General features: G+C 40.0%; 12 protein-coding genes, 1 long non-coding RNA gene and 1 pseudogene across 32 annotated transcripts; 10 read left to right on the plus strand and 4 right to left on the minus strand.

The window, feature by feature from the left end:
* Window positions 1-220: 220 nt before the first annotated feature.
* Window positions 221-8,441, minus strand: LOC137281617 (uncharacterized). 5 transcript variants are annotated; one of them, XR_010956748.1, is made up of 4 exons: window positions 8,254-8,441; window positions 4,431-4,497; window positions 2,122-2,226; window positions 221-1,607 (listed from the first exon to the last, which is right to left on the minus strand). XR_010956748.1 is itself a non-coding variant. In XM_067812965.1 (4 exons), exons 1-4 carry the CDS (start codon window positions 8,292-8,294, stop codon window positions 1,507-1,509), a joined length of 339 nt encoding a protein of 112 aa, XP_067669066.1. In that variant the 5' UTR covers window positions 8,295-8,360; the 3' UTR covers window positions 221-1,506. The 5 variants fall into 5 exon arrangements, 1 of the variants encoding a protein (XP_067669066.1); XR_010956747.1 differs by lacking the exon at window positions 8,254-8,441 and adding an exon at window positions 5,757-6,187; XR_010956746.1 differs by lacking the exon at window positions 8,254-8,441 and adding an exon at window positions 5,970-6,115.
* Window positions 7,802-21,341, plus strand: LOC137281616 (uncharacterized). Its single transcript, XM_067812964.1, has 9 exons — window positions 7,802-8,013; window positions 9,480-9,538; window positions 11,240-11,309; window positions 11,583-11,644; window positions 13,069-13,294; window positions 15,980-16,024; window positions 17,268-17,312; window positions 17,567-17,650; window positions 18,631-21,341. Exons 1-9 carry the CDS (start codon window positions 8,007-8,009, stop codon window positions 19,353-19,355), a joined length of 1,323 nt encoding a protein of 440 aa, XP_067669065.1. The 5' UTR covers window positions 7,802-8,006; the 3' UTR covers window positions 19,356-21,341.
* Window positions 21,342-28,766: 7,425 nt separating this feature from the next.
* Window positions 28,767-39,740, plus strand: LOC137282534 (high-affinity choline transporter 1-like). 3 transcript variants are annotated; one of them, XM_067814293.1, is made up of 10 exons: window positions 28,767-28,888; window positions 30,883-31,069; window positions 31,965-32,072; window positions 32,552-32,707; window positions 33,094-33,242; window positions 33,616-33,741; window positions 34,992-35,145; window positions 35,693-35,806; window positions 37,670-37,776; window positions 38,840-39,740. In XM_067814293.1, exons 2-10 carry the CDS (start codon window positions 30,898-30,900, stop codon window positions 39,359-39,361), a joined length of 1,608 nt encoding a protein of 535 aa, XP_067670394.1. In that variant the 5' UTR covers window positions 28,767-28,888; window positions 30,883-30,897; the 3' UTR covers window positions 39,362-39,740. The 3 variants fall into 3 exon arrangements, with proteins under 3 accessions (XP_067670394.1, XP_067670395.1, XP_067670396.1); XM_067814294.1 differs by having other exon boundaries at window positions 28,832-28,970; XM_067814295.1 differs by having other exon boundaries at window positions 28,851-28,952.
* Window positions 39,741-41,349: 1,609 nt separating this feature from the next.
* LOC137281618 (uncharacterized) lies at window positions 41,350-53,841 on the minus strand. 3 transcript variants are annotated; one of them, XM_067812968.1, is made up of 9 exons: window positions 53,750-53,841; window positions 52,876-52,957; window positions 51,541-51,876; window positions 48,635-48,955; window positions 47,364-47,480; window positions 46,598-46,711; window positions 46,309-46,395; window positions 44,357-44,470; window positions 41,350-42,353 (listed from the first exon to the last, which is right to left on the minus strand). In XM_067812968.1, the coding sequence occupies exons 2-9, from the start codon at window positions 52,928-52,930 to the stop codon at window positions 42,259-42,261; spliced, it is 1,239 nt and encodes a 412-aa protein (XP_067669069.1). In that variant the 5' UTR covers window positions 52,931-52,957; window positions 53,750-53,841; the 3' UTR covers window positions 41,350-42,258. The 3 variants fall into 3 exon arrangements, with proteins under 3 accessions (XP_067669069.1, XP_067669068.1, XP_067669070.1); XM_067812967.1 differs by lacking the exon at window positions 53,750-53,841 and adding an exon at window positions 53,070-53,685; XM_067812969.1 differs by lacking the exon at window positions 53,750-53,841 and adding an exon at window positions 53,070-53,685 and having other exon boundaries at window positions 41,360-42,353; window positions 48,710-48,955.
* On the plus strand, window positions 53,696-58,347 carry LOC137281619 (uncharacterized). 2 transcript variants are annotated; one of them, XM_067812970.1, is made up of 6 exons: window positions 53,696-54,064; window positions 54,753-55,115; window positions 55,222-55,521; window positions 55,698-55,763; window positions 56,232-56,330; window positions 57,980-58,347. In XM_067812970.1, the coding sequence occupies exons 1-6, from the start codon at window positions 54,016-54,018 to the stop codon at window positions 58,117-58,119; spliced, it is 1,017 nt and encodes a 338-aa protein (XP_067669071.1). In that variant the 5' UTR covers window positions 53,696-54,015; the 3' UTR covers window positions 58,120-58,347. The 2 variants fall into 2 exon arrangements, with proteins under 2 accessions (XP_067669071.1, XP_067669072.1); XM_067812971.1 differs by lacking the exon at window positions 56,232-56,330 and having other exon boundaries at window positions 53,861-54,064.
* Window positions 58,348-58,547: 200 nt separating this feature from the next.
* On the minus strand, window positions 58,548-65,593 carry LOC137282535 (uncharacterized). Of its 2 annotated transcripts, XM_067814296.1 has the most exons (7): window positions 65,483-65,593; window positions 64,739-65,101; window positions 63,135-63,443; window positions 62,671-62,721; window positions 61,879-61,956; window positions 61,657-61,749; window positions 58,548-60,506 (listed from the first exon to the last, which is right to left on the minus strand). In XM_067814296.1, exons 1-7 carry the CDS (start codon window positions 65,532-65,534, stop codon window positions 60,268-60,270), a joined length of 1,185 nt encoding a protein of 394 aa, XP_067670397.1. In that variant the 5' UTR covers window positions 65,535-65,593; the 3' UTR covers window positions 58,548-60,267. The 2 variants fall into 2 exon arrangements, with proteins under 2 accessions (XP_067670397.1, XP_067670398.1); XM_067814297.1 differs by lacking the exon at window positions 61,657-61,749 and having other exon boundaries at window positions 58,550-60,506.
* A 3,155-nt stretch (window positions 65,594-68,748) lies between these two features.
* Window positions 68,749-75,485, plus strand: LOC137281621 (uncharacterized). 9 transcript variants are annotated; one of them, XM_067812974.1, is made up of 9 exons: window positions 68,749-68,997; window positions 69,633-69,686; window positions 70,167-70,505; window positions 71,257-71,568; window positions 72,363-72,497; window positions 73,373-73,474; window positions 73,999-74,085; window positions 74,749-74,862; window positions 75,008-75,485. In XM_067812974.1, the coding sequence occupies exons 2-9, from the start codon at window positions 69,638-69,640 to the stop codon at window positions 75,100-75,102; spliced, it is 1,233 nt and encodes a 410-aa protein (XP_067669075.1). In that variant the 5' UTR covers window positions 68,749-68,997; window positions 69,633-69,637; the 3' UTR covers window positions 75,103-75,485. The 9 variants fall into 9 exon arrangements, 8 of the variants coding, with proteins under 8 accessions (XP_067669075.1, XP_067669080.1, XP_067669079.1 ...); XM_067812979.1 differs by having other exon boundaries at window positions 68,751-68,997; window positions 70,275-70,505; XR_010956750.1 differs by having other exon boundaries at window positions 68,755-68,997; window positions 74,057-74,085.
* Window positions 75,486-75,554: 69 nt separating this feature from the next.
* Window positions 75,555-81,121, minus strand: LOC137281620 (uncharacterized). 2 transcript variants are annotated; one of them, XM_067812973.1, is made up of 9 exons: window positions 80,760-81,121; window positions 80,444-80,505; window positions 78,714-79,046; window positions 77,734-78,066; window positions 77,116-77,226; window positions 76,859-76,966; window positions 76,673-76,768; window positions 76,285-76,398; window positions 75,555-75,805 (listed from the first exon to the last, which is right to left on the minus strand). In XM_067812973.1, exons 2-9 carry the CDS (start codon window positions 80,481-80,483, stop codon window positions 75,708-75,710), a joined length of 1,233 nt encoding a protein of 410 aa, XP_067669074.1. In that variant the 5' UTR covers window positions 80,484-80,505; window positions 80,760-81,121; the 3' UTR covers window positions 75,555-75,707. The 2 variants fall into 2 exon arrangements, with proteins under 2 accessions (XP_067669074.1, XP_067669073.1); XM_067812972.1 differs by lacking the exon at window positions 80,760-81,121 and having other exon boundaries at window positions 80,444-80,725.
* A 7,688-nt stretch (window positions 81,122-88,809) lies between these two features.
* On the plus strand, window positions 88,810-105,081 carry LOC137282536 (sodium-dependent noradrenaline transporter-like). Its single transcript, XM_067814299.1, has 13 exons — window positions 88,810-88,924; window positions 89,417-89,548; window positions 90,092-90,356; window positions 90,873-91,005; window positions 91,402-91,536; window positions 93,269-93,372; window positions 94,279-94,403; window positions 101,069-101,181; window positions 101,318-101,446; window positions 101,881-101,980; window positions 102,309-102,409; window positions 103,404-103,574; window positions 103,796-105,081. Exons 1-13 carry the CDS (start codon window positions 88,810-88,812, stop codon window positions 103,889-103,891), a joined length of 1,719 nt encoding a protein of 572 aa, XP_067670400.1. The 3' UTR covers window positions 103,892-105,081.
* Window positions 98,741-99,738, plus strand: LOC137281327 (uncharacterized). Its single transcript, XR_010956728.1, has 3 exons — window positions 98,741-98,819; window positions 99,003-99,111; window positions 99,528-99,738. It is a non-coding gene; the product is annotated as an uncharacterized lncRNA (long non-coding RNA).
* Window positions 105,082-106,728: 1,647 nt separating the features above from the next.
* On the plus strand, window positions 106,729-107,711 carry LOC137282006 (uncharacterized; annotated as a pseudogene).
* Window positions 107,712-108,911: 1,200 nt separating this feature from the next.
* Window positions 108,912-118,936, plus strand: LOC137282538 (monocarboxylate transporter 12-like). Its single transcript, XM_067814301.1, has 7 exons — window positions 108,912-109,006; window positions 111,710-111,837; window positions 113,479-113,663; window positions 114,310-114,453; window positions 114,834-115,622; window positions 117,437-117,487; window positions 118,494-118,936. Exons 3-7 carry the CDS (start codon window positions 113,495-113,497, stop codon window positions 118,700-118,702), a joined length of 1,362 nt encoding a protein of 453 aa, XP_067670402.1. The 5' UTR covers window positions 108,912-109,006; window positions 111,710-111,837; window positions 113,479-113,494; the 3' UTR covers window positions 118,703-118,936.
* Window positions 118,937-122,383: 3,447 nt separating this feature from the next.
* Window positions 122,384-130,817, plus strand: LOC137282537 (arylsulfatase B-like). The gene is made up of 14 exons (XM_067814300.1): window positions 122,384-122,535; window positions 122,646-122,757; window positions 123,201-123,252; window positions 123,935-124,038; window positions 124,300-124,406; window positions 124,545-124,609; window positions 126,813-126,914; window positions 127,200-127,263; window positions 127,626-127,723; window positions 128,159-128,295; window positions 128,680-128,738; window positions 128,869-128,992; window positions 129,621-129,763; window positions 130,521-130,817. Exons 1-14 carry the CDS (start codon window positions 122,439-122,441, stop codon window positions 130,691-130,693), a joined length of 1,437 nt encoding a protein of 478 aa, XP_067670401.1. The 5' UTR covers window positions 122,384-122,438; the 3' UTR covers window positions 130,694-130,817.
* Window positions 130,818-180,202: 49,385 nt separating this feature from the next.
* On the plus strand, window positions 180,203-183,638 carry LOC137280977 (uncharacterized). The gene is made up of 3 exons (XM_067812149.1): window positions 180,203-180,559; window positions 181,913-182,012; window positions 183,007-183,638. The coding sequence occupies exons 1-3, from the start codon at window positions 180,203-180,205 to the stop codon at window positions 183,636-183,638; spliced, it is 1,089 nt and encodes a 362-aa protein (XP_067668250.1).
* The last annotated feature ends 103,103 nt before the right edge of the window (window positions 183,639-286,741 follow it).

Consider the following 286,741-nt stretch of genomic DNA (forward strand, 5'->3'; position numbering starts at 1 on the left):
GGAAACGAGACTGTTCTGTAATCAATGTTTTGACTTGTAGAATTAATACCATAAGATATATGCTTGGCGACAAAATGGACGGAGACAGGTTTAGTGACCTTGTTTCTTGCATGTCATCGCATTCCAGATGCTCATGATGTCAATCACTAGTTTGTGTTGCCCAGAATCGAATACACACAGATAGCCGTCTAAGAGTTACAAAACAAGAACACCATGCGCATTGAAAGAGAAAGTAAAAATATTTATTTAAATCTAACATTTGATATAATTCGTGTTATTCACAGTTGATCACTTCAATCAGCTGGGTACCTGGAGATTCTCGAAGACATAATGTTATGCCACAAGTGTTGCAGACATTTAAACCTGAATGGGTGTACTGCAGTTCGCTTTCAGATCATGCAAATGTTAATTCGTGGAATATAAACACAACAGTAACTTGTCCATCAAGCTGTTGAACTTAACTTGAGCAACACTTAATTTTCATCCGATTCACGAGTCATCTAATACACTTTCGCCCGTGCCCACTCCAGCACTGACTGTCCAAGTTTCAGTCCAAGAAAAAAAAGATAAAATAACATAAAAAAATAAAAATATATAAACAAATCGGTAAATAAATTATCTTGACCTATTGTCCCTCACCTTGTACCACATATGTCAAGGCCAAGACATCTGGTCCAAGATCTTTCGGATACTGTGGCCATTCAAGTGTAAAATCTGAGGTCATTGGGCAAAAGATGTTTCGCACATTGGGCTCCGCCATCGTTGCAAATGTTAATCTCAACACTTTTCGCGTTTTTCGTTCTTCACTGTTCTAAGTCTCCACTTAGAAACCCTTGGTAAGAGATCTTTCGCATAGTGGAGACTCTTACAATTCCAACTCTCAATCTTGAGACCCTTGGTAAATGATCTTTCGCGTTGTGTAGACTGTTATTATCCACAGGCCTCAACCACAATAACTTTGGCAGATAGTATTTCGCATACTCCTCCTTACTGCAAGTGCTAGCCTTAAGACAACGGCCAGAGACCAAACGTTAGCTCAGATGGTTAGAGTGTGATCTGGCCGATAGTATATCATTGTACTCGTTGTGGTTCGTCGTTGATACCTGCCTTGGTCCAAACCTGCCTTCTGTGATACGACTGAAGACTTAACTCCGAGTATATGGTCCACGATACCTCCATTGTACAGTGATATTGGACATTGCATTGCGTAATACACCATTGACCCCTTCACGTTGTATATAAGGCTAAATAAAAAAAGTGAAATGTTTCTCGGGCATCGGAGCGTCACTTTTATTTGGGCGCGTAACATATTTTTTTGCCATTTGAAACAAAGGGAATTTTGACTTTAATGTGTTCCTCCCGCGTCACATTTTTCCTATCAAAAAAATAGAAACAGTTCTTCCACCCTTGTCACTTTTGAAACAAAAAATGTGCCCGAGAAACATTTAATTTTTTATGCAGCCTAATTTGTTTCACTTTGCAACTACGCGGACATTTCATGTCGCGCTATTGTGATTCAAAAAACCTTATCATTTTGGACGTGTAACTGTAAACGGCCGGGGGATTTTCTTCCTTGGTGGTCGACGCTCCTCGTGTCTGGTCAGCAGCTGAAACATATACACAGGTGAAGTGTATATACATTGTTAATTGGAATTTTACACCCAGAACTCTTTACCCGTTTTTCTTGGTTAGTGCTTAATGGGTATGAATACCTCCCTCCATCACCCGACCCGTGAAGATCCGGGTTAGACGGTGTCTTCAGTATCCAGGGCCCTTATTCTCGAAACGTTCGTAGCCCTAAGAATTCTTAACTTTGATCGTAGCCGATGTGTTAAGAATGGGCTTAAGACGTTCGTGAGCTACGAACGTTTCGAGAATAGGTATCCAGACAGGAGGCGACTAACGGGATCGGGCACGCTGACTTGGTTGAAGCATGTCACCCAATTGCGTTGAATGATGTTCATGCCATTGATCACCTGATTGTCTTGTCCATACTTAAGTATTTACAGACCGTTGCCTTGTTATGTTGCCGGGCGACGTTTGACAACAAAGAGATACCTGTAATTCAGGGTCTTTATTTTATGGCTCTCTATGTTCTTCCACCAAATTTCGACCACTTACCAGTTTGTTTGGATGCACTCTCGGTGCAGGTGTCCTCTCTTATGTTCAGTCTTTGCTCAGTGTTTGATTTATCTTTTGAACTTCGTTCTGAAACTGGTTTTGTATCTGGAAACAGATTAAACGGGCGATGAAAGCGCTTTAAGAATCCATCAAAACTTCCATCACAATTGTTCAGGTTAATGAATCAGTCACATTCAGTGTTTGCAATCTAATATCAAAGGCTCGACCTTGGGATAGCCTAGTAGCGTTTGCTTGTCACTCCAAAGACCTGGGCCCTTATTCTCGCAACGTTCGTAGCCCTAAGAATTCTTAACTGTGATCGTAGCCAGTGTGTTAAGAATGGGCTTAAGACGTCCGTAGAGCTACGAACGTTTCGAGAATAGCAAGCCTGGGTTCGATTTCATACATGGCTACGGTGTTTAAAGCCAATTTCTGGTGTCTCAGCCGTGATAGTGCTGGAATGTGAAGATTTTCTCCAACTGCGGCAACAGTCTCTGAACACGAAATACCTAGAATTCCCAAATTTGTCCATCCTTAAGAAGCTCTTGTCTACTACCTGCATAAGCGACCTTTCTAAATTACTGAATAATATATTTACGCATTTAGAGAATGAAATATTGGCGGTTTCAAGAGAATAAAGAGTTCTCAGTTCTCATCTGAAATACGTTGGTTTCAGCAATATTCACACTATTCAAAACGGACTTCACATATTTTACCCATAATGGCACTCAAACATTTTTCATTTAGATAGTGGTTTTCTGTCATGGAATTTATGGATTTTACGACACTGTCAACAATTTTCTACTGACAGCGAGACGGGGAACACAAACATCATGTACCGTTATGTAAGGCATCAAACACAGGCTTCAGTGACATAAGTAAGTGCTTAACTCACTGGGCCACCGCATTGTCCTTCCAGGGTACACGGGTTTCTTAGACAAAACATGATACAATGACATAAAATATGATAATATTCGAGGGAATACAATACAATTGTCAGTGCTATAAGGCATGGCATGTATGACAGTATGATAGAGTCATTATAGAAAATACCAAAATGAAACAGGAAAACGAATCTGTGTAGCACTAACTGTCGAACTGACTTGCGAAAGCAAGAATGCAATATCGGATTTACTTCCCTTTGCTGTGTCGTCTGCTCTAAAATTGTTCCTATGACAAAGTATAACACACCTTGTCGAGCTGAAGCGTATTTTGAGTGGGTGATAGACACGGGAAATGAGAGGTTAGAGTTACTGCCCTTTTTAAATCGTCTGCACGTCTGTTCTGAATATGTTCCAATGACGATGTCTTCAAACAAGGCAGAAATGTATTGCAATCACATGGAAATGGATTCATGTTGCAATTTGATGCTATGATATAATTTAAAAAATATACGGTCCTTTTCACATTAAAACCAATATCAACTCTAGGTCAGACTAACGCCTAGTCTTTGAAATACACATAAGTTACAAACAACCACAAAAACACCGGTTTCTTAGTGACCATCATAAAATATCACTACAGAAAATCAGGCATTCTCCTCATTTTCTATAGAAATCTATAGTTGTCGCACATTCTAAATTTCCATGGACTGTATTTGGTATCTTTTTTCAAGGTTTGTATGGCAGACATTTCGCCTTCTAGTTTATGCAGGAGCTATGTGCACGACTAGATGTAAGGTTAGAGAGGAAATAGTTTCTATAGTAACCTCTTATTATGATATCATGAATTTCCTCACTTTTGACAAGTACGTTTAACATAGTGCAGTTATATGAAAATGTAAGCTTCAAATGTTAAGTTATTAGGGAACCCTATCTCTCTGACTGGATTTCATATAGGATAGATTCTACATGATTGATCGTAAGAATGCCTTATGTTTGGTCTGTGTTAGAGCGCTTTGTATATCCAGTTTAACTCGCCGTGAGATGATCAAATCTTAGATATCCTCACTTAATAGCAATAATAGAATCAGTGAATCAGTAGCCGGCATGGTTGATTATCTCTGTTCGCCCATTTTGTCCAGCTGGCAGGACAGCTGGTAATTTGACAAGAACTAGATCTACATCCACCCAGAGAGCTTTAAATTGCAATTGCCCGTGTTACTGTCATCAATCTATTCATGATAAGCAATGTTGTTATTTGTTACAAATTATGAGTGCATCTCCAGGATGAACATATTCTTGTCCTGCATCAGGAAATGAAATTTCAAAACAAGTGTTAGTACGCACGTCCATAAGGGTAAATTGTGCTATATGTTAACGTTGTGGCACATGGGTAGTGATAATTGACGAGATGCGACTAGTAAATACCTGTGAATGTTCTTGGTGGTTTAGGTACCGGGTTCACTGTCCGTCCCGCCATGCGGTGAATGTTGTGCTGTACAGGGAAGTGAAAGCCATCACTGTCAACACAGTCGGTTCAACACTCATTGTCACACACAGTCAGTTCAACACTCAACGCTCATTGTCACATTTAATCAGTTACTGTTAGTACAATCAGTTCAACGATCAAACGCAATCAGTTCAAGATTTACTGTCACAGACAATCACCAGTATACAGCATCAGTTTAACACTCACCACTATACACTATCAGTTCAACACTCACCAGTTTACACTATCAGTTCAACACTGACCACTATATACTATCAGTTCAACACTCACCGCTATACACTATCAGTTCAACACTCACCGCTATACACTATCAGTTAAACACTCACCGCTATACACTATCAGTTAAACACTCACCGCTATACACTATCAGTTAAACACTCACCGCTATACACTATCAGTTAAACACTCACCGCTATACACTATCAGTTAAACACTCACCGCTATACACTATCAGTTAAACACTCACCACTATACACTATCAGTTAAACACTCACCACTATACACTATCAGTTAAACACTCACCGCTATACACTATCAGTTAAACACTCACCACTATACACTATCAGTTAAACACTCACCGCTATACACTATCAGTTCAACACTCACCACTATACACTATCAGTTAAACACTCACCACTATACACTATCAGTTAAACACTCACCGCTATACACTATCAGTTAAACACTCACCACTATACACTATCAGTTAAACACTCACCACTATACACTATCAGTTAAACACTCACCACTATACACTATCAGTTAAACACTCACCGCTATACACTATCAGTTCAACACTCACCACTATACACTATCAGTTAAACACTCACCGCTATACACTATCAGTTAAACACTCACCGCTATACACTATCAGTTAAACACTCACCGCTATACACTATCAGTTAAACACTCACCGCTATACACTATCAGTTAAACACTCACCACTATACACTATCAGTTAAACACTCACCGCTATACACTATCAGTTAAACACTCACCACTATACACTATCAGTTAAACACTCACCGCTATACACTATCAGTTCAACACTCACCACTATACACTATAAGACACAGTCAGTTCACCACTCACTGTCAAACACAGTCAGTTCACCACTCACTGTCAAACAGTCAGTTAAACACTCACTGTCAAACTATCAGTTCACCACTCACTGTTAATCACAGTCACCACTATACAGCATCAGCTCAACACTCACCAGTTTACACTATCAGTTCATCACTCACCCTGATACACCATTAGTTGAACATAGGCCATCAAGCAGTCTGTTGGGTACTCAGAACCAAACACAAGTCGTCACAAGAAATACCACCGAACACAATCAGGGGGATACTCGCCATTAAACAGTCAGTTCTACGCTCGCAGTGAAACAGTTAGTTCAACAATCACGGTGAAACAATCAGTTGAATACTCTCACTGAAACTTCGTTTAACTCTCACCTGCAGTTCACTATTCGATATCAATCTCTGTGCTGTGCTCAGTGACAGCTACGTGTACAAATGTGTACATAAGATTAGTCATCGCCAATATGCAGGGGATGATCTTCCTGTTTGATTACATGCCTTATGAAAGCTGCAGAGAAAAACTAAAGAAAAATATTCAGGTGTAGACTGGGCTATTGTCATACCGCCCCTGTGCAGCAGGTGTAACGAACTATGCATAACTGACGTTTACATTGAGATTTAAGAATAACGTCTAGCCCGGAATTTTGACTAATGTTCCGGTTCATGAGTAAACTGTCGTAACATGTAACATATAGGCACAAATTGTCTGGTCACAGGAATTATATGCTGGCTGTGTCCAAGTCTTCCCCAACATAATGTTTGACTTTTATAGTATATGCAGCCTGTGTCCACCTCTTCCTGCAGCCTGGATATACCCTTCCCGGACCTGACGTATGAAACAATAATGTTTGTGCAGACTGAATCCATATGCGACGGTAATCTATGTGTCCTATTTTACTTGTCTGTAGGAGTTCCCGTAAATCTTCAGCAATGTCAAGGTGACACTGATATCCACAATCTGAGCGTTACAGGTGTTTATACCACCGGTAATTAAACACACCACGTCGAGAAGGGGATCTCTGTTCAGCAAGTGCAAGGTCTCGGTGATATTTAGACACGACTTTTTGCCTTTTCAGATGTTTTACAAAACGAATTAGCAACTGCACATATTAAAATATTATTTATTAAAATATTTATTAAGATTTATTCTTTTTCAGTTTATAAAATTATCATAGATCTATTTATCATGATTATACTTGTTTGATTCATTGACTTGATGGATGATTACTTTCAGAATCTCCTCTTATTCTTATTCCTTCTCTTTTGGATGCACTTCTTCCTCCCCTTCTTCCTCCGCGCACAAACACACACACACACACACGCACGCACTCACACACACACTCACGCACGCACGCACACACACCAACATAAACACACGGTTTTGCACGCACACATAGGGGCAAGACACAAACCCACACATGAAACCACAAACATCACCACCCAACCACAAGCATCACCACCAAACCACAAGCATCACCACCAAACCACAAGCATCACCACCAAACCACAAACATCACCACCACACCACAAACATCACCATCACACCACACACATCACCACCAAACCTCACGCATCCCCACAGCACCAGAAACATCATCATCATTCCTCAAGCATCACCACCAAACCACAAACATCACCACTGAACCACACGCATCACCACTAAACCGCAAGCATCACCACCACACCACAAACATCACCACCGAACCACACGCATCACCACCAAACCACAAATACTACCACGAACCACAAACATCACCACCACACCACAAACATCACCACTGAACCACAAATACTACCACGAACCACAAACATCACCACCAAACCACAAATACTACCACGAACCACAAACATCACCACCACACCACAAACATCACCACTGAACCACACGCATCACCACTAAACCGCAAGCATCACCACCACACCACAAACATCACCACCGAACCACACGCATCACCACTAAACCGCAAGCATCATCACCACACCACAAACATCACCACTAAACCACATGTATCACTGCCAAACCACAAATATCACCACCAAACTCGGCCCTTTATGAAACACACAAACTGATACACGAACGCACGCACTGTATTGACACCCGCACCGGCCCACTGTCACTGAGCTACGACTTGTCAGTTTGCTGAACGCCTGTCTCCACACGCACAATGACACCAACATAAATAGACCCACACATGAATGCTAGCGGGGTGCTGTATAATTCATAGCTGTAGAATAAACGTGCCCCACGTCCGGGCTACCTGAGGTAACAGTAGTTCTATTTTAAGATCAAATCTGTCAGCTAGGCTTCTCGTTGGTCACCATGTACGCTGTCACCAATATCCAATTACTCGGGGAAGGTATTTATTTCGTGGACATTTCCACGACAGACTAGAGACAGATCAACGTTGAAATATGGAAGGTAAGCCACATCAGCATATAACTATACTGTAAATTCGTCCAGTGCTGAGGTAAAAGCAAGACAGAGTGACGCAACACATGGGTCGGCGACAGCCTAGGAAATATGACTCAAGTTATTGAAAACACACTTCGTTTGCTAGCAGAGAGTTTATAACACCGTCAGTTAATCTTCTCGACATGGGTAGGGCATCAGGCCCTGGGTCACAGTCCCTTTAACGACGGTTCAGTTATCACTAATTACCTGATATCTGTTGTCATTAAGCTGTAACCTGGTCCCTCCATCGGGATGGGCTGAGGTGTCGGGTCACTGTTGTGTTACATGTAACAACTTCTTCCTGATGTAACAACCAGTGAATTATGAGGAAAGATGTCAAGTTTGCCTCCTGCAGTCTCCTACAGAGGCTATACTAAATGTAGGTCACAGCTTTCGGATTGTTTACCTTACAAATGGCTCTAACGAAAAGTGGGGTTATGTAGAGGGGTTGTTTCCTTGGTGCACACTCGACAATACGCATTTGGACGGGGGCGTATGACTAATACAGTCTGGACCAGAGGCAGGAGTGGTTGATAGTATGAGCAAAGCTTCATGTCGGGGTACCCTGACACGCAGTTCAATAAATTACCCGACCTGTTACCCGTTTTACAAAGCTATCGTAGTACTACGACTGCCGTAACTCCTACACTGTTACATAGACTTGCGACAGTCGTAGCTACGATAGATTTATGAAACGGGGTTCAGGGTGTTGTTCTACAAAACGATCGTAGGGCTAAAGTGATCGAAACACACATACCTTAACTTTGCCTTACGACTGTCGTAAGGTTGCTCTATACAAGGGCACCCAACCCGCCGTATCACAAAATGATTGTAACATTGGTTTGGACGTAACTCATTCAGCTCAAGATAGACTTACGACAGGCACAGCGATAAGATCGGTTCGTGGAACGGGACCGGTCTGTGTTAAATCGCTACGATAGCTTTGTGGATTAGAGTTTGTTTGTTTGTTTGAAGTATTCCATCTATGTGGCGTCAATCTGTAAATAAATTAATCTGGATCAAACAATCCAGCGATTGATATCATGAGCATCGATCTACACAGATGATATAAGATGAGATTTGTCAGCCAAAATATAGCTGTGAAACGGGGCTCTGGAGGCCTGGTGTAACCTGCCCCCACTGGGTACATTTAGGCTGTCTGTCACAGCCTTGAGCTCTAGGAATATGAGAATGGACCACGTTTCCAACATCGTATGTTTTCGGAAGTGGATACATGCCTTATGACGCTGTGCGATGAGACACATTCATTGTAAATACTCGGGTGTTAGTAAGGTATTTTGATAAAGTTGTATTTTTATAAGTTAGTAATATATTTTACAGTTCTTCGTGTGAGAAGCACCGAATGTTCCCTAAGCGTCCGGAAACCAATGTTACCAGGATATACTATACACATTTCTCACTTACTGTTGCAGATTTATCCCAGGAAGAGCAAGATGAAGAGGCAAACAACACCGAGGAAGAATGCCGGGAGGTAAGTCATGCCTATGTGGCAGTAAGGCCTGAGTGTGTGTGTGAGTGTATGAGTAAATGAGTGAGTGAGTGTGAATGAGTGAGTGTGTGAATGAGTGAGTGTGTGAATGAGTGAGCGAGTGAGTGAGTGAGTGTGAGTGAGTGAGTGTGTGAAAGAGTGAGCTGAATGAGCAAGTAAATGGGTGAGTATGTGAGTGTGTGAATGAGTGAGTGTGTGAATGAGTGAGTGAGCTGTACGAGTAAGTAAATGAGTTTGTGTGAATGAGTGAGTAAGTGGGTGAGCTGTTAGAGTAATGGCAAAGGGAGCATTTTGTGCCACAGATCGATCTCAGCTGACTGTCCCTCAAATGAGTTGACGATATTGCTGAAATATTGCCGATGTAACTTTAAACCTTAACTCACTTACATGAATGGTGCTAATGCTAACCCGACTCCTTATGCCATCCATACAGTCATACCAGCTGGGGTGATATTTCAGCCTGACAATGAAACACCCTCTACTGTAGGCCCATTTAGGGAGGGGTCTTTATTTCCCCACTAAAATAATGTCAATGGCCACGTTTCGTTATCTGTGTTACCATGCGGATGATTTGAGTTTGATGCACATCTGTTTAAATAATTCTTGTACTACTTCAAATTAAGTATTTCATTTCGTTGGGTGACATGACATGGAAGGTTGACATTTTAATTCGTGGCTGTGTCACTCAAGGAAATATCACCCTGTAAAGTTTCTTACTGTTAAGAAACATGTCGGACAGGAAAATACAAATACCCCTGATATTTATCTCGAGTGAGACAGGCTTGCTCAGAAAAGGCCTGAAATGTCAGATACTTCACAGAAAAGTGATGGAAAGAAATCCACTGAGTAGTAATTATTCGCGGTTAAGGCCGGGATTTTGTCAAAATTGTGCACTTTGGGTTAAAAGCACCAAATTGAATGTGTCAAGATAATTTATGATGTACTGAGCATAGGCTGACATCATTAGAGATTTCAGTCAAATTTGCGGCCATCTTGGATTTTCTGCCACCAGGGGGCGCCGCTGAGGTGGATGCATATCCAGAATTGTTCGGATTGGTTCAATATGTAAGTGTGCCAAGTTTGGTGCTTTTAACCCAAAGTGCACAATTTTTTCCTTGACCGCCCCACTATCAGGCACATATACAGAACCTCAGGCACAGCCCACCCGTGAAGATCCCGTGAACGGGATCGCTGATTTGGTTGACACATATCTCTGATGCTCATGATGTTGATCACTGGATACTCTCGTCCATACTCGAATGTTTCACAGATCGCTGTCACACAGCTGGATTATTGTGGGCGCAACGATAAACAACAAACCAACCAACCGGTCATATTTAGCTAATAGGTTTCGATAATGTCAGTAATACCACACCTCATCCTGTCAACGTCTGTCCGCATCCTGTTTCACATTTATTTGGATTTTAAGGGAAATGCACACGAACGCTGTTTCACTGAGCAGTTTCATGTTTACAATACTTATTGGACATTATCCAAGTTTTCTTGAGTCACCTATTATAACTCTTGTAACACGAACCCTTGAGAGAATTTGGTCATAAGCTGGATCGCAGAGTGCTGTGGCCTGTCCGCAAGGTTCTTGACGAAATAACATGTCTCGTTATGGACCCGTTGTGTTTAAAGAATATATTTGACATGTTTTTGTTCTTCCATCATCTGCTTCAGGTGCTCAAGTATCTCAATGAAACTCAGCAACATTCCAGACTCCTTGAAAAGATTCGCAGTCTAGAAGAACGTAAGTATATGCGTAAAACTGACTCAATAATCTTTTTGTGAGGAATCAGCAATCCCTGACACCCTGTTGTTAAACCGAAAGCAGATCTCGCATGTTTTTCATGAACAAAATACTTTTCAAGAATTTCTATATCACCCTAATGTATGTGTATACTGCATTCCGAGAGGCCAAGAATGTTCTTAACAGTATTCCAAAGAAATGAGCTACTTGCACCTCTTATTGAATGTTTCTGTCTACCTATGACCTGAAGAACACATGCCTTTGTCTTCACAGAACTGGAGGATAAAGACTTTCAGAACAGACAGCTGCAAGAGGACATCTCCCTGCTTCAACAGGTGAACACTGATCAAACATTCGCTAGTATTGTTTTAAGTGATGTAAGCAATATTCCAACAATATCATGGTGGAAATGGGATTTTTGTCAAACAAAGGAATGGAACCGGGATCTCTGGCGTGACGAGAGAACACGATAACCAGGAAGCTACCCCACCGCCTCGCGACAGGATCAGCTCATATCTGGGTCGACATCATTGTGCCATGCATACACACACCGTGCAACATTAGGTACAACTAGTCACTGTGTAAGAGGTCAGTGGGGTAGCCTAGTGGTAAATGCGTTCGCTCGTCACACCGAAGGTCCGGGTTCGATTCCCCACATGGGCACATTGAGTAAAGTCCATTTCTGGTGTGCAATGCCGTGATATTGCTGAAAGTGGCGTAAAACTAAACTCACTCACGGTAAATAAGATTTATTTTCCTTTTGTCTCGCGACTCTTCAGCATTACTTCCTCTCTTGTTCTCTTTCTCCATTCATTGAGAGATTCAGCAACAGAGCAGTCCCCATGCGCACATCCCCAAGCGCACAGTGCTTTTGTAGGGACTTCACAATGTGATGCTCCAGGAGATACTGGAGATGTGTAAATAGTTTATGGATGGGTGACCACCTCGACCTACTGTATTCTTTGTCGTCGTTCCTTTGTTGACTGGCTGCTCCACTGGTTTTCTGTTATGTAAATGTCGGAAGTGATAAGATGTTGTCGTAGACCTGTTTTCGTTCATGCAAACACGGGTTTCTCAATGATTTTTCTGCGGCCTTGCACCCCCTCACATCTTGGAAATCAGAAATCGTTGGTGCGAATCTCAGTTTGGCCACATTAAGACCCTTGAATGTGTCAGCACCACGTCACCTGATATCCTGACAGTCCCATTTCAGTCATCTGACGATAAGCTGACAGTCTGGGATTTATTTACTTCCGCAAATGGCGGCCTCACTCACTCACTCATCAACACACCAAATCCACACATACCTCGTCATTTTGGTAGTTTAGTTAAAACCTGGAGCACGAACCAGTTATATTTGGTCTCAAGTGGAAATCATAACCCACATCATCAATCATCCAAGATCTGATGAAATAATTTACAGAACAGCAAAAGAAACGCAACGGGTTTTTTGGTTTTTAAATAGAAGACATAAACACGAACACTTTCTTTATGCGATTTCATTTTTTCGAAACCTGCGTTTTTTTTTGCTGTTCAGTATATATTGCGAGTTGTGAGTGAACAACCTTAAACGTTAATGCCTGAGGCAGGAGAAGCCTATGAGTATGATTTTACACCGCTTTTAACAACATCCCCCAAATGTAGTAGACTAGCGGTTAAAGTGTTTGCTTGTCGTGCCTGAGACCCAGGTTCGATTCCCACATGGGTATGGTATGAAGACCATTTTTGATGTATTGACAATGATGTTTTTCTGGAGTAGAAAGAAGAGGAGCTGACCCAGATGTTGGAGTCGGTGTCGTTGACGGACGAACCCCAGGATAACAGAAGCAGCTTTGGTTATAACTTGAGGAGGAGCTGGAGGTCACTGTCCAGCAGGGTTGGCCTCAACAGGGTGGGGAGGTCAGAGAAAGGCAGACAGATCTCCAACGTACTCAACAACATCAAGAAGAAGATGAAAGCACCGTTAAGGCGAAGTAGAACCAAAGGTGAGTGAAGCGAAACTATGCTTGTCCAGGGCCCGCGTGCACGAAGTGATCTTAGTAATGAGGTCATGACAGGAGCACTTTGATCTAAGATCACTTTGAGGAAGGGGACCCTGGGACCATCCTCGACATCTCCAGGGTATACGTTCTGATAAGTCTCCACTATACCCTGGATGCATTTTATTACCTCCCTTTGTTGGCTTCGCATTCTCACAGTAGCCAATCAGCTAAGCCGCCGTTCCAACTGAGCTTGCCAATGTCAACTCAGTGCGACTCAGATTTGGGGAAATCAAACAAATTGCTAGGTCCGTAAAAAAATATATATATATGCAAGAACTCCTTCTACCTCTTTCAGAGAACCCCTGTATGGTGTGTGTTGCCAAGTGTAATCGGTTAGATAATTTAAAAACTGAAAGAAGAGTTGTGATTTGTTCGCCCAACTTCCCAGCGCAGACACCTGATTTGATAAAACGCCAGTCAAGGGAGGTAATAAATGTATTGCCGTAGATGCATCCAGGGTATAGATGGGGTTCATCGGAATGTTTATCCTGGAGATATCGAGGATGCCCTGGGGCCTGCTTGCATAAAGTTAGCTTAGTGCCACGGTAGGAGGACTTTAATGTATGGGAGCTACAATCGTATTGCTGTATGACCGCTTTGGTAGATGGGGCCCAGGGCCTGTTGGCACGAAGCGATGATAGTGTCATAGTAGGAGTACGTTAAAGTATGGCATGTACGATGTACGCTAAGACCGCTTTGGTAGACGGGGCCCAGGGATTGTTGGCACGAAGCGATGACAGTGTCATAGTAGGAGCACGTTTAAGTACGGCATGTACGATGTGCGCTACGACCGCTTTGCGAGACGGGCCCAGGGCACAGTCTTAGCAACATAGTAAGAGTACCTTAATGTATGGGAGCTACGATAGTCACTGGCCTAAGAAGGCCTTGGGAAAGGGGACCCTATGGCTGCTTGCACGAAGTAGGAGTAGCAGTACTTTGCACTAAGATCACTTTGGGAGACGGGGCCCAGGGACTGCTTGCACGAAGCAAGCTTTATATCATCGTAGGAATACGTCAATGTGTAGGAGCTACACTCGTATTTGCTGTAAGATCGATTTTGGAATGGGATGATTTACACAAAGCGACCTTAGTTTTATGACCGTCGGTGGTGAATGTTTCAGTTCTGGAGTTCCATCTGTCTTAGCGCGAAGAACGTTTTGGGAAAGAGGGGCGCAGGACTAAACTGCACTAAATGATGTTATCGCTGGGGATGCATTCAAATAAGTTGAACTAAGTTTGTTTTATGCAGATGGGACTGATAATTACGTCACGGGATGTCACCATATGGATTTTACAAATCAGAAAATGTCTTCACACGGACGATTTATATAAACAACTGTAAGGCAAACAAACGAAAGCACCAGAGAACCCGCATCACTCCCATATTACCCTCATCAAATACACCACAAAACAATATGTTTATGCTTATATAATTCTTTGCAATCATCGAACATGGATGAGGGGCGGTGGGATAGTCTAGTGGTTAAAGCGTTGACTCATCACGCCGAAGACCCGGGTTCGAATCCACACAAGGGTACAATGTGTGAAGCAGATTTCTGGTGTTCCCCGTTGTGATTTTGCTGGAATATTGCTGAAAGCAACTTAAAATCAAACTTACTCCATAATATAAGACATGAAGTCGTTGTTAAACAATTCAGTCAGTAAAGCATGGATGGGTGCTATGTTTTGGTGACTGCTGGGTTGTATTCATGGAGTGAGTTAGTGAGTGTTCTTTTGCATCATTCCGGCATGACGAGTGAACGCTTAAACCACTTGGCTACCCCGCCGCCTCTATTCGTTATGAAACTCATTCATTTAGTGTTGTGTATGGTAGTGAACACAACTTGAGCAAATCTTCATGTGTAGTCATGTAGTGCTGGATTACCATGACAACATCTTCCTGTAACTCTCATTGGAGCCTGATTTGGTAGCATAACGGAACTAAAATGTGTTGACCAGCGTAAGTTTTTATCGTTGAATGGTAGATGCACTCATAAAATCTCACTCTAATCCGTTATCATGAATACACCATAGTCCGTTTGCCTCAAAAGCGGACCGATGAATTGGAGTCGAACTCGAAAACTAATACACATAAAATACTCAAGGAAACGCTGATCATAATCAAAACACCATACCGACTCTCTGAGGCTTTTGATGAATTTTTGTCCTAAAATTGAAAAAGACGTAGTTTAAGAAACTACCATTACACTTTTGACAAGTTCACTATTTGTTATGACGGAGGAGTGCGCAGAAACGAACTCACACACGACATGAGATTTTTACTGATGGTGTTGTTAGTCTGTGTTTATGCATCATGAGAACAACTGAAGTCCTTAAGCTGCCATTAGGTGGCAAGCATAAGACCTGTGGACGTAACATGCGATTACATGTACAAATAACGCGAATTGAATTTTGTCACTTTAGGAGTTCGTGGGTAGTCCAGCAGGGTAGAGTCGAAGGTCCGGGTTCGAGTCGAAATATGATTACAACTCGGGGTCATGATTCTGCCACGAGTACGGTGCTGTCTGAACAACAAGTTTTCAAATATTTGCCATATTTCGGTTCAAGTCGTCCCACTGATAACTGTTGTTTATGTGGATATATTCTCAACAACAACGTCTGTTTCAGATACTGTGGTGAAGACGGATGCAGACACACAGACACCAGATGAAGGTACAGCATTAGCAATATATTCGAGTACCGTTGTCTCGATATGCATGAAAACAAGACAAAACATCGAGTTATTCAACTTCGAGACATGCGACCAGGGCATTTCATCACATATCACTGTGAACAAAAACAAAAAGTAGATTTCATGGATATTCACTTGCATATACTAGTATATATTACATCCTCATTGCAGAGGGATAATTTGCCCATGAAAGGTAGGTGATTATAGAGTTTCTCAGCAAATATCGCGTTAAAAGGGTAATTTTGTTTGATGTAAATGTCAAGACATCCGTATAAATTATTAAGGATTTTGCTCGGACCGAAATATTATATCGACACAACCGTGATATCGAGTTATCAGAGTTCGACAATGGTGCTTGACTGTAGTTTGTTAAACATGAAGCACTCCACGGAGACACGCGTAATGTGTTTTCGGTGTAGTGCTTGATGACGCTTGATCACCTGTAACCTATTTACTGATTAAAACGAACGTATACTTTAGCGCGGTCAGGAATCTACTGATAACTAACTGTGATATATATGTATATATATTGTATGAATACGAACTATTTGGTGAATGAGTGAGGTTTGCGCAATATTCCAGCAATAATCCACCAGTTACATAGATCGCTGAGATCTAAAATATATGGCGGTTTGTCTAATAAAGAAAAGCGCCACATGTTTTCCTTTGTCCAGAAGATCTTTTTTAATATTCCATATCACTTTACGACCAAAATATATTGTAACATATCGGATCTGTATGTTGTTACCTGCAATAGATAGCAATCACCCAGAAAGGAGTACATTTCTGTAACTATTAGATTCCAAGGTGTTTCGACAATCAAACAGCCGTCACAGGTTGTTATATTGTGATTTGAAACCTGAGACCAGTCACAAAGGCATAGGGGCGTTGGGGTAGGATAGTAGTGAAAGCGTTCGCTCGTCACGCCAACGACCCGGGTTCGACTCCCCACATGGGTACAATGTGTGAAGTCCATTTTCTGGTGTCCCCCGCCGTGATATTGCTGCAATAATAAATGCTAAAAGCGGCGTAAAACTAAACTCAATCACTCACTCACTCACTGTAGTATATGAAATGCTTTGTATCATGACCCATTCCGCCATTGATATATGTACGCATACTCGATTCTTAGTTGTCGTCGGACAGCTAGGGTTACTGGTTCACTGGTGTCCACTGTAACGAGGTTTACCCTTATTGCTGCTACATGTTGTACACGACTTCTAGTTGTAGATGTGGCGGTGCTGCGAGATGAAGAATGCCAGACTCCAGGTGAGGCTATGCTACATCTTCATCCACGTGACACTTCCTAAAATCTCAGAGTATTTACGAGTGAAATAACAAAACATTTTAAGGACAGATTTTACTAGGAATTCAACACTGGTATACAGTCATTATAGTATATATTCTGTGTGGTGAATACTAGTATATGAACTGTTATACATGACTAACACGCTCCAGTTGTACTATAGGCGTGTAATCTTATCTGTGTTATGAATACAGCAGGTGTGTATCCGGTGTTGTAGGTGTGTATCCGGATGAAGACACAGAGGAAGGGTGGGTGTACATCTTGCCCGATGTCCAGGGAATGTCCAGCATTTCTATCACATGTGAGTGTACTGTTGAAGTTGGGAAACTGGGGTAGAGGTGGTGGTGGGTGGTGAGGTAGGAGGTGTGGGTGGGGGATGTAGGGTGTAAGGGACACTGGTGACCTAACGGATGTTAGTATTGTACCACGCCGTGTATAGTTATGTCCCTTAGACCTAATAAGAGGACATTCCACTAAACGGTTAGCACTTCCGAACAAGATTACTGCACACGTGCTGTGATGTAATGCACGTTCGTGTGGTTACTTCAGTCTAAGTAAACTTAAGGCCAATATTTTTCTTTACACTGCTTATACTGACTCCAGCAATCCACACTAGAAGGTCGCGCCAGCTATCCTTTTCAAATAACCAATCTTAAACCGGCTTACCACACCGCGAGAGTTGACATTCGCAAACACCCTTTGACTTTTCATCTCGCAAAACTTTGCACCCGAACGATTCGAATGCTATTTTCCGTACGATCGCTTCCGAGTGATGCACATTGAGCTCGCCACAGCAGTAAGTGAACAGTCGCTGAAAATAGCATTTTTGTCAATACTCAAGGATCAAATATCTGTGTTGTATACGGAGTTTCGTTTGTTGCGAAATCAGGTTCATAGGCCGAACCCTAAACTGTAGCCGTTGTCTGATTGGTTAAATCCTTTCGGTCGTCTCGCATTTCATTGGACGGCCATAGGTCGCTCAGTTGTTAGCTGACGCCACCTTCTACTAAGATATGTTAGACTCAGTATAAGCAGTGTACCGAATAATACCGAGCTTAAGTTTACTTAGCCTGGTAGAATTCGTTTCTGGCATGTTGATGACTACTGTGTTAAACAAAATCAGTTCAAAGGATCTGGACATACATATCCTCTGTACATCCACAACTTGCATTTTGGTAGCCTGACAGTGATCCCTGGTTCTTGAATTACCTGCCCTTGATTTTCTTTGCCAATTATATGTAGAGGGCTGAACAAAGGGGATTTCACTTGGTATGTTTCCAGGTCCCCACCAACAGCTGGACAAGAGCAGGGTCAACACGGAATGCTGCCACATCACAGAGGACGGTCAGCTGATGAACTACTCACCAACGGAACCCGGTTATCAGGGAAAAATGAAATTTGAGAAATGTTTCGGAACATGTGCAACACCTTGCATCCCCCTTCCTAGAAATACTGCCACGACCCCCTCTCCGAATACTGCCACGTCCCTCTCCCTACCCCAGTACTGGGAGGTCGAAGCCCAGGTTGATATTACGGACCTTGATAAGTTGTGGAAATGGAAGACATGTCTGGAGATTGGCGTAGCGGAAGAGGAATCGACGGACAATATGTCTCTTTACCGCCAGACTGGTGTGTGGTGTATTCGTGTGGCAGACTGTAAACGGGTGATATCGTCTCAGATATGGATCAGAGGAAACCTTGTAACCTTCAAAGACATTATGTCTCGATCTCCAGGAACCAGTTCCACCCTTAGTTTTGGCATTGTTCTGGATGTTCAAAGAGGCAGGATAGCCTTTATGGACGTGGGAAGAAACGTTCTCCTGTACAAAACTGATGCTGTCTTCAAACAAACGCTTTATCGGATGTTCAGTGTTCATCCTTTCTCAGACGAACTGTCCGTGAAGGTGAAACTGGTCAGCGGAAAAGACATTGTGATGACCTCACAAAAACAGCAACTGATTAGTAGGGCACTGGCACGGTCTCTTGTTGATGAGTCCGAGTGCTGATGTGTGACATGTGAAGATACACTTACCGATACAGATAGATCTCGATAATCCGCTCTGGATACACGATGATACATATCAAACAAACTGGTTACTGATGCACATCATGCCTGAACACCCGTTATCAAAGGTAATCGTAAATCAATGTTCATGATGTTAATCACTGGATTGTCTGGGCCAAACGTGACTATTTACAGACCACCGTTATACAGCTGTAATACTGCTGAGTTCAGCGTTAAACAACGAACAAACCGTTATCAAAGGTAATCGTATCCCCGTTGTGTAAATCAATGTTCATGATGTTAATCACTGGATTGTCTGGGCCAAACGTGACTATTTACAGACCACCGTTATACAGCTGTAACACTGCTGAGTCTGGCTTTAAACAACAAACAAACCGTTATCAAAGGAGAGAATATGTGGTCGACAGAGGCATGCTGGGTAGATATAATTTATTCCAAGAGAAAGTAACTTGAGTCGTCACAAGTATACGTAATTGTAGAGTTAACTTTTAAACAGTCGTTTTAGAGGAGGTAGATACTTAATACTAGATCTGACCAAAATAATAAACAAAGCGTTACTTTCCCGAAAACAGTCACCGAAACACTACAGAACCCGGATCCGTAACTCTACGGTCTATCATAGGGTAGCGCTACGGAAACTTTGTGGAGAGAAGCCCACATCACAGCCACGATCATCGTTTTAAATTCACCGCACTCGAATAACTATGTCTGTTTCGCTCCATTTATAACCACCATCAAACAGGGGTGTATACTTTCTTTTGATCGTCAGTGCATGTTTCCACCTGAAAAATATGATGCACGATTCCTTCTTTATGCATATACATCCCGACCTTCCGTCCATACGTATGACATTGATCTCACTGTCAAATGTGTAAGATACCAGCAATGCTGGACAATTAGTCATGGACACAAGTGGGCACGGTCACAAGTAGAGGGCCTGCGGCCAAAGGACTCATTTATCACTCGCCCGTGGAAAATACTGCAGTTTCTTACACACCCGTGGGCGAGAAACCCATGTAAGAAAACTGGTATGACACACATGTGTCGGATCGATTTCTAATCCCGTGATTGGCTACTCCATGGTGATGAGCTAAGGTCAGGTTATGACGAAATACTTTCCTGATTAAAATTCATTGATAAGTTACTCGTGCTTCAATAGAAGAATGGTGCGATTTTATGGTGTGTAAGAAACAGATTTCTGTTCTTGTGTCTGTCCGATACCATCTATCTCACAACGCGTTTCACAACGTATTTAACTCGCTTTCGCTCGTTAAATTTATACACTTTGAAAGAACTCGTTGTATGAAGGGGTACCTGACAAACACTCGTTTAGTACTCTCTATATATTACAGTGTGGTGCAGTTAGTAACGTTTCTGTCTCAGAGGAATCGTGTTTTATGAACAAAAGGAATAATAAAACAAACTGTGCACTGTGATTTTCTGTAATCAATGCTTATATATCACCGTTATTTTATCTTCTACCTGATATGATAATCGATGATCGGCGCTGGCGTTCATGATTATCATTTGCTAGTTACATCCATCTTTACAAGGTCGGGGCGGTGGAGTAGCCTAGTGGTTAAAGTGTTTGCTCGTCACACTGAAGGCCCGGGTTCGATTCCCTCACATGGGTGTGAAGCCCATTTCTGGTGTCCGACGAAATATTGCTGGAAGTCTCACAGGCAGCCGGGGTTCCTATTTGAATTAAACAGCAAATACTAAATGATATAAAAATTTTTTACTTGTACATGCAGATTCACAGAATGAGAGGATTTTCAGTCTTTACAAGATGACCCCTGATCTGCTTTGTGTATGTTAAATATTTGGGATAAATTATTGTGTTTTTTCATGGTATTCGTTACATTTATGTGTATTGATGTTGTTATTTGGTTACAAACATATGTTATTGATCATATCGCGACCACAGGGATGGATCGTTTGAAGTAAAAACGTTATAAAAACGCCAGTGCTGTTCATGCTTTATTCAGTCGTTCTTACGACGGGGTTTTCAAGCTTAAAGACGCACAACCCTGTGTGTGTTGATATATCCCTCTTGTTGAAAAGTAGCAACGACAATGCTTGCAGCAATACGTGCCACAATTCTGGGAAGGTGCAATAATAATGATAATGATAATGTTGTCATTTCCTGGAGATGATTTACATCTGAGATGAAAGACATTACGATGAGTGAGTGAGTGAGTGAGTTTAGTTTTACGTCGCACTTAGCAATGTTCCAGCTATTTGGCGACGGTCTGTAAATAATCGAGCCTGGACCAGACAATCCAGTGATAAAAAACATGAGCATCGATCGGCGCAATTGGGAACCGATGACATGTGTCAACCAAGTCAGCTAGTCTGACCACCCGATCCCGTTAGTCGCCTCTTACGACAAGCATAGTCACCTTTTTATGGCAAGCATGGGTTGCTGAAGGCCTATTCTACCCCGGGACCTTTTACATTAAGATGAAAGAGTTACAGATCCCACAGCGCGAGGTCAGTGTGAGCTGTATTGCCATTGGAGCGGTGGTGTAGCCTAGTGGTTAAAGCGTTTGTTCGTCACGCCGAAGCCCAGGGTTCGATTGGCCACATTGCCAACTGTGGTTTAAGTACCACGGTGCCAATTTAGACGTCCAGCAGCTGAGATCAGAGGATCTATATTTTTAACATGTGGCCTATGTGACCTCATATATAAAAAAGCAATGTGTAAATCATTTTAGAAGAATTTGCCGCATTAGTAAAATATGAGTTCTGTCGGGTTTAGATCCTGTGATCGGAAAGGTCATGGTATGACACTGACGTTAGAATTGTCAAGGTAACGAAACATGCCGCGTGCTGCATGTGAAATAGATGGAACAGCGACCATCTGTCGCAAGCGACGTACAAGGACTTTGGTGATTTACCGATTTGCTGTCAGATTCCCCTGAACAACCGCTAAATAAGACCATCGTGTTTTGGATATAGCACCTCACACCATGACGCTTTCTTCACCTAATCTGTCGACCTGTCCAGTGCAGATAGGAGCAAAACGTTCGTTTCTCCGACGGTAATTGCGTTGCTTTCCATCTCGCCGGTGTAAAAAGAAATCGTGATTCATCTCTGAATCAGACTTGCTTAAATTGGCCTAAATTTTCGAGCCTCTATTAGCGCTAGGATTGTCGTAAGGTAATGTTAATTAATGGCACTTACGACTATCTCAGCGCTAAGAGAGCTTCGAAAATATAGGCCCTGGCCCCTGGACATCTCTCAAAACAGGGGCGACAACTCGCTTTTTCGTTGAATTATCACAGAGCGATTCCCGACAGGTTGGTCGGAAATTCATCTCAAACCAGGCATACCTTGTGCATATCCGGGGATGGACTGGCCACTCCTGGACGGCCAGTTCTTGGAACTGATCTGCGGGAGACGATCCCAAAGGTTAGATGTAGTGATCTGATGAATGTTGAAATGTCGGGCGACTGCAGACTGCGACTCACCAGCTTCAAGGTGGCCTATAGCCATGTTTCCATTAGTGGCACGATGATTCCCTCTTTCCCAGTCCAACACGAACGACAAAATTAAACACAACATTTGCCTTGCCATAGCTTACATGCTTTTCGCACGAACTATCAAGTGCATTTTTTGTACATGTTATCTTGGTGACGTTTTGGCGAATATTTCTACAAATGCTTCTAAAACAAGGGAACAAAAATACAATTGATCTGTTTACAGTCACGCACAGATGACGTTTTCGAAAGAAATGGTGTATTTGCATTGTTATGATTGTTATCTGTACAGATACAGAGGCGACTAACGGGACCGGGTGATCAGCCTCTGTACTTGACTGATAAACGTCATGGTATCCCAACTGCCTAGATCGATGTCTTTAAGGCAGTCACTGGAGATTCTTGTATATTGTTATACACCAACTGACGAACTAACCAACCAACCAAACTTGTATTACAAAGAAGTCTTTATTTAGAACGGACTGTACTAATTTTCGTTTCAAATATTATCAGCCACATTCCTTGGTTGCTAAGATTAAACCTTTTATCCCGAAACGTCAACAGAATGTTTTTATTATAACAGTTTTTATCATTATATTTTTAATCGACTCGCAACAATTTCTATATGTGAAAATTACACCCGAATTGTTTGATTTGCCTTTATATCAGATTGTTTTGTCGCCTCAGACTGAACTGGAAAACCCCATAACGTTTATCCCTCAGTGCCAACAGAAATCTATTTGTATGCTGTATTATTTTTGAATCGACTGACCACGTTTGTGTATGCGAACCAAACAAACAGCGGAGTACCTTAAGGTTACGTCGTCTCCCCGTGCTCTTTCATTCTGTATACAAATGTTACAAATGTTTGCATGAATCACTGTCCGTAGACAATGGAGTTTGGGTGGGACTATTTGCAGACATTAAACAACATTAATGACATGGCGTTATTACTTTGTTGCTTTGAGCACTGACAATCACCTCCAGCTAATAGCACTGAACTCTTTTGTTGATGTCAGTGCCTTTACAAATTCTTTAATATATCTATTTACAACACGACGTACTCATTGCCCCTTCATCAGAAGTTGTAAATCCACAACATACGTTGTCACAATCTTCTGTTGTATGTGTCTTCTTGCCACAGTGAGCACACACAACAGACAATGTACAGGTAGATACACCGTGTCCATATGTCTGGCATTTAAAACACCTGAGCGGGTTGGGGGATGTATGTTTCAACTTGGATGTTACAGTAGCCTGCCTTTACTGACTTAAGAGTGTTTGGAGACGAGAAGGAAAACAGATACGTGTTTGTTTGGATAGTTTCATTATTTTTCCGGGTTGATAAACGCTTCACATAAAGTACACCCTGATCTTTCATTTCGAATGCTAAGTCACAGACTTATTCCTGTGAGCGTCGAAAGAATGGACTTGGCCGACTTATCAGCCAATTCTTTCATACCTATCAAATTGGTATTGTCGTCAGCGTCAGTCACGATATAATTTTAAACCCTCTGCCCAAATTTGGAAATCTCATCACTGTAAAGTGTTGTGTCCGTCGTATCCGAAAGTTGTCGTGCAACAAACATGCTGTTTAATGGCGCTCTCTTTCTCGCCATAACAGATACTGTAGCTGCTGGTGGAATGGCCTTGGGTTGAAATCCCACTAAATTATGAACGGCTTTTATAACAGGTCCTACGTGTGAATACCCTACATTTTCAGCCAAAAGATGCAAAACACATTTAACAGTCTCGTCACTATAAGCATTCCCCTTCATTAAATCGATGTCAGTTAATTTAGAATTACATTTGGTACCGGAAAGTTCCAAAGCGGGTGTCGATTCAACTTATGAAATGAGCTTGTCGATGTCCATTTGTAACGTCACACTTCTTGCAGTCAGTCTGTGTCTGTGTCTGTGTCTGTGTCTGTGTCTGAACATAAGCATTGAAAAAGCGTTTGGAATGAACGTTTAAGTTCGTTTATCTTTTTGTTTTTGTAGTTGATGAAGCAATTGTTTGTGTTCTTTCATTTTCTTTGCGTATTTCTTGTCCAGTGATTTTAACTTTATATATTCCTTGGATGAGTGTTCAGAAGATTGTTGAGAATTTGATTCGGAATTGGTGCTGGGTTTGTGAGTAGAGACGGATGTAGCATTAGATGAGACAAGACACAATACACAACTAATGAGGATGAATAGCGACGCTATATAAAAAATACACACACAAAAACATTCACCACTAATGATATATTAATAAGGTAGAAAGATATATCATTGCACACTTTCTATCAGTTCACAATGGAAATTGTGAATGATTGAAGGTGCAGACATGACACCAGGTGTTCGCCTAAATAATGAATGTGTCCTGCCCTAACTGTAGCACCCGTCAGTCACATCTCATAGAGTAAATTAAGTGCTGTTTATTCTTAAAAGTACATTCACATAACATAACGATCAATCTGTGTACAACTGAGAATATTTGCGTAAGTGTTTCTGCGGTGATGTATATCAACTCTATTGCGTACGTCACTTTTTCATTACAACCTGTTTGTCAGACTTTCGGACATTTACAATCAACAAACAACGTTCAAATAACATCGAGGAAAACATTTTTAGCCATCTTCCTTTAATGTGTACTAAAATTAACCTTCCACATAAGCATAGATACTAATAGCACATATTACACTATCCACACATGTAAACCTATTACATATTATTTTCAACAACATCGTTGACGAGATAATTACCAAAAATGTCATTTTAAAGCTCTTCATATGCACAATGATTACCTCCCTTTTAAAATTAAGAAACAATGATTTAGCCCTATCCCACAATGCTTTGCTTTCATATGAAAAATATACAATGTTATCGTTTCGCTTTGCAGATTCCATTCATTTGTATGATACAATTATGTTCTGAGAAACAGTCATAAAGGTTGCAAGATGTAAAATTTACCCGTACCCTCGATCCGACCACCGATGTCCAGAGGAGCACTTGCTTCGCAAAGATACGACAAATGCAAGGAGGGTGGTGCCGTAAGATCTATTTATTAATTACTGCAGCACGAGCTGCACAAGGTACATGCAACATATATATATACGTATGCTTTTTTTTCAAAACAAAACAACGACACAGCATGCTATTTACCAAAACATGTATGGGAACCAGGGTACTGTCACTCAGCGTGTGACATACGTAGTAATAAAACAATGACCTTTTGTGTTTCATGCTTTCATGAAATCAGTAACTGATAGTGTTTAAAACGAAACCGTTTTACGGCAATTCTGTGTGATCTCGTCTCCAAGTTTATAGTAAATAAAACAATAAATAATGTTTAAAACAATAAATAATGAGTCTGCCCTCTGTCACGAGTATCACTTGAGCTTGATTGTGCTGATGGAAATTTTATCATATTTTACCCAGAAGCTAACAAAACTCTTTATCCACGTTAAAATAACGTAACATGCTCGAAACTATTCCATGTTCCTTAAGTACAACATGATATACTGCCGAAGGCCTATCAAAATAGGGATTCTGCAGTTAGCAGATGGTCCCTGCCTGTGACACCAGAGATAAATCGCGGAGCAAGTGCCCGTTGGTATTCTCTTAAGTTATACGTCCATGTCGTTTGCTGTTTCTTCATGTTATTGTGTTAATAAGTGACCCATTAGATTGTATTTATTAATATTTATTTCAGCAGATATCAACGATTTTATGTCGACAACATTTCGAATGTTTAGTTTTGAATGTGGGTCCCCATGTGAATGTCCGATGTTGTGAGGGAGAGACAGAGTAACCACCCTTGAACCACCGACTCGCCTATCCACGAATCCGATGAGATCGAGGAGTCTAGTTACGTTGTTAATGCTATCAAGCAGTCAAGCTGCTCTTTATCCCCAGTATTGCTTTCAGGAGCCCTTGCTGATTTACGCATCCTGTCAGATGCTAGCGACTACTGACAAATAGTTGACACTTATTCAATGACGTGGTGAGAACAGATTTACTTAATAGTACATGGAGACAACACTACTTCGAGGGCAGAGCAAGATACAATCTCAGTTATCCAATTTATTCAATCAGTTATGAAATAAAGTGCACCACTAAATACTATATCAATCAATCTTGTGCGTAACAATATTACACAGTTCAATTCTTTCAAGGAAACATATATTCACCCTCTAATTTATGTTGCAAAGATAATGAATGCGTGCATTTTGTTTTTTCAGCAATGGTCCAGTTAATTCACAATATTTCGACTCGTGAAGATCCGTGATGGAACTGATTTAAGTAGACAATACTTAACATGGGAGGCGACTAACGCGATCGGGTTCTGATGATCACTGGATTGTCTGTTCCAGACTCGATTATTTACAGACCGCCGTCATATAGCTGGAATATTACTGAATGCGACCAATCACTGTACTCACTCACTCTCACTTACTCACTCACTCACTCAATTACTCACTCAATTACTCACTACTCTTTTGACAGATCGATGCTCAATGTTGTTGATCACTGGATTGTATGGTCTAGACTCGATCTTCTTCAGACCGCCGTCATATAACTGGAATATTTCTGAATGCCAACCAAAGTAAGAGAATCCGTGCATTATCTGACTACCACACTAGCAAACATGACAAAGGAAACAAAGATTCTTGTCCTTATACATTCGTGTTCAAACTTCTTTCGCAGTTTAGCAGATCTACATATGCATGTCAAGGTCAATAACCGCAACACCCTGGTGGGTGAAACCACTCACTCACTCACTTGCACAATAACAGTAAATGCCCTCAAACGAAAGTTTTCACAACACAAACTACGCATATTAACATCAGTGTATTACTTTCGTGTGTTTTGGAGGTTTCTTGGGTAAACTTTGTATGTTTGAAAATCTCAGTATTGACATGATGGTTGAATTATACCGGTTAAAACGATTGGGTCTGAACCTTGAAATGATTAGTTTGAATGTACAGTTCCGGGTCTAAAGCCTTCATCTTTTCTCCAATGTCAACAATATCAGAAAAACTTTCAGTCCATTCTTAATAATGTCCAGCAACATGCAGACATGCTTTACTTTCAATGTTACCTGCCTGTTCACGTGAAGATCATGTGAAAAGCTATTGCACAAAATTCAACACACGTTTTTAACTGAGTAATCATTTAGAATGTGCAATACCACACCTGTTCCCATACAATATAATAACTATTTACCTTGTTTGTTTGTATTGTACTGACATTGGACTTGTTCCGTCACTCCATTTCACACTTAGTAATTGCAATGAAAGGCAAGGTGCTCACCTGTTACTGCACCCACCCCCACCCTTCACACACAGACACACACCACCCGCCCCAGAGTTGTGTCTTTGTGTTCATGAAATGTTCATTCGTACAGTAATTATTATTTTGTCTTTAGCTCTGACGCCTTTAACATGACGCAATGACGCATGCTGAATGTGACAACAACAAAGTTTACGCTGGTAGCTTTCTGTGCGGAACTGGGAGATCGATTTAGCTTCCTGTTGTCGGAGAAGGGACTGCTGAAGTTAATCTTGCTGCTTTACGGCCAGTCTGTACACAAGTGTACATATAACAGCTGTTGGGGGCTAGTTAATTAAAAGATATTGTGTTACTATAAGCAACAGCCCTCGTCATCGGGCTACGATAACACCATCACAACCACCACTAGCTGAAGCAAAAAAAACCTGAAGGGGTCATCTGCGTCACCCTGATCCTTTGTTTGTCACGTGCATAAGACCATAATCATATTACCTATAAACAGAGAGAAGACGAACCTTTCGATGTCTGTCACAATACAAAAGCTGGTAAGGCAAATGAAGGAAGAAGTCGCGCGCCGCTCTGTCACGGCAAGAAATTGAGGCTCAAAACCAGGGAACTCTCTCTCTCACTTTCATCCTCACGACCCTCACTCTTTTTCTCAGGCATTTTGATAAACCTCAGGCGGTGGTATTGTTGCGCATGTACTGTCGCACCCATACGGCGTGAAGTGTTGTCAACAAAACATCGTATGAACAGTAAGTTCGCTCATTTGAACAAACAGGTCCCTGATACAACCACATACAAGGGGAGCTAGGACAGGTACGTGCGAGCAGGAAGGTGAGGGATTTATCACTTCTCTTAACCTCTTGCAACGCAATTTCACGACGAGCAACTTTTCTCCAGTGACCCCTTGAAAGTGAGTTATGATTCAGGGTCCGAACGTACTGTTAGCCAAAGTCAAGACACCAAGGTCAGCACCTTGTGTACAATATGGACTTTATAGCATTAACTATGTCGTAAAGTTCTGAGATATGACGCGCACATGTCGATCCTTAGATATGCTTTGTGGTACGTTGTAGTGAATGGGGTTTGTTTACAAGCTGTCGCGGCGTAGCGTGCATGTTGCTGCGGGCTGTATGGCGTTGGGGAATGCGAGCAATGCAAATTTCACTTGCCAGGCGGGCGTGATCTACACTACCGGTCGTCAGGTAGCCATTATTTGGAAACCCCAGTGGCTGAGGGGGTTAGATTGGTGACTTTGTGTTCCGATCATTAGGTGCATTACGTTAAGAGTAGAAGGATGGGAGTCAACCACCAAAAGAACAAAAGACCTGTACTTTAATGAGAAATTGTAATCTCAGAAGTTACCCTTAAGACATCGGGAGCCATTAAACATCTAACTTTGAGACTTTAACATAAACAATTACAGATAAAAACAAAAATAAAAAAACAAAAAAACAAAAAAAAAACAAAAAAAAAAAAAATCGAAAGAAGAGTCGTACATTCATATCGAGAATGTTATGTCCGAAAATGCACACAAGGATCCAGGTATGTACTTTATAATTCAAACAATCCCGGGTACTTCAGTTCATTATTATAAGAATGCGATCTTAAAAAGGCTGCGTATTGTCACTTCGAAATTACATTGTAAATAGATAACATAACTAGGTTGCATGAACTGGAAGTGTTGACAGAGATAGTTCCATGCACCGTAAGAGGTTCAGTTCCACACACCAGTGCTTTCATAAGGCTTCCGTGTAGAGAATTGTAACTGCGTTGGGACGCCAGTGGATCCTACTCGATTGTTTAGTAAACTAATTATTCCACATGATCCGATGGGATGCAAGCTCAGACTTGACCCTGACCTGGTCCGTCGAGGGTCATTAAATCAAAGAGGGAGGGAGCGTACGACCGTGACTCCCAACTACCCACATTCCATCTATCTATTGTCACACATACACTCGAAGATAAACGCAACACAGGGCTCTATTCGCATAGGTTAACACTGCCTCATATACATCGGTGATACGAAATGAACAATGGACGGTCAATACTATAGTCGGTGTAATTGCGCAAACGTAATGCCGGGTTTTAAATGCTACCTTTGTAGTGCAAATGATTTCACAGCTACCCTAACCCTAACTCTTTACTGCCATAATGCAGCTGAACATTTTTGGAAATTTAATTGTGTAAATCATATTTACCGACACTTTTTTTTTTAAAAAAATGTACTTCTTCAACAATATTAGTTTTTTGTCTGTTTTTGTTTTTCTTTTTTTTCTTTTTTTTGTCGCATTTTGATTTTGTTGCATCACGTCACCTCACTGACGATACACAAATAATCCCAAACGTCTACTGATATCAAATATATCAAAACGAGTTGATAAAGTAACAAATATCCGAGGCTTGGCGAGGATAGTTTTACCTTTATCAACCAGTGTTGATATAACTGGTATCAGCAGACACGAGGGTGAGATTCTGTCAACCAAAATCATGATTAGTTTTCAGTGAAAAACTCTCTTCATTAGTTTTCTGTGAAAAATATACATCTCTGAACACAGCGGTGGCATCAGATTTCCAGTTTAACGATGTCAAAGCCACTTCATGACGTCATAGCATTGTCACGGCATTGTGCAAAATCTACTGTCAAAGCGATATCTCCTAGGAGATATCTGATCTCATGCAAGCGATGTCTCCCGTGGAACACAATGATGATGAACAATAACCTCGGCATACATTCACATTTCAGCTCGGTACGTTCAAGATGGAGATCAACGTAGCTGGTCTTGTCGTGCTGATTGTGTTCTACGTCATCATTTTGGTGGTCGGAATCATTGCAGCCAGATGTGTAAAATTAGAGGAGGAGAATAAATCTGAAATGGCGTCCGTTGCTGGTCGTCAACTTTATGGTGTCGTTGGTATATTCACCATGATAGGTGAGGAGATATATCTTATGAGTCACTGGGGTCAGTTTTGGTATGCCGGGTGTCGACTTGTTCTTGTTTTCTTTCTGAACAATTTAATAATGATTAAACAATGTCTTTTAGAAAGTAGTCAACTATACCATACCTGGGATTAAACTTTCTGAACAAAGTACAAATTCTAGTACGTCTTTTGAGTTGAGTCTCATCGAACTCGAACCCGCACCCTCAGAGTGGCGATGGCTGAGCCGGTTAGGCTGGCTGGCGATTAGGAACCTGACGCTGAAGATGCGGGTTCGAATCCCGGATAGGACTCAACTAAAAAAAGAAGTACTAAAATTTATACTGAAAAAGCGTAAGCCCAGATATAACATGTGTTAAATTTAATAATGCTTCTAAATATGTATCCTTTTTGTTACAATATGTGTAGTACATTGTAGAGATGCCAAATCGTTTCGATATTCGTTTAGACAAAATGTATTTCTCCTTCATAAAGAATGAGTGAGTTATGTTTCACGCCGCAGTCAGCAATATTCCAGCTATAAGGCGGCGGACTGTAAATAATGGAGTCTGGACCAGACAATCCAGTGACCAACAACTTGAGCATCGATCTGCGCAATTTGGAACCGATGTCATGTGTCAACCAAGTCAGCGAGCCTGACCACCCGATCCCGTTAGTCGCCTCTTACGACAAGCACAGGCGCCTTTTTAGAGGCAAACATGGGTTTCTGAATGTCTATTCTACCCCGGAACCTTCACGGGTCCTCCTTCATAAGGAGAAGAATGTATAATTCAATATATATAACGTCAAATCGGCATAATAAACATATAAAAGAAGAACATACACACACAAAAAACAACTCCAAAATGTAGCAGTGTTTATGTTTATAAAATGACAATTGTTTTTCAGCTACTACTGTTGGTGGTGGTTTTATAAATGGGACAGCAGAGTCTATAGCTACTGGTGGCCTTGCTTGGACGGTCTCCCCAATGGCTATCTTTGTGGGTCTCGTTATGGGTGAGTTGACTCCACAGTAGTTACTCTAACCCGCTTGTGAATTGTCCTGTGTATTGTCACTCACTCACTCACTCTCTCACTCACTCACTCACTCACTCACTCACTCACTCACTCACTCACTCTTTTTTGCGTGCTTAGTCGACCCAGGCGAGTTGGGTCTAACAAGGGAACAGTCTTTTTTCTTGTTGTAACACTCGCTATCCGGACCAGATACCCGAGGAACCATAAAACGTTCACTTGCCAAATAAACAATCAAAATAAGGATATCTGGATAAACTATAGTTTGACAATGTTCAGAGTATATACTGTCAAAAAGGTTGTGTCATCTTGCGCAAAATTCTGTATGTGCAATGAAACCACTCGCTTATTGTGTTTGCTTTTTATGTTGCTTAACTGTTGTCCAAAACTATCTTAATTTTCTTCCAAACTGCTATTTATAATATAGCAGTAATTATATTTCCTTCATTTTCAATTCCAAGGAGGCATAATATATGCGGGGCGCATGCGTGAAAGGAAGTACGTCACAATGCTACAGCCAATCGAGGAGTGTTATGGCCGCGTGGTCACGTGCCTCGTGTATCTGGCTTCCCTCTGCGGAGACGTCTTCTGGACGGCGTCTATCCTCAATGCACTTGGTAAAATTCTATTAAAGTTTATACTGAAGGGAACATGTGTACGGGATTTGGGGAAAACTCTCTGCGTGCTGTATCCCGCACCCAACATGTAGAGTCAGACGCCCGTGACGCACAGACAGATAACAGTTATATTATTAAGACCAAAATGGAAACCTCTGAGGCATTCATTGTCCACTATAGTACATACTAGTAACAGACTTGAGTCAATAAATAATATTTTCTTGAACGTGCACATTGTTCCTGATTCACTTTGTGTCCTTCGTTTGGTTTATCCTTGCTTTGTGGATAGCAGAAATAAACGCTTTGAAATATGTGAAAGTCCTATAAATGTTCTTCAAACAAGCATCAGTCATATTCTGACATTACTCATTTGTTTTGTATTACAGGCACCAGCCTGAGTATAATACTCGCTATCAACGTTGAGACGGCCATTGTCGTGTCCGCTAGTATCACTGTTATCTACACGATGATTGGTCAGATGATATCAGTTGCATATACTGATATAGTACAACTAATTCTGATCACCATCGGTCTGGTATGGATAATTCATTTTCATAAGAAAGACTTCCCAGTGTCTCATTGCCCTCGGGACCGTGTGGTAGTCTAGTGGTTGAAGTGTTCGCTCGTCACGCCGAAGACCCGGGTTTGATTTCCAACATGGGTACAATGAGTGAAGCCCATTTCTGGTGTCCTCCGATATTGTTGGAACATTGTTAAGAGAGACGTACGACCATACTCACTTACTCAGAGTTCTCAAATCAGCATATCACCACCGCCTTTAGGTATTTGCCACAACATTGGAGTGTTTTTAGGTCCAGAATAATGTTATTAAAAGAAAGTACTACTCATGTACTACGAAGGGTCATGGTCCTCAGAATAAAGAATTCTTTATTTTAATGATACTGCAGGTGCTGGGAATTCCATTCGTGGTGACGGACGAGCGTGTGGGTGACGTCAGCACTACGTCAGACACGTGGCTTGGTTCCTTAGATGGCCGACATGCTGTAGCTTGGGTCGACCTTGCCCTTGCTATGGTACGTACAACATATATAATACTGTACAGTATATGGGCGTATTTGTCACGATGCAGGGTTATCTGGCAGGAAAGGGCAAACTGTTTACTTACATGCAGCCAGGGGTGTCTCATGGATCGAATTCCCCCATAGCTGTCTTTGTGGGTCTCGGTATGGGTTATACATGGGTTATGCATACCTTTTACAAACTACATATTCATGTGGGCATATCTATATGTGTACGGGGACGTTTCAATAGATCCTTTGTGGCCAATCCATTTTCTGTTCCTTTACACAAATGCACATACAGGCCATTTCCCTCGATCTAACATTCGCTGCATGCCCACATACCGGCCATTTCCCTCGATCTAACATTCGCTGCATGCCCACATACCGGTCATTTCACTCGATCTAAACACCGGCCATTTCCCTCGATCTAACATTCGCTGCATGCCCACATACAGGCCATTTCCCTCGATCTAAAATTCGCTGCATGCCCACATACCGGCCATTTCCCTCGATCTAACATTCGCTGCATGCCCACATACCGGCCATTTCCCTCGATCTAAACACCGGCCATTTCACTCGATCTAACATTCGCTGCATGCCCGCATACCGGCCATTTCCCACGATCTGGGGCGTGCCACAAACACATTACGTCGCTAAAATTCGCAGCATGCACACATGCATTGTTACAAGCACAGGTCATGTACCACTAGCTTGTGACGCCATTACGTGAATCGTGACAAGGGTGTTGGAAATGTCGTTAATCTACGTTTAAAAGATTGTGTTACAAGAGATAAATAGCTTTAACAATTACATATCAATTAGCTTATCTATCTCTCTGTGCCTGTGCAAACCGGTTAAATAGTATCAGTGCATATTTTACTTATCCACATTTGTATTCAAAATGCGAATCCATGGCAATCACCACGTTATTGTATATTCTGATGTACATTTAATAATGGCATGCTAAATAGTTTCAAACAGTATTTATCGCCCCCAAATAACTTCAGATATACAGAGGGCATCGCATAAATCATTGTATATTTTATCCTGAATTTCAAACCAGACCATTTTGCAAGCAAACAACTTTCACCTTTTTCAATCAAATCTCAATCCATCGTTCAGACCATGCAACACGATTGGGCTTTATATTTTTCCTTGATATTTATTATATTGAGTGACTGTAATATGATCGCCACACTCATGAGCTTAAATGTGTTTCTGCATATTTGCACTAAAAGACCATGACATTTCCTGTGTTGCAGATATTCGGCACCATTCCCTGGCAGTCTTACTTCCAGCGTGTGTTGTCAGTCCGGAGTGTGAAACAGGCCCAGGTGCTCTCTGTTCTAGCCGGGATGGGAGCTCTGATCCTTGCTGTGCCACCTTTCTTAATCGGTGCTCTGAGTACAGCTGCCGGTATGAAAAGTATTGTTTTCAATAATTTAACGATCCCCGTTGGTTAGAATATACCCCTCAAAATATGTAAATGGTACCCGATTTAATTTTTCATACTGAAAGATAATTTCTTATAATCGGGCGTTCTCTTACTTAATAGTTACTTCTGTTGCTAAGGAACTATATTAAATTCGTCAACAGAACAACGTTGTTGGAAGTTTTAATAAGGAACTTATCACCAACAGAATGCCATTCTACGGATCTGAAGATTCGGGTCACATGCCAGTCGCAAAAAGCGCAAAAAGCGCAAATAGCGACAGACAAGACAGGGTGGTCAGGCTAACTTGACTGTTCCATGTAGTCGCGTCACAGTTTCGTCGACCGCAGCCACATGACTGCACAGTTGTACAACAAACAACATACAAAAGACAAATGATATACCTTACTCGAACAATCCTAAAAGACCCGGACATTACCCGTTGTTGAAAGTGAATGTTTCGAAAATACGTACAAATATGTTTGTTGCATGTTACATTTATCATTGACGACATTTTTGCATACTCTGCAGATTGGTCCAACTCAAGTCTGACCGGTGGCCTTGACCCCGTGAGTGCCAACATGAGCAGTATGGTGCTGCCCCTTGTTCTCAAAGAGTTCACGCCAGATGCTGTGTCCATCATAGGTACAAACACGTACAAACACGGGGAAGGTATTATGTTTAGAACCAATATGGCAGAAATATTGACTCTAGGCAAACGGAGGTGACTTAAGTATAACCGCAGGCGAATTAATGTAGATATGGATTGTATTCCGAATATGAATTGATGGTTTTGTATATTTACTGTGAATTGTGTTGGACAGGAAGCTCTTGGTGTGCGGGTGCGGGTGCGGGTGCGGACGCGGGTGCGGACGCGGGTACGGACGCGGGTGCGGGTGCGGGTGCGGGTGCGGGTGCGGACGCGGGTGAGGGTGCAGGTGCGGGTGCGGGTGCGGGTGCGGGTGCGGGTGCGGACGCGGACGCGAGTGCGGGTGAGGGTGCGGGTGCTGGTGCGGGTGCTGGTGAGGATGCGGGTGCGGGTGCGGGTGCGGGTGCGGGTGCGAGTGCTGGTGCGGGTGCGGGTGCGGGTGCTGGTGAGGGTGCGGGTGCTGGCGCGGGTGCGGGTGCGGGTGCGGGTGCGGGTGCGGGTGAGGGTGCGGGTGCGGGTGAGGGTGCGGGTGCGGGTGCGGGTGCGGGTGCGGGTGAGGGTGCGGGTGCGGGTGCGGGTGCGGGCGCGGGTGCGGGTGCGGGTGCGGGTGCTGGTGCGGGTGCGGGTGCTGGTGCTGGTGCTGGTGCGGGTGCTGGTGCGGGCGCGAGTGCGGGTGCGGGTGCGGGTGCGGGTGAGGGTGCTGGTGAGGGTGCGGGTGAGGGTGCGGGTGCGGGTGAGGGTGCGGGCGCGGGCGCGGGCGCGGGCGCGGGTGCGGGTGCGGGTGCGGGTGCGGGTGAGGGCGCGGGCGCGGGCGCGGGCGCTGGCGCTGGCGCTGGCGCTGGCGCGGGTGCGGGTGCGGGTGCGGGTGCGGGTGCGGGTGAGGGTGCGTGTGAGGGTGCGGACGCGGACGCGGGTGAGGGTGCGGGTGCGGGTGCGGGTGCTGGTGCTGGTGCTGGTGCGGGTGAGGGCGCGGGCGCGGGCGCGGGCGCTGGCGCTGGCGCGGGTGCGGGTGCGGGTGCGGGTGCGGGTGAGGGTGCGTGTGAGGGTGCGGACGCGGACGCGGGTGAGGGTGCGGGTGCGGGTGCGGGTGCTGGTGCTGGTGCTGGTGCTGGTGCTGGTGCGGGTGCGGGTGCGGGTGCGGGTGCGGGTGCGGGTGCGGGTGTGTATGTGTGTGCTGGGGGAGGGATGTGTTTTACAGTAAGAACTTAATTACAAAACAGATTCCACAACTAGATGGTTTGAAACATTTCCGAAAGTCTATAACTATACGGTTACTGCCCTGTGTTTCGTCATCAGTGTGTCTTGTTGGTAGCTTACTTACTTGAGTTCTGAGATAGGTAACTATTTAATTGGGTGTTGTGATCTCTTCACAAGAACAGAAGTACTATTCATACAGTCAGTACTTACTTGTTAATGTTTCGTTAATGTCTGGGGGTAATCCCTACAGCAGTGATGTAATTATTTGTGACAAGTCTATAAACTATTCATACAGTCAGTACTTACTTGCTAATGTTTCGTTAATGTCTGGGAGTGATCCCTACAGCAATGATGTAAGTATTTGTGACAAGTCTATAAACTATTCATACAGTCGGTACTCACTTGTTCTGGTATTTGCTATGTAGCGTTGACTCCGGAAGGTCCGTGTTAGAATATCGATCTTCAGAAACCCGTGCGTGTCGTAAGAGGCGAGTAACGCTTCGTCGTCATCGGTTCCCAGTGATCAATGTTCATGCCGGTGATCACTGGATTGTCTAGACCAGACTCGATTATTTACTGGCCGCCGCTGGAATATTGCTGACTCCGGCGTAAAACTATACTCGCTCTGGGTGATGTTTTATGTATTAATGTGTTTTGATAAGGCCTTGGGGCGATCTCAGCGGCAGTCATGTCTTCCATGGACAGCTCCATCCTCGGGTCCAGCTCCATGTTCACCCACAACGTCTACAGGACGACGATCAGGACACAGGTAAACACATGCATTGTTCATTGTTAACTGACTTCCCTGTGTTATTACAATCCCAATCCCTACTGAACTGTACAGACATCTCATTCTTATGTACATGGGGGCGGTGGGGTAGCCTAGTGGTTAAAGCGTTCGCTCTTCACGGAGACCCGGGTTCGATTCCCCACATGGGTACACTGTGTGAAGCCCATTTTCTGGTGTCCCCCGCCGTGATATTGCTGGAATATTGCTAAAAGCGGCGTAAAACTAAACTCACTCACTCTTATATACATGCCTCTCTAGCCTTATCCTGTTCAATTTCACTTGATAACGGCTTTAGAACCTACACTGAAAAGTCATAAAAGACGTTGTTCATCAATATAGTGCCATCCTTCCTTCCTGCTGTAACTTCCAATGCCTCTCGAGGACGTTTTAGGGAAAAAAGGACTATGTTTCTCCGTTGGGAAAACCCATGGAATTCATTTTCAGTTGTAACGCCCGCGTTTTGTAGGTGGCGCATTTCCTGAAATAATCAGGGGTCGAATGACTAACGAGGAATAATAATAAATTATTCCAATATGGACCTCTTGTCTTTATTTTTGGCCTTAGATTGTAACCATGTATAGTTTATTGAACATGATTATCGAATTATCGTCGGCGCCTAGTGTGTTGTTTGGCATGTCTTCAAAGAACCAAAGGAATAGGTTTATGAACATATATTTGAGCATAGCCTTAAAATCGATATATAAAGAACAGTACAACCGCATCCTGAACATATCACGTGTATTGAAACCACCAGTAAGTAGAAAAGCATCCACAAGTCTTTAAATCAGCGAAGATGCTGGTTGGATTTGATCTTCAGTAACCCATGAAAGGCGACTAACCATGAGGGGTTGTCAGACTTGGTTGACGCATGTCATTGTAACCCATGTGCGTAAATCGATGCTCATTGTGTTGACCACTGAATTATCTGGTCCCCACTTGATTATTTACTGACCGTCACCTTACAGCTGGAATATTGCCGAGCGCAGAGTAAAAGTATACAAACCCATTAATTTTAACCCCTCCATGTTCCCATTTATTTCAGGCATCAGAACAAGAGTTGATGTGGATACAAAGAACATCAATCTTGATGATCGGAATAATAGCCACCGTGCTGTCCATCTTCGTTAGGACAGTGTGGGGACTGTTTGTCTTAGCTGCGGATATAGTGTTCGTCATCGTGTTACCTCAGCTGACATGCGCACTCTTCCTCCCAGCAACAAACGGATACGGCGGAATTGTGGGATTTGCTCTTGGCACTGTTTTGAGGATCGGTGCTGGTGAAAGCTTTCTGGATCTCCCTCCATTTATTTTCTACCCATTTTATGACCATGACGTGCCGGAACAACTGTTTCCATTCAGGACATTCGCCTTTCTTGTATCGTTTCTTGGGTTGATCGTCGTTTCTTATATGATGAAGTTCTTGTTCGAGAGGGAAATTCTTCACCCAAAGTATGATTTTCTTGGAGCTCTGAAATCAGAATCTGCTGACATAACATTTAAATGTACAGACAAAAATTGCGTTGAGCTAAACAATGTTCACATGTCTGAGAAGTTGCCCAGTTGAACCAGTGCAACTGCTGTTTTGCCATAAGGAAACAGTGACAGAGCATCAGTACTGGTAGAGTTTCATGGCGTTCATTGACCATTTTGGTATTACGAATCTTACCTGGATTTCTACATCGTATTGATAATTCAGAATCTACTAACATGGTTTTCGGATCTTTCACGGATGTTGTTATATTCATTGTATTTACACGTATTAAGCTCTGTATGGACGTATGTTGGATGATGGGACTAATAGAATGTCGTATCTGACTTTTTTACACGCTCCTTTATAACGATGTTATCACACACGTCCTTGTAATGAAGGCATATGTATACTCGTAATGAAGTTATGGCTACACTTGTTTACGTATTTGATCATTAAAATACACCCCCCTTCATGTTTTTATTTTCCACAGTCAGTATTCTGCTTAACTCAGACACGTCTTAACTGATATTACCGAGTGCATATCTGATTAAGACTCGAGTGTTTATAGACCACCGCTTTTAGCGGGAATATTGTTGAATGCGGCGCAAAACTAAACTCATGATAAATGCACTCAGATAACAGTTGGTTGGCCAATATGGGAAAACACAACAATTCATGTTTTACTAAATTCCCCGGTTACTCCTCTAAAACCACGAACATATTTGCATTGTGTGTGTAAGTTTTATAACGATACTTCATTAGATCGACATTTGCGTGTGAATATTGATGTGCATAAATTGATGTGCAGCTCGACCACTGAGGTTCGTATGACATTTGACCTCCTCACTTTGGCTCCAACCGTGACGTGTTCGTGTTACTTGCCCGTCACAAGGGATAAGTATTTTACAGTTAAAACAATTAAGGATCTTTTTACCAGCGTTAATTCACATTTAATTATTGGTTTTTTAAAAGAAATTGATTTTTTTGGTGGAATTTTGAATAACATGTTTTGTAAACTGATGTATTTTAATGATTGGTAGTTTGGATTAGAAACTTGAATTGTTGGTGGCTGTACCCTCAAAGGGGATGAAGTATTGTAAAATTATTGTCCTCCTGAGAGGGTACGTAAGTCCACAAACATTCACGGTAAATTTAAGTCTACCAGGATTTTAATCGTAGCATTCATGTGATTTTAATTTCGGCCACCCTTTCGTACAATCGCCAGCAGCTGAAGGGATGGTGTAAATCCAACTAGGGTCCATGTAGGTAGCAAAGGTACTGTAAGTCCCCATGGTTCCTAGTGTGGTGATCTACCTTCTGTTGTTGGCGATCTATAGTCTGTTTTTACATTGTATTGTCTAAATAGTGCTATTAGTTTTAACTTTCCGTGCTAGTTTCAGTTGACATTGTGATATTCTAGTTGTTTAACTGTCCTTCGTTGACAGGTGTTTATAATGTATAAATGCTGTTTTTCATTGTTGAATTTTCTCGTCACGATATGGCTGAGATATTGCCGATGTGACGTTAAATATTAACTCACTCAACTCACTCGTGTTACTTGCAGTTTACAGAGGCTGTTAGGTTAGCCAAGTGGTTACAGCGTTCACTTGTCACACAGAGAACCCGGGTTCGATTTCTCACATGGGTACAATATCTGATGCCAATTTTTGGTGTCCACTGGAGGAATGTTGCTAAACGCAACGTAAGACTAAACACTCTCTCTTACTCAAGGCTTGTTATTTAATATGGAACTTACAAACTATTAACACGTATGTTTGCCCTATGCGTTACCTTAAGTCCTTTGAACGCCTACTCCTCGGATGTAGATGTAGTACTTTGGTAAGTTCAATACCAGTGGTGGGATAGCGGGATGGTTATAGTGTTAGCTCGTAAAGCTGACGACTTAGGTTCAATTCCCCACAGGGGTACAACGTGTGTACTTCTAAAATTACTCAAAAAGCAACAAAAGCTTTCATTTAAAAGTGATCTTGCTATTCATGCAACCAAGTTTAAATTGTATCGTCCTCTAAAAATACCTTTACATGACAAATGAGATGATTGAGGGGATAGAAAACATAACATCCGTAAATGAATATTTTTATTTATCATAAATAACGATTTCAGTGAAAAAAACATATTTTTTTAAATAACGTAGATCAGACAGCCAACACCTTCAAATTGCACTTCAATAATCACATGTCATTTTAATCCATTTGTAAACTGAGGTTTCCCCCATGTTGCTGCGGTCATGTTGGAAGAGATCAATTATTCTAAAGCTAAATTCCCTGAGATTCTAGTTGGTTCTGGGAACTATAGTCTGACAGTGGGTCCACAAGTGCCAACACGATTTGAAAGAGGAATTCTCTACACAGATACATAATGCCATCATGTAATCAAAACAAGACTTGTTAAGGCATGGATACATCAATACGATAACAAATGGGGAGTGTGCGGTATGTGTGTGTGTGTATACTTTTCAAAATCATCTGACGAGTACGAGAGTCAGAAATAAGATGGAAACTATACTATTAAGTAGTGCAACATTGTCTACCTTTCATTAAAACACGAACAAATATAAGGAAGAATTACACTGTAGCCCTTAAACTAATGGTGTATGTTTTCCGGGTAAAACCGACTTTGGCTGAATACGTTCAACTTGGTTTCAACGCCTCTTTAAATATTCCTTTTATATCACTGTCAGTGTTAGTAAACACAGGCGCAATATTATTCGTTGGACTTCATTAGACTGATATCACAGTGTTCATGATTTGATGTGCGTGGAAGGAAGTGATGAAGGGCTCTGGTAGTTACTACTGTAGTGAAATCAGAGTTAGAATTGTTCAGGAAGTGCTTGTCGTAAAAAAGTGATCAACTGGATCAGACTTGTTGATTGTATCCGAGTCGCTTGGGTCATTGTCAATACCCTGGCGTGTACAACAGCATATCTAAACAAAGGACGTGTAGACAAGAGTACTGCATATCTGTAGAGATTAGTCTTCCTTTTCCCAGTCCTTTCCCTCTCTGTCGTGCGACACGTAGATAGACAACACAAGTGAAGGCGCGGCAATCAGCCAGAATACAATCTCTGCAATATGGAAAACATGCTGTCATTACAAGCTCAAATGGATTTTAAAAAACACACAAGAAGACTTTTGTTTAGTCCTTATGGCCTTGCTATCTATCTACCACCTATGTTAGTACATATATTTAAACGGCTAGGTGTCCTGTACCTTCCTCACATTGCAGTTCTTGTGGTGTAAATGTGAAGTTCAAGCTCATCCACTTTTAGGACTCGACTGTTCATTGCTTTTTCACCCTCTCACTGTTAGAGCTTACTGGTGTACTCTTAGAACTCAAACGTTCATTGTTTGAACTCACACGTTCACTGTCAGAACTCACTCGTTCATTGTCTGAACACACACGTTCACTGTCAGAACGCACACGTTCATTGTCAGAACACACACGTTCACTGTCTGAACTCACTTGTTCATTGCCAGAACACACACGTTCACTGTCAAAACTCACACGTTCATTGTTAGAACACACACGTTCATTGTTAGAACTCACACGTTCATTGTTAGAACTCACACGTTCACTGTTCGAACTACTCGTTCACTCTTTGAAGGGCATTTAGAAGTGAAATACATAAGAATGAAGATTTTTATGGATATCAACTTCTTTATTATGAAAACACACCTGATGAAGGAGTAAGCATTAACTCTGAAACGTTGTGTTTTCATAATATAGAAGTTGATATCCTTAAAAATCTTCATTCTTACACGTTCACCGTCCGAACTCACTCATTCACTGTCAGAACTCACTCACTGTCAGAACTCTTCGTACACTGTCAGATCTCACCATTTCACTGTCAGTACTAACACGTTCACAGTCATACTCACTCGTACACTGTTAGAACTCACTATATTCCCTGTGAGATCTCACTTGTACACTGTCATGCACTCACCCATTTTCAGAACTCACACGTTCACTGTCAGAACTCACTCATTCACTGTCAGAACACACATGTTCACTGTCAGAGCACACACGTTCACTGTCAGAACTCACTCATTCACTGTCAGAACACACATGTTCAATGTCAGAGCACACACGTTCACTGTCAGAACTTCCTCGTTCACTGTCAGAACACACACGTTCACTGGCAGAACTCACTCCTTCACTGTCAGAACTCATCCATTGTCAGAGCTCACTCATTGACTTTGAGAACTCCCTCGTTCACTGTCAGTTAATGCTTACTCCTTCATCAGGTGATGATGAAGGAGTAAGCATTAACTCCGAAACGTTGTGTTTTCACAATAAAGAAGTTGATATCCATAAAAATCTTCATTCGTATGTATTTCACTTCTAAATGCCCTTCAAAGAGTGAACGAGTAGTTCGAACAGTGAACGAATGAGTTCTAACAGTGAACTCTTCGTACACTGTCAGACCTCATCAATTCACTGTCAGAATTAACACGTTCACAGTCATACTCACTCGTACACTGTCGGAACTCACTATAATCCCTGTGAGAACTCACTCGTAAACTGTCATGCACTCATTCATTTTCAGAACTCACACGTTCACTGTCAGAACTCACTCATTCACTGTCAGAACTCACCCATTCACTGTCAGATCACACATGTTCACTGTCAGAACACACACGTTCACTGTCAGAAATCCCTCGTTCACTGTCAGAACTCATCCATTGTTAGAACTCACTCGTTGACTGTCAGAACTCCCTTATTGTCAGAACAACTCACAAGTTAACTCTCAGGGCTCACCAATTTTATGTTAGGCCTCATTCGTTTTGTTTTTTTTAAAGATTCATTAATGAGTCACCTATTCAGTGCTAAGACTCAATCTTTCAGCGTTAAGTGACAAGGATAGAACCCTTGTCATTCGTTTTCAAAATACACATGAATATTTTATATCCAGCATGGTCAACGATTTCTTTCCAATATTTTGGTTAATAGGTGTAACTCTTTGAATAAATGTGAATGAAGTGTCATCTGCCCCTTGAATGTGATATGGTCACATGATAATAGCCTAAAAATTACATTCAACATGGGAAACCCTGGGGAAATACTCACCAGTAATTGACATCTGTGTCTCGCTCAACATCTTTAAGATGGGCCAACACATGCATGGACAAAGCACTGCTCCATACGACAAAGCAACACGGGCGTTGTATAGATGGCGTTTTTCTGAAAATGGTCAGAATGGGCGGATGATTCCTTGAATAATTGCTGTGCACTTAACATTTATAGCGTCTTTGTTACATATAGTACATTATAAAGTATGGTACTTATAAAGCCCACAAAACATCAAATATAAATTTCCACACGTAGGAGGACTTTGTTAATGGGTGGCTATGCGGTAACCTATATTTCGGCACACATACCGGCACTGGGTCAATATGAGTGTACGGTATTGTACATTGACATGGAATTTGCATAGGGTGTTTCTCTGAGAGGACTAACGAGAAAGTGGCCCAATAAGGAATGTGTGGTGTTATATATAGAAATAGACCATACATAGGGTGTCTCTCTGAGAGGACTTACGAGAAACTAGCTGAATATGCATTTATGGTGTTGTATATACAAGCGGAACTTGCATATGGTGTCTCTCTGAGAGGACTAACAAGACATTGACTCAATATGCAAATGTGACAATGTATATATATAGAAGTGGAACTTGCATAGAGTGTCTTTCTGAGACTACTAGTGAATACATTGACTCGACATGGATATGTGGTATTGTATATACAAGTGGAACTTACACAGGGCGTTTCTCTGAGCGGACTAGCGAGATATTGATTCGGCATGGGTACATGGTATTATATACAGAAATGGAACTTATATATGGCATCTCTATGACAGGAATAACGAGAAACTGACTCGATATGGACATGTGATAATGCGTATAGAAGTGGAACTTACATAGGGTGTAGTGTATATAGAAGTGGAACGTACATAGGGTGTAGTGCATATAGAAGTGGAACGTACATAGGGTGTATTGCATACAGAAGTTGAACTTACATAGGGTGTAGTGTATATAGAAGTGGAACGTACATAGGGTGTAGTGCATATAGAAGTGGAACTTACATAGGGTGTAGTGCATATAGAAGTGGAACTTACATAGGGTGTAGTGCATATAGAAGTGGAACGTACATAGGGTGTAGTGTATATAGAAGTGGAACGTACATAGGGTGTAGTGCATATAGAAGTGGAACGTACATAGGGTGTATTGCATACAGAAGTGGAACTTACATAGGGTGTAGTGCATATAAAAGTGGAACTTACATAGGGTGTAGTGCATATAGAAGCGGAACTTACATAGGGTGTAGTGCATATAGAAGTGGAACGTACATAGGGTGTAGTGCATACAGAAGTGGAACTTACATAGGGTGTATTGCATATAGAAGTGGAACTTACATAGGGTGTAGTGCATATAGAAGTGGAACTTACATAGGGTGTAGTGCATATAGAAGTGGAACTTACATAGGGTGTAGTGCATATAGAAGTGGAACTTACATAGGGTGTAGTGCATATAGAAGTGGAACGTACATAGGGTGTAGTGCATACAGAAGTGGAACTTACATAGGGTGTAGTGCATATAGAAGTGGAACTTACATAGGGTGTAGTGCATATAGAAGTGGAACTTACATAGGGTGTAGTGCATATAGAAGTGGAACGTACATAGGGTGTATTGCATACAGAAGTGGAACTTACATAGGGTGTAGTGCATATAGAAGTGGAACGTACATAGGGTGTATTGCATACAGAAGTGGAACTTACATAGGGTGTAGTGCATATAGAAGTGGAACTTACATAGGGTGTCTCTCGGAGAGGACTAAAGAGAAACTGACTCGACATTGATATGTGGTATTGAATTTAGGACTGGAACTTGCACAGAGTGTCTGTCTGAGAGCACTAACTAGGATACGTGGTATAGTAAATAGACGTGGAATTTGAATTAGGTGTATTCCAGAGGACTAAAAACAAGTGTTGTACATTAAACCACCCACTGCTAAACTACCCACCAGGTTTTCTGATGTAGACCACCACGCTGCGAAGCACTGCATATATAAAAAGAACGGATCCTTCCATTGCCGCAAACGACCCATACCCTGAAGCAAAACAATGGCGGAGTGCATGTGGAATTTATAGATCACTATTACAACACACATCTACAAGGTGTAATTACGGTTTAATGTTACACCACATATTAGAAGCGGTTTCTGTTTCAATGATACATTAAATTACATCTACTGCTACAAGAATATGCATAAAAATAGGTAAGCAATATGAACATAAAGAAGAAAGGTTTACCATTTGTAAGCGGATGACTCCCATTGTTATAACACAGATAGATCCAAAATACGATAAATGCAATGCTCCAAAGAAATGAAGCACAGCTTCGTAATATCCGCATTTTGGTATTCTCTGGAAAGAAAGTAGAAAACCTTCACAGTCTACCTATTATATGTCGCTTAAGTCAGATTTGTTTTAGTTAAACTGCGAGAACGGACCGGATGCCATTGGTTGTTCAATTCCGCAATCAACAGTATTTCAGCTATTTGACGGCGGCATGTACAAACTCGAATCATGACAGCGCTTCAGATATCCATTTCGTTCCCACTGCAGTTACAACCATTGTGACAAAATAACCACTTGATCTTCAACAGTGAATGTAGCAAAGGCAAGATAGAATCTAGTCGATTTCCACAACTGTTGTCGCTTATCATCACCGAAAGAATCAGACAGTCTTTGGTACTAAGGGTTCATAAAACATGTTTCCACACGCCTTACAAAGGATTTTCTCTGCAACAGGGATATTTGCAAGGAATTTCTGATGAAATACTAAAACATTTTGAGGTGATCTTTCTGCATGTTACCTGTGCCATCTCTAGACTGAAGGGAATAGCGCCAATTTGACATTAAATTATCGGTTTCGGCTGCGATTCGTCTAGTGATTCGGATCCGATAGTGCGCGCCTTAACATATATTTTATTGCTAAAACGATTTAATGATTTAAAACAAACGTTTCTCTGCCTTCAAATAGTTCCAAAAGAAGATCTTCTGCATGAAAACATACCAGGTTGTCGAATCTTTTTTAATCCATTTGGGAAGCACGTCCAGACGAGTGGGGTGACGATGAAAGGGATGTATACAAAGAGAATACTGGTGAGAAACAGGTGGAAGCTGAATATTCCTGCAACATATTATTAACAAACATATGGTATATGATGGACACAGCATGAGATACTTTAAACCAAGAACATTTTCGTCACCATGCAAGCCATTAAATCTAGCAACTGTGCCAATTATTTATACAGGCAGTCTTTTATATGTTTATTGTTTTCAGTCACTGAATGTAGAATGTATATATGTAGTCAGATTGAAATATATTCCCGAACATTCATGAAAGTACTGCATCTGCTTGAGGCTTTCGTTTGCTTTGCTTACGATATGGAAATATGGGTAAGTATGTATTGTCATGATAAGGCCAGTCATAAACATCTTAAATACGCTCGATACATGTGTTTTCAAAATGTTTGTGTTTGAAAATCAAATCTTATTCACGGCTGTCTTTCTATTATTGTTTAAATTCATCTGATCACACTTAGTATTCTTGTTCTGGAACCAGCAGCTGAACGGATGGTGTAAATCCAGCTAGGGTCCATGCAGGTAGGCAAGGTACTGTAAGTCCCTATGGACCCTGGTGTGGTGATCTACCTTGTTGGTAATCAATGGACCATTTTCACACGGCATAGCTGTCATATTTTAAAAATACATGCTGGCTAGTTTTAACTCTTTTTGGGACTCTCTAGTTATTTTACAATTCTTGACTGGATCTTTAACTACTTGTATTTATTGTGTATCTGCAACATTTCGCGTCACTGTATGAATGTAATATTGGCGCTGTGCCGTTAAATTTTAACTCACTCACTCACTCTTGAAACATTAACACAATAATATTCCTTGAGCTTCCGCAGATCCAATCGTCCTGTGTCGCTAATCGTCCTGTTAGTTGTTAAACGCCGCAATAATCAGCTGTATGCCAGTTGTTTGTATATAATCGTATCTGGACCAGACAATCTAGTGATCAACATCATGCGCATCGATCTACGATGCGTCACCCAAGTTAGCGAGCCTCTTACAACAAGCATAGGTTGGTGAAGATCCGAAGAAACTGAATTCTGACACACCATGAAACGTTTCTGATCGTCTATCGCACAAGACGTAAGACAAATCGAATCATTGCACCTGTGTTTCAGAGGTATCCCTGAAAGAATATAGTATCTATAATATAAAAATACCAAAAAAAAATAAACACCAAAATGCAACGTTTTAAAACTATTTTACCCTTTAAGTCGATTACTTCAGCCTCCACAGCACCAACTATGTTATTTCCCAGTAAACAACGAAAGTGTAATTGACCTTCAACGATGGGGATGTATGTAAGCTGGCTACTTGTATGATAAGCACAAGACGTAAGACGTGGTTGTGATTCAATGACGCCCTCGGTGATGGTAAACCAGTGTAGTTCCTGTGTAGAATTCTTCATCTCCCAGTGCCAGACAGGTGCCTTGCTGCCAACGACGGCTTGACAGTAGACCGTAACTGAGCTGAAGACTTGATGGACATCATATGTCGGATCTCTTCTGACTGACGTCTTGTTTTCAACTGGAACCAAAATTATCCATGAGAGATCGCCAAGACAGAGTTTAAACTCTATATTATGCAAATGTCAGTAATAAGAAGGGAGACCATAACCTCCCTGAATATGTTGATAAAAGACGACAATTTTTGAAAGCAGTTTTATCTGAATGTTCAGACATTACTGTCCTAAATAACCACGCAACAGTGACTGGAATAACCTGACATTAATGTCCGGAATAGCCCAGTAACAGTGACTGGAATAGTCTGACATTACTGTAAAGAATAGCCCAGTAACAGTGACTCGAATAACCTGACATTACTGTCCGGAATAGCCCAGTAACAGTGACTGGAATAAACTCGCATTACTGTCAGGAATAGCCCAGTAACAGTGACTGGAATAAACTCACATTACTGTCAGGAATAGCCCAGTAACAGTGGTCGGAATAACCTGACATTACTGTCCAAAACAGCCCAGTAACAGTGATCGTAATGATCTGACATTACTGTCCGGAATAACCCAGTAGCAGTGGTCGGCATAACCTGACATTACTGTCCAAAACAGCCCAGTAACAGTGATCGTAATGATCTGACATTACTGTCCGGAATAGCCCAGCAACAGTGGTCGGCATAACCTGACATTACTGTCCAAAACAGCCCAGTAACAGTGACTGGAATAACCTGACATTACTGTCCAAAACAGCCCAGTAACAGTGACTGGAATAACCTGACATTACTGTCCGGAATAGCCCAGTAACAGTGACTGGAATAACCTGACATTACTGTCCGGAATAGCCCAGCAACAGTGGTCGGCATAACCTGACATTACTCTCCAAAACAGCCCAGTAGCAGTGGTCGGAATGACCTGACATCACTGTCCGGAATTACCAATCATCAGTAATCGGAATAGCCTGACAATCACGTAAGGAACAGTCCGACACAGACCTCCGGCCGTGACGACAAGAGTTAGCAATGTCGACCATGTCGAATATCTATCTTTAATAGGTTTGCTGGACAGGGTTTAATCGTCTCTATGCGTGAATGTGAACCGCATTGAAATGTGTGTTGTATATACGGTATACCAGATGGAAACGTACACCAGAGGAGGCTCGAAATTCCCGCCACAGATGTGAAGCCACCATAAAATCTGGACGTCTGGTCCAAAGGACGTTTTGACCACTTGATGCAAGGTAGGAGGCCCAGTATGTAGAATGATTCCGCGCCGAGGGCTTACAGAAGGGGTTTTCGTTTGCTTACAAACTGAACATATAAATTTCAATTGCCGCAAACAGAAAATTAACAGTTACGCTACAGCGAGGGTAATAGACGTCTCATGTGAGTATCAACAGACGTCATTCCTCAGGATTATTATTCGTGCTTCAATACATGTGTATTTTGCGTGGTACGTCATCAAATAGCTTGGCCCAGTCTCGCATATCGTAAGTTGGCGTGCGCAAAGGGAGTTGGGAACCAGCTCAGTACCGGAAGTAACGCCTCACGAGACTTACAGGTCCTGTCATAAATTTATTCTGCACAGTAAATAAGGTAAAGATATAGGTATCTTTATGACATAAATACCTTCATTTGACAGCAAGATAGAGCGTATATTGTATGAATATACTCTGAAATATTGTGATGTAAATTTTTCCTGTGGGTTAAGAATGACAGGACAGAGAAGTGAAGCGGTTCAAATCTTCAAGGGATAATAAGACGAACTAAAAAATCTCTTTGCGACAGCATTACAAAGTAGCAAGGAGACTCTGCGGATAGCAAGGGAATGTGTAAGAAGCCGTCTGTCTTGTCCCCTGTGTATGTGCTTATAGTATCTGTGTGCCTAGGCTCAAATAATGTGCACATAATGTGTATAAAACAGCTACAGTGAAGCTGTCTAAACCGGCACTCATTGGGACTGAAGAAATAATCCGCTTTAAAAAATGAACCAGTAGTAGAGCTGATGTTAAATGTACAAGTCACGGATGGGGGTGAGATTTAATGCCAGTGTTGACAACCTGGCGGACAGATGCCGATTTTGACAGCTTCCACTGTACTTTATTCTACTGTGCATTTGTATCATACAAAATATCATTGTGAAAGTATACCCAGTTTTGACTATCGATAGAAATATAATTCCATTCCACACATATAGATGATTAATGCAAATGGCTTCGCTGAACAAACCTTTCATTCACTATTGGAATATTAGTCATTTTCAGTTTGCTCAACTAATGAATAAAATAATTATGGCGCATACAAAATGAATCGGTGCATTTAAAATAAAAACATTTCGCTGCACTTCCCTTACCCGAGTGGATATGGACAGCCCCATTTCTCGAAACAAACTTAGGTTTTACTCAACTTTCAAACTGAGTTTGATATAATGAACCAGTTGAATTTTAACTAAACTGTATCTTTGAACTAAAAAGCTCATGCGAACTTAATCTATCCACCCAACTCGAAATATCTACTGTGTTTGAGTTTAATATTGATTTGAGTTCATTTGTTTCGAGAAATCGGGGCCAGGTGTTACTGAAAAGAGGAAGTATAAGTACTGGAATTCAGTTTACTGGAATATGTATGTACATCAAAGAAGTAATAAGTAATAAGCAACTTACCATTAAATGCAGTTTCTGGCGAAAATTGGATATTTAAAAAGCCAGTATCTCGCTGGTTTCTTCTCATTCCAAACATTTCACACTGAATCTCGGTGACGTCACTACAATTCACTCTGATGGTAGCAGTGATGATGTTATCATCAGTCTTGTAAAAATGCTCAACATTAACAGCTGAGTCAGGGACAAGTGAGAGGGTCCCGTTTTTACCCATGTAAACTATCTGAGATCCTTTGTACAGAATACTTCTGCTATACACTTGGAAGAACTGTTTCTCGATACTGCTGCCATTGCACGCGACAGTCGCAACAATTGTGGCTGCGGTACCGGCTTTTAAAACTGAAACGTAAAACGTGAATATTAAAGCAAGGATATATGTTTAGTTCGACAGTATTCGGATCACACAATATCTCGTGAAGATCCGGGTTAGAATGGATCTTTAGCAACTAGGAACAGCTGGAATATTGCTGAGTGAGGTGATAAACAAGAAACAAGCAAAACTGTGATCACACGATGCCCTTTAGAAAGTAGTCAAATGCAACATATGTCATAAAGTAAAGTACAAATTCTAGTACTTTTTTTGGTTGAGTCCCATCCGGGATTCGAACCCGCACCCTCAGAGTCAGGCACCTAATCGCCAGCACGCCAGTCAGCCGCCTAGCCCGCTCGGCCACCGCGACTTCCACTTGAAGCCCGGCCCGGATCTTGAAAATCTGTACTGTTTCGGTTTCATCGTGCCGTGTCCGTGGAGTAGCCTAGTTGTTAAAGTTTTCTCGCCCAAGATCCAGGTTCGATGTCCCACACGGGTAAAATATTAGAAGCGCATATCTTGTGTTCCCCGCTGTGACGTTGTTAGAATGCTGCTAAAAGCATCGTACAAGGATACCCACTCACGCCTTCATCGTGTCACCTTGGGGAAAGTCAAGGGTGTAAATAGGAGGTGTTTTATAAACCACGGTAAATAATTGGGACGAATATTCCAACCCGTGATCATCGTGTGCTGATACGACTATCGAATCAATTACAGGTCTACCTGAGCAGGAACCTTTAGCCGGGAGACATGCCTCAATAAATTATGCAGAGTTTGCAAGGAGCAGTCACACGGATGGAATGGATGACTCGCAGTCTCAGCTGACAACATATCATCGTACTCACAAGCATACATAGGGGCGTAAACGATATTGATCACTGGATTTCTGGTCCATTATCGACTATTTCCAGGCCGCGGTCAGATGGCTGAGTGTAGAGGTAAATACATAAGGAAACCCAGTCCTTCTCACATTATCATGATTGGAGGTTACTACGTGTCCACGAACGACGAATAATTGATATACTTACCTAACGCCGTGATGACACAACACAGCCATGCCTCCATCCGAGAGGTGCATTCCATTCTTCAATTTTTGCTATCACAGTAAACCTGCAGATCAAATAAAGTAAGCCAGTGCAAATATGAAATGTGTGTCACAATGTCAAGTGCGTTCTCTGCACATATCCAACATATAAGGGCATACAAGTAAACGTATACTTACTGAACAGTTGGCGAGTATCTTCACGTCAACACAACAAACTTGTTCCAATTTTCACAAGCCATACGCGTTCTCGAGTCAGCTGTTGTGCAAGTTATACTATATTTAACTCACACACGCCCGTGTTACGTGAGAGAGACGGAGTATCGACTCCGCTGTAGGTCATGCAGACGGTACGGAGATCCGGTCTTGTAGTCAAGTATCGGTACCACCGTAGTATGTATCAGTGTGTTAGTGAACAGACCAGGGTGGCGGGCTAGCCTCGGGGGTAAAGTGGTTAGTCCGAACTGATCCATCCATCCATCCATTCATCCATCCACCCATACATACATACATCCATACATGCATACATACATACATACATACAGACACACACACACACACACACACACACACACACACACACACACACACACACATACATACATACATACATACATACATCAAATGTTTCGACACAAACAGGTTTTCCTCATGAAATATATGCATTGTATTTTCTCAGAACATTTTCCCTACAACTATCCTTGATGAATTTCTGTCTTTTAAGAAGCGGATTTTCCTTGTAATATTTTCCGGAGAAAAGAATCTGTCTTCCTCTCTAGGCGTTGGCTCAAATCATGTTGTGTCGTGAAAACGTAACTTCCTTCAGTCGCTACAAGAGAGGATTTTTCGGGGAAATTTACCTATTCTCCCAGGATAATCACAGCCGTCAACCTTGTTCCGGGTCAGTTGTGAAACAGTATCATTGCAGAATAATGTTTTGTGAAGCAAGCGTCACGTGACCAGCAGGACATGTTCTTGGAAATAGGTGTAACAGATTGTCGTAAGTAACACGTTAGTTTCGTTTTCAACGCGACAGAGACTGGTGTGGTTTGTCCAACATGAGCTTCCATACATTGTGGGTTGCTAGTCACTGTGAGTAGTTCTACAATGATCTGTGTTGTGAAACATGGGCCAGACTCTCTTCCTGCTGTGTTCACTGATGATATCAGTAACCTGTAAGTATGTTTCACAGTATCGGTTAGTGTGCTTGTTAATATTTTCGTTAAGACTTTCATGTCTCACGTATTGTGTTTCTTGACTCCATTTCTAAAAATAACATAACCTACTTTCGGTTTGAATGTTTGGCGCTGGATCGATTTTGAATGTAACCGGTGTTACAATGTGACCTCGAATCAGTAAATGCGGGGATGATGTCACGCTGACCTACCTGTTTTGTATACCATACATGTTGTTTGTATTGGAGTCACGTGATTGCGATTATACTGCGTTCGAACTATTCTGTAGCAATAGACAAATTGATAATACCCTACATGGCCTCGCCATTCACCCGTACTGACTTGTCTCCTTCAGTCCTACCGGGTACCTGTCATCATGGGTTGGAATCACGATTCGCCACTATCCGGTTATTAGATGTGTCAGTGTCTTTGCATGTTTCCCCTCTCTGAGATCTGACATTTCACATACATACATGCATACAGATATACATACATGCAAGCACACACACACACTCGCACGCACGCACGCACGCATACAGATACATACATACACACGCACACACGTACGTACATACAGACACATATACATACATACGTACATACATACATACATACATACATACATACATACATACATATATTTTGATGCTTAGTGAAACTGTCAAAAGTAAATGTTTTGTCATTTCAGATTGTGCCATAGAGCTGTCGCTTGTCCCGAAATTCATAAAGCTCGGTAATGACGCAAAACTAATTATCCGGTGTAAACTAAATTTGGTCTTATCAAAAATTGACCCTGTGTATTCTATCATGATGAGAAGAAGAGGCCGTTTGCTTCTTGTTACATTTGCAAACAGTTCTGATAATGTCTATGACAAAAGTTTGAAGGAAGCTACTGTAAGCTCATCTCTCACAACGCCGGAAGCCTACGTACAGCTCACGTTGCCGACAGTCACATGTGATGACAGGGGCGATTACTCCTGCAGTATGGCCGTCAGACAAAATCACAGAAGCATGGAATTGGGTCCAGTTAAAGAATATCTGAAGATGACAGGTACACTGCACTATATTCCCCCCGTAAATTTATTAACCTCAATGGCCGAGTATAAAGTCACAGTATTCCGTGAAAGTATCAATGATCAGCTGAGCATTCGTTTCAGGTGAATCTTGTCGGTTCATCGACACATTCATCTACCCGGAGAAACCTTACAAGACCGGGGACTTGGTCAGAATAACTTGCTTTATCCTGGTTGAATATGCATCCTCCGATTGGCATTGGTCCGTGGGACATAATACAACGTTTTACAAATCGGAAGAAGGGTGCGAGGCGGTTGCAGAGGGAGTAATGAACTGCTCAAGTCTTCTGGAGTATACCGTCTACAGGAGTTCAGCCTTTACCTGCCAACTTGGAAATGTCTCCCAAACTGTCATGATTGATGTTGAGGATAATGCCGCAGAAGGTACGGTTTGTGGAACAGATGTGGAAATGTAGGTGAATTGTATGTATGTAACATGACAAAACATCCCCACAAAGAATCAAACAACAATTCGTGCTTTTATACATCTGTAAATTAACTCTAAACTCTCCCATTAAATATGTTTATACGTTTCAAATGTCGTACACATCTCATTACAGGCAGAGATTCAGCGCTATGGAAATCTGATGACGTGAAACCGATAACAATGCTCCACTCCACACAAGGTAAGCATCAGGATTTATCACAATGTTGCAAATGTCCCATGAACCTGTTAATGAATTCATTCATTTATATATGTAATAATCATTTAGACAAACATTTATAGACTTGAACTTCTCTATTTTGAGGAGCCCAGGGTGGTGTCGTTTCTATGCAACGTTTAGGAGAACAGTGTCCTTGAGGTGAATAGTGATTAGGAGGCGAATACCTGTAGTAATACATGTGAAACAATAACAGTGATAAGACAAGAAGGGAATCCAGTAGTTAATTGACGCTGATTTGTGTGTGGGCGTTAGCTTCTACATGTCGTGTAAAGATTTTATGACATTTGTGTTTACGTGTCCTTATGACATACAAAGGTTACGTGCCATTGTCATTGTTCAGTTACTGTCTGCAATTTATGTCTTTTATGGGGTATCTTATATGTATGGGTAATCTTATTACGTATTAAAACTTTGACCTGTTATATTCAGGTGATCACGCCAAACACATCAGTTATACGACGTTCATGCTCGCGGGACTCTGCTCTGTGATGATGATAGCAACTGTACTTCTAACGCTGAAAGCCAGAAGTGTGTATTTAGCTGAAAATGTTTCTACCCATTGTTTTTTTTTCCATATCTATTTGTCTCTCTGTCCACCCGTCTGTCTATGATATCCGAGTGAACAGTCCTATATATCTAAAATTAAATTCTGTTAAATATACATTGATTTAAATAAAAACAACGCCGATTGTTCTTAATTGTATTGAAGTAATATTATTCCTTGTTGTATTTTGTTTCAATTCTTAAATATGCGAATACAAATTTTGTATTTGATAAGCAAAAGTGATCACTGTGTATTGAACAAGTACAATACGACGTTATGTGTTCCTCGGGCAAAAAGCTAAGGATTAGATTTCTAAAACTGTGCTACGTTCCCAGACAGTTAAAAGAAGACTTACACTTAGCAGTAGTACTGACAATATTGTACAGTTACCAGATCCTACCTGTAGATGTACTGACAATGATGTACAGTTAACATTTCCCACCTGTAGATGTATTGACAATAATGTACAGTTACCAGATCCCACCTGTAGATGTACTGACAATAACGTACAGTTACCAGATCCCAACTGTAGATGTACTGACAATAATGCACAGTTACCAGATCCCAACTGTAGATGTACTGACAATAATGTACGTTACGACATTCCACCTGTGGATGTACTGACAATAATGTACAGTTACCATTTCCCACATTTAGATGTACTGTCAATAATGTACAGTTACCACATCCCACCTGTAGATGTACTGACAAAAATGTACAGTTACCAGATCCCACCTGTAGATGTACTGACAATAATGTACAGTTACCAGATCCCACCTGTAGATGTACTGACAATAATGTACAGTTACCAGATCCCACCTGTAGCTGCAGGGAGCTTTCCAAGCTTTTCTTTAATGTTTGAACTCCGACCTCGACAGTGTTTCCTAATGAATAATGCTACTATGATTTTTTGCACTAACGTCCATGTAAATGGCGATGCTAACATGTTTCGCGACCAGGACCTAGATTTTTGAAGCTCTCCTAGCGCTATGATAGTCGTACATTAATGTTAATGTATGGTAGTACGACTATCACAGCACTACGGTAATCAAGGATCGTGATATCCAAGGCCTCTGAAAAACTTTCACACCGTTTTATTGACAAATTTTAAAATTCTGACGCATCAGTGACAAAGTCGATGTCCGAGGCAATTCCCAATTTTAACTTGTACCAAATGTTCCTGGTGTTTCTCATATGAACTATTTACTAGCCTTTGCATGTTTTGTAGTCGCAGAACAAGGTCACCTTTAGTGATTCATAAATACCTCGTCGTGATATAATCGGAACTGTACAGTAGAGCGTTAAATATGCAAAATCGTAAGTCATACTTTTTTATTGATATGTGACCGTGGAGCAGTTGGGGAGCCTTGTGGTTAAAGCGTTCGCTCCTCACGTCGAAGACCCGGGTTCGATTTCCCACATGGGTTCATTGTGTGAAGCCATCGTCGTGATAATGATGGAATATTGCTGAAAGCTGCGTAAAACCATATTGACTTATATGTAAACGAATAGCATCTTCTAATCAGGCAACAATGATAGCAAACGTGTGTGTATACTTTCACTTTCTAGGCCTATACTAAGTGGTACAGAAACAATCACATTGAAATCTAATGTTTCCTCGCTTGTCATATAGGCCACAAAAGACGCTGGTGCATTGCTGCGAGCCAAACCGCCAATGACGAGGAAGTACAGCTTTCCCGGAGTCACAGTTCCCATCTTCATTTATTCGCCAGTGAGGATTTTACAACAGATAGCTGTGAAAAAAACTTTTAACGTCTCCACAAAAGGGTGACATTTTATAACATTTTACACCTTCGCAACGTGACATTGACCTTCACCATTCATTCACCAAGAAGGATTTTACAACGGATAAATGTGAAAAAACCTTCACAAAAGTGTGACCACAATTTACTATTTTTTGTTGTTGTATTCCATAACAAAACCTCATCCTATTCCAGAATAAAATCTCATCCTATTCCACAATAAAATCTCATCCAACCCTGTCTCGTGTTTTCACCAGCAGCCGTCTGGCTGGACCTATACCTATAACTCCCTACCTCACTACAGTAAAGACAGTTGTAGTTGCTCGGAGCTGTAGACTTACGATCCAGCAAATGCATGACCTCTGCTCACGGGAACAAAAAGCCCATCATCGTATACCAGACACTCCATTCAGTGAGAAAAGAAAACAAGACAAAGAAAACTGAACTAAAATGTTTATTCTCATTTCAAGATAAGAAACGAAGTAAGATCCAACACATCTGTCTGAAAGTAACACAGAATGAAGAGGTGGAGAATGTTGCAGTATTGGAAACAGGTGTGAGTGAGTGAGTGAGTGAGTATGGTTTCACGTCAGGTTTAGCAATATTCCAGCAATATCAGAAATGGGCTTCACACATTGTACCATGTGGAGAATCGAACTTTTCAGGGTGACAATCGGACTTTTTAACCACAAGGCTACCCCAATGCCCATGTGAACAGGAGTGCAACAAAATTTACTTTTACTCTTTCAAAATAGTCAGCGCAGATCTATAATACAACCACCGCCAATTTTACAACTAACACAAGTAATAATCTCCAAAGTTACCGACACACGTCCTATAATTCAAATGGAGACTAAAACTAAAATGGAACTAAAAGTTAACGTACACAGACTTTAGTTACGTTCTGAGACATCCGGCTATTCAAATCGATGACTTGCAATAATACCAAGGGGAACCAGGACCTAGATTTTCGAAGCTCCCTTTGCGCTAAGATAGTCGTAAGTGACATACATTAACACTGACTTAAGACAATCTTAGCGCTAAGAAAGCTTCTAGGCCCTGTTTCTCGTTTGTATTATTGCAGGATGGCAAAGGTCTACTGCGGAAACCTAAACATGATGGACGGGTGTGGGATAGGTTTACACAGATAATTTTCCATAAATCGCTGATTATATATCAGAGACTAAAGCAGTGCGTACTTTAAATCTATATACATATTTATGAAACTTTCCTTTGAATGGTAGAGTGTAACATTCTGCTAAAAATAATTTATACTATAGGTTCGACTTATAGTATACTACAACCCCTTTTCAAAAAATAATATTAAGAAAAACAAAGTGAACAATACAATGAACAGAAGTTTAAAATCTTAATGCCCATTAGCCGCTATCGCCGTCATGGGAAATAAACATTCTGTTTTGTTCAAGGCCGGAGGAAAATAAGTAGTGCCAATATGCAGAAACACACGGCTCAGATAGGTCATGTTCAGTCCAGGTAACTGTTTTCTGAGTTAAATATTCATGGAAAATCGCTTGTCATGCGCTCCGCACTAGTGTGTCCTGATGAAAGTCGATGCTGTGAGTGACTCGTCTTGAGTGACAGCTTGTTTGAATGATATTCAAATACTTATTGTGTGAAATTCATTGGATCCATATACACGAGGTAGATATGACGCAGTACATGATCATAATGAAACATCGCATACTGATTTGTTGTTGTTTGTTGTTAACACACACTGGGAACGTTTAAGCTATATCTGTATGGACACTAAGTCACCAAGTCTAACCTTTCGGCGATGTAAAAGAATGGGAACCAAGGTTTAGTAAAGGTTGTTTCGTGAATGGACTCCGTGGTCTGTTATTATTTTAATGGATCCAGAGATTGAAATCATGAGCACAAATCTACGCAAATGGGATACAATCTTATGTTTCAAGCAATCCACCAGATCCCGTTTATCGTCTTTTACGACAGGCATGGACAGCTTAAGAGCAATACTAACCCGAATTTTCAGTGCTCAACAAGGGAAGTTTAGCCCCGCTGCAGTACTCAATAGCTATGTATTATATGGATCATATTATACACTATTAGATACTAAGATTTTTGAAAATTGAGGTGGCCCTTGACATATTTGTTGAGTACATATACAGTTATATATAGTCTACACAATTTCCTCGTAGACGGGTTCAGTATGAAGTGTTTCGTTCTGTAACTCGCTGCTATCTGTGGGCCGCTCGGGATGAAGATAGGCCGCTTCATGGATGCCTACGTTCTTGTGAGAGCGAACACTTGATATGTCACTGGCGTGAATGATAAGGACTTTACTTCCCGTTGTCTTGTGACTTTCAGTGAGATGTGGCACTGAAATGTTGTTTGATTGTTGACATTTACATTTGTGATCTGGAAATATAACAGTAAATTCCGTTACAGACCATTGATGTTTCCATGTTCAGGTGTCTGATGACGAGATGTCGTAAAGCCGATGTTACTATTGACGTTTCAGTGAATTAGATATAGTATGGCCAGAAATTATTGAAAATATGTCCAGTTGGACTTCTAGTATAAACAGCCTTTACCAGCTATCAAGTGCTTGGTTTCATTCAGGAGAGACAACTCCGTTAATCATTTTTCATTAGTTTGTGAAGAGTTATCCCCTTTGTTTACTTGCTAGCAGACGACATTCTCAGTGCTCTTCAGAATGGATGATTTAGAGAAAACGAAGTTGATCTTAGATTATTATAACAAAGCATTATTTGTGTTGTTTGTGTTTACTTGATGAGATAATTTATAGAGCGAAAGTGAACTGTGATTGGTATGTTCAATTGCCCAGAGAAGACATCTGATTGAATGAAAAGCCAGCCAAGGGAGGTACTATAATTATTAGGCCGTAGATGCGCCCAGGGTATAGTGTCGATTTAACGGAAAGCATGCCCTAGAGATATCGTGGATGATATTGGGACAGCATGGATCACGACTTCCTAATTTCTAACTTCAGCAGCCTACCGTGCCGCATTGATGCCTGCATTGGTGCCCATGGTGACTTGACAAAATACTAACTGTTCACCTGCCTTTGTATTTGGAGTTATGTTCTGTTAATATTCACACTAATACATCTACTTAAGTTTCATATACGATATAACATTAAATTGTTCGTATTATATGTCATTTCTATAAAATGGAATCATGTATATCATCCAGTTTTTAATACCTTTTCTCTGTTTTAACATAAGTTTTCGTCTTTCAGTAAAATGTCCCTTCTGCTCAAATTAGGCCCATAATGAAGCGAAATGAGGATCGCTTTCCGCAAGATTACTATTTGTATGTTGTTTAACGACGCGTTCAGCAATATTATAACTATATGACGACAGAAAAGCGAGTCTGGACCAGACAATCCAATTAATTACATCACAGGCATCAGTGTTTACAATGGGAAAACGTGCATCAAGTCAGCGAGCTTGACCAGCAAAATCCCGTTAATCGTCTTTCGTAAGACAAGCACGGGTTACCTAAAATCAGTTCCAACCCTGATCTTCACGGGTGGCAAATTTACCTGTTAAAAAGAGATGGAGCATAGTGAAAACCAGGATAACAGCAAACACCGACACAAGAACATATAGCACCGTCAGTCCAGTTCCTTGTCCGTCTGTTAAAGGCAACACATAATATAAGGTTTCATTGTAACGCCATGTATTTGTCTCCAGAATAAGTGAGTTAAACATAAAGCGACAAAACGTTGGGTATAACAACCCTGACGTGCCATTCTGTAACTTACCTGACTGTGTGATGGTTGGTGGAGAAGTCAGGGCTTTGTTTGTGACTGTGACCTCTGTTGTGGGTTCTTTTGAGATGCCTTGAAAGAAATGCTTAATTTGATTGTATGGACTCAATGAATAAAAGCCACAAAACCCTTTGGATATCCATAGGAAATGTCATATGAATACAAATGAACGTTTCTTGTTTACGATGCAGCTTAAACTCATCTGGACACGAGGTTATTCATTACCTGTCACTCTGTGGTTACATGGTGACATTTTTCAGCCTAACTGAAACTGACCATAGGATAGCCACTGCTAGTTTAACAGGAAGTGAATGTGTCCTGGCATTTGGTCTTCAGCCACCCCATGCAGACAAACATCGTCATTGTAACTAATTAATGTGAAATTAAATAGGCATCGCGTTGTCCAGAGACGACTGGGACAATATTGTTTGCACAAATGCATAACCGATTAAAACACAATCGTTCAATCGTTGTGAAAGTAATAAGTCATATCAGTTTTAATAATTGTACATTGGAGATACTCACCACTCGAAGGATACATGATTGTATACTTAAGCTTGCATTTCAGATGCAGAAGGGATTTTGCTAATTACCCATAGGTCACAAAGTAGTGTTTTTAAGTTAAGGTAAACTGTAAGATGATACAAGTTTATTAACATCAAACAGGTAGTTTAAAATCATTGAGGGTTATGAAATGCAGTCAGTACCCCCCCCCCCCCCCCGCCCCCATCAAACTTCAACTTCTAATCAGTATACGATGAACTGGTATTTTAATTTGGATCTTACCTGGAAATGACGTTGTGACGTTTGGATACATTTTTTCGAGCGGCAAATTATCTACAAATATAAAGAGAGAAAACAATTACATACTTTGATTGATCTATGTTAATTGCACTTCAATTTATTATCATTCAGGGGCGCTGTTTGATGCAAATTTCTGCTGAGATGTTGTGAAAACTAAAGTAACTCAGTCTTTCAGAAGTTACTTGCCTTCCACATAAACTTATTGATGATAGTGCTAGTGATGATGAAGGTGATGATATGGCACTTAAATGTCCAGTTGATTCATATCTTTAAAACTTATAAATCATTTCAGGCCGGAGAGGTAGCCTAGAGGTTAAAAAGTCGCTCCAAAGGCCCATGTTCGACTCCTAACATGGGTACAATGGGTTCAGGTGTCCCCCGCCGAGATATCGCAGGAATGTTGCAAAAATCGGCGTAAAACTAAACTCACTCACTGTAACTCTTACCTTCAACGGGAGAATGGTACAGATTTATTTGAATTTCGTTCTTCATTTCTCCGGTATGGCATTCAACAATACCCCCGTTGTCTTTTCTTGTGACAGTATACACTGTAGAGCTCGAACAGAAATGGTCACATTGAGTTTCATTGTATACGCAAGAACTCAATACAGTGTGCTTCTTCTGATTTGGCAAAACCCACGACCAGTCAGCCACCTCGGAGTTCTTCAACACCGAGCAGGTAATGTTGACCACTTCGCCTTCAGCGTATGCAGGTCTGTCCGGTGTCATTGAAAGGGAAATAGTGCTTGGACCTCCTGTATGAAACCGGAAGTATCACTTTCAGTCATGTGTTGTTCAGTGAGGAAACATAATATAACAAAACCACGAGAATAGAAATACTATGGAACATGTTTGATTGTAGAATATTTTCACTCATTGTTTGTGAAATATAATGCAGATACTCGTCATTGTCTGTCACTACAACTCAGCGGGTACCATCCGAGAAGATCTTGGTTACAACTGATCTTCAGCAACCCATGTCGTAAAACTAGACTAATGGGATCTTGTGTTCACGCTCACTGATTTGGTTGTCATGGTGACTGATTTGTGTTGTTTTACGTCACACCTATCAATAATACAGCTGCATGACAGCCTCCTTTGTGGTAGACCTATTCTACCCGGATCTTCACGGGTCTCGTCTGTAAATAAGCCAGTCTTGACCAGACAATCCAGTGATCAACATCATGAGCACAGCTGTACGCATTGAGATATGACAACATGTGTCAACCAAGTCAGCGAGCCTGACCATCCGATTCAGTTAGTCTACGACAATAATGAGTTGCTGAAGATCCATTCTCACCCGGATCTGTACGGTCGACATATTAACTGAGTGTCATATTGTTGTTTACATTTTGCGCGTTAAATTCACAGGAACACGAGTCATCGTAGCCGAATCTTGTAGCTGTTTCTAAAGTAACTTCGAATTTGACCTATTCACGCTGACGAGTCATCGATTTCACATAACCTTTCGTCGTTAGTCATTGTCCCTAGTGTATCAGTGCTGCAATAGTTGTCTTGAAATATCAAGATATATGAATAGTTTTGAATAACATTTGTACCAATAGACCCCGCCCCTAATATTTTAGTTCCCATGTGACAAAACATTTGTTACAACTTTGTTGCAGATAAAGTTCTCGTTCATTCTATCGTACACATGTATGTAAATACCAGAAATCGTATTCATGTTAGGAGTACAGTAAGAGACTGTACGTGCCTTGTTTATCAACTGTTTTAGATTCCATGCCGACAAAGCGCTCATATACACAAAAATACCCTCAACCAATTACGACTGTCAACACTATAACTTGAGGTTGCGACAGATTGCCTTATTTGGGAAGCACGTACAAAATGGGCGGAGCATTCCTGGTTCAGATCAGTAGCATTATGTCGTCAATATGGTCCCGAGAATTAGCACACATTTCCGGGAGTTCGTGGACCTTGACTTCGCACCCATTCTCTATTCGTGCTTCCTTTTCGTCACCCATATTAACACAACACGTCCAATGACCACTACAGTTGAAACATTATAAAAAATGTTGGGGTGACTAACCTATCACTTGCAAACGATGTATAGCAGGTCCAATCTCCATGCTCTTATACAAACGTCGAATTGCCATGCTACAGGAGTACTCTCCCTTGTCAATACACGTGACTTTGTCCAGTGATAGTTCGAGAAATGCAGAAGAAAACGGTCCTGTAGACAGAGAACCAGTAGCATTGTACTTCGGTTCTGCCATCTCAATGCTTCCGTCCTGGAATAACACTGCCAAGGGAATCCCTCCTTTCTTAAGCATTATCGAGTACACCGTGCCCGTCTTCGAGAAGTCAAGGTTAAGGCTACATCTAATTTTCACGTGTCGTGAAATGCCAAGTTGAACTACCTTCGGCTGGATATCAAGGGAGATCTGGCAACCTGCATATGAACAGAATAGAAATAAGCAAGCAGAACGTATTGGAATGGGTGAGTGAGTGAGCGCGTTTTACGTCCCATTCAGCAATATTGCAGCCACATGGCAGAGGTCTGAAAATAGTCGAGTCTGGACCAGACAATCCAGTGATTAGCAGCATTCATTGGGATACGTTAACATGTGTCTGCCAGTTCAGCAAGCTTGAATTACAAGAGGCACTTGTACAGATATCACCGGGATAGAGTAAGGGCATATTCATCAATGAAAGCAGTTGAGATATACTGACGATAGCTTCCGCTTGGAAATATATATAAAGTGCACACGTGAATATTATGAACATTGCTAAATAAATTTGTCAATCAATCTAAATTTCCAGGAAAACCTACCAGACCACCCAGCGAGTAGGATGTAGAGTATTGTCTGCAACAATCCATCCATTCTGTTGATTGAATGAAAAGGGAGATGCACACTGTCCGCTGGTTGTACAAACTCCGCTCGAAAAGGAAGGTTTTGTATTTGCCGAGGAATGCTGGCACACGATCAGGACATATAGCCGGAAATAATTTGCTACAGTGCCAAAACTACCACTGGGCGAATAATATCTACGGGGGTTAAACAACAACTGATAGTTTACATGCAGTAGAAACACTATATTCGGGTGGATTGTGTCACTGTGGACTTAGTTGTATAACTCAAATGTCCAACTATGGTATGTTTGTAGTGAAAACATACCGATGAATTTCACTTTCAAAAAAAGGTAAATGAAATAAAGTGAAATTAACATTGCGAATCCTTATGATATTATATTGCCAACTGTAATTTAAATCTCAGAATTTTATTCATCTAAGGATAAAAGTTGTTTGACAAGCGATGCTGGTTTCAAATCGTACTTGCTGGTTTGTATTACAAAGAAACTGCTACAAGAAGGCGTGTGTCAGCTGAGTCTGATATCGCATGAAAATCGAGTCTAACCTGTGGTGGTGATGTTAATGTTAACTGACCAGTGTAATTGGATGCAAACTTTCTCCATATCCATATTGATAATTACAATGTACAAACGTGAAAATCGTCCCATCATCAATTTCCGTGTGAAAACTGAAAGTTAATTGTTCCGTTGTTTTTCATATGTAACGGTGTCGAATGGTTAAAGCCCGTCATGTTGAAGACCCGGGTTCCATTCAATTCCGTGGGTACAATTAGGAGATAAACATCATGTGTTGGCCAATTTCCGGGTGTTATTGTTACTCAATAACTCCCCAAAATTGGCCAACACATGATGTTTATCGACATTGTAAACAAAAAAGTAAACCAAAGGGGTTTTACTGCCTGCACTCGTTTACATCGAGTATGAGTACAGCAGTAAAGTGTCATCAGCTGGCCCCTTCAGCTGGTTCCAATGGTAACGTCTGGAGTTGCTCATTTGTGACGTCATTCTAACTTTACGTCACGATATGATTTGAATGACGTCACCACTGTTGATGACACAACAAAACAATTGTTTACGTGTAAATACGCAGTGAATAGTCTTCCAGTTTCCGGGAATCTAATACCATTTGATCATGTTTTTCAACCAATCAGATTACAGAACACACTGACTTTTGGTTTACAATGTATGAAAACATATTTCTGGTGTTCCTCTCCGTGATATTGCTGGAATATTGCTAAAAGTGGCATAAAACCATACTATCTCGCTCACTGTTCCTTACAGTAAACAATTCCGATCAAAAGGTATGCTTTATAGACAGTTTTGGTTGTTGTCGTGTATTTGGTCCAATGTATGTATGTATGTATGTATGTATGTATGTATGTATGTATGTATGTATGTATGTTATGTATGTATGTATGTATGTATGTATGTATGTATGTATGTATGTATGTATGTATGTATATATGTATGTATGTATGCATGTATGCATGTATGCATGTATATATATATGTATGTATGTATGTATGTATGTAGGTAGGTATGTATGTACGTAGGTACGTAGGTACGTAGGTAGGTAGGTAGGTAGGTAGGTAGGTAGGTAGGTAGGTAGGTATGTATGCATATCTCAGTCCGTTACAAAACTATTGTGTGTGTATGTATGCATGTGTGTCTTTATGTGCGCGCGTGCGTGTGTGTGAGAGCGATTGTGATCTGTTTAAGACTACCTTGGTTTTCCTTCGCGGATTCTGGTAAGAGATACGTTATTGTGTGCTATCATGAATATTTGACTTTACTTTGTCACCATGCCACTGAACAAATATTGATTTGCGTACGACCCAACAAATGGATTATGCAAATCGAACAGTTAACGTTGACGAATATTTATTTGAAAGCCAACCAACGGTTTCAGGTGATATGTGCGTTTTATTTGAAAGTATTTCAATGACATATGTCAACGTTTTCAAATGACGGGAACTCGTGTATTGCGTCCCCGTTACCTACTTTAGACCTGTTCAGCATGTTGAGAGCCAGGGAACTTGTTATCAGGTAAATCGAGGTCATGATGACCCAGGCTCTTACTACACTGCACAATTTGATGTTTGTTTGTGCACAGCCAGATATGTGTTGCCATGGGATGAATGTATCCTTCCACCATGGGTTTGACCAGCCTCTCTGTCGGGGTAGTCCGATTCAGGATGACCATGGCAACAACTGATGCTACATTTTTTACCGAATAGTGAGTAAGCGAGATTCTGCAATATCATGGCTGGTGGCACCAGAAACAGGCTTCACACATTGTGCCCATTTGGAGAATCGAACCCGAGTGTTCGACCACTAGGCTACCCCACCGCCCAAAGTGATGAAGAGAAACTGAGATAAAGAATGTTATTCTTAAAGTAGGGTAATGCCACACTCAGCAATTCCCCAGCTCTATAACATCAGTCTGTAAATATTTGAGTACGGGCCGGCGTATACCTGGAGTATTGCTGAGGGCGACGTAAAACTAAACTCACTCACTCACTCATTCGCGTTTGGACCAGACGAGCCAGTTATTGTTTCCCTAAAACAAAATTTAGACTGCAGCTTCGCGAGTAGTGATGGAACCGAGAGCTTTTCAGAATGTAGCAGAATTGTTCGTAGATGAACTGGTTTCCGCCTTGCTGGCAGAGATTACTGGAGGAGAAGGTTATACGTATTTCCTACTGATGCGGAAAATATTCATCTCCACCGTGAATGGATTAGATGCTGCGGTTACCAAAGACTTTCTTTCTAAAATATCCCCAAGCATTTTTTCCATTTGGAGTATTTATCCTTATGCTGTCTCCCCCTTTTGTGGAGGACCAGCGACATGCTCCAAGTTATACTGATGTCATCCTCGCTGTCGGTGTTGCAGCAGTATATGTATGCAAGAAATGTGTTCACCGCACTGCAAAGACAGACTCATGTCTATCTGTTTAGATATTGGCAGTGTTGCACTGAGTCCAGTGCCTTTAAGTATCATTATATAACTATTACCATCAGTCCTTGTTTAGTGTTGTTTTCTTAGGGGCGGTGGGGTAGCGTAGTTGTTAAAAATGTCCGCTCGTCACGACAAAGACCTGGTTTCGATTTCCCATATTTCTTGTATTTCCCGCAATGATATTGCTGGAATATTGCTAAAAGTGGCGTAAAGACATACTCACTCACTCACTCACTTAAAACGAGAAAAGAGTCCCACTGACATTGGTGATTGGCCTACATCTACGGTGAGCTCACTGTAACACAAACTTGTCTCACGGTGTTACTGTGATCGGTTGTTGTTTACAAACAATGCCGACGACCTTTTAACTTGTGCTGTGTCGTATGAATGTCACTTACAAGTAAACGACATGTAGCAGATCCCTCTCAGAACCTTAACAGCCTCCAAGGTGGAATCCGTGAACACAGATCAACTTCACGCAAGCCAGTCACGTATCACCATTTTGACACAGTGAGGTGAGATACATAAATAGTGTTGATGTCAGAGTAAATGGATGTCAAGAATGAGGATGAGAGTACGCACACACGTAAGGGCGTTTATGCGTTGTCCTCAAATGACTGTGACATGTAGCTGAGATATGCACGTTTAAACATTCCGACAAGCAGTTGAATAGTCCATGAGCTACGTATTGTAACGTCTCGTGATCTCTCTGATATATGTTTACTTCATTCAACGTGCCTACTAGTAACATTAGTCCACCTGGGCAGACTCGATCTGTCCTATTTACTGAGGACACCTTGAAAGTTATTGATATATCGATACTGCGTCTGTTTATGTTTTTGCTGACTGTAAGTTTGTATTTATGATTTTTCTATACTTACGATGTCTTATTTGGAGTCAAACGTGTGTTTGGTGCTTGTTTGACTCCGCACTCAGTAGTTTTCCAGCAAATACGCGACGGTCTGTGAATAATCGCCACTGGACCAGACAATCCAGTGATCAGCTTCATGAGATACGATGACAATATGTAGAAATGTGTTTATTTATGTGCTAAGTGACCCAGATATTTCACGTATATAATAGATAATGCTGTCATCATAATGTCCACACACAGTAACTGTATTACATGTGGGAATGTTCTATTCTTCAGACGATATGACAATCACAAGTGGTTCAACTGGATTTACAGCAATATGTGCAATATGTAAGTATAGCAAAATATCACTGGACCGAGAATTTTGCACTTGACATGTCAAGGCCATGACCTTGGAACTATACTAATGTAATGCATTAGAATTGTGAAGTTATAATGCGTCTTTTTCATGTGCGATGTTCAGGTTAAAAGCGCTAACACATAAGCTAAATTATTTTACCAGGGATAACCCAAGCTGCCTGTCACATGAAGGTCACATGACCTATCATACCGGGTACCCATTTTCTGCTGGGTGAACATGGCAACGGTCAGATCAAATGTATCACGTCTGCTTCGTTGTGGGACAGGATTGAGGAAACCCTCAGGAGTCAAGCTGCCAAACATGGTCACTCATCCATCCTATCCGCGTCCAACGGTGCCTAACTTCAAGTGATCTGCGACCTGAGCTCTATGCACAGGGCCATACCACCACAGCTGTTAGAGATGTTTCTGTTGTATTTGTTGTTTTGATGAAAGGTGCTTCAATTTCAGTTTGCACATGCCAGGTTACAGTTGGAATCCCCGTACAGATCACCGTGGACTGTCAGGCATTCGAGTATTACAGTTCATATCAGAAGATTTTCCTTATTTCTATTGAAGTATCCAACGTAACAGTGGCTCATCTGGAAAACAAACAAGACCCGGAATCTGTTACCAATGACCAATGCATCATGGGCAACGTCAGTGGACAACTTACAGACAAGGAGGTGTATATCAGAGGAACGGCTACCATAGAATGTGAACTTGCGAGTTCTATATTTTGTGTTTTGTATGGCTACTCAGATTCTGATTACAAGACTACACGTTTCAAGCCGAAGATTGAATTTGATGGTAAGAGATATTCTTCACATGTAAACTGTGTTTAAATAATTCAAGAATGTGACACCAGATCCATGAACAACAATACTCACAACAAACACAGCATTCGTAAGAAGAATCTTGTAATCCACTGAAGGTCCGTTTTTGAACTGATCTTTAGCAACCTCTGCTTGTCTGAACATGGTGGCCAGTCACATCGACTTATTTATGTGTGTGGCCATATCTCAAGTAGCTGATATGAAAACAGACGAAATATTAGTCTCTGAATATGTATAATTTGGATAGTAACCCATATATATTGAAAAGGAGGGCCAGGGAGACGACTGATTCAGAACCCGAGGAAATGTATCCTTGCTTCGTTTAGGGATTTAAGCATTGCAGACAGGGCTTGAAAGTAGGGGAGATAATGCGGTTCAGGGACTGTGAGATAGACTAGGATGCAAGTAATTATGGATGACCAACTTCTTTGGTGTACAATGGCGACGTTTCGGTGTAGCTACCTAGCATGAAGACCATAAATGTATCGGTACTGAAAAATCGCTATTGTACCACACAGTTGTCCATCAATAAAGACTTGTCAGTCCTATTACTTACAACTGCTAGAATGCCTCTCAAATAGTTTATCCCAAATGGGTTGATCGATGCTTTTGATGCATAGCTAAAAATGTGTCTGTAAAGGGTCGACTATTAGGAACCGCAGTCATGTAACTGGGCAATAATGAATTAATGCGTTTAACGACAAACGAACACTTATTCATTTCAGCTGACGTGGAGAATGTTTCTATTACTCGCAGAAGGGTTCTGTCCAATGACAGTGCAGACGTCTCAATAATGACATGCTCTCTAGAGGCTGGATCCAGAGCATCTGAGATGTGGTGGTTAATTGGGTCGTCTGACAAGAGGTTCTCGAAAGCTGATCCTAGTTCCTATACAGTCACCAGGAGAAATGGACCTGGTTGTCATGTACACGTCTTCAGTGAACTGAGACTGGAGGCAGGCGAAAGGCACACTCAGTTCAAGTGTATGTTCGGGCTGCAGGAGGTGGGATCGATTGCAGGTGGAGGAATCAGCCTAGGTACGGATCGCAACACTGCGTGATTAAAACCCAACCAATACGTCCAAAGCGTTTTTGTTGTCCAAACCAACAAGAGACAGACTCTCATTCCTGGTATACATATTGTGGAATCCTGGGACATGGCACGTCATGGATTTGGTAACCCTGTGATACAAACCATGACAGAAGCCTGTGACCATACAAATAAAGTATTATTATGTCTAAGTTGTATATAGAGCTAGCAGAATTCCTGTAATGAAGTCATCTCGACACAATTAATATCTCGCCATCTCCTTACATATAATCTCAATAATAGCTATGTAGAACACAAACTCCAAACAAAATTATTTCTAAGTTAAGATTAATGACCTAATATGGAAAAGACGCTTTTGGATATGACAAATAAAGTGAGTTCATTGTATTACTACTGTGAACATTATTCTAGTGATGTCACATGTCTTGATGCAATTGTTAGAGGCCATCACTTTGTTAATACCCACAAGTGAGTGAGGTAAACCTGAATGTCAGGTTGTATTTCAGCCAGCTACATGGCTGTTTACACATAATAAATATCTAGGCTATCAGACGATTATGTATATACTTGATATCAGCAAGTCTTCGTGAAGCAAACAGATTTCGATAATCAAAATTATATCTAACTATATCTTGATGCCTGCTTTTTACAAATACTGTATTGTTGTTAAGTAGGTTATGTGCTAGTCTTGTTCAAAATGCACGTGTTACTTCACGTCCCCGTGAAGACGATGCCTACACGTGTATGTATGTATACTTCAATGAAATACTTTCATTGACAGAACCTGAAGATGCGCTAAGTGGATATCTTTTCCTCTCAACGGGGATCCTGGTGTACCCCCATTTTGTCTTCCTGCCACCTTTCTGTGATTTCCTACTGGCAAGAAAAGTCATTCCTGAAAGTTTCCGAGATCCAAGTAAGACATTTTATTTCTTTGTGACACCCTACATGTATGCGTGGTGACAGTTGAGTTAGTGGGTGATTCAATGTTTCACTCTTAATCCAGATAACGACGATACCTTAAGACTGAACTTGGGGATCTCCTGGCCAGAACTGATCTTCAGTGACCCATGCTTGTCGTAAGAGGTGACTTACAGGATAGGATGGTCAGATTTACTGACTTGTCATCCCAAAGAGGAGTTATACTGAGTCGGTGTGTGTTGAAAGATAAAACCTTCTTGAACAAGAGTATCGTAATGGTTGTGAAATCTTCTTATAAATATTGACATCATTTCAGTGATACTCTAACATACTCATCCACACCTTAAGGGGACCGACATGGACAAACACACAGTGATTACCCTTCTACGTGATTTTCCCGTCTCTGAAACTCAGTGCATAGGTCTTCAGCAAACCATGCCTGTCGTAGGAGGCGACTAACGGGGTCGGATGTTCAAACCTGTTGCTGTTGTATCACAAAAACGTATACTATATCGATGATCACTGGATTGTTTGGCCCACATTGGACTATCTACAGACAACAGCCATACAGCTGAAATATTGCCGAGTGCGGCGTTAAGCAAGCAAGCTTCAGGTTTGAATCTGTATTTGTATCACCTGTTGAGGACGGTGGCTAATGGTCACAAATGTACCACGAAACTCTTCGCGAATCACCATCGAATATCAGTTCTCAATTAGTTCAGAATCTGCCACCGTCAAAGATGGGTGTACACTTCCTTTGCTCGTTCCATCACGTGTATAGTTTTGAGTTTAAGGAATGCATACTAGTGTATTAATAATTCCCATATATTAAGGAATGCCTAGTGTATTAACTATTCCCATATATTTCAGAAACACCGAGGAGCAGAAAACGCAGAGCCTTTATTTCACTGTTTGCAGGGTTCATCTTTTCTGTATGGTGGCTAATTGTGATTCATGATGCTTACGCACCGGGTAAGAACAGTTTAAAGGAAAAGCAATAAACGGATGTCGTACATTTTGATACTCACCCAATAGAATAACAAGTGCAAGACAACACTAAGATATTTTTTTATCTTTGTTCTTTTGAGTTCTATCTGGTGGGTGAATGCATACAATACATGTGCTAGCGCATTTAGCTGAGCATTCGTAGCCACACTTCAGAGAGAGCTACCTAATCACCCTCACACAAAGTCAGCCGACTAACCCACTCTGCCACCATAGGTTCCACAACGATAGAAGAGTGCCAACAGGTTGTCTAGATCACGGAGTTTGTGTTTCCCTCTGACGAGCGTATGTCAGCATGGTTGCTATAGCTGTTAATACACCATACCACCCGTACTCCAAAAGTATGAAAATCTGTACTTTCTTGAAATTCAAATCCAAACAGCACATGTTACTTTTGCTTATTTTATTCTAAAGTGCATTGTGTGTTCGATACTTTCAGTTTCCGATATATCGCATATAGACTGACATAATGTTGATCGATGGTTGTCCAGGGTTCCTGTGTTTTTTCCTTATGGAATCGGTATTCTTCATTCTATATGCTGGGGTCAGACTTCTGCCAGAACGCTTCGAGAAAGACGGTAGGTAGTAGGAATGACGAAGGGTCATTGTCCAGGGTTATTTGAATCGTAGACGGTTTCTGAAGTGTATCTGAATGATTGCGAACTCAGGGTTACTTATATTTTCAAAGAGTTTTGTAATATTAGGCGTATTATCTGAATAAACAATCTATAGTGGTATTTAAGATGGTTCTCTGATCACTAGTAACATATGATCATTAACCACATTGTTCAGAGAATCTGAGTTAACAGTTGCATCATCGTACCTGCAGGTATATTCGACATAAACAGAATTAACATCGACGTGTTCTTTAACAAGGTGTCAAATGTACGATATGACCTCATGATACGGAAATCACTTTCAAGAGAAGACATATGAAAACGGAATTGACGATCAACGGTATATATCATGTTGCATTGCCTAGTCAGAATACATTTTAAAATGAACAAAACATTCTCCCTGGTTCAGTTATAGTGGATGAGTGAGTTTAGTGTTGCGCCACTTTTAGCAATATTCCAGCAACATCACGGAGGGGGACACCAGAAATGGACTTCACTTATTGAACTCATGTGTAGAATCGAAACTGGGTCTTCGGCGTGATGAGCAAACTCTGTAACCACTAGGCTACCCCTCCACCCCTTCAGTGGATGATCATATGTTCCGACGCTTATCTATCTCTGCAGGTGAAAGACTCCTCTACAACTCTCGAGTGGCATTGTCTTGCGGGGCAGTAATCACACCCGGTATTTGCTGGCTGATCATGAGAACTCAGATGCAACTGGAGGTCACTGTACAAGGTATTGTACACGTACAGTAACATAACTTCGTACAGAGGTCAAAGTACATCCACTTATTGTATTAAAATAATTAATGTCACTTATAAAACAATAACACGCGTGAGGATTTTCATGCATAAACAGAAGTCTGTACTGTTGTTTGCAGAAATCGTCTGGTTGATTTTCACCGTCTTCTCGCTCATTGCCTTCGTCTCTGTCTCCAACAAGAGAGAATGGAAGACATGGGACAAAAGAATTTGATAGAAGAAACCCACGACAATATATGGTTAGAGGCACTCTGCATGAAAAATGTCGTTCTTACCTGTTTGTCAGGGAGCTAAATAACGATTTCATTTCCTATCTATCCAGTTAAAATTGGACTTCAGTCAATGTTGATACGTGTAATTATTTAAATATGTTATTTAATCACTTTTAAACAAGCTTTTAGTAAAATAATATACGTTCTCACTTTGGACTTTGAAAATCCATACTGAGGCATGACTCCACCTAGCAAGAACCAAATTGAATACTACCTTACATCTGTGCAGAGTTTACTTACAAAACACTATTAGATACATTTCTTTATGTAAATAAACATGTGCGTATGTGTATGTGTGAAAATGTGAAAATAAACATGAACGCAGTTCCATTCTTTGGAAGTTCCCTATCAGCTTTAAGCCCCCTGCAGAATGACTTATTGTACTAAAGGTAAGTCATGTTTCAAGTACTTTGCATTTTATTCACTTGATATCTTAAATACCGTTCGAGCGAAGACGTCCTCATGTGACACCATTCAGAAATAATCATTAGATTTTGTCCATCTGTTCACAGCCAGATCACTTTATCACATTCTAACATCATGCACGTCAATACTGTTTTATCTCCCAATACCTTCCCTCTCGACTCTTTGAGACGCAAACGAATCCGGTAAAACATCCGATCGTCACAATCCAGAAAAAGATCTCTGAAATGTTATGGAAATGAGACAATGTAGTAGCAATATATACTGTTCAGCAGTTCGCATTGGCATTCTTTCTTTTCGGGATCTGATTATTAGTTTCAAATCCGAAGCCATCCGGTGGCCACGCTCCCTCCCAATTATATAGATCACTTCTCATGCGTGGCCCAGACACAAAGATTTACGGGCAATCGCCATAGTGCTGGACCTTTGCATTGAAAAGCAAACAAAGAAAATGAAGTACTGTCGATTGTTTGTTCCTCACGTTAGAAGTTGGTGAGTCAGTAATGAAGCATGTAACTTTATGGTAGACAACTTCCTGTTTATCCCACAAAGCCACGATTCAATGTAGATTCGTACACTGTCATCAACCTAAACGCTGTACTTGTAGCTTGATAACGGTGTACCAGTCTTAAACGACACATTGACGCAACGTTTTCATCAAGCAATATGTAAACAAATGAAGAGAAAACATCTGTACCCACCAAGTCCAATGATGCTGGTGCCTCCATAACACTTGATCATGATCCAGCATATACTAGGAGTCATGGTGGCTCCATAGGAAGTGGCTACTCTCAAGTTGTGCAAGTGTCTCTGATCTGTCCACATCACACATATGAGTCAATAAGTTTGTTTTCAAATCATGATATCAAGTAACAGCAAATTGTAATACCATGCGTTTGTATTGCGATCTTGACACATCCCACATTAACAGACATATTATAATAGATGACATTGTAAGGAAATAAGCCGGTTCTAACTTAATATCGATCAAACCGTTAATGGCAAATAGTCAATATTCCAACAAATCGGGTAAAATTACAAATGTTAAAATTTGATTTTAGAAAATTACATTAAAATCATAAATCTTACATTTTTTCTCGAAGGGCCTCGACAGGTTTGCTGAGAACCTTGTCAGGGTGTAGCCCAGTATGAAGATAAATTCTATCACAGCACACATGAAATAACCTGTGTAAAGGAAAACACATATTTAGAAAACAAATGCATACATCAAACAATTTCGAAGTAGTGGTAACCAGGCTAAATAGAATCACTAACCTAATGATCTAAGATGGTGGTCTCGGAGTACAATCATCCACCATATGAAGAATGTGAGGCCAACAAGAAATGAGATGGCGGTCCGAAATCTGCGCATACACACTCTCTCTGCAAAACAAGAACAATCATCATGACTAATAACCATACAATTTCATATATCGTGACCGACTCAGCATGAAGAACCCTGACAACACATTTCAATTGTCCATTAAGTTGTGATGTTCACGAACAGGGTGTGTTTCTGCATGTAGACTTACCTGGTTCTCGGAATGTTACTTTGTCACCACACAGAGCAAATATGCATGGTAAGATGATGAAATGAGTGTACACTAGCATACTCGAGAGAAACAGATGGGTGCTGTGATTATCTGGAAACAGAAATGTTACATGTATAATTACGTCTTCATACATTGGAATATTTCTTTCTTTTATACACATGCAGATGGTGATAGCTAACACATTGCAAAATGAAGAACATTCGGCCTGTAGGTCAAGATCACAGGACGCCAACGCGTGACAATAACCAGTGTCAATTATCCGACAAAACAAATTAAACTTGGTACGAATTTATGACTGCATGAAATATGTGACATTTGTTTGCAAATGGAAAAGTAAAGTTGGTCTTCAGCAACACAAGCCTTTCGTAATCGGGTGGTCAGACTCGCTGACATTATTAGACACATGTCATGCGGGTGGATGATCGTGATGTCGATCACTGTCTGATCCAGGTTCGTTTACTTACAGAAAGCCGCTATATAGCTGGAATATTGCTGAGTGAGGCGTTAAACAACAAACATAACAATTCAACACTGTAAATTGACAAAGTGATATAGTTAGAACATTGAGGCATTGCATAAATGGTGAAAATGACGAACCATCGCCACTTCGGATGCTGAGAGAAGTGGACTCAGACGTATTTTCAGCGAAACATGTCAGAATGATGTCCCCATGTTCATTGGGCACGTGCACATATTTGCTGACAACATGGAACGAGCACTCTTCAAATGTCCATGTGTTTGCTTGAGGACTACCAATAGGAACTGGACTGTGTGTGATATCTGTCGATGGTGTATTTGAGTGACTGATCATCCATTGCAGCCTACTTCCGTTTGCGCCGAACACTCCCGAACACGTGAACAGTATGACGTCACCAACACCATACGTCTCTTTCATTGGCGTCTGTGAGAGTGAAACGCCGCTTGCAGCAACTAGAACGTGGAAGTATATATCAGTATTAAATACATTATCAACCAGTATTGTGCATTTAACAAAATATCATTTGAATTCACACATTCCTGTTACAACCTTTCAGTCCTAAGCTACGCCATCACCAACAAGTTACCACACAAAATGCACTGGTGCGACTTCTCGTATAAACTTAGTGTGATCTCATTCGCGTAAAAATATGAATAACATACTAAAAGCGACACGTACAAATTTTCGAGTAAACATTGACCAAGTTAGTCACTTCAGTGATGCGTTGGGGAATAACTAACGTTCACAGTCACTCAAACAGATATGGATAAGCATATTATAGTTATCCTTTTAGTTAGTTTTCACATCCATGTAACCCCTTGAAGATATGGGTTAGTATTGGCGGTCAACAACCCTTGTCTGTCGTAAGAGGCGACTAACGGACCGACTGGTCAGACTCTCCGGCTTTGTTGACACATGTCATCGTATCCAGACTGGACTGAATGATGTTCATAAAGATCACTGGATTATCTGGTCCTCACTCGATTATTTACAGGCTGCCGACATATAATATAGCTTGAATATTGCTGAGTGAGGCGTTAAGCAACAACGGGACCAGTCATAAATTCATTGGAAAAGGAATATGTCAGTTGTATCTCACCATTAAATTCCAAGTGCGGCGTGATGGTCAAGTTTTTGAACGATGCCTTGTCGTAAGCCATTCCAAATGATTCGCATCGAATATGTTGGGTATCACTGCATTCAGTGTTGAGGCTTGCTCTTAGAATTCCAGCTTGATCTGTAATACTGCCAAACTGACCTGTGACAATTCCACTGCTATCCAGAACATTGACATTGTTGGCGCTGAGGCTGATCAAATGTTTTGTGTTGATATACAGGTCCATAGAGAAAACTGAAGACAGTTCTTTACTTTCTCGTTCCCATTTACACTCGACGTCTCCTCTCACTGCAGTTGCGATTTTCACCAGCAGAGCTAAAGACAAAGGAAACAGAAGAAGCCCTTGATATGGATTAGACAATGTTTCACAACGCCATCATTCTCTAGTATCGTGTCCATTATTGCCACTTTACTTGTCGGGCGCATTTGGTAATCGGATCATTCGTCGGGATAGAGACCTTTAATTGCTTTTTATGTCTTAGATTTATGATCTGATACCCAGAACCAACCAACATTATATCATAATTGCACAATGCAGTGAAATACATCAATGTTATTAGAAATATTATTCAGAAGTAATCTATTCGACTTGATCTATTTCGGTTGAGTGACTTGTGTATTATCACAAGTGTTTCGCTTAAGTGCCAATGATAATCTAGCCTTGTGAAAATTATTGTCAATAATTATCACTGTGCTTGTCAGACGCATTTGGTAATACGTCGGTTCGGTTCGGGATAGGGACCTTTAAGATTTAACTTCTGTTACTCAGAACCAACCAACGTTATATCATAATTGTACAATGCAGTGAAACAAATGCTATTTTGAAAAGACGCTCTCTATAAAAAATGTTATTCAGAAGTAATGCTGGAATCTCTGTTCTACTTCTCTATCGATTTTATTCGAGTTCCTTATGCACTATCACAAGTGTATCGCTTAAGTGAGTGAGTGAGTTACAATTTAACGACACATCGGCAATATTTCGGCCATATCGTGGCGAGACCCACTAATATACATAATAGAGAATGGTAAAAAATTGTCAGCGAAGGGCAGTAAAACAACTACACTGTCACACATAGATATATAAAACTAATAATTAAATCTAAAAATGGTTAACTATAGAGGACGATACAACATAAAAACGGACTATAGACCACCAACAACTGTTTTCGCTCAAGTACCAATATTAAGCAGAAATAGCCTTATGAAAAACAATTGGAACATGGTATATATCGAATGGGGTGATCGATCGTGGAGATCGCGGTTAGAATTAGCGTTCAACAAGGTATGTTTATTGTAAGAGGCGACTAACGGGATCGGGTGGTCAAGTTCGCGGACTTGCTTGACATGTCATTATATCAAAATCGATGCTCATGCGGTTGATCACAGGATTATTCCGTCCGGACTCGATTATTTACAGACCGCCATATAGCTGAAATACTGCTGAGTGCAGCGTTTAACAACAAACAAACCAAACGACGGGACCGATCAGCAGTCTCGTGTGATTTTGTGTTACGCAAAGAGGTAAAAAGACATAACAATGTCGACATCACAGTAAATTGTATCATATTCACTCATGTTTTCCTCAATGGATCAAATGTCTTTCCGTTAAATGTAGCAATGGAGATAGTGTAACTCCTTGTAGTTGAACCAAGAACTGAATAGATTGTTGCGTTGCAGTGTTTACAACATACAAACAACGTGAATGCACTCACCGTATACAGCTACACACAGACACCGGGAGGATGGTGTCATGGCCACTCGGCGTGACAGGTAGCTGTAGAGTAAATTATACCGAATGTTAAACACAGAACAGCACAGTTTTGTTTTGCAGTGTTAAAACACATCATGATATGTAAACCTATGCAGGAGAACATTTCGATGTATCTCTTCTTTTGCCTCCCATTGACATGTCTGTGGTTAGAATCTTCATAAGGCAGCAGTTTATATCGAGGTTGTATACTTCAGACTGTTTTCATGGATAAAAAGCCCGAGACACTTCAAGGAGAATATTTCAGTGAACTCGCTTACCTCGAGTTCGGTAACTGAGCTGTGCTGATATGCCCCTAGCTATTGAGATAGTGTAACTCCTTGTAGTTGAACCAAGAAATGAATAGACTGTTGCGTTGCAGTGTTGACACGTTAGCTTGCATACAAACAATGTGAATGCATTCACCGGATACAGCAACACACAGACACATCGAGGGTGGTGTCATGGCCACTCGGCGTGACAGGCGGCTGTAGAGTAAATTATACAGAATGTTAAACACAGCACAACCCACTTCTGTTGTTCAGTGTTAAAACACATCCTGATATGTAAACACAAGCAGGAGAACTTCTCTATGTATCTCTTATATTGCTTCCCGGTGACATATCTGGAGTACCTAGAATCTTCATCGGGTAGCAGTTTATATCGACTTTATATACCCCAGACTGGTTTTGTAATATGCTTCATAAATAGTTCATGGATGAAAAAACCCGAAACACTTGAAGGAGAGTATTTCAGTGAACACATCGAGTTTCGGTAACTGAGCTGTGCTGATATGACCGGGTGTCGATCAGCTAGACATAGGAAGGAATGTACGGCCGCCTGTTTATGCCATAACAATAATAAACACTTCTTGGTGCGTACTAGACGGCGAGCATTTCAATGAATCAGCGACTCTCATATCTTAGAAACCAGTCTGTGGTTGAAACCCCCACAGCTGTAGTGTATGGCATGTACAGCCCACTGTTTATGCCAGTTCAAACATTTACTCGAGGGCGGTGGCTGTTCTTGAAGTCACGGTGCTAACCTCTGAACAAAAGCAAGACAATAAACGTCATTGTATTAAAGACAATCGAGTAGGTTACATAACGAAAATAAGAAAACATATTTCCATGGTTTGTATCTCATTAATATTGTATAACAGGATACAAATCATATTTGAAGCTGACAATGGACTTGGGGCGGTGGGATAGACTGAAGGTTTGCTCGTCACGCCGATGACCCGGGTTCAATTCCCCACAGAGGCACATGTGTGAAGCCGATTTCAGGTGTCTCTTGCGGTGATATTGCTGGAATATTGCTAAAAGTGGGTAAAACTAATCTCACTCAGTCACAATGGAATTGATCAGTTAATATGATAACGTCATTGATACAATCAGAAGAGTGAGTGAGTGAGTGAAATTAGTTTTATGCCGCTCTCAGCAACATTCCAGCGACATGGCTGAAAATGATCGAGTCTGAATCAGACAATCCAGTGATCAACGGCATGACCATTGATCTGTGCAAACGTAAACTGATGACATGTCCACCAATTCAGCGAGCCTGACCACTCGATCCCCTTAGTCGCCTCTTACGACAATCATAGTTGCCTTTTGTGGCAAGCATGGGTTGCTGAAGGGCTATTCTACCCCGGACCTTCACGGGTCACCACCATCAAGAGGACGAGGGAAATGCTAGAATGTATCAATTAGCAATAATCTATCGGGACCAGTAGAAACGAAAACTCAACGACAGGGGTTGGATGATTTACCCATTAAACACCGAAGGCCGGAACCTAACTAACGTATGATGCATTTATTAAATCTGTCACTGTACACAGTGTCTGCAAGTGTGGGAATTACAATTCAACGTCACATCGGCAATACTGCAGCATACGTGACATAGAAAAGGAATATATGTATATTATGAAAATCCTGTCGACGAAGAACAGCAACACAACTAGGATATCACAGTCAGAATTTACAACTAGCATTGGAAATTAAAACTAATATCACTATTTGGACAATTCAATATAAAACTTGGCTATAGATCCCCACCAACTGAAGGTAGATCATCATATTAGGGACCATGGGGACTTACAGTACACTTGCTTCCTACATGGGCCCTAGCTGGATTTACACCATAAATTATAATGTACTTTGAATGTTTTGAGACTTACGTTCCCAATCAGGAGGACAATGATTTTACAGTACTTTAACCCCATCGAGGAAACAGCCACTAACAATCTTAGTTTGTAATTCAAACGTCCAATTATAAAATGTATATCTATTTACAAATCAGTTAACAAATCTAATTCTTTTTAAAATGCAATAATTAAATGAGAACTGTTATTAATAAAAAGATCCTTCACAGTTTGCGATTTAAAATATTTATCCCTTCTGAAGTAATATTCAACACAATCAAGCAGAACATGCTTGACTGTGATTTTTTCATCACAAGGGATACAAAAGGATCTTCGCCTTTCAATAAATATTTGTAGGTGTGTCTCGCATGGCCAATACGAAATCGTCGCATGATGACCTGTTCACGTCTGGACTGACAGCACAAGCAAACAGTCAGAAGAAGACAAACACCCACTAAGAAGAAACATTCGCAGTGTGGCTAGGGTGGATGTGGTAATCAATCAAATAGATTTGACATTTGCAGAAAAGCATTCTGTTCATGCTAACAAACGAACATTAATTGAAATGTCAACAGTACTAGTAATGATGTTGTTAAATCTGAATTTGTTATATATCAATTAATCATTGCTTTCGCAAATGTACTCTTCATGTTACATGTTATATATAGTACGCCCATATATTGAATGAGAAAATGAGCGATAACCCCAGTTAACTCCTAGGCATGTGGTTCGTTGAACACAAATGTTGTCAAATAGCCTATTGAAACCTCTGCACGTGTGGAGCAGATGAGTCGATAATGCAACTGCATGTAAAAGTCAGTGTATTGTGTTTGTGTAGCCATTGAATCGCGGATGGAGCAATTAACAATAGAAGGCCCAGACATTAAATTCCATTGATACCATGGTGAATGAATGTCAACATGACATTTGACATGACAGTAAAGTACTTTCGTCTTTTCCAGGGGTCTATACTTTCGAGTGACACAGTTGAAGGTTTGAGTCATCATATCGCCATTAAGACCTAGGACACCTATATACAAGCACTCCTTTGGTATCTTGTTTCAGTATCCATCCCGCTTCAGTTCATTGTTATGTGAACACATGTTTTGAAGGTTATGAATGAAAGTATGTTTATAAGTATCATGACACAACTTCCAACTTATTTTGACTCATTTCATGGACGAGAATATTTACTTGTACTCACAATATATCTTTTACCATGTTTTTGAGGTTGCAAATGGATGACTGTATGTGTATAAGTATCATAACACAAAAATCAAATCATTTTCATTTAATTCAGCAAATTTAGAGCGATTTTTAAAATAATCTCTTCCATGCACGAAAAAACATTTTGGACCATGGACAAGAATATTTACTGTTACCCCAAATACATGTTTTTTCCCATGTTTTGGACGCTGTAAATGAATGAAGGTGTATTCATAAGTATCACAACACAAATTTCAACTCATTTTAACTTACTTCCGCTAATTGAGAGCGAAATTTATAAATCTCGGTCATAAACGGCAAAATGTGAGTTGATATATATGTTTGTTTTGGGCTTCTCAGTACGTACGTTATCTCGTCTGTATTGCCAGTCACTTTGTCGTCAGCTTAAATTTTCATTGGCAATGAGTTACTTGGAAATCATTGCTTTGATACAAGGTATTCTATAGCTGTATTTCGGTCAAATGCGTTCCTCATTAATTGCATGTGTTTTGACGTGAGCCACATCAGCAGAAAGCCACTATTTCGGCGGGTATCCACTATTTTGTATTGTCACTATTTAAAGTGTTTCATTAAAGCATACTCGCAATGGTTTCCGAAGTACGATGGCTCTTGGTAGACTACTTAAGATGAGGTATATGTTGAAATAGTTTGTCTGTCAAAATCAGTTATTCTCAACTCTCTTAAAAACGGCATTTCACCACTATGGTACCCACATCCGCTTTGAATCGTATTCGAAACCAGAAACCTATTTTACCGTGTTTAGTAGGAGTCATACTTCTATCCGTTAACAGTGCGTTTTGACATGTGAAGGATTTCGGGGTAGTTCTGCTGCTCAACAAGAAGCCACTAAACAGATCAATCTCACTGGCCTGACTGATCAAGTCATTGTTTTCCATCACTTGCATTGCATATCCGGGTTAGAACTGGTCTTAAGCTTGATCGTAAGTGGCGACTAATGGGTCAGACTCGCTGACCTGGTCGACAGAGTCGTTGTAATCAAGTGGCTTAGTTTGTTTATTTGTTCAGAGGATCAGTCACTGGATTGTCTGATCCCGACTCGAATATTTACAGACCGCCATCACATTGCTCGGAGGTTCTCGAAAACAAACGCATGTTAGTATGGGACATCTGATGTGCAGGTGTAATGGGAGTAATAAAAAAGATAGTGGTAGTACAGATCCTTGCAGTATTTAATTGTCATCATAGTGCAGATATCACTCCTTAGGATTTGAACTCTATCGCAATTTCCTCCTCAGACCAGACATGTGGCACGATAACAGAGTTTCGGATTTACACGAATCAAGATATTTGTGAACAGAGACAGTAGTTTCAGTACATCTGAAATGACGTGATTGCAGTAAGGTAATGAACTCTGCTCGACGGGAACATTTCACAAGCAATGATCCTTTTTGGAGACGAGTTACGTTCTTGATATCTCCACAAATTTCACATCTTGCTCTTGAAACACGATGATTCACCTTGACAATGCTTACCAAAATATTGATTCCGTGGAAATCTAGGATAAGATGTCTAACATGTAAATAGTAAGGGTCAATAAATAGATGTATGTGAATGAATATATCCAGTGGCCGTGTGTGACGTCACAATCAACACTAGGTTGACCTAGCACATAGTCAGTTGAAAATGAAGAATTGCCATTTATTATGCCATTTTCATACGTTAATGCATCGTTATTTTTCTACTTGTTTTCCACGTTTTTAGTAAACTTGTTCATATACATGAATGAATGAATGAATAACTCCAGTAATTGAAAAGTACACTTCATCATAACGTATTATCTCAAATGCAAATTGTTAATATTTATGCTATTCCATGCATGTAGACATAGCTTTTATGACAGTATTCGCGATAAGCATACTCGTTAATTAGAATACAATATATTGAAAAAAGTATTTGTGAATATTTAAAAGCTATTCAAATGCTTAAATATCATACGCGTCAGCGCTGTGCCATTATCTCGGGACGTGATATCGCGGCTGTTGACACTTTCTCACTACACGACTTCATACTAGGCACGTTACAGAACAGGTAGGTATGATAACAAATTGATATTAGGAACATAGGGCAATACCATCAGGGATATCTGGTAATCACTAGTCTTCTGTATTCATTGATATGTAGGATACGCCCATTCAGCTTACGTTCTGACTTTTGCTGTTGAAACGACTCCATGACCTGCATCCAACATATGAATCATGCATCATGAGTCTTGTTTCAGACTGTTGGCCATAGCATCAGACGTAGATGTACAGCGGCCATATTTAAGGACAATCACATAGCAGAACTTAGTGGGAGATGGACGTAGTAGATCGTATCTGACCAGTATTTGACCTTAGGTAACCAACGTATTAAGGCGTAATTCATCGTATATCAACTTTGATATGACCGTACTTGTACATCAACAGCAAACCCATGCATTGACCGTAGTAAGCTTGCTACTGTTACTGTAGTTTAAGCATGGCTGACCCTAGATCTACTTGTTAGGTGACCCTACGGCACCGTTTTACTGATCGCCCATGTAGTACACCGTGGTGACTTGGTATTCGATCAAACTACGATTTAATACGTTAGTCACTAACAGGCCTACCATACAAACGGTGAACAAATTGCACGCCGGACACTGAGAAGTATAAACATAGGTTTGAAGCTTACTGCAATCGCTGGTTGATGCGCTACCGATATCACATTTTCAAATTTAGACTCATTGTGACGAAAAACATTATTGGCCACAGCCTGTTTGTCTCCCTTCGGATTCTCTGGTAATTGGTGCATTGTTGATACTTTATCTTCAGTGCTGGTAGCACATGTCTTGCCACGCGCACATATGACGGTAAAGACGAAGACAAATGAAGACTAACAACGTAAGATGATGCATTGGGAATAAGTATAGGAGAAAACAGAAACAAGATAATTACAGTGTAACAGATATGTGTGTTTGTGATGAGTACTGTAGGTTACGTATCTTCATATGTATTTTTAATAATGACAATGAAGACCTGAGTACGAGTTGTCTGCAGAAGTAGGCTTTGTGTCTTGTAATTTAATGAGAAGGATGGAAAGGAAGGATTTGAAATTGTACATGTAAAATTTAATGATACGCGTGTCATGCATTAGGAAGTTGTATGGCAATATTTTATACTCGGGGAAGCCCAGTGGTGTGACAAATATTCTATTTTTACCAAGGAACAAGCTGAAGTTAGAAAGCTTTATAGTACATCAGAAGGTATTTTTTGTATTCCTTGGACTGATGAACCTCTCGGTTAGTAAGGAGGCTAAACTATCCTTTGCTGATTATCGTAAGGCGTTCCATAATATTAACAGACAAGCTCCTTGGTCTAAGCCGTATGGTCTCGGTATAAAGTCAGACTTCTTACGACTTCTTCCTAATATGTTCCCACAGCGTTATGTTTACGTCAGGGTTTGGTTACGTCGAGAAATGACGTCACTAGGACGTTATTAGAACCTTGCCACAACGTTACACATTACGTTCTCTCTACGTCCTTGCAACGTATTTTTCATCCTTTGGTGTAACGTACTTGTAACGTTGTGAGGACGTGTTTTCGACTCCACAAAAAAGACGTAAGTGGGACGTTATATGCTGACGTTCTGGGGACGTAAACGTAACGTTGAGACAACGTCCTCAAAACTTTTGTTAGCTGGGTTGTGATGTTAAATCCTGTGTCAGATTATCTACAATAGTTTTTTCAGACTTTTTGTCTTCTCATCACTAGGGATTAGGCAGGGCGAAAAGTTGTCACTAATGCTGTTTTCACTCTTTATCGATGATACTGTTGACTACATTGAAGATGAATAGCATGTTGTGATGTTTTGTCCTAGGTGTTAACTTCATAGAAAAAGATACAAATAAAGGTCGGTTTACAAACATCCAAGTATGGCTAAATTTGTTTTGAACAAGAAGCTGGCGTTAAACTGTTTTTGTCAATGTTTGTGTATCATAATTATACTTAAGGATAAAGCAAACAACTGAAATCGTTTTAATCGCTATGTATCCTGCGGGTCTGCCACCATGATGGGATGGGAGTTGGCTGGATGGGAAATGTTATATGCATGTTAAATGATTATTGAATGTAAAGATATTGACCTTTGCTCTAAATAAACATTTATGATTATTCATTTAATAGTCATAGAAATGTCCCACCATGGACTCAAGTGACATAACATCCCTCCAATGGTTTTTTAATAGGTATGGTCGGAAATGGAATGGAGCTTTATTAATCATTTGAGTTGGATATGATGTAATCAGAATGTAATTACATGATACACTTATTGATGTTTGTTATGTATATTGCAATTGCATGTAATGTAATGACTGAAGTGATAAAAGACCAGACATGGTAATTAAGATTAAACAATGCTTGAAAACATTTGAATAAACGTTAATTAGACATCATTTATCAACTAAATACTTTAGTAATATAAATTACTCGACGACAGATGTTACCACTTGTCTGGTCCAGAGTCGATTATCTTCAGACCGACGGCAGTTTCTTGATTGTTTGGGAAGGAGCATCCTTCAGTAATATAAATTACAGATGTTACCACCTCGAATGTCTTGTCCAGAGTCGATTATCTTCAGACTGAGGGCAGTTTCTTGCCTGGTGGGGAAGGAGCATATAATATCCCATGTTTAAACGCAACTGGTTTCTGTAAAAGAGACAAATAATGACGCCAGTGGGTCTGTTTCAATTTCATATAAAGGTAAAAACATTGTGCTAATAATACGACAACTGACTTGTTTATATTTAAAAAAACCCAAAAATGCTATATTCTATGAACTGTTGGTCTATGTTTGTCATCGATATATATTTTTTCTTTTGTCAAAATATATGGCTAGAATTCTGCCGATGTGCCGATTAAGCCAATAAAACCTTTCACTCTTTGTCAGTGACGTGAATATGTTCTTATCAGTTGCAGAAACGAGCATGCCTCGTGAACACTGGCGACACCAGTTCGACTTCTTTGTCACCCTAGTAGGATATGGGGTGGGATCTGGAACATTCATCAAGTTTCCTTTCTACTGTATGCGCAATGGCGGAGGTTGGTGGTGTCTGGATTCATCTTGCTACGTGTTCTATTAAATGCCAGTAATTACTGTTAATATTCAACTATTCACGTACGAAGTATGTTGTATTACCCGTCCAGCTTCAAGTGCCTGTTAAACATCTCAGTAATTACTGATAGTATTCCACTATTTACATATCAGTTTGGAACAGTGTAGTTACTTTTTGTGTTCTTTTGAATGTCAGTAATTACTGTTACTATTCCGTTATTCACATATGAGCTGGGATCAGTGCAATTATTGTATTTTGTGCTGTTTCATTGTCTTTAATTACTGCTAATATTCCACTGTTCACATATGAGATGGGATCAGTGTAGATGTATATTGTAAATGCGTGGACGATGATTTGACAAAGCAAAATGTCGTATCCCAGCATTTGATAAAGAAATAATCATATTATCATGGCAGGCAATAAGAGTATGAAAGTAAGTCCTTTCAGATTACTGACACATGTCTATTTTTTTACAAAGGGGCATTTTTGATACTGTTCATGTTCTTCACAATAATCGGTGCCATCCCATGCACTTTCGTGGAGATGACAATAGGCCAGCACTCTCAGAGTGGACCTGTTAACGTCTGGAACTTGTGTCCTCTTTTCAAAGGTACGTATCGAAGAAAAGTTGAAGGAGTAAGTATACACTCCAAAAACGTTGTGTTGTTCACAATAAAAATATTGACATTCATGAATCTTGCTTAAGTATTCCAATTTGTAAATGCCCCTCAAGAAATAGTAAGTACTTACATAAATAAGTATATGTTCCCTTTTGTTTTACGAATTACTACCCAAGAGGAGGGAGACAGGTCAGTGATTTCTGCAAGAGAAATTATGACTTCTCAGCTCAGTGATGCGTTATATTATTTGATTGCCAGAGAAGTTATGACTTCACTTCTATTCACTGATCTATAACCAACCAACCTTAACAGAGATTATGTACACGTTAGCATCATGGTATCTTTACTAAGTTAGAAAATACCGTGAAATGATCATAAGAAGATTGAAGTTTCAGTTTGAGCAAGTGAATAAGTAAATCCGTGGCCCAAATTTTCAAGATTACGGGAAATGTCATGAAATTAAGTTTGATCTACTGTCTTACACTAATTCGCCAAATTGATAACGCTCTCACATATATTATTTTCTGTTGCAGGTCTGGGTCTGGGAACTGTCATATGTGCCTGGTTTTTCCACAGCTACTATAATGTCACATTTTCTTGGTTCATGTATTACTTCTTCTTTTCCTTCTCTGAAGTAATACCCTGGAACAACTGTAACAACACTTGGAACACACCTGCATGTGTATCTAGCACGAATCTTTGGACTCTTACAAATATCAGTATTCCGTCGTATAATGCAAGTGAGATAGGAAATACCTCTAAAATAAAGGGGGTCACTGCTGCTGAAGAATTCTGGAAGTAAGGTTTCCACCTTTTCAAAGCAATAAGATTTTGAATTCTTACATATACAAACCATCGTCCCTTGGCCTACCCCTTGATACGTATTGCTGTTCAAAGGTGAAAAAAGTATTCTCGTCCTTGGAATATTTTAATAACGTTCTAAATTATTCAAATTAAGTCAAAATGTATAAAGTTGGTGTCATGATTCTTACAAATACCCTTTCATTTATGTACAACGTTCTCTCCCATGGGCCATCACATCCCGCTACTGTCCACCAGTTGTTTTTCACAAAAAGCTTGTTTTCATCCTGAGCATATAATCATGGCAACTGAATGAGTTCTGTCAAATCCCTTGTCCAAATTTGGTCAGAGTAAGGAGAAGGGTTTCCAGACATTGGGGTTTTCAGAAGGGAATTTCGACGTGTTACTTGCTTCACTGAAACTTCCTTACAAGCTCTTGGTACTGTATGTTGTATTATGTATTGAAATTTCATTATTCATATTCTTTTTACATCATCATCCTGTCTTTTTAAGAAACAAGGTGTTGGAAATGACTGATGGTCTGATGGACCTCGGTGGTATCACATGGCATCTTTTGGGGTGCTTGGTGATCACACATGTGATCATATTTCTGTGGATTTTCAAAGGAATAAAGGTATCGGGGAAGGTAAGAAAGCTGGGAATACCCTCGACTTTACACATGTGGGTCACGCGATCTTATGAACCAGTCTATAGTGAAATTAAGCAATCTCTGGCCTGTTATTGCTCTGTTTGTTCTGAAAGATAACTGCAATAAGTTTGTCTTCAATCACCAGTAGTTTAAGTGATGGTGGAAGTCCAGCCAGGGTCCATGCTAGTAGCATAATATTCCATTTTCACGGCGGAGGTGAAAATAATACCAGACATGAGAGTCACATTTTGTACCTATGTGAGTCTTCGAATTAACGACGTCGGTGTGATGACGAACGCTTTAACTACTAACCTTCCCGGTAGCCTTGGTCTCCATAAAAACGAAAGTAGCTCTTGCATATGATCTAATATTGTATGTATAATCTTGGCTCAGCTTGTCTACATCACTGTGGCTCTTCCAATCATCCTCATCACAGTGTTCCTCATCCGTGGTTGCCTACTTCCTGGATCTGCCGACGGAATATACTATTACATTTATCCAAAGTTTGAGCGACTCATGGAACCCAAAGTGAGTGCAGTGTACGATTGGGTGGTTCAGACGAAGTAAAGAGTATGTGTTTTTTAATCCATGGTATTAACTAGCCACAAGAAGGCATGCGCATTCTACTTGTCCGCACCAAAAACATGCAGATTGGTAACCAACTACGTAAACACCGTTTAATTTATTCAAGTTTGTCTTCAATCACCAATAGTTTAAGGGATGGTGGAAGTCCAGCCAGGGTCCATGCTAGTAGCATAAATTTTCCAGACTATCAGCAGCCATTCCGTGTACACATGGGTACACTCTGCCCTTCAAACTACGATAAAACACCATTTCTGACCAGGTTGTCCAGCTAATTTTCCGAGCACAGGAAGCTGAACACAGTTCCGCACCAAATGTCATCTCAAATGTTCCGCATAAGTCACGATGATAAAAAAGACAGCAATAATAATTTAAAATTGTAGTTTTATTAACTGGATAGATGTGCTTTAAAAACATAAACATGTCACACTATCTCTTGTTTGCACACGGTACTCGCTCAGGGAGCATGTGATTCTGATTTAGTGTGGTGGAGCTAAAGTGTCCGCATCGTCAACATGGCATACATTTTGTGTGAATGAACGGTGCTATCGGTAGGAGTGAGGAGGCTCATCCTTTTCGGGAACACTGGCGTCATAACGGATTGTCAGTGATCCACTCCCTTGTACATCAAACAGACTTCTAAGGATAGCTAACACATGTCATTCTGTCATGTTTTGAGTTCACGATACTGTCACACGATAACAACTGATATGGCCTGATGATTTTTGATGACATGCATGATATTAAAATGTAAATCCCGGTTATTTAATATTTTCAATGAAACAAACCCAGTACTTCAGTCATCAGATATCGATTACACCCATGAATTTAGATGAAGGTGTCCTCAAACCTACTCTAAGCAGAAATGAAATTGACAGAAACAGATGTTCGAATAAATTAAAGTGGCACGGGCATTTGAACAACGCGCAGCTGTTTGCTTCGCAGCAGATATCGCATGAATTGATTACATTCTCTCCTCGGTGCACACACCTCTAAACGGACGACTTAATCGAGAGGTACAGCATGTCAGTGTGAAAGGGTAGGAACCACTCAGTCATTCGCCGAGGCCAGTAGCTGATACAGAGGAGGAAGACCTTGTACATAATTAACACAGAAAATTTATGACTATTTAAGTGACATGTCCATGGCAACCATACACATTCAGTGACTCATTCACAAGGTGAGCACTCGTCTGATTACATCGAATTCTTCAGTGAGCAGCAAAAAAAGTAAATAAATAACTTTGCAAAGGTATTATCTCAATCGCCTATCTCCAAGCCTGTTACACTGCCGGTTGTCTCATCTGAGACCAGATGTGTCACATGTGTTATGTTGTGCTGAAGGACGGAATTCACATGAGTGAAAATCACAATCTGCCAAGCACGGCCACTCATGCATGGTAAAATAGCTATATTATTGAAAATTCTATTAATGCAGACATTTTAGCATTTCATTACCACTTAAAACGTATATGAATATAACAGCAATGCAAACATTGATTCTTCTGTTTGGGTATCTACAGTCGTTTTGATTGCATTGTTTTCTAGGATAAAATGGTATTCTTCATTCATATCTGTGGTACGGTACTTGAGTTGACTTTATTGTCCTTTGTCGACACCATATTCCTTAAATACCCTTGGTGTAACCATTATTCACAGCTCTCTCTGCTTGCTTGCAGGTTTGGATCCAATCCTGTAGCTTTGCACTGCATTCTCTTGGTATTGCCAGTGGATGCATTATTACCATGTCTGGTCGCAACAGAATGGACAACAATTGCCTTAAGTATTAGTTATGTTTGTTCGGGATGTTAAATAACATATAATATATCATGTTTAACGTAATCACTGTGGTTTATTCATGTGTAATATCACATTGTGTTATCTTGATCTGAAACGGAAGCTTTACGTGATTGTCGTTTACCACCCTTGGTCAATAATGAAACATACATCCTTATAGTGACAACTTCTTGGTTATTCCGTCGAGCTATGTTTCACTGTAGATTCTTACCGTTATCAAGCTAACAGTAACTAGAACCAATATATATCTTTAGTATGTTATGACAAACATCAGATTCACATTAACAATAGCATATAGCTGGCACATAACTGGATGATGTCAGGTAGGGAATAAAAACAAGAGGTCGTCGCATACAATCCCTTGATCAACAGAGACAAAGGGTACTACATATGATCGGTCTACAAAGAGTCAATTAAGCTATAGGCTATATCACTAACACCCCATCATCTTGTAGCTTTCAGCTGAGATTTCTAATGATCGTGGAAAGAGTGATTTTACTCTTTTACTTTTCACTGGCTTCTAAACTCGTGTTATTAGTTGCTCTTACTCCCTCCTAAGATACCTGAATTACCTTAGTGTATCCGTTTGACGTGGCAGAAACCTTCTGTGGTCTGCACGAATCCAGAAATTACCTTGAGATTACAAAATAATCAAACGATAAGTGAGTTCGTTAGTAACTCCAACATCACTCTGACACTGAGACAGCGGAATGTTGTTCAATTCAGCCTTTAAACTCACATTAACTAGTGGAAAACATGCATTCAAGACATGTCAATATGATTAGAAGTCAGCTGTGTAATAAACCTCCTTTCTGTGCACATTTGGAAAATACATCAGCCAACCATTTTCTCTAGTGGCATGCATCCTGACTTGATGAGGTGATCATTTCAGAAATGCAGTACTGCTTTGCTTGGTTGATTCCCTCACAGCTGTTGTCACTGGATTTGCTTTCTTCACAATCGTCGGCCACGTTGCCTACATGCGTGGAGTTCGCGTGGATGCTTTGGAATCATCAGGTACGTAGCAGATATTACATATTTCCACGAGTCCTCTTGAGGTTATGGGTGATTAGGAACTTTTAGAAATATCCTTTACTGTTCTCATGCTCCTCTTGCGGTCAGTTTGGCTACATTCACCACCCGCACAGCAAAAATAACTTGGTTTCCGTTCTTGCGGAAACCTGATGGATACTGGGTAATGTAGGTTTCCGCTAGGTTTCAGTTTCAGGAAACGCGCAATGAGAGTTTCCGCATAGTTTCCACAACTGAAACTAACAAGTCTTAGTTTCCGTCATGTTTCCGTCAACTGAAACTGTAGTTGGAAGTTTCCATTTAGTTTCAGTTTACTGAAACCTTTATAGCTGGAGTGAGTAAGTTTCTGGTCTTGCGGAAACCTTGTGGATCTTGGGTAATGTAGGTTTCCGCTAGGTTTCTGTACAAGGAAGATGACAATGAGAGTTCGCTTAGTTTAGAAAGCTGAAATATGTTGTATTATCTTGTTATATTTATTACATATTTATTTGAACAAAAAACAAACGCTGGAAATATTATGATCCAACTGTTTCATTTCTTAGAAAAGCTCACATTTTAATGCAACAGGGCAGTTGCAGTAGTACACAATTCGCTGTATTAAGAAACTGGGACGCTCAGAGAAGCGTAACAGAATTCTCTGCACACAAGCATTGCTCAGGAAGTAGGCACACTGAATGAAGACGAGCTAGCCAGTACACAAAGTGCTTTGTTCTTCTGTTGATGTTTGTTGGTGTATGCGAGTCCTGGTTAATATCTGGCGAAACATCTGAATCCGAATCAATCAGGCTCTCACATTGTGGTGGTAATAGCTCGCAAACCTTGAATGTGCTGTTAATATCTTGGTCACTGTCAGTGTCTGGAAAGGAAAAGGACATTCAGTTTGAATCATCAATTCAACTGAGAGACAATTCAATGAATGAAACACAGCAATATATATGATAATGCAGATAACATGTATTACAAATATTAAATACGTATTACCATTTGCTCACTTTCAGTTATTACAGTTACATGTATGATACATACATTAAATATATTAAACATAGATAGCAAAGTGACAGTGCAAACTCGATTTTTAGTGAAATCTAAAAATTCTTTGATGACTAACCTGATGAAACATTTGTCTAAAAATTCTTTGATGACTAACCTGATGAAACATTTGTCATTCACCCGAAAAATCTTTACAAACTAACAAACATCTTGTTACGGAGATGGAGATAACGTTTTTTTCTTGAAACAGACTTCTGGCAGTGAGGACAGAAAAGCCGTATTTCTCCTGGAATTTAAAATATATGTATATATTATGCTTGAATCCATGTACAGTTACACTTTGAGTGAGGTCAAAAAGGTTTGTTGTATGTATTAACATAGTGTCAGCTTCATTATAAAGCTATATGAATAATATTGTTATAAAAGAGATTCCCTTACCGGGCATCATTCTCCGAGTTTGTTGGTCCACAATCCATATCTGTAAATCAAATAACTGACACAACGATTCTTTCAGAAATATGAAACTTGAGGTGTGATGATAATGTCAATGCATTGTAGGGCTAACACATGCAACATGTACTGATGGACAAGGTTTTAATGGTTATAAAACAAATATCAAACCATGAAATTGATTAACTGGTACAACTGGATACACAGAACTGACACCGAACATAAGATACTAGATAATTTGATGAACTAATAAATGTATGATGTGACTTGGTTGAAATATTTCTGGAGTACAGATTATATGAATAGATATAACGAAGACATATATGCGGAATATCTCTGGGTACCCATGTTAAAACAAATATTGTAGAAACCAACCATATTTCAGAAACGTATTTCTCGTGATTTTAGGTTGTTTTTCTTGACAATTACTTGTCGCAGTGTCCACAAAGAACTGTGTCCCTGCAGCAGAAAGTGCCACGAATAGTCTACAGAAATTATGCATGTACAAATCATAGCCAAAGGGTCAGTGGGATTGTGCTTCATTCTTCATTCACATTGACAAATGAATTAAGGTTTCAAAGAAATTGTGACACATCACCAAATTATATTAGTAATAGTAGTAAAGTTAACTTAAAGGGTAGATAGGGATAGTAGCTATATAGATCTGGGTGTATAACTGAAAAGAACAAACAATGTTAATATTTCTAACCCCCGTGCATGTTGTGAGCACAGTGCATAAATTACTTACATGGTACGTGGGGGGGGGGGGGGGGGGGGTCCATCCAGCAGAAATATATCCGGATAATACCTTCTCCTGACAGGATTTTAGAAAATAACTTATTTGCCACAATAAAGTTTCCCATGAGTGCTAAATCAGTAGGACTCATGACGCTCGGGCATGTTAAAGTAAGGTGAACATGTTTTCACAATTAATCACTGTTAATAATAACAAGGTCTACATATTGATGCTTGACACTGAGAAAAAGCAATCAGTGACGCTAATGCGATGAAAAGACTGCTAAAACCATAACTGCTCACTGTTGTCACTTTGAGTACTTACATTCAATCCGCTGAATTCCACTTTTCACACTCCCCTTTGATGTCGGCAATGTAAACAAATAAACGAATGGCGACAGGATCACGTCCACGCGAGACTATCTAATTGTTAACAAAACAACTCACAACAGGGTGTACCTTCCTCTTTTGTTGTAGAACGAGGAAATCTACTGTCAAATGGTCACATTAGATTTATTTAAAAAAACACAATGACAAAGCTGTCTATTTCCCGTGAGTGTTAGCGAGACGCCATCTTGTTTGGCGGGTAGGAACAAATTTGTTTTCCTAGCAATTATTTTTCAAAACTTTAAGCATAAGATGGCTGCGTCGTGTAAACTTTGCCATGACCACCTCACTTTCCCCAAAAGCACTCGACGAAAGAATTCGCGACTTGGAGAAGAAAGCAGAGAACGGATGCGAGCAACTCGGAGTACCTCGGATGTGTCAGGTAAGACCGAGGGTATTTTATTGTAAATAACGTTTAAAGAAATATTGCGTTAATGACAGAAATCCGGATAGATTATAAAGTTTATCCCGCGAATGTATATTTTCGCTCGTATTATTTTTAACTGTTATCGTTAAATCTAAGTAAAATAGGCCTGAAAAATAAGTTTGTTTATATTCCATTTCAATAGATCGACATGGTATAGAATACACCAAGCTTGTACTTGTAAGTAACTATCTTAGTACTAACCACAAGTATCTATTTAAGTTTAAAGGGGCAGACTTTTGATTTTAGTGCTCCTGTTAATAGTTTGCAAATTTTAGCGTTGCAACTCGGTTAACACTTGTACAAAAGGTGTGTGTGTGTGTGTGGTGGGGGGGGGGGATGAATTACGATCTGCATCAAAAAGATCCGCCATATGTAGTGGTTCACTCATGGGTTTACTGGGTATTGCAAGATGTTTTTCACCAATTCAGATATATTTTAAAGAATGATAAAAATGATGGGCTTTTACAATGGCAACATTTCGGTGTAATTTATTAAATGCAATCCTGGATCATTAGTGAAATGAAATTGTTTACCCCCAAATTCGCTCAGAGGGGTCAGATGTGTTTCTGAACTATTTGAGGCAAACACTAAATTCATATAAGAAACTGTTAGCTCTGCGTAGGATACATTTAAAATTTCATGTAATTTTTCAATAATTTAATACATACGTGTTGAGCATAATCATATATATATACCTGTTATATTTAACGTATTTGATTTAATCTTTTAGGCTGTTGTGAGAAAAATCTGGACACGACTGCTCCTGGAGGATCACCCTCGTCTATCAAAGGTATGTGCTCATGTTACTAGGTAACTTCACTTTGAATATTTCATTAATTCACTTCCCTACGTACGTTTTCTCAAAATGAAAAATACATGAAAGTATCATTTGCAAATGGATTTGAATAGCCGGTAAACTAAATCAGTTTAACATTACACCTGTGTGAAATTGCCATCAAACTGACCCCTTGATTTTACAATGCTTAATTGCTGCAAGGTTATGTCATGTGATGTAACTAAACTTCTTTTATCATGATCTTTATGTCAGTTGTTCACTTACCGGTTGCATAACTTTGGCAAACAGGATGTACATAGAATTTGCACGAAATAACACAAAGGATGGTTAGCCTTTTTGGAAGTTATTTTAAATCATTTAACTACAAAATGGTAAACTTTCAGAACAATATATGTATTCAAAGTTATAAATCTGCAGTTTACTTGGTTGTATATTTTTCACTGACGATCGTTAATTTTAATAGACATTGTGTTGAATGCATGATTGAATGAAGTGCAAGAAAAATGACATTTGTTTTTATTTCAGTAAAGCCGATGACGAGGACTCTATGAATATAGTAGTCAAAGAAACAAGTGACTATATCACGACCAAGGATGGTCAATAGGATCTTGTGAAGGTAATTTTCACTCACCTGCCTGTCATTATAAATAGTTAATGATTTAAATAATAGTGTAAAGACAGATTTATGGATGTTAACTTCAGTAACCAAGCCAGCATGGCATATATAAATACCTTTGCCTAACAGATGAACTAAAATGTGTGAAACATGCTGTATAGTACTTTAAACATTTATTTTCAGAAGCGCTTTGTAGAGTGTGGCGGAACAGGCGTGATGATCTCAGTAGACAAGAAACCGGAAAGAAAGTGTCACACAGAACAGCAGCAAAAAAACAAAAAGAATGAAATCCGTAAGTATATCTATTCGAATAATAACATGTAACAATTCTTCTCATTACAATGTGTGACAGATTCTAAGTTCCGGAAATATACATTTAAAATGTTTATGGATTATTGCTTTTTACATTCTTAAGATATGTAACACATGATTCACATCATAATTTCATAAATCATAACATAAGAATCAAGTCAGTTAATGGTGATATATAAACATGTTATTACACTTCAGTGACTTCATGTCACTTCAGAGCAACAGATTGTGTGTCCATAAGAAAATAGGATATGTCATTAAATGTGATGAACTGCTTAACTTGTGTTGGGGTGATTAATGAAGTAAATAATTTTTCACGACACTTCCTTTTTAATAATTTGCAATCCATCTTGGCATTATGGCTTATCTGTTGATTGATTTTTGTTTCATTTTCAGAAAATTGCACTGCGCATGAAAAGCCTGAAAACTATTGACTGGCCAGATCGACGAAAGGAAAGGGTTTCAACTATACTTACCTTGGAAATGACTTCACCAGTTGTGAGTGATGAAGAAGATGCCAATTCATTGCTCTCTTACCCCTTTACCTGGGAATCTAAACTCAAGATGTCTGCACTGGACTCAGCCACAATTTTCAACGCCACCACCAAAGCTAAGGCCAACATGAAGACCAGGATGCGGCATCCAACCACAATGACAGAGATATCCGCTCAAGGATGCCCAAGTGGGCTAGTAAATAGCTAATCGATCACATGAACGTAATTTTATCTGTGATCAATTAAATTTGAATTATTCTCAATTTAAAACTTTAATAGTTTTGATATTCTGATTGTATTTCAATTAATACAATTTTATTCAATCTTAATTTTTATCTATTTTCCAAGAGACCTTTATTTACTTTAAATACATTTTTTGTACTTTCAATGTAACCTAAGTTCTTTATTGCATTTTATTTCATTGTTGTATTGTATTGCATGGTGTGTGTTATTATATGTTTAGCATTGACTGACTGGGGTGTGTTTTTCTGTGTCAGCGTGAGGAGGTGCTGGAGGAGTCAAGGGATGCAACTGTTATAGCATGTTTTTAGAAATATTTTTGTCATAAGTGACAAATATTGATCTGTTATCTAGTGCTATATCTTTTTATTATTTATTAGATATATGTTTGATCCATATTTGTCTGAAAATAAAACAGTGAATCTTATTGTATCTTTTGTTTTTCTTTATGTATACGTGATGATTGCACACAAACTCCTTATATTGTCTTTGCCAACCAGGAGTAACAAGAATGTTATATGCAATGACACACATTGAATGACTCCTGTGAACCCGAGTAAATGAAATGCTGTGGAAAGTTTTCTGGCAACAGAAACTCTGCGGAAACCTGATGGAGTCTTGGTAACTGAAACTCTGCGGAAACCTGATGGAGTCTTGGTGACTGAAACCCTGCAGAAACCTGATGGATCTCTAACTTAACTGAAACTCAACGGAAACTTGTTGGAGCATGGGTAACGGATACCGTGCGGAAACCCTTAGAAAGTGGGTAATTGACAGTTTCCGTCATTGCGGAAACTCAGTGTAAAAGAACGGAAACTCACTGGATTCTTGGTGGAAACTTAAGTTTCAGTCCACTTTCCATCAGGTTTCCGCACTGCGGAAACCAGGTTATTTTTGCTGTGCCGGATGCATCTACTGTGATAAACATTGCCCCAGGCGGGAACAAGTAAGCAAGTGAAAGCAACGGGATGGTTCTCTGCTGTTGCAAGCACTCTGTCCATCTGATTGTTTTCTGAGGAGACATATTGACATCTGCTTACACATCAGAAGATCAGATCGAGATCCCTGTAGTGGCCTCTTATGGTAAGCAAGGGTTCAGGAAGAAAATTCCTCAGCCTGATCTCCTGAACTCTGTATCACGGGTCAATAAGCTGACAGATACCCATAATTTTGAGAACACTCAACATATTGGAAACGTTTCAGGTTACAACCTTGCCTTCATCGTTTACCCAGAGATGCTGGCCTCTCTCCCTTTTCCCCAATCGTGGTCGGTCTTGACGTTTGCCACACTGATGATGTTGGGAATAGACACTATGGTGAGGTTGATGATAATGATAGTTGTACAAAGTAAGAAGTGGTCGTTTTGAACTTTCAGTTACAGTAGTTCTAGTTGCTCAAATAAACACGACTGATAGTAACTACCACAAACTAAACTCAGATCTATTTCCACAGGTACCAGGAACTGAAGGCATTGCGGCAGCTTTAGAAGACTTGTTTACACAATGGTTTAAGAAGCGTCTATTCTTCACATGTGCAGTTCTTCTTAGTACTCTTCTGTTTGCTCTTATATATGTATCACAGGTATAATCAATAGACATCTTTATTCGATCAAATTGTGTTTTGCCTATAAAAAAATATAATTGACAAGAGAATATTGGTTGTAATTCTATGTACCGTTTGTTTATGTTGTTTTGTTTGTTTGTTTGTTTGTTTTTGTTGTTGTTTGACAGAAACTCAAAAGTGGTGCGGTCATTCATACTGTAAGTTAATTGAACTGCAGCTGTGCTTAATGGGCACGTTAACCGACATGTAGTGAAGCAACTGATTCAATATCCGTTGAGTCTAAGTCAAATAAGACATTGTGAAAATAAAACATTTACATTAGAGTACACATGACCTTTCTACGTTTTAGTTTATATATGACTATCAAAGTTTAGTGTGCTCCCATATTTGTTTGTTTCTAATATATGGAAGCAGTATGCCATGATACTGATTTAAACCTGTGCACATTTAAGGGAGGAATATATGTGGTGACACTGGTGGACTGGTACGCCTACTTTCCGTCCACTGCCTTGATTGCAATGCTGGAATGCATTGTTGTTGGGTGGTTCTATGGTAAGCATTCACGTCTTGAGCCCAGTGTAATCTTTAATCAAATGCTGGCATGTATTGTTGTTGGATGTTCAATGGTAAGGATTGACATCTTGAGCTAAGTGTAATCTTTAATCACATGCTGACATGTATTGTTGTTGGATGGTTCCATGGTAAGGATTGGCATACTGAGCGTAGTGTTATCTCTAACTGAACTACTGCCGAAGATAGTGTTTACAGTTTATCTTTTACCTGACAATCTTTATAAAAATCTTTCTGGTCTGCGGGGAATCTCCAAGGGGACATACTGTTGGCTGTAAGGTTGTGTGATTATCAATGTGTATTCTTTCAGGCACAGAGAGGCTACAGACGATTGTCATTGGGATGTGGAGACAAAGGGTGCCTTTGTTTATGGTCATCAGTCTGAAGTTCGTGTGTCCAGTACTTCTGCTCGTAAGTTCCTCTTAATGGCACTGTCAAATACATCGGAGCGACACTGATCAACGACAAGTACTGAGACTAAGAATTTAAAAACCTTAGATATTATAAAACGGAGCTGACGTTAGAGTGACGTTATGTGATGTTAGAGGTAGTCATTAAGAAATTTGGTCAAAAATACATTTGAAGATGCTTGGATGTTTAGAGCACCAAAATTAAAAAAACCATACAAACTAACAAAACATATTGCTCAGATGGGAACGAATTTTAAATATGACATCAACATCAACATCAACGGCAACATCAACATCAGTGCACGACAAACAAAGAAACAAACCAAAGATTAACTATATATAACGTCACATAGAGATGTGTATTTCATTGGAATTGGAATAATACAGAATACCAGAATAGCCTAGGAAAAGTGCAGCATGGTTGTCCTCTGTATTTATTGCTACCATGTTATTAATCAAAGAATATATGTTGCTTTAATCGTCATCAACATCGAAAGGGATGGTGTAAATGCAGGTGGGATCCATGCACCAAGCTCAAGTGCTGCAAATCTTCACTGCACCTTGTATGGTGGATAACCGTCATATAAACAGAATTGAAAATGAAAATTTTCTAAGTGCATCAAATGTTCGTTGACAACATTCTTTTATGTCGACTGTATACCAAGATGGACGTGCCAAATTTACACAAATTACGCAAACTATTTCTATATTTAGACGTGAAACAGTAATTCAGCTATTTATATTATATATTATATATTCAGTTATTGCTTCATGAATGACACCTATGGAAATCCTGCGAATTATTGCTATTCATAATTACGTCGTATTTGGTTCCAAAACCAGTGCTCAGAATGTCTCCCAAAATCAAAACGGTGCCCACAGTGCTGACGTTGTCACCCCCAAATCCCAAGGCTCCAGACAATTGTACTTCAGCTATCTTGGGATACTAATCGACAAAGTAATCCCATGCAATGTATTCCTTCTAATCGATTCAGGTCACATTCTCCTACTCCTTGTATTCCTACCGGCCTCCGAAATATGATGACTACATATACCCTACGTGGGCTGCAGGCGTTGGGTGGATGATATCACTGGCCTCAATTCTACCCATTCCTATCATGTGCTTGTGGACCATTGGCAACAGAAATGAATCTACACTGAAAGAGGTATACTTTACGTTTCGCCATACTATATTTGAGTTCATGTGTTGTATGTTGATATGTAACATTTGCGTGTATTTCACAGATCAAAGTGTATAATCTCTTCATTAAACATGCTATAACATCGCAGTAAGTCTCCAACGGAACTGGGTAAATCTAACAAGTAGCTGAAAAATGTTAATTCTATTATGACACTTGGAATAACAGTGGACTGTCATAAATTTCAGAAAATTAAAAGATCTATGGAGCCCAGTGAATACTGGACTGATCCTACTGGAACAGAAGTTGAACTACAGCATGTGGCAGGTCACGGACGTATCTGAGTCTGATAAGATGAGGTGCACGATAATGTTAGAACTCGGCCTCCGTATGAAACTTAATGTACGTTTCGTATTGAACAAGCTAAACTGAACCTGTACTTGAGGTAAAGGAAGTCAGTAGCACCATGTTTTTCAAAATATCTTTGAAACTATATGTTCTACATGAAAATAACAATTTTACTCATTTTCATAGCCATATGAGTGAGTGAGTGAAGTATAGAGCCACATCAACAGTATTTCAGTGGCCAAGAATACTGTAAATAATTAAATTAATGAATTTTTAAGAAAATAACTTGTCCTCACAAAATTCCACTGGCTCTGATTTTATTACGTAATCATGATGAAGTAATGATGAAAGAATAGATCAACATGGTATTTGATGTTCAGGTTTACTTATGGACAAGTTGAGCAGACATGAAATGAAGTCCAAGTTTTAATTTATTTGCAGTTTGAAACTATAAGTGAAAAGTATCTTGTAGAGGACAAGTAAGTTACCATTATTTGATTGCCCAAATTGAGAACTGACTTGTCGCGGGCGTCGAGCGATTGGATTTTTCAACCTGGTAAAGACCCTGGGGACTTACAGTGCTTCCATCGCAGAGGATAATTATTTCAGTGTCAAAAGGATGAAGGATCCATCTTAAGTATCATTTAATCATTTATTATTTAAAAGAAAAATAGCTTGCCATATAAATTTGGATTAATGCTATATAAATAGATAAATGTTTTATGATTGGTAGTTTAAATTAATAAGTGATATTGTTTATGACTGTATCCTCGAAATGTGAATAAAAAAGTGAAATGTTTCTCGGCCATAGGCGGGTCACTTTCATGTGTGCGCGCAACAATGTTTTATTGCCATTTGAAAAATATAATTTGACGCATCGCTATCATCTAGTTGTCCACTCTAAGAATGAGGGTCTGTAAGTGCGAGTGTGTCACCTCATTAACACGTGCCAAACATTCCAAGCTGTATTTCTGAGAGAACAAAATACAAAGATGGATTCCTCCCTAGTCACTTTTTTCTATCAAGAAACAAAAAAGAAAGTCCTACCACCCTCGTCACTTTTGAAAAAATGTGCCCGAGAAACAATTAATTATGTTTATGCAGCCTTAAAGTACTTGAAAACTACTGTCCTCCTAAGAGGGTATTTAAGTTCCAAAACCATTCAAAATTCAAACTATCATTTTAACTGCAGTGTGTTTGTTGTTTTACTTTATGATTAGACTGTCAAAGGATTCAGGTGTGTAACAAGAACCCTAATCCGAGAGGATTAGATGCGAGATGCGACCAACACAAGTAAAACTAAAGAGACGCCTTCCTGTGAATAAACCAGTACAGACTACAGAAACTGTAAATAGATCTGGAAATATACTACATGTATGTAAAGATATTTCTTGTCAGTAGGAGGGTTAATCTCTTCACAAGTCCATGCCTTATAACCAATTCCGGGTCATCAGTCAAAAATAGTTCTTGTGCAATGTAACCAAATCCACATGATGTAAAGTGTGTTCTGTTGTAATTGCTTGAAAAAATGCAGTTTCTATTGTGTGTTGAAACTAATTGCATGGCGAAAGTGGGAATTTATTCACTTAATGTCCTACTGTCTTAATGCTTTAATGCTATATTTTGTGACCGTCATGAAAGATGCAAATATATTGTCTAAGCACATTCCCAAGGATGTTAGTATTGTGACTGAAAACAAAAACAACTTCACTTGCTTTGATACCTGGTTGTATTTATAATTCAGGGGCAAACTTAAGAATTTGATATATTTTTTGTACACGAGAAAATGGAATGGTATAAATCGTTTTCCTATCATCAAATACATATCCCAGTTTTACACTTAATATATATTTATAGTTTCACAGTTATATAATACAGTCCTAAACATAGTTGCGTGTTTTGGAACCGAGACCCGTGCTCCTTACACATGCATTATGTATGAAAGATTACACACAAAAACTAGTATGGTAATGGACAGTCATTTCTTATCATTTAAATATGGTTATTCTTTATCAGTATCCCGACATACAAAGTTTTGAATACAGCATATTAACTGTATATCTTGATATTAGCGTTAATCAGGAGGCATAATGAAAGATAAAGAGAGGCAGTTAACGAATGTCGATCAAACAGTTAGAAAGAATAAACGGTGTATTTAATGTTCTACCGTTACAGAAATCAATAGTGAAGTATATAACATCAACATTTATATGACAACATGAAGTCGGCTGTAGTTGTCAGCGAAGGGAGGTAACCCTCTGAGATTACTATTCTGAAAAAAAGATTTTTTGTCACCTTTGATTGTTAACTGCTGAAGAGATAATACTATTATTGTAGTTATGTGACACCACTTTCAAGTCACTCGTTTATGCTGTGTAACCATGCCCAACCAACCATGTTACCTAAACATTGTTTGGACTCTGACGTAAAGTACAGTCATGCTATCTTATTACCTTTTGATGCGCACTATACTAGGTACAGAAACCTTTCATGACGAGAGGCAGGGGCTCATGAAAGTATGTTGATCATTTTAGAAAATACGGTTGCACTATTTTCGTAGAATATTATATCCTCGTCATTGCAGTTCAATATGAGTGAGTGAGTGAGGGAGTTGAGTTTTACGCCGCACTATTATTCCAGCTATAAGGCGGTGGCCTGCAAATAATCAAGTCTGAACCAGACGATCCAGTGATCAACAAATCTAGCATCGACCTGCTTAATTGGGAACCAATGACATGAAACATACAACAGTACTTCCAAAGGCATCTTGCAGTTCATTTCGTCTTACAAGTTCCTTCTTGTTCTTCACCTTTTGATGGACATCATCCCCACCATGACCAGACTAAGCCTCCAGTTTCAGAAGGAGGACATAGACCATGCTGCACTGAGACCATCCATTGATGTTGTTACACAGGTATCACAAAGCTGAGAGTTTGATGGTGTTAACGTTCCAATAACATCAGAGGCTGGCGTTGAGAAGCAGTTCTCAAATGTTAGGGCTGCTTTCCTACAAAACGTCATAAGCGAGCTTGAGAGCAGATTCCCAGCTGTGGCTACTGACGTTGTCACATGCATGTCAATCCTGTCACTTAGAGGACTGTCTTTCTTGTTTGAAGGTAATATAACAACTGTAAAATGTGTTATCAGTTTAGCTAATCTGATGAAAACGAAGCTTCATTTAACTACAGTACAATTTCTGAAAATATATACATAAAATACCAAATTTTACAACAGACTGTAGATTCGTTTTAAGCGTATTTAATAATTTTCAGACTACTTTATGAAAGTAAGATTTCTTTCACATTGTGATGATACAAACATTTAAAAACAGATGTGCAAATGGCCTGAGTTAGTATTTTCTAGACATTCCTTTGCTGTTGCTGTGGCAGAAAACACTGGGATGCAGAACAACTCCAAAACATCATTGACTTCTACAGTCATTGTGAGAACACCTTTGTAGACGCCGAGGTGACCATCAGAGAATGGGCAATGTGCAAGGATATGGTTCATCAACAGCATTATCCTTGTACAAGTATATGTCAGTTATGGCAGATACTGTCGTCAAGACATCCTGATACTTTTCCAAATCTGTGCAAGATTGCAAAAGTGGCTGTCTTGTTGCCCCTCCAAACAGCAACTTTTGAGAGTGGTTTCAGTGTTCAAAAGCTCATAAAGAGGTCACACAGAAACAGGCTGTCATCAGAAAGGCTTGACACGCTGATGCAGTTGGCTTTAGGATCTCCTGTAAGGGATGTTTCTCTTGCACCAGCCGTCACAAAATACAGAAGTGACTAAAAGAGAAAGCTCTTTTGCTGAAATGAACATTGTTGATGTTTTTGCAGTTTCAAAATGAAATTTGAATATTTACAACCACTGTGTTCTGTTGTTAATACTATATTACAAACCAAAATATGGACCCTTCCATTTTGTGTTTGGAACCCTAATTTGTAAGTGAAGGGGTCCAACGGACCCCAAGAAAATTTAAGCCAGAGCAGTCAGCGAGCCTGACCACCGGCTCCCATTAGTCACCTCTTACGACAAACATAGTCGCCTTTTATGGCAGGCATGGGTTGCTGAAGGCCTATTCTACCCCGGACCTCCACGGGTTGCTGCAGACTGTGAATAACTATCACTTTTATCACAATGTAAACATAGTGTAGGACTACAGAAACTATGTGCAAGTAGCAAGTTTAGATGAAAACGCATTTTCTAATATGCAAAAACAAAGCAGACAAGCAAGTTCATTTCCAGATATATCATGAACCTATTTTATATCTAGTAAATGTAATGACATGACTAGATTTACACTGCGATTGTATGATCCCAATTCGATGTGGGATGTGGGTTGATGCATTTCATAACAAACATGGTGAAGTGTGGGTAGAACACAATGTGGATTTCATACTGTTCCCAGTAAGTTAACTTTTCAGATTCGGAAACCGTTTGTGCCAAACAAATGACACTGTTAATAGCGTATATATTTTGTTTCAGGACAATAACTTCCAATAGAAGAGCCTTCTGACATGGATGTCTAGAATATTTGATTATTTGGCGTCAGGCTTGTGTGGAAGTATAAGGGGACTGTGCTTGGATGATTCCCAAGGAGTAGTGTGTGTATCATAGGTGTTCTCACACTACGTCTAATTCTAACCCATTAAGTACGGACAGTCTTACAGGCAATGTGGAAATGTAACGCCTGGATGATTCCCAAGGAGTAGTGTGTGTGTCATAGGTGTTCTCACACTACGTCTAATTCTAACCCAAACAGTTGGGGAAGTGGGAATGGAAGAGTCCACACACAGTCCTCTGTAGTGATCAGAAGGGTGTTCAAAGAATGACAAAATGCAAGCTACCGTCCTATTTACATGTAATGCTTGATACACATAATTAACATATGATTAACACATGCCCCACTCAGTCACAATAATAGGTGAATCTAATGGAAAGAAATCATGTATTCGGCTTTTTAAAGGTATATAGAAAAGTGTAGGCAACTGAAGGTTAATATCGTGTGTCAGTAAGCTGAGTATCGGTAACCCAGAGCAGGCAGTACAAGCTCAGTATGCGGGTGGATCACAACAGATGTGCACAGGCGTACAATCATCATGTAGGTAGGTAGATATAGCTATGTAATATCAACACTCATCACAGAGGGGATATGTTACCAGTTGTGCGATGGTGCGTTCTATATAAATGTGTATTCTTGTGAATGAATTTGTAGAAATGTCATACTCATGTCATACATTCAGTCACGTTCACTATGAAGTGCATCACAACATTCGCCGTCAAACAGTCTGTCTTTAGCACATCGCAATCGGTCGTCCACAACAATATACTTCCTCTTCCTCTTTGGCTCACGTTGTCCTTGACTGCTCCCTCTTAATCAGTTTTACAACGCATTAATGCTGGGATGGCAGAAAGTCACGGAGTTCAGCCTTCAAGGTTGTTATTTGTTCTGTTGGCAAAGTGGCTCCATTCAAGCTTATCCCACAGGCCCTCATGTAGCCAGGTCAAAGTGATATAGTCCATAAACTTCGTACACGTCTCATCCATGGGTACTTTGGCAACAGCGTCTGTCCAAATATTTTCGACCTGTTCCAGGGGTGCACGTGGGAGGATCCTTGCTCTATGAGCCAGGTGCCTGAAGTCGGCGTCCTTCTTGTAGTGTGATGTAAGGCCACTCTTTTGAATCGTTTTCCATAATGCTTGGGTGTATTGGATGTTGCAGCCACGGATTTCCACTCCATCGAAGACAACATGGACTGCGTTTGCGACGACTTTCTTAAAATCTATGTGCAGAATCTGTGGCAAACATAACCTTGTACTTATATTTTTCCACATATCCTGCTCTAATTTCACCTCATAGTCACATAAATCTTTAATTTCTACAGCTTAATTTATGTTGTTCTATGAATTAATGTAGTGCTGGGAGACGGGACACCACAACTTGGGAACTTAGCCTTTTCCAGAGAAACTCCACGGTTCAGTGATTATACATACTAGGCGTTCTGATATGTCAGCTCATTAGGCGAGACAGGAAATAAACAGGAAATTTAGGAGAAACGGGTATGTAATGGTGATCAAGTCATGCCGTGTCTTATTGCATAATGAGGCTGTGTAGAGTTCTAAAGGGTTTGTGTGTCGAACGACTGTGGGGCTCTCTATGGGGTAACAGGGCAATGGCTGGAGGTGTAAGAGGACAGTGTCTGGAGGTATGAAAGAGCAGTGTGTGGAGGTGTAACAGGAGGCCTAACAGCTGTCTTGTGTGGAGGTCTAACACGTGTGTATGTGGAGGCCTAACAGAGCCGTGTGTCACGTTAGTATATAACAAGGCCATGTGTTATATCAACCAGGCTATGTGAGGCCTGGCGGGCTTACTTACAGACAGCTGTCTTGGCTGTGTGTAAAAGTCTACCAAAGCTGTAGGAAATCTACCAACTGCAAGAGAGGTATCACGTGACTAACAGCATCCAGGACCGTCCACGCAGTGGGCGACCTTTAGTAACATCACAATGTCAGGACCGACAGATTGTGTGCAACCACCTGCAAGAGCGCTGTCCCAGAACTACGGAAACAACACGCCAGGCCATTCAGACGCTGAACAGACACATCAGTGCCAAGACAGTGCGCCGACCATTCCGCGGAATGAACCTCTCCTGTCACAGACCATATCATAGACCTGTCCTCACCGCTCCTCGGCGCCAAAGCCATCTTCAGTTGGCAACCTACCATCGATGTTGGCGTTATCGACCATGGAAGGTCGATATTGTGTTTCGATAGTTGATGACAGAGTAAGTGTATAACGAAAGCATGGGCACTGTTTTCCAGTGAATGTTTTGTTGAAAGAGGCTAGTTGGTTCGAGCAACGTGGTGTGGGGTCCAGTCGGTCTGAACCAGCTAGTTGACACCGTGGTTTTCCAGAATCTTGACCCAGGAAGAGCAAATGACGTGACAGCTGCTAGCTGTATTGAGAAGGTCATAAGACCCAATGTTGTACCACATTTTAGACGTTTTTGAACTTCCAGCAAGACAACGCTTGTGTCCACACTGCCAGGGCAACATTGGACTTCTTAAGACAACATGACATCCAAACCCTACAATAGCTTGCACTCAGTCAGGACTTGAATCAAATAGACGAGTTTCAAATAAGACTGAGTGACCTTCCACCAAGGCCAACAACTGCGGCTGGACTTAATCAGGCACTTCGCAGAGTATGGACCCAAAAGCCAATGGCTTTCATCAACCGCCTAATTCTTTCCATGTACAGATGATGCAATGCTTTCATAGGTCTCCATAGAGGCCACACACAATGCTGACATATAGGGTATCCTAATGGTTTTTGGGCGATTTTATTTGTGTGAACACGTTATTCCCGGAAAGGTGTTATATTTTGAAGTCAATGCTCTAAGTTTGATTGTTACTGAGAGTGAATTAAAGTGTGTACTTCTGGAAACCGCTATCCACCTTTCTTTAGTGGTTCAATGTATTTATCGCCAGTGTCGGTGTATAACACACAGTTTCGTCTTGTGAGCATAAGACGAATACTAACTGAACATGGGAGACATAGAAAAAGCACATAATCTTTATCATTATTTATCATTATTTTACTCACTACTCACTGCACGCATGTGGCCGCGGGAAATGTTATTCATAACAAAATCAGGACCGGTTCCTCATTCATATATTCTGCTATGTTCTACTGCTATCTTACTACGAATGTTTGCCATTGAATAACTGGAATGCAAAAGAATTACCTGTGTTCAGTACATCTGGCTCTATTGTAGGTTGTTTTGTTCTTTGTTCTTTACTTTAAGCCGCTCTCAGCAATATTTCAGCTTATATGATGGTTGCCTGTACATGATTAAATCTGGACTAGATCTAGACAGCCCAGTGATTGACATCATGAGCATCGATGTTTGGGATACAAGGACGTGTCAAGCAGGTCAGTGAGCACAAGCACCCGACCCCGAAAGTCACCTCTTACGAAAGGAGTACCTGAAGCCATATTTTAACCGTAATCATCACAGGTTGTAAACAGAGTAAAGCCCTCGAACAGCCACGATGTCAACTTATGTTTTGTGCACTTCCAACACGTTACTTCGAGATTATGGCTTTGCCAAATGCTGACAGAATGTAAAACTAGACTCTGCCAGCGCGAAAAAAAAGGCTTGCAGACATGAATACACATTATCGTAATGTGCTGATGTCACAACTGACGTCGGTGTCAGTGTGAGTGAGTTCATTTTCTACGCTGCTTTTGAAATAAAAAAATCAGTCATTTCTGCAGCAAACCAGATAGTAACCAGATATTTGTTCTGTTCATATCCGCCACAATAAAAGTTGGAACAATTGACTGTACACTGTACAGTACAAATCAATTATGTATAAATATAGCCCGTATCGTTACCTTTATAATTAGTCATTACATTTACAATTAGTCACGATGGTAGTTAGAATTGCATGTTCAACATCAGTCAGGTCAATCATATCATTCGTGTTGTGATCCCTGACAATATAACACTGTTGTGTGGAGGGCTGTGCTCCATTTACAAAATGCCCACTCCATGTCAAATGATAGGGTCAGTAGGAAGATAGCGTTCTCGCTGCACCGAGAAAGGTGAGTAAGACCATATCTGTCCCCTGTCATCCATTATTCATGTATTTTTACCTAGAACAAATGGTGAATATCGATTGTTAATAAATACCAGGCTTGGTATTTGGAGATAGTGATCCAATAAATATACCACGTATGAGCATGCTTCAAAACTAGGTAACCTTATATTCCTTGCTTGACAATGTGTAAATCTGGTAACGCCAGTAGGTCGTGTTTCATTCACTAGATAGTTTATTAGTCAGGCGCGTGACAAGCCATGCTTTACATGTAAGCCCGCTAGGTTGCTTAGTTTTATATTCAGAGAGTACTCAGGACCTCCCAAACCATTTTGGCAACAATGATGTGTAAGCCCGGCGTTGGCAGATGCGAGTGTTGACAACTTCCATATGTTCACATCTATACTGTCAGGCCGTCCGGTGTCCCGACCGCATTCGTATGTATGTGAGTATGATAGCCTAGCTTGTTGGACTTTCCCGTCATAGTTAAAATTATTTTCACTGCTCGACCTAGTTCTTAATGTAATCTGTTAATTATGAGTTTGGACTCAACGAATTCGCTCGTCTTCGTCACAATATAATTACTAGCTGGTTCCGCTGCCGACACAAATACGTGTTGACATAAATTGTGGAAACTGGTTAAATCTCACAACTGATGATTGGTTCATTAGTGCTGATCAGTCATCGAAATCAGTTGCTTTGCTTTGGGCTTTCACTGACGGAATGATTCTTCAATTATATTATTACTGTTACATGGGTATGTCAATTTAAAAGTATCGCTGCCAATCCTGGCATTGGTAACAGGAATACGCAACAAACGTCTTTCAGATCTGAGAAACATTGAAGGTAAGAACCCGTTGACAATTTCTCTCATGTAGGGAACTAAATCAGGATCTTAGTCTACCCCATCTGATCATTGCAAGAACTCCGAGCAATATGTCACCCTGTATTCAACATACCCGTATATCTGCAGCAGGAAACACACACGGATGTACCCATGGGTGGTGTTGGTCGCTTCCTTCATGACGATGATGTTTGGCCCTAGCGTCAACTATGCCACAGGTGTGTTTCACGTGGCCTTGTTGAAAGAGTTTGACGAAGACCTGGTTCTCACAACCTGGGTAGGATCCATCTTCGGCTGCATGTTTGCCCTGGCAGGTACGGGAAAGAACAATGATAATTTCAAACAGACTTCAACGATAGTTGTTTTGGACGGTTTGTTGTCAAACGCCACACTCAGCAGTAGTCCAGGTCTAAATAATAGAATTTGGTCGAGACAATCCTGTGATCAAAACCGTGAGCATCGATCTACGCAGTTGGGATACGATGTCTGTCCGATCCCGTTAATCGTTCTTGAAAACCAGCACTAATTCGGGCCCAGCCTTGATAGATTTCGCCTTTGTACACGTGCTGCCTTTTAGTGCACAATTATGTATCGTTACGGTCCACAATACATTTGATTTTGAGACCATGCTTTCTTTGAATTATAGTAGTCTTAGTCTCGCCAAAAAGGCGTGGAGGTCAAGTAAGAGGAAAGTGGATGTGATATATCCACCTTTCTGTTTGTACCAAGCTATATCATCAATTCGGAGAAAGAAATAAAAATACTAATATTGTTTTCTTATTTCAGTTATTAGTGAAGCTTTTATATTTCTGATTAACAACTGTACTGTGTTTTACCACCCATTAAATACACGATAGTTTTTTTCCAGAAATTTGGGATATTTTTTCGAATTAAAAGTATTTACTTATAAAGCGAAGGTTTGTTCATTGACAAATTGCTGTTGTTCGTTACTTACTTCAGGTCCCGTGGCTAGCTTTGTAATCAACGTGTTTAGCTGCAGAACATGCGTGGTGATGTCGGGAATCGTAATGCTGGTGGGATTTGCTTGCAGCAGTCTGGTGACAGATATACGACTGTTGTTCCTGACATATGCTCTTGTGGCAGGTAAGTGCGTAGACTATTGGGTTGCCCAGCTTTGTGACCACTGAAAATAGCAGGACTATTGAGAACACAATGCCATTCAGAAAGTGGTCAAATATAAAATCTGTTTTATTTGGGAACGCAGATTCTAGTACCTTCGTTGAGTTGAGTCCCTTCCGGGATTCGAACCACACCTTTAGAATTAGGCACCTAATCGTCAGCACACATAGTCAGACTCCAAGCCTCAAAAGTTTGGACAATACAATATATTCCGATTCCTCTGATATTGTACTGGCCTAAGCAGTTATCTCTAAGACTTGTTGCCATTAATGGTGAATTAACTCTGTCAGGACGAGTGTGAAAACACAACAGAAACCTATTAGCTCTTCGTGATTTTTTTTCAGGTTTAGGCACGTGTCTGTCAGGGACCGGGGCAATCGTTGTTCTTGGATACTACTTTCCCAACAATCCAGCTGTTGCCCAAGGGTTATGCGTCGCTGGGGCAGGACTAGGCATGTTTCTGCACCCAGTCCTAGTTCAGTATCTGTTCGATAATTACGGATTCCATGGGGCCTTCCTGATAACTGGAGGTATAACATTCCATGCCTGTGTAACTGGAATGCTGATGCGCCCTTCTGTCATTGAGAGAAAGAGGAAAAGAGACATTACTGGAGGTGGACGACTCAGGAGAAAAATAATACTCTCACTTTGTGGGGATTGTTCAAGGATAGGGAAAGTCGTCAAGAATGTATCTTTCCTATTTTTTGCTTTCAGTATTTTTTGTTTTGCTCTTGGCTTATCAGCAGAATATCTCTTTCTACCAGACTTTTGCATGAAACAAGGAGCAACGTTCCGGGATGCTTCCCTCGTGATATCAACGTCCGGCATAGGGAGCGTCATCTCGCGTATTCTCACGGGAATTGCTTCCAGTGACGAGAACATTGGCAGTGCAATATTGCATACATCTACGGCCAGCATCATGGCGTTATTAACACTTTTTGTGTCATTATTCCTATCTTCTTCGTATCTGCAGATTCTCTTTGGCTTTTTCCTTGGATTATACACAGGAGGTTTTTGGGTCCTTATGAATACATTAACACTTGACATTCTAGGACTTCAAAACTTTGCAACTGGTGTTGGTGTGGCTATGTTCTTCTGTGGAACTGGCTACTTGATTGGACCTCCGATTGCAGGTACGCCCTTCTACACGACTACATGTAAAACGGATCTCCGACTGTAGCACTGATAATTTTACCGTCATGCAAATATGCCCATAGTGCTTTCACGACTTTCAGTTTGGCAAGGGTCAGTACCATGTATGTATCATTTCCCTGGTGTCTAGAGTATTGCAAACTTGTGCATGTGGCAACCTTTCCCCAAACAATGCCACTGAGTTCATGACTTACAAATATTAGTCAAGTATTGATCCATTGATACGTTGATATCTTGGTGATAGATGAATGCGGTGGGTTAGCCCTGCGGTTAATTGACTTCGCCGTATGCCGTATGTGTGAAGCCCATTTGTCTTGTCCACCGCCATGATATTGCTGGAACATTACTAAATGAAAATTCTCATAATAAATTCATTTCGACTCCCAGGGGTAGTAAAACAACCAGATTATCACAGACTCGTTTTGCTAAAGAAACAATACGAGGAACCATTGTTAGACTGCAGAGTAATGACCACGAAACACAGGGGGCAACTGGGAGTAGATCGTCATCAACTGCCATTCCCTCGATAGACAGTCAATTCAGGTTAACGACACGATATATACATTATCTCGTAATCGCTCAAATCTGTTGTCTGATTCCTATCAAGGTCAAGGTCATCTGAGGTTAAATAATAATATGCGTTTCACATTTGATGAATTTAGGATTAATTTGTGAAACATCAAAAGTTTAGCAATGTGAATTACATGTGCAGATCTCATAAGAGTAATTAAATGACTATTGTTTTGATAAATATGTTTAACTTACGCTATGTGTGTAACAAGATCTAGCATGTGTTAAACTACTGCGGATTTGCTTTACAATAATTGAATAATTGAAACTTGGCGTGCACGGGAAAAGACAGACATAATGTGTATAACAACATTTAGAAAACAATGAACAGAATGTGGCTGAGATAAAAGGATAACAAGTCAGCGAAACTGAGTGCTTGTCAATGTGTTTTTTTCTCTCAGGTAAGCAGGGCCATTTGTTCACTTTTCAAAGTTGTATTTTCATTTGGCGTGTCAATTCCGGAAAGGGTCTTGAATTTCTTTTGAATACAATGACTCACATTAGAGGTTTCTAGTATAAGGCAACTGTGACAAATCTAAAGTAATGGGTCACAAATATGATATCAACTCACTCAAGTCTTATTTTGTGAGTGAGAAACAGTTATACTGAATGTTACACGGCGAGCGGCCAGTCTTGGATGTAGGACCATCTTGATAATCAGACGAAGGGGCAAACATATGTAGATAGGCCGAATAAGGACATAACTCAAGTTTAACTCCGAGAGTAAGTCCATGTGTGCGTCGTCAACACAAAAACCAGCCCTACATATACAGTCACAGATTCTTGAACGAATTAAGCGAAGTATTGAACCCTCGCCATCGGCTCGTGTTTATCAACACACACCAAAGGGAGGCAGTTCTTAAGCGCCACCTTAAAGGCAGGCAGCTAAAACACTATTATCATGATCACTTAATCAGTAATACTACAAATTACAGAAAACACACTCTCGTAACACAGGTGCTTTTAATGGTCATAATATCGAAAAATTGTAAACTAACCGCATTTAAACGGGAAAATGCTATTGTTTATACTTCATTGACTAATCTTGATAGGCACGAGGGGATGGGGTAGCCCTGTGGTTAAAACGTTAGCTCGTTAGTAAGACCCGGGTTCCATTCCTTACGCGAGTACATTGTGTGTATATTGCTACTCACTCACTGATAGGTTTACTGGAGGAGACTCTCCACCCTGGTGGCAAAGTTAGCTGTATATTATCTCGTTGCAGGTGCAATTTTGGAAGCGACTGGTGATTACTACAAGGTCTTCTTGTTCTCGGGTATGTATCAGTCTATGCCTGGTTTGTTTCTTACACATCATTTCCGTCATATCATACCGTGCGAAAACGGCACAAACCACAATGGCAATAAAACAACAAGTGAGGACATTTGAAACCTATTTGTAGAGGGCAAAGTCGGGTGTGTGTACGAAATACCTATTGGAACGGGTAGCTTTCATTTAATATTTAAGACAAAGCTGACAAAACCAACATTTCTGTTTATATGTGGAAAATGGTTTTTGCCAAGGGAAACTTTAATTCTCGCTATAGGAGGTAACTTATTCAATGTGCTGAGAAGAAAATCATTCTTGTTCTGTGAATTACTCGTATAATTTGTACCTTATAGAAGTACAATGGGGCCTTCCCCATCCTCCCATGTGGGTTCAGTTTGATCAGTGGCAATTTACTATGTATCATGTACAATCATGCAGAATTATGTATATAGTGTTAACAATTGACTTTCACTGTGTTCCGTAGGCCTGCGGAACCCTGCAATCGTACTTTCAAATCATAGATTTCCCCTGAATACGTTTCAAGGTTTGTCTTCACAGCCAAAGCAGACAATCTCATTGGCACCTTACATATTTCTACATACCTAACTTCATATTGTAGACGAGGAATAGAAAAAAACGGCAGTCGGCAGTCACAATGGCAGATAAATCCATTTGTTATGAAGTTAGAACGTTACAAATGAACCCGGAAGAGGACCTCTAAAATGTATGCTCGAACGTATTAAATAACAACACAAAGTCAGTTCAGTCACTATCTATATCACAAACCTTGGTAATTTGAAACTTTACTATTCCCACTCCTTCGGGTGAAATCGGTTTGTTCAAGGAAATCTTTGAGGGAAACAAATAAAAGATTTGACAGACATTATTTGTTGACCTGGAATTTGAGGTTTTTGACAATCATCCTATAACTATTCTATTTGATATGACAAAGGACATTTTAAATAAAAACAGTAGTTACATGATGCTGAATTGACGGTTACATTGCTTTTCAGGTGCAATGATGTTCTTGGCCTCTGCATTAGGGTTTCTTTCAAACGCAAAGGAAAATACACGGAAATGTCGGCATGATGTTCTAACAGAACTGAGCACGTGCAGTGACAACAACATGTGCGATGAAGCTGCAGTTGCAGATGCTACAGAAAACAAGTTGCCCACAGAAAGAAAGGAACACCAGTATCGATTGCATGATGAACATATATGAAACTGATGATTGTAAATTACTTCCTTTAATAATAACATGACATGGTGATGACCATTTGGTAATGTGGAAGCAGAGAAACCATGTGTTGACAAGGTTATACACGTAAATAACCATATCATGTCCAACAGCAGGCTAGAGGGTTATGGATGAAAACTGTGTTCAGTTCGTATTTTTCCATGCCTCTTTATTAAGCTAATTTCATAACACAGATCTTTGATTAAAGCAACGTTCATCGGATGATTGAGTATTACTTTACGCCACAGCGTCGCTTTTGCAGCTGTTTGCGACAAGAGCCAGGTAAGATACATTCAATGTGGAAACTTGAAAAACAAAAACAAGAATGATGTCCACCGCCATGTAAACATTTATAACATAACAAGTATCGAAAAAACTGACATATTTGCTAAATGTTATTTATATCTTTCAAAATCTATGATATCTTATTGCCATTTGAAGTGGAAACATTGTAATATTTGTGATGTAAACAAGTGCTTTAATACAGTAAAACATGTATGTCTCATGGTAACATGTTGTTGACATGGAATACACATCGGAATATCATCACAATTCAACAAAAGGAAATAATGAGTGGAATGTCAATGTCCTGTGGGTCCCATAAGCAGGTCACGACACTTCTCAAGACCTTAGTACTTCCGGTGACAAACAACATTGCATGAGTTTTCGAATGCTGTCATGGTCGTCAGTCAACAGCTGTGAGAGCCAAGCATGGTTGTACACTTGGTCTGGTCTGGTAAAATCATACTGGGCAGTCTCGCATTTCGAACCTGAACTGCTTCTTGAATATACGCTTGCTAGATCTGGTAACGGAAATAAGCTTGACGTTACAATGACATTCATCTTGTGTATGCAGCATCATTTCACGTTATCACCACCCGCAAACACGGTGCATGAGAAGCACGTGCACAACGTGCGAGCCTCCTACACGTGCATGGGGTGTCACTATGAATCTTGACGTTTTTCAGGCAGGTCGATAAATCACTTTAGACCATTGTTTCCGATACTTTTCTTGCATATGTGCATGGTCAGGGTTTTCAGGGTCAAAACTCACACACTACTGACTGAAAATTGAAACCTGAAACTGAACGATCAGCTTTGCTTTGAATGAAATCCATGTGGCGATGCATTCTCAAAACATCCATTATGATAGTATCAACATTGACTCAATCCCATATCCTCCCAATTTCGACAATCGTACATTGAAAGTACATTTCCCCTACTTTGTTTGAAGAGTGTATATTGATCTTCTACTCTTCACCCGAAGGTAAACCTTTTCACTAACGAATATTGACGATTGTTGAAAAGATTTTTTGTTTTACTGTTCCATTGTCTTTATGGCGGATTTGTTACTTTTCGTTCATTGGTACGTAAACTATGGAAATCTCTAGTCTACATTTTCATTTTGTGCTCATCATAACTCTGGATGAAAGTTGAGTTAATTTTTCGTCACCTAAACTCGTATACATGAGGTTCTTACAAGCGTATTTGATTTTATTCCGCATATGGCACTGATTTTTTACTAAAAGGTGTGTGTGCCCCTCAACTTTACATTCATCCCTCTGGAACTGAACAAACAACTCACACACTTTGTGTTGTACCACAGTAAACAACAATGAAAAGTACATATAACGTGTAATGTTACAAGAAATATGGGATATACAAAGAATGCCATGATGAAACGTTATTTGTTATATTGGATACCGACATTCTAAGACAGACACAATACTGTACATACATTTACCCATATCTGCAATCATGCCATTTGGTTCTGTGGTTAGATTCCATGGAGAGTTATCCTTAACATACAAAGTACATACATGTATGTGAATGTGTTAGTATGTTAAGCTGTAAATATAACATGTGCCATCATTTTAGATGGTATATTGGTTTTTGCAAGTCGGAGCACACCTCGACGTACCAAGGCTTTGATCCTTTATTGGCAATTCTGGTGAAGACTACTTCACTCGCAGTAGTAGTGTGTATTACTCCTACTGCGTGTTTGGGTGAGTCTGTGAGTCAGTGAGATATATTCAACACGTATTTAAACCATGTCTCGAGTAGAAACGTTATGAATACCTGGTTAGATAATATGTGAACAGATACTCCTGCCAATGACATCAAAATGCATAGATTATCATAGATTGTGTGTAACACTAGTCACGGCGTTACCACAAAACAACATCACTATATTTAACGGTAGTGACAAAAACAGGATATTGATCACTGACAACTAAAGGTAGATCAACTTTCTAGGGCATATGTTAACTTACAGTACATATCCTGAAGGCATGGGTCCTTGCAGGCTTAACATCACCTCCTGCTTTACATTGTATGGTCACTAACAATCTTAGTTATCAGATTTAATGTACCAGTCACTTTCTTGTATATGAAGGTTTCCGTTCCACTGATGGACAAGTAACCAGATGTATGGTTGTATAAGTGTTATATATTTTATCAGGGGATTGCTTGGACTTCAGGGACAATAAAACCCCTACAAGAAAACTCTTCTGAAGGATATTCTGCTGTGAGTATGCAATACCGCTTGACATTGAACGTTATAGTACATAGTATCTTCAGTTGACATGTACCCGTGAAGGTCATGGGGTAGAATAGGCCTTCAGCAACCCATGCTTGCCATAAAAGGTGACTATGCTTGTCGTAGGAGGTGACTTACGGGATCGCTGACTTGGTTGACACGTCATCGCTTCCCAATAGCGCAAAACGATGGTCATGCTGTTGATCACTGGATTGTCTGGTCCAGACTCGACTGTTAACAGACCACCGCTGGAATATTGCGGAGGGAGACGTAAAACTAAAGTCGCTCACATTCAATACTTCAGTTTTTCTCACCATGTGTGATATTTTGCTCCTGATGTGTTCGTATTCATGTCCTCACAAATATATCGGTGTGAAAAGTAGGAAGGGTCTTTTTTATCGGCTGTTGTTACATGTCTGGAGACATGTAGGTGAGTGAGTGAGTGAGTGAGTGAGTGAGTGAATTAATATGTAACGTCACATCGACAATATCTCAGCCATATCGTGACGAAAACAATTTATATATGAAAAATGAAAACACTTTGAAAAATAAAACCTGTCACGAATGGACAGTAAAAATAATAGTGTACTTCAGATATGGATATAAAACTAGCATGGAAAAGTAAAACATTTTAGCAATTAAAGCAGACAATACAATATAAAACACGGGCTATAGATCGCCAACAACTGAAGGAATACCCCCATACTAGGGAGAATAGCGACTTACAGTTCCTCTGCTACCTGCATGGACCCTAGCTGAATTTACATCATCCCCTCAGCTGCTGACGACTGCATGCAAGTTTAGCCACAAATTAAAATGACAATAATACTACAGCTAAAGAGAGGAAGATTAATTTTGACATTGAATGTTGAGGCACTTAGTACCCTCTGGAGGATACAGCCACTAACGATCTGAGGGTAGTGGTGAAAGAACTGAAGATTAAAATAGTTACATGTTACATAAATATGTAACGAATATACACATCGTTCGCTAAATGCCATTAAAACGGTATAAACGTTTCTTTCTTCATTGTGACCCAGTAATGAATTTCACACATACCAGAGAATGTGGGTCAGTTCTGAGATATAGATAAGCTTTATCAATCTAGTCTATAACCCTGTAAAGTGTACGTGTAGGGAGATAATATAATACAGTCTCATTTATTTTGACTAAGCAACCGCGATGGGGGTTCTACAGCTCCTTGCAGTTTCCCTGTTTTTCGTATCACTGTCATTGGCACAGCGTCCTAACATCGTTTTCATTGTGGCAGATGATTTAGGTGAGTGTTACATTTGAACTTAAATAACAGACCTCATATATTTTAAAAGAATACTATCGTACAACGTCTGTCAACATACTGTATTCAGGGAAATCTCTGTGTTTGCCCAGGGTGGAATGATGTTGGTTTCCGGAATCCTGACATGATAACCCCAAACATCGACAAACTGGCCACAGAGGGAATCATTTTCAACAATGCATACGTCCAGCCTCTTTGCAGCCCGTAAATCGCCATGTTCACTCTCTTCATATACGAAACAAGATATACTTTACATACTTTATCTCGTGATCTCTTAATTACCTGTATCAACATGTCTGCCTTATTAATCATTAAATTATCACCCACCTACCCCGCCGGTGACAATGGTGCTAAACACAAAGTGAATGCTTCACTGACTGCCTTAGAATACCAGCTTGACAACCATACAAGAATTGATATCTGTATCGAAACATTGCATCATCTGAATAAAGAAATTGTTAATCCATACAGAACTCCCCAACTTCTAAATAATGCCACTCAAAGAAGTCATGAAGTCAGGCTAAACTTTCCGACATTCTACTAGAGTAATTGCAGTTTTAAATTGCCGGTTCAAAACATGAAAGTAAATATTTCTGTTTTTCAAAACAAAGCCAACTGAAGTAATGTTATTCCACTGACTGTTTCAGATCCCGAACCGCCTTTATGAGTGGAATGTATCCGTTCCATGCAGGCATGCAGGTAATTATATTGTAAACTTCAAAAGGAATAGAACGTGCATATACAGACTGAACCAGCTACGTACACTTTAGATTATACCACGTGCATATACAGACTGAACCAGCTACTTACACTTTAGATTATAGGTTAGGTTAGGTAGTGGAGCATGCCTCTGGCGTCGTGGCCCTTGCATGTACCCTCTCGTTTCTCCTCTTGATTATATTGATGAATTGAGCCCATTCATTATTTCTGTCACTTTAGATTATACAACGTGCATATACAGACTGAACAAGCTACTTACACTTTAGATTATGATTCATGCGAGAAATTCCTGAAAGGATGCAAGTTATCACATATATTATCCGGCCATTTGAGGGTTAAATCATTCACTGATTTTTCGATGAGAACTGTGTGACAATTGTGCAGTGTAACTTTTCACACAATTATGTGTCAAATATTGAAAGTTGCTATGACTATATATATTCGATTTAATTACTAGTCGGCTTGTCGAACCACTAGCTTCCCCATGCTGTTATCTTATCACAGTCGTTGCACGTGTACTCAGTAACCAATATTTTGGTCATTCATCAGTTGATGGAGTGATGAATTCTCAGAAACATCATGTTCTCGGATTTGGATAATGTTCAGTTTATATCACCTGTGCGCATAAAGAAAGTTCTAACAATGACAAATTCTTATTCAGCATATGGCATTAAACCGTGACCAGAAAGTGTGTGTGCCCCTCAACTATACATTCCTCCCCCAGGAACTAAAGAAACTCGGCTATGCCACCCACATAATCGGAAAGTAGGTATAAGACGACGCAACAAGGAAACCGAATTCATATATAAAACAAGGATGTGCAGTGGGTGCAATATTTAAATCCTATTTCATCTTTCTCATGAACTGTTGTCATTCTATATCAACGTGTAGTCTGTTTCCAGTGAAAACGTACCGATGAAATTCCACTTTAAACAAATAAAAGTAAATGAAATAAAGTGAAAGTAAGATTGTGAAACCTCGTAATATTAGCTTGAAAAGGGGTGAATTTGCAGATACTCATTCCAGGTGGCATCTTGGGTATTGCAAGTGGGAATGCACCCCGACGTACCGAGGCTTTGATACTTTCTTTGGTTATTATAACGCCGGTGAAGACTACTTCACTCACACTTCTGGTGCGTATGATCCCGCTTGATAGTATTGGTCTTGCAATCTTCCATTGCTTACGTGTATTTCAAAGATTCACGTTGAACCATGGTGTTTTAGTAGTTTACACAGACGTTGATTACTTGAAATGGTTCATTTTTCATCAGGGCGTTACTTGGACTTCAGGGACAATAAGCTTCCTGCAAGAAACTATACTGGAGAATATTCTGCTGTAAGTATTATGCAAGTTGACGCTGCACAAAGCTCAGCTGACAATGATTCGTTTCTCTACGGAGTCGTTTCTTTGATCCTCCATTACCTTAGTTATATACTCCCTAGGGAGTTGAGACTGATGATATGATGGGTCGTTGATATTGACATCCAAGGATCGAGGGAAATATAAATGTCAATTGAGGGTTGTTGTTGTAATTAGACAAAAAGTCCCCGACAGAAGATGCTGTACATTCACAGTTTGTTTGACACTTGTATCAGCAAAGATGACGAGTCAACCTACCAAGCGAAAACGAAACGAGATAACTGCATTTGAAAAGAGGGAGATTGCAAGGTATAAAGAAGAACATCCGAAAGCAAGTTTAGATTTCCTTAGTAAACACTTTGGTGAAGTATTTAGACATTCAGTGGGGAGATCTACAATCGGAGACATCCTAAAGAGCAAGGAAAAATGGCTTACCATACCTGAAGACTCCGCAGCCCTGTCTCGAGCAAGAAACGCCAAACATCAAAAAATGGAGGAGGCGCTCTTTCTATGGATGAACGAAATGACCAGCAAAAATGCAGCTGTAAATGATGAAATGTTGATATTGAAAGCAAAAGACTTTGGTGACAAGTTATCGGTGACAGATTTCGCTTACTCTCGGGGATGGTTGGCCAGATTCAAATCACGTCATTCAATATCGAAGCAAGTGCTCCAGGGAGAAGCAGCAAGTGCCGACAAGAATGCAGTGATCGCGGGGAGGGAAGAATTGAAGAACGTTTTGAGTGAATTCGATGCCGAAGCTATTTTCAACATCGATGAAACGGGACATTTCTACAAATTAGGACCGAACTACACATTGGCAACGAAAGCCACGCCTGGCGTTAAACGGTCGAAGGATAGAATAACTGTGGCATTGTGTGCCAATGCAAATGGAACTATCAAAATTAAGCAAAGCAAGAGAAAACCTACAAGGAGCAAGCAAGGAGACCGAGATGTTTTGGACGTGATTTCAACCTAGAAGTCTAAGTGAGATACAGGCATAACACAAAGGCGTGGATGACAAGTGAGCTCTTCTGTGATTAGCTGAAGTATTTTGACAGGCAGATGCGGTCACGTGGACTTAAAGCGATTCGATGAACTTGCAAAATGTTACCATGCATTTCTTGCCACCGAATACAACCTCTCACATTCAGCCAAATGACGCAGGGATAATTCGGACCATCAAGGCTTACTACAAGAGATCGCTTGTCAGACATTACATCAGTTGTGCTGAGGAGGGACGCGACCAGACACTCACTCTGAGGCAAGCGCTTCTCTTTGTAAAAACCAGTTGGACCGAAGTCAGTGCGCAAACAATCAAGAACTGTTACAGACACGTGGACATTATATCACAAGATGGCGATTCATTTGTGGATGAAGATGACATTGCCCTATTGGAACTTAGACTCATCCTGAACGAGTATCCTTCTGATGATGTCGTAAGCGCAGAAGAATATGTCGCCGAAGAAGAACTCGAAACAACATGCGAGCCACTCACTGACAGTGAGATCATCAACATGGTGCAGCCGAGTGAAGATGGACAGGAAGAAGAGGAGGATTCCGAGGAAAGTGAACAAGCCCCAGTGCCACCAACTTCGACGGAGGCATCGAAATATCTGGACAGTCTGGTGACTTATTTTGAGACTATTGGTGATGAGGTGGCACTTGGCAAAATCATCGATGTAAAGAACTCAATGAAAAAGGTAAACAGAACTCAAACAACAATGAGAGACTTTTTGTTATGAACCCTGTGACATTGGTCATTGTGAAATTGGACATTGGACATGATTGGTGAAAATGCGAACATTTATTGATGTGATGAGAAAACCATGAACATAAACAACCAAGAAAGACTGCAATGTGTTTATAATTTATTGTTATCCTTGCATTAAATATACATATATACATTAAATGCTTATTTGTTTTATTCAGTGTCGTGTCTTTTGATATAGTAAAGGGAAGCAACTCTTGCTGAAATTCAGTAGTCCGGATGATCCGCAATACGGACGAATTTGCTGAAAAACACTACTGTCCGGATTATCGAGGCTTCACTGTATATATATATATGTCAGCGCCTTGAGTAAGCACTAGTTGCCTTGATATGTGCCCTACATTGATATAGTATTATGATAATAAAAATATAAGTTAGTTCATGTGTATAATGTACTTCTCATTTCAGAACACATTCGGCCAGAGAGCCGTTGACATCATCCATCGTCATAATGTATCCCAGCCATTGTTTCTGTACCTCCCGTATCAGAGTGTACATGCTCCAATTGAGGTAATAAATGGCATTGTATTGATACTGCGCACCTGTTTACTTCAACATTCTTCCCGGAAATCAGAAGTCTGTTATCAACTTTGTTACCAGTTCAAATAGTGTTGACGGTTTTCTGAGGAGCCCGACGTAGGTCTAATCTGACGATTGGATAAATTCAATACAATGACACATACATGACTCTTCAGGATTAGATGCAAAGTTGTTAGGATGGTGTTCGTTTGTTGTCCATGAGACACACATGTATGTTCAGTTTACCTTTGTATATATTTACGTTGGATGTCACAGGTGCCACAGAAGTATGAGGATATGTATCCGAATGTGATTAACGAAGGGCGACGAAAGTACAGCGGTATGCATGTTAATTTCTGTCTCTTTCTTTACAATCTATTATCTACGAAATCACTGAAAACCATTTATTCCAAATAATTTTGATAAAGAGGTAATATCTACATACGGATGACCAAAATCTGTCTTTTTTACAGTCAGATCGACGTTTCAGTGAAGGTTCTAACACCATTATCAAGCAAGTGACTTTTCCGTGCAGCTTCTAACGATGTTATCAATGTGGTCATCATATAGTATTTCATTTTCAACTTCTAAATGCCATGTAGGTTTACATTTAATGTACTTCTGACCAGTATACTGTTCACCCACCATGAGGTACACCAGACAAACTGCTCGGGCCTTGCAAATTAATTCTACTCCCAACAGGAATGGTTTCTGCTCTGGATGAGGCAGTGGGGAATGTTACCAAGGCCCTGAAGGATCGGGGCTTGTTTGAAAATACTCTGATTCTATTCACAGCAGATGTAAGTGTAGTATCAGTATCAATAGGGAAGAAGTTTTCAATCAAATTTGAACTGAATAATACTCGGAAACAGTTCTTTGGATAAGTTCGTGAAATTGTGGTTAATTGTCGTTGGCTTTGCTAGTGTTTTACCTACTTATAACCAACAGGAGTATGAGGTTTTGTAATTCTGCAAAATCGTTTCTTATTTGTAGTTAATAATAATGATACTTCGATTTGATGACAAAAAGAAGAAGAAGAAAAACATGACAGACAGTCACTTCTCCCTTAAAATGGCATGACTTAGGAATATGTCGAGTATGCACGCTTATGTCATGTATACAGATGTAAGTACAATTTCTTAAAATAGCAGGTATATTTTTTCTTTTCGTGAGCTATGTATCATCCTACTGCTAAGCATGTCAGACTGAGTTGTAATAAGCCTTTGATCATTCAGAATGGAGGCCACCTCCAAGCATATTCCAACAACTGGCCTCTGAGAGGAGGAAAGTACACGATCTGGGAAGGGGGTACGAAGGGGGCATCCTTCATGTATGGTGCAGGGCTCCAGAAGACTGGGACGACATACGAAGGGTATAGAATATATCTAGAAGAAAGTCAAAATCTTATTTTAGAGGCGAGAACAGGAACATGTCATATATTTCCGTATTTTGAAAGCAACGACATATGGCATAACATGGATGACACACCTGAAATCTCACTGAACTAATTTGATAATATCGAAGTTACACAGAGGGCAAAATTTCTGTTATACCCCACAGTGTAGTTGTATTTGTAAGCTATACGTAAGGGATATTTTGTGGTCAGTATAAGTGAGTTAAAAATTATCGTCACATCATCCATATCGTATAGAGTATAGACGTAGTAAATAATGGTATGTTGTAAAAACATGTCGACGAATTTGTGGTCAGACTGTTGACATGTAGGTTTTCTCTGTTATAATCCGCCTGACTGTAGAATGATTCACGCCATCGACTGGAAGCCCACTTTGGTGTCTGCTGCTGGAGGAACTCCAGGTTAAGAGATTTTTATTATCAAATACCTCTTTAAACAAGCGATTCTTTTGCAACTGCGTTTACTAACATCCAGATTCAATGTGTTTTGTTCAATAAACTGTTTTCACAAATGTAACATACATGGGCACAGAATCTACCATTGATGGAATGAGCCTCTGGGATTCTATTCGAAATGGCCTCCCCTCATCCAGGACAGAGTTCATCTACAACATTGACTACTTTGAATTTCCAGAGGAAGGGCACGCTGCAATAAGGTATTTACGGGTGTTTGGGATTCCACACAACCTTAGAAATAACCAGTGCCGGTTGTTATTGTTATCGAATTGGGCCGGCAGTTTCAAATATGGGCAGCCCCTTATGGGCTTCTGTAAATTATCTGTCAATTATTATTCAACTGGCATGTTTCCTCCTTTTCTCTGGCAGCCACCATCCATTTCGTTACAACATACAGTTTCACGTCATGGTATTTCAGCGTAGTAATGCCAACACCAGTTTAACAAATAAAAACTCCCCTTTGCCATAGACATTGCTACATTTTGTAGAAACACCGTGACCCTATGTACAGTGTAGTCCATTTTGTTTTTATTGGTTTGACCTAAACAAAATGGGCCTGCCGATTTCATTTAGGGCCTGTAGATTTTAAAGTCTGCAGGTAGCAGCAGGCACTGATGGCCAGCTGGTAAATCACAGTAATTCAAACACTGGTTCCAATTGGATTACAGGTACATTGTACAAGCTGTCAGATATATCTGTATGATTTACATCATTGCATCGTTATATCAGTACTGCCTTTCTGATTCATCACTGGCCACTGGATCTAGTAAAGGATTGAAGCAAACAGATCCCAATTTAATGTTGAGGTGTTTTCCTGTTATGTATCAGGGTAGGAGACTACAAGCTGATCCTGGGGTACCCTGGAGATCCTGATGGCTGGCACAAACCCATGAACAGAACCGAAGATGATATCTATGAAGAAACGGTTTACTTCACAGGAGATGACCCAGTTCAACTCTTCAACATTCGAGGTATGCAGTTACTTGCCGTATGTTTCCATGGTCTCGAAACCAACATTACTCAACAACTCTTAAATTTACTGCTGCTGACATTACCTGACTGTGCACTTGGATTGGACCCCTGCTTATGATCGAACCATCATGGCATACACTGGGACTGGTTATCAATATAGATTATAGAGATCGATAATCATTAAATAAATGTCAACTGGTTATCGATTAATGTCGGAAATTAAGATATATTATAAGTGTCACATCATTGGTAAGTGGTGACATTTATGCTTGATTTATGAACAAAATATTACCTTTTTTGTCACGAAAGAGAATGTGCAACATAACATTCCTTATCATCAATATTCATTCCTCCAGACGATATTTCCGATTATCGATCATTTAGCCAGCACTAGTATACACTGAATACCTGAGGCTATTAGAATCAATTTGTGATTTTTAAGACCAATGGTTTTTCCTCATCCCACCCAGACCGTTGACCACTTCCATATTCAAAAATGAATGCTGCGTTGTGAGTTGAATGCGTTATGTCATGAACTTCTCAAACATGTGAAGACCTGGATTAGATTTGGTCTTCAGCAACCCATGCTTGTCGTAAGAGGGACTAATAGGATGTGAGCCCACTTGCACAGTGCGATCTTAGCGCCACAATGATTGTAACTCCCATTCTCCAATATAGGCTTAAGATAGTCGTAGCGTTAAGATCGTTTTGTGCAGGTGGGCCTAAACCTAAACAAATACTCTGACAAACATCCAGAAGATCCCACTGAGCACAACAACATCGCACCAGCGATGCCGGATATGGTGGCGAAGTTGCGCGCCAGGTTTGAGGAGTACACGAAGACCATGGTGCCAGCCAATTATCCCGATGGAGATCCAGCTTCTGACCCAAGCAATTTCGGAGATGTATGGAGCCCTGGGTGGTGCTAGATAGACATTTATGCCAAGATAATGATCATGCTGTATTGCTAAATTGTGTAATTTGTTTGCACATAAGTGATGATATGTCACAAACCCACACTGATCATACTTCATAATAAAATGTTGTTTACAAGCCTGAGTTAACGTGTTTGGAGCACTGGTTGGTGTTTATCAGATGTTCTTATGCCAGAATATTGATCATAGTGCACTCCTAATATGTGTAGTTTATAAACAGAATAGTAATAAAATAGTAATAAATGTTGCTCCATGATCAAAGTATTGTATCAAAACAGTCAGGAAAGCGTTCTTAAAACCATCAGTTGGAGATAAATTTAATTGTATTTACCATCCCATAAATGTTAGATAAAGAATCGTTACTTTTTGTGGCATAAACTAAGTGTTCCTTCTGTAATATTGAGGTTTGAAATTCATTCATGTGCGCTAACTTTGACCAGCATGTTTCATGCAATGTGCATACCCCCTTGCCATACAAACCAATAATGTCGATTTGAAACTATGATCAGTTTGTTGAATCAAATTCTGAGATCCTGAAGACCCTGGTTAAAATCGGTCGTCAGCAACCCAGACTTGTCTTAAGAGACTAATGTGATTGGGTGGTCAGACTCGCTGACTTGGTTCACATCCGTCATCGTATCTCAGTCTCGTAGATTGGTGCTCATGATGTTGATCACTTGACTGTCTGATCCAGACTCGAGTATTTGCAGACCGCCGCCATACAGTTGGAATGTTGTTGTGGTCGGCGTTAAACAACAAATCAACAAACGTTGTCATGGTTACATTTGGTGGTTCTTTCAGAAACAATTTATATCAGAAACGTTTAACACAATATCGGACAGAGGAAACCGACACAATCCGAAAAAGCATTTGGCCATCCAGAACATTAGCTGAAAGCGTCGTCTCTACTTAGTATAATACAAGACGTATATCAGACATAGCCACTACTTATTTGTTGCGCTTGCAATTCAATAATTAGAAGATTTTTGAACGATTGCCTGAATGTCTCAGATATCACTGTTGAATCTTCATGGAGGGTCTTGCTGTCAACAACTCGCAGGAACCTGAAACAAATATAAGTCTGTTGTATTAAATGACGAGAACTGCTCACATTGTCTGTTCATCAGACGAAAAAATGTTGATAGTCTACCATATGTTTTTCTTGTTGTGAGTATATTCAAAGGATTTGACTAGAGCAATGACGTCATTGATTCTGGAGGCTTTCAGACTATAATCTAAGGATCACACGGATTAGTACAGAGTTGGGTTTTTTCATACAGTTTATCTGTTCCCGAAATGATATGATAGCTATGTTAGTGTGTCTCTCAGCGTCATACACATGTACTTTGAAATCGCCAGTGCTGTTGTGGAAGCCACGGTGGCTAAGTGGGTTAGATGGTTAGGATCTGACTTTAAGGCGTGGGTTACTTAACCTAACAAAAGTGCTAGAATCTGCATTTTAATGAGAAGGTGTCATTCCAAATACGACATTACACAGTTGCATCACTAGTGTTTCCAAAATTTAGATGACACGTCATGACGTTACAATGTTTAAAGTAGCGTTAAACCAAATTCACTCTCACACACATTCTAGGAAGAAATGCTGTTGAATACTGTATTTCAAATGTTTAGTCTGCATATTTCAGAAATAAATATTGAAGCTCTGAATAAAATTTTAAAATATTATAAAGTTTTATCTCAAACAAAAGTTGAGGTAGAGACATAATTACGAAGTACCCTCCCCACCCCTGACACCGTCGCTGCACCACCGACGGGCTCTATGTATACACGAAGAGACATGATTAGAGCTGGTCTTCAGCACCCCTTGCTTGCCGTAAGAGGCGACTAGCAGTATCAGGTGGTCAGACTCGCTGATCTGGCAGACACGTGTCATCGTGTTCCAGTTGTTTACATCAATGCTCATAATGTTGATCACTCGTTTACTAGTGTAGACTCGATTATTTACACACCGCCACCATATATCTGTAATATTGCGTTAAACAACATACAAACTTGATATATGGGCTACTTGATGCGGAGCATTCTTAGCAATGGAGCTAAACTCACGAAAAATTTACCTTCCATGTGTTAATATGATCTTGTTATCCGTTGCTGCCAGACCGGAGATTCGTTTCCATTTGTGGGTTCCAGTTTGTCTAAAGTCGATTGGTCTGTTCCATCTTGGAATTGTGAATTGTTTCACCTCCGACTGTGACTCGTTATGTATGCAGTACAATGTGGATTCTGAAAGAATTATCCTCGGATTCTTATGTAAATATATATGTGAAATAGATCGTATTTGGTTTCATCACTTGCCATCATGAATTCATATCTTGAGGATTTTTTAAAGAATACGAAATCGTGACAGCTGCCTATTTGGATATGCACTGATGCAAGGCAACTACGCCCAATACCATTATTTACATCAACCACTTTGGTACTCCGTGTCAAGTCACGTCGGTCCTCAAAGTGCCTGATCCAGTCTAAGTGTGTATGAGTTTGATTTGGGCTGGAATTTGGGTTCGAATCCAGGATAACGATATTCCCACAACTCTACCAACAGCAACAACAGCAACAACGGTCACACCTCTCCGCGTCACCCCCTAACAGTGAGTGTGGAATTACGTGGCTTTAAGTAACATCCCACCAATATCGCGGCAGGTTCACCAGCAATGGGTTTTACCACTAAGGCAACCCACAGCTTCAAACCCCATACTGCCAACCAATACCCCACCCACTGACCCCCAACAGCCTCCAAATATATGTCCCTGGTATGGTGATCTACCTTCAGTTGTTGGCGATCTAGAGCCCGTATTTTATACTGTATTCTTCAAATAGTGATATTAGTTTTACCTTTCCACACTAGTTTTAATTGTAACCGCGGAGGCTGGTTTTCATAATGTGTACATATTTCATTTCAGTATCAAAATGTTATCGTCAGCATATGTCTGAAATATTGCCGATGTGACGTTAATTATTAACTCACTTACTCACTCACTCCTCCAAATATATAGTAGAATCTGCATTCCCGAGAGAGTAATCTCAAATATACTGAGAGAAATAAATAAGGGAACACCACCCCACGGCAGTATTTCCTTATCTATTCTCTGATCCCCTCGCAGCGGTATTCAATGATGGTGATGAAAATGGGAAAACATAGCTAAACTTGAATTTTCCTGTGTTCCTTTATTCGTTTCCTTCAGGATATACCACTTGTGGCATATTTGTCTAGTTTCTGAATGCTATGATGTATTCATTGCGTTCTTGTACATTTGGACACACTTTGACAAATAAACATTGACTGTTTCTCAGAAATGTGTACAGCAAATTATATCAATGATCACAACTCACTTGACTTTCCCGAGTAAATGATTGCGTCCTTGATGGGCTTTTCAGTGGAGAATAGAGCCTTAAAACTTCCCCTGTGGTTAAATTTCCTGATGCGCTTCTGACCCAAGCGATATGAGTAGATCATGCTGCCAAGAGAATAATGAGTGAGTGAGTGAGTGAGTTTAGTTTCCAGGTATATGTCGGCCTGTAAGGCCTATTCTATCCCGGACCTTTAATGGTCAGAGAAAAACAAACAAGTAAGATACTTTAAGGATGATGCCAACGCCTTTATCTATGTGATGCCATGTATAGATTCTTATACTGTTGTCAAACAAGCAAGTGAAGTACTTCAGCACAGGACAGACTTATACTGATAAAACTGGTTCAGATCCGCAGACACAAGCCTAGAAGACAGCACTCCAGCCATCATAGTCATAATCTTATAAGACATGTATACTCCTCACAAGATATTAAGATTAAATATTAATTAAGATATTTTCATTGTAATATCTTTATCAGTCTCGATGGCGATTCTCACCGGCATGTTACTGAAAGATAAATATTCAAAGAATATATAACCTTTAGTGACTGTCAGATTGATTTATCTGATAACATTGATTACGTCACCCGGACACAACCACCCTCAGACACAACATGCGAAATGTGTAGCATGAATATGCTCCACCCTTCACACATGCAGTCTGATCGGATAAAAACCTACCTGTAGTCCTTCCACTGGTACAAGCCCCGTGAAGGTCCCGGGGTAGAATAGGCCTTCAGCAACCCATACTTGCCATAAAAAGTTACTATGCTTGTCGTAAGAGGTGACTTATGGGATTGGGTGGTCGGGCTCGCACATGTCATCGGTTCCCTATTGCGCAGATCGATCCTCATGCTTTGATCACTGGATTGTCTGGTCCAGACTCGATTATTTACAGACCGAGGCCATGTAGCTGGAATATTGCCGAGTGCGGCGTAAAACCCAACTCACTCACTCACTCCATAGGTATTTATGGATGATGGTGTCATGGATGATTATGCCCGAGGGAGATTTCTTAATAATGTTGTTTAGGTGGATTGGCCTGCAAGGTCACCTGATCTTAATCTCACCGAACATGCTTGGGACATTGTTAGAAGTCGTCTTTACGATGTCCATGATCACATCCCCGACTCTGGATGAAGTTGAGCAGACGTTACAGAGAGAATGGCAGAACATTACACAACAACAACTTGGTCAATTCATTTGGTCTCCATGATCACTCCCACTCTGGATGAACTTAAATAGACGTTACAGAGAGAAGAGCAGAACTTTACAGCTCATTTGGTCAATGCAAAGACGTGTAAACACTTGCATTTGTGCTCATGGTGGTCATGTTCTGAACACGACTCCACTGTCGGAGACCTATTTGGCCTATAATGTTAACAGTTTGCTCCATCAGTGCCGCACAGTTTCATAACTGTTTCAAGGGTTTATGCTTTTGAAGATTTGTTAGTCTACGATTGATCAATACCATTTCATTTTGTTAATCGTGTGTACTTACGTTTCACCTTTCTATTACATCACTTCATGATTTGCTATTTCAAATAAATTAAAATGTGATGGGACTAAAACTTCCTTACGTTTTTGTGAGGAGTATATATTTTGTTCTGCCTATTCTATTTATTGTCACCTCATTATAACTGCTATCCATCGTTGTTGTTGTTGATGTTGTTGTTAATCCCTGTGATTCATTAGCACATATTGTTTTACATAATCCCTGCATATTCGTCTGTTCTGTGCTGTACTACTTCACTTTTGCTTGACAAAGGTAAACGGACAGAGAGATAGGCAGCCCGATATTGTAATTTAGTCTTACCTCAAACAGGTTAAAACATATGTACAAATCATATAATGAAATATAATGTGAACATCCCTCATTGGATTATGATAGACTATAAAAACAAACTATAAACATGAACATAACATATGCAACACTATACGTACGAACTGACACCGAAACGTCTCATCGTATATAATTTGGAAGCTGTCATTCATAAAATATCTCACTTTTTTGTTACTCACCAACTTCTAATATGCTAATCAAGCAATAAGAAACAAATGGGCTATTGTGCAGATACTACATTTCTATGAGTGAGCGACTATGGTTTTAAGCACTCTGGGGTAGCCCCGTGGTGAAGGTGTACGACAGTCAGGCCAAAGACCCGGGTTCGATTCTACTCATGGGGACAATGTGGGGAGCCGATGTGTGTAATGTCCCCCGCCGTGATATTGCAGGAATATTGCTAAAAGCGGCGTAAAACTAAACTCACTTTAGCAGGCTGTGTTTGCGGTAAGAGGCTACTAACGGGATCGAGTGGTCAGGCTCGCTGATTTGGTTGATACATGTAATAGTATCCATATAGGTCACTGAATTACCTGGTCCATGAGGGATTATATACAGACAGTCGCCATATAGCTAGAATATTGCGGCGATTAACAATCCAACCTACATTAGTTCCGTCTTATGGTGATTGTTGTTCATCTTTCCATATTAGTGATCACGAAATCATTACAAATTAAATAAACGTTGAAATAAAACGATTAGAGGACCAATGCTTACTGTTTCCTCAAATCAATGACGATCCGGAAGTCTTGAAACCTTCGCTCAAGACCAATTGGAATCGATGCTATCTCTTTACTCTTGAGGTTGTACGACAACAGTCCGGGGGATTTGATGAAGAATACACGATTCAAAACAGGATCAACAGCCACGCTAGTACATGCACCTTGTACAAAAATGAGAGTTATACAAAGACAATATTCGGTTAGTAGATCTCCTTCCACGTAATTAATTTCATCGATTTGGAGTGGCTGGTTGATAGTTGTATAACGCCGCGCTCAGCAATATTCCAGCTGTATGGCGGCGGTCTGTAAATAATCAAGTCTGGACCAGCCAATACAGTGATCAACAGCATGAGCATGTATCTGTGCAACTGGGATACGATGACATGTGTCAACCAAGTTAGCAGGCATGAACGGAGACACCAGAAACTGGCTTCACACATTGAACCAATCTGGGGAATCGAACCCTGATCTTTACCAAGTTGACGATTATACAAGGTGTTCATGAAATGGGGAGCACATAGTTCTAAAAAAAGTGGCACAAATACACGCAAAGGCAAAGGCAAACCTTAGCTTATAAAATTCAACCTACATGAAACGTTCAGGGTGCCGTTGTACACACCAACCCAAATGCTAAGACTACGACAGGGCAAATGTTCAGATATTGGGGCTACAGTATAAACCTACAGGGCGATTGTCACAATATATTAGACATGACTTCTTTCCCCTGAGTTTATTATATTTTTTTTTTTTCACTGGGGGTAAGACATATTTGCCAGTTTTACGTTTTGTAAGTAAGACCTATTTGCTGATTTTACTTTTAATAAGTAAGACTTATAGTAAGTAGGAAACTTTAACTTTTTCCTAAATCATTATTAATATTAACATTCAAGTTCAGAGGATATTTGAGTGATTGACGTCAATTGAAAAAATGTCAAAAGTTCACTTGAAATGTCCAGATGTTTTCCCTAACAGGATTGGATCCGCACTTTTCGTATTACTAGGCGGACGCTCTACCTCGTGGCCACCGGGCCGACAAGAATGCAGGAGTTAAATTAGCTACACCGATTTTACTAGCGCTTCATTTACTGTTATGAACCTTCGTTACATGATCATCATTGGCGGTTCACATGTATCACAAAGCAGCATACACATAACCTTTATCCTACACATACACTTTGATCCAAGGTCGGTTTGTATAATGATAGCCAGGTAAAATACTTAAAGGTTTCCTTCTTTGATGATGAGACCGGCGTGAACTTTGGGTATTATTTAACAGAACTATGACGTAAGGAATGTCATGTAGTCAGTATTGTCCTCTGGACTGCGCGGTCATTGGAGTGACATCTCAACTTGCGCCAGAGGCGGCTGGATAGAGGTAATGTTGCTAAGAGCGGCGTAAAAGCGATCATTTCCAAAAAGAGCTCTGATTATTACAGTTGAGGTCTTTCGATCAGATCCCACTAACATGGGTTTCATGTTAAAACACTGCCGTGAATCCTGACAGCGAAACATCTTTATCACAAACTGTTTATCTTGTTTGAATATCTGGGGTACAATAGGACTTCAGCAACCCATGCTTGTCATAAAAGGGGGTTGACACATGTCATCGGTTGCCATTTGCGAAGATCGATGCTCATGCTGTTGATCACTGGACTGTCTGGTCCAATCTCAATGACTTTCAGATCACCACTATATGGGTGGAATACTGCTGAAAAGTGCGGCGTAAAACTAAACTCACTCACTGATTGAAGCAGACAAGAAGCAGTAGGCATCAGAAACAAGAGAAACTTGCGCGCAGGTAAATCAAAATAAACCGATGAAAACCTACCTTTAACAATTTTCTCATGCTTCTTTTTCAGTTTTCCGTCTTGAAGATTTAACGTAAACAGTCCGTAGGGCTTCCTCTGGCAGTGATAAAGAATATTTTCGGCGTAGTCCATGGCAACATGGATTCCTTTAAACCGTCCAACGAGTTTCCACTTCTCAGCGTTCGTATCACTGAGGAACACTTCGATAGTCGACGCCGATTTTCTGAAGGTGGTAGTCACAGTAAGAAGTCGCTGTTTCCCCAGAATGTCTGATGGCAATAGAAACTGACTGAATGCCAACTACCAAAATTTGAGACGGCGTTCGCATGCATTTGGCTGTCGTTATGTTTGTGAATTGATATTACTTTATGCAAAGCCAGCCTAATTCAGTCAGCGAATTAGTCAGCGTCATAATTAAGGGACCTTGCAGATAATAGATTTTAAAAGGACTGGGCATAAGAACTGATATCGCCTGACATTCACGTCACGAAATGTATTAGCAAGGAAATACCTGACAATAATTCTGAACCATTTCTGCCATTTAGGTTTGAGATTAACAACAAAACAGTTTTCAAGCGTTCCTCTGATGTTCATGTTGACTTCATTGTTCTTCACTAAAACGTGCATTTACAAACACGAATCTGAAACGTCGACAAATAATACATTAAAGTATCGTATCTTTCTTGTCACTCGCTCATTGTTTCTCTTATCATACAAACCTGATAGTGTCTTCTTTGGCCTTGGCGTGGCTTTGCTTCTTGCTGTATCTGTTTCTTCTCTGAATGCTTAAGGTATATTAATTAAACAGACCTGCAATACTGAGCGTCTTGAAGTGTGAATATCCAATTCACAAGCCCTATATAAAACTCGCTAGGAATTATAAGCGCTTAAGAACTGTGTTGCCCTACTAGTCTGTTTCACAGTCCCCAGGCCACATTACTCTCCCTACTGCCTACCCCTCCCCTCCCTGCAATGCTAAAGCCCTAAATGAAGCAAGTCCAGATTTCGACAGGTTCAGGGGCTGAATCTCTTAAGTCACCAAGCCTCTTTTTCAATTTAAATGGGTTAATTTGTTACTCTCAAAATTATATCACGGGGTTTTGTGCCAGTCTATTGTCATAATCGCAGACTTTCACATTGCATAATATTGTTATCAGGCCACGTGAGAACTTATGCTGTTATTTGTCGTAGCAACAATATTCTAGCTATGTAACGGCAGTCTGCAAATAATCAAGTCTGGACCAGACAATCCAGTGATCAGCAGCGTAATCATCGATCTAAGTAGCAGGGATAAAAATTACATGTGCCAAGCAAGTCACCTGACCAGCCGATCCCGTTTGTCGCTTCTTACCACAAGCATTGGCTGCTGAGGACCAGAAAGATCGCCATACGAATTTAACTACAGATTAACTGAACATATCTTCAGATGTTTAGATCAAGGTGATGAAATATATTAATGACATACTACACATTCAGGTAAGTTTAAGTCAGTTTGAGGATCCCTTAAAATAACAGACTGGTTCATGGTATACCAAATTTGCATGGACCTATTTGATTGGAACACACGCTAACCGTTGATTGGTGAGACCATAGCCACCCCATAACACAATCAAATTAATGAGAAAATACTTTTCATAAATGATTTACCTGATGTATCTGAAAAGGTCCCCTTTCTCGCTCTGGGTGGAGTTTTCTCTTCTGGAATAAATTAGAATAATTTAAACTGTCTCAATAGACTACGTTGTAAATGGTGTACAGATTCATTCTTTCCAGGGAAATTGTTCGTTAATTGTTAATTGAAATTGTTTTGTTTTGACGCCATGCTCTTCTCGCGTGGATCGTTGCTACTGTTTTCAGCAGTGACTTACATGAAAGAGTTATAACCCGTTGTGAAAAATCTGCAGTATTCTCATATTTATACAGCTGTTGCTTCCTCTTCACCTTCATACCAAGATGATAATAATGAGAACATCTAATCATTATAACCCCAGATAGATGGGTGTTAGGCTCGCGAGTTCTTTTACCAGGTACCCATTTTCTGCTGGGTGAACAGAGGCAATTTTGAACAGTCACTTGCATGTGCGTCGAAGGACTGAACCCACAGAAACTCTCCTCACCGCTTCAACCGATAGTGACCAGGGGCTCTTATCACTAACCAACCTTTGCTGAGGTTCACCTTAACACCCATTCTTTAACACTGCACTTCATAGGTAACCGTAATGACTTACTATCGACTTGTGCTTTGTGAAAGAAGCCCTGAGCTATGTGCACAGGGCCTCACACCACCACTTGAAGTGTCTGTAGCTTTGCATGATTTCAGAGCTGAGATACGTAAAAGACATTCAGTCTGTGAAATTAGCATTTACCATTAACGTGATCTTGCACTGGTGGCTGTACAAAGGATGCCATTGGTGTACCTATCTTCATCCAACCTGAAGGTATGGTGTCGGCAAAACGTAGGGTCGCCATGGCATCTTTGACGTCATAAACGTACATCTTTCTGTAAAGATAGCAACAATATAAAAGAAAACTTTGCAACATCAAGTTAGTTGGTTGGTTGACTTTAGTTTTCTGAATTCGGTTGGTCGGTCGGTCAGCCGTTCGGTCATTGGGTCGTTTGGTTGGTCAGAAGCAGCCAGTGTACGATTGTGGAGGTAAATTGACCAAATGAATGTTAATGTGAAACTAGTGGAAGATATTGTTCTTGTTAGAGCGTTATATTTTGCATGCAGTGTCCCTTACAGCACCAGATACTCCTGAAGACAAGACCAATCATTTACATGTTAAAAGTAACAAATAATACAGCAGACAGTTATATAGGAATATACAAGTGTAAGGGGCCAGATGCTGGATAGTTCAGATAGGCTGAAGGTGGATGCTGTGTCTGTTGGTTTGTAGTCTGATGAACCAGAGCTGCTAAGTTGAGCGCGGGAAGGAGGCAGATTGGGGAGGGTGGTGAGTAGGGAGATGAAAGATCTAGGGTCATAAAATCATGATAATGACTGGAAGGGAAGGGGGTGGTTTGAGGGACGAGAATGAATGATCCCGGATAATCAGAAATTTGGTATCGCCATATACATAATAAACCCACTGATAAGAAATCTTCGGTCCATCCATTTACAAGAACCATAACAGTATTTGTGAAGTACTATACCTACCGACCTAGAAACGCCAGTACCTTGTCGTTGAAAGCGACAACAGGTACTTCATACGCTCTGCTCGACACCTGGATTGTCTTGATTGTTCTGACTGTGTCATAAGAAATCTGGATAGCGTGCATAGTGCCGTTGTCGTAGGTGGTGTACATTCTCCGACCTGAGGACAAAACTGTAATTTGTAATTAAGCGGGTGAGTTTAGTTTTACGCCGCTTTTATCAATATGCATGCATATAACGGCGGGGGACAAGACAAATGGGTTCACCCATAGTGCCCATGTGGGGAATCGAACCCGGGTCTTGAGTGTGACGAGCGAACGCATCAACCACTAGGCTAACTCACAGCCTTGCAAGTTCATTAAGCACAGCATAGCACAACACAACTAAACACAACACGTTTTACATATTATGACTTTCGTTGTGGAGAGAGTGTGATGTGTCATGAAACACAGCTTGTTCAGTGGCCGTATGTTAATTCAGCCAGTGTGTAAATTATTCTGTGTTATTCTTTGTCAGTATATGAAGTCACGGTGCTGGATGTCAACCACTTGTTTCCTATCAATGCACGTCAGTGCAGGTCAATGCACATTACTTACCAAGGCTTTTAGTGTGCAGACAAGCATTAAAAACAACGCTTGCTGTACATCATGCAATAATCTCTCACCATCTGGACTGAAGGCCAAGAATAGGCCTCTTTCACTGTAGAAGAACTGCCTCTCCTTTTCTCCGCGGTAATTGACAGCGACGACGTCCAGACTGTTTCTGAAGATCAGATAAAGGCGCCTGAAAAAGCAAACTGAAAATGCATGGATGCTGTTACCACAAATTAAAATCCATACAAACTATCATGAATACTTCTTATCGTTTTGTATGCAGCTTATGGTACATTTATTGCAAGAGTGGTATGATCCCCAGGGAGTTGATATTGATAATTGCATCGCTTGCGACATTGCAATGATGGAGGGAAAACAACAAAGCGCCTTTGAGCAGAGGATCTGGATATTGGCACCATATAAATATATATAAATAAATAAAATAGATATAAATAAATCTAGTTGTTAACAATGGTGTCTCCGCGAATAATAAATATCACCAGACACCAGAAATGGGCTTCAGACATTGTACTCAGGCAAGGAATCGAACCCCGATCTTTAGCCTTTTTAGCGTTTTATCCGTTGGGCTACCCCTTGTTGGCGTAAACATGCGCTCTGCCTTGAACAACCATGTCATTCTCTGGCGAAGTTCATTTTTGGACATTATGCATCCTACAAGCAGTGTATAAAAATCCCAAAAGAGTGTACTCAAACCCTAGCCTACAGCAAGAAACGCAACACGATGGTCACGAAAGAAGCGAACTGTACAAGTTCACCTTGACTAATATAGACATTTATATGCTACGTCACAATACAAAATGATATACAGCATGATGTACTTTATGTTAACGAAAGAATGCATATATTCTGGAAAGGTAGCAAACACTGAACCTTCTCTCGCTGATCTGACAAAAAAACTAAATTGCTATTATCAACTACATAAATTTAATGCATGCTCTCATAGCAAATACGATACTTTCGTTACATTTATGGTTGTCTTGCCACATTGTATTTACATAGAAAATGACTCTGTAAATTGACTTGCTGTGAAATACAAATATATTGACTTGTTCAATGTGCATTCAAATAAAAAAAAAAATAAATAAAATACCTATCCACATCTATACGAAATCTCTTCTAAAAGCAGAAAGTACCCGTAATACATACATGCAAAGTCTAGTCATTTGTTCACTTGAAATCATCGCCAAAAGTACTCGTAAGACATACATGCAAAGTCTAATCAATTGTTCACTTGAAATCATCACGGAAAGTACCCGTAATACATACGTGCAAAGTCTAGTCAACTGTTTGCTTGAAATCATCCGGTAAAGTAACCGTAATATATACGTGCAAAGTCTAATCAATTGTTCACTTGAAATCATCAGGGAACGTACCCGTAATACATACGTGCAAAGTTTAGTCAACTGTTCACTTGAAATCATCCGGGAACGTACGGTTCAAGTCACAATGGTGATATGGCATATAAGCTAGATGTGCTCATGGGCGGTTAGGTGGCCTAGTGGTTAAAGCGTTCGCTCGTCACACCGGAGACCCGGGTTCGATTTCCCATGTGTACAAGAAGTGAAATACATTTGTTTCGAAGAATATAAGCAGCATAAAACTAAATTCTACCATGACTTCAGTAGTGCTTGATTGTAATTGTAATTGCTTAATTAAAGTTTCTCTACACATATGTCTGATTTACCAACATCGTATGAACAAAAACTCCAAAAGAAGCTTTACCAATATGCCTGTATGAATTACTTAAAAACTGTCAAAGATATGTTAGAAGGTATCAGTTTACAAGAACGCTTAACATGGCAAAATAAAGCAATAATGGTAGATGTCCAAAAGAAACGTTGCTCTGAGACAAAAACAAACCAACGAACAAAAAACAAGAATGAATGTTGTACAGTGTGTAAAATTGTCAACGAATAATTCCTATGATTTTAGTCTTTTTCTGCTGAGTTGCATTAGTGAGACCAAGTGAAATGTCTTGGAGATATTGTAAAAAGTGTTCTGGAATATCTAAACTTATCTTTATGTCTGTTTACGCATCAGTCGCCAAGACATAGCAATATTCAGGCAGTATTTGTACATTTTCACGTGTAGAATGATTATATAGGGTATGAACATAATATGATACACAAGTTCAAAATATGCCACGATTAACAGGTGACGATTAACAGCTCTCATTTGCCAACACAGTATGTTGATCACTTAAGTCACTCACTCACTCACGTTAGATGTGCTTACTTTAAAATGGGGATTATTTCCACCCTCATGACAGTCATAGAGGCTTTTATGTTGGGCAGTCCTTTCTTCCTGGACAGGGAGCAGGTCAACATGTGTATGATGTTGCTTCCAGATGCCAAAAACACGGTGTCTTCCGTTCCGTCCGCAGCGATACTCAATCCAAACACTGAAATTGGTTACTCTTTCGCTTTAATGGTGCACAAACGTCTGAGAAAATCTTATTTTCTTTGTTTTTTCATGTGATGAACAGCATGAGTATCGATCTACATAATAACATAATGACGACCGTTAGTCGTCTTAAGGCAAGCTTGGATTGTTGAACATCAATTCTAACCCGGAGAGAGCTCGCGGTGTCATGCTTGTAGTAATTATGAGAGACAATGATATGTTTTATCCCTTAGTGAATGTTTGGTTAAGAAAGATGGTTTCTCTATGTGATCGTCAGCAATATTCCATCTATAGGATCAGTAAACCCGATCATCCGATGTGTGAACGATCTTGAAGATGATGTACCATACCTTGTTCATTTGTCCAAAATATTAAGCACAAGGAATCGTTATCTACCAAAGCATGTGATTACCAGACCGAGTATGATGAAATTTGTGAACATGTTACAAACTAATAATGTACAGCTACTGACTAGTATTGCTAAATGTGTCTATCATATCTTTAGAATGGAAAATACAATGGACATATTTTTATTATTTACTCTTGGGTTACCACCCCTTGTTTCTCTGTTAAATTATTATAAACTCTTCAAAAGTATCATCATTTTTTCATTGACGATTTAAATTTTTTTACCAGATGTATCGGAATCAATCGATGTTGATGTGATGTTATTGAATGTTTTGAGGGTGCATCGGCATTTGCATATCGTTACAACCCTAGTTATTTGGAATGTAGTCGCTTTTGAAAGATGATTGGTGAATGGCGTGTAATTTGCATATATCCGACTTTCCTTTTAAAACAAACGACTAGAAACAAACACTAACAAATATGTGACGCAAGATGAGTGTCAAAATTAATGTTCTAAGTGATTTCTCGACCTTCTTGAAAAAAACGTCAAAATCACAAATCGGACCCCATGCACGTGTATGGGGCTACTGCGTTGTGCATGTGCAAATCATGCGTTGTTTTTAGGGGTGGTAATAACCGAAAATGGTGGCGCGTTCATAAGATGTCTGTCCTTGCAACGTTTGTTAACGTTTCCACTTCCTATCCACATTGAAAGTTTATTATCCCCTACTTTTTTGAAGAGTATATATCAAACTATGTGCATCCGCAAACACCCACGACTCTGCAGTTATGAATTTTGTAAACAGTGTTTTTGGCCCATGGCCTAAACAAACCGTCTGTTGTTCGCCTCCATCAGCAGCCATTGGTAGCTGAAGACCACCTCCAAAGTGGAGGTAGGACCAGATGGTGCAGATTAATAAATCAGTCAGTCACTCAAACAAGCAATAGAATCAAACAATCAATGATCCGATAACGACATCTAACACCTACTTTTTCGGGTTTTCATCTTTGTATAGGTTAATGTCTCAGGATTATACATGAAACGCCCGCAGATATCTGGTCCTTGCTGGCACCAGAAAACAAGATTGTTATCGGACGACAGGGCAAGGACATGCTTTGCTTGAATGGTGTGAAGAATGATCCACTTTCTGTTGCTGACAAACATAAGCATTATATGGTACTTGTTCCCGACAGGTGTTGAGAAAGTGAGCAGGCCATTTCCATCTGAAAGTGATTACACTGAAGACATAAATTGAAAGTAATGACAGATGTGGTCAGACCAACTTGTACAATGCTGCAGTTATTTCTATCTTTCCAGTTGTTGTATGAAACAATGTTGGAGTGAGTGAGTGAGTGAGTGAGTATGGATTTACGCCGCTTCAGCAGTTTCTCGAAAGGAGGTACCAGAAATGGGCTTCACATTATGTACCCACTAAGGAACTCTTCTGCGTGAACACTTTTTATCACTAGACTACCTGAAGACCTCAACGATGTTGTACGTATACTTCCTTGCAATCTGGAGGCTTCTAGAGCACTCTGAATAATCTTACATTTTACAGAACCTCGCCACTCAAATTACAAAAATTGCACGTTTTATACCCTACCGGGGTGGTAGGGTAGCCTAGTGGTTCAAGCGTTTGCTCGTCACGCCGAATACTCGGGTTCGATTCCCCTCTTGGGTACATTGTTGGAAGCACATTTCTGGTATCCCAAGCCAAGATATATATACAACAGCGCAAAAACCGTCCAAAGGGGCGTAAAACTTAACTCATTCAGTCACACTTATTAGCTACGTTCTATCGACAGTACCAGTTCGAATCTCCTTACGTCACAATTCACATCAAATGCATCAAACCTAAAGGTCTAGGTCCTTTCTGTTATTTCCCATTTCATCCCATTTGAGAAACGACAAAAGTTTTTACTTACCACTCGACATATGCTTTTTAGTCCTCCCTGTAAAAGTATTCGGATCCACACAAGCATAAGATGCCTTCTTTGTAAATATCCATTTGAAGTTTGGAGGACATTTTATGGCTCTGTCGGCAGATACCTGATAATACATAATAAAAATAAAATGTAACACATTGTTCAGATAAACGATTTCATTATCCTGGTGTAGGGTAAAAGTGGTACTATCGGATTAATACACGATTTCCTCTACCCTGACCTCTTTCCCCATGTATATGAGTCAGAATTTATCTATACCATCCCAAAACAAAAATTAGGGGAAACTGAAATTGAGCCTTAACAAACCTCTCAAAGAGCGACATCTCATGAACAAACACTTTTTTATCACCGCCCCTAAACACAGCGCATGGGTTACACTTGGACAACACAGTAGCCCCCATACACGGGGTGTCAGTCTTGATTCTGACGGTTTTCATAAAGGGCGATAAATCACCAGTGACCATTAATTATGAGAATCATCTTGCATCACACTATTGTGAGTGTTAGCTTCTAGTGTTTCTTGTTTCTGTTTCACATCACACGCAAATCATATCTTACAGCCATTACTATGGTCATAAGGATAGACTAATCCTACATTCCACTGTGTCTTTAATCCTCTTTATGAAGATGTGTACAACAAGAAATCTTCTTTTGTTCAGCCTTTTGGGCTGTGAATTACGCCTTTCATTATTGCTGCTGACATTGAACTGGAAAATATAGCTCCTTCCCGTCTTCTTTCTCCTCCTCCTTGGCAATTGGTTCGGCCACAAGTTGACCTAACATTAACTACATGTTAACTAAAAAATCAGAAACAAATGACTTACAATATAAAAAAGAATATCATAAATTAAAAAACAAATATAACAATGACAAGCCCTTATTTACAGATGGGTCCAAGGACGGTGGCGCTGTAGCTTGTCCCACTGTCATTGGATCCAGAACAAAATCTTCTAGACTACCAGATAGCAGTTCTATTTTCACAGCGGAAGCAAACGCCCTATTAACGGCTCTCAAATATATTCAAAGACACCTTAAACATAAAAAAATATATATAATCTGTTCAGACTCTCTTACTTGTCTCCAGACAATTAAACATCTCTCTTGCAAACATCCACTTTTAATTGACATTACTGAACTGTATAATGATCTTGCTACTGGCCAATACAAACATCGTCCTCTGTTGGCTGCTCAGCCACTTTGGCATTTCTGTGAATACAATGGCCGATCTTGCTGTTCAGGCAGCACTCAACAAATCTGTGACACCACTTCGTATTCCTTATTCTGACTACAAAGCTTGCATTAGAGCTTACACCCCTGATCTGATGCAGAAGAAGTGGGACATCCAAGTGGGTAACAACATGAAATAAAACCCTACTTTGGTTACACTTGGGTAGTCAGTCCAAATTTGAAGAGATCATCATGTCACAATGCCTATTGGCCACACAAGATATACTCATGCATACCTGTTGAAAGGTGAGAATCCCCCATTTTGTATCCCTTGTGACGAAAGAGTCACGGTCAAGCATATCCTGCTTGACTATGTTGAATTCTCTATCACAACGGATAAATATTTCAATATCAAGACTGTTAAGGAGCTTTTTACCACTGTTGGTTATCACTTAATTATTGTTGTTTAAAAGAAATTGATTTCATGATTGAATTTTGATTAACATGTGCTGTATATAGATATATCTTAATTATTTGTAGTATAAACTGGCAACTGGTATTGCTAGCGGCTGTATATTCTGTATAAGGCTGTATAAGAGATTGAACTATATAAAGTTATTGTCCTGAGAGGGTACGTAAGTCCTAAAACTTTCAAAGTTTAATGTTTGCTTACCTGATTCTAAACGCAGCATATTTGTTCTTTTAAAATTTGGCTGAACTTGCCTAAAATCGCCAGCGGCTAAGGGGACGGTGTAAATCCAGCTTGGGTCCAGGCAGGTAGCAAAGGTACTGTAAGTGCCCATGGACCCTGGAATGGTGATCTACCGTCAGTTCTTTGCCCGTTTTTATTTTGCATCGTCCTTTGTAATAAACTGTTTTAGATTTAATTATTAGTTTTAAATATCTATCTGTGATAATCTGGTTGTTTTAATCTCCTTCGTTGACAGATTTTTACCATTCACTATTATGTATTATATTCATGGTTCTCGTCACGATATGGCTGAAATATTGCCAATGTGACGTTAAACATGAACTCACTTACTCATAAGGGCGTGCGCGTGGTGATGTACTCTTGAAACATTCATTATGATTATATCAGCATTCATTAACTCCTATATCTCTCGTAAATTAAAATGAAGTTATCTTGCATACCAACATATGCCCAGATGGACACAATGTGTTTACTGTTTCAAACTGACGAACAAGAGAAAGTACACTTGGTTGATCACATGTCTGGCTCCTGGCCTGTCATTGAAACGGTTAAACAGCTTGTCTTGGGCAACCTACTGTCCTTGCAATATGGCTGTTGGAAGTACCCATTTGTGATAGTCCTGTCGCAATGTTTTTGGTTGCATTCTGGCAATTGAGAAATGATGGTTGTGTTCTATACAATTAATGTTCTTGAGTAATTTTATAAGTTAGGTGCATATTTGGGATTGCAGCAGCACCAGAATACCGTCAGTACCGTCAGTTTAGTCGGACATAGTTAAGTTAACGTGGTAGACTAGACGTATCATTGTGACTTTAAGGACGGATTTGATTCCAATGCTCACTCACTAGGTATGTAAAGCATATAAAGAAGGTGCCTCAGTGTGAGTGAGTGAGTGAGGTTTTACGCCCCTTCCAGCATTATTCCAACAATACCTCGGCTTGGGACACCGGAATTCACGGATTATACACATGTGGAGAATCGAGCCTGGGTCCTAAGCTTTAACCCCTAGACTACCCTACCGCCCCCTGCCTGAGAGACAGACAGACTGTCTCGGGTAAGAGCATTGTTCAGCTTTTGATAAAGACTAGTCATCTTGTCATCAAGAAACAAAACTAGCTGAAGTTGTATCAGTAATAACGGCCACTTACGTCCTTTGCGTCAAGTCTTATGGCATCCGATACGCCCGGGCTGGTAGATGGCCCTGAAATCAATCTACATCGCAGGTCCTTCAAAACGTAATCCACAATGGAACATCCGCTGAATTCTTGACATCTTCGTTTACACATGATCACCCCAACAGGACAATAACTATTGGGAGCAGCTGTCACCACAATGGATATGACACACAGAACCATGGTAACTGGGGTCATTCTCCTCAACTTTCTTAACACAGTACCCTTCAATAACATTTGTATAACTACAAGCACTGAGTCAACCTCTCCTCTCTACTTTACTCTCTGACAGCTTTGTCACACAGCATCTGTAATTGTAGCGTCGTGTACTTTGTAAGGATCAATGAGAGTATTATTTATTTATTCGATGCAGTAATTATACACCACTGTGGCCAGTCCACACGGAAACAAGCTGCTGATTTATTAGAAAAAGTGTCGAATAGCTGTTTTTAAAATTTTACCTAAATTGCACACGATACACAAAATGTTGTCTTGACTAGTTAACACTACTAACCATTCAGGAAAGAGTGAAATGTTTAAATTCTAGTAGTCCTTCATCCCTACCTGACTTCGTCCAGTTATGTGTCACTTGTTCATATGTTATTCGATTGCATGATGTTGTTAATGTTAATTCGTCATTTACTTTTTGTTTTTTTATTCCGTTATGTTGTTGTGTTTTTTTTTGTTTGTCTGTTTTATTTATTTTTTCTTCTTTATTGTATTTTTATTTTATTTGATTTGATTTGATTCAATTTATTCGGGAGGGGCAGTTTTTATATAGTAGGCATAGGCATGAACGCATGAACTTTTAGGAGATTTCATTTTTCGAAACTGGCGCGTTTGTTTTGCTCTTCAGTATATATACGTTTCAAACGTTGGTTATACTCAGCTTGAAATCAAAACGTTGGTCTATGCAATAAACAAGAAGTTGTTACCGGCAGAGTCGTATGTTTTATTATTGGTTCTCCAGCTTCTAGAATGCCGATCAAAAATCCTAGAGACGATATATGCCACTTGACATTGTCGATACTGCTGGCAAAACTAAGTACACATATATATATGTGTGTTATGAAAAATGTGCATTGCTAAAAGTCTTTCTAAATTTGAAAATGTAACAATATTGAAATGTTTTAGGGTGAACTTTAATGTGTGGATACTGAGATTATAAGAAAATGGCATATTTAATGACATTACACAATTCGTTACGAGTCCAAACCTGGGGCAGGGGACGAACATGAAATGTCACAAACTCAATACTGGATATGCCCACTGTGCGCGGCGAGTGTTGAAGTACATGGACAATGTCTGTCAAATGGGCATGGACGGTATATGGAATGGTTTGCCATAGTCTCTGCAGTCGTAGCAATGGACGTTATCTGGCGGATTTGGAACCGTACTATTTCATCACACACATGCTCCGTGTGGGAGAGGAATCATAATTATGAAATCATTTACAAAGTGATTCTTCTTCAGAAATACGAGTTGAGCATAAAGGCCAATACAACGTCCGTTGACACGTTGACATCACAACAGGAATTGTTAAATCTGGATTCGTCTGTTAAACGATGGTTCAGTTAAATATTCGTGTTTTACCAATTCAACCCAAAAGGGTCGCTGTAGATTTTATTAAATTATTTGCAGGAGCCACACTGTCACGTCAACCCAAGGACAGCTGCTGATTTTGAAAGGATGGAAAAACATACGTGATTTATAGATATTGTGTGAAGAAAAACAGCCGCAAGTCACGACACGGAAGCGTGATATTGAACACTTCAGTTTTCTATAATTTAGAAAAGAAAGAAAACACTCTATGAAGAAGAACAGCCTCCAAGCACGATATGGAAAGAGGGGTTTTAAATGCTTCACACTTTCAATGATTAGCTTTTGTTTGTTTGTTTGTTGTTTAATTATAGAAACGTGAGTGAGTTTAGTTTACATTTTCGTCACACGCTACGTATCGGCGGCATGTAAACAATCGAGTCTGGGACAGACAAATCAGTGGTCAAGGGTATGAGCATCGATCTACAATATTGCTGGACGTTTACGTCCGATCGGGAGCCATCGGAAGCATGACCTATGACACTCTGTTGCAGTGACGATCTTTTCCTAAAAAGGCAATCTATAGCTCCGACAACACCTCATACATAAACGCATTCAACACGGTGGTCAAAGGTGGATAATTATGAAAATTTCACAACAGAAACTAAAACCAAAACTCACCGAGACGGGTGTTCCCTCCAGTGACGTCATGTTTATATGTGTGTGCGTTTCAGGACGCGACCGACAAATCACGGAACGGAGCCAAGAAATTTCCGAAGATGGCCGAGCGTGTTTCAAGTATTACCGACATTGCTTCCGATGGGGACGTTGTGTTTATGTTATTATGCAATAATCGCTGCAATTGTTTCGCGAGTGGGCTGCGCTTGTTTACATTTGAGATGCAATTCCTTCAAATTTGCTGTAATTCCTTCAATTACTTAGGGGGTACTGTGCATAGTTCAATCCTCATACTGTTGATCACAGGATTGTCTAGTCCGCCGCCATTTAGCTGAAATATTGCTGAGTACAGCGTATAACTAAACTCCCTCACTCACTCACCATTCCAAAATTAAGGGTGGAAAGAAAACATGCTATATTGTCCTTGGACTCAAGTGATACACATATCAAGTGAATGCCAAGTTTTGAATCTCAGCAGAAATCGATTTTAGCTGGTGTTATGGACAAAGTTGTGAAGATCTTAGGAATGGACAAGTGGAAACGACCAGTAATGGCACCAGGTGTTCATTAGGTATTCACTGGGTGATCACTGGGTGTTCACTAGGTGTAAAAGCATAAAAGTTAAGATTCAACATGAAAGATTGTTTATAATTGTGACAGTTGTTTGGGTTTGGGGTTCTTCCTCAAACAATGTGAGTCGTCTTTGGAACTGCCCACTCCTTGAACTATCAGGAATCCAGCGGTTTTACGTGCGCATTGGACAGTTCTCTGTTAATTTCAGATTTCGTTTACGTTGTCTTGGCTTCATTTCTTGATGGAAGTATTTACAAACACCAGCTAATTTTTCAAATTTTATATTTGATAAAAAGCAGCGTGAAATATCAACCTCGACTTCTCCCGTTACTAACAGACAAGTGTTTGGCATGTATGATAGCCACCGTTGTTATATCGGACAAATTATGAATGTACTCTTCTCTTTCACCACAGTATAAGACCCGTGAAGAACAGGCATAGAGTTAGACTTGAGAAACTAATTCAACAAAATCGATTTTGACATGCCCATCCATGATGAAAAAGAAATGATATAATGATATATAATGATATAATGATATAATGATATATAATGATATAATGATATAATGATATATAATGATATATAATGATATATAATGATATAATGATATAATGATATAATGATATATAATGATATAATGATATATAATGATATATAATGATATAATGATATAATGATATATAATGATATATAATGATATAATGATATAATGATATATAATGATATAATGATATATAATGATATATAATGATATATAATGATATAATGATATAATGATATAATGATATATAATATATAATGATATAATGATATATAATGATATAATGATATAATGATAAATGATATATAGTGATATATATATATAGCTTTCACTATGTACAGATCAAATAACCTTCAGTTAATTCATCTTTGATCTATTGATTACAAAGGGGAAACAAACGTTCATTTTAATCATTCCACCCAGCCATCGCTCTTGAAGCTCTTTAACGTTTCAGTCTTAGTCATATTAGAATATTTGTCTTTGCTGAAATGGTAATCTTCCCAGGATTGATTCTGTTTATTACGTTAATAAACGTTTATTATGTTAAATGTTTAGTTACTTTGTACACCACCAATCTAAGACACATAATGCGACTTGGTATATGATGTAAAAAGTAAAATTATCTCCCTTACCAAATCCATACAAATCTTAATCCGTAGGAAAACAATAATAACAATACAGATGATTCACGTGGTACCTATGTACATTTATTGAAGTACATAAGCATGTCATTGGCTTTCTTGTGAATTTGATCTCTGTGCATTTCAGTAAAGTCGATATTATCTACATCACCAGAGTGGCTTTACACATAAGTGATATCGTCACGTTCAACAGACACATTCATTGTCTGGGGAAGGTTTCTTGCAAGAAGCTATAAAAACAGAGACAAATGTACCACACACACACGTATGGCAATCCCAGGTCCTTGTACAAAGAGCTGCTGCCCAACTTCTTCTCCTTGTCAAGTAAGTGTAGGAATAACACTTGCTTAGATTACGCCTCTAGAACCACCATATAATTGTTGGTCTTCGAGGCAACAAAAATCATGCAAGTCTGACCATTTACGAGTTCCTGTCATAAATCAATACGGTTAGGGGTGACAAAACATCTGCAGATGGGTTCTCTCCCATAAGGCAGACCTCCAAAACCTCAGACCTCCCAAAATGATGAAAGTTTGCACACTAAATATTTGGACCATTCTGGTTTAATTAAAGAATGGCCTTGTCCACACCTTTAATTTGGAGAACAACAAGGGCCTATGTGGATATAATTTTCGCCATTGTTATATGGTAAGACAGTTCACCATTCACACAACCACTATACTGGTCCTAACTATACTCAGCAATATAGTTTCAATATAAGCATCCCACTCTTGGTCACAATCATCACGTGATACGGGATTTAATAAATCTTCAAAATATGTAAGCCATATTTCTGGTAAAATGTTCTTATCAGATCGCCCAGATGAATATTGTCAACATTAAATATTCTTGATTGAACAGATATTGATGAAACAAAGGATCACTTGTTACATTGTCAAAACTCCTTACATTAATATACCATTAATGATGCCATTTTTCTACCATCAAGGGTTCAGCTTACTAATCAGGCGTGCAACCAGCCATAACAAGTGTTGTTTAAACGGGTCTCCGTTTTTGGAGTTCTGTGTTTTGGGAGTATACCTGAAGGTGTGTCATGACGTAACATCCTGCTCGAGACCTAGAGTTGACCTACAACTGCAACTCCAGAAGCATCTAAATAGTGGAAGGAAAATCTTTCTTCTGTTCCTGGAAGCGACAGGTCACCCCTTCCGGTCTGAACTGATTAAGCCAGTGAATAGTTTTACGCCACTTTTATCACTATTAGCACAGGGACACCAGAACCAGCTTTGAACATGGTACCAGTGTCGGAAATCGAGGGTCGTTGGCATAACAACTGAAAGCATTAACCACATGGCTGCCCCACTGCCCTAAATTAAACAGGTAAATGGGGTAAAAAAGAAACAGATCTCTAATTCCAATTCTATTGATTAAATCTAAAGAAAGGGAAAAGAAATCTTTATCCAAGGACTGTACAATAACACAACAAAAGCGCTTTAGCAACTTTAACGCGAAAGATAAGAGGACGATTTTAGCAGTCAACATTTACTTGTGGCTACTATGTACTACAGATTGTGACAAAGTGTCATGCTTGTGTTTTATTATTTATACATAAGTAAACAGAATAACACATGTTTACCATGTTTTCAAACATAACAAAAAAGCAAATGTGCTCTTCCGAGATGTTTCAGTAACATAAACAAGTTAAAACGAAACTTGCATTTATTCTACAACCAATGACGACGTGTGTTATACACACTGGATGGACGAATTCTTGAAAATATGAAAGTGGAGAGTTTGGGGTGTTTTTCTTGGTCGGCGAGTCGACACCCATAGCAGTGTCTTGAGCCAGACCTACAGTGTAGGAAGACAAAGGGGGTCAAATGACGGCAATAGATTCGGTATATGTGAAAAGGAATCAAACTCAGTCACGTGACCGGAAATATGTCAGTTTTAGGACCGGAAGTATGTCAGTTTCAGGACAGGAAATATGAGCAAATAAATACTGTTAACATTGAGGACCTTGATATCCGAAATAATATAAAACAAATTTACAAATGGTTCCATGCCTGAAGAAATGTTTACGTTTCACATCTTTGTAAATATTGAAACTGTTCATACATTTAGCATGTGGGAGTATTGAAGTCCAAGGTGCTTCTAATAATGCTATACACGGTGATGAAAGATGAAGGTTTACAGTGAAATCATACCACTCGAATACACACAGCATCAATCAAGATATCGCGTTTCTCTTACGACAAGCGTGGGTAGCTGAAAATTGGATATTCCTGGGCCTTAGGGGCTACAAGAAATTAATTCATGAACAACTAAATTCGATAATAATTCCGCTATAGGATCCTTTACCAATTCTTGCTTGGCCGAGGTTCACAACATACAAGCGACAGTTGGGGACATTTCTCACGCATATACAAAGGGTTCTGTCAGCTATATTTGAAAAAAAAGCGATCTTGTTTGACGCTTTATGTTGTTTGAATAGTACATTTCTCATGCAAGTGAGGAAGAATAGATACACAGAATTTTGTTACGAGTGTTTTTTCTACTCGTGAACGTGTTGACATGGGCTGTGAATTCATCCAGTAAATATGCTACTAATGGTTCAGTTTGCAACACATTCAAGGTATCGTTTTGTCAACAAATAGACTTGCTTTTCAACGGCATCGATGATTGTTTTCTAATGTTTCGTTTTGTTCAAGGTGCTTCGGAAAAATTGCAATGTCTGTGAAGAGAAACACAATTAGTCGTCTAAAGTTCACCGGGTACTCAACAAAAGAAGGCATGAGAATGTCCATTTTGTAAGTCAGTGAGTGAGTTGGGTTTTACGCCGCTTTTAGAAATGAAACCCATGACGTCAATGAGTAAACGCTTTGACAAGTCACTACCCCCATCATCAAATTTTGATGCGTTTTCCAAGATTGCTACTTTCCTTAGGAACAACTTACTTATGTTTGGCCCTGTTAGAGTGAGTGAGAGAGTGAGTTGAGTTTTACGTCGCAGTTTTCCAGCTATATCGCGGCGGTCTATAGATATTCGAGTCTGGAACAGACAATCCAGTGATCAACACTACGAGCATCGATCTGGGCAAATGGGAACCGATGACATGTGTCAACAAAGTCAGCAAGCCTGACCACCCGATCCCGTTAGTCACCTCTTTCGACAAGCATAGTCGCCTTTTTATGGGGCCTATTAGACATTGCATAACAATACTCACTCACTCATACAAATCAACGGTACATACACAAATACTCATACATATTTTCACACACTCAAACATGCACGCAAGCACGCGCACGCACACACACACACACACACACACACACACATACACTAATCATGATCGTCACATTCCGAATCAGCTCGGGAGATTCCGCCGTGCTGGTCTGATACGGCCTTCACAATATCGTCATCAGAGGGTTGATTGACACTGATTGAGTTTGCTCAGTTGGTTACTGGTACATGGAACTCCCAGGGTCACCATACACTGATTTCAAAGTGACCACCGCTAATTGGCAGTGACGCTAACTGAGTTCGCTCAGTTCGTTATTCACACCGTTAATTAGTGTTTCCTGGGACTCACACGGATGGCAAATCAGTTCGCTATAGCCGTTAAGTTCGTTATAGAGAATTCGTTATTCACGACTATATGATAACATATAGTGGTTTATTCAGGACTTTTAAAACAGTTCGCTATAGCCGTCAGTTCGTTATGTCCGTGCTCGTTATAAAAGTATTCTATTGTAGTGACGGTGACACGTAAATGACCAGGTGTTGACCACGTGCTGTCACTGCACCAAGTTCGCTGTTCTGTTCTGCTTCGGCTAGGCCTGCCCAGTAAACTGGAAATGAAACCATTTCACTAGCATATAAATATACGTGGTCTTGTAACTTGCACCATGTTTGTGTACGAATTACCTATATGTACCGATTCATTAACAAAACTGTTGACAATACACCAAACAAACACGTATTGACGAGATCCATTATTATACTTGTTAGAACCGAAAACAAACATTAGGTACACGAGTTCCAGGATTGCGTTCAAAATATTATCTCTCAAAAACATATTTTCACGTCAACATTTTTCCGAGCACCATCATCAATCTATGTTTGTGGTTTGAAATATCAAGGTTTAAAGTATGGATTTGTGTGACAAAGTGGAGACCCTTTCCGTCTATGTTCCCCACAATCTCTCTGTTCCGACAACTGTAAATGATGTCTATAAGAGGGCGGATATACACACTTCGTGGTTCCATTAAAGCTGAAGTAGAAATTGCCTTGATCTAGTTGTGAGTTCCTTGCGAGAGAGCATTACGTCAGATGTCATGATTGCCTTGTTAGAGTGTATTGATTTCGACCATGACAACGGATTCAGTAGTTCGGGACATTATTCACCCACTTACCCTCCAATTCCTGAGAATTAGAAGTGGTCCTTGAGTTAAAACTCGTACGTCACGCCATATATTGACGAGAACAGGTTTGTTGATAAATGTCGGTCACAAAAAAACCCAGTAAAACATTAGTGTTATCTCACAGTTTTTGAACCGAAAAACAAACCGTTTCTGAAATAAAATGCAACATGAACTAAATAAAATCAACACTGGCAGTATTACATTTAATACTATTCATTAATAGTATATGTTGGGTTAGTCCCGTAAGCTCGACCCTTGGGCCAAGGTAAAAATCCTTCGACCTTTTAATGTGAAAACGATGTTGTTTTAAGGGATTAAACACTGGTTTTCTACAAAATGTAAAATGTGTCCACTCAGGCAATGAAATATAACATTTGAACCAGAGAGTTGACATGTGAACCAGAGAGTTTATTGAGTGAGTTTAGTTCACGCATTTCATTAGTTGTCAGCTATTCAGTTACGTACGTAAACGCGCATGTTATAAGACCAGGTTGTTTTTACAACCATACAAAGGTCGGACTTACGGGATCTAATGGGAGTATCTAGTTTCATGTGTGATATATACGATCACCCCTAGTCAATATTAGTTGTAGAGGGGTGGTGGTGTAGCCCAGTGGTTAAAGCGTTCGCTCGTCACGGGTTCGAGTCCACAAATGCGTACAATATGTGAAGTCCATTTCTGGTGTCCCTCGCCGTGATATTGTTTGAATATTGCGAAAAGCGGCGTAAAACGATATTCACTCACTCTGTATGCACGTATACCACGTGGTGTTCTTGCAGGATATTAAATGTCATTCAAGTCAGTACCTCCCTTATTCTTCGTTTGTAATAAATGAGCAATATATAGAGATTTAATACACGAGCATGTGTGTCACATGACTTATATGAGTGTGAATACGAACTTTTGCACGAGGCTCGAACATGTCAAGTGACTCACCTGCTCGAGGGTAATAATGCAATAATTTCATTATTATCCCCCTACGCCAACTGACGGCGAAATACGGAAACACTGACTGAAGGTTGTTCATTGGTCACCACTGGTGCATGGGTCGTTATCTTGCCTCGTGTAAGAATGCCGAGTTTTGATTGGTCCACGTGACTCAGATAAAATACCGTGTACATCCATCACGATCCGAGAGCGGGAGTATAAAAGTCGTGTGATCCCGCCACAAAAGTCATATCACCCCGCTACGCCTCGGTGACGACGCGAAGTGAGCAAAGCGTGCATGGACAAGCCTTTAGTAACGTACGGTGCATTGAGGTCAAAGGATCAGCTGGTGTCAACATGGCAGCAAGTCGATTCGATGCGTGTTGTTTTGTTTTGATTTAGTGAAAACATTAAGCTAGATGAATGCGTTATCACATCGTGTCTAGGGAAATACAGGGTTTTATCAGTCTCCGGCTCGGGGAATACAACCTTACTCGAGACTGCTAAAACCCCGTATTTCCCTAGACGCGATGTGATAACTTGTAGTACCAAATGCAGTTCGGCATTTCCAGCGAGTAACATAAGCTATGTTACTTCCTTGAAAACGAGGTACGACATTATGTGTGAGGTAAGATAATATATATGACACTGGTTATATTTCACCATACGCTTAATACCTGACTGTGTGTAAGCAATCGAAACCACAACCCAGTGTGTAATATCATGAGTACAGCCTGCTCTGTGGGAATATGCTGGCACACAATCGATCCAGTAATGCTGCTCTTTAAAGTCGTCTCATGCAGCGATGACATATGTACAATGTAAGCTGTTTTAAGACGCCGCTTAATCAGGAATCACAACGTGGTTGTTTGAGTAATTCATTGATGACAAACATAGTTAGATAATCGGTTGTATTGCTCAGTTTGACTCAAAACTAACTTAAACACCTACATACAAACACACATTGATTATGTCAATGCTATTTCTCTTTGTGTGGTTTCAGTGTTGCAGTGTCGTATGGTGTATCTTGTGTATCATATATTTTGTTTGATAGGATTTTTCTGCGGTGTTTCTTCACTTTCTATGTCGGTGTGTTTCGTCGTTTCAAACGTCTGATATTTACCTTGCTGTTCTATTGAGTATTCTTTTATTGAATGAATAGGTTTTTCACTTCAACACATATGTCCCCCACACAAATTAACACGCAAACTTTGAATGGGGTATTCTGTCGAGTTTGAATGTTTCTGGATTGCTGTTTGTGTGAAAGATTCCACTAACTACAACTGCAATCTTTTTGTCGTCTTTGTCAAGTTGATCAGATCAAACGTATGTATCACGGTTTGTTGTTATAGCAATGTTTGCCCCCGAAAGATAAACATGTTATAATTATAAATACCCACCTGATCGATTCACTCTGTACAAGCAAGTTAACGAAGCAAAATATCGACAAGCGTCAGACAGTTAATCCAATGAAAACACGATTTGGGAAATAAACTGATCCAGTTCAAAGGCTTCAATTGATCCAAATGTTGTTTGGTAACGACAACACCGATGGAAGCAGAGGAAGTAGGATTCAGAGGAAATTTCTTACTGGGACAAAACCGTCAACAAGAGTACAAGTTTTTCCAGTGCAGAAGGATTTGTACATCGCGGCATTGTAAGTTGGATGCGCCTGAAATGCATGTCATGTTACAGTTTCGCAAAGTTGTTGCTTTTCTGGTAAACGAAGTATTTGTTCTCGCGTGTTATAACATGTGTGGTTTGATTCTATTTTGTTTATGAAATTTAACATTGTTTACATACACAATGAAACGCAGTCAGTTGTATTTGTTCTCGCGTGTTATAACATGTGTGGTTTGACTCTACTTGTTTATGAAATTTAATATTGTTTACACACACAGTGAAACGCAGTCAGTTGTATTCGTTCTCGCGTGTTATAACGTGTGGTTTGACTCTACTTGTTTATGAAATTTAATATTGTTTACACACACAGTGAAACGCAGTCAGTAGTATTTGTTCTCGCGTGTTATAACATGTGTGGTTTGACTTTACTTGTTTATGAAATTTAATATTGTTTACATGCACAGTGAAACGCAGCGAGTGAAGGCGGTAAGGTCACCAGTATCATGGTCCAGGCAGACCCATGTCCTGGATAATGAATGTTGAAAGGGTTTTGTTGCTTCCATTTTTTTCCTCCTTTACGAATTTCAATATGGGTTTTTAAATCACGTTGATTCAGTGAAAGTCATTTCGGTAAACAAGAGAAATTGAATTTCAGGAAATTGCGGAATCTAAGATCCACTGAATATTGCTGAATCAATGGAACCTCGTGTCAAATAAATCTCGGAAACTGAATTTCAGGTAATTACGGAATCAATTATTCATTGAGTATTCCTAAATGCATGAAACCTCTCGTTCGATAAATCACAAAAATTGAATTTGAGGAAATTAAGACCCACTGAATACTCCTAAATCAACGAAACATCGTTTAGATAAATCACGAAAACTGAAAACGAAACGAAAGCAGTCATTTACGGAATCTGATATTCTCTGAATGTTCCTGAATGACCAAAACTTACGGAATCTGAGATAAATCGGATAAATTAGATCACTTAAACGAAGAAACCGAGTTTCTATGTACTTGTTGTGAATATATTAACTAAACTCTTCCTTTAAAACAGGGGAGATGAGTTGACCCGGTATTGGGTTGTGTGGTAAAGCTCTCTTACTTTCCATATCAGAATACAATGATTGCATTGGGATTCCGATATCCCCGGTCGCGTTTTTTTGACGTCATCATGATGCGTATTTTACTCCTATATTGTGCTTAGTATCAACGATGTAGTACTCAAAGCGGTTTGAAACACAGCTCACTAAAATATGCACGGTTACGTGCACTAAGAATAATGACTGGGTGTAATTCTATTTTATGGAAGTAATGGAATCTTAACATTTGAGAAAATGATTCAGGCTGAACTTGCAATATGACGTTGGAGGACACAAGAAAGCGAGTGAGTATGGTTTTACCCTGGTTACCGCAATATCACAGCGGGGGACACCAGAAATGGGCTTCACACACTCTTGCCATGTTAGGAATCGAACCTGGGCATTCGGCATGACGAGTGAACGTTAACGCTTTAATTAGGCACTAGGCTACCCCACCGCTCCAAATTTACGCTTATCAATAAACCAATCGTGTCTCTAACGCTCAGTGGCAAAAATAGTGTTATATGAGGAAAAATGAAAAAAATGAACAGTTATCATGCACCGCTTATTTAAGACAAGTTCCCAGGGAACAAAACAGATTTCAGAAGAATGCCAACTGGTAGCCTTTCCTCAACCAAGTAAGATACGATTGTGAAAACAAATCCCTTGCATTTTATAGCTTAATGGGTGTAGTCACAGGGATCCCCGGAGACACAATAAATGCTGTGTCAACTGCATCACTATCGGAAACAATGAAAAAGCAAAGATCATTGTTGTGGCATTTCCAATAATCAATGGATGGTGTAAACGAATCGGTTGCATGTTAGGTATTTTCGGGGTGTTTACGGGGATCTGAAGACACCATGAAGTCAATGTCAGCTGTTACCTTACTCAGGCGTCATTGTTTGTGATAAATATCTAGAGATACTCGAAACTGTGTCCTCTACTGATCCAATACCCCAAGAGTGAGTGAGTTTAGTTTTACGCCGCACTCAGCAATATTCCAGCTATATGGTGGCGGTCTGTGAATAATCGAGTCTGGAACAGACAATCCAGTGATCAACAACATGAGCATCGATCTGCGCAATTAGTAACAGATGACATGTGTCAACCAAGACAGCGAACCTGACCACCCTATCCCGTTAGTCGCCTCTTACGACAAGCATAGTCGCCTTTTATGGCAAACATGGGTTGCTGAAGGCCTATTCTACCCCCGGGACCTTCACGGGTCCAATACCCAAAGACATTTAAGAATGTTACAGCAATCTTTCTACTGGCACAGTGCGGCAGTGCCCTTTGCTGATCACCCGTGAAGATCTGGGTTAGAAGATCTGGGTCTAGCAACCGATGCTGTGTCGTAAGCGGCGAACGGGTGATCGGGCTCGCTGACTTGGTTCATACATATTATCGTATACCAGTTCCTTACATTAATGTTCATGCTGTTGATCAGTGGATTGTCTAGTCCAGACTCGATTATTCACAAGCTGCTGCCATTAAGATTGAATAATGATTAGTGCAGCTTTAAACATCAAACCAACACCTAAAATGACTACTATTGATCGAATTACAGCTAATTTTGTTTCTTGATGACAAACTGACTAGTCTCATCCAAATGTTGAACAATACGCTTAGGTGACAGAGCTTCTCACACCGGGGGCTGTCGGGTAGCGTGAGGTTAAAGCGGGGGACCCAGGAAACTGAATTTCAGAAACTTCCGGAATCTAAGATTCATTGAATATCCTTAAATCAATGAAACCTCGTTTCGAAAAGTCTCGAAAACTGAATTTCAGTAAATGACGGAAACAAACCATTGCTGGTCACCAAGTAGGCGATGCAGGTAATACAAGGTAGTTAGCAGCTCTGGACACTGTGTTATCGTCTCTGCATATCGGGTAGACTTCAAGTATAGGTTGTATGAAAGGTCATAGTCCCATACACATGAAGAGTATATGGTACAGTATGGGGTCAAATAAACAAAAGATTCACATTTCATTTCTACTCTTCGAGGCATATTTGAAATACAAATGTACAACGTAACAGATTTTAGGTCTTTGACATCACCATAATGTCGAATTAAACATTTGTTTAGTATGTATTTCTTTCGAATGTTCTTTGAGGGTTGACATATAAGGGTGAAATGGTACGGATTGCCGATATTATTTAAATTACAATACGTGTACATACCCTTTCAGACTTTGGAATTTTATTATGTCTCCAGATATGTATATCGCCTTGTATACTCAACACCGGCACGAGCAAAATCGGTTGCTAATGTATCTATAGCGAATCTATAGCGCATTTCTCTGGTTCAAGGTTCATCTTAAAACTTCCATTACATTCATATCAAGCACTAGATGCTGATATATATGTTTTTTTTATACTTGAGTGTACATATCTTTATTGGTGTTTTCACAATAGTTTTGAGGTCAGGGAAGGATCGGAGTCATTGTTGTCCGAAGAAAGCAAAAAGCATAATAATGGCATGTTTCCAGACTTTAGGAATGTAACTAGAATTCCAAGAGATATTTAAAAGATCCGTGATATTTGGAAAAGAACAAACGACTACTATCCTCCTACTCCAATAAGGGCTCACAGCCGTGAATTCTGCGCCTAAGACCAAATGCTAATATTCGAAATATGGCGTATGTTACTCACTGGAAGTAGGTCACGCTCACTTTTTACATATCATAAGATCGTATTCATTGGTTGTGAATGTGAACAAAAATACGATCACAACATGGATATATTTTTCGACCTTGACTTTTACTTTATTCTTGTATAAATATGAAAACCCGTGAATATCCTTGTCAGAAATGGTTTTCATCAATTCATGCTTGTGGTAAGAGGCGACTATGTGTATGTATATTAGTGCGTATGCATCTGTGTGTTTGTTCGTGATTTGACATTACACCGGTTTGTTTTAAACACAGACAGTATTAAAGAGATATTTAGCCTATAGAATCACTAACGCAGACAATATGCCTCATAAGCTTCCCTGGTTGTCGTCTTTTACTATAACTCTGTAAATGATTGAAGCATGTACGGATTGTGTTGTATCCTGATCGAAGTTTTCTTTGTGTCCAAGCTTCTCAGTTGAGAACATTATGAATTCTTTTATTTTTATGATCTGGTTTTCGTCTCTCTTTGATAACAGAACTATTCTCATGTTTTGGCTTTCAATTTTCTTTGATAATAGAATAAACGTTGTAGCTAGACGTTGTATCAAAACAGAAAGCATGTGCGAGACTTTTGACAGTGTTGGTGTATGGCTAGTATAAAGTTACGTGCTACCATTACCCGCGGCTTGTTTGTTGGATTACCAATGTATGGATTTTGATGTCACTTGAAAAATCACAATACAGACAGGCAGTTGGTACTTTTGCTGCAGCTCTCTATTCCGAACATTCATATAAATTTGCACTTTATCTACATTTCTTCAAATTTAGATATATGTATAGTACTCGTGTTTCATTGATGCTTTCGTTATTAATATTGTGTTGTGGAGATATCCATCCCAATCCAGGACCTAAATGTCTGAAATACGTTAAGATTGTCCACTTAAATGTCCGTAGCCTCAAAGAGAAATTAGATATCTTAAGAATTGAACTAGGAGACTATGATGTAATATGCCTCACAGAAACTTGGCTAACCTCAGACTCAAACAACATCGATGTAAGAATCCCTGACTTCCACCTTCCATTTCGTAAAGACCGGTACACTCGCGGCGGTGTGGCAGTGTATGTGAAAGACACTATTTGTGCTTCTTTAATGAATGATTTGGATGTAGTCGGGCTTGAGGCACTATGGGTACAAATTAAATGTAAAACAAGAAACTATCTGATTGGAACATTTTATCGCGCCGATAGGAGCTCCGAATATTGGAACTTGATTAATGAATCAATAGGTAACGCAGTTGATCTTAATATGCAGACAATCATAACCGGTGATTTTAATATTGGTATTCTTAAGTGTAATAATAAAAAAATAGACTATATAGAAAGTTACTACCGCCAAATAATAAGAAATCCTACTAAGATAACCCAAAATAGCAAAACGTTGATGCCCATCATATGCCATTTGTTTAAAAATATCCATGGTATTCCTTGTCTGATCGTAACCAAATATCCCAGCAGTGTAGTTCTTTTCGGATGCTTGGATGGTATAGTTACTGATCCAATTTGATCCTATTTCTGTGTTTTTAACCTCGATATTTAATCATGTTACATGAAAATATGATGTCTACAGGCACGTAGCAAGCCATTTGTTTCAGTACGGAAGATTGCAAAGCTTTATATTTAGGTAGTTTTGAGTGTTGGTTGAGCTGTGATAGCAAGTATCATACGTAAATTTTGGTAGCTATGGTAGCTACAATGGTTTCTTATTTATGATAATAAAAACACACAGTTGATTTATTTGAATTCGTAAACAAAAAACGATGACTTTGCCTTTGGTAGAGAAATCTGAAAATTTTCTTACGTAAAAAAACCCTTAATTCACCTATTTACCAAAGTACAGAGCAAATGCCAGTGTGTATTCCTTATGTAATGAAATTCCGTTGGTATCCTCAAAACAGTTTCGGCCCATAAGTGTTTTCAGGCTGCATGCGACACAGAGATTACATCTTCCTTGCTGTAACTCGCGCTTGATGGTGTAAATACACGTGTTATTTGTCATCATTCCCTGGATGGTCAATTAATGATTTTTTAACAAGTATAATTAGTAGTAACACCACTTCGGTTACTCATCAAAGGTTCCCATTTGGCATTTCTCCTGTCTGGAGTAAACACTCAACATTATAAATTAAGGTCTGTAATGGCAAATGTATTGCATGTTATGTAATATGTGCATGTAAGTGATGCAAGAGGTTTTATCAGCTGAGTTACAAAAGCAAACATCGATCAAAGGATTAACCGATAACACACTGATTGATTAATTACTTTTATCTTCTAGCGGATTTGTCAAAAGGCAGAGTGTGTAGATGACAACACCCTGTCGTAAAGTGTGAGTGCAAAAACAACATCCTCCCTTCAAAGAATTAACCACCCTTGCGTTGATTGACTGATTGCTCATTATTGGTTAACTAAATTACTTAAAATAGTGGACATCATACAATTAGTTGCCAGGTGTGCTATCTTGGGAGACCAATGAGAGATTTATCTAGTTTTCACCAACGAAAGACGTGAAACGATGTGTTACTTTTTCGCAAATGAGACAGTTGCAAGACACGCGACACAGAGCAGGATTATTTACCAGCTGCAGATGAATGGAATACGATTTCTTTTACGTGGATATTGATGGATACGCTCCTGAACAAGGTAGTAGCCTGACATTGTTGCTATAAAATTAGTCTGTTTTACATTCATTATTTGCATTTTGTTTTAATTTATTTGTTGTAGCATTCAGCAGAATCTGTATGACAGAAAACAATCTATACAATGTATAAATGTTGCTGTTATGTTAGAAATTTACTATGAGTATAAGCAGATCGTGTGTTCTTTTATTTATTTTCAGAATCATACAAATATGACAATAAACTAATTAGGGTTATGAGGCAAAATATAGAGACGTACATCGGCTTCGTTATTTTTCCGTCCTAATAGTTTTTTACCATTTCTACCACTGGCAGATGATTAACCTTCAAAGTGTTTCATTTGTTTTCATAATACATTTGTAATGAAGTAAACAATGACTTCACCTCATTTGATCTGTCTATAATTAAACTATCAGTTGCGCCTACGGACTGCGCATCAGAGGTCACGAACCAGTCACGAATTCTGGGATATCATCCGGGTACTCACGGGAGAAAAACAATAACAAAAGTTTACACCAGTCCACGGAAATTGCTCCGCACTAGTGCCCCTTTAACTAAGCTGTTTAACCTCTCCATTCGTAATAAAACTTTCCCCTCATCTTGGAAACTAGCCTCGGTAATACCGCTTCATAAGAAAGGTGATGAACACGTGTGTTTAAATTATAGGCCTGTTGCGGTAACTAGCTGTGTCGCTAAAGTGTTTGAAAAATGCGGTTTTAAATATGTCTTTAACTTCTTCAGAGATAACAATACTCCGTCAAGCTTACAATCTGGGTTTATGCCTGGCGGTTCTACAGTAAATCAGCTAACGTATCTTTATAACTTTATCGCTGGTGCAGTAGACCAAGGAAAGGAAATTAGAGCCGTATTTTGTGACATAAGCAAAGCCTTTGACAGAGTTTGGCATCGGTGCATTATTCATAAACTTCAGACCTACGGTATAAAGGTTCAAAAGTTATCTAGATAGCAGAATGCAGAGAGTGGTAATAAATGGTTACAGTTCAGATATTAAAACAGTGGAAGCTAGTGTTCCCCAAGGTTCCGTTTTAGGTCCGCTTCTGTTTATCATCGATATTAATGACATTGTTGACGGTATAGATAACAACATTCGCCTTTTTGCAGATGATGCATCGATATATACGACAACAGATGACCATGTCACAGCATCCGCAACTTTAAACAGAGATTTGGCAAAAATTTCACATTGGTCTAAAAAGTGGCAAATTGGTTTCAATCCTAGTAAGACTGAGAGTGTAACATTCACTCGGAAAACGCAAAGTTATGTCAGGCCCCACTTATTACTGAATGGCAAAGTTATTAAAGAAGTTTTCAACCATAAACATCTAGGTATTACACTTCAAAGCGATTGTTCTTGGAAAGTTGATATAGGCGACAAAATTAGTCCAATGATCCGTTGTCTGAGAAGTTTGAAATACCGTTTATCTCTAATACCGGAAAACTCTAAACACCTCATATAAATCCTTTATCTTGCCACTTTTTGACTACTGCAGTCATGTCTTGGATAATTGCACGACTGAACAGGCAAACTTACTGGAGAACTTGCATTCAGACGCTTTACGGTCCATATGCGGCGCGGTTTGTGGCACAAGTCATGATAAACTATGCAGGGAAACCAATTATAGTACACTGAAAGAAAGACGCCGCCGCTCTAAGCTCATGGTGTTCTATAAAATATATAACTGTCTGACTCCAGATTACTTGAACAACCTTGTACCAGGAAGAGTATTTGAACAAATCAACTATAATCTTAGGAATAGTACTTCTATTCAAACTATTAACTGTAGTACACAAACATATTCACAATCATTTTTACCAAGGGCGATAATGTCGTGGAATTAATTGCCTGATGCATTTGTTAATGCTGTTTCCCTCATCTATTTAGAACAATGATAAACCCAACAGAAACTTGAACGCTGAAACGAGATTCTGTCAAATCATCCACTCTCGCCTCAAGCTCGGCTGTAGTGATCTAAACGCGGACAGATATAACCGGCACATATCGGAAACATCCAAGTGATAACGAAGACGTTCGCCAATATCTCTTTAATTGTCAGAGCTATACGAATCTAAGGTCAACTATGTATTTTTATACTCAAGGATATGATGTTAAAACAACTTTATACGGCAATAGTGCATTGAATAACGTAATAAAAAGTAATATTCTCAACATATTACACAACTTCATTTCAAAAAGTAACCGTTTTCAGTGATTATGATCTATGCATATATATTGAATGTAAGAGAGACTAGATGTAACTGACTTGGATACTAGGCATAACCAACACCTACCATCAGTTGTATGTTATTTGGTCCTTCTATTGATCTTTGTGATCTTTCGAACTACTTAAACTATATGTCCACCTATTGGAACACTTCAGTGTACAGGAGTGGTGTTAATATAAGTCTCTTAGCTTGTTCGTCTATCCAGATTTCATCACATTTTGAAATAAAAATATGTTTAAATCAAGCGACTAACGAGACAGGTGTTCACGCTCGCAGACTTGACTGACACATGTCATCGTATCCCAGTTGCGTAGATATATGTGCATCCTGTTGATCACTCGATTGTCTGATCCAGACTCCATTATTTGCAGACTTCCACCATATAGCTGGAATATTGCTGGGTGTGATATTAAACAATAAACAAACATACAAATGTGTAAAACCAATTTTAAACATGCAATCATCATTACCACTCAGATAAATGAAAATTACTCAAGATTTCAGGTGTATCTGTCCTATGGAATAGGGCTTTCTCGATAATAACTCTGTCACCGAAAGTCACCACTGACTTTGACATGAATGAACAAGGTGTTAAAAATGTAACAAGGGTTTCGGTTGACTGCAAGAATGCATTGTGGTTTGGTTTGTTGTTTAACGCCGCATTCAGAAATATCCCAGGTACGTGACGGCGGGATGTAAATATACGAGTGTGGACCAGGAACTCCAGTGATCGACGTCAAAGCACTGTGAGATTTTCGGGCAGGACATTCTTACGATCTTCTTCAACACCTGGTGTCATCACCGCTGTTCATCCATATACTTCTCACAGCTATCTTTCCCTTTACACAAAACTGGATTTGCTACTTTGAATTGTCAAGACTGTGTACACTTGCAAATATATATTGAACAGCTAAAACAAACAAACAAAAAAAACAAACAAAGCAACAAAAAACCGCAACTGTATTTTTTCAAGGTGTTTAAATAGAAGGCATAAACATGAGATTCTGTGAGATTTCATTTTTTACGTTTCCTTTGCTGTTCAGTATATTTGTCAACGGCAATGGCGTATGGGTTTCAAGATGAGGAAAAGCATTTTACATTGGGCTATTCTCACATAAGAAGCACGCGATAAAGAAGTTGTCATACAAGCAGGATCTACAGTTTATGCAATACCCCCTTCACACTTCACGTGGAATGAGCCGGAATGCTGTCGGAATGAAAATGTCTGGAAATTCCAAGAAATTCGAATTGAACTCTAAACTTCTTCCTGCACTCCGTATGCATTCCAACCATTCGGGCCAATTCTTGTAACATGTCCGATTGTTTTGAAGACGTTCAAAACTTTCGAGGTACATTCCAACTGCATTCTAAACATACTTACTGCATTCTAACTGTATTCTAAGTATTCTGAACATCTTCGAAGAATAGAAAAGACAATCCACTTCCAATGCTTCCGATACAGCTTGAATGTACCTCCAATACACCCAGAAGACATTGAGAACGTCCCGAATGCTCTTCAAATTAGCACTGACGTCATCAGAACATCGCCGAATCGCACAAAAACGTGGCCACCTATCGCTGAAACTTCAGACAGCAGTCGCATACTTACTAAGCGTGTTTTGTTTTTGTTTTTCTTTTGTTTTGTTTTGCGCGCGCGCGCGCGCGTGTGTGTGTGTGTGTGTGTGTGTATGTGTTTGTGTTTCGTTTTGTGTTGTTTTTGTGTTTGTGTTTTCTTTTGTTGTTTTGGGTTTTTTGGCTGATTCTCGTTGATTCTTGTCTATTCGAAATAAGCGCGAAGAGGCTTTAAGTTACACAAATTTTCAATACAGACAATACGTGGTATGTTGAACGTGATTACGCATCAAACGGGACATTCGGTTCAAATTTTCATTTTGCCATGAATTTGAATAATACTTTGAGAAACAATATCACTTAAAGTCATATACATGACTGAAAAGGTGAAAGAAGAGTACTTTTGTGCCAAAACCAATGTTTAGTTTTATCTTGTGTATTACAAGGGCTTGACGTAACCAAAGGTTTAAAATATACTTTCCAAGTCTTGACTACTTTTCTCCAGGTGATCATCCCATGGTGACTACTGAATGTTACCTGCCACATATACAAGAAACTTACATTGATGTAACAATAACAATGTGCAAGCACATATAGCTCCATTACTTGTTTAAAGCTTATCATCGGTGTTTCTTATCTAAAATCGAAAACCCAATGGAACCAATTAACTTAACCAATTAGCCTACGCTGCGTCAATAAGCACCTTGTACGCGATCGGATGCAAATTCAAGGATAGTTACATGTGCAGGTGAACTGTCTATCTATTCATTCTGCGATGCATTTGTTATGCTGTCGACACATATCATACAGTTCTGAAATAACAATTACTGCGAAAAGAGACAAATAGGAATTCAGTTTAGCAAAAGAGGTTATGCATCACCTGGTTTTAACCGATAATCCAATTCAGTTATGTTCATACTTCTGAATACACAATGCTATTTGGAAAGTAGTCAAATGTAGAATTAATATTTAGGTTTACACTTTCTCAGTAAGGTTCCATTATTTTTGCAAGGCTGAGCCCCATCCGGAATTCGAAACCACATTCTCAGTATCACGCACCTGATCAATATGCAAAGGCAGCAATCTAACCAGTTCAGCCATCGCGGTCATCCATCTTCCACTTCTTATAATTATGTTTTCGAGTTATATTGTGTCAGTATTTGACATGGCTGGTTAATGGTGGCACAGTGGTCCGAGGGAACCCGACGGGAGGTTCGCACTCAAGATTTGCCAAATTTATGTAATTTATGTCTTGTCAGCACTTTACCTTGTATATTCTTGCTAGCGTCCAAGACGCGGACTTCGAGGGCAAGAAATAAACATCACTTAGCATTTGCTGCGCTGTTTATTTCACAGCACATTTATCACAATATTGCTGATTTTGAGAAAAAACTCTCCATTTTCTCTTCAAAGAGTTTGAACCATTTTAAATATCAAAACACTCCTGTAATGTCAGCATAAAAACGTTTGATTTGTGCAAAATCAACGTACTAGTATTCAAGCAACGCGTGCTTGGTGCTAATTGGTCCAGAGCATTGAGAAGACAAACAAACTAGATCGCATACATATTTTTTTAAGCAGCAATAAACAAAACCGATCTCCTTCGCCAGGACCATGTGCTAAAATAGACACATGCAGAGCCATTATTTAAAATATATGGCGTATAGAAACCGAACACTTGTTTCTAAGAGGAATTGTCAGAGGATCCTATAAAATCGATGTAGCAGCTTCTCCTGGGGCCACAATTAACATGGGATTCACTAGTTAAATCCTGTTCTTGTAGCTGACGTACAACGCCCGGTTAAACTGAGCAGCTTTAGTACGGATCGATCTTTGGAGTGTACACTCAACTTGATAGTCACCTTACCGTACAGGTATTCCACATAAATCAAAATATGTATCGAGTCTCAGATCACGGTCTAACACAGGATCAAAGTCTTCGTCGGAGGTAAGAATGACTTTATCTTGTTCAAATCAGAAGAAGTGGTTTTGATATATCATATCCCTTTATTGCACTTGCATATTTAAGACATGATGTCAGGTCAACACAAATAAACCAGCAGTTGCATTTAAGGCCTCTGGCCCATATATACATGGGATACATATAAGTAAGTTTTACATATTAGAATATACACTGTCAAACAGTTTGTTTCTTTGAGAAATTGTTATTTTAACATGTGTGGCCAGTATAACAGCTTCGTCATTTGAAAATAGAACGGAAATAGATGTAGAAACAGGATAATATTACACATATCCTTCAGATGTATTCTTTTTTTGGTCACAATATAATGGGTATTGAAAAGAAAGTGAATTTCATTTAGAATAGCAGAATACCATAATGGTCATAACCTCTTTGATCTTTCAATGGATATTTTCTCCCTTCATTAATCATAAGATCTAACAATCCAAGTCTAAACTGAATAAATGATCGTCTAAGGGATTGTGATGTTAACATAAACAGGTGTTTCCTCTGGTTGAAGAAGACTGTTAAAGGTTCTATAAAAATCATAACTTCTAGCATTTTCTGTAGTGGAATGACATTCTTGATAAGGCATACATAAAGATCACTAACTGCATCACCAACTGTTTGATTTATACATTCAAAGCCTAATCCAAAAGAAAACAAAAGGACATTAAAGGAAAGAGAACTGGGAGCATGATGGCAACTAATGTTTTGCCCAACTTTGGTCTCTGGTAACTTGAATTGATAATGCACACTATCTGAGTCCTCGATTTCCAGATGCCTAACCACTTGATTGTAACATTCTCGGGAAAGGGCTACAGAAAAATACTTAACAATAAGTTTCATTTGGGGCCAAAATAAGAAGATTCGTGGGGCTGATATTATGAACAACAGATATGTTTATATTAACGAGTGTTTAGAAATACCTGTTATGGAATCACGATCAACTCTAAACAAAGAATCACAGAACTAAACAGGGTGCAACTGAAATAAGCATTTCATTGGTCCAAATTATGGTCCATCATATACATTACCCTCAAAATGTTTCCATCAATAAATGCCTATCAGACGAACTCAACCGTCTACTTGGAATAAGGGAAGGGTATGTGCTTGCACCGTTACTATTTTCAACTTTTGGTAATGAAATAGCAGTAGGTTCAGTCATCATATGTACCCCCTAACATGGAACACCTATGGTTTTAACATCACTCGCCCATGGTATTGTACTGTTTGCTAGCACTGATTATAGACACTTATATGTATCGCCACACAAGAACATTTTTGTAATAAAAATTATTAGAAGACATACTTTCCAAACGTAAAAGTGTTTCCATTTATAAATATCTAGGTGGCAGGACTCATCAGGACTGCATGACTAACGGCAAAAATACTTGCTGGTGTTCTGTAAACATATCTAACCAATATCTATATTTTTCGTTGTTTTTAATATGATATACTATACTTAACCCAAATTAACAATACAGTTCGGAAATTTGGGGAGATGAAAAGCTTGCAGAATTTGAAACTATTGTTTGAAACTGTACATGTAAACAAAAGCATCAACCCCCAACCAGAAAGTACCCAATTTACATGTATATGAATTCACTGAAATCGTCTATCGAGCTGTGGTGTACAATTATTAATGTGCCACAATCCAGATTTGTTAGGGAATTTTATATTTACTATTGCTTATTTGTAAAAAATGGAAAGATTATTTGGATTTAAAAAGTCTGCTGTATATTGGTATTTGGCTACATCTGGGAGCACAAGTGTGTTTGAGGATAACATGAGCAAGATTGGCATGTCTTGGTCTCAAGCTCTAAATCGATATCATGTATTGAATTTGAAACGTACTTTGGACTAGAAACGCACAATGAATAGCTGTGTGTTTCTACCATGTCACTGCGGCCGCTTTGAGGAACGGCGCCATGCTTATCTAGGAAACCAGGATGGCGAAGATAACATACAGCCTAACGCAGACAAATTGTGTTTAATCTCATAACGATGTTATACTGACGATGGCATAATTATGTTTTAGTCTGCAAAGTACATTACAATCTGAGGTATGATCACATACCAGAGAAATTAAATTAAAATCATTCTGAACAAAGTTTAGGATGTTCCGTTGCCATTTCTGCAAAACTTAGCGACTTATGCCAAGAAAAGCTCTGCGTCTTTCGTCTACGAGCAAATAAAGAACTTGTCTTTGTAAATGTATATATCTTTTACCCAGTTTGAATGTACCTAAGGACTTACAGAACATTGAGTTCTTTACTGTGCGTTTTACCCTTTAAGATTCGGGTTAGAATTGATCTTCAGCAACGGAATTTTATGTATAAATTGAACCGATTATGCTCCAAAACCTTTGCTCAAGATGTCAGATCATGTAAATGGCAAGAGTAAATTTACTGATTATAGACCAGATATATCACACGTAATATGCTTGTTACATGTCTGTGTTGTACTGATGCGACTTCTGTTTGTATACGGATATTAATAGTTTAGCAGTAGATATAGTTTCTGGTAGCTACTATGTTTAGATATGGTCATGTACTCAAGTACCATAGTACTCAACGTATTTTATTTTGTTATTTGGGTGTGTGAAGTTATATATAGAGAGAATCCTAAACGATGTCCCGTGTAATACCATATTTATGAAACGAGTAAATGATTTGGCATCTAACGAGCGAAAACAAGTTACATACCGATATCATTCACGAGTTTCATAAACATGGTGTTACCCGGGACATAGTTTAGTATTTTATTTATTACTCATCCAAAATAATATCGAGCAAAGTTCTTCTTTCCTAAGAATTGAACGAGTGTGGTGATGCTCAACGTTCCGCGAGTCAAACAAGGTCTACTTATATTTTGACAGAGTTATTAGCATTGTGACGTCATAACTGCAAAACAGTTTGACGTCATATGTACGGCATCATGCAACGTTATAACACATTCAAAGCTGCTTCGGTGAAAGATCAAAGGCACCGACAATACTTTATCAGATGATAACGTGCACTTTTTGCATTACGTCACAATGTATTGACGTCACTGCGCCATTCCAGTCTGCCCCCTCGTAATCGAACTTTTTTGCATCAAGTCACAATGTAACCGACGTCACGATGGACGTCAGTTGCCATCGACTCGTACAGCCTCCCACAGTAAACTGCTTCGTTGCATCCCATTTCGTGTTTTGCAGATGCATCACACAGCTAAATCACCGGTGGAAACGTTACGTTGATGTTTTCCGACGGATAAAATGTGTCATAGTTCGACTCAGTGTTACAGAGACACAGTTTGCAATGTTTACATTCCCATAATGCAATCGTGGAATGTCGCATGACTAGTCAGCTTCAGCTGAATGTGCTGATACAAACTTTCGTTGGTAGTAGAAACGGGACGTTCATATTGCTTTGTATGGTTTAGGAGAATCAGAGATGTAATTAAAATGATCTAGAGAAGATATTTAACCTGAACATAAACCTTCACCAAACTGTTCATGATTTGTTTTTCCAGTAACGTTTGTCTTAACGTAGGAGGCTGATACGTCAAAAGAACAGCGCGCCAGTTAACCCTGTGTGAGGATTCTTAATTTAGGTCACAGACACCGTCGTTTGTTTTCTGCCATAGACTAATCGAAATTAGCCTTCGAAATTACTGAACTATTATAACGTTAAAGCACTCGGACGCAAGCGTCCTCGTACTTTAACTATAGTAGTTCAGAGAGAAAGTGTGCTTTATTACACTATACATGATGGTAGAACAAACTGTATTTCTTAAATCTTCAATGATTTTGTAAAATTATTAAACAGTGATATCTTCAATGCCTTCCATTAGGCTTGCGGACACTAACTAGTTGACCGCCCTTCTTTCTCAAGATCTATTATATGCCACAGCAAACATCGGCAGAGTGTCTGTTTTCGTGAATATCTTATGAAGTGAATACTGACATGAACTCCATTATATGTCAACCTTGATCAATTATGTTTGTTTAGTTTTGTCATTCATTGACACTGGTCTAGAGTTTCTGCCGATGATGGCTTGTAGTGCACTCAGTACGGCTGTTATGGTGACATCCATCATTTCCGGTTGTTCCCGTTCAGGTAGGGCGACCTGACAGCTCCCCAGTGAATTCTGATGAACCTGTACGTAGTAGGACCCTCTGTATTTGTTCTTTGCACATGCATTTCGTAACTAGCAGTGTTGTTGAATGGATTCTTGGATACTTCAATGTAAACACTAATCTATATTCCCCAGGAAATTTAGCCTGTATTCCTCGTGAAGCCTGTCCTGCATTCCTCTGAATGTTTGGCATGTATTCCAAATAAGTAACGACTTTTGATCATGTATATTGGATTTTCCTTTTAGTCACTTTATTAAAACAATGTCAGCTGTACTATTTTAAATGTAAATCTATGGATGGTGCAAACTATAGTGATGACTGTCTGGTTGCTGAATGTCATGACTTCACATGAATGCATATGACAATATCCCAGGAGGCCTAAGTAAAGTGTTTTCTTCATTACGGATGCATTTTGCTTAGCTGTATATATTGTGTATAATTTACTTTAGTGCATGGGCATTTTGTGTCGATAAATAGTCAGACCTGTAGCTCATTCCCCAGAAGCCTACTGAACGTGTACAGCACAACTGTTCCTGTCCTGTTGACGTCAGCATGTCGGATTTGTTTCATAGCCTCTTTCGAAGTGTTAATTCCTATTCTGGAAATATTGTTATTACTTCCTTAGTCTGTTGATCAAAGACTGTGAAATGTTGAACGAAACAGTCACTGTGTCCTCACGTCTAGCAGTTTCCAGCTTGCCAATAGAGGTTTAGAGACGAGCTAATGCTGATGTATACACAAACAACGAATAAATGACAAAATCGATACCATTGACACACATATCGGTCCAAAGAGACAAATCGACATTCCATGAAAATGTCAAAAGCAGGAATGACACGGAGGGGATCTGTACTGCGCAAATGCGTCCGACGTATACCATATCACATGTAATGTGGTGTGTTTTTGCACGGAATGTTTGTGACAAAAACTTTCTTCAAAAATACTGACCATTAACATTTTATTTGTCGGCTATTTCATTTATAAGTATAATTGTTAGGTTAGCGGTCAAAGCGTTCGCTCTTCACGCCGAAGCCTCTAGTTCGAGTCCAATTTGGGTACATTGGGTGAAGCCTTGGTATTGTTGTAATGTTGCTTCAAAACGTCTTCCAAACTCACTCACTCAAGATATAACTTTACTACTATTACAAATCGCTCCGGAATATTAATCGACTAGGTTTGTTTGTTTGGACTCATCACTCGGCCACAGTACAGTCTGTAAACAATACAGCATAGGCGGACAATCCAGTGATTACTGATGTCTCCTCCGTGACACGCTGGAATATTCATAAACGTGGCACAAAAGCGCACTCACTGTCATTCGTCCCCTAGATAATATCGACCTTTAAATCACTTTGGATCACTTACATAACACATCAACTCTAGTACCTATATGTTGTCTTAACTCCCTCTACCTTAATATGTTACGAATGGTTTCCATATTCTTCAATTTTCCATAACCATGTTTTCTTTTTTTTCTCAAGATGCTCACTAAACCATTACTGTGACATTTTCTCAATGCTTATCAATTAAAAAGCTTTCATGTGTGTTTCATCACACATAACTGTTCTATCAAACGTTTCATTTCGGAATTCAAAGACACTTGGCCTATTGTACACATTTTTTAAATAAAACTCATCACAGGAGATATCAGCTCAGTCACTGTCTCAGAACTGCACAAGGCCGCCAACTATCCCAGCTAATGCCACCCTGGATATATTGCCATACTTTCTAGACGAACTGTGGTATTATAACCAGGGTACACTGTATATGGTTGTCCATACATTTACAAGTCTCTTACGTCTTAGGCCTTTCACATGTTAGCGTTGTCCTCATCCCGTATTGTGATGGAAATTTGTAGATTCAATTCTTTTTATTATGCAACGTCGTTATTTTTAATCATAATACATGTGATATAAACCAGCTGCAAAGTTAAACATGTCTTGCTACTTGCATAAACACCTTTCTAGCAATGCACACAATAACAAATGAAAATCTTGCGGTTTCTAAGGAATTTCCTTAAAGGAGTTGCGGTTACATCACATGACAAAAAAAGTTTGGAATTTGAGTTCATGGTGCTGTAAGTTGGTCATATTGAGAAACAATCAGTAGTATGATAGTATCCTCGTACATCAGAACAAGAGGACCTTCAAGGATGTGTCTGAGCATTCAAATCATTAAATCCTGGCTGTTGAGGGATTTGATTTGATATATTCAGTCGTCCAGGTCGAAAGGACGTCTACAATCATTAATGTTATAAATAATTTATTCAGAAGATCCTGTGGATCCTGCGGTCTGTAATTTGTTCCATGTACCGGCAAATGGGAATAAATGGTTTGGCATACTTCTGCAATTAATAACTTGTAAGTAGGAAGTAACCCAACTGGGTGCTTTAAGCAGAAAAAAAACAGAAATGATGAAAATGTACCATTTTATAGCAGTTCATCATTGCTAGTGTTTCACCGTTACTCTAAGGATTTAAATGTGGTTTCTTAAAATTGTTATTAATACCTATTACAACAAATTGGTCTTAAAGCATTTGGCTGATTTTTCTACTAATATTTTACTAATATTTTAAAGTACATTTACAATAGGATAACCGGTGTGTGTATATAATACCGTGAAAAGTATATATGTTAACGTTCACCCTCTAGCTGAAATTCTGGCGATGTGGTGTTCCATATGAAGCCGCCCTTATAGCGATATACTGCTTCAACATCTGCCTTTTAACGACTCGAGCTCTACAAGCTTCATACTCATGCATAATGCCCATGTTTTTATATCATGTGCATTCGTTCATGACTCACATGTAGTCATCATACCAGGTGTTGGCGAAAAGGTGCATGTAAACTGTTCCACATATAATAAATACACGTCTAGACAAGTCAATTATTCTGAATTAAAATCTCGCGCACCATTCCTGATTTCCGGCCTACATCCTGGAATATTGGTGTATTCAGACAGTACTCACTCACGACACGGAAGAACGCGATTTATTTTTGTACATGATAATCATTTTGTTTCTTGCTTTCTTCACAGGATGATGGTGAAATGCATTCCAATCAATCATTGTCAGTTGATCATTGCGTCTCTGCTGGCCTTCGATACAGTCGTTGTTTATACAAGCACAGACACAGCTGGGTTCATGGGACTACCCGGATGTAGCCTCCAAGTGATATATCCCATTGACCCCTTCCGGTCCACCACTACACTAAACGCCGTCGAGTGCGCAATGATATGCGCTCGTACATATGGGTGCTTTTCGGTCAACGCGTGCAAGAGAGATGACGGTAAAGTGACGTGTGACATCCTTGGCGACGTGTCCAGTTCAGGATGCGGTGGGATGACTTCAAAGAACGGATGTAGACATTTACAACGCAAAGATGCTGCAGATTTGGTATATGGTTTCATATATTGATAATATAAACTGATGAGCAAAAGAAAGTACACAGTTTATGTTTCTTCCAGTAAGATAAAACTAACAAAACCTTTTGATGAAGTGGAAAATGTTGTTGAAGCACACTGCAGTACGCTAGTTTTATCAGCAAAATGGCACTGTAACAATAAACAGTGATGCAGTGATGACTACTGCTGACGTCTCCTATGGTGTAGGAAGGTCAAGGCCATTCCACACCCGAAGTCGCCTTGTCACTGTGAATCGGATCAGGGACCACTAATATGTCAGTCGTCCTCAGTATGACGTCGCAATGAGCCTATGCCTGTTGTAACCGGCATCACGTCCCCACCAACCTATGTCTGTTGTCCCCGATATCACGTCCCCACCAACCTATGTCTGTTGTCCCCAATATCACGTCCCCACCAACCTATGTCTGTTGTCCCCAATATCACGTCTCCACAAACCTATGTCTGTTGTCCCCAATATCACGTCCCCACCAACCTATGTCTGTTGTCCCCAATATCAAGTCCCCACAAACCTATGTCTGTTGTCCCCAATATCAAGTCCCCACAAACCTATGTCTGTTGTCCCCAATATCACGTCCCCACAAACCTATGCTTGTCATCTCCATCCGACGTCCCCACCAACTGCCTGTTATCTCCAGACTGACGTCCCCGCCAATCTTTACTTTTTGTACCCAGCATCACGTCCCCACGAAATTATGCCTGTCGTTCCCGTCTGACTTCATCACCAACCGATGTTTGTCATCCCCAGCCTGACGTCTAAGCCAGCCTGAGTTTGTTGTCCCCAGTCTGACGTCCTCACGAAGCTGCTCTCCCCAGTATCACGTACGAACCAACCTATGGCTGTTTTCCCGTGTCTGACATCCCCACCAACCCATGTATGTCATCCTCGTCTGACATCCCCACCAACCCATGTATGTCATCCTCGTCTGACTTCACCACCAACCTATGTCTGTCATCCCCGTCTGACATCCCCAGCACCCTATCCTGTCATTCCCACTAAGTGTGCTCGTCGTTCCAAGGAAAACTATCCCTTCTTTCCCAGCAATCTATGCCTGTCATACCACATGGTCAAAGAAATTACGGTCAGCCCCTGTGTCTTAGTCGTTTGCATTTGTATCCCAGTGAGCATTAGATTGTCTTGTTGTGCAAACTTCATTAACTAAAGAGGCCGCAATATATCTGCAAAATTGCTGAGTACTCCGTTATAAATCAGTGACCCAGGCTGGTTCGCCGAACCGCACTTGCTGCATTGATTACAGATGCTGTAACTACCCTGAATTCTGATGACACATACATGGCGTTCATGTTCCTTAACCTTCTTCTCCAGAGAGCCTTGAATCCATGTAAAAATGGCGGCACTTGGACTGGAACTATCTGCATCTGTATTGCCGGATATGCAGGACAGTACTGTGGACGATATATTTATAGTAAGTATTGATGACGTACTGCTTGTACTAATGAAATTCACCTGTGAGATCTGGGGTAGGATTGGTCTTCAGACACCCATGCTTGTCGTAAGAGGCGACTAACGGGATCGGTGATCAGGCTTCTTGACCTGGTTTACACATGTCACAGATTGGGTAAATCGATCTTAACGGATTCTTATGTCCAAAATGAATTATTCACAGTTCGCGCCATGTAGGTGAATGCAGCGTTAGACAACAGACATATACGTATAACAGTGTAAGAAATTAGTGACCAGTTGACAAGTGAAAGGTCAGTCAAGGGCTGGACGACGATGAGTAATGGACTACACGTATATGGTACAAAATCCACGTTTGTCAGATATAAATAAAACGCCAGTGGATCCTGAGGCAGACAGAGCGTCCCTCATCCTGGCCACCCATCCCATTGCCCTTTGATTCATATACACATGCTTACGATTCAGACAAAACCCGTGAAGATCCGGGTAAAACTTTATCTTCAGTAACCCATGCTTGTTGTGAGAGGGTACTTTTGGGATCGGTAGGTCACGCTCGCTGACTTGTTTCACTGGGCCATCGTATCCTAATTGATCGATGCTCATGCTGTTGATCTCTTCGTTGTCTAGTCCAGACTCAGTTATTTAAAGACCATCGCCATACAGCTGGTGTATTGCTAAGTGCGGTGTAAAACTGAATTCACTCGCTCATTGTTTCAGAACGCTATGCCTGATTTATCCGTTGTCCCCAGTTAATACTCTTTGATATTGACCGAGATCAGCGTTCTAACTATGCTGAAACCAGTTTTATTGCCCTGATACCAGACCGCCGCCATATAGCTGGAATATAGCTGAGTGCGGCATAAAACTAAACTCACATGCCCACTCACACTCTCGATTCAGACTAAATGTTACAACTTTACAAATTTGGGCAGCTTCGGTGTGTGAAAATCGCAAACACAAGACAGTTCATAAACTGCCATATTATATAATTATTCCAGGCTGCAGAGAGGGCACAGAGCTAGGATTGAGGGGCACTGGGTTCTATAAAGTGCAGCCAGCAAGCTCTCCTGTCCCTTTCACCGTGTACTGTAACTTTAACGCGGGGACTGTGTGGTTGGTTAGGAGGATTAATCCTGTCCCTTCCTGGTGCCCCGGCATCAGTTACAATAGGACGTGGGAGGAGTACAAACACGGCTTCGGCGACGTCAATTGCGAGTACTTCCTCGGACTTGAGACCATTTACCAGCTCAACGTCTACAACCGTTACCAGTGGAACATCTACAACGCTCTGCAAGGGTCTTCTAGTGTTGCCAGCGTGTACATGGAAAGTGCTACCATAACAGGAGAGGATGCTAACTATCAGCTTGATTTCATCCGCATTTTTTCCAATCCATGGGAGTGGGGTGATGACGCTTTTGATGATAGCGTCAAACCTCGGAGGTTCTGTACGTGGGACAGGGACTGCTGGGGGTGTGCCAAGACGGTGGGAGGTGGATGGTGGTTCAAATCCGACTGTACAGGTGGGGCTTTAACAGTTCCTCAGAATCAGCTCAAGTGGCCGGTCAGCGGTGTTGATAAGGTCATAGGCCAGGCGTTTCTGCAGCTGGATCAGATGGACTACGTTCCATAATACCACATTACAACAGTCATTCTCTTCCCATAGAGATTATGTGTCATATCTTCCTACGAACATCTGTTCTAATAAGACCTGGTGCACGTGGTCAGGATTCGTGATTGGTTGCAATTAGATTTAGTTGTGCCATCAGTGACTTTTGTTTCATAAGTGATCATTCGTAACGCCACGGTAATTCCCGTATGCTTTGGAAAAAAAACCCCTTAGAACCTCATCCCCAAGCGCAATGCGCAAATATTTCATCTAGACAGAACTCAGTCATGTAATGGCCGGGTCAATGGCGTCTCCATAGCCCTCATTGACAACGGACAAGCTAGCCATTACATGCATATGTGTCACATCAACACATGTCCCCGGCAGATGAGGGATATATGTGTCCCCACATTTGCTTGTATTAGTAAAATTGGACGTAAGTCGATGTAACGTGTGTTCTAATTGGATACAAAGTAGGGAGATAATCTGTGTTTGTTTCATGAGAAATATGGCGGTATTAGAACAGAGGTTCGTAAGAAGATCTGACAAGTAACTTATGTGGGAGGAGGATGGACAAGATTGAACACAAAGGCTAATAGAAAGTAAGAAACTTGTAAAGTGTTACATAATGAATTTCCAGACTCATCTCCGGGATTCGAACCCACACTTTCAGAATGAGTCACCTAATCGTAGGTTTATCTATCTAATTAACCGACTCCGCTATTCTTGTTTCCAACGACAACTGGATCTAGATAGCATGTAAGTAGGGTATTATATATTTACGAGATTGAAAAAATGCAAATGATGAACCCAAGGGGGAAAGAGATGATGAAGAGAAATTAAGGGAAAATGTGACAATTTCATCTGTAAGGATATATATTACTTTTTCTTATATGCATTGACATTTGTTAGTGGTATACTCGCATAATGGAATACTTTGTGAACCCAACTGACACATATAAAATGGCACGGTCATATTTTGAGGGACAGTCGGTTAAGCCCAGAGGTTAAAGCGTTCGCTCGTCACGCCGAAGACCCGAGTTCGATTCCCACATGGGCACAATGTATGAAGTTCATTTCTTGGAGTCACTACCACCGAACAAAAAAGACTGGTTGTTTAAAGGGTGTGAAGCCCATTTCTGGTGTCCCCCGCCTTGATATTGTTGGAATATTGCTGAAGGCGGCGTAAAACATACTCACTCACTCCCTCACTCACTCATTCTCTCACAAATATAACTCACATTGTCGAAAGATACGAATACACAATGTTATTTCCAAAGTGGTAAAATGTACCGGCTGTATATTACAATTACACTTTCTCTGTTTAACATTGGCTGATCCACTGTTGTCAGCTTCAAACCAGCTGAAATATGACCAGTATGACGTCACATGTTTTGGATTTCATCTTTTGTTCTTTTTCCGATAAGGTAGCAAGCCGTTTCTAAAAATGAAACTTAGCTATAGTTTGTTTGCAGTGAAAACGAGCTGATGACTGTCACTTTAAACAAAAAAAGGTGAAATGAAAAAAAGATTGCGAATCCTCATAATTTTACCTTGCCAAATGAACATTTAAAACTCAGAATTTTATTCGGCTTAGCATAAACCATGTATAACAAAAGATCATTGTTTCTTATCGTTGTTATTGTTTTGGATTACAAAGGGTATGCACATTAAATGAAACACCGTGAACCTAGAAGGGTTCGTCCAAGTTAACGCTTATGACGAACCACACGTGCATTTGCTTCACTGTTCCAACTACTGCGCGTAACCCCTTATAATGCAAACCAATAATAGCGATTTAAACTAGGATTTGGCCTGCAGTATTTACGCATAAAGGTTTCTGATGAGATGGTTACTATTTGCTTATATTTCCGCCAGATGACATCCTGGAACATTGACAATATTGACTCACTGTTGTGAGTGATGCCGTTCTCCATGTGTGTCACTCAGACACGATCGTGCAGGAAATAACATTCGGAATTGCTCGAGTACAAACGTTTTCGGGAAAAAAAGTTCAAACTGTATGTGCCAATGTTAACTTTAGCGATTTGATAAACTGTGTTTTGATTGGTCAATTCAAAACGTTAGCAGACGCGACCCTCTGCTAAGATTTGTTAGACTTAGTATAGCAGTGTGACATACGTTAACGTTTACACAGACTGTATGTAAGTGTGACTGTAATTATTTTAATTCGGGCTGGTGATTTATAATTGGATATATGATTTGAGCACCAGTGTCATTATCAACCAAATATTTAATACATATTTATATAAATTCTGCTGACCGTTCACATCCTGCAGCAGTAAGGGTCAATAAAATATTATCGTCTATGCAAAATGCTTCTTGTTGACACTTGTTTCATGCATGCGCACATGCGCACACACGCACATATTCAACTTCAGAGACACCTATGCTGAACATTGTGAAAGACATGATAATGAGTAAGTGAGTTAATATTTAATGGCACATCGGCAATATCTCAGCCATACCGTGACAAGAACATTTAACATTAAAATGGAATGTATGCATATTTTAAAAATCTGTCAACGAAGGACAGTAAAGCAACTAGAATATCAGAATTATCATTAAAACTAGCTTGGAAAGTTAAAACTAATATCACTATTTAGACAATTTAACATGAAAACAGGCTATAGATCGCAAACAACTGAAGGTAGATCAACATACTAGGGACCATGGGGACTTGCAGTACCTTTGCTACATACATGGACCCCAACTGGTTCTACACCATCCCTTCAGCTGTTGGTTATTGTAGGAAATGACGAAAGTAAAATAACAAGAATACTGTGTCTGAAACGTCTGGTAAGTTTAAGTTGACTTGAAAGATTTGGGACTTACGTACCCTCTCAGGAGGACAATAATTTTACAATACAAATGATAATGAAAATGTTCATGTGTAGTCAGTGTTGACTGTATAAACTATTAACTAAATAATCCTGATTCGTTACCATTGTTCTTACTCAGCATACTACTGGGGAAACTCAAATAGTAATTGTGACTCACAGACTGCAAAAACAGAATCAGTAGTAAACTTTAACTGCCGCCAGTGAAATATCTTAATATGGATTGACAAAAGTATAATATTATCGTAACTGTCAACGGTCCATAAGAACAGCTATCACATGAAAATGATCGATAACACGAGGTGTGTGTGGGGGTGGGGGGGTGGGGGGTAAGTTTGCATGGTCAGTAGCTTGTGTGCCCTGTATCCACCTTGTGCATTGATGCAGGCCTGGCACCTTTGCCACCTTCTTGAAGATCATTCCATATCCGAAGGAAAGAATTAGCGGTGTTCTTGCTGGACGGTTGGAGGATTCAGATGACGTCGTAAACGTCTCTCCATTTCATCCCAGGCACGCGATCTGGGGTCTTGTGGGTCAGAGTAACATCTGATTGAGAGCATGGGTTCCAATCCACGAAACCTCCGTAGTGTTTACATTCGTAAACCTATGATATGATGTAGACTTACGACAGGTCGCAACGTTACGAACACTTTGGGAATCGTGACCCTGCTGTATAACTCGAGCAAATATGGCGTGTAAACCGTCGCCATATAACTGGAACATAGCTGAGTGTGACCTCAAACAAACAACCCACCTTGCTGTTCCTGTTACCCACCCCAAATCGAGAACATATGGTGTGTGGCCAGAGATCTACTCGGGGGTAAAGGAAACATGGCTCATCGGTGAAGAAAACTCTTATCACCCTGTCCACGGCCTCCAGAAGTCGATATTGGGGTGGTGGGGTAGCCTAGTGGTTAGAGCGTTTGCTCGTCACGCCGAAGACCTGGGCACGATTCCCTATATGGATGCAATGTGGGTGCAATGTGCCAGGTGTTTAATGTTGATGTGCACTTTCTATATTATTTCTGAGCTAGTGCTTGCCCCTTCATCAGGTGAATAACACTGACGACATCCTTGGAAACATATTGTGTGTACATTAAGCCACAGGGTTGTTTTTACAACTCAAATATCCAAAAATCAATTCCAACACCTATGACGCAAGATGCTTTCCTCGAAAATGACTTGCTGAAAACCATTGCCAACCTTGAAGGCACCCTTGACACCAGCCTCTTTGAAGACGTTATTAATGATTGATCTTCCTTTGTAGACGAACCCGACACCAATGGCACCATGGCTAGATATGATATGGCACATTTGTTTACAAACAAGAAGAAGCCATAGCAGTACTCAACTTCAGATAGAAACAAGCATTAATGACCTTGACACACAACTTTCAACAGACAACATCATCAGCCATGCATCGAGTTGTTTTGAAATGTCTTACTCCACATGATCAAATATATCATCAAACATGGTATACCCATGGGCTCGCCAGTCACCCCTCATATTGGAAATCGACACGACGAACGTAAACAAGCAGCCCTATCCACATCGCCAATAAAACCACTATGCTGGTTCAGAGAGTAGATGATACCTTCACAATCGTAAACAGAAAATCAGCTCATCGCTTCCATCTAACGCAAACTGAGCCACACTGACCAACATATCCACCCCAACTACCATCCCAAGATCAAGTGAGCCATACATACATTAGTCAGACGTGCCAAATCCACCTGCAGCCCTCCCATCTTCAACGTGAACTAGACCACCTCAAGACCACCTCGGCTTTCATAACCCTCAATGGATACTCGAGACAGCAAGAGGAAACCTTCGATCCAGACTACTATCAGCAGACTACTGAAGAAAACTGCCAGTATCATCCGATAGAACCCCCAAAACCTAATTAAAGGCCAATGGCAAAGGCAGCTGCAACATCACTCCCAACTCAACGAATGTGTTTACAGAATGTGTTTACAGAATGTGTTTACAGAATGTGTTTACAGAATGTGTTTACAAATTGGAATGCAACTGTGGTGACACCTACATTGGTGAGACTGACAGACCTATTGCCACCCGAAAGAGCACAAAACGGATCAAATAGCACAAAACGTCTGTCAACGTCTGACTTAAATCAGCTCTCTCGAAACACTTAGTTACGATTCCTGCCCAACAGCTGTAAAACACATAACTCTTAGCCGTGAACATTAGCAACTGGTGTAAACGCAAATTAATGGAAGTTATAGTCATCAAACGGGCTAAACCTGAGCTGAAGAGGGAACAGGGTGTCCTCCTTCCTGATTTATTTGAACACTAGTGTTCACCTTAACATGCTGTGCATCGCAGTCGCCTAATATTGTACATCCCCATTTCTATCACTGTATAATTCACTGGCTTCATTTATGGTCCTTCAGTCTATTTAAACATGTTGTACGAACATTATATATACCCTGTTTGAACTTAATTCCCTCACTGATGTTTTGTAAGTACAACTTTGTGGTTTCATGTACATACTACACATACCTGTGCCTTCCTGTTTATACTATATACAACTGTGTAACTATTAACTGTCATTCACGTGATGAAGGGACAAGTATTAGCCCAGAAACGTTGTGTCTGAATAATAAAGAAGCTGCACATCCATAACAAGTGTCTTGTATTACCTAGCTCTAGTGTCTTCCGCCGTCTTATTTCTGGAGTGTATGAGCGGCGTAAAATCAAACTCACTCACTAACTAACGTCGATGTTCTGGCGTCTGAAGTGGCCTTCGGGGTGGGCGTTTTGTACGGATGCCGGAGACGCGTAAACGTCGTCGACTTGTTCTCACAGGTGGGTTGATTATAAGTTAATTCCTCATTTTATATCCATCTATTCATATATTTCAAGTTTTATACCGATGTCACCGACGTTTCGCCAAGGGTTATGCCATACATCGATATTTCGATCAGTATGATCGATCGAAACTGGCAAACAGTTTGGATAATCACAGTTTTATATTATTTGTCATTGAGGAAATCTAATCCATACAATACCATATTTTAATCGAGTTAAGAAACATGTTGGGTGAAATAGCTTTATATCTTATCTGCCACGATCTGACTGATATTGGAGCATTGGTGACGCCTGGTGATTAAAGCTTTCACTCATGACGCCGAAGCCTCGGGTTCGATTCCCCACATGAGTACAATGTGTGAAGCCGATTTGTGGTGTCCATTGAGTGATTTTGATGGAATATTGCTAAATTCTAAAACATTAACCCACTCACTCATCGACTGATGCATGTTATATGTTTACGATAACAAAATACACCCCGTCCCGTTAGCCGCCTCTTACGATAAGCATGAGTTGCTGGAGAACAATTCTATCCCGGACGTCCATGGGTAAGAAAGGTCTACTCAGTGGTGAAGTTTATGGCCTTCGTACTCTGTAGCAGCATAACAAAGGGACAGCTAAAGGGACAGAGTGAGTGAGTGAGTGAGTGAAAGAGTGAGCGAACGCTTTAACCACCTGGCTATCTCACCGGTTCCTAATGGACCTCGTACCCATGTGGGTTGCGTCTCGGGTTCTCGGCGTTTAAAAGACAACGGATTAGTCACTGAAATTCTCCACCGAGCACGTACCAGTCCGGGTTTTACTCTCTGACCGTCAAGAGTCAGGCAGAGTAACAACAAATATTGCAAATATTAATTTCAATTTTGATTTGCTTAACGCGGGGAGAGAACCCTAGTCTCTCCATGAGAGAAGCTTTCTATAGGTAGGCAGGTGGCTAAAATACATTTACAAAAGTTATGCAAAAACATTTCATTTCTTTTCAATATTCCTTCTGATTCGTATTAATTCAAACAGTGTCAAGAATGCTTGGAAAATATACTTTCTTTCAAAAGTTTAGACTCACTTAAAACACTCGTTATCTGTTCCGGTTATACATACGATTAAATCGAATACTGATTTCTCCACTAACTTGTGGGAGCCAGCTGCAGACCCAAGGCAGACTATAATGCATCAAATTTGCAAGTGCGAATGTGAAGAACTGCATTTTGGTGTGCATTTGTCGAGAATTCACCAATTTTCACTGATTGTTATCATTTATTGAGCTCATGACAATAATCTTTGCAACGTTACCAATTTGTTTTACATCAGTTTATGCGCAAACAGTACCTTTCAATATTTTGCAAAATTTACTTTAGAACATTTGCTTATAGCAAGTGGCTGCATTTAGACTAGTGAGTCTAAACTTACGAAAAGAAGTATAGAGATCAAATGCTTAAACAAGGGACCAGAAAAAGAAGGGAAAGCCAGGCAGTGCAGCTGATAGAAAAAGGATCGTGGAGTCCTGAAAAGAAATATGCCTGTATGAGCTAATACTTGCCAGCGGGAGAATGTAACGTTACTCTATGAATGTCATGTTCGTGAGAATACATTACTGTTTGGCCCTTCTTCTAATCACTGCTTGAGCACATACCAGGTGCTATCAATATTTGAACAATGATTCAGAGACACATGTTCATAAGATCTTCGGAATCATATAATGATATTCTGCCTTCAACAAATATCGTTTATAGTCAGGCAATGGGTTTTTGTTCCAGGCAAAAAGAATGGCTGGAAAGGAATCGTTCAAACGTTTGGTGTTTTGTCAATGAACTCGTTTCAAGTATATATTAATGACATGGAATATGTTGAAAGACATTATATACCTTATAAATATCTCGTTTCACATCAAATGAGTAGCGGATCTTGTCCACCTCAATAACTAGGGTCGTAACGATGCATCGAAACATCGACGGATTGCCATTGTTGAGTTTCCTATAGCAATTGTGTTCCGTTTCTTCGCTTTCACCCGTCGCGACAGATAACAAGTTTTTGCGTTTTCAATGATGATAGTTTCTTAAACAACTTATTTGGTGGAGTCCGAAAAAATTCAAATATCAGAAAGCTTTTGGGTATTAGTAAATGATAAACCTGTTTGCTATTAATATTTATGTGGCAGTTTTGTACGATAAAATTTGTAATTCATCTGTCCATCTCTGTATCACACGGACTGTATATCACATTTTCACCAGATACCAACCTCAAAGAACGCTCTCTCTCTCTTTCTGACATAACACACGCAAACATTCAAGCAAGCGTTTTCAACTACATACTGTACTTTCGTTCACTTACTTTCGTAAGTGAACACTTAAAATGAAAATATTTTCTTGGAACTAGGAGTAATCCGATGTTGTATGAATGACTTAAGACTGAGGAGCGACAGACTTCGACAGGTCAAATTTCGACAATAAGATGTTTGACTTTAAACCTATCGGCGGTGAAGAACCGAAAGATTTAATATGGCGTAATTTGTACCCAGGAAAGGTTCAAACTACTGAACCCGACAAAGAGCATCCGAGTGAACATTTCACAAAATGATCTGCTTTAGTGATCAATGCTATTGATGTGCCTTCAGGCCTTGTGTAATAAAATAAAGATACCGAGAGTTCTGTTTTGTCTAAAAACATATCATGTTTCTGGAGATATATTATTTACAAGCGCTCGGTTCACGCATTACAAAACTTGAGTATTGGAGACCACCTAAATTTGCATTCTTTTGATGTCACGAATGGGATGGGTTTGTTGGACAAGCACTCTGAGGTTGTATCCAAGAAATAAGAATCCTTAGCTGTTCTTAAACGTATTTGTGCCTAACCCCGTCTGGTTATTTCTCGAACATTTATCGATTTGGCCTTTGTTTCAAAGCTTAAAACGTAACACATTAGAGCGCATTAAAACAGCGAGTCAATACGTCTGCAGCTCTTCCTCCAAACACACAGGTTGGGTTACAATGTTTGAAACGGGTTAGCTTGTTTGAAGAAGGTGAGTTCGGTACTGTAAATACTTCGTCATTGACACTTGTTTACATCTGGCAACCATCAATGTATAATCTGAGCGTTTGGATTGGGCTCTCGATCTCGTAATGGTCACTTATACCATATCGTCAAGTTAGATACATTGGTTGCTCAACGCAGTATATGGTGTTTGTAAACAACACTTACGTTTGCAAAGTCCATTGTCAATATTTAATGTCTTTATGTACACAGCGCTCTTTCACTGTACTTGGACGGTGGGGTAGCTGAATGGTCAGAGCGTTAGCTCGTCACGCCGTAGATCTGGGTTTGATTCCCAACATGGGTACAATTAGTGAAGCCCATTTCTGTTGTCCCCTGCCATGATATTGCTGAAATATTGTTAATGAGGCGTTAAAACAAACTCACTCACACATCTATTTCCCTATGTACACTGAATACGCGGAAGACACTGTGATGAATATTTCCGGGATAATTTTATCCAATTGAGTCTTCACTATAATAAGTACGAACCGACAAAGTTTTCCCGTTCCTTAAGTTTTGTTGTTCAGTATACATACTCTGAAATACGTATTCCTTTCTTTATGCCGCCATAACGTTTTCAGCGATTAAGAACAGTACGTCTTACAGGATGCTTTGTTCATCTTCCGTTTTGTTTTGACCTTTTTACAAACATTAGTTAATATAGTGTCACATATCAATATTTCAGTTGCTAGATTTCATCGTTGTTTGGCAGATGGAACTTGGAAACCCATTCATTTTTAGGATACGTTAAACGTCTTACAGGACGAACCGACTGATATAACGGATTATGTTTTGGATCCCGATGACTTTCTGTACATCGTACCCAAATTGCGTAGATCGATGCTCATGATGTTGATCACCGTATTGTCTGGTCCAGATGAGATTACTCTCAGATCTCAGCCAAATAGCTTTAATATTGCGAGCGCGGCGTTAGAACAACAAAACAACCAGCCAGCTTTCTGGAGAGAACGGTTTAGTTGAAGTCCGTTCAACAAACTATATATGGTTATACCGAACTAAAATCAATGGTGGTTCGTTACATCCGTAGTTTGACATGTCTACATTTCCTCGTATGCGTATTACTAAAGTAAGGAGGATTATGTTCAACATGTATTGCTACGCTCTGTACACTTAAACAATACCTGTGAATAATGCATGCAATGGTTAACGAAGGCAATAGAAATAAGCCTAGATACTGTTGATTTAGGTAAAACAGGTATCGATAAAAATCAATCCTAAATTTGTCTAGGTTAAAGAATTCTTCAATACCTTTACCTTTGAACAACGTGTCCTTGATTGTGCAAAACAAACCTGCTACACTTCTCATAGAAGAGCGATCACCTTGTGATATCATGATTATCAGGTTTCAGTTTGAACTGTAGTCCAAACGTCAGATTAAGTTCTTACTGTATAGCATAAGTCACCGTGTTCTTTAATCTAATCGGTGGAAAACCGTGACCGAAATCGCTGCGTAATTGACACATGCAAATATGGTATTGTTGCGACGTCAGCACGATGACGTCATTCAAACCATATTGTGACATAAAGTCGGAATGACGTCAGAAATGAGCAATTCCAGATGCGACCACTGGAACCAGCTGAAACGGCTTAATTGGCTACCGGCTCTCTATTTGCACGCTCTCTCTTGCATACGCCAAAGCTGTATGTGATGTGCGAGTACCCGTACTCGTTGTAAATGAGAGCCGATAGCATAACTAAGTAGGCCTTTTGGTTTACATTTGTAAATATTGTTACGAGTATGTATTTTCCGTATATTTTGTTATTGATTCAGTAATAATTGTTATTGGGTCACAACGTTGAGTGTTCTGAATACTAAATATTATGGGTCACATTTCGTTTTAATATCTGGTCAACACTTTTAGCATTCTGGCATTCCGGAATGTATCTGTTCCTAGTTTTCGATGTTCACACCGATAGCTGTGTTTACAGTCTGCCATAGTTGATTCTCTCTCACACCAAGACTTTGTTGAGTTTGCTATATGGCATTTTGTGACCCACTGACTTAGATTTTGTCTCTCTTGAATTGTACCTGAAATCTGCATTGTTATATTGACCTGTGACTTTGTATATCTTGCTCTCGTTACATAACAATATAAAATTTGAACGTAAGCTTGTCTTTGTTCTGTTTTCCTGGTCCACAGGGGATTTCGCAAATAGTTTGTCACGGTAAATTCTTAACCGTAACAATATCTGTTCAGTAACACAGTAACACTCCGAGATGCAGCTGAACATTTGGTTTATCAAACGCATCCCGGGTAAAATAGCGTACTGCTAGACACATATTAGATGATCCTGCGCACTAAACGCATTTGTGACAAGAGAGGCGGTACAGCGAATTGGGCGAGTACACTTGGCCCCTACAGGTAGCTTGACGATTATGCACGTGCAATACAAGCTAACCGTGACATGAAATCAACACCGCTACTGATTAACACCCGTCTCAATACTGTTAAACAGATTTCGATATTTATCAGACAACCTGTCTCCCTCTTGTTTCAAGTGGATCGTTCTGTGGGGCGTTCCCAAGTATGCAAATTGGGGTCATTTGTCATTAACCAACAACCAGGTCGTGCTTATGATCTCTTTAAAATTATGAATATCTTTTATTAAATGTTATTCATTTGCAGTGTAGTATAACTGTTTAGTATATACGTCGTATGAAATATGGGTATTAGTTTTAAAAAAGGCAATCATCTGACCTGAACTGACACATTGTTCAGCGCTCAACCCCCTAGATGCCACAGGGACATATATGTCCCTCCTCTTCATCCCTCACTTTGAAGTCCAATAAACTTTTTAAATATACCACGCACATATATATACTTCACAGTGTTGAATTCTGTGGAAAATACTCTGTTTCCTGAGACCATCCACTATTATCTCAGACCAAGCTAAAGTGCTTAAAATTGCCTTTCAAAATAGGCTTCATCGTAAATGTCGCCATTTTTCACATTATGTCAAAATAGCGATTTAGAGCGTTATTTGCTGTATGTTTTGAAATGTGAACATCGGATAATTACTGGGAGTACTGAATTTCAATAGTAGGATATTAGTGATCACTGATATCAAGTTTTCAGGTAAGCAGTAATGATGATTCTGAAACGTCGCCGATGAACCCAGAATCGGTTAGGATGTATTCGAAAATACACTTACACAAACGCCGACGTGCGCTGTCTCCCATATTGGGTAATGTTTACAACAACACGTTTCGAAAAGGCTGGTATTTTGAGACGCCTCTTAGATAGATAGATAGATAGATAGATAGATAGATAGATAGATAGATAGGATATTTATATAGCGCACATATCCACGCACTAGTGCATGCTCAAGGCGATGGCATTTTTCTTTCGATTACTGGATGCCAATCTCAACAGCACATCGTATTTCAATCTCAACTCCCTGGGGAGTATACAACTCTTGCTGCCACTAGGCGCACCGAGTTTATTGCGGCTCTCTCATCCGAACGAGGTACCCAATTGACAGCTGGGTGGACTGGGACACATAGTCACAGCAGTTTGTCCAAGTTTACCGCACGTTGCTGTACCCGCAACGTACACATCATATACCAACGGATTCGTGGGTTCCTTTAAGTGCACAGGGTTGTGTACTGCACACTGGGCGTTGTGACAACACTGAAAGAGTCTGCACACAAAGTTGACTCCAAGGTTTTTACACCCGGTCACAGGTGGGCTGGATCCCAAAACCTGAACCTCGCTGGATCACTAGCCTGGCGCCTTAGCCAGCTCGCCACCATGCCCCGTATTACATCACGTATATTTCATCACGTATATTTCATCACGTATATTACATCACGTATATTTCATCACGTATATTTCATCACGTATATTACATCACGTATATTTCATCACGTATATTTCATCACGTATATTTCATCACGTATATTTCATCACGTATATTACATCACGTATATTTCATCACGTATATTACATCACGTATATTTCATCACGTATATTACATCACGTATATTACATCACGTATATTTCATCACGTATATTACATCACGTATATTACATCACGTATATTTCATCACGTATATTTCAGAGTCAGATGCGACAAATGCGTCATTGAATTCCCCGCACATCTTAGAACCAAATTACAAATGGTCTTTGTCACCAATACCAACTGTCTAGATAAAACGAAACGAAAGATACTTGGTATGAAAATGAACGCTGTGCTCGAAAGACAGCGCTGGTTTGAAATGTAAACAAAGAAAAACTCCGATTTTACACTGTGTATCATTTTCGGAAATTTTCCAACATCCAGCCGTGTAATCATTGCTTACAATGGCTCAATACGCTTAGAATATTCTGCTGAAGAGTGTCGTAGCAAGAAATAGCAAATTAAAAATAGATACAATGGAATCATTTGATAGTTCACAAGATACTGTCAAACTTTGAGTGGAGCGTGACGCTATGACTGACGAAAAAACAGCAGCAATTTTCATGCGCATGCATCGACATGGGAACTTCGAGTGTCTGCTCCTTATATATAATTCAAAAGACGCGGAGAATAAAACTCACGAAAAGACAAACAAGTGGCATCACATCCTTAAACGTTGTGCGTATATTGTCGATGAGATGGCAAAGCCAGCAAGTGTTGATGAAAACTGGGATACCCCATTCTATATATAACACCATGTCTATTTAAGTGCATTACATTGTTCCAAACCATAATGCAAAGCTTTCTTACCCATATATGGTCGACTGTACCGTCCGATCAACACTAACCCTTCATTGTGCAACCCTGTCGTCATTTACCGAACAAGCGATATTGACCTCAGCAATTTTCATTACTCAACGTTATGCCTAAGACCGTTTGTGTCGCTTATTTGTTGACAATAAAAAAAACCCAACGGTTTTTAATTACTCCATCTGGTTTATAAAGTGTCACGACAAACACAAAACAAGATAATTGTACCTGTCTCCATGCATTCTCTAGCCGTAGGTGTTAGTAACTTAATTGTTCTGTGGACATAGATCTAAATAATCGTTGACTTTGGAAACGTGCCCTGGTGACAAAAACACGATGATCGTACACGAAGGAATCGGCTTTACTGTACAAGCTATTGCGTTCTCTCAAGCCAAATATTTAAAAATCAGACAATAACTCCAAACATTAGTGAGGGGAACAACTTACTTTTACATCAGGAACATGTTTCTTGAAGCATGTCGATAAACGTTTGGGATATTCGACCGTGACCTTACGGCAATATCAAGGGCAGTTAATTTCACGACTTTGCTGAGAGTGGTTTCCCTTAGAGTGTGCTCTAATACAAACTGACGAGCACCTTGCACGTCACTTAATTATTTTCACCTTTGTCCCTGTTGAAACACGTAATTCCATTATTTTCCATTTCTAGGTAATTTTGTCTTACAAAAAGTGCGTCCACATATCATAATTACATACACATTAATCATGCATTTAAAAGTGCGGTTTCCACTCGTCATAGCCCGGAATAGCCCGACACAAGTGTTCAGAGTAGCCCGATGTCATTAGTGTATTCACATGTGATGGGGAATTGTAGTGCATTCACAAATGATGGGAATTGTAGTGTATTCACAGGTGATTGGGAATTGTAGTGTATTCACAAGTCATAGGGAATTGTAGTGTATTCATAGGTGATGGGAAATTGTACTGTATTGACAAGTGATGGGGAATTGTAGTGTATTCACAAGTGATGGGGAATATTAGTGTATTCACAAGTGATGGGGAATATTAGTGTATTCACAAGTGATGGGGAATTGTAGTGTATTCAAAGGTGATGGGAAATTGTAGTGTATTCAGAGGTGATGGGGAATTGTAGTGTATGCACAAGTGATGGGGAATTGTAGTGTATGCACAAGTGATGGGGAATTGTAGTGTATTCACAGTTGATGGGAAATTGTAGTGTATCCACAGTTGATGGGGAATTGTAGTGTATTCACAAGTGATGGGGAATTGTAGTGTATTCACAAGTGATTGGGAATTGTAGTGTATTCACAGGAGATTGGGAATTGTAGTGCATTCACAAGTGATGGGGAATTGTAGTGTATTCACAAGTGATGGGAAATTGTAGTGTATTCACATGTGAGAGGGATTTGTAGTGTATGCACAGTTGATGGGGAATTGTAGTGTATTCACAAGTGATTGGGAATTGTAGTGGATTCACAGTTGATGGGGAATTGTAGTGTATGCACAGTTGATGGGGAATTGTGGTGTATTCACAGTTGATGGGGAATTGTAGTGTATGCACAGTTGATGGGGAATTGTAGTGTATTCACAGTTGATGAGGAATTGTAGTGTATGCACAGTTGATGGGGAATTGTAGCGTATTCACAAGTGATTGGGAATTGTAGTGTATGCACAAGTGATGGGGAATTGTAGTGTATGCACAAATGATGGGAATTGTAGTGTATTCACAGTTGATGGGGAATTGTAGTGTATGCACAGCTGATGGGGAATTGTGGTGTATTCACAAGTGATTGGGAATTGTAGTGTATGCACAAGTGATGGGGAATTGTAGTGTATGCACAAATGATGGGAATTGTAGTGTATTCACAGTTGATGTGGAATTGTGGTGTATTCACAAGTGATTGGGAATTGTAGTGTATGCACAGTTGATGGGGAATTGTAGTGTATTCACAGTTGATGGGGAATTGTAGTGTATGCACAGTTGATGGGAATTGTGGTGTATTCACAAGTGATGGGGAATTGTAGTGTATGCACAAGTGATTGGGAATTGTAGTGTATTCACAAGTGATGTGGAACTGTAGTGTATTCACAAGTGATGGGGAATTGTAGTGTATTCACAAGTGATGGGGAATTGTAGTGGATTCGCAGTTGATGGGGAATTGTAGTGGATTCACAGTTGATGGAGAATTGTAGTGTATGCACAAGTGATGGGGAATTGTAGTGTATTCACAAGTGATTGGGAATTGTAGTGGATTCACAGTTGATGGGGAATTGTAGTTTATTCACAAGTGATGGGGAATTGTAGTGTATGCACAAGTGATGGGGAATTGTAGTGTATTCACAAGTGATTGGGAATTGTAGCGTATTCACGGTTGGTGAGGAATTGTAGTGTATGCACAGTTGATGGGGAATTGTAGTGTATGCACAGTTGATGGGGAATTGTAGTGTATGCACAAGTGATGGGGAATTGTAGTGCATTCACAAGTGATTGGGAATTGTAGTGTATTCACAAGTGATGGGGAATTGAAGTGGATTCACAAGTGATGGGAAATTGTAGTGTATTCACATGTGAGAGGGATTTGTAGTGTATTCACAAGTGATGGGGAATTGTAGTGTATTCACAAGTGATGGGGAACCATAGTGTATTTACAAGTTATGAATGATTGTAGTGCATTCACGGATCACCTCATGAGTGAGTGAGGGTTTCCACCGATAAAGCATAAACGTCGGGAGCTAAACTGTGAATGGTCTTCCGTACAGCTCAGAGATTCGAACATGGCCCTTAGTACTTAGTATATTGTAATATTAGAGAACAAATATGTACTACACATATTTGTCGTGAAGGCATATGGGGCAATATTTTCTACCGACAGGGTTTATATTTACAGACCGGACTAAACTGTCTGTTAAGACAGATTCCAGTGTATGTCAAATGTATCGTTTAGTGTCCATCCAGTTTACGTGTGGGTGAGTGATTAAGAACATTGTTTTGTACTAATCAAGCACCACATTGGATACAGCGACCCATATTCTACCGCTGATGTTTATCAGACCAGGCTCCGGTTTCTCGAAACAAATTTAAGTCTGAGTTTTGACTTAAGTTCAAGTGTTTGCTCAAATTTGAGAAAATGCAAGAACACGCATTTTCCAGAATGAAATGAAATTGGTATCCAGCTCAAACATAGTAGAGAATCTGAATTTAAGTTAAAAGCTGAAGTTTGTTTCGAGAAATCGGGCCCTGGGCCCAATTTCTCGAAACAAACTTACGTTTTAACTAAAATCTCAAACTGAGTGTGACAATTTGAAGCAGCTGAAATTTTAACTCAAGTGCACTTTTAGAAATTAAAATGCTCAAAGAACTTAAGCAATATATTCACGAAACTTAAACTGTTTACTACTTTTGAATTTAATATCAATTTCAGTGCATTCTGGGAAATCTATTTTCTCAAATTTGAGTAAAAACCCAAACTTCAGTGAAAACTCAGACGAATGTCTCTTTCGGAGCCAAGGACCTGTTGTACAAAACAACATTAGCGCTATGACTACTTTAGGTCAGTGTTAAAGGATGGGAGTGACAGTCACCTTAGCACTAATATCTCTTTGTCCAACTGCGCCCTGGGAATTAACACACAACATAAAGCATGACGTTATTCAGCTAATCGAAGTCACCTGGCATGTTATGGAACGACAATTTAGTCATGTAATTTGTCAATAAACCCTAATTGATTTCCTGCCCAAGTCAGTCTTCCAAGAAAATATGTTCATTACACGTTCATTACATGTTCATTACACGAATGCATGATCGGCTAGTTTAAACTAATGAGTATTGTCATATACAATGTTGACTGCTGAATACTAATGTTTGAATGTATTTCCGAAAACAATAGGATGTTTTTAAATTCAGTTACTGTAAACATGGTAGCTAATAACGCTTTGGGAGTAAGAAAGACAACACTTGCTTTGTCAAGCTATATGGTTGAGGTTTTTGTCAGCAAATACCTTTTTGAAAATGAAACTATTTATATAGTCTTTGGGGTGCATTTAGAATGAGTGAGTGAGCTTACTTTTACGCTACACTCAGCAATATTCCAGCTATATGGAAACGGTCTGTAAATGATCGATTCTAGACCAGACAATCCTGTGATCAACATCGTGAGCATCGATCTGCGCAATTGGGAACCGATGACATGTGTCAACCAAGTCAGCCAGTCTGCTCACCCGATCCTGTTAGTCGCCTCTTACGACAAGCATAGTCATCTTTGATAGCAAGGATGGGTTGCTGAAGGCTTGTTCTACCATGGGACCTTCACGGGAAGGTGCATTTAGAAGTGATATACATGTACTTGTAGGTTTGAAAATGCATGGAGTGTTTTGAGAACATGAGTGTGAGATTTAGTACATTCGAATGCATGGCACGTTTTATAGAAAACAGATTCTTTATATTCTTCACGCGACGTTTTAGAACTAATTCTTGATTATTCATTCATTTACCTGATGAAGGCGCAAGAATCAGCTCTGAAACGTCGACTAAAGAGTAAGAAGTTGTTATCCGTAAGACGTGTCATACATTCATGTTCGGTCAACTTCTAAATGCCTTTCATAAACTTGAGTATATTCATTTCCGAGGATACGCTATCGTCTCCAACAAACGTGGAAGTTAATGCACCATCTTAATGTTAAAGGTGAAAGGACATAGTTATCAATGCTATGTTCCTTTCATTAAAGAAATGGATAGCCACACATTTTCACATTTTGTGAAACACTTTGTCACGATACATACCCTACATAACCACATGAACTGTTTGTTTCGACATGAACCGTTTGTTACAACATAAGCCGTTTGTAACAACATAAACCGTCTGTTATTACATAACCCGTTTGTTACTATATAACACGTTTTGTTTCGACATTCACTGTTTCTTTCGACATAAACTTTGGTACGACATGAACCGCTTCTAACGACATAAACCGTTTGATTATACATAACCGTTTGTTACGACGTACATCGTTTGTTACGACATAAACCGTTCGCTACCACATACATTGTTTGTTACAACATTAACCATTTGTTACGACATGAACCGTTTCTTTCGACATATAGCCTGGGCCAGACAACCCAGTGATCAACAGCATAAGCAGCGATGTACACAAATGAGATAAGAAACCATGTGTCAAGCAAGTCAGCGAGTCTGATCACCCGATCACGTTAGTAAACTCAAGCATGCTGAAGACCAGTTCACGGGTATAAGAGTTATATATATTTATAATAAGTATAATATATATATATATATATATATATATATATATATATATATATATATATATATATATATATATATATATATATATATATATATATATATATATATATATATATATATATATATATATATATATATATAGACAGACAGACAGACAGATAGATAGATAGATAGATAGATATATATAGATATATAGATATACATACATACATACATACATACATACATACGTACGTACATACATACATATATATATATATATATATATATATATATATATATATAGCTTATGATGGCAGTAATATCCTTGTAAATATGTATTATGTAACCATCGTGTAAAGCTGAAACACCGAAAAACATTTCATTGTACTCCGATTGCTCAGGATGGGGCTTATACTGATCACTGGATTGTCTGCATTACTCACTCACGGACCGCCACATTATAGATAGAATACTGCTGAGTTCAAACAACAAACAGTTTCCTAATTCTCACTTTTTTTCTGAGACAGCAGTGTTCCCACTGTTTCGTCGTTGCCAGTAAATAATGAAATCGAACTGGACCAGTCATACCAATGACTGACGACATGAGTTCAGATGACTCCCACCTAGTTGTTTCTGAGACAGCAGTGTTCCCACTGTTTCGTCGTTGCCAGTAAATAATGAAATCGAACTGGACCAGTCATACCAATGACTGACGACATGAGTTCAGATGACTCCCACCTAGTTGTTTCTGAGATCAGCAGTGGGAAGATCGAGCGTTCATACCAGTTTCGAGATTAAATAATGATTAAAGCAACGAAAACAAACAATAACATATCGGGGCACACCAGGAATGGCCTTCCCAAAGTTGGTGAATGGAACAGTGACATCGGCAAGACGTGCGTGTCTGTTTCGATGTGTGTACTAACCTGTCTCGTGCATAGGGCAATAATCACAATTTTGCTCAAAATCGTGCAAAAACACGTACAAATGCTTTTTGTTGCATTTTGGCAAATGAAACGTGATGGTTGCGTTCTAGTTAGAGTGCAAATTTGGGATAGCAACAATTACACTTGTGTACTTTCTTTTGCACGTCAGTTTATGTCCGCGAGAAATGCAAATGCACATAAAAGCCCAGTGTACCGATTTCGAGACATGCACCTGTTTCATGGCCTCAAAGCAGCACAGGGTAACAACACTTTAACATCATTTTATGCAACGTTGGGAGGTCACTACCAGTGTACGGTCAGGTTCCACACTTCATAAAATTAAAAATTCACAATGGTAGAATTTTAATGCCAAAGTAACAAACGATTGTACTTGTTGTTTTTGAGTAAAGTGACCAAACACTGTCACGAAAGGTCACTACAAACGTTAGTCCTGCTGATAAAGAGAGACTGCGAGTAATCATTTCTAAACAAAACTGCCTAAACGTTTTGACAAAAATACAGTGGCTGGATTTTTTAAGTTGTCGACTACATTCTCCATGCTTATTGATTTCTTTGTTGTTTGATGGTATCCCCATAGACAACGTTTCATTTATTTACCAAAACGAACAAACTTTGAGTAAACGCCAGTGCAGCATGGGAGTTAGATAATGAGTTACATTAATAATGGATTGGAGCTCGGTCTCAGCACCACTGAGACATGTACACGCGATCGAAATTTCACAATGTGTATATAACATATGGCATGGAAGACTGGGTATTACAGATGAAACAACCACACATGCATATGGGAAACGACTCACATAGGAAACCAAAACATCAAATATGTATCAGCATACACAAGTCGAACAATTGTCGACTAGGAGTCGAAAGAAATCATACTCCAAACTCAAGATGCGGGTCTCATAATTTTGTGTTTAAAACATTACGAAAACATAGATAAAATGGCGGACGAAGTATCAAACGGCACTGGGCATATTGCTCCCGTTTAACGTAAGTGGTTCTTGAAGATCCGGGTTAGAACTGATCTTCAGTAGCCCATGCTTGTCGTAAGAGACGACTAATAGGATCGGGTGGTCAGGCTCATCAACATCTGATGAAGGGGCCAGATACGCCGTGCTGTAAATATTAACAGAATTTAAAAATGTAATGATAATAATAATGATAACAATTCACTTATATAGCGCCTAGTATCCATCGGACTAGTTGCTCATTGAACGCTGTAATCAAAATCTCATTAACCGTATAACCCAAGCTGCATCTTTGGCGCTAGAAGGTTATAGTCACAGGACCTTATTTCACCTCCTGGGTGAACAGAGGCAAATTTAAACAAACTCACTTGCCTAAGGTGAGACCACATGTTTCCCATGTGCTTCGTTGTGGGAAAGGAAGCCCTAGAAACTCTGTGGAGTCAAACTGCTAAACGCGGTCACCCATCCAAGAGTCCGAGTTCGACGGTGCTTAACTTCAGCTGATGGTGACCTGAGCACTACGCACAGGACCACTCGCCATGTACGTCATATGTTATGATACGGATGCTAATGGTGTTGATCACTGGATACTCTTGTCCAGCCTCGATTATTTACAGTGGGTGAGTTAGTATTTAACGTCACGTCGGCAATACTGCAGCCATGCCGTAACGAGAACAATTTAATTTATATCACGAATAAAATTAAGAAATTTAGAACATAAAAACCTGCCATCGAAGGACAGTAAAAGTACAAGATTATGACAAATCTGAACATGTGAAACTAAAACAGTGTAAAACAAACACGCGCTATAGACCACCAACAACTGAAGGTAGATCACCATACTAGGGACCGTGGGGACTTACAGTACCTTTGCTACCTGCATGGTCCCTAGTTGGATTTACATCATCCCTTCAGCTGTTAGCAATTTAGACACATCTAGCCAAAATTAAAAATACACATATGCTACGATTAAGAAAGGTGGAAAGTTTAAATTTTCTGTGAATGTTTTGGGACTTACGTACCCTCTCAGGAAGACAATAATTATACAGTACTTTAACCCCCATCGAGAATACAGCCACTAACAATCTGAGTTAAAGAATTCAAACTTCCGATATTAAATTATTTATCTATTTACAGATCCGTTAACAAATCTACTTCTTTTAAAAATGAAATAATTAAATGAGGACTAATATTGTTAAAAGATCCTTGAGTTAAAAAAAGTACATATCCATAGTGATGAAATATTCAACACAGTCAAGCAGGACATGTTTGACTGTGATTCTTTCATCACAAGGGATACAAAATGGAGGATCTTCACATTTCAATAAATATTCATGAGTATATCTGGTATGACCAATGCGACACCGTCGTATAATGACCTCTTCAAACCTGGACTGACAACTCAAGTACGTGTAATCAATGTAGGGTTTTACTGCATGAAGTCTTTGATACCTACTTGACTGTCCCACTTCTTCTGCATCAGATCACGGACATAAGATCTAATTGTAGCTTTATAATCTGAGTATGGAATAAGAAGTGGCGTCACAGATTGGCCATTGTGTTCCCAGAAATGCCAACGTGACTGCGTAACCAACAAAAGACGATGTTGTATTGACCAGTAGCAAGATTATTATACAATTCAAAAATTTCAATTAAAAGTGGATGTTTGGAAGAAATATTTTTAATAGCCTGAAGGCAAGGAAGAGAGTCGGAATAGATTACATACTGTTTATGTTTAGGGTGTCTTTGAATATATTTAAGAGCCGTTAATATGGCGTTAGCGTCAGCTGTAAAAACAGAGCTGTTATCCGGTAATCTGGACGAGATTGTTCTGGATCCAATGACAGTGGCACAAGCCACAGCGCCACCGTCCTTGGATCCATCTGTAAATAAGGATTTGTAATTGCTAATGTAGTTAATGTTAGGTCAACATGTGGCCTAACCAGTTGCCAAGGAGGAGAGGAAAGAAGACGGAAGGAGCTATATTTTCCAGCTCAATGCTGGAAGCGGTAATAAATAGTTTAATTCTGAGCCTAACAGGCGGAACAAGGGAAGATTGTTGTGTAAGTACTCATAAAGGGGATTGAAGACACGGTTATATGCAGGGTTAGATTCATTAGAGTATAAGTTGGTAATGTATTGTAAGGACAATTTTATACGACGTTGTGTAAGAGATGGTTCATCGGCCTCAACGTAGAGACTGTCAATAGGTGAAGTTCTGAAAGATCCAAGACAAAGTTTTAAACCTTGGTGGTGGGCAGGATCAAGAAGTTTAAGGTTGCTTTTACAGACTCCACCATATACAATGGAGCCATAATCAAGCTTTGAACGGACCAATGATCTGTAGAGGTGAAGGAGGGTAGCTTGGTCCCCTCCCATTTTGATTTGGAAACAACTTTTATTAAATCCAGCGCCTTCAAGCATTTATGTTTTATATATTTAACATGCGGAAGAAAAGTTAAAAGGGAGTCGAACGTTATACCCAAGAACTTGGCCTCCTTGACCACTTTCATGTGAGTGCCATTTAGAAACAGTTCTGGGTCCTTATGTGGCTTATATTTTCGACAGAAATGTAGACAGTTAGTTTTTGACTGAGAAAATTTAAATCCATTTTCGAGACACCATTTACTTATTTGGTTTAAACATAACTGTAGTTTCAATAGTGTGCATATTTTTACCCCGACAAGAAATATTAAAATCATCCACGAAAAGTGATCCATCTATTGAATCATTTAAAAACTTGGATAAACTGTTGATCTTAATACTACACAGTGTGAGAGACAAAATACTGCCTTGTGAGACACCGTGACCCTGATTATAATGGTCAAACAAGGTTGAACCCACTCGGACTTGAAATTGTCTATCGTTTAGAAAGTGTGATATACATTGAGGCAAACAGCTCCTTAATCCAAAATCTTGTAAGTCTCTTAAAATACCATATTTTCACGACGTATCGTATGCTTTTTCCAGATCGAAAAAGATCGACACTGCATGTTGTTTATTAATGACGGCATTTTTAAGAAAAGATTCTAAACGTACTAAATGATCATTGGTACTTCTGTTTTTACGGAAACCACATTGTATGTCAGTTATGAGATTATTGGTTTCCAAGTACCAAACTAATTGGTTATTGATCATGCGTTCCATGGTTTTGCATACACAGCTAGTGAGCGAAATTGGTCGATAATTGGAAGGATCGGTATGGTCACGTCTGGGTTTAGGAATTGGAACAATTATAGCATCACACCATGAAGAAGGAAATTCACCAGATGTCCAAATACTATCAAAGATGTTTAAAAGTGTCTCTGAGCAGGATTCTGGCAAGTGTTTCAGGAGTTGATAATGTATGTTGTCAGCTCCTGCAGCAGTATCGTGAGCTTGGTCAAGAACTTCATGAAGTTGGTGAATAGAAAATAAAATCCGCGTTGAAATGAATAGGTTTCCTTTCTTCTTGTTGTGGATATTTTTGAAAGTTAGGTACATAGTTAGAGGAGGAAGAATGCTTAGCCAAAGTTTCACCCAGTTTATTAGCAATATCTAAAGTATCTGTTAATACTTCATTTTCCTTCTTAAGGTGGTGGATGCCAGGTTGAGAGCCTTTACCCTTGATGTTTTGGACCATATTCCATACCTTGGACATGGGCGTACGTGAATTGATTTTGATACATAATTTCTCCAAGATTGACGTTTACTTTGCTTAAAAGTACGCCGAGCTTTGGCATTTAAAATCTTAAATTTATTGAGATTATGGACCATGGGATGGCGACGTAAATAGTGCTCATCCTTTTACCGTGTCTTCCTTTCTTGTTTGCAGTGATCATCTAGCCATGGTTTTCGTATGTGAGGAACAGCAGAGGACTTAGGGATACATTGATCAGCAAATATATTCAGTTCACCCGAGAAACATTTTATGGGATCAGGAGTGCCCAAGAAAAGCTCGAGTTTCAATTTGTTAGCACAAATACAAATTGCCAGTCAGCTTTGTTCCACCGTGACGATGGACGGACATCAGATGGGGGACACAGGTTTCAAAATAGTCGGAAAATGGTCACTTCCACATAGGTCATCATGGACTGACCACGTGAATGTTGTTTTGACATTTTACTGTCAAAACATCTTTTTCATTGATCCACGAGGGACAAGATTTAGAAGAAGGGTCACGTTCACCTTTGCAATTTACACAGTTTAGTGCAGCCCTAAAGCCAGTGTTTTCATGATTACCTCCACATCGAGAGCATGCAGAAGGACGATTGCAGAAAGTAGAACCATGTCCAAATTTCTGACAATTGTAGCACCGGAGTGGGTTGGTCTCTACTCAAGGGAATAGGGGATCATCTCGTTCACCAGTTAAACCATCATCCAGTGGAACTGCATAGGACTTTGGAACCATTTCAGTGATTTGCAGTTGTTATCATAAGATCTGAAACCATCGGCAGTTTGCTTACAGGAAACATATTTAAAAAGTACATATCAACTGAAAATCAGACAATATGATTCGTATCATTTCCTTTCACCTACGGGGGCTACGGCCACCAGAGGTACTTCATTACTGGAATAACAAGGCATAATTCACTGCCCTGTTTCTCTCAAAAGACCTCTTCAAGCGGTGGCCGTTCGTATCACTATGCACATTGTTTTCACATTGTGCTCTCTTTACATTCCTCCATCCTATTCTCTTCAGCAAAATGAACTTCAAACTCTCTATGATCAGCTCCCAAAGCCTTGTAGTATAATGGGCGATCTAAACGCACATAATCCCCTTTGGGGAAGTACTCATACCAGCAGTAGGAGACTGCCGGAGAATGGGAAGATCCCAACGAATTATTTTCTGTTCATGAGCTCCATGCTGCCCTTGGGTAAGCTCATGATACTGCTACAGGTTCTGATAAACACTTACCACAGCCATGTTTGGAAAGTCTTCTGTTCATATTTGATGACATCTGGACACTTTCCACCAGCAATAGGGGGAAGATTTTGGAAGGCTTTTTGTCCGCCAATGATTTGTGTATTTTGAACGATACTTCTAAAACATACTTACATCCTGGTACTGTGGTGGCGAGTGGTCCTGTGCATAGTGCTCAGGTCACCATCAGTTGAAGTTAAGCACCGTCGAGCTCGGACAGTCCTTGGATGGGTGGCCGTGTTTGGCAGTTTAACTTCGGTCCTGTCCCACAATGAAGCACATGGGAAACATGTGGTCCCACCTTAGGCAAGTGAGTTTGTTCAAATTTGCCTTACATTTGTTCACCCAGCAGAAAATGGGTACCCAGTGAGATAGAGTCCTGTGACTAAGAGGGCAGCTTGGGTTAACTGGGGTAATGATAATCAGATTCTGATTAGAGCGTCCAGTGAGCAACTGGTCAGATGGATGCTAGGCGCTATATAAGTGAATTATTATCATTATCACATACTCTTCACTTGATATGTCACTTACAGCCCAACTCTGCTTAATGAATTTGAATGGTCAGTTCATGATGACCTCTGTGGTAGTGATCATTTCCCCACTATTCTACAACCTGTAAACGATGGAACTTAAAAAGGCAAACTGGTCTAGCATTCACCATCTTGAAGGCGATGACAAATTATTAACTGATAAATCAGATATTGCTAACAAACTTCGTGAAACTATCAAAACATTCTTACTCTTCAAATTATGAAGACAACAGGAAAAGAAAACTATTAATTTCAATTCGGAGAATGGGAAGATCCCAACGAATTATTTTCTGTTCATGAGCTCCATGCTGCCCTTGGGTAAGCTCATGATACTGCTACAGGTTCTGATAAACACTTACCACAGCCATGTTTGGAAAGTCTTCTGTTCATATTTGATGACATCTGGACACTTTCCACCATCATGGCGTGAAGCAATTGTTGTTCAAAACTGTGTCGGCATCATGCTTATCCTTCGAATTACAGACCTATATCCTTAACAAGCTGCGTTTGCAAAACCATGGAACGCATGGTCAATAACAGACTAACATGGTACTTGGAATCTAATAATTCAATAACTAACATTCAGTGTGGATTTCGGAAAAATCGCAGTTCCATTGACCATTTAGTTCGATTAGAGTCATTTGTGAAAAATGCAATTATCAATAACCAACATGCAGTGTCTATCTTTTTTGACCTGGAAAAGGCATACGACACTACATGGAAATATGGCATTTTAAAAGATTTGCATGATTTTGGATTACGAGGCCGTTTGCCTAAGTTCATATCCGAGTTTGTAAGTGACAGGCAATTTCAAGTCCGAGTGGGATCTACCCTGTCTGATCATTATTATCAGGATCAGGGTGTGCCACAAGGTAGTATTTTATGTGTCACATTGTTCAGCATTAAAATTAAAAGGTTATATATGAGGATCTCTTTTTGTGGATGATTTTAACATTTCATGTCGTGGTAAAAATATGAATACTATTGAAAGGCAGTTACAATTATGTCTAAATAGAATTCATAAATGGTCGTTAGGAAATGGATTTAAATGGATTTTGATAATAACCCAGACTTTAGATGGCACACCTATACAGGTTGTAAAGGAAGCTAAATTCCTAGGTGTAATTTTTGCTCGCCACTTGACCTTTTTTACCGCACATAAAGTATTTGAAAAATAAATGCCTGAAGGCCCTAGACGTGTTGAAAGTTGTTGCGAATACTAAGTGGGGAGGGGATCAGAAAACTCTGCTTCAATTATACAGGGCACTAATCCGTTGCAAACTTGATTATGGCTCCATCGTATATGGTGGAGCCTGCAAAAGCAACCTGAAAATACTTGACTCAATTCACTATCAAGGTCTGAGACTTGTCTTGAATCTTTGTACTTGTCCTATTGACAGTCTTTATGTAGAGGCTAATGAACCATCTTTAAACCTGCGCCGCATAAAACTATAATTACAATATGTCACAAACTCTATTCTAGTGAGTCTAACCCTGCATATAACTGTGTTTTTTATCCTCTTTATGAGCATTTGTACAACATGAAGTCTTCTCTTGTCCCGCCTCTAGGGCACAGAATTTTTTCTTCTGCCGGCATTGAGCTGGAAAGTATATCTCCTTCCCGTCTTCTTTCTTCTCCTCCTTGGCAGTTGGTTAGGCCACAGATTGACCTAACATTAACATCATTCAGAAAATCAGAAACTAATGCATTACGACATAAACAAGAATATAATCAATTACAACATAAATATGGCAGTTATAAATCCTTATAATGGCTTGTGCCACTGTCATTGAATCCAGAACAATATCTTCTAGATTAACGGATGGCAGCTCTATTTTCACAGCTGAAGCAAACGCCATATTAGCGGCTCTAAAATATATCATGAAATACCCTAAACATAAACAATACATAATCTTTTCAGGCTCTCTTTCTTGTCTTCAGGCTATTAAAACTTATCACGTAAACATCCACTTTTAATACAAATTATTGAATTGTATAATGACCTTGCTACTGGCCAATACAACATCGTCTTTTGTTGGTTACCCAGCCATGTAGGCATTTATGGTAACATGATGGCCGATCTTGCTGCCAAGGCAGCTCTCAACAAATCTGTGACTCCACTTCTTATTCCATACTCAGACTATAAAGCCACCAGTAGATCTTTTATCCGTAATCTGATGCAGAAGAAGTGGGACACCAAGGCGGGTATAAATAAATTACATGAAATAAAACCCTACATTGGTTATACCTACTTGGGTTGTCAGTCCAGATTTGAAGAGGTTGTCCTGCGACGATGCCGTATTGCCCACACAAGATATGCACATGCCTACCTGTTAAAAGAGGAGGATCCTCCATTTTGTATCCCTTGTAATGAGAGAGTCACGGTCAAGCATACCTTGCTTGACTGTGTTGAATTCTCCATCACAAGGGATAAATATTTCAAAACTGTTAAGGATCTTTTTACCACTTCGTGCTCATTTAATTATTGGTTATTTAAAAGAAATTGATTTCATGACTGAATGTTTATTACTGTGTTGTAGACAGATGTATTTTAATGATTGGTAGTATAAATTAGCAACTGGTTTTGTTAGTGGCTGTATCATCAAAGGGGGTTAAAGTATCGAAAAAGTATTGTCCTCCTGAGAGGGTACGTAAGTCCAAAAACTTTCACAGTAAACTTTTCTCAGGTAACTTTTTGCTGACCCGATTTTAAACGTAGTATATTTGTTCTTTTAAATATTTGGCTAAACGTTCGTACAATCGCCAGCGGCTGAAGGGATGATGTAAACCCAACAAGGGTCCATGCAGGTAGCAAAGGTACTGTAAGTCCCCATGGACCCTGGTATGGCGATCTATCTGTTGACGGTCTATAGCCCGTTTTTATATTGTATCGTCCTCTAGAGTTAAATTGTTTTACATTTAATTACTTGTTTTACATGTCTGTCTGTGATAGTCACGTAGTTTTACTGTCCTTCGTTGACAGATTTTTTACCATTCTCTATTGTGTATATTATTAATGGTTCCCGTCACGATATGGCTGCAATATTGTCTATGTGATGTTAAATATTAACTCACTCACTTAAAATGCCATGCTTCCAAGTGGTATCGTATGCTTTCCCCAAATCAAAGAAGATCGATACTGCGTGGTGTTTATTTACTATAGCATTTTAGCAAAGGATTCTAGACGTACCAAGTGATCAATGGTACTTCGATTTTCCTGAAACCACATTGAATATTTGTTACAAGGTGATTGGTATCAAGATACCATTGTTAATCTATTGTTTACAGCGAAATTCCGTGTAGTTCATATCTTTGAACTATATATTTGGCAGTGTTTCCAAGCATGTTTCAGGTAAATGTTTCAGGAGCTGATAGTGGATATCATCAGCCCCTGTTGCTGTATCATGAACTTGTTCAAGGGCGGTATGGAGCTCATGTAACGAAAATAATTCGCTATAATCTTCACCGTTGTCTGAGTTAAAATTGATTCTTTTCTGCTCTTGTTGTTTCTGATACTTTTGAAACTCAGGAGCATAATTAGATGATGAAGAATGTTTGGCAAGTGTTTCGCCAATTTTATTGGCTATGTTAGTTTTATTAGTTAAAAGATTATCACCATCCTTAAGATGGTGTAAAGTAGATTTAGAACCTTTACCCTTAATTCTTTGGACCATGTTCCACACCATAGACATCGATGTACGTGAATTTATTCTGGAAAAATATTTCTTCCAAGACTGACGCATATTCTGTTTAAATGCGCGTCGAGCCTTGGCATTTAGAATTTTACGTTTATCTACATTATGGACTGTAGGATGTTTGCGAAAATATTTTTCCGCTTTCTTCCTGCACTCTCTGGCCTGTTTACATTCATTATTAAACCATGGTTTACGAATGTGTGGAGTTGCAGAGGAATGTGGAATAACCCTGTCAGCAATGTCATTAAAAATATCTGAAAAAGACTGTATAGGATCTTCTTTGTCCGTAAGAAGATCATGCTTCAAGTGTTCAACACACAGAGTCTTATATAATGACCAATCAGCCCTGGCAAAGTTCCTTCTTGATACAGGTGGATCATCACCAGGGTTAACTGTTTTGAGAATGGTGGGGAAATGATCACTCCCACAAAGGTCACCATCAGCCATCATTCAAATTCATTATATAAGGTTGAATTGGTGAGTGATAAATCCAGGGAAGAATATGTTCCCGTAGCTGGATGTAGGTAAGTGGCTGAGTCGTCATTGAAAATACATAAGTTGTTTTTGGAAATGTATTCCTCAAGGATTGCACCTTCAGTATTAGTGTGAGCACTTCCCCAAAGTGGGTTGTGGCCGTTAAGATCGCCCATGATGAGGCATGGTTTCGGAATTTGATCATACAGGGTTTGAAGATCTGATTGTTGAATGGTAGAAGAGGGAAGTATATACAAACTGCATAGTGTTAACGCAACCCTCAAGGTCAGACGAACAGCAACAACCGGGAGATTGGTACGGAGAGAAACAGGACTATGGATAATAGTTTACCCTGCCGTATCAAAATTGAAGCACCTCCAGTTGCAGTGATAACCATTATACTGACGTAAATTAATAGCGTCTGTAGATTTTATATACGTCTCCTGGAGACATAACGTTGCCGGTCGAACATCCTGTATTAGTAAATATATTTCGTTGAAATTATTTTTCATACCTCTGCAATGCCACTGAATTAAGAACTAGGACTCATGGTGATGGTGGAAGTACTGGGGATATACGTTTGCCAACCCGTGGCGACTTACTGTTGTCGCGTACACGTGGGTGATAAGACACATCCAGATCTTCAGGTGTCTCATATGAATTGTGAACCTCAAGAGAAGAAAACTGGGGTAGACTCCACATTCTGGAGTGCTCTGATTTTTCTTAGTCTCTTTCTTTTGCAGATAACTTTACTGTATCAGGTTCAGTTTCTGGTTGAGTCTGAGATGACGATCTGGAAACTGATTGATTTCTCGGAGGGGAGACATCAAGGATAACCTGTTTATCCTTGACCCACGAGATGTCAGTCTGGCACGATATTGATGAAGTAATAATTCTGGAGGTTGGAGGTGTGGAAGAAATTGTTGCCGAGTATGTTTTAATTGAAGAAGGAGCTGTTGTAGATTGGACAGTTTGGTATGCGTTAGTTTCAAGATTTTGACTGAAATTCAAAAGTAGGACAAGCCTTAGAGGAAGCCATATGCCAGAACCAGAAGAATTTGTTTCAGACATGTTGTGATAGTATAATTCAGCATCCCTGCTCCCCACCCGCCACGGAGTGTCAACAAGGACGATGTCAAAGTGGAAGCCAACTGTAAACGGTATCAGGCTAACTGCCCCCCCCCCCCCCCCCCCCCCCCCCCCCCGACAACTGCCCCCCCCGACAACTGCCCCTCGACAACTGCCCCCTGGCTATCTGCCCCCCATACATTGTGCCCCCAGACAACTGCACGCCCCCACCCCCACCCCCACCCCCCCGCCAATTCATAACAAAACACACAAACTAAATGTTATGATGTTATTTTTATTTATAGCACTGTATAATACCACAACACATCATCTTTAGATTCAATACGAGTATCAATTCATTTAAAAGGACAGATTGTGGATCTGGATCCAGGGATGGCAGCTGTGTGAAAAACTGCTCATACGTTCACACATTCATAAGAGTTAACTCCACCCTGTAATCTGCATTAGGTGTATGACGGTCAGTAAGGCCATTAGAATGTTTTTTCTATGACATCCTGTGGTTTCCAAGATATAAATCCAAATAAAATGAAAGTTTTCACAGCAATTTCAGCTCATCTAGCAAAGGCCACATTACTGAACAACCTTCTCCAAGATTACCTTTCTCCATATTACTGAACAGTCATCTCCAAGTTTAACTTTCTCCAAGATAACATGAGATTTATAAACATTTTGAACATATGAAATCTAAGTGAATCTGAAGACTATATAGGGCTATCAATTACATGTATTAGTTGGTGAGTTGTTATTATGGGGAGCACTTGTCCCAGGGGGTCAATTAACCTAGGGGGCAGTTGTCCAGAGGGCACAATGGATGGGGGCCAGATAGCCAGGGGGCAGTTGTTGGGGGGCAGTTGTTGGGGGGCAGTTGTCCGGGGGGCAGTTAGCCTAGACCCCTATAAACACCAGGGTTACAGGGATGCTATATTCCAGCAAAAGAGACACAATTAGCTACAATTGCCAAACAGAGAAAATGCAAGGCTGGTTCCGCCCTAGACACTTACACTTAAGACAAATAGAACCCGGAGGTCAATAATGCCTTCTGGCATCGGACTCTAGGCAGAATGAGTACTAACAGAATACATTTGGTAGAACAGTTCATGGTAGAAACAGATCATAAATCATTGGGACTAATATAAAGATATTTGGAATGGTAATATTTCCCATGCACAAGGCATGGCGTGACCAGCCGATTGATAGAATCGATCCGATTCTACCACCCGTCTAGGTGAAGTAAGGGCCAAAGTGGTGTGTTGAGCAAATAGGAACACGGATCAGGCTCCTACTGCCTTCAACCACCAGACTACCGTGCTCTACCGACACGGGACGCAACCCACGGAAACAGGTTGCCCGATTCGGTCGCTCCTCGCGTCCAGCAATGGGGTGCTATGGACCTAGTTGACCCGGGTCCACACGGAGGTTGGCGAGCTCTTAGCGTTATCCAGCACCCACCACGAGGAGGTGGTGCCCGATTGTTTACAGACCGCTGCCATATAGCTGCAATATTGCTGAGTGCGGCGTAAACTTAACTCATTTATCTGAGTGGGTTGGGTTTTACTTGGCTTTTAGCAATATTCCATCAATATCACGGCGGAACACCACAAAAATACTTCAATGCTCGCGATCGAATAAGTTGAGATAAGATTTGATTTGATAGTAAAAGGGACATACCAACACAGAAAGCACAAATATACAAGTAGTCTCTGTTTGGATTATGTGACAGTTTCCATGTTTCCCTATGGTCTGCGCCAGTGCGGATTACTCTTCACGACTCTGATATCAACAATAGAGTTCAGTGCTATTAGCTGGAGGTGATTGTCAGCGCTCAAAGCAACAAAGTAATAACGCCATTTCATTAATGTTGTTTAATGTCTGCAAATAGTCCCACCCAAAACTACATTGTCTACGGACAGTGATTCATGCAAATATTTGTATAGAGCATAAGGAGGAAAGAGCATGGGGAGATGACTTAACCTTGTGGTACTCCCGTTTTTCTTTGGTTTGCATATACAAAACGTGGTCTGTCGATTCAATACAGCATCCAAAATAAATTTCTGTTAGTACTGAGGGATAGAAGTTTTATAATGAAAAAAAAATCTGTTGACGTTTCGGGATAAAAGGATTATTCTTAGCAAACAAGGAATGTGACTGATAATAATAGTTGAAACGAAAATTAGTACAGTCCGTTAAAAAGCAAAGACTTCTTTGCTATAAACATTTGGTTGGTTGTTTAGTTGGTCAGCTGGTGTATAACAATATACAAGACTCTCCAGTGACTGTCTTAAAGACATCGATCTAGGAAGCTGGGATACCGTTACGTTTAGCAGTTAAGTACAGAGGCTGATCACCCGGTCCCGTTAGTCGCCTCTCTAAATGTACAGTTTACACAGAACTGTGCAACTATGCATGCTATACCTATTTCGTATGCACCGTCTAGCCTTTAGTCATGAGTTTCAATAAAAAAACAGAACTTTTTCGAAAAGAGGAAGTTCTACCCTTTACCAGCACCAAATGTTAACCATTTCAAAATATACTCTTAAAAAAAGAAACGCATTACAGAATATTGGACGCATGTAACTGCGGTCATAGCAAGGCAAATATACAATTTCTTTCGAAAACGTCGTATGTTTGTGATGGTAAACAGCTCAATTTTATTTTTGTTCCCTTGTTTCAGAAGTGTTTGAAGAAATGTTCGCCAAAACGTCACCAAGATAACATGTATAAAAAATGCACTTGCTAGTTCGTGCGAAAAGCATGAAGGTTATGGCAAGGCAAACGTTGTGTTTAATTTTGTCGTTCGGGTTGGACTGGGAAAGAGGGAATCATCGTGCCACTAATGGAAACATGGATACAGGCCACCGTGAAGCTGGTTAGTCGCAGTCTGCAGTCGCCCGACATTTCAGCATTCATCAGATCACTATATCCAGCCTCTGGAATCGTTTCTCACAGATCAGTTCCGAGAACTGGCCGTCCAAGAGTGCCCAGTCCATCCCCGGATATGCAAAAGGCATATTTGGTTTGAGATGAATTTCTGTCTAACCTGTCAGGAATCGATTGCGTGAAGTGGGAATTCAACAAAATAGGCCTGTTTTGAGGGATTTCCAGAGCCCAGGAAGCGAGTGTGATTCAGAGATGAATCACATTTTCCTTTTTATCGGCCAGATGGAAGGCAGCGTAACTATCGTCAGAGAAACGAACGTTTTGCCCCTAACTGCATTGGACAGGTCGACAGATTAGGTGGAGAAAGTGTCATGGTGTGAGGTGCTTTATCCAAAACACAAAGATCTTATTTAGCAGATGTTCAGGGGAATCTGACAACAAATTGGTAAATCCCCAAAGTCCTTGTACGTCACTTGCGTCCGACAGATGGAGCTGTTCCAGCTATTTCACATGCAGCACGCGGCATGTTTCGTTACCTTGACAATTCTAACGTCAGTGTCATAACATGACTCTTCCGATCGCCGGATCTAAACCCGACAGAACGCCGATAAACTCGATCGTCGGCAACGTCAAGGTCAAACCCCGCCTCAGACACTTCCACACTCGCATTGCATAACTCATATTTTACTTCTAAATTCTTCTAAAATGATTTATACGTTTCTTCTTTCTATATATGTGGTCACATAAGTCACACGTTAAAAATACATATCCATGTAATCTCAGCTGCTGGACGTCTAACTTGGCACCGTGGTACTTAAACCACTGTTGGCAATGTGGCCAATCGAACCCTGGGCTTCGGCGTGACGAGCAAACGCTTTAACCACTGGGCTACACCACCGCTCCAGTGGCAATACAGCTCACACTGACCTCGCGCTGTGTGATCTGTAAATCTTTCATCTTTCATCTCAGATGTAAATCATCTCCAGGAAATGACAACATTATCGTGTTTTGTACCTTCCCAGAATCGCGGCACGTCTTGCTTGCAAGCAAGAGATATATACACACATACTGGGTGTCTTTATGTTTGAAAACCCCATTGTTAGATACGACTGTTCCAATATTGCCCGGACTAAAGCATAAAAAACAATGGCGTTTTTATAACATTTATACTTCCAATGATGCATCCCTGTGGTCGCGATATGATCAATAACATCTGGTTGTAACAATATAGCAACATCAATAGACATTTATGTAACGAATACCATGAAAAAACACAAGAATGTAACCCCAATATTTAACATACAAAAAGTAGATCAGAAGGTCATCTTGTAAGGACGAAAAATCCTCTGATTCTGTGAATCTGCATGTGCAAGTAAAATTCTTATATAATTTAGTATTTGCAGATTAATTCAAATAGAAACCCCAGTTGTCTGTGAGTCTGTTTGCAAGGTGCTTTAGTTGAAAACAGTGAGATATGTTTATGCGACTCTCAAACAACATGGCAGCGGTGGGTTAGCCCCGTGTTAAGGCGTTCGCTCGTCATGCCGAAATCCGGGGTTCTATTTCACACATGGGCACTTTCTGTGAAGCTCATTTCTGGTATCCACCCTCCTGGTGTGATATTAGTTGAATATTGCTAAACACTGCGTAAAATGTAACTTACTCTATCACTTAGGTCTCATCACAGCGATGGGTACCTGAATGGATTTCACATGTGCAGATATATGCAAAATCGAATCGGAACCTGAAACGTGAACGCTACAACCACTACCCTTAAAAGTGAGTTTAGTTTTATGCCGCTTAAGAATTCGAGTAATATCACAGCTTGGGACACCAGAAATGGGCTTCACACCCATGTGAGGGAATCGAACCCGGACCTTCAGTGTGACGAGCAAACACTTTAACCACTAACCAAAACGTATCTAACGAGCGAAAGCGTCTTTGAATATACGTTTTGAAACAAGTTGTAAGATAAATTGTATCTCACAGACGCAAGTACAGTATCTATTTCGCACACACAATAAAATCGCACCATTTTATGGTCAAATAGATTTAATTTTTACATTCTGTCATCGTAGTTAGACATACGAGTAATACATAACACGATTTTTATGAATGAGTGACGTCACTTGGCTTCCTTATCACTACTCATCCCCCAAGGTATCGCTCCACAAAAGAGTTCCTTCCACATCGCCGCGTCATCAAGGCGATAATGATAATGTAAACTAGATAAGTTCACAGAAAAATAATTACAAACCCTAAAACGATGACCCTATAAATGCGGATGATTTTAATTCGTGTAAGCATAACATATCTGAACGTGTGACGTCATCACTATCGTTTGATGGTTGTCGTCATCAGACGATTGTTTGGATATCCTTGCAAATCGGAGATCTGTGCTTGTGTACCAGTTTACGTTCCATGGTTTCCCAAAATTATTCAACGTGTATAAATTAGGTGTAACCCGTTTGTTTGAATGTGACATTACTGGGGTTACGTTCACTATCAATGGAAGATAACTCGTCATCCTTCCCGTTTCCCCAAGCCGGAAACTGTCACTCGGCATGCTGCTGATTTTAGCGTGTTGCCAGTATGAAAGGTGACTTGATTATATCCTGCATCTCAAGAGGACGTGGAATCCCGAATCCCAAGCTTTATCTTTACATAATTGTTTACACAAGTATTACTAATTGCTCTAGCCATTTGATTTCATGACTAGAGTCAAACGTTTTAATAAAAGGAATTAGAAAATAACTAGATTCGTGTTATATTTATTCTAACTGTTTTATTGTATAAATACCAGTGTCTGTTGCAATCGGCAAAATAACAGGTAGATGTTAAGGTGTTTGGGCCGAGTAACTTATCAATGAATTTTAATCATGAAAGTAGTTAGTCATGACCTGGCCTTAGGCAAATACTTTTCAATATTTTGCAATTTCTCCGGTATCAATATTTAGCTTTGTACGACTGGAGCACGAGGAGAGTCAGAAGTAAATGTACACGGGGCCGATTCTATTAATATGGTTCTCAATAACAATCATATCTAGTGCTAGATGTTAATATAGTTGTCCGTTATTGAGTGAGTGAGTTTAGTTTTACGCCGCACTCTGCACTATTCCAGCCATATGGTGGCGGTCTGTAAATAATCTAGTCTGGACCAGACAATCCAGTGATCAACAACATGAGCATCGATCTGCGCAATTGTGAACCGATGACATGACTGTGTCAACCAAGTCAGCGAGCCTGACCACCTGATCCCGTTAGTCGCCTCGTACGACAAGCATAGTTGCCTTTTGTGGCAAGCATGGGTTGCTGAAGGCCTATTCTACCCCGGGACCTTTACGGGTCTGTCCGTTGTTGGCTGCACATATCTGAAACTTCCCAGTAAACCCAAGCACAGCCAAGACCTGAAGTAAATAGAATATTTCTTAAATTACTTATGCAGTTCTGCCTACCTACTGAATCAAGACTAGCTACCATTTCGTCAGTCTTATGTGGTGGTCTATTAGATGACATGAGAAGCATATTAATTCATTTTATTGTATTTCACCAACCTGTATGAACAATGTGCATCACGCACAAGCAACTGAAGCCGCTACATTAGGAGTGTTAAAGTCGGTACCACGATAGTGTTTACATGTGAGAGTACCCATTCTGTCACCTCTTTGATGCCCCATATCTCGAATTCTAACAAGAGTAGGACTTTAATTTTCCAATCAAATATTTTTAAAAATGTGTCTTTTACATACTAGTATGTAAGAATAAATAATTTCAAAACATTCAGTAATATCCTGGGACCTTTCCATATATTCAAACCCATTTCAAAACATTTAATTAATGCTCCATTTTCCCAGTTACTGCCAAATATGAGGCTTCTCTTGCTAAATTAAAAAATGAAGTCAATGTGAAGACTGGTTGTTTCTGCCGTTGTATCGACTGTGTACTCCAAGTCATGAACCCAACTCACTCACTCACTGATTGTAAAAGCACTGAAGGTAAACACTGTCTGTACTCTTTAATACTGCAGAGCTATTTCTCGCAAATAATTCTATCTCTCTACAGTTCTAAAGGTGAGGGTACCAACCACAATCAGAATACCAAATACCATCTGATATTTCATAATATCATTGCTTAGTACTGCATTTACAATACCACTTAGCACAAGTGCCACAAACATTGGGGGACAGAGAGTGACTGAAAATTGCTTTGGGTATTTCTTTTAATGTTTAATTAAAATAATTATGAAAAAAAACATTAATTTGAAATGTTGTTATTGATCCATATTATTTCGCATAGACTGGCCCAGGCAGCAGTATTTAGATGTCATAAAAGAAAACAAACAGCAGAGCAAAGCATGAAGACAGACTTCAGTAGCTGTAGCCCCTCATTAAACGTCTATTTGAATAATAGTATAATTTTTCACATCTGCTGTTTCACTAAATAACTGAAATAAATACTGAAGGCCCGCACTCTGTCATCTGAAGGGGAAATGAAACTTAACATTTCAGGAAATCATATATAGGTATATTGCTATATCGTTTATACATTTCACTCTTGAAATCAGTATCCCAACTGGCCTTTTCATATTGCTATTCAAATTTGAAGTATATCCGTTCTGTAAGATTGGCATTAATAGTAAGTTGTATGGACAATATCCTGACCTTCAACTTTCTTTTTTCACAACCATCTCCAGATGTACGGCATCCAACAATATACACTATCGCATCCTTCCTTCGGAGGAGACCCTTGAAGGTCCCGGGGTCGAATGGAAAATGAGACTATGCTTGTCGTAAGAGGCGACTAACGGGATCGGGTGGTCAGGCTCGCTGACTTGGTTGACACATGTCATCGGTTCCCAATTGCGGAGATCGATGCTCATGTTGTTGATCACTGTATTGTCTGGTCCAGAACCGATCATTCACAGACCGCCGCCATATAGCTGGAATATTGCTGGGTGCGGCGTAGAACTAAACTCACTCACTCACTCACTCCTCCAGAGGAAATGATACTCACTCGGTGACTGGTTGTTTGTACAAGGTTTTGTTGCATAGCATCATTTATATCACTGCTGGCACAGACGGAAGCAACTCTCACTCACTCACTCACTCACTCACTCACTCACTCACACACTGGTTTGCTTGTAGAACGAGCACCATTTATGCCAATCAATAAATCACCTCATCTCACCTCACCTCACCTCGACCACTGGTTTGCTGGCCCACCTGAAACACATCACTCACTCATTCAGTGGTTTGTTGCAGGCTACCATCTATGACAGCAGAACACTCACTCACCCATCCGTACAATTTTCTGTTGCAGAGCACTATCTACATGTATGTCGGCAGAAATATCACTCACTGACTCACCCACTCACTGAACGGGGAATTATGGAGACAACCGGCGCGGACTCCAAGCTTTTACACCTGACAACTTCCCATAACGGCCCTTTTCAGGACCTAGATTTTCGAAGCTCTCTTAGCGCAAAGACAGTCGTAAGTTAATGTCAATATATGGCACTTACGACCATCTAAACCCAAAGACAACTTCGAAAATCTAGGTCCTGAAAAGGGCCGTTATCCTTATATCCCAAAAGAAACCTTCAAGCATGAATTGGAAAAATTGAGATTGAAAACAGATTTAAAACTAAAATACATTGTCCGAAAAATACATAGCTTCAGCGTCCATTTCATAGCAAAAAAATGCAAATGTTCATAAAGTGAGAAGAGATCCCAAAATATCGTGTATTTGACATGTGATACCTATACTGGTCGTATGTCGGATGATATTGAATAGAAAATTATGGTCCGAAAAACCTGGAAAAATTAATGAGTTTTTGCTTTTTACTGTATATTGTATATGACATGACAGGGGGCAGGGGGTGTCATGTCTTTGTTCCCTGTAACTGAAATTAATATCAATCGCCTAAAATCAACACTGACATGTACGATACTGCACCAATAAATATACCACCCGATATAGCTATAGTATGCAATTTGTTTGTGTTCTGTTAGTAAGTGTACAATTTTCCTGTAGGTAAGGTGTTGAATTTCCGATCTTACATGTCGATCACACATGCCGAGCATACCTGTTTTCCAGCAGAAGTTCTGCTGATCAAGAAGAGTGTACCTCTTTATGAGTCTTGATTAAACTAAATCAATCCCGCTGTAACCTTTGTTTTATAAATCAAGAATAGTTTGCTGCACTTAAGACGATACGTGACAAAGAGACAGTCGTAGTAGACTATATTGTTTGACACGACTGCATCAGCCAGTTAAACGCCTAGACTGATCCTTTCAGCACTGTGGTAAGCCAGAATTGTTGTCCCCTCCCTCATATATTGCTGCCGGAGAGGAAATATTTAATAATCCGTTCATCTCTTTATCTATTCATTCCCACTCCATTATTTGAGAGCATGGTAAACCGCTCGTCTGTAGGACATAGATATATTTCACTGGCTAACAAACGGTCGACTAATGCATGGCGTCGTATCCCAATACTGTACAGACCGATGCTTATGATGTTCATCATCACTGGATTGTCTGGTACAGCCTGCCGCATTACAGATGAACTAGTGAGTGAGTGAACATAGTTTTACGCCGCACTCAGCAATGTTCCCACCTATATGGCGGCTGTCAGTAAATAACCGAGTGTGGGCCAGAGATTCCAGTGATCAATAGTATGAGCATCGACCGACGTCCTTCACGTGTCTATAGCTGCATTAATGCTGAGTGCTGCGTGAAAAAGCAAACAGAACAAACAAGCAATCATTTTAAATTGAATAAGACCGCCCATATGTTTTTCGTTTCCCATCTCTCATCGGAGCTGTATTGTCATGCTGACATGTTATACGAAAGTTTTTCTTTTTTTACATCTGACGACCTCGTGAGGTTAATACTGTTACTGACAAAAAAACCCCCCAAAAACAACAACTGCAGGGCAGCTTGATCTTACATCACATGTGTGAATTAGAAATTACTTTGCGGAGGGAAGAGACAAGACTGGTGCTTTTTAAATTGTTGAGTTGAAGGTAGCTGGCGCTAGGACACCTACAACAGGCTTGTCAGTTTACTCCAGCGCTCCTCTCCCCCTGTCACTGACCCACAGGACAGGTGATGTTGAAAAGGTACAGGATACGGGTGTTATTATATTTGGTTTTTGTTTGTCTGTTTCGTTTTCGCTCAAGGAAAGACAATATAGTACATTCTGAAGGCAGTATATAGCTAATTGTTTATTGTACTCTCGCATCAGTTACTTGTTAGTTGTTGAATGTTGAATACAAAGCTCTGTAAATTCTTTGAGTGGCATTTGTGGGTGTTTTGAACAACCAGGACGAGAACAACGACTTGTATGGATAGGCAATTTTGTTATTAATAATAAATAAGTTAAATATGTTTGTTCACAGAATTCCCATTGATCACTTGAGCGAGTGAGTGAGTGAGTTTAGTTTTACGCCGCACTCAGCGGCGGTCTGTGAATAATCCAGTCTGGACCACACAATCCAGTGACCAACAACATGAGCATCGATCACATGTTGACATGTGTCAACCAAGTTAGTAAGCCTGACCACTCGGTCCCGTCAGTCGCCTCTTATGACAAGCATAGTAGCCTCATCGATCACTTATAATTGACGGAGTAATATAGTCACCACTTAAAATTAAACATGACTACATTCTTCCTCATAATTCAAAATGACAGTATAAAAAGAATCTCGTTTATTCCGTAATGTATATAACACTGCACTGAAACCTCACAAGACCATAACACTATGAGGCAAGTACAACCTCTGTCGTCATGGCAACGCAGCCGAAGGAGTCGGTGTAATACATTTGTACAACAATATTGCAACGTCGTGGTTATGCATAGAGTCGGGACGTCAAGTCAGGGAATATTGTAACAATTTTCCGAAACATAAAGATGCAAAAAGATTTGATTTCACATGCGCTTATTTGGTGGTATAAACACATTACACAGACGTATTTAACTTTACTTGACTCTGAAATATACAGTACTATGTACTCGTACTTACGTGTACTCTCATAATATCTGAATCCTTGCATCATTTCAGTCATTTTTGTTGTGTCCATTATAGCAAAGTTTATATAATTCTTGGTGTAGATTTATTTTATATGCTGTTTGTGTAAATTAGTAAATGTATTTCGCAGGGGGCACAAACAAGACACGACCCGTATAGATCCGGGGCCTTCAAAAACTCATAAAAGGCGACTATGCTTGTCGTAAGAGGCCACTAACGGGATCGGGTGCTGACTTGTCATCGGTTCCAAATTGCGCACGTCGATGATCATGCTGTTGATCACTGGGATGTCTGGTCCAGACTCGATCATTTACAGACCGCCGTCATACAGTTGGAATGTCGCTGAGTGCGGCGGAAAACTAAACTCACTCACTATAACAAGACGCAACATATCACACTACAAGGTCAGGAGTCTTTTGAGACATCGTCTCCATGGAGATGACCTATAAAGAACCCTTCGATTGCCAGCAGGGCAACACAAACCAGCCGGGATCTTGGAAATGGACAGCTTATTAACATGTTGAGGCCACACGGTATGAAATTTTTATTTTATTTTATATTTTTGTGTGGTGATGTTATATAACTGTGTATAATCACAGACCATTTGTAATTTCATCGATTCTCACGATGACAGTCATTGGATTATCTGGTCCAAACTTGATTATTTACTAACTACCATCTTATGTAGCTGGAATATGGTGGGTTTTGTTGATAATCTTCAAAAAGGTGATCACGGGTTCATCAAATGTTTGGTAACAGTTAAATAATTTGATTTTGACTTAAGCTTGCTCAAATTATTTTATCAAAGCTGAGAACATTTTCTAAAATTTGTCAAGTTGGAAATACAGTCGCGTTTCCGTGGAATGGGAGAATGTGGATTCGATTGTCAGAGCTACGGGGAAAGTACAGAGATATGCAAAACCGACAAAAGCACCCCTTCCATTTCTGTGGCTGGCTCGAGATTGATGACATGAGCGCCGGCTCTCCTATGCTGCGTATCCCAGCATGTTGCGTCACTTTCAACCACGGGAACTTCGTGCAGCACAGTCGCTCCCACTCACGAGGGACGAGAAGCCTATGATGAAGCGGCCTTAGCCAGGTTATAAAACTTGGAGAGACTGTAGATACACGCCTCGAGCTATTTGGTTGTGATGAAGAAATGGTATCGAAACTTTGACAACTGAAGCGTGAATTCTAATCACAGATATATGCTAGAAAGCCTATGCAATTGTATAATATTACTGCGTCTCTGAAAACGAGTTTCTTGAATCTTGTTTTATTAAGTGAAATTATCAACAATTATTTATTCAGTAAATTATGTATATCTTTGCTAGAGGGTACATCACTTCTCCCATTTTGTTTTGGGGAATGAGTTTATAGTTCAGCACTGACTTTAGCAATATTCCAGCAATCACTCTGGGGACACCAGGATGGACTTTGCACTTTGTACCAATATGGCAATCGAACCCGGGTTTTCGGCAGGACAAGTGAACACCTTAACCTCTAGGCTACCCCGCTGCCCTTTCTTTGCTGGGACGACTATGCTTGTCGCAAGAGGCGACTAACGAGATCGGGTGGTCAGGCTCGCTGACTTGGTTGGCACATTCCCAATTGTGCAGATCAATGTTCATGTCGCTGGTCACTGGATTGTCTGGTCCAGACTCGATTATTCACAGACCGCCGCCATATGGCTGGAATGTTGCTGACTGCGACGCAAACCTAAACTCACTAACTCTAGATCTTTGCTGGAAACTCAAATGTACAGATGTCTTGAGGGCGAGTGTATGAACAATGTAAATAGAAGAAGATAGTTTATTTGTATATAAGGCCATTCGACCAGCCAAGCTGGACTTTGGAGTGAGTGAGTGAGTTTAGTTTTACGCCGCACTTAGCAATATTACAGCTATATGGCGGCGGTCTGTAAATAATCGAGTCTGGACCAGACAATACAGTGATCAACAACATGAGCATCGATCTGCGCATTTGGGAACCGATGACATGTGTCAACCAAGTCAGCGAGCCTGACCACCCGATCCCGTTAGTCGCCTCTTACCTGGACTTTTGGACTAATTCACTAGTAGCAGGTGGCCTGACATTTTTAATTTAGTAATGTCGTGTGTATCGTGTCAATCAGAGACACTGAAAATGACATGTGTTGAATCAACTATTTAATTTGTTTTCATGTATCTTTTTGTTTCACTGAGTCATGAATGAATGAAGTGTACTTGTAGTCAAATTACTAGCAATACAAAACTACAACTCAAAGCTCTTTGTTTGTTTTTATTTCCACAATTTATCATAATTATTCGCGGAGGTTTTATTTTCTCAGATAATTTTTTTGCGCGAAAAGCGCGAAAATTAAACCCCCGCGAATAATAATGATTTTACAGTAGTACACAGTACAGATGCGTTACCCGATATGTATACAATATGGGTCAAAGAGGCAAGTTTCACTAACAGTATTTCGGAGAATACACTTAATACAGATATATCACAAGGTTGTTAGACATGTTACATACCTGAGTAGCAAAACATAAAATAAAATAAAATAGAATAGAATAAAATAAAATAAAATAAAATAAAGTTGGGCTGGGACAGTCAGTTTCCCTTCACTTGAGGCATAAATTACCATATGCAGGTTAACTGACCCCTCAAGACTTCGGTTAGAATTCGGTGAGAATTGACCACCAGCGAGCAACGCCGGTCGTAAGAAACTACTCAGAGGGTCGAAGCCGGCTCTCTGAGTTACGATATGAAGTTTGCATGTGGCTGTACCCCAACAGTGGGAGACGTTGCTGATAGTGTCAGTCACTGGATCGTCTGGTCCAATCTCTATCATTTACAGATTATTTGATTACTGCTTACCGCGACCTGTATAGTTTTATTGGATGCCTTAGCTTCAAAGTTTGGCAGCAGCTGATCAGATGTTGATAGTAGATGGACCTAATTCAATAAAATCTACTGAATGCACGCTGTGTAGACACGGCTGGTTTAACAATAATCGAAAATCCATGGACAGGTAAATTTAGTCTGGAATAAATGATATTCATGAATTAAATTTTCGTAAGACCTAAGTCTTTTGCATATTTCTAAGGAATATTCATCTACACCTACAATCACATAAACAAATCCAGAGGAGAGTTATACAAGGGAAACAAGGGAAGAAACTTCTAACAGCATTACATTACATCAGCATGCACAGTTATTGCATCTTCTAGATTTAAAAACGGTGATTATAATGCTCCTTTTCGAGGACGGATATTTATTTTAAACTGACGTAAGCCTTGAGGATTCAAAAGTTAGATAATCCGCCAAGTGATAGCCAGACTACACAATGGTGACAGTACAATGTAGCAAGTGTACCCCTTCTCATTTCTGCGGCTGCATGCACTGTACTTGAGACCACATGAGAGTATTATTCAAAATTTTGTCTCTCCAGTGCTGTCTGCCCCGGTGTGTCGTGTTAGTTTCAGTCACGTAAATTTCGTGCAGCACAGCCGCTCCTACTCAGGGCGGACGGGAAGCCTATGTCGAGGCACCCTCAGCCAGGTTACAGAACTTGGACTGACAGTAGACAAGCGGTTGGCGCTGTTTGATTCGGTTTCCACAGAAGTGGGTAGTTAGAATCAATACATGAATGTAATTACGTCCTCAAACAAATATATCCACGAAAACCCATGCAAGTCTATCATATGTGGCAAATCTAGATTACTAGACTTTCTGAAAATAAACTAAGTTAAACATTATTGGCTAGTTTTTATTTCATATTATTCTGTCCAGTTTATTAAGGATAAATTCACAGACTCTCTCAAACTGCAAAGTTAAACCAAACTGACCAGCTTTAGTAGTGTCACTATCGACCCTTGAAGACAGCGGCAAGAATGTGATCTTAAGCAGACTATGTTCGTCATGGAGGCTACAAACAGGTCGGGCGTTCACGCTCGCCGACTTGGTTCATGGATGCAGAATGTAGAGCCAAGTACGGCGCTAATCAACGACCTTAAGGCTGCACCACACTGCAGCAAACACACAATTTTCAAATCACATCGAAGCAGTCTTGGTCGATGCTCATGATGTTGATCACTGGATTGTCTGGTCCAAATTCGATTACAGAGCACCGCCATGAAGCTGAATACTTGCTGAGGACCGCCTAAACAACAAACAAACTTTAATGGCATAGAAGAGATGTTACATACACGGGATTCAGCTACGCGATGGGACAACAAGCAGCAAACAATCACTCCCATTTAATTTTTAGTTGTTGCCTACTGTCTCGGATGGTTACGTTCAAAAACATTAGAGGGGCCGGGATTTTGTTTAGTGCTATCGCGCCGCGCTGCATATCTTTGGTAGTGCAGTGGATTTGTGTTTAAGATGTAGCGCTGCAGATTGTGCATGTTTGAAAGCCCTACGAAATAATAGGGAATCTACATTTAAACTGAACCTAACCGCAACCACTGTATATACTGGTGGTCACAGCACAGATGACTGTAACTAATAAGGTAGGTAAACTCTTCCAGAGAATGAGGTAATGGTGCCTGGTTATTCCAACATTATGCCGACTAACTCTTATTACGAATGTTCTGGTGCAAGTTGTCAGCTTCAGAAGAGTGTGTCAGTGAGTGACTGAGTAACTGCATGAGTGAGTGAGTGAGTGAGAGAGTTTAGTATTACTTCGCACTTAGCAATGTTCCAGCTATGTGGTGGCGCTCTGTAAATAACCGAGACTGGACCAGACAATCCAGTGATCAACAGCGTAAGCATCGATCTGCGGAACTGAGATACGGTGACACCTACGAACCAAGCCAGCATGCCAGACCACCAGCGAGTTGTCGAGGGCAGGGCGACCTTTCGGCTGTCGCCGACAGCCGGGTTTGTCCAGTCACACGGGCAGATCAAGAGAGAGCTATGCCCACTTCGTCAAAGGGACGGCCACGCAAGCATCAACGTCACACGACCTAGCTACCCAAAACAATAGAATAGATTACACAACTTGTAAGATTGTGATCAATCTTAAAAATTATAAATTTTTTTACACTCGATGAATGTTCTCAAAATTCAGCTATTGTAAAAGAAGAAAAATGTCCTGATTATTTAAGGGCTCATTGAACATTGTCACAATACTCCACAAGAATTTTAATCGCTTAATTATTCCAAACATATATGTAAATTTCATCTTAAGTTTAGGGTCGATATATATTTAGTTGACCCGGCCGCCATTAAAACTTTCGTGACATCGCAGGTCCAAAACCAGTTAGTGAAACAGTCACCCTTTGAAAACAAGTTTTCTAAAAAGGCCGAACTGCGATTTGACGTCTGCCACTGTAAGCTGAGTCACTGCCAAGTTTACAAGATACGAGGACAAAGGCAATGACGTCATGTTTACATATCTGACGTCATCGGCTTCAGGCCACCTGTCGAAGCTCGACAGATAGAGATTGTATGTCTTGTTCGACTGACCAGAGAACAAAATACGGCTCTTACAAATAACGATATCTGCAAACGTGATATTTCATGGTTAAACTAACATTAACATCTAGTCTCTGAAATGAGCACGTGTCAGACTATAGAGTTCCAACCTTTTATTCATTCAATATAGAAGGAGCCTAGAGATTTTCCTTATCTAGACTTGCTAGAAGTACATATTCTAACCCTGCATGAACTGCATTGGGTAGGTCTGGTTCTATGCATGTACTATGACGTTATATGCTGACGTTCTGGGGACGTAAACGTAACGTTGAGACAACGTCCTCAAAAGGTACTTTTGTTAGCTGGGTGTGCATGTACGTATGTGCGGCATGACAGACTATACCAGGGGATATTAAATGATTTTCATAAACATTGCAGATACAACTACAGAAGATTGAATGTACTATTTGACAAATCTATGATGATCAGCTTACATGTGTTCTACATGATCAAGTTAATTACGTTATGGAACCCTGACAGGCACTGAAAGCAGGGGTCATTTAATAGTACATTTAAAAGTAGGCGCGAAAAAGGGACCCTCGCGAATAAGGTAAGCGGAAGTTGTACGCGTATGGAATGAGGTAATGCCATTCTCTCACGGTGTTTCCGTTGTTTCTGGCAGCAGTTTTAATAAATAAAATTGGGATTGAATTTAATCAAATAAAATGTGGTTTCAGACACCAGGTATACGTTTTGAGATGACTGTGTTTCACCGCGTTTGAGCGCGGTGTGTTGCATCACAGCAAACATTGTAAGTACTCGTCGTTAACTCAGCATGTCTTGTCTGTCATAAGTTACTACTGCGATGTTGTTATGATTGTCACTGAGAAAAGCCTGCCTGTTTTAAGCATCTGAAACAATGGATATATACCATAAACACTGTCAGTTGCCATCCGCACTGAATTTCACTACTTTACGTAATTTATAAGAGCGCAACGGCAGATTTGTTGATGGGGCATTTTCGATTTCGTGAAGGGGTGTGACCGCAGTTCAACTACTGTAAAATCATCAGTATTTTTTGTGGGAGCCACGGATTACCCCGCGGTTTAACCGAATCCGCGGTATCGCCAAGCGCGTTATTGCGAGGAATGACTGTGATTAAACTCGAAATTAATGCATTTTAATGATGATAAAACATTTGGTTTTTTTTAGTTTTTTGTTTAAAGGCAGATATATTTTAACCAAGTTAAACGATTAATGGCATTCATCACGATTCTCCCAATAAGAATATCAATGGAAACGCAGAGACAGAAACAAAAATATTCTTTTTTTTCCATCTGCGGTAGGGTCAGTGCTCCGAAATCCGTACGGTGCCCTAAGTTCCGTACATTTCATATAAATGAATATACTGAATAAACCCTTGCCTCGATGTTTCAAGCCGATTACTTTTCCGGGGATTCCTGCAGTTATTTATAGCACGCAATCGGTCAACTATCACGTGATCACACGAAAGATTTTTATTGGTCAATTTTACGGTCGCCTGCGCAGGCTCGTTCTTTTCGCTCGCACCCGAGATTACCAGAAGCCACACCCTCGTAACCTTGGACACCTGTTGCCTGAAACTAAAACGTCAGAAGGCAAAGTCAGTCCCAGAAAGCTGACCTCACACAGAATATTGACAAGCGATCATATCATTGAAATGAAAAGAAAGAGAGTTGAGCAGACACGGAAAAATGAAGCAGAAAAAAACTTAAACAAAAACTTGAAAAAAATGATAATTGATTCTCCCACAGTGACTCAAAGTGTGTGTAAAGTATGATGACAAGAAAAAATTGCTCTGTTTTATCGTTTGGGCTAAAAAATTATTATCATCATCATTCATGCCTCCACGGTTTCATTTTGTACATGTATTTCACTCGTTATTAAATAATGCATGATACGAATTTTGTTTGTGTGAACACAAAAGCTACCTATAGCGAATTATTTCAAGTTTCGCCATGTCATCATTGGCAACAACACTATTACAGCTCCTTGATTAGTGGCTGGGCATATTAACCTGTCAGTCAATGAAATATACTACCGACAAGAAATAAGGGAACTAATGAAATAATAGCGAATTTGAAACTGCTTTAAATATCCACTAAATCAATTTTAGGCGTCAAGTTCAATATCTGGTGTGTCCACCATGTTGGGCAACACATTCACGGCACCTTGATGGCATGCTGTTAATCAATTTCGGGATGGTTGCCCGTGGTATTGCCCGCCATTCCTCTTGGAGAGCTGCACCAAGCTGGGCCAGGTTGGCGGGTCCTGGGTCCCTGGCGTACACCCTTCGACCAAGAACGTCCCAGAGATGTTCAATTGGGGACATGTCTGGGGACTTAGATGGCAGGGGCCAATTTAAACCTATCGCGTAGAGCAATTAACGTAATAAGACGATCCTGTCGTGGTGTCGTTGATTTTGGTCTACCACGCCCAGGTCTCTTTGCAACCCCACCCGTTTGACGGTACTTATCCCACAGGCGTGAAATTACACTTTTTGATTTACCCATCTGCCGGGCAACTTCACATAATGATGCCCATCCCCACCCCCCTCTATCATCCCCACAATTCTCCATTTTGTTGCTTCACCGAGATACTGCCTCGGAGGCATTTCTGTCAATAAGTGTCTCTATTGCATTAGTGATTGCGACTTCTCCAGTACATTTACAGGAGTTAACTTCTGTATGCACGTGTAGCACGTGCTGGGCATGCATTATGCGAAATTCCATTGACATTGGATGTTGCGTTTGGGAGATACGCCACGATAACGGACCCTGTCACAGTCAAAGTCATCTACACTCAATTTCTTGGTTCCCTTATTTTCAGTCGGTAGTATATCTCACTCATTCTCAGTTAACCGGGACTAATGGGGTCTACTATTGTTAAATCATAAAGTCAAATTAATATGAACCATGTTAACGTTTTCAGTCAGACGCATATCTGAAGCAAACTCCTGTAAAATTTCCACACTCGGGGACAAACAGTTTTTTCATCATCAACGCCTGAACATGTGTACTCCATTTCTGCTTTGTAATTTACGTTACAGTGCTTAATTACAAAAACTTGATACATAACTTAATTTAAAATTGTGATATCTTCGGTATATCATGGAAACAAACTTTTACATATTTTCATCTAACAATGGAGCGTAATCAATATTCTTAAAATCGGAAAATTAGAAAATCGGAGTAATTTACAAAGTTATATACTTATTCTCAAATATAAATTTCCAACATAAGTAAAATATCAAATGTCACTTCTAATTCTAAGAACTGTTTAATTACATTTGAATGATCTTTTTCGAACTGTTTAATCCTCTAAATCTCTAAACTGACAATAGTATATATATTGGAGTTTGCAGTTACCCAGGATTAGGTCATTTGTCTGTAACGTAAATTACTATTCTTACATTGTTTCAACACCGGCAATCAAATTCAACCACATAATTCAACTCTTATTTCAGTCAAAAAAACTTTTAATAAATCTTTCAAATGATTCTCAAACGCAACACAAACAGCTTTTGAATCATCACAATTTTGATATTTAAATGAATAAATTTTCAGCTCTTTTGATTTTCCGCTTCAGTGTTGTATTTTGTGACATTTGGTTGGTTATCTCTCTGTTCGCCTTTGACACTGCTCTGCTAACTCTCTTTCTAGTTCTGTTCCTGGAAGGTAACTGTGGCAACTTCACTACCATGGGAGTAGCAGCTGTGGTACTGGATACACCGTTGTCATCCTCTGCTACGTCACATGTGGTTTGACTTTCGTTTTGATCTTGATTTGATGCCACAGGAACAACATTTTGATCAGTGTCATTTCTTCAAAAGTTTCACCTTTTGCCTGTATTTAGCCATATCTATTTTTCTTATTCTAATCCTCCTTTTGTTTTTATCATCTCTACTCAGATTTGCTGTTGGTACATAGTATCCTTTAACACGCTCAGTTTCAATTTTGAGATATACTGCTCCGAATTTTGCCTTTTTTCTTTCTCTGTAGTCATGCTGCCTTTGAGCTGCAGTTTTCGCCATGGCATCTGTAAGTAAAAGACCATTTTAATAGTACATGATTTAATGATTTATGAATATGGTTTTTCTTTTAGCTATTTCAGTGTTATTGTCAACAGCTACAATGGAACATCATTGGGTAGGATTAGGTAATTTACGTTACCATCACTAATGTGCTGACCAACATTCATAAATGAATTCATTCAATTAAGGAATAATTCCAACATAATAAGTCGGCAACGTATTATCCTCTTGACAAGTAAATTTGACATTAAAATGGAACATACTGACACTTTCATACATAAACAGACACTTTTTTTAAACATCACACAAACTATCAGAAATACAATATGTTGCTCAATGACACGACTCTTTCATTATCCATGCTAAACAGTAATATTTTATGTCAGGTATCACGCTTCTAAATGCTTAAAAAGCAAATAAATTATTTCCCAAACACGTCATTTCGATCGCATTAAATGGATGTAATTTACGTTACCAATATGTATCTTACGTTACTTATCTATAAAGGGACATTACTCTGATCAACGTCATTCAAATATCAAATCTGACTTTCACTTTGAAGGTTCAGTAATTTGAGACATGAAAACCCGATGCTACAATGAAAAGTCAGATATTTTTTATCTGAAATATGTCCATTGAAGAATCACTTACCAAACCTGCTTCAAGACAATCGTTGATGGCACATATTTCCTCTCTTTCCAGAATATTTACTGCTTTAATCACTCGGAGAAACTGCCGTGACATGCCGTTTGTTGCCTGCAATGACTGACATATCTTTGGGGGTTACACCTTTACTTCCAGGCTGTTTCCCAAAAACGGTGGTAACGTAAGCTAAAGTAACGTAAATTATTTCTGGTAATAAAGAAACTGTTGCCATATGGTAATAACACTCAATGCATGGTTAGGGCCCATGGCTAACATCATTCTACCTGACTCCAAGTATATCGGGTTGAATACAGCTGACAGAAGGCTAGGTTTTGAGTAATACAGTAACGTATGATTACATCCTTAAAACATCGGTACTTATGAAGAATATATTTATCCATGTTGGAGGAAAACTTGATGTTGATGAAGCTAATTCTTTGAAACTAATAAAAACATATCACTTGACCCATTGCGAAATGGCGTCTTTATTGATTTTGGCGATGGTTTATCACAAGAACAGATAGAAACAAACAGAGGGTAACGTAAATTACCCAATCCCTACCGACAAAATATAAATGCATTTTTTGTTTCATTCACGCGGAAATATGGACAAAGTAATATTTGCAAAAGAAACCACATATATGTTGTCGAATGTACGCTTATTATTATAAGGAAACCTCTCTTGGTGTAAGTTTTATGCAAGTTCATTTGTATTTGGTCTCTACTGCCGACATTAGAAAAATGGCGTCATTGAACCATATGAATTTGTCTGACGCTTCAAATTGTTTTACTGCAGAGCGTTTGATGCTTGAAAATGATTGTAGATGCTATTATTTGAAATATCTGTACATGAAAATTTGTATTTATGCTCAAATTTTAAAGTACAGCCAGCTATAAAGTAGGCGACAGCAATAGTCCCTCTTAACTGAGAATGCGTGATCTATGCACGCCCCCAAGAGAGACACTGTGCGCTTTATTCACAAACGCTTACAAAGTGCAGCACAAAACATTGTTTTTGTATAGAAATTCAATATTTGATCATATATAATTCACTACATTAGCTGTGTGTACGGTACTGAGCACCCTGTACGATATTGAGGGGTTAGGTGTACGGTATTACGGTGAATCCGTACGGCATTTGGGGCCTGTACGTTTGCTTAGAAAATTTAACAGGGACGATAAACTGAAACCCGTATAATGAACCGCGGCCGGTTTCTATGTTCAGACTCCCCACTGGATAAGCTTCATTCTGGTATAGGACGCTCCCAAACTGGTACTGCAAGTAAGCGTCGCATTCGTTTGACAACCTAGACCGTACGTACTTAGGAGCACTTGCCGTCCATCACGACCTTGAACTTTCTTGAAATAGAAAATGGCGCCAGGGGAAGCGAGAACAGGAAATGATTGCGTCGATTTTTGCAGTTAATCAATGAACAAAATGCGATGTGTCGTGGGATATCCCAGCAACATGCCGACATATAAGGTAGTGTTTTAACTTTTTACACGTTTCAGATATATTTTTAACATTTTGATAACCGTGCGTTGCAGAAAAGGATTTAGCAAGACTGCACCATCAGCCATTGTGAGCACTGTTTTAGCGCCTGCAGAAAATCATCAACAGTCGATTGATCTCAACTCTTCTCGCGAAAAAGGCAGTATATGTTATCATTATGACAGCTAAATGTGAGCTATCAAACGTTCATCCATTCATACATCGTAAGTGTATCCGGTGTGAGGTCTGTTATTTGGTTATATTTAATTTTTAACTTCAACTAGCGATATCCAGCCAGGGGATATAACCGAAACAGCTCTTCTGTTTCTGTTTCGGAGTTGTGGGGTGGGGTGTGTGTGTGTGATGGGGGGTACTACGCGCAGTTGTAACGTTGTCTCTGATTGCACAAAGAAACCAATAAAAAGACGGATGATAAAACCAGATACACCTTTTTCCATATGTTGAGAAATGCGACGTCAAATGTTGACTTTGTGAAGGTAAAAACTTAGGAAGTGTAAAAGACATATTTATAGAAGAAGAATCCAGCTTCAAATTGAACTAGTAATAGTATTTTTTTAACAACGCGTTGATGTCGAAATAAAAATGGAAAGGGCCCCACCGTCCATATGGAAGCAACCATCCTGGTTCACGGGCCTCTCATTAATATTGAGAGGCCCCGGAACAAGGATGCATACAGAGCCTGCCAGCTGAGATCATATTTGTCAACAAGCATGCATGGCTATGTCATCTTTGGTGTGAAATAGGTGTGTGTTGACATATTTCATACTTGCGACATGATATATCTTGAACTAATGAACGAATATAAGCCATGTATTACCACCGATCAATCCTATTTTAACACATATTTGGTGTAAGTAAATAGCTGCACACTGACTGAGTTGACCTACTTTTTCATGAAATTGACATGGTTATCAAAAATGAAATACTACTGACAGTGAATGAAAATGTGATTGACTGTTTATATAGACAAGTTAGTAACATTTCAATAACAGTTGAGCGTGACGACATTTTATGTTGTATTATCTCTATTTTCAGTTGCATGGGCTGACCAAATGAGGAGAATAAAGTGAATATGCCAGGCTACTTATGTTTTGCAGAGTGATACAATCACTTTTGACATTTATATTTTTTTTGTTTTTCCATGGAACATTTTGGTGTTAGTCTTATGGTGGTGTTGGCTTTGTTTCTGGAGCAGAACTAAAAAACCGTTCAATATTTTTCTGCAAAACATAGTAGATATATCAGTCAGAAGCTGAAGTGGTGCCTTTTGCTATTTACAGGTTTTTGTTATTTATTATTTTCTTGGTTTCCATGGAAACGTTTTGGACCTAGTCTGAAAAGTGAGAGGTGTGTTTCATTTCCAGAGTAGAACTCAAAAACTTCTTAATATCTGTTAGTAAAACTTTCTAGATATGTGTGGCAGACCCCAAAGTAGTGCCATTTGGATTTTAAAGGTGTTTGTGATGTATTATTTTCTTGGTTTCCTAGGAAACATTTCGGACTTAGTCTCAAAGTGGAGGGGTGGGCTTCATTCCCTTCATATCTTTCAACAGATCTTGGCAGATACATGAGACAGATCTTGAAATTGTGACTTTGCTGGTTACAGATATATGGCATTTATAATTTTCATGAATTCCGTGGAAACAATTCGAACTTAGTCTAAAAAAACAATGAGTAACTCTCAGATTATTTGTCTTTTCAAACGTGGGGGCCAGGGGATATGTCATCTTCTGATGACTCTTGTATTACATGGCGAGCATGCAATTTAACTGGGATGAACTGCTCACTGTTTATGAAAATTTGACTTAGTTGGTAAGTGGCATATTTTGACAGCAGTCTTTGCCTTAGTAAAATATGTTCTAAACTTTAAAAATCACAGATGAGACCAATTAGTAGGCTTGCTGTTATACCAGTATATGGAAGTGCATCGTGATTCACACCCAATGCTGCTGGATCTATTGGAATAATAAAAATGATCTCTTGAAACATGGTTTCTCAAAGGTTAGGCACTTTAAATTTTTAAACCTATAGCTAAACCTACGATGGCTGGGGATCAGCATACTAGTTACACATGGCTGTAGTGCTTGTACAGACATCTTGATATGCTTGTCGTAAGTGGCAACTAATGAGATTGGGTAGTCAGGCCTGCTGACATGGTTGACGTGTCATCGATTCCCAATTGCGCAGATTTATGCAAATGCTGCTGATCACTGGATTGTCAGGTCCAGACTTGATTATTTACAGACCAACACCATATTAATTGGTGGAATATTGCTGAGAGTGGTGTAAAACTAAACTCACTCACTCTCTCACTCAGACATCTAGACTTGTACGTCTGTAGTATTTCTCTCATTGACACATCTCAAAAGTGATAGGCTTCGAGAGTTATAGTCACTGTAAGTATTTTACATTGTAGACATTTACAAACATGAATCTCCTCGGAAGACCACACCCAAACACATCATGTGACTATTAGTGTGTTGACATGAAATTTCATATTTGAGGAGAATGTTCTGAAAATCATCCTGACATCAATGACATTACAGTTCAGCCCCCAAAATGCAGATATAAGTTTGTTTAACATACCCATATTGCCAAATAGACCAATATTTCCTTCCTCATTTTATGGGCTTGACAGATACTGTGCATATGATACTGACAAAATCTAACTAGTAGGAGACATGTCAATTTTCACCTTTTCCTTTACTTTTTTTCCCCAGAGAAAACAAACATTTCCAAAATTGTAAACAACTACTCAAAAAGTCAGTTTTGATAAGTTCAACAGCGTGACATCTCCATATTCGAGTCAGCTTGTACCAGCATCCATCAACATTCACAAAGAGAGTGAGTTTTGTTAATTTTAAAATTTCTTTATTGTTAAATAAATTCCAGTTATGAAATTTTCGTAATATACCAAGGTTTTGAAACAATAGTTTTATTAGGAAATTCATGTCACATTTGGTGAATAAAATGAAAATTCTGAAATGGCAGTAAGTGGTCTTGTCTTCAAATGGAGGCTGGTCTCACCACATTAATGATATTTTAAAGAAAACCTCCAAAATGATAAATTCTATCAGGAAGTTAAAGTTTTTGTTGAAAGGAACAACGCTTCTTAAGAATTGCATGGTTTTCATTTGTCCTCATTTTGAATATGCGTGTGAATTGTGGGATGCTTGTACAACTGAACAAACTAACTCTCTGGAAGCAGCTTTAGAGGCAGGTCGTATAGTGACAGGACTTCCCAAATATACTTCTCAAGATCATTTGTATTTTGAAACTGGTTGGGAAACTGTTAGTGAATGTAGGAAAATTAGAAAACTTTGCTTGTTTTATAAAATTCTTCACAATATTGGACCATCTTTCCTTCAGGAACTATTACCTACATATGTAGGCCAAAAATCATCTTACAACCTTCGCAACTCTTTAAACTTCTCCCTCCCATTTACGAGATTGAAACCTTCCTCATCATCTCTTTTTCCATCTACAACACGAATGTGGAACAATATTAAATTCTTTAACAGGTTTTAAATTAAAAATTCAAAGTGAAATAATTGTAGCCCAATCTTTCTTTTCGTCTGATGCAAGGAAGGTGAACATTCTCCACACAGAACTAAGGTACAATACAAGTCCGCTCAATAATGATTTACTCAGGATTAATTTAAGATGAGATGCCTCTTGGACTTGTGGTTGTTCTTGTGAAAATTCATGGCATTACCTTTTAGAATGTTCTTTATATACAACGCAGCATAAAGAATTAATTGTAAATGTAAATACTATCGTTAAACATCGCATACCCATTGATTTAGATTTATTGGTGTTTGGTCACGTTACTCTGTCAATTCATGAAAACGAATTATTATTTGAACATGAACATAGATATATTAAGCTAACTGAAAGATTTGTGTAGTTTATTCTTGTATATATATTATTGCCACAAACCCCTGTTGTCAGTGTTTTTATATTGTAAATATGACATAAGTAACTTCTTGGAGCGTTCATTCCTAAGTAGGATAACTTGCGCCCAGTCCATTTCATTTCTGAATAAAATATGTTTTTAAACAACTGGTCTTGTTAGTTGTTGGGAAAGTACAATATACACTACTGCACACCCTTTTGGCTGTGCTTTGGAGAAAACTGTAACCGCACCGGCAACTGCGGATAGCTAACCTGTCATCAAGATAAATGTTGTTTCATTGTGTTCAGAAACAATGGTGCAAGTCATTAAAAAAGCTAAAAATGGTGTAAACAAGTCGCTGGCGAGTGGGGACTTTGCGATGATATTAACATGTTTCATGGAACTTTTCTTGTAGGCATTTTTTTATGACATGATTACTTCAGTTGACATCATTATGAATTATACCTTCCAGTAAGTTGAGGTAACCTTAATTTATATCTTCAAGGAACCACATATTCAACCAAAGCTGTATTGTTATTTGATTTTCTTGTTTTAGTAAATGCTGTGAATATTGGGAATTTCTCCTGCAAGTTGTTGCAGACTTGGGGCTGAATATTGTCCTCTGAACAGGTCTGAACATCAGCATTCAGACAATTTCAGTATTTATTTTTTTATGATTTTTGACAATGTGAAAATGTTAAACTGTGTTTGAAAATAAGGGGACCCTGGGGTCCTTGGGTTATGGGTAAAATGATGACTGCCAATTGAGTAGTTTGCTGTGATAACAACCTTGAAGGAATCGAGAGGTCGTTATGGAAGCAGATCATGAGCTTAAGGTTGTTATATCATGTATTCCACAGGGTCACAAACCACCTCATTTTAGTTGAATTATCATCAGCTGCTGCGTGCAGATGTGCAGTAGTTAAGGATTGTCCAAGACCAGGTCCCTCATAAGTGACACTTTTATGATCCATTGCCAGTGAGACTGGGAGTGAAACATATTCTCGGAATAATAGCAGACCCCATAAGGTTACCCACAGGCACACTGTTGGGGAAAGAGGGATGGGCAGTCGTCTTATATGTGAGCTATGAAGTGGGCAATGGTTTGCAACATTTATCCTTTGCCTCTGAGACTGTGGAAGTAAAAAATATTGTTGGAATGATGATGGAGCATCATTCGATGTCTGTAAGATTGTAAGTGAAAGGCTGAGGTATACCGGAGGTACATGCAAAATTTCACAAAAATCGATGAAACAGTTTGGGAAATATTCACTCTTTACTGAGCATGGGGTGGGTCATGTGAAAGGCTAACTATCCATTGTATTGCTATACTTGTTAAAATCTTGCCTCGTGAGGTCTGTCATAAGCTAAGCAGATAGCAACTCTCGACAGTACACCCAGTTGATATCTCGCCTCGCTGACACATACTCAATACACCGATCCCCAGATGACAGTCCCTCCAGGTGAACACCATCACCCCGCAGATGACAGACCCTTATGAGGTTACCCACAGGCACACTGTAGGGCAAATAGGGATGGGCAGTCTTATATGCGAGCAATGTAAGTGAAGTGAGCAAAGGTTTGCAACATACATCATTCGCTTCCTTTCAAAAATATTTTTCATGTCCACATTTTTCTTTTCATGTCCACCCAGATGACAGCCTCTCCAGGTGAATACCATGCCCCAGATGACAGACCCCTAGAAGTGTACCATGAAAGTACCTTCAGAAAGCAGACCCCAGAGGTGTCACACACTGCCAAAGATGAGAGACCCCCATGTGAACAACCCCAGGAGATGACAGGCGCTCTAGATGAACACTGTCACCCAAAATGACATATCCTCCAGGAGAAGACCATCCCCCGAGATGACAGACCCCCAAAAGGGTACCTGTGTAGGTATCCCCAGCTGACATTCTCTCCCCAAGATGACAGATCCTCCAGGTAAACACGATTCTCCGGATGACATATCACCAAATGGAGGACCCACGTAAGTTCCCCCAGATGAGTCCTGTCAGGTGAACACCACCCCCCAGATGACAATCCCCATAAGGAGACCCTTGTAGATTCCCCCAGGTGATACACCCTCCCCAGATGACAGACCCTCCAGGTGAACACCATTCCCCCAGATGACAGATCCCAATAAGGAGACCCATGTAGATACCTCCAGATAGGGACTCCATAGTAACAAATAGTGTAGCAGGACAGGGAGTCATTCCACAGGTAACATGCTCATCTCGTCAGCTTGCTGACAGGGGTAACATCTTTGGTCATGTTCACAAGGCATCAGACTTTAGTTCAGAAAGTTCGTGGTTAGATTCCCAGCACAGAACTCAGAAATTTTATGGCTGCTACAATTTGACCTGTATGAATGTGCATATGATTGGTTTTCGTATAGGTTTTGTCAGTATTCTGGCTCATAGTTCTTGTTGACAAATGCTCTATACAGTGTAAGATTGATCTGTTTCATCAATTCTGCATCTTGTTTGTAACTCCACAGTGGTAGTTTCAAGTATGTATAAATAGTATTGTTTTATACATTGTCTCATGGACAATGCCTCTCTTCAGTGTGTTCTATTTTATGTAGGGTTTCGTGCTCATGTTGGCTGCTCCACTGCTGGGTGCTAGACCATGCTCCTGTGTCACCCACTAACAGGGTAGGTTTCTCTTTTGTTTCCATAGTCTCTTTCATGATCTGCCACGTGAAATGTAGCTTGTAGTAATAATAATAGTATATATGCCATTCTACTGATTACCTGTGTGAGGTTATGTTAGCCATGTCCATTGTTTATATAAGTCTTTGTGGAGACATATGTTTTTCAGATATGTTTATACATATATGAGGCCATGCGTTCATCAGATGTATATACCTTTATGTAGGAAGATACATGTTAAGGTATAGATACATACATTGTGTAATTATTGCTGTTACAGATTGTCTACTTCCACGTCTGGAATAAAAGATATGAAACTCACAACCCATAGCCTGTGGTTGATTATGGTGGGTAATACCACTATTTCATGGCTACAGCACAAGTACACCAAGAGGACAGACAACTCAGGTATACACGTCTCACCAGATGGCAGATCCCCATCAGGGGACCCATGTAGAAACCCCCAGGTAACACATCCTCCCCTAGATGACAGACCCTGCAGGTGAACACTGTCCCCCCCGATGACAGACCCCAATAAACTTTCCCATGTAGATACACCCAGATGACAGACCCCACAAGTGAACACTGTCCAACCAGTTGGCAGACCCCACTAAGGTGTTTCATGAAGATACACCCAGATGACAGACCCCACAGGTAAACACTGTCCCCCCAGATGACAGACCCCAATAAGGTGTCCCATGTAGATACACCCAGATGACAGACCCCTCAAGTGAACACTGTCCCTCCTGATGACAGACCCCACTAAGGGGTCCCATGTAGGTACCCCCCAGCAGGTGAACACCCTCCCCTAGATAACAGACCCTCTCCCAAAAGAGGTTACCCTGAGATGTCTGCCATCTAGGGGAGGGTGTATCACCTGCGGGTATCTACATGGGTCCCCTTATGGGGTTCTGTCATTTGGGTGGATGGGTGTTCACCTGGAGTGTCTGTCATCATGGGGAGGGTGTATCACCTAGGGGATTACATACACTCTCCCCCAGATGCTAGCCCCTCCAGGTGAACACTGTCCCTCCAGATGATATAACCTGTGGAAGAATACCATCTCCCCAGATGACAGCCCCTCCAGGTGAACATTGTTTCCAAGACCCACATAAGGTGTCAAACCTAGCTCCCCCCAGTTAATACACCCATCCCCAGATGACACCCCCTCCAGGCAGAAACTGTCCCACCAGATGACCGACACCAACAACGGTACCCATGTCGATACCCGCAGATGACAGACCCTCCAGGTAAACACCACCACCACCCCCCAGATGACAGGTTCCCATAAGGTGGCCCATGTAGATATACTTGGGTGACATGCCCTGCCTGATAAGGGGATCCATGTGGGTAGATAGCAGGGTCTCTTCGGGGTTGTTTTTCTATCCACAGTGTAGAGGCTGCTTGTCTGGAAATGTTCAAGTGGTGTTCAAACAGACTGTACAGACACCAGATAGATACTGATATGGGTAGATTACAAGCTTAAGGTGTCTTCGGGGTTGTTTTTGTATCTTCAAAATAGATGCCTTTCTGGATAAGGTTAAGTGGTGGTTATGATAGTCTGCGTACAATCACCAGATTTATACCAGCATGGGTAGATTACAGGCTGTCTTCAGGGTTGTTTTTGTATCTTCAATATAGAGGCCTTTCTGCATAAGGTTAAGTGGTGGTCAAATAGACTGTGTACAATCACCAGATATATACTAGCATGGGTAGATTACAGGGTGTCTTCAGGGTGCTTTGTGTATCTTCAATACAGAGGCCTTTGTGGAAATGGTCAAGTGGTTGAATAGACTGCGTACAATCACCAGATGGATACTAGCTTGGGTAGATAACAGGGTGTCTCCAGGGTAGTTTAGTATCTTCAGTGTACAGACTTATCTGGAAATGGTCTAGTGGTGGTTAAACAAACTGTGATAGATACTAATATGGGTTGATTACAGGGTGTCTTCAGGGTTGTTTTTGTATCTTCAATATAGAGGCCTCTCTGGAAATGGTCAAGTTGTAGTCAAATAGACTGTGTACTGTCAACAGATAGATACTAATATTGGTAGATTACAGGGTGTCGTCAGGGTGGTATGTGTATCTTCACTACAGAGGGCTTCTGAAAATGGTCAAGTAGTGGTTAAATACACTATGTGCAATCATCAGATAGATACTAATATGGGTAGATTACGGGGTGTCTTCAGGGTGGTATGTATCTTGACTACAGATTGCTTCTGAACATGGTCAAGTGGTGGTTAAATAGACTGTACAGTCACCAGATGGATACGAACATGGGTGTTTTCAGGGTGGTTTGTGTATTTTCTTGTAGAGATTTTTCTGGAAATGGCTAAGTTTTGGTCACTACACTGGGTTCAATCACCAGATGGATCTTGTGGTAGGAACATCAGGTCGGTAGGCCAGATATATGCTTACTTGGCAGATTTAGATTACAGGGCATGTTCAGGGTGGTTTGTCTAGCTTGAAGGTATTCTCTGGAAGTCATCAAGTAGACTGTGTGGAGAGGCAGGATACATGCTAGCGTGCATAGATTTACATGACAGGGTGTCTTCAGGGTGACTTGTTTAGCTTCAGGTTAAAGGTATTCTGTGGAAGTGGTCACATTGACTAATTATAGAGGCCAGATACATGTTAAATTGGCAGATTTAGATTACAGGGCGTGTTCAAGGTGGTTTGTGTAGCTTCAAGTTGAAGGTATTCTCTGAAGTTCATGAAGTAGACTGTGTACAGAGGCAGGATACATGCTAAGTTGGGTATATTTAGATGATAGGGTGGTTTGTGTAGTTTCAGGTTAAAGGTATTACCTGGAAGTCATCAAGTAGACTGTGTACATAGGCAAGATACATGCGAGTTTGGGTAGATTTAAATCATAAACAAGGTTGATTGTGAAGTTTGTGTAGATGTGGAATACAGTATGCCTTGAGGTCAGTTCGTTTAGATTCTGGTTGAAGGTACATCTCCTGAACTGCTCAGTAAATTAGCATGTCACTGCATTGTTTAGCTTTTGGTCAGTCAATTGGCCAAACTGAGTGAAGGTGATCAGATACGTGTTACATTGGTAGATTGCATAAAGACTTTCCTCTTTTCAGTTTGATTGAGGGTATCCCCCCACCCGGATGACCAGATCCACCCACATGACAAGATCCACCCTTAGGACCAGATCTCAACAGATGACCAGATCCACTTGTAGGACCAGATCCATCTGGATGACCAGATGCAAGCGCATGACCAGATTCACCACTTGACCAGATCCACCCACATGACCAGATTCACCACCTGACCAGATCCACCCACATGACCAGATTCACCACCTGACCAGATCCACCTACATGACCAGATCCATCCTCAGGACTAGATCTCACCAGATAACCAGTTCCAACTTTAGGACCAGATCCATCTAGATGACCAGATGCAAGCACATGACCAGATTCACCACTTGACCAGATCCTACCAAGTGGCTAGATCCATCCTCAGGACCAGTTCTCACCAGTTGACCAGATCCACCTTTAGGACCAGATCCATCCACCTGAGCATGCAGATCCACCGGATGACCAGATCCACCGAATGACCAGATTCACCACATGACCAGATCAACGACTAGATCCATCCACCTGACCAGATCCCCAGTGGATGACCAGTTCCACCCACCTGACAAGATCCACTGAATTACCAGATCAGCCCAAATGACCAGATTCACCACATGACCAGATCCACCCACATGACAAGATACATCCTCAGGACCAGATCTCACCAGATGACCAGTTCCACCTTTAGGACCAGATCCATCTGGATGACCAGATGCAAACGCATGACCAGATTCACCACCTGACCAGTTCCACCCACATGACAAGATACATCCTCAGGACCAGATCTCACCAGATGACCAGTTCCACCTTTAGGACCAGATCCATCTGGATGACCAGATGCAAACGCATGACCAGATTCACCACCTGACCAGTTCCATCCACATGACAAGATACATCCTCAGGACCAGATCTCAACAGATGACCAGTTCCACCTTTAGGACCAGATCCATCTGGATGACCAGATGCAAACGCATGACCAGATTCACCACATGACCAGATCCACCCACATGACAAGATACATCCTCAGGACCAGATCTCACCAGATGACCAGATCCACCTTTAGGACCAGATCCATCTGGATGACCAGATGCAAACGCATGACCAGATTCACCACCTGACCAGTTCATCCACCTGACCAGATCCATCAGATAACCAGATCCTACCAAGTGACTAGATCCATCCTCAGGACCAGCTCTCACCAGAAGACCAGATCCATCCACCTGATCAGATCCACCAGATGACCAGATCCACCCGAATGACCAGATTCACCACATGGCCAGATCCATCCACCTGACCAGATCCCCATCGGATGACCAGATTCACCATGTGACCAGATCCACCGGATGACCAGATCCACCCGAATGACTAGATCCATCCACCTGACAAGATCCCCAACGGATGAGCAGATCTACCCGAATGACCAGATTCACCACATGACCAGATCCACCGGATGACCAGATCCACCCACCTGACAAGATCCACTGAATTACCAGATCAGCCCAAATGACCAGATTCACCACACGGCCAGATCCACCCATGACTAGATCCGCCCACAGGATCAGATCCCACCAGATGACCAGATCCACCTTTAGGACCAGATTCAACTGGATGACCAAATCCACCAATATGACCGGATCCATCCACATGACCAGATCCACTTTATGACCAGATCAACCCAAATCATTAGATTTTCCACATGACCAGATCCACCTGATGACCAGATCCATCCACCTGACTTGATCCACTCGTAGGACCAGATCCACCTGATGACCAGATCCACTGGATGACCATATCAACCTGGATGACCAGATCCACCGGAACACCAGATTCACCACATGACCAGATCCACCCAAGTGACCAGATCCATTCTTTTGACCAAATCCACCCTCAGCGTCACATCCACCCACTCGACCAGACATACTCAGGTAACTGGATCCATTCACAGAGTATAGAGCCAATGTTCTGTAAGGGAGACTAATCTCTGTGATTGATTCTGAGTAAGAATTGTCTCTGGGTAGCTCTACTAGTTATACAAGATAGTTCAGCTTTCTGACTATGCTTGCACATTGATCGAATTAACGGTGACAAAAACCTTCTTCTGAATAAAATCATTCATTCATTTGTTGTAATAGTTCATATAATGAATCGTAGACATAAATGGCAATGCTATATTACACCCATGTACGTGTAGAATTTAAATTAACCAAGCTACTAATTTAGACCTAACCCATTTGCGACTATTGATTTTTATCTCCCCTGCATGTAATGCGGGGGGATATAGTTGACACCTCGTCTGTCCATCCGTCCCCCGTTCGTCTGTCCGTCTGTAATCATTTTGTTTCCAGAGCATTACTCAGAAACCGTTCAATATTTTTAGACCAAACTTGATAGATATAGTAATCTCAGCCTATGGTTGTGCCTTTTGCTATTTACAGATTTTTGGCATTTATTTTTTTTTTTGTTTTTCCTTGGAACATTTTGGTGTTAGTCTTATGGTGGGGTGGGCTTCGTTTCTGGAGCAGAACTAAAAAACCATTCAATATTTTTCTGCAAAACTTGGTTGATATATCAATCAGAACCTATAATGGTGGCTTTTGATATGTACAGGATCTTATGATTTATTATTTTCTCGGTTTCCATGGAAATGTTTTGGACCTAGTCTGAAAAGTGAGAGGTGTGTTTCATTTCCAGAGTAGAACTCAAAAACTTCTTAATATCTGTTAGTAAAACTTTCTAGATATATGAGGCAGACCCCAAAGTTGTGCCTTTGGGTTTTTAAAGGTTTTGGGGATGTATTATTTTCTGGATTTCCATGGAAACATTTCGGACTTAGTCTCAAAATGGAGGGGTGGGCTTCAGTCCCAAAGCACAACTCGAAAACCATCTCATATCTTTCAACAGATCTTGGCAGATATATGAGACAGATCTTGAAATTGTGACTTTGCTGATTACAGATATATGGCATTTATAATTCTCATGAGTTCCATGGAAACAATTCAAACTTAGTCTAAAAAATTGATGAGTAATTCTCTGATTGTTTGTCCTTTCAAACTTTTGGGGGCCAGGGGGATATGTCATCTTCTGATGACTCTTGTTTCTAAAGGCAGTTGTCACTGAAGATGTTTACAGGGCTCTTGATGTAGCACATAAAAGCCCCAGGTTCCCAGGAGATGCAACCTTAGGTTCAGGTTTAATGTAGATGGTCTGGAAATCTTATTTGCCGCAAGGGGTTTTTATGAAAGCTGCTAAATATGGGTGTATTAGAGCAGATGTTTGCAGGAAGATATGACAAGTAACCTCTGTGGTAAGGGAACGAAAGCTTATTTAAAGTGATCAGTTATTACAGGGTTTGTTGTGTATGGTTTGTTTTGCTTCAGGGTAAATGTAATTCTCCATAAAATGTCAAGTGCTTAAAATAGTAGCACAGATAGATTGGCTTTACAGGATGCCTTTTTGTCCTGTATAAAGTTTATCCCTGGACATGGTAAAGAGGTGTCATATAGATTGTGTGTTGAGGCCAGGCAGCATGTGTTGGTTGCATGCTGTCTGAAAGGTGAATGGTTTAGGTTCTGGTTGGTAACATTCACTTCAAAATTGTGAAAGGGCGATGGAGTAGCCTGGTGCTTAAAGTGCTGGCTTGTCACACTGACGGCCCAGGTTTGATTCTCCACAGGGTACAGTGTGTGAAACCCATTTCTAGTGTTTCTTGCCATGACATTGCTGGTTTGTAGAACATTAGGCAAAAGAAAAGGACAGTAGTTCAGGTTTTCTATATGACTGCCCTTTATTTCTGAACCTTAAGTGTATGAATTGATTACAATTTTCAACCATGCGTTTCTTTTTTTGAGTAGTATACATGCTAGCATGGGTAGATTTAGATTACAGGGTGTCTTCAAGGTGGTTTTTGTAGCTTCAGGTTAAATGTATTCTCTGTGAGTCATCAAGTAGTCACATAGATTTTTTTCCTTTTGTGTGGTTTCTTGTGTTTCATTTAAAGGATGATAAAGGGGATGGTGAGGTAACCCAGTGGTTGAAGCATTTGCTACTTAAACCTACCTAGGATTTGACTCCCTAGTTTTGTGAAGGTGGGTTGCACAGCTTCATGTTATAGGTGTTTTCTGGAAGTGTTGGTCAGATAGACTGTGTTCAAAGTTTTCCGCGATATTTCCAATTTGAATGGCTACTCTGAAATTTAACATCGATTTCTTGTTAAGCCTGTCATTGGACACATGAAGCAAAATTGAAAACACAGCTTAGATTGTCAAATAGCAAATAATTTTTACCTTAAGGAACTCCAAATTAATTAGGTAAAACTATGAGTGTGCCTTCTATGATCACGTGTGCGTGCATGCGTTCGTGCATGCGTACTTGTATTCTCCGATATTTCATGTTATTGAATAGAAAAGTAAAATGAACAACACCACAATCGAACAGACAAGAGTTTATTTTAAAGGTAGCATGGTTGCTTATGTTGTTACAATTCTCAGTTTTTGCACCTTTTGCTTCATGGCTAGATGCGATGTCTGGGAACAGGGGCGGTAGGGTAGCCTAGTGGTTGAAGCTTACGATCATCATGCGGAAGACCCTGGTTCGATTCCCGACATGGTTATAGTGTGTGAAGCCCATTTCTGGTGTCCCCCGTTGCGCATGATATTTGTGTAATTTCACTCACTCATTCACTCACTCACTCACTCACTCACTCATCTGGGAATAATCATACACAGACCAAGAAGTAAGACATGCCACATTCGTCAACAGTTATCTCTCTCAGAGGTGAAAACAGTCTCAGCTGAAGGTCTGTTGTGTTCGCGGCGTGCGTGACGTCATATCTTGCGATGATGACGTCATGACTGTGTTCCGACCTCGGCACCCAGTTGCTGATCACACAAGAAAAGTGACTTGTTTACAAACATCGGCTGGGAACAGCTGGACGTCTGCCAGACCTGCTGCCTTGGCGGCGTGACGTCATATCTGGCGATACTGACGTCATGGCTGTGTCCTGACATTGGGCTGTCCACAAAGTTGTTGTTGACTTGTTTGCAGCATTAGCTGTGGCTGTGAACGAATTTTTTACTAAAGCAGTGGTCCTTTTCCACACCCAAATTAATCCTCAAAGTATTGCTGTAATAATTATATTCAAATGTCCATATTTCCTCCAGAAATACCCCGAATACATCAACAATACATAGATCTAGTTAATTGAATTATCCGCACACATAAGATATTATTTACCAGGGCACGTGACCGTCGCTCCGTGGCTGTGTAGAAGGTAAATTAATTAAGAAGTCAGTCCTCATTAATTATGTTTGCAGGTAGTAAAGCATTACATAGACACCATACACTTAACACAATACACGTTTTCAAGTCTGTAACCATCTTAATTACAGTCCTTCCATCTTGCAGATTTCAGGTAAAATTATTACTGTGATCGTCTCAAATATGCCACATCAGACGATGGTTCGTAGGCGGGGATGTACAATGTGTATAAGTCGACAGTGGTCAATATACTTATACGTGTATCTCGCTCGGTGTATATGAGAATATATCTTTATCAAATCTATAGCATATCTTTGCAAGAAATAAATAAACAAACAATTCAGATGTTCGAAGTAAAATACAGGTTTCCTGTAGTTCCAGCAATTTGATGTTTGTGGCAGTCCAGGTAATTACTGACATGTTGAGCTGAGCAACTGAAAGAAGATGAATGCGAGCCTGACCACATGGTCCCATCAGTCGTCTGTTACATGAGGTTCTTCACGGGTAGTCTATCTAGCCCCCTGGATGCCGAGTTTGTTTTCAGTCGCACATTTTCGTAAGGTTTGAAAAGAGAACGTTGTGCGAGAATTGCGGTCGCGTGGTCCTGGATCTGCGTACGGCCATAAAATTGCACAGAAATGTAGAATGTTTAATATCCTATCCGTTGGTATAAATATAAGTGCGGCTACCTCAGGGATTTGAGAAATAGACGCTGCTAAAAGTTGTCCAAAACTTTTGTGTGTGTTGAAAAACAGTAAATTTCTCCGTTTCTTATCGTGCACCAATAATTGCACTCTGCTACGACTTTTTTAATTTTGCATTTTTACCGAAAGTGTGAGCGAAGAAAATACAGCTTGATATCTGAACGACATAAGTGTATATGAAATGGGTGTGTGTGCTAATGCATAACGTCACACTCACAAAATCAAAAATGACCTACGATAAATGTCAAAAATCGATTTTCATCTAAGACGTCAAACTTCGACAGAAAGGTCATGCACGTATAAAGATAAGGGGGCATAACTCCGCTATGGTTTACATTAGGTCAATGTAACTCAGATGACATGGAGAGAATTTGCTGTGAATACAGACAGTATATTTTCGTTATGTTTTGTTCACAGTGAACCAAACTATTCCAATACAAAGTATTGTTCTGTCTTCTGATTTTAGCAAGGGTAAAGTCTGGCGTACATGTACAGTATTTGTGCCCACAACGACTCATTTATTCAGTAGTATTTCAGTGGGGGATGTGAACACTGAACTGGTGAACACTGAACTGGTGAACAGCATGGCTTGTTGTGTTGAGTGTATTGAGTGTTTGGACGTTATCATATTTCACCCACATTGCCGTTTTCAGTTCGGCAGATCTTCAGTGGCACGCCAGTGCCTTGCCATAACAACTGGGTACAAGTTAGTACAGTACTTAGTGACTTCAGAGTACAGAGGCTATGTCATCAACACAGCCAGATATATGACGTCACGTCGCCAGCTATGACGTCAGGCCCGGCGACCAACCTCGCAGCGTGTCAGCTGTAGAAAGAAAGACGTTTATCCTTTGATTCCTGTACGGCTGGGCGGGCGGTGCTTCATCACGCGCCTTGTGCCGTTTTGTATTTTTGTATCAATCTTTCTGCTGTCAATATTTTGACATAATGTAATTCTTATGGCATACGGATTTTTATCATGAATAGTGTAGTCTTTAGGTAACAAAATACGATTTCTCCGAAAAAATATGATTACTGTTATTGCTGAAACATTCTTTACCGTGCTGGTTTTAAAAATGATGTCATTCTGATCTCCCCCCGGAACAGCGAATCAAGCTAATGAAATGAAAAGACTTGCATGTCAGTGTGGACATACTCCATAATGTGTGTCCACAGCTGCACCACATTTTTCTCCATATAGAAGCACCGGTATGCAGCAGTGATGTCGCAGGGTTAACATTTATCATTTCCATCATCGTTTCATTGTTTGCTGCTGGAGAAAGTCTGCAGTGTAGAAATTTATATTGAATTACTCTTTTATATCTTCCTTTGGTCAATCGGTGTCGATACTGTCGTATTTCGGACATTTTATTACTATGGCATTGGCGATCCCAGGGAGTGTTAGGGCGTTCTCCTATAAAAACACAATCACTATTTCACCCAGGAATACGTCACATTGTCCATACCCCTTTACTAAGCAGTTTTAATAGAGATACAATCACTCCAGACACTAAGGCTGCCTCGTTTTCCATCAGTTAATTCGATTTACGATTATCATTAATTTGAATCGTCCCACCGTGACCTCATCCAGATGTCAAATCCAGTAACCGCACGACTATAATGAGAGCGCTGTCCCTCCCATGTGCAGTGATGGCCGTCCTACCTTGCAGGTCATGTGTTAGAGACGATAATGGTATTTAATTACTAGTACTCAAATTACGACTATACAGATCGATGTTTGTCTACACTCAAAGTGCCACAAAAGGCCAAATGTTTGTTAGTGTTTTGTAATGGTGTTTACATGCTCCTAATGGACCGTAAATATAATATGTTCAAATTACAATAATTCGTTTCTTATTATCACCATGTTAAAATAGTTGATGCATTGATAAATTCCCTCGCCCTCCCAAAATGCGGACATATCTGTTACGTCATGTATCAAGTACTAAGTACTGACGATCTGCAGTTTGTGCAGAACATGGTCTGTATTAGGAAAGTGTAGCAACTATTTTAAACCCAGGTGAATGAATGGTGAAAACGCCTGCCTTACAGTCAGTCGATATGATTCTAAGGGTATAAATATTTTTGCAGCAATGTTTGTTTTATTTTTCGAAAAGTTGACAAATATTGTCTTCAGACAGTTAAGGAGACGCCGATCGAAACATGAAATATATTCTTCATCTTTCTTATTGTAAGAATGATATTTAAAACCTGCCAGTTTTGTATACAAAAATATGTTTAAAATTATGCTTAAAACTTGAGCATTCACGTTGTACATGTTTATCCGAGATTCATCATATACCCGAATTTTGACTGAATGGTCTCTCAGCATCCGGTAGAGGGTGCGCACGCCTCTGTACGTGAATATGATTCCCCGTGAATGGTTGTTTGCTACTATAACTGATTTTCTGTGAAACAAAACAGGAATTAGACGGGATATGGTGCAGCTGTGCGGTAATGCCCACACCTCTCTACATGTTATAGCGGGATATACTCTGGTAAACAATTTAAGCAACTTCACATTGACTTGTACAGGTGCTGTGTACGCAAATGCAGTAGCTTAGATCCTGAATAAATATAATATAGTTGCTTTTGTGTTCACAAGTTGCAACATTAGAAACATGTTTGGAATCTTTTTGCATTTCTTACTTTCGTCTGCATTCAGTCAATTTATCTTTACCCCAAAAATACCCAGCCACAGAGTACATTAGAATCACCAAGTGCGGGGGAGAATGGTTGATAGTTTAACAGAGACCTAAATGTCGTCAAAAGTAGACAGTGTATCTGTACAAGTTGACTGAAATTTGTGCACATAACACACCACTGTTTGCCGTCCAAAGACCAAGGCCCGCTAGTTCAAGTACAGATGTAATGACGTCATCATCGCTCGTAATGACGTCACAGGTTTCCAGACGTCTGCTGTCCGTCCAAGCTGTCAAGATGAACACGTCATCACAAGCTTGGTTTTCGAAATATTCAAATGACTTCGCTCGGTTATCTAGTTGAGGAGGGGAGGGGAGGGGAGGGGAGGATTGAACTGGTCACGGGAGTGAAAAAACATAGAGACACTAACGCATTTAGCACTGTACAGTGTCCTATTTTTCATTCGATGTGGGAAAACCAAGTCCTATGCACAGTCAATTACTTTATTGGAATTAGTGTAGATATTGATACATATAAGTTCATATGAAATCACTAAATGATTGAATGATTCCCGAAAGCTTGAATTAAACAAACCTAATAATCAAAGAATATATATGTACTATAACATTTTTGCAGCACAATGCATCATGTTCTATTGCCCATGTCAGGATAGAGCTATAGCTTGTGAGGATTGGTTAAAGCGTTCGCTTTTCACTCCGAATGCCGGGTTTCTATTGTCAACATGGTTAAAGACATTCCTGGCGTTCCCGCCGTGATATTGCTGGAATAATGCTAACCACACCTGTTGTTCCTTCACAAAAATGCCCCTATTTGTCATATCATTCCCCGCCTCAGAGCCACTGTAATGTCGCCTCTGCTGCATATGTCAGCAGCAACATTTTCCCAGTGGTCAGACATGACTGATAAAAAAATTCTTCGTTTGAGGGCAGAGCCAGAATAGGTGATAATACGCCACGTGTTTCGCCATTCACCACCAACTTAAACATGACTATGAATATTGTGCACTCATGGTGAAGTTGACTGACGTACATGGAAGCGCGTTGACCCCCATCCTGAACGTCCTGGGTTCGAAACGCTCAAGACATGGTCTTGTTCATATTACTTTATAGACATACTAAACCACAGAGGAAATACTTCTATACATTGATATAAACACGGCGATGAGTATACTTTACGTCAAAATAAACCCCTGGAAATTATCACTTTGTATCCACTTGAAGGCACGGCGTCAGCATGAGTTTCTGTGAACGGCTGGTTTTCAGATATTTGTAGACCGCTTCAGTTAGTTAGCACTGCCTCTGTAAATGTAAATACAAGACACAAGCAACCAGGTTCGAACCTTCAGCGACCCTGACCTCCCGATCCCGTTAGTCGTCTCTTACGACAAGCATAGTCGCCTTTTATGGCAAGCATGGGTTGCTGAAGGCCTATTCTACCCCGGGACCTTCACGGGTAATAGGTAAAGGAGTAATGCCTATGACACTGTGCGTATTATGTCCAACAATGTACAGCATTAGGTAACGCCAGCCACACGGTCAGCCAGCCTGTCATGTGATGTGAGTGTTTTTCCATCTCTAGCATTCACTCAGTGTAGAAAGAGAGTGTTTGAATGTTGCAATGTGCACTTTTTGTTGTTTTATGCCACACTCGGCACCGTTTCAGTTGTGTAGCTACGGTCTGCAAATATTTGAGTATGTGCCATGCAATCCAGTGATCAATAGAATGAACATCTGTCTGTGCAAGAGGAGTAATACAAGCACGTGAGCGAACTTGACTGCCAGGGTTGTCGTTTTAATGAAAACGTGCGTGCGTGCGTGCGTGCGATAAAAAGTGTAGTGGTCGAGTGGACACTATATTTAGTTTTGGCAGAATGTGAGCATGTTCACCAGCGGGAAGTATCAGTTTCTTGACTTTGATATGTTTGTCGGTGCATCCTGTTGCCGTATCCGTCGCCCATATACCCGAGTGATGTTACAGAAACAGTGCACGGTCACACGCACTGCTGGACTAACATTTAGTGTCTGAAATGAACATATCTTAATGAAAAAAGGTTCATAGTTAAAATACTAATATAATGAAATGAAATGGAGCCCTGAGACTTTCTTCATTGAAGCTACGGGAATCTAGACTTGCCGCATTCTCTAGACTTGCGGCCTTTTTGGATATATTTGCTCCAGGGTCTGTACGACAGACTAACGCAGAGCCAGTCAGCCTTCCATGCAGTTGATTACTGGAACTGGAACGGCAACAGCACCAGCAACAGCAACAACAACAGCAGCAAGAAGAAGAAGAAGAAGAACTACTACTACTACTACTGCTACTACTACTACTACTACTACTACTACTACTACTACTTCTACTACTACTACTACTACTACTACTACTACAGTCAAGTATCACAGGCAGACTTCGCAGTATATATGACCCTTCAACGTCCACCTCCAGAGAGCTAGTCATGACACACTACACTGTTCTGTGTGCCGTTCTGCCATATCATGACTGTCTGTAACACTCGGTAACAATCTGTACCAAACTGAGTGATGGCTATGCAGTCTCCCTGGGTCACGTGAGTGAGTGAGTATGTCTGCGTGTGCGTGCGCGCGCGAGAATTAGGTGGTAAGGTTAGATTGAGTTTCAATTACGGTGAGGTTTTGGGGTTTGGATTAACTTCGGGTTCAGGTTTAGGGTGAGGAAAGCATACCAGGTTGGTCTGCGCCTGTATGTATTTTTTTTATCTACATCGTATCCAAATGAACTCCACCCAAACAGGTTGTCCATTTGTTCTTGGACACGAAGACTCTGTGTTTAAAAATAGGAGCACTGAAGTCAGTGTGTTGAGCGAACGGAACCATCTTTGACGTTGATATACTATATATCCTTGGTCTGAGGAACGGTTTGCAGGCAGCCTACTTCATCCCCAAACCCACACCTGTCCCTACCAGCAAAGAGAGAGGTGCCCTCGTGTGTTCCAAAAACAACACCTTTATATGAAACTATTCAATCCCTATATACACAACCGCCGTCTGCATAATACTTGCACGGAGTACAATACAAGAACCGTAATTGTTGTCATTTCTCTCAGCAAGTCCCGCTTTCCATGGTTACAACACATAAATATCTGCAACTCAAGAGTCGTTGCCTCTCGTGACAGGGAGGTACATTCCACCCATGCAAACATTCACAACAAAATATAAAACACCAATCATACCAAAACAGTTGGTCTAATTTTATTAAAGCATACATTGGAATTTCTTAATTGCACTGAGTTAATTTCACTCGTGTGTTTAGAGTTTTATGAACTCCCATTAATGTTTCGTGATTGTGGTTTATGTAAAGAACGTATTACGTCATCGTAGCGCTCATTTATATCCTGTTTTCCCTTCATTTCCAGCATAGGAGGACCAGATGTCCCCCAAACAGTGTACATGGTCTAGAACATTGGCCTCGGGTGGCTTGATGCTCGAGCACAGGAAATCATTAAAAACTGCACCCATTCATAGTTCTTGAAAGAAATAAAAAAATGTTCAAACTGAGTAAAGCGATATTCACAAGATTAACAAAAACTTGATCAGTAGGTTTTGGGTCAGATGCATAATTTAAGAACTGTGACCCGGAAGCAGTCGTGTTTACCACCGATTCCATCGTGCGACTGCGTTTTCCTGTACCGCGTTAGGCTCCAGTAATTCCGTAGCCTGAAGTCGTGGCCAAAATTCTTGGCCTGAGCGCCAAATCGGCATCCATGACTGGGACCATCGACATCGGAGCCAGAAGAGAAAGAATTTGGTGCACGTTCTGGTTTTCTTGAGGGCACTCTTGCACACACAGCACAACCTGTAATAAATATAAATCAATAGCATCGTAAACAACGCCAACCGACCAATCGCCTTCAGCACATGCTCAACCAGACCAATCCCTCCACCACACATCGGAATCTCTGCGCCACGACCATCTTCTTCTTCACGCTTTCGCAATCAACAGATATCTATCACATATCCACCAAATAACACCCAGGCTGCAAAAGACTTCAAAGGAAGGCAAGCAAACAAACCCAAATTTCATTTCCAGCCTCATCTTCTTTCATCTCCCATATATGGTCACGTAGTACTATAGCCTCCACTCGCCCACAGGCGCCCGCCTACCTCCTTCACTCTTCTCAAGTATCAAATACACTTCACCTAACCAGATCTACGACCAGTAACTGTGCATAAATTCAATTTATTTTATCTACATACACCCATATTTTACAAGGTATTCTCTTTTTCACCACAGCTGCAATTCATTTTTGCACATTTCCACTTATCATATTAACAGCTGGAGTAGACACTGTCACTGTCTGTCTACTGCAACCCTGAAGCAGCAAGAACCAATCAGACGCCAGAGCACAATGTTTATCTCCGTCAGCTGATCATGGCAGCGAACACCAACCCAGGGGTGGAGGGAGGGCTTGTAGTCGCTGGACATCCACGCGCGTCACTTGAGTCTGGAGGTAAGGACATCAATGTCATTCACTCCACATTTTATTTATTTCTCTTCCGCCGATATGACTGACATTTGCTGACAGTAATATTTCTAACATTGCCATGGTTTGGACAGCCGGTTGCTGCATCTCTTTCGTGGAATACAGTGTCACCCGTTTTCGTGCCTCTATGCCAACTGCTTTTCGTGGCGAGGACGTAGGCAAGTACTTCTTGTATTTGGCTCTGTATAATAAGTGAAGTAATCGCCCTGCCCTGCCTTTCATTGCATAACCCACCAATTCAAACAGAGACCATATACCTATACATGTTCTCGGAATCCGTATATATCTTACTTTATGGTTCAGTTATTTTACGAGCGCTGTGTTAAACTTAACAGTCAGTAATGTACTTTGTATTAGTAACTCTGTGTTCCCAGCACATTGTAACCTTGGTAACAGTTCTGCAACATCATGGAACCTTGAAAACTATCACTTTCATTCACAGTACATGTTCATATCTATCATTTCAGGAAAATGTGCAGAATCAATTTTTTGGGTTACTATGGTTTCTGGGCATTAGTATCTCTAGAGCAATGTGGCGTCATCGTTGTTTATTTGGCTGCTAGTAAGTGGCGGTCATTGTGGTGGATGTTATTGCAGACCCTGACTGAGATGACGGCGCTTCCACTGACACAACCTCAGGACACAACCCTACACAGCCCCAAAAGGAAGACTGTTCAAGGTAGGTGAGTTTATACCTCATGCCACTGTGGCCAGTACCATTACACATGTGGTGTACAGTATTTACTGCATCATGCACACCCTCACTTGATGTAGGTTACAAGGATGCAGCTTTCCATGCTCAGCACTCAGCATACGTTCACAAACTGACCCATGCTGCTGGCCGTGGCTCTTACACCACAGATGGTGAGGTGAGGTGTTACCACTGTGTCCTGATATCAGCAGAGGGGTTTCAGGCGCTGTTGAGAGGGCTGATGTCAGTGATGAGTGCAGACATGAGGAAACCCACAGACCGTCATTGAAGGTGTTATAGGAGGTGCCAAAGCAAGTGGACTCGACGATGATGATGTTGTGTATAGGTCTCAGTTCTGGTTCGTAGCTTGTAGTGGATGAGGTCCAGTGCTTCTTGTAGAGAGTTCTTGGTGAACAGGTCTATGACGCCATAGATGACCATGGTGTCTGTGTGACACACGCGTCTTACAGTAGTTTAACCAATGTGGAGGATTTGCTGATGTGGAACTTTCCATCTTTGCTAAGTATCGGGAAAGGATCTGGGTTTTGTATTGGAAAACAACCTTTATTGCCTATCTCTCCTTGATGGTAAGGTGTTGCATGATTTAGTCTGGGATGTTTATTGATAGTTTCATTCACCTGATGAAGCAGTAAGAATATGCTGTGAAATGTCACGTTCCTCGTACTAAAACTATGGACATCCATAATTCTCCCCTTTTAAGCGTATTGCTGAACTCACAAATGCCATTTAAAAGGATAGGGTAGGTCACCCCAAAATGTATCCTTAGCCCTTGGAACCCCTTTCCAATCCAACACCCCTTTACTATCCATAGGGCTAGTTCTGTTAGGGCTAGGGTAGGTGTCTTCTAACTGTATCCTTAGCCCTTGTATTCCCTTTCCGTTCCAACACCCCATAACTATCCTTAGGGCTAGTTATGTTAGGGCTAGGGTAGGTGACTTCCAACTGTATCCTTAGCCCTTGCATCCCCTTTCCGATCCAACACCCCTTTACTATCCTTAGGGTTAGTTATGTTAGGGCCACTATAGGTCACCCCAACTGTATTTCTGTGGTGTAAGGTGCTGACTTCACCCAGCCATGTTGTGTGTGAGAACAGCTTTGTGGACTTTGAAAAACTGATTGTGTGCTATCACACATGTCTGCTGTTGACATAAACTGATTGAGTGATACGACTTGTCTGGTGTGGAATATGTAACCATATCCTCCAGATCTGTACCAGAGGATGACAGGAGATCATGAAGGTTTCCCAGACATGTATATGAAAGGACTTGCTAGGAAGTCATTGCCAGCTGAACACTAAGCATTACATCACAAATAGTTGGATCTAAACTTACATCCTGCCGTGACCCAAAACGACTAAACACAGCTGATTCTGATGATAGTACTCATCAAAGTTCCAATGTCAAGGTTGCACCTGTCGGGTATTCTACGCAACTAATCATTATTCCTGATCTACGTATGATATTTGTAAGAGGTAGTAGTAGCTACCACACACACTCACACACAAACTAAAACAACAGTGCAAATCAACAGGAAGAAAGAAGTTGTATATCCATAAAGTCTACATGCTCATCATACCAACTTCTAAAATGCCACTTACAGAAGTATATATTGCAGGTTAACATTAACAACAGTCGAATAACAAGTAATTGGATGAAGTCAGGTAGGGAATAAGAACTACCAGATTTAAACATTTCACTCTTTCCTAAGTGTATATTTGTGTTAATTATTTAAGACAACATTTTGTGTGTAGTGTGTTCAAGTTGGGTAAATTGTGAAAACAGCTATTTGACACTTTTTCTAATAAATCAGCAGCTTGTTTCCGTGTGGACTGGCCATAACGGTGTATAATTACTGCCTCGAATAAATATATAATACTCTCATTGATCATCATAAAGTACACAACGGTACAATTACAGATGCTATGTGACAAAGATGTGAGAGAGTAAAGTAGAGAGAAGAGTTTGACTGTGTGTTTGTAGTCATACAAACGTTATTGTAGGGTACTGTGTCAAGAAAGTTGAGGAGAATGACGCCAGTTGCCATGACTCTGTGTGTCATGTCCATTGTGGTGACAGCTGCTCCCAATACTTATTGTGCTATTGGAGTGATCATGTGTAAACGAAGATGTCAAGAATTCAGCGGATGTTCCATTGTGGATTACGTTTTGAATGACCTGCGATGTAGATTGATTTCAGGGCTATCTACCAGCCCCGGCGTATCGGATGCCATAAGACTTGACACAAAGGACGTAAGTGGCCGTTACTGTTGATAAAATTTTAGCTAGTTCTTTTTCTTGATGACAAGGTGACTAGTCTTTATCAAAAGCTAAACAATGCTCTTACACGAGAGAGTCTCTCAGGCAGGGGGCGGTAGGGTAGTCTAGGGGTTAAAGCTTTGGACCCAGGCTCGATTCTGCACATGTGTATACTCCGTGAATTCTGGTGTCCCAAGCCGAGGTATTGTTGGAATAATGCTGGAAGGGGCGTAAAACCTCACTCACTCACACTGAAGCACCTTCTTTATGTGCTTTGCATACCTAGTGAGCATTGGAATCAAACCCGTCCTTAAAGTGACAGTGATACGTCTAGTCTACCACGCTAACTAAAATATGAAGAACATGTGTTATTGCTGCTGCAATCCCAAATATGCATCCTAACTTACAAAATTACTGAAGAACATTAATTGTATAGAACACAACCATCATTTCTCAACTGCCAAAATGCAACAAAAACATTTGTACCCGTTTTGCGCGAAGGTTCGTTAAATTGTGATCATTATTGTCTCATGCGCGATCACTTTTCGTACAAAGGGTATAAAACCTGTTTCTAGTGAAGACTGAACCATCTCTTGACAAAAGGCTGGACAAAGGCGACAGGAATGTCACAAATGGGTACTTCCAACAAGCCATATTGCAAGGACAGTAGGTTGCACAAGACAACCTGTTGAACCGTTTCAATATGACAGGGCAGACATGTGATCAACCAAGACGTAGACGTCCCAGAGTCCCACTGGAAGAAACACGACATGTGTACTTTCCTTTGCTCGTCAGTTTGAAACAGTAAACACATTGTGTCCATCTGGGCATATTTCGGTATGCAAGATAACTTCATTTTAATTTACGAGAGATATAGGAGTTATTGAATGTTGATATCATCATAATGAATGTTTCAAGAGTGCATGGCACCCGTGGCGAGCCACCTCCTCGTGGTGGGTGCTGGGTAACGCGAAGAGCTCGCCGACACCCCCGTTGTGGACCCGGGGGCATAGGTGGTCCACCAACCCGTTTGCCGTGGGTTGCGGCCCTGTGTCGGTGGAGGACGGGAGTCTGGGGGTTGAGAGCACTGGGGACCTGTGACCGCGTTCCCTTTGCTCAACACACCCCTTCGACCCTTACTTCACCTAGACGGGAGGTTGAATGGGCCCGGTTCAACCAATCGGCTGGTCATGCCAAGCCCTGTGTATGGACTGTATTTATGTCAATGCACAAATCTTATTTGGAATTGTTTGATTTTTGGACTTGGACTTATTATTACAGTGCAATGATTTGGAATTTGAAATATGTTAATATGTATTTGAACTTATGCCAGAAGGCGGTGGCTCATGGGCCAATCTGCTGGATTAGTTATTTATAATTCTTCCGTTAGAGTATATCATCTGAGTATCCTTGGTGCTGCAAGTCGGAGGCCCACTTGTTTTTAGCATTGTCCTTGTGATACTCGGTGGTGGGTGGGGAGCTCAGATGATGAACCATACACCATTACCCATGGCTTACACCCACCCCCCACCCCCCACCCCCACGATTTCTCGTTATGGAAACTCTTGACAAATCACCTATTAAATTGAACACTTTTGCAGTATCAAAAGGTATACATGGTATTGCGGGTGAGGTCAGAAGTGTCAGGCGATTACGTTCAGGCTCTCTCCTTATAGAGTGTAATCGAAAACAACAATCCACCAACCTGATGTCTACCGAGTTGTTCGTTGGAGTTCCGGTCTCAATTTCCCCTCACAGGACTCTGAATACGAGCAAAGGGATTGTCAGAGACAGAGATCGTCTGTTTTCTGATATGTCAGAAATTGATATCGCGGCAGAAATGAAAGAGCAAGGAGTGATTTTTGTCAAAAGATTTACAACACGAATAAACTCTGAAACTAAACCTACTAACACTTATCTTTTCCATTTTTCTTCACCAACCATTCCCAAATCAGTTAGAGCAGGATATTGCAGTCTCAGTGTTGATACCTATATTCCTAATCCACTGAGATGTTTCAAATGTCAAAAGTACGGACACGGTGTCACTACCTGTACTAACTCGGTAACATGCGCTCATTGCAGTGAGAAAACTCATGTTACTGAGGATTGCAATGACAACATTAAAAAATGTGCAAACTGCTCTGGGACACATTCATCTTTCTCGAAACAATGTCCCATCTGGATTCAACAAATGGAAATAAACAAAATTAAATTCACGCAAAATATTAGTTTTTCTGATGCCAAGAAACTTGTTCTTTCCCCAGCAGACCAGACCACTTCTTATGCCTCAGTTACCAGAATACCCTCTGCCGTCAGCCACAAAGGAACTGCATCCACTTCATCAATGGAGTGCCAAACTGATCTGACATGGGTGGATACAGAGAAGCCTCAAATATACACACCCAACCAGTCGATCCAGACTGTTAAATCACTTCCAAAAACACTTGCTCCATTTCAATCACGGTCATCTTCTCAAGAACAAACGTCCTCATCATCACAGCCTATGCCTAAACGTCAATCACAAAATAATGGGAAAGATATTACCAAAAATAAAATCAAAACCAAAAATGACATACAAAAATGTCAAAGTAGCAGAACCTCCAAAGGTTCCAATGACACCATCAAACTTTTTAATAAGTTTGGATCCTTAGAGGACATGGATGTGTCCGAAAACATCCAAAGTAGAGCACATAGCTTATCGCCCTCAAGGAAATCAAGGGGTAGATCCCCAATGAATCCGCCCAAGAAATAGTTTCTTCATATATTGTTCAGTGGAATTGCAGGGGCCTAACGACTAATCTTAATGAGCTTCACCTATTAGTCCAAGACTTCACACCATCAGCATTCTGTTTGCAAGAAACGTATCTAAAGCAGACAAGTACTTTTAACTTACGTCAATATAATGCATATCATCACTTTTCACCACCTGGTGATAGAGCCACTGGAGGATCTTCAATCCTTGTAAGACATGATGTTATTCACAGTCCTGTAAAACTCAAAACTAATCTTCAAGCGGTTGCTGTGCGAATGACTTTGAACATTACGCTTACTTTATGTTCATTGTACATTCCACCTTTAACTTTTATGCAGGCTGATCTACAAACTCTCTACGATCAATTACCCAAACCATGTATACTCATGGGTGATCTAAATGGGCACAACCCACTCTGGGGTGGTATATCCACGAATACAAAAGGTCAGCTTCTGGAGGATTTCATTTCGAATAATAATTTATGTATATATAATGATGGTACAAATACATATTTACATCCTGGCACAGGAACATATACACCTCTTGATTTGTCATTAACTGACTCCAACTTACTAAATGAATTTGGATGGTCAGTCCACAATGACCTTTGTGGAAGTGATCATTTTCCTACTATACTAAAATCTGTAATACCATCTGATGTGCCTCCATCATCAAGTTTAGCAAGTTTAACGTCTTATCGTGACGAGAACCATTAATATCATGCATTATAGTGAATGGTAAAAATCTGTCATCGACGGAGATTAAAACAACCAGATTATCACAGATAGATATTTAAGACTAATAATTAAATCTAAAACAGTTTACTACAGAGGACGATACAATTTAAAAAAAAGATAGATCACCATTCCAGGGTCCATGGGCACTTACAGTACCGTTGCTACCTGCCTGGAGCCTAGCTGGATTTACACCATCCCCTCAGCCGCTGGCGATTTTAGCCAAATTTTAAAAGAACAAATATGCTGCGTTTAAAATCGGGTAAGCAAAAATTAAACTTTGAAAGTTTTCGGACTTACGTAGCCTCTCAGGACAATAACTTTACTTACAATACTTTAGTTCAACCCCTTATACAGCCTTATACAGAATATACAGCCGCTAGCAATACCAGTTGTTAATTTATACTACTAATGGCTAAAATATATCTATATACAGCACATGTTAATCAACTTCAATCATGAAATAAATTTCTTTTAAACAACAATAATTAAATGAGAACCAACAGTGGTAAAAAACTCCTAAACAGTTTTGACATTGAAATATTTATCCCTTGTGACACAGTCAAGCAGGATATGCTTGACAGTGACTCTTTCATCACAAGGGATACAAAACGGGGGATTCTCACCTTTCAACAGGTATGCATGAGTATATCTTGTGTGGCCAATAGGCATTGTGACATGATGATCTCTTCAAATTTGGACTGACTACCCAAGTGTAACCAAAGTAGTCTTTTATTTCATGTTGTTACCCACTCGGATGTCCCACTTCTTCTGCATCAGATCAGGGGTGTAAGCTCTAATGCAAGCTTTATAGTCAGAATAAGGAATAGGAAGTGGTGTCACAGATTTGTTGAGTGCTGCCTGAACAGCAAGATCGGCCATTGTATTCCCAGAAATGCCAAAGTGGCTGAGCAGCCAACAGAGGACGATGTCGTATTGGCCAGTAGCAAGATCATTATACAGTTCAGTAATGCCAATTAAAAGTGGATGTTTGCAAGAGAGATGTTTAATTGTCTGGAGACAAGTAAGAGAGTCTGAACAGATTATATATTGTTTATGTTTAAGGTGTCTTAGAATATATTTAAGAGCTGTTAATATGGCGGTTGCTTCCACTGTGAAAATAGAGCTGCTATCCGGTAGTCTAGAAGATATTGTTCTGGATCCAATGACAGTGGGAGGAGCTACAGCGCCACCGTCCTTGGACCCATCTGTAATTAAGGACTGGTCATTGTTATATATTTTTTTAAATTGATGATATTCTTGTTTAAATTGTAAGTCATTTGTTTCTGATTTTCAGTTAACATGTAGTTAATGTTAGGTCAACTTGTGGCCGAACCAACTGCCAAGGAGGAGGAGAAAGAAGACGGGAAGGAGCTATATTTTCCAGTTTAATGCCGGCAGCAATAATGAAAGGCGTAATTCACAGCCCAAAAGGCTGAGCAAGAGAAGATTTCTTGTTGCACATATATTCATAAAGAGAATTAAAGACACAATGGAATGTAGGCTTAGCTTATCCTTGTGACCATAGTAGCATTGTACAAGTTGGTCTTAACACAACTGTCATTTCTTTCAATTTATGTCTTCAGTGTAACCACTCAAAACCTGACAGGAACAAGTGCCAGATAATGCTTTTGTTTCTCAGCAACAGAAAGTGGATCATTCTTCACACCATTCAAGCAAAACATGTCCTTGCCCTGTCGTCCGATAACAATCTTGTTTTCTGGTGCCAGCAAGGACCAGATATCTGCGGGCGTTTCATGTATAATCCCGAGACATTAACCTATACAAAGGTGAAAACCCGAAAAAGTACGTGTTAGATATCGTTATCGGATCGTTGATTGTTTGATTCTATTGCTTGTTTGATTGACTGACTGATTTATTAATCTGCACAAGCTGGTCCTACCTCCAGAAGGCCACTTTGGAGGTGGTCTTCAGGCAACAATGGCTGCTGATGGAGGCGAACAACAGACAGGTTTGTTTAGGCCATGGGCCAAAAACACTGTTTATAGAATTCATAACTGCAGAGTCGTGGGTGTTTGCGGATGCACCTAGTTTGATATATACTCTTAAAATAAGTAGGGGATAATAAACTTTCAATGTGGATAGGAAGTGTAAACGTTAACAAACATTTCAAGGACAGACACCTTATGAACGCACCACCATTTCCCCCTATTACCACCCCTAAACACAACGCATGATATGCACCTGCACAACGCAGTAGTCCCATAAACGTGCATGGGGCCCCATTCTTGATTTTGACGTTTTTTCAAAAAGGTCGAGAAATCACTTAGAACATTAATTTTGACACTTATCTTGCATCACACATCTGTTAGTGTTTGTTTCTAGTCGTTTGTTTTGTATACATGCCATTTGCACGCCATACACCAATCATTTTTCAAAAGCGACTACATTCCAAATAACTATGGTATAAAACATTCAATAATATCATATCAACATTGACTGACTCCGATATATCTGATAAAAATTCTAAATCGTCAATAAAAGAAATGATGATCCCTTACTTGTTTTGAAGAGTATATAATAATTTAACAGAGAAACAAGGGATGGTAACCCAAGAATAAATAATAAAAATATGCCCATTGTATTTTCCATTCTAAAGATGTGATAGACACATTTAGCAATACTAGTCAGTAGCTGTACATTATTAGTTTGTAACATGTTCACAAATTTCATCATACACGGTCTGGTAATCACATGCTTTGGTAGATAACGATTCCTTGTGCTTGATATTTTGGACAAATGAGCAAGGTATGGTACATCATCTTCAAGATCGTTCACACATCGGATGATCGGGTTTACTGATCCTATAGATGGAGTATTGCTGACGATTGAGAAACCATCTTTCTTAACCAAACATTCACTAAGGGATAAAACATATCATTGTCTCTCATAATTACTACAAGCATGACTCCGCGAGTTCTCTCAAGGTTAGAATTGATGTTCAACAATCCAAGCTTGCCTTAAGACGACTAACGGTCTAACCGTCTAACTGGTCCAGACTTGATTATTTACAGACCGCCTCCATTTGGCTGGAATACGGTTGAGCCCAGACTTAAATATTTAACAAACAGAAAAACAAAGAAAGTAAGATTTTCTCAGAAGTTTATGCAGCATTAAAGCGAAAGAGTGTACTAACCAATTTCAGTGTTTGGATTGAGTATCGCTGCGGACGAAACGGAAGACACCGTGTTTCTGGCAGCTGGAAGCAACATCATACACATGTTGACCTGCTTCCTGTCCAGGAAGAAAGGATTGCCCAATATAAAAGCCTCTATGACTGTCATGAGTGTGGAAATAATCCCCATTTTAAAGTAAGCACATCCAGCGTGAGTGAGTGACTTAAATGATCAACATATTGTGTTGGCAAATGAGAGCTGTTAATCGTCAATTGTTAATTGACAATATCTACACGGGATACTGTACAAATACTGCCTGAATATTGCAATGTCTTGGCGACTGATGCGTAAACAGACACAAAGATAAGTTTAGATATTCCAGAACACTTTTTACAATATATAAAAGACATTTCACTTGTTCTCACGAATGCAACTCAGCAGAAAAAGACTAAAATTACAGGAATTATTCGTTTACAATTATACACACTGTACAACACACATTCTTGTTTTTTGTTCATTGGTTTGTTTTTGTCTCAGAGCAGAGTTTTATTTCAACCTGTCTTTTGGACATCTACCATTATTGCTTTATTTTGCCATGTTAAGCGTTCTTGTAAACTGATACCTTCTAGCATATCTTTGACAGTTTTTAAGCAATTCATACAGGCATATTGCTAATGCTTCTTTTGGAGTTTGGTGTACATACTGTGTTGGTAAATCAGACATATGTGTAGAGAAACTTAAATTAAGCAATTACAATCAAGCACTACTGAAGTCATAGTAGAATTTAGTTTTATGCCGCTTATATTCTTCGCCACAAATGTATTTCACTTTTTGTACACATGGGGAATCGAACCCGGGTCTCCGGTGTGACGAGAGAACGCTTTAACTACTAGGCCACCTAACCGCCCATAAGCACATCTAGCTCATGGCATTAAAACATGATATTATAATATAGAATAATATCATATGAGAACATCTAGAGCACGAAATAAACATATACTGAACAGCAAAAGAAACAGATCTGGCTTTTTGTCAAGTTCTTAAATAGAAGACGTAAAGACGAACGGTTGCATTTAATGTTTTTAGAAAATAGCGTTTCTTTTGCTGCTCAGTATATGTTTATTTCGTGCTCTTTTGTCATTTCAATCAGTACATCCCGAGTCCCATACGGTATCATTACAGTATCTTTACATGTCTACGTAGCCCTCAAGATCACAAAACATCCATATCGCTGATCATGGAAAGATTCTATTGAAGGAATGCACATTCGACTTTGAACATATTTTGCATTGTAGCCATGGGTCTTTTTGTACATTTGTATTGATGTAAAATCTGTACTCTTATATGCCATGTCCCCATTTTGACTTTCAAGTGAACAATTGGCTAGACTTTGCATGTATGTATTACGGGTACGTTCCCGGATGATTTCAAGTGAACAATTGATTAGACTTTGCATGTATATATTACGGGTACGTTCCGGGATGATTTCTAGTGAACAATTGACTAGACTTTGCATGTATGTATTACGGGTACGTTCCCCGATCATTTCAAGTGAACAATTGATTAGACTTTGCATGTATATATTACGGGTACGTTCCGGGATGATTTCAAGTGAACAATTGACTAGACTTTGCATGTATGTATTACGGGTGCTTTCCCGGATGATTTCAAGTGAACAATTGACTAGACTTTGCATGTATATATTACGGGTACGTTCCGGGATGATTTCTAGTGAACAATTGACTAGACTTTGCATGTATGTATTACGGGTACGTTCCCCGATCATTTCAAGTGAACAATTGATTAGACTTTGCATGTATATATTACGGGTACGTTCCGGGATGATTTCAAGTGAACAATTGACTAGACTTTGCATGTATGTATTACGGGTGCTTTCCCGGATGATTTCAAGTGAACAATTGACTAGACTTTGCATGTATGCATTACGGGTACGTTCCCCGATCATTTCAAGTGAACAATTGACTAGCCTTTACATGTATGTATTGCAGGTGCCAAGGGTGGGACAGGTTACGCTAACCCTTTAGCGAGCACCTGGCATCATCGCTGTGTCATAGTGATTCATAAACTCATGCTCTGCCATCGTATTGCATGATGACGATAATATGACTGTCTGATTCAGGTTCGATGTGTTTACAAGCAACATCATACAGCTGTAATACTGCTGAAGCAAATATATGCTCATGATATGGTCACGATTGTACAATCCAGTCTTGTAGCAGAGATTTCGTATAGATGTGGAAAGTTTTTTTTCTGTTTTTATTTGAATACAGCATTCCATGCACATTGAACAAGTCAGTATATTTGTATTTCACAGCAAGTCAATTTACAGAGTCATTTTCTATGTAAATACAATGTGGCAAGATAACCATAAATGTGACGAAAATGTCGTATTTGCAATGAGAGCATGCATTAAATTTATGTAATTGATAATAGTAATTTAGTTTTTGTGTCAGATCAGCGAGAGATTCAGTGTTGGCTACCTTTCTAGAATATATGCATTCTTTCGTTAATATAGAAATTACATTCAGTACATCATGCTGTATATCATTTTGTATTGTGACGTAGGATATAAATGTCTATATTAGTCAAGGTGAACTTGTACAGTTCGCTTCTTTCGTGACCATCGTATTATGTTTCTTGCTGTAGGCTAGGGTTTGAACACTCTTTAGGGGTTTTTATACACTGCTTATGTGATGCATAATGTCCAAAAATGAACTTCGCCAGAGAATGACATGGTTGTACAAGGCAGAACGCATGTTTACGTCAACAAGGGGTAGCCCAACGGATAAAACGCTAAAAAGGCTAAAGATCGGGGTTCGATTCCTTGCCTGAGTACAATGTCTGAAGCCAATTTCTGGTGTCTGGTGATATTTATTATTCGCGGAGACACCATTGTTAACAACTAGATTTATTTATATCTATTTTATTTATTTATATATATTTATATGGTGCCAATAGCCATATCTTCTGCTCAAAGGCACTTTGTTTTTTCCCTCCATCATTGGATGCAACGTCGCAAGCGATACAATTATCAATATCAACTCCCTGAGGATCATAGAACTCTTGCAATAAATGTATCATAAACTGCTTACAAAACGATAAGAAGTATTCATGATAGTTGGTATGGATTTTAATTTGTGGTAACAGCATCCATGCATTTTCAGTTTCCTTTTTCAGGCACCTATACCTGATCTTCAGAAACAGTCTGGACGTCGTCGCTGTCAATTACCGCGGAGAAAAGGAGAGGCAGTTCTTCTACAGTGAAAGAGGCCTATTCTTGGCCTTCAGTCCAGATGGTGAGAGATTGTTACATGATGTACAGCAAGCGTTATTATTAATGCTTGTGTGCACACTACAAAGCCTTGGTAAGTAATGTGCATTGACCTGCACTGATGTGCATTGACCTGCACTAATGTGCCTTGACCTGCACTAATGTGCATTGACCTGCACTGATGTGCAGTGACAGGAAACAAGTGGTTGACATCCAGCACCGTGACTTCATACACTGACAAAGAATAACACAGAATAATTTACACACTGGCTGAATTAACATACGGCCACTGAACAAGCTGCGTTTCATGAGTCATAATATGTAAAACATGTGTTGTGTTAAGTTGTGTTGTGCTATGCTGTGCTTAATGAAAAACCGTGGGTTAGCCTAGTGGTTGAGGCGTTCGCTCGTCACACTCAAGACCCGGTTTCGATTCCCGACATGGGCACTATGGGGAACCGATTTCACGTGTCCCCCGTCGTCATATTGCATGAATATTGATAAAAGCGGCGTAAAACTAAACTCACCCGCTTAATTACAAATTACAATTTTGTCCCCAGGTCGGAGAATGTACACCACCTACGACAACGGCACTATGCACGTTATCCAGATTTCTTATGACACAGTCAGAACAATCAAGACAATCCAGGTGTCGAGCAGAGCGTCTGAAGTACCTGTTGTCGCTTTCAACGACAAGGTACTGGCGTTTCTAGGTCGGTAGGTATAGTACTTCACAAATACTGTTATGGTTCTTGTAAATGAATGGACCGCAGATTTCGTATCAGTGAGTTTATTATGTATATGGCGATACCAAAATTTCAGATTATCCCCCTCTTCACAGGATCATTCACTCTCGCCCCTCAAACCATCCCCTTCCCTTCCAATCATTATCGTGTTTTTGGCACCTTAGATCTTTCATCTCCGTACTCCCCTGTCCCCAATCTGCTCTCCTTCCCACGCTCAACTTAACAGACTACAAACCATCAAACACAACATCCACCTTCAGCCTATCTGTAGTATCCAGCATCTGACCCTTTATACTTGCATATTCGTATAAAACTGTCTGCTGTATTATTTGTTACTTTTAACATGTAAATGGCTGGTCTTGTCTTCAGGAGCATCTGGTGCTGTAAGGGACACTGCATGTAAAACATAGCGCTCTAACAAGAACGATATCTTCCTGTAGTTTCACATAACCATTCTTTTGGTTCCTAATACATTTTACCTCCACAATCGTAACTTGGCTGCTACTCTATATACCGACCGACTGACCAACCGAAAGGCGCTATGACCGAACGGCCGACTGACCGGCCAACCAAATAGCCCAATGACCGAACGACTGGCCGACCGATTAACCAAACGACCCACACAGAAAACTAAGGTCAGCCAGCCAACCAACCAACTTGATGTTGTAAAGTTTGCTTTTGCATTATCGCTATCTTTACAGAAAGATGTACCTATATGACGTCAAAGATGCCATGGCGACCCTACGTTTTGCCGACACCATATCTTCAAGTTGGATGAAGATAGGTACACAGATGACTTCCTTTGTACAGCCACCAATGCAAGATCACTTTAATGGTAAATGCTAATTTCACAAACTTAATACCTTTAACGTATCCAGCTCTGAAATCATGCAAAGCTAGAGACACTTCAAGTGGTGGTGTGAGGCCCTGTGCACAGGGCTCAGGGTCTGCTTTCACAAAGCACTAAGTCGATTGTAAGTCATTAAGGTAATCTATGAACTGCAATGTGAAAGAATGGGAGTTGAGGTCACCCTGAGCAAAGGTTGATTCGTGATAAGGGCCCCTGGTCACTAACAGTTGAAGCGGAGAAGAGAATTTCTATGTGTTCAGTGCTTGGACGCACATGCAAGTGCAGAAAATGGGTACCTGGTAAAAGAACGCGTGAGACTAACACACATCTATCTGGGGTTATAATGATCAGATGTTCTCTTTATTATTATCTAGGTATGAAGGTGGAGAGGAAGCAACAGCTGTATAAATATGAGAATACTGCAGATTTTTCACAGTGGGTTATAACTGTTTTATGTTAGCCACTGCTGGAAACAATATCAACGATCCAACGTGGCGATTTTGAACAAAGGATTTTCTGATCAGTATGATTGTGTAATGGGGTGGCTATGGTCTCACCAATCACCGGTTAACGTGTGTTCCAATCAGGTAGGTCCATTCAAATTTGGTACACCATGAACCAATCTGTTGTTTTAAGGGATCCTCGAAACGACTTAAACGTACCTGAATGTGTAGTATGTCAATAATTAATTTCATCACCTTGATCTGAACATCTAGAGATATGTTCAGTTAATCTGTAGTTAAGTTCGTATGGCGATCTTTCTTGTCTCCAATGCTTGTGGTAAAAACAACAAACGGGATCGGGTGGTCAGGCTGGCTGACTTGCTTGACTCATGTAATCTTATCCCAGCTGCTTAGATCGATGATTATGCTGTTGATCACTGGATTGTCTCGTCCAGATTCGATCATTTGCAGACTGCCGTAATATAGCTGGAATGTTGCTGCTACAACAAACAACAGCATAATTTCTCACGTGACCTGATAACAATTTTTATACAATGTTAAAGGGTGCGGATATGACAATAGGCTGGCACAAATCCTTATGATAAAATTTTGAGAGTAACAAATGAGCCCATTGAAATTGAAAAGGAGTCCCGGTGAGTAAACAGCTTTAGCCCCTGAACCTGGGGAAATCTGGACTTGCTTCATTTAGAGCTTTAGCATTGCAGGTAGGGGAGGGGTAGGCAGTAGGGAGAATAATGTGGCCCGGGGACTGTGAAACAGACTAGTAGGGCAACACAGTTCTTACGCGCTTGTAACTCCTGGCGAGTTGATGTAACGCATGTGAACTGGATGTGCACACCTCAAGACGCTCATTATTCCACGGTTGTTTAATTACAGACGAAAAAGATCCAGCAAGAAGGAAAACCACGTCAAGGCCAAAGAAAACACTATCAGGTTTGTATGATGAGAGAAACAATGAACGAGTGACAAGAAAGATACGATACTTTATTGTATTATTTTAGACGTTTCAGTATAGATTCTTTACCACCGACAAACTATAGTGAAGCAATTAAGCACAGATCCGTGTCTGTAAATGTTTTAGTGAAGAACAATGAAGTCAACATGAACATCAGAGGAACGCTTGAAAACTGTTTTTTTGTTAGTCTCAAACCTAAATGTCAGAAATGGTTCAGAACTATTGTCATTTCCTTGCTAATAAATTTCGTGACGTAATTGTCAGGAGATATCAGTTCTTATGCCCAGTACTTTTAAAATCTATTATCTGCAAGGTCCCTTAATTATGACGCTGAGTATTTACACTGGCTTTGCATAAAGTAATATCAATTCACAAACATGACGACAGCCAAATGCATGTGAACGCCATCACAAATTTTGGTCGTTGGTATTCAGTCAGTTTGCGATCAGACGTTCTGGGGAGACAAAGACTTCTTACTTACCACCTTGAGAAAATCGGCGTCGGTTATCGAAGTGTTCCTCAGTGATCCGAAAGCTGACTGGAAACTCGTTGGACGGTGTAAAGGAGTCCATGTTGCCATGGACTACGCCGAAAATATTCTTTACCACTGCCAGAAGAAGCCCTATGGACTGTTTACGTTAAATCTTCAAGACGTAAGACCGAAAAAGCAGCATGAGAAAACTGTTACAGGTAGGATTTTCATCGGTTTATTTTGATTTACCTGCGCGCAAGTTTATCTTGTTTCTGATGCCAACTGAATCTTGTCTGCTTCAATCAATGATAGAGTTGAGTTCTACACCGCACTTTTTAGCAGTATTCCACCCATATGGTGGTGATCTGAAAGTCATTGAGATTGGACCAGACAGTCCAGTGATCAACAGCATGAGCATCGATCTGCGCAAATGGGAACCGATGACATGTGTCAACACCCCTTTTATGATAAGCATGGGTTCTATTGTACCCTAGATCTTCAAGCAAGATAAACAGTTTGTGGTAAAGACGTTTCGCTGTCAAGATTCATGGCAATGTTTTAACATTAAACCCATGTTAGTGGGATCTGATCGAAGGACCTCAACTGTAATAATCAGAGATCTTTCTGGAAATGATCGCTTTTACGCCGCTCTTAGCAACATTACCTCTACCCCGCTGCCTCTGGCGCAAGTTGAGATGAATGTCACTCCAATGGCCGAGGAGTACAGAGGACAATACTGACCACATGACATTCCTTACGTCATAGTTCTGCTAAATAATACCCAAAGTTCACGCCGGTCTCATCATCAAAGAAGGAAACCTTTAAGTATTTTACCTGGCTATCGTTATACAAAACGATCTTATGTGTAGGATAAAGGTTATGTGTATGCTGCTTTGTGATACATATGAACCGTCAGTGATGGATAATTAATTAGATGATCATGTAACGAAGGTACATAACAGTAAATGAAGCGCTAGTTCAGTATAGCTAATTTAACTCCTGCGTTCTTGTCGGCCCAGTGGCCACGAGGTAGAGCGTCCGCCTAGTAATTTAAAAAGTGCAGATCCAATCCTGCTAGGGAAAACATTTGGACATTTAATGTGAACTTTTGACATTTTCCCAATTGACGCCAATCACTCAAATATCCTCTGAACTTGAATGTTAATATTAATAAAGATTTAGGAAAAAGTTCAAGTTTCCTACTTACCACACGTGTTACTTATTAAAAGTAAAACCAGCAAATAGGTCTTACATACAAAACGTAAAACTGGCAAGTAGGTCTTACCCCCAGTGAAAAAAAATATATAAATAAAATAAACTCTGGGAAAGAAGCAATGTCTAATACATTGTGACAATCATCCTGTAGCTATAGGTTTATACTGTAGCTCCAATATCTGAACATTGCCCTGTGGTAGTCTTAGCACTTAGGTTGGTTTGTACAACGGCACCCTGAATGTTTCATGTAGGTTGAATTTTATAAGCTAAGGTTTGCCTTTGCCTTTGCGTGTATTTGTGCCACTTTTTGAGAAAGGTCTGCTCACCATTTCATGAACACCTTGTATAATCGACTCCCCAGACTAGTTCAATGTGTGAAGCCAGTTTCTGGTGTCTCGTTTCATGCCTGCTAACTTGGTTGACACATGTCATCGTATACCAGTTGCACAGATACATGCTCGTGTTGTTGATCACTGGATTGTCTGGTCCAGACTTGATTATTTACAGACCACCGCCATACAGCTGGAATGTTGCTGAGCGCGGCGTTAAACATTTATCAAAAAGCCACTCCAAATCGATGAAATTAATTATGTGGAAGGAGATCTACTAACCGAATATTGTCTTTGTATAACTCTCATTTTTGTACAAGGTGCATGTACTAGCGTGGCTGTTGATCCTGTTTTGAATCGTGTATTCTTCATCAAATCCCCCGGAGTGTTGTCGTACAACCTCAAGAGTAAAGAGATAGCATCGATTCCAATTGGTCTTGAGCGAAGGTTTCAAGACCTCCGGATCGTCGTTGATTTGAGGAAACAGTAAGCATTGGTCCTCTAATCGTTTTATTTCTACGTTTATTTAATTTGTAATGATTTCGTGATCACTAATATGGAAAGATGAACATGGGACGAATGTAGGTTGGTTTGTTTATCTCTGCACTCAGCAATATTCCAGCTATATGGCGGCTGTCTGTATATAATCCCTTATGGACCAGGCAGTTCAGTGACCTATATGGATACGATTACTTGTATCAACCAAATCAGCGAGCCTGACCACTCGATCCCGTTAGTAGCCTCTTACCACAAACACGGTTGCTGAAGTGAGTTTAGTTTTACGCCACTTTTAACAATATTCCAGCAACATCACGGCCGGGGACACCAGACATCGGCTCCCCGCATTGCCCCCATGGATAGAATCGGTCTTTGGCCTGACTGTCGAACATCGGCTACCCCAGAGTGGTGAAAACCATACTCACTCACTCAGTGTAGTGTAGTATCTGCACAATAGCCGATTTATTTCTTATTGCTTGATTAGCATTTTAGAAGTTGGTGAAACTGAGATACTTTATGAATGACAGCTTCCAAATTATATACGATGAGACGTTTCGGTGTCACTTCGTACGTATAGTGTTGCATATGTTATGTTCGTGTTTATAGTTTGTTCTTTATAGTCTATCATATGTATATATGATTTGTAGTCTATCATAATCCAATAAGGGATCACACACACACACACACACACACACACACACACACACACACACACACACACACACACATATATATATATATAGTAGTACAGCACGGTTAGTACAGTACTACAGCACAGGACAGACGAATATGCAGGGATTATTAGTCTATCATAATCCAAAAAGTAATGACATATATATATGAATCACATTATATTTCATTATATGATTTCTACAGATGTTATAGTCTATCATAATCAAATAAGGGATGGCATATATATATATATGGATCACATTATATTTCATTATATGATTTGTACATATGTTTCAACCTGTTTGAGATGAGACTAAATTAAAATATCGGTCTGTCTATCTGTCTGTCCGTATACCTTTGTCATGCAAAAGTGAAGTAGTACAGCACAGAACAGACGAATATGCAGTGATTGTAAAACAATATGCACTCATGCACTCAACAACAGCAACAACTACTACTACTACAACAACAATGGATAGTAAATGAGGCATATATATATATATATATATATATATATATATATCCACCTTATAATGAGGTGACAATAAATAGAATAAGCCAATGGTCCAGGCAGAACAAAATATATACTCCTCACAAAAACGTAAGGAACTTTTAGTCCCATCACATTTTAATTTATTTGAAATAGCAAATCATAGAGTGAATCATAGAAAGGTGAAACGTAGGTACACAATGAAATGAAATGGTATTGAGGAACCGTAGACTTACAAATCTCCAAAAGCATAAACCCATGAAACAGTCGTGAAAATGTGCGACACTGATGGAGCAAACTGTTAACATTAAAGGCCAAATAGGTCTCCGACAGTGGAGTAGTGTTCAGTGCATGACCACCATGAGCACGAAAGCAAGCTGTCACACGCCTTTGCATTGACCAAATGAGCTTTAAAGTTGTTGGTGTGGAATGCTCTGCTCTTCTCTCTGTAACGTCTATTTAAGTTCATCCAGAGTGGGAGTGATCATGGAGACCGTGCACACGACTTGTAATAATGTCCCAAGCATGTTCAGTGAGATTAAGGTCACGTGACCTTGCAGGCCAATCCACATGTCTAAACATCTAAACACCATCATTAACAACTCTTTCTCGGGCGTTATCATCCACGGACGGGCACCATCATCCATGGACGGGCACCATCATCCACGGACGGGCACCATCATCCACGGACGGGCACCATCATCCATGGACGGGCACCATCATCCACGGACGGGCACCATCATCCATGGACGGGCACCATCATCCATGGACGGGCACCATCATCCACGGACGGGCACCATCATCCATGGACGGGCACCATCATCCACGGACGGGCACCATCATCCACGGACGGGCACCATCATCCACGGACGGGCACCATCATCCATGGACGGGCACCATCATCCATGGACGGGCACCATCATCCACGGACGGGCACCATCATCCATGGACGGGCACCATCATCCATAAACATGAAGTGAGGACCCGCTTGTTGTACCAGTGGAGTTAGCGAGTGAGTTGACTTTTACGCTCAAAAACTTGAGCATCGATCTGCACAACTGGGAACAGATGACATGTGTCAACCACGTCAGCGAGCCTGACCACCCGATGCCCGTTAGCCGCTTCTTACGACAAGCATAGTCACCTTTTATGGCTCGCATGGGTTGCTGAAGGCCTATTCTACCCCGGGACCTTCATGGGTCTTGTACCTGTGGAATGACTACTGATCAGACTGCATGTGTGAAGGGTTGAGCATATTCATGCTACACATTTTTCATGTTGTGAGGGTGGTTGTGTTCGGGTGACGTAATCAATCTTGTGAGATAAATCAGTCTGACAGTCACTAAAGGTTATATATTCTTTTAATATTTACCTTTTAGTAAAAATCGAGATCGAGACCGATAAAGATATTACACTGAAAATATGTTATATTTTTGTGAGGAGTATACATATCTTATAAGATTATGACTATGATGGCTGGAGTGCTGTCTTCTAGGCTTGTGTCTGCGGATCTGAACCAGTTTTATCAGTATAAGTCTGTCCTGTGCTGAAGTACTTCACTTGCTTGATTGACAACACTATAAGAATCTATACATGGCATCATATAGATACTGAAGATGGCATCATCCTTAAAGTATCTTACTTGTTTGTTTTTCTCTGACCACTAAAGGTCCGGGATAGAATAGGCCTTACAGGCCGACATATACCTGGAAACTAAACTCACTCACTCACTCACTCATTATTCTCTTGCCAGCATGATCTACCCATATCGCTTGGGTCAGAAGCGCATCAGGAAATTTAACCCCAAGGGAAGTTTTCAGGCTCTATTCTCCACTGAAATGCCCATCAAGGACGTAATCATTTACTCGGGAAAGTCAAGTTAGTTTTGATTATTGATCTAATTTGCTGCACACATTTGTGAGAAACAGTCAGTGTTTATTTGTCAAAGTTTGTCAAAATGTACAAGAACGCAATGAATACGCCATAGCATTCAGAAACTGGACAATATACCACAAGTGGTATATCCTGAAGGAAACAAATAAAGGAACGCAGGAATATTCAAGTGTACCTATGTTTTCCAATTTCCATCACCATCACTGAATACCGCTGATCAGAGAATAGATAAGGAAACACTGCCGTGAGGTGGTGTTCCCTTATTTACTTCTCTCAGTATATTTGAGATTACTCTCTCGGGAATACAGATTCTACTATATATTTGGAGGAGTGAGTGAGTGAGTGAGTGAGTTAATATGTAATGTCACTTTGGCAATATTTCAGCCATATCGTGACGGCAACATGTTTGATATTGAAATGAAATATGTATACATTATAAAAAACAGCTTTCGCGGTTACAATTAAAACTAGTGTGGAGAGGTAAAACTAATATCACTGTTTGGACAATACAATATAAAATACGGGCTGTAGATAGCCAACAACTGAAGGTAGATCACCATACTAGGGACATATATTTGGAGGATGTAGGGGGTCAGTGGGTAGGGTGTTGGTTGGCAGTATGGGGTTTGAAGCGGTGGGTTAGCGATAAAAGCCATGGCTCGTCATGACGAAGACCCGGGTGCAGTTTGTGAAGCCCATTTCTGGTGACCCTGCCGTGATATTGATGGAATATTACTTAAACCGGCGTAAAGCCACACCCGCTATTGGGGGATGGTTGTGTTGTCGTTATTGTTGTTGGTAGGGTTGTGGGAATATCGTTACCCTGGATTCGAACCCAAATTCCACCCCACGTCAAACTCACACACACTTAGACTGGATCAGTCACTTCGAGGACAGACGTGAGTTGACACGGAGTACCAAAGTGGTTGATGTATATGATGGTTTTGGGCGTAATTGCCTTGCATCAGTGCATATCCAAATAGGCAACTGTCACGATTTTGTATTCTTAAAAAAACGCCTTAATATATGAATTCATGATGCCAAGTGATGAAACTAAACTCAATCAGTTTCACATATATATTCATCAGTGCATATCCAAATAGGTAACTGTCACGATTTTGTATTCTTAAAAAAACTCCTTAATATATGAATTCATGATGCCAAGTGATGAAACCAAACTCAATCAGTTTCACATATATATTCATCACTGCATATCCAATTAGGCAACTGTCACGATTTTGTATTCTTAAAAAAACGCCTTAATATATGAATTCATGATGCCAAGTGATGAAACCAAACTCAATCAGTTTCACATATATATTCATCAGTGCATATCCAAATAGGCAACTGTCACGATTTTGTATTCTTAAAAAAACGCCTTAATATATGAATTCATGATGCCAAGTGATGAAACTAAACTCAATCAGTTTCACATATATATTCATCAGTGCATATCCAAATAGGTAACTGTCACGATTTTGTATTCTTAAAAAAACTCCTTAATATATGAATTCATGATGCCAAGTGATGAAACCAAACTCAATCAGTTTCACATATATATTCATCACTGCATATCCAATTAGGCAACTGTCACGATTTTGTATCCTTTAAAAAACTCCTCAATATATGAATTCATGATGCCAAGTGATGAAACCAAAGTCAATCTATCTCACTTATATACAATGTCTTCACATAAGAATCGGAGGATAATTCTTTCAGAATCCACATTGTACTGCATACATAACGAGTCACAGTCGGAGGTGAATTAATTCGCAATTCCAAGATGGAACAGACCAATCGACTTTAGACAAACTGGAACCTACAAATGAAAACGAATCTCCGGTCTGGCAGCAACGGATAACAAGATCATAGTAACACATGGAATTTTTCGTGAGTTTAGCTCCATTGCTAAGAATGCTCCGCATCAAGTAGTCCATATATCAAGTTTGTATGTTGTTTAACGCAATATTACAGATACATGCCGGCGGTGTGTAAATAATCGAGTCTACGACAGTAAACGAGTGGTCAACATTATGAGCATTGATGTAAACAACTGGGACACGATGACACGTGTCTGCCAGATCAGCGAGTCTGACCACCTGATACTGCTAGTCGCCTCTTACGGCAAGCAAGGGGTGCTGAAGACCAGCTCTAACCATGTCTCTTCGTGTATACATATAACCTGTCGGTGGTGCAGCGACGGTGTCTTGGGTAGGGGGGACCGTAGTAATTAGGTCTCTACCTCTAACTTTTGTTTCAGATGAAACTTTATAGTATTTCAAAATTTTATTCAGAACTTCAATATTTATTTCTGAAATATGCAGACTAAACATTTGAAATACAGTATTCAACAGCATTTTTTCCTAGACTGTGTGAGTGAGTGAATATGGGTTAACGCTACTTGAAACATTGTTACGGCATGACGTGTTATCTTAATTTTGGAAAAACTAACGATGCAACTGTGTAATGTCGTATTTGGAATTACTCTTTCTCATTAATATGCAGATTCTAGCACTTTTGTTAGGTTAAGTAATCCACACCTTATAGTCGACCTAATCATCTAACCCACTCAGCCATCGTGACTTCCACAACAGCACTGGCGATTTCAAAGTGCGTGTGTATGACGCTGAGAGACACACTAACTGAAGTATCATATTATTTCGGGAACAGATAAACTGTATGAAAAAACCCAACTCTATACTATTCCTTGTGATGCTTACATAATAGACAGAAAGCTTCCAAAATAAGTGACGTCATTGCTCTAATCAAATTATTTGAATATATTCACAAACATGTAAAAAATGGTAGACTATCACCAGTTTTACGTCAGATGAACAGACAATGTTAATAGTTATCATCATATGATACAACAGTGTTGTATTTGTTTCAGGTTCCTACGAGTTGCTGACAGAAAGACGCTTCATGAATATTAAACGGTGATGTATGAGATATTCAGGCAATCGTTCAAAAATCTTCTAATTATTGAATTGTCTGATATACGTCTTGTATAATACTAAGTAGGTGCGACGCGTCCAGCTGACGTGCTGGATGGCCAAATGCTTTTTCGGACTGCGTCGGTTTCCGCTGCCTGATGTTGTGTTTCTGATATAAATGGTTTGAAAAAAGAACCACCAAAATGTAAACATGACAATGTCTGTTGCTTTGTTGCTTAACACCGCACACAACAACATAATAACAACATTCCAGCTATACGGTGGCAGTCTGCAAATACTCAGAAAAGACAGTCCAGTGATTAACATCATGAGCATCAATCTACGAAACTGGGATACGATGACGGATGTGAACCAGGTCAGCGAGCCTGACCACCCAATCACATTAGTCTCTTAAGAGAAGTCTGAGTTGCTGACGACCGATTCTTACCAGAATTTGATTCAACAAAAGATCATAGTTTTAAATCGCTATTAGTGATTTATATGACAAGGCGATATTACATGAAACACTGAGAACAAGTAGGGCTGGTCAAAGCGCACATCGAATACCACACGTGCATATGTTTCACTGTTCCAACTACAGCGCATACTCCCTTGTAATAAAAACCAGTAAACTATCATCGTTCCTAAAACAGCTTTATACTAAGGTGAAAACAACCCTGAGATTTTAATGTCTAAAGGCAGAACTATGAGTGTACTCATTCTCAAGTTCACTTTATTCGATTTACAATTTTGTTTAAAGTGAAATTCATCGGTTCGTGCCGTTACAAACGATGTAAGAAACCCCCTGTGAACCAGCAAAACAGAACAAGGACCAGTCTAAAACATTCAAATACTGTATTATTAGATCTAAGCAAGAGAGTAAGTTATACAAGGTCACAAGTCAATTTCACAATACCGATCTCAAATAGAATATCTAAGGCAATGGGTCACAAAAATATAAGATAGCAAACTCACCAAAGTCTTAGTGCGAAAGAGAAACAGTTATGCACAATGTAAACACAGTGATTGGTCTGACAGCGGTTAATGTAGATCTGGCGTTGACGGATTTGTTGGCGATGATGTATATCCTCCAGTGAATATATATGTGTGTGTCCCCCCCCCCCCGCTTCAACACAGCAACTAGCCTTTATATGTACTCTCAGTCATTTCCCGAAAGTTCGGTCACATACGACAATCGCCAACACTGTAGAAATCTCTAGCAGTCTCCCGGAAGTAACAAATAGAAAACCAAGGGCAGATAATTTCCGGACAGCCTGCTACCAATATCTTAAAAATGCTGACCATCTATAATACGAAATGTCACCCATCATAATTATTATTCAAAACACTAAACGTTGTGACCCAAAAATAATTATTACTTAATTCATAACAAAATATACAAAAAATACACACTCCTAACACAACTAAGTTCCCAAACAGCATGACAACTACTTATTTTTAACAGCATATTCTACTTCTATTTGTATTGTACTGACATTCATCTCACTCCACTCCACACTGACATTGTAAATGCTCTATAGTGATTAGTATCGATTTGTAAACTTCGTTTATGGACCGATTTCTCGTTAGTTTATTGCTTAAATCCGATAATCACACGTGCAAAAGCCAGTTTTATTGCATATGAAAGGATGCCATCTTAATCAAGCGACCGATAAGCACGCACGCATACGAATGCGCACACACGCACATGCACACGCACACACACTCGGAGCATCAGTATACTACACGTTCTTTGTTTAACGCCGCTGACAGCCATATGCAAGATGTATATCGAAAGCGTTTACATAATGGAATCGCACGCGAGTTACAGGTTTTTCAACACTAGTCAGAATACATAGTAAATTACATACTAGCATTTGTATGGAGCCGATGTCCACTGCAACTGCTCAAAGAATCTTTTTTTTAAGAAGCAGTTTTTGTAGGACTCGGTGCAGTCTGAATCAACTGCCAGCTTGATTGGGTGTGTGATTCGTGAGTTTTTAAGATGTACTTTCAGTTATTATATTTCGCTAATTAGTGCTGACGCTTACAACATGATAACTTGTGCTGTGTGACAACAAACAAACAAGTTCAAGCGGGTAATTTGAGCCTCATCCG

The sequence above is a fragment of the Haliotis asinina genome, chromosome 4, assembly GCF_037392515.1.
Source record: "Haliotis asinina isolate JCU_RB_2024 chromosome 4, JCU_Hal_asi_v2, whole genome shotgun sequence".
NCBI lineage: Eukaryota > Metazoa > Mollusca > Gastropoda > Lepetellida > Haliotidae > Haliotis > Haliotis asinina.

Bases quoted from the DNA above. Each gene is read 5' to 3' on its own strand.
- LOC137281621 (XM_067812974.1), top strand. From the start codon at position 69,638: ATGACAATCACAAGTGGTTCAACTGGATTTACAGCAATATGTGCAATA. The intron at 74,086-74,748 runs GTAGGTAGTAGG...CTATCTCTGCAG, and splicing joins AGAACGCTTCGAGAAAGACG to GTGAAAGACTCCTCTACAAC. The intron at 74,863-75,007 runs GTATTGTACACG...TGTTGTTTGCAG, and splicing joins ACTGGAGGTCACTGTACAAG to AAATCGTCTGGTTGATTTTC.
- LOC137282534 (XM_067814293.1), top strand. From the start codon at position 30,898: ATGGAGATCAACGTAGCTGGTCTTGTCGTGCTGATTGTGTTCTACGTC. The intron at 31,070-31,964 runs GTGAGGAGATAT...ATTGTTTTTCAG, and splicing joins TGGTATATTCACCATGATAG to CTACTACTGTTGGTGGTGGT. The intron at 33,742-34,991 runs GTACGTACAACA...CCTGTGTTGCAG, and splicing joins TCGACCTTGCCCTTGCTATG to ATATTCGGCACCATTCCCTG.
- LOC137281616 (XM_067812964.1), top strand. The intron at 11,645-13,068 runs GTGAACACTGAT...TTTCTGGAGTAG, and splicing joins ACATCTCCCTGCTTCAACAG to AAAGAAGAGGAGCTGACCCA. The intron at 16,025-17,267 runs GTACAGCATTAG...CACGACTTCTAG, and splicing joins CACACAGACACCAGATGAAG to TTGTAGATGTGGCGGTGCTG.
- LOC137282538 (XM_067814301.1), top strand. From the start codon at position 113,495: ATGTACCCATGGGTGGTGTTGGTCGCTTCCTTCATGACGATGATGTTT. The intron at 115,623-117,436 runs GTACGCCCTTCT...ATCTCGTTGCAG, and splicing joins GATTGGACCTCCGATTGCAG to GTGCAATTTTGGAAGCGACT. The intron at 117,488-118,493 runs GTATGTATCAGT...ATTGCTTTTCAG, and splicing joins CAAGGTCTTCTTGTTCTCGG to GTGCAATGATGTTCTTGGCC.
- LOC137282537 (XM_067814300.1), top strand. From the start codon at position 122,439: ATGGGGGTTCTACAGCTCCTTGCAGTTTCCCTGTTTTTCGTATCACTG. The intron at 124,407-124,544 runs GTGCGTATGATC...ATTTTTCATCAG, and splicing joins CTACTTCACTCACACTTCTG to GGCGTTACTTGGACTTCAGG. The intron at 126,915-127,199 runs GTAATAAATGGC...TGGATGTCACAG, and splicing joins GTGTACATGCTCCAATTGAG to GTGCCACAGAAGTATGAGGA.
- LOC137281619 (XM_067812970.1), top strand. From the start codon at position 54,016: ATGGGCCAGACTCTCTTCCTGCTGTGTTCACTGATGATATCAGTAACC. The intron at 55,522-55,697 runs GTACGGTTTGTG...ATCTCATTACAG, and splicing joins TGAGGATAATGCCGCAGAAG to GCAGAGATTCAGCGCTATGG. The intron at 56,331-57,979 runs GTGTGTATTTAG...CTTGTCATATAG, and splicing joins TCTAACGCTGAAAGCCAGAA to GCCACAAAAGACGCTGGTGC.
- LOC137281617 (XM_067812965.1), bottom strand. From the start codon at position 8,294: ATGGAGGGACCAGGTTACAGCTTAATGACAACAGATATCAG. The intron at 4,523-8,253 runs GTAATTAGTGAT...CTGTGTTGACAG, and splicing joins TTAATGACAACAGATATCAG to TGATGGCTTTCACTTCCCTG. The intron at 1,608-2,121 runs GTAAGTGGTCGA...TATATGTTTCAG, and splicing joins GAGTGCATCCAAACAAACTG to CTGCTGACCAGACACGAGGA.
- LOC137282536 (XM_067814299.1), top strand. From the start codon at position 88,810: ATGCCTCGTGAACACTGGCGACACCAGTTCGACTTCTTTGTCACCCTA. The intron at 88,925-89,416 runs GTTGGTGGTGTC...TTTTTTACAAAG, and splicing joins CTGTATGCGCAATGGCGGAG to GGGCATTTTTGATACTGTTC. The intron at 101,981-102,308 runs GTAAGCATTCAC...GTATTCTTTCAG, and splicing joins TGTTGTTGGGTGGTTCTATG to GCACAGAGAGGCTACAGACG.
- LOC137280977 (XM_067812149.1), top strand. From the start codon at position 180,203: ATGATGGTGAAATGCATTCCAATCAATCATTGTCAGTTGATCATTGCG. The intron at 180,560-181,912 runs GTATATGGTTTC...CTTCTTCTCCAG, and splicing joins GCAAAGATGCTGCAGATTTG to AGAGCCTTGAATCCATGTAA. The intron at 182,013-183,006 runs GTAAGTATTGAT...TAATTATTCCAG, and splicing joins CTGTGGACGATATATTTATA to GCTGCAGAGAGGGCACAGAG.
- LOC137282535 (XM_067814296.1), bottom strand. From the start codon at position 65,534: ATGGATGGATTGTTGCAGACAATACTCTACATCCTACTCGCTGGGTGG. The intron at 63,444-64,738 runs GTTAGTCACCCC...GGTTTCATACAG, and splicing joins ACATCGTTTGCAAGTGATAG to GAGGTCCAAGCACTATTTCC. The intron at 61,957-62,670 runs GTAAGATCCAAA...ATTTCTTTCAAG, and splicing joins CGTCACAACGTCATTTCCAG to GCATCTCAAAAGAACCCACA.
- LOC137281618 (XM_067812968.1), bottom strand. From the start codon at position 52,930: ATGGAATGCACCTCTCGGATGGAGGCATGGCTGTGTTGTGTCATCACG. The intron at 46,396-46,597 runs GTAAACCTTTCT...GTTTTGCTTCAG, and splicing joins GAGTCATCCGCTTACAAATG to GGTATGGGTCGTTTGCGGCA. The intron at 44,471-46,308 runs GTGGGTAGTTTA...GACCATTTTCAG, and splicing joins GGTCTACATCAGAAAACCTG to AAAAACGCCATCTATACAAC.
- LOC137281620 (XM_067812973.1), bottom strand. From the start codon at position 80,483: ATGACACCATCCTCCCGGTGTCTGTGTGTAGCTGTATACG. The intron at 79,047-80,443 runs GTGAGTGCATTC...CTTTGTCTTTAG, and splicing joins TCTGTGTGTAGCTGTATACG to CTCTGCTGGTGAAAATCGCA. The intron at 76,769-76,858 runs GTTAGTGATTCT...TCCTTTACACAG, and splicing joins CCACCATCTTAGATCATTAG to GTTATTTCATGTGTGCTGTG.